The sequence below is a fragment of the Chelonia mydas genome, chromosome 2 (genome assembly GCF_015237465.2).
Source record: "Chelonia mydas isolate rCheMyd1 chromosome 2, rCheMyd1.pri.v2, whole genome shotgun sequence".
Classification (NCBI taxonomy): Eukaryota; Metazoa; Chordata; order Testudines; family Cheloniidae; genus Chelonia; species Chelonia mydas.
In genome coordinates, this window is record NC_057850.1 from 240,809,116 (window position 1) to 241,056,659 (window position 247,544).

A 247,544-nucleotide genomic window follows, 5' to 3' on the forward strand; every position below is an offset into this window, starting at 1 on the left:
AGCCTTTTAAGTGTGTTCTCAGCGAGAAAAATAAAAGCAGAGGCCCTGTCCAAAAATGTAAATTCTGTCTCTATCTGTGGCAATTTAGCATATTTTTATTTTCATATATGCTGGCTGGGAGTTGCTAGTTTGAAAGTAGAATGTAATATTTTATGCAAGTTTTACATGGATGAATAGCGTTCAGACTTTGATACCATTTTTAAATGATAGTTTTCTACTAAGTAAAGATGAAGCAATTTATTTATTTTAATCACAGAGGATATTAATCGTACATAAAATAAGATACAAAATTCCCCAAGTGTGAAATTAATAACATACATATAATAATATACATCTTGGGCTGTTTTAAAGGTTGCACAATAGCAATTTTTAGCTTTTGAGTAAAGACCATATGTACACAAGATCTGTTAAAGGCGCAAGTAAAAATAAGAAGAGACATGAAATATCTGATTAAAGAATGAAAGGGGTAAGGAGTCTTTCCCTCAAGATACAGCATTGCACAGATGGCCAGGTGCACTGTTGCTTTCCTCTAGAACATCCTGGGTGAGCTCCTGGCTCCAGTGATGCCCATGACAAAACTCCTTTGACAATCATTGGAAGCATGATGGTGGATTAGATGGACCTTTGGTTTGCTATAGCATGGCAGGTTCTTATGCATGGAACACCCCTCCCTGAATTAGACCATTAAGATACTTCATGCTCTTCTGTTCATATCCCTTCTCAAGACCTCGTTCTACTGTTATGTTTACTGGGAGTCATCAACTGATAATGACTAAGGAGAGGGCCAGTGGAGATTGCTGATAGTTTTATTTTTCAGAATAATCCAGTTGTGACATAACTGGCATACATCACAACGTAATTTTGTCACTATTACCCTCAGCCTCCCAAATTCACTTTTTATTATCTTACAATAAGGGCTGCCCCTGCTGAAGCCAATGGCCAAACTTCCAGTGATTTCACTGGTGCAGGATCAAGGCCTTAGAATGTAAACTCTTTGTGGCAGGGATCACGTTCTGCAACATGTTTGTACAGCACTTTGTGCCCCTGACCCTTGCTGTCGTGGTTGGGCACTACCACAATAGAAATAAGGAGCAATATGACCATAATAGGGTTTTAAACACCACAGAGTAAGGACATTTGTGAAATATGGTGGTGATGCATTTTTTTTCTTGCTTGATGTTAACAACAATGGTTGGCAGTGATGGTAGCTACAAACCTTAATACCCAGTTTTCCTAACATGTATTATTCTGTTCCTACATGGGGAAAAATAATCATGCAATACTGTTGAGCCACAGCAATTTTTTCACAAGTAAGCTTAAATATGGTAGTTTTGCAGTGGCCAGGGGGGATCTCAGGTGTAGGAGAAGTTACTGAGGGATTAAAGTGTTCAGCTCCTCTAAAATTCAGGGTGTTTCTATTTAGGCACTTAAATATGAATTTAGGCACCTATATTAGAAAAATTTGGCTTTAGGTGATTTCTTTTGCCTTGCAACTCGAAAGTCATGGTTTCCTACCTCAACACAAGGAGCATCTATCATTTGTTCTTTGTCCTGATTCCTGAAACTAGAGAAAGGTGATGTTAAAAGATTTTGGTCACTGATCTTCAGAGCTACTGTATCTAGCAGGACAGACGTACCTGTCCAACATCAGATTTTTGGCCGAAACTTGGGATTTTGCAGGATTTCTCAGACTCTCAAGATTGCTTCCAAAAATGTCAGAACTTTCGAAGTGCCACAGGTGGAGCTGCATGCTTCAACCATGACAGTTAGGTTTACAAGAAGGCCCTATCCAAACAAGAGTGCAAATAAACTATTTCTTGATCCTCACCACTGTTTGTACTCACAGGTATCAGGAATGTCATTTTAATGTCATTTTTCTCAGAAACACGTATATTGTTAATGGAATTTTTGTTTTCAAATGGTAGAGAGAAATCCAGGGGTGGATCAGGAGAGAAGAAAACCTCGTGGTTTCCAATTTCCCCATTGTGGGAAATGAGAACAGGTGAGAATAGGTGACTGACCAGGGAACCAAAGTGTCAATGATTTTTCTAATAAGTATGGCACTCCAGCATTTCTTCAGTCTTTCTGGGTTTCAGCTGCTATTTTCAAGGAAAGTGAAACATTTAATTAAATCTAGATGCCTAGAAACAAATCTGTTCTCATACCACTGTGTATCATTTATACCCATTTTTACTGATGAGGGTTTGGCACCACCCCGTGGCCAGTTTGAGTTACTCATTTAAAGTGACAAGATATTGTAAACACTTTTTTTTTTTTTACTCTTGTGAACTGTAAAAAATGATTTAGAACCTAAAAACTATTTCAGCCTCTGTTAGGAGGAGACACTAAAAATCTGTACTGGATTCTTACTATTAGATAAGATAAGTGGTTAGGGCACTCGCCTAGGACTTGAGAGACCAGCGTTCAATTCTCTGCTCTGCCACAGCTATCCTGCATGACCTTCGGTAAGTCACTTTGCCTCTTTGTGCCTCAGTTTTCCATCTGTAAAAATGGAGATAAAAGCACTTCCCTATTTCACAGTGGTGTTATGAGGATAATACATTAAATATTGTTAAGTGCTTTGAGATCTACTGATGAAAAACATTATATAAGGACTAGGTGTTACTATTATTTTAAAAGTAGGGACAATTAGTTCTGAGCAACAGTGAGGTACAATTTCCATCCGAACCTCATTTTTTCAGTAGCTTATAACTTTTCCAAACATATTACTTTTGCGTTCAAGGTTTCCACAGCGAGTCTCACCCCAAAGGTTCAGCAACTCCAGCCCAAAATTAGAATAGGACAATAAAAACAGCTATTAAAGACAAATCTATCCTCCTCTCTACATAGAGAATTTGGTAATTATTTTATAATTATTTAAATGCAGTAATAAACAGGTAAATATCATTTAGTTTATGATGGAAAACCTTGAATATTCCATTAGTCCAAAGAACATTTGGATTTTTTGTAAATGGAATAAGCAGATTATTTGCAAAGTTTGGAAAAACCAGAAAACATAAGGTCAGCACGTCCTAAGCATATGCATGTGAGGCTCTTAGCTAAGGGACCTATTTAATGACTAGCAATTATTTTTGCAAATTCTTAGGGTCAAAGTTAGAAGAGATGGATGAGATAGTTTAAATCAGATTATTTTACACTCTGACTCCCTCAGACCTACTTAGTGATGTATAAAGGATTCTAAGTTGGTGTAAATGGACATAGAATGAAAGGACCAGAAGGGACCACAAGGGTTATCTCGTTTAATCTCCATGTCTCCATGGTTGCAGTCTCCCCATTCTGGATCTCTTGGAGGGCTCAATGCAGACGTAAGGATCCACCAATAAGGAGGAGGTGGGAATGAGAGGGGACGGATTGGGGGAGGGCCATATCTCCCAGAAGACATTCCATAGGCAAGTTAATACAACCTGCGGCTGAATTAGTTCTTCTGCAGAGCCCCATGCATGCTGGGACATCTATAACAAGGGATCCAAAGGTCCCATGCCACTTGAGGAGTCCCTGACAAAGTCACGTTGGCAGAGAGTATGAACAGAGATGAAGGATGCCCAGAATCAGTGCAGAGGCACAGGGCCTCCTTGTGGATAATGTTGCAAACCCAGCAGATATTGGGGTTCCACAGGGTTTGAGGGAAGGATGCCTCATTTCTTCTGCTAAGGACAAACCCCATCCAGAATGAGAGAATGCAGAGGACACTCAACAAAGGTAACCCTGTGTGGTTTTCTGGTCTTTACACAAGTATTTATAATCAGGATATGATCTATGCACAAATGACAGCTGTGGAGACGCTGAGAAAGTTCCAAAGGTAACCTGAACATGGTTACAGCCTTTTATGTCACAGAAAAGCATACATTTAGCTTTACACATAGGATATAGTTTGCTTCAAAGTGCAATATTGAGAAGCAGCATATCACATTTTATAGGAATATAATTTCACTTTTTTACTGAAAAGTATCTATAAATATTCACAATCTGGAATTGTGAACATTTATAGATACTTTTCAGTAAAATATATTTACATTTAAATCTACAATTTATCTTCCTTCAGGTACAATATTACCAAGCTTTGTTGTGTCATTTTTATAATTAACAAAAATATTGTATCTTCTGTTGAAATACTGTATTGACATTCTTGTAAAATATATACAATATATATACAAATGCAAAAGCTCTTAAATTATAGATCTTTTAACTACAGTAATCAAATGAAAAATTCTAAATATAGCCAGCCATATTTGTACACGCAGAAAAAGACCATTTCTCTGCTTTATAAGGATTGTTGCAAGAGCAACAGTAGTTTTTCTGACTCTTCTGACTGAGGTAATGCCCACCTCTTCTTTACATACTGAATGTCTATTATTCCAGATTGTTTGGCCAATGCGATCCCCAACAGACCATTTGTTTTTTCCGGTTCACCCAATACAACCATAGTCATAACCCTGAAAGCAAAAGAGGAGGTGTTTTTTAAAGGGAGACAAAATGAATGAAAATGGAAACCCTTGTGACCTGTTTATCAATCCCCTATGTGTACTGAGCACTTCAAAAGCTTGCTAATAGGAAATTATAATTAACTGAATTATCTGCCAAAAAAACAGGTAAAATGCCAGAAATGGAAATATAGAGAAACATATTATGCTATGACAAGCAACAAGAAAATGACCAATCAGCTGCAATAATTCACATACATATATTTGAGGGGGAAATTTTTATCTTGGTACACAGCCTCCATGTGATCAAATGTCTAATCATGCTTTAAACATTAGTTCAAGTAAAATAGGTATTATTGTACAAAACTTAAAAAATAATTGTAGCAGCTTTTAAAAATTATGTTTATTTTATACTGATTTTCCCCAAAATCTTACATGAGCCAGCGATCCTAGCCAGATTCTTATCAGGCTGGGTTACTCTGTACAAAGTAAATATTTAAAAGTAAGGACAGAGAAATAAAAGTTTCCTGTTCCCACTCAGGAAAAATAATCATAATTTATTTCTATATATATTTTAAGCATGTATATATGTATGCATTTTAATAGTATCCCTCTCTTCAACTCTTCATATTTTCCCTATCGTCTTGGGGATTGATCCTGTAAGGTGCTGACTGTTCTGGACCTGAGTCAGCAAAACATTTAAGCATATGCTTAATTTTAAGAATATGAGTAATCCAGTTGACTTAAATGGGAACAGAATTTGACCATCTATTACAGCTTGATGCTGCAGCGGCTCCATGCACAGAACTCCCACAGATGACACTGTGCTTTGTTGTGATTTACACTAAGAACATTTTACTCTTCTCTGACAGTGTTAAAGGACCTTGGAGTGGTCACTCCACTGTAAGGAGTCACTCACTGTAAGGCCTCTTTACACTGCCAGAACAGGTAAAAAAAAGTGTTTGTGTAAATAAAAATCAGGCATAATGCAAGTTTCTTGCAGACAGCAATCACAAATTCATGCTCTAATGGAGGTGTAAAGTTAAGCAAAAAAAAAAAAAAAAAACTAACAAAAAGGCAGATTCAGTGCAATGTTGCCATCTTCTAACAGCAAGAAAAAGCAAAAGTCATTTAATTTACTTACTTATCTGATTGGATGATTTGTTTGGCTACAGGACACAAGTCGTTTTCCAGTAGATCCCAAATGTAAACACAAGATGATGCATCCAGGACAAAAAACACAGCAGGTCTTGTGAGAGCCCACTGGAGGGCAATAACTGGCTGGCCATTTGTGCTGTCATTCCACTGTATGAGGGGATGCTCTGAAGTCATTTGGTGCAATCTAATACTTCCATCTGAACAGCCAACCTGTACAGCAACACAAAGAAAAATCTTATCTGGGAAAGAAACAAACTAATTAAAATTAAAGTTACAAACCTATTGATGAAAAGATCAGTTATGTTATTTAACTATACTGTATTTGGCTTTGGTCTTTACAATAAAAGCACAGGTTTCAGTGTAGCAGCCGTGTTAGTCTGTATCCGTAAAAAGAAAAGGAGTACTTGTGGCGCCTTAGAGACAACAAATTTATTTGAGCATAAGTTTACGTGAGCTACAGCTCACTTCATCGGATGCACACAGTGGAAAATACAGTGGGGAGATTTTATATACACAGAGAACATGAAACAATGGGTGTTACCATACACACTGTAATGAGAGTGATCAGGTAAGGTGAGCTATTATCAGCAGGAGAGAAAAAAAAACTTTTGTAGTGATAAATCAAGGTGGGCCATTTCCAGCAGTTGACAAGAACATGTGAGGAACAGTGGCGGGGGAGAAATAAACAAGGGGAAATGGTTTCACTTTGTGTAATGACACATCCACTCCCAGTCTTTATTCAAGCCTAATGTAACGGTGTCCAGTTTGCAAATTAATTCCAATTCAGCAGTCTCTCGTTGGAGTCTGTTCTTGAAGTTTTTTTGGTTGAAGAATTGCGACTTTTAGGTCTGTAATCGAGTGACTAGAGTGGTTGAAGTGTTCTCCGACTGGTTTTTGAATGTTATAATTCTTGACGTCTGATTTGTGTCCATTTATTCTTTTACGTAGAGACAGTCTGGTTTGGCCAATGTACCTGGCAGAGGGGCATTGCTGGCACATGATGGCATATATCACAATATATATATCTACCAATGTGTTATATGCCATCATATGCCAGCAATGCCCCTCTGCCAGGTACATTGGCCAAACCGGACAGTCTCTACGTAAAAGAATAAATGGACACAAATCAGACGTCAAGAATTATAACATTCAAAAACCAGTCGGCGAACACCCATTGTTTCATGTTCTCTGTGTATATAAAATCTCCCCACTGTATTTTCCACTGCATGCATCCGATGAAGTGAGCTGTAGCTCACGAAAGCTTATTCTCAAATAAATTTGTTAGTCTGTAAGGTGCCACAAGTACTCCTTTTTTAATAAAAGCACAGTTATCTGATTTATGCGTCACTATTATACTTCAGTGTGTGGATATCAGGAATTCCCAATTTTTAATTTTTGGTATGGTTTCAAGTTTCAGTGGTAACCCCATACAAAGCATACTGCAATAACTCAATCTGGAGGTCACAAAGACAAACTGGGATGAAATCTACATCAATAGGAAAATCTGCAACCTCCTAGAGAGATACAGACAAAATAACTCTCCTGGCTACTTCTACTAAGCCACAGGAGTAGTCAAGGATTCAAATGGACCCCCAGATTGTACATCTCACTAAGGCCTTGATCCTGCACCATTGAAGTCAATAGGAGCTTGGCCATTGACTTCTATGACTGTCTTACCATAAATACATGGGTGACATTCAGCTCTGTTGCTTTCATTAAACATGAGTAATTTGATGCCTTCGCTTTCTTAGTTGTCTGGATTATAGCAAATTGGCTAAAGCTTATTCTAGACAAGACAATGGTAACGCTGATGGATAGAACAAAGTATCTGAAGGAAGTGATGAGAGAGATATCTGTCTCATTACTGAAGGTGTGCATGAATTGGGTTTATAAGGTCTGATTCTCCCAAGCCATCTACTATCTTCCTCATTTCCTCACATACACATTGTAGAAGAGGGGAGACAGAATAGAAATGTGCAGTATTCTGGAGGATAAAGCCCTTAGAGCAGATGATTCTCACTGTGGGTTCTCGCCAACAGGGAGAAACAGGTATCATAAAATAAAACTCTGTTCTTGCTAGTGTCCATGAGAACCTCAGGTCAGTATATTTAAAGTTACTGACAAATCAAAAAGAATCAGCACGTCCATCCTTGTCCACTCTTATGAGATGGACCAGTGCGTCCAGCATAGTCCTCAGACCACATACAAGCCTAATGTTGGTCTGAACGGTGTGAAGGAAGTCAAATGACTCCAGCTGCTTTGCCACAACGGCCACAATAACCTTTGCCAAACAAGGAAGATTAGGTATGGAATGGTAATTGTCCATGAAATGGTTTCTAAAAAAAAAAGGATTAACTGCTTTTTTATGGAAGTAATATTAATATCTCCCAATAAAGGTCCAACCCCTTTTTCTCCCCACTCCTATATGTGCTTTTACTAGCCACAGGTCCATCCAACAAGTTACAGGCTAAAGATCACATAGTACTTCCAGTACCACAATGAGCTGAATGGGCTAAAATTAAAGCAGGCTTCATTTTGCATTTGCTTTCATCCAAAATTACTCTATATTTATAGATTTGGATAATACAGTCTGAATCTGACCAAATTTATCCCAGACAAAGGTGGAAGATCCCACAGAGTAAGAACGTCAGTTCTGGTTCTGGGTAGAGGCAGTACAGAATGTGTATGTTTGCTGGCCAAACATCAGCCTGATTTACAATCTGTGCAATCCCACTGAAGTGATGTAAATTGGGGCAGATATGACATTATCATAGAATATTTCAAACATAACTAAGTATCTGGATAAATAGAAATTAAATCCTATTGTAATCATTTTCAACTAGTGTTCAGTAAGCTTGCACAAGAGAGACAGATAATTTTTGTGCGTGTGTCCATGCTATCTACAAAAGGAAAACAACCCAGACTGAGGTATGGGATAAGATAAGAGTTACGGGTTACCTAGTTCATGATACAACTACAAGCTAAAAATGGTCCTCGTTGTAATGAGAGTGGGCAATACATTCTAAGGATAATCAGCTGTACTGGGATTGTCAGTCTGTTTCTGCAAGCCAGCTGCTTCATCTCTCAGCATATGATGAGTTCAATCACTAATATACAATACTTGTTTGCCACCTCTCAAGAGGGCTCTGAATTGGGAATGTAAATTGAGTGTTATTACATGTGTTGAGTTAGAACTCTTAGAAATCTCCCACCCCAAATAATTTGAAATTAAACTAATGTTAGGAAAAAGACTTCCATACCAAAAATATTGGCTTTCCAAAAGGGGAGAAATCAACTGCATTAGCTCTTATTGATCTTGGTCCACCCTGCTGGGGTTTGAACAGCTTTGGAGGTACTCTTAAATCATGTCTTGCACCATGACTTACCACACCCTGTTAATAAAATAAACAAAACAAAAACAAATCATCTGTATCATCAGCATTTATATTAAATAAAAACCTATGTACAGCAATTTACAGCGAGCTGCTGCACTTAAAGATCAGTACTAATTAGAATAAAACTATTTTTAATAATATCCAACAGTAAATATTTACATATGTAGTGCCCATATAATTCCAAAGAAAACAGACAGCTTTTATAATTACAGTAATAGGAGAGATGAGAACAATGCAATGAAATTTAGAACGTTACTCACAATGTCTGTTCCGACAATGAAATGATTAGGATTAGAAGGGAGAAACTTAATATTCAGTGTTTGAGGTGTCCTCAGGCATAGGATATCTTTTGGGAAAAGGCTGGGGAAATGCAAATGAAAAAGATAATATAAATAACCAGGACCTGTTCTCCCAAATCAATGCAAGTATATACTGCATCCTGTGACTACAACAATGACTAGAAGATGTTGTTGGTTCTGAGTGTTAAATATTTGTTTGAAACACTGGGCCACATTCATCTGTCTATGCACAGGAAGAGGCAGAATGTAAAAATTTTAAACTGGAAGGTCTCCCAAATTTGCACGTTAATGGACATCTCTGGCAAAAGTGTATATTTTCAACAGTAATGAACTATTGAAAATCCTGATCAATATATATTAGATAACAATAATGTGCCCAGTTCTAGGGGAGATTTATCTCAATGAATTATAAATACACAATTTAATGGATAAATAGTGTTTTCTTACCTGCTATTCAACTGAACAGTAGAGCTATGTACTAACTTTACTTTCCCCCCAGGAATCAAACCTGAAATGATAAATAATTATTCTTTAAACCAGGGACTCAAATGTCAATAAAATATCAAGAGTCACATATCATTGTTTAATTAAATAGAACGTATAAAAATAACTATGTTAAAATAGAATTAAGATCTCAATTAATAAACACAGGGAAATTCACAGTTAAAACACTGTCCTTAAAGATGAGACAAGCTAAAATGTGTTGTTTAGAAAAATTATTGGCTATAGAATTCAAATCCTAAAAAGTTGTAATTATTGTTGGAAGTGGGAGGAAGAAGGGAAAAGGGAGAAATGGACATTTTAATTCTAAAATTATAACCTCTAGAACTTCAACTGAATTACCATCTGTATTAGTTCTACAGGTTTTCTCTCTTTGATAATATGCACTATCACATCATAACATTACTATACAAAGACTAATGATAGAAATGACACATTGATATCATTGGGACCCCCGGTAATAAAATACACCGTACACAGTAAAGATAACGTGTAATAATATTACCAAGAACACTGCTACCATGCTGTATTAATTCAAAAAGAGAACTGCACCGGCAACTGAATTTTTCTTATTGTAAAGGAACATTCTGAAGAGAGAAAATAAATGCTGGGGCCAGCGTGCTGAACTAGCACAACTGTGTCTGACAAAACTCCATAGCTTTTAAACTGCACATATCTACAGATACACAAAATATCCAGATTCAGCAAATTACGCGGATCTGCAGTGCTACAGGAGCTTAAGAAACTAAAAATTTCATCCACGTTTTTACTGCAGATGTGCAGAAGCACAGTTTTATTATTATAAAGGTTATAGATTTATTTTTAAATGTGGTGTTTTTAAACAGGTTGATTAGTTTGATGATTAGTCCTTACTGAGTACAAGAGACATTTGAATGATGCAGTTTTAAAAATTCAGCCTTTTTAAAGCGATCGACAAACATAAGTCCTAATTTGTTCGAAGTGAAGAAAGTGTATTTTCAGATAACCTGAAAATGGCTGAATGTATCTCATTCAATTCTGGGAGGAAAATGTGATCTTTGGTCTGAAACCAAATATGGTAAGTTACAGCCCAAAAGGAGAGTTTTTGAGACAGTTATAAGGATGCAAATGGGGGCTGCTTTGGAAGGGAAGTTACAACTTTGACTAAAGCTAAAGACAGCATGGGTGTATTGATAAGGGTATCTATTCCAGTGATGATGAAGGAAGAACTGCCAGAGAGCTTGTGAAAGGTGTAAAAAATGAGGTGCCCCTGAAGGGAAGAGCTGGCAGAGCAGTAAGGGGATGGCTATTCCGATAGCAGTGATGAGAAAGCTCCCAAAACACAATATATAGACCCAAATTCAGATCTAGATACTCCATAAATGCAAAATGGCAGTTGCACTCTCATCTTCCTACAAATTCCCGGAGTGTTCCCTCACTGACTGCACTGCCCTCCCAATGACCTCTTTCTCCCTTCCACTCAAAAACGGATTGCTTTATTAATTGTTCCTCTCATGTACAGTACTTACCTAAATCACTTTGTGAACCAGCCAAATCCACTTTTTGTAATTCAACTGCTACCTAAAAAAGGACAATGATTCAAAATAAGCAAATACTGAATATTAACAAAACCTACACTGACATTCTAGGTTCCCTGTCACTGCTCTATGTGAGCATCCGTGAGGCTGGTCGACCTAGTACTAGCTTGTGCGAAAGTCCCTATGTCTCAATTGAACACTGTCAAATATGTAACTGGAATCAGTCTGGCTTAGTATAGGTATTAGAACTATAAGAACGTGTTTAGACTTTATTGAATGCTTGTGAATTGCTGCATGCATTCATCTCACTTATAACATCTGTATTCCATACTGTAAGCTAATAGTTGAGTGGTTGTATTGTGAGCATCTGTGACTGTGTAAATCACCAGACGTGGGAGAGACATTAATTAGTGCGAAGGGCTGCTCTTCAACAGAAGGTGTTAAATCCTTTCCAACAGGAAAGGTCCATCAGTTTCAGACAGACTATTGTGGGATGTTAAAGAGGACAAGAGACATTTGTTGTTCTGCTCTCTCCCACCCTGCCCATGAAGATGAACTATGCAAGTTGATTCCTCACATCAACTCAATTTGCAGCTCAGAGCACTTGGCAGGAGGGGGATTAAAAAACCCCGAACAAAAGGAACAAGATACCTCTATGCTGTTTGGACTTGGGGAGAGGGAGCGGGAGGGGAAGTGTTTCTTGGGATAAGCAAGAGACCCTCAGCTGCTTAGTCTGGGTTAGCTCTAAAGGACATAAGGAGCTTGCTGATTGTAGACGCTTCTATTACCTTTTGAAACTTAAGATTGTAACTCATGTATATATGTTTACCTGTTTTAACCTCGTAAATAACTCCCTTGTTTCCTTTTCCTATTTAATACATCTTTATATAGTATGGTCTTTGATCTGAGATGTAAGGTGCAAGTGACCTGGGGAAAGTGACTGGTCCTTTGGGACTGGGAGAAAAATCTGAATATTGCTGTGATTCTTCGTAGATGGGATCATCTGTCAGAAAGGTAAGCTCACCTTATTGGTAAGACAGACCCGAGTACCAAGGGGACTGTCTATGACTCTATGTTAAGGCTGTTATAGTGCCTCAAGAGTTTAAATTTGATAATTGGTTCTAAGTACAGATTTCACAACCAATCTGGGGTTTGTGCCCTGGATTTTAATAGTCTGTACTGAGGTTCGTATTCATGCACTTGAGTCACCGCAGGCTGCGTTACAGTAGCTATATCAGAACTGAGCCTAACATTACAATGACACTATGCAGATTTTCTGCCCTGCACTGCTCATGCAGAAAAATGGAGGGTAGAAGAGAGGCTTCAAGTCCCCTTCTGGGTGTGAGGCAGTCACCACTGGGAAGGTAGCTAGCAGAGCCAGTTCCTATACTATGCACCCCAGAGACCTTGGCACAGGGAGCATGTCAGGACAAGGAGGAAGAGAAGCTGGAGCGTGATATGTTCCAACAATCCCCAGCTGACAGATGGAGACAGTTGTCAGCTGGACAAGTTAGAGCAGTCCTTGGGCTGCTCTGGCCTATAGCTGGTATGTGTGGGCAGAGAATCAGGGATGGCCCCTACCCTACCCCTCAATCCCATGCTGTGCCCAAGGTAAACTGGATGTAGCAGATAATTTAGCCCTATATATTTTTTTCCTCTTGTTGGGCCCAATCCTGTTCCCCATGAAATTAGTAGGAGCTTTGCTGGGTTTGAACTGGTTATACGGAGATGAAATGCTGTATGTCCCCTTATTAATCCACCTGTTCCCCAAAATTAATCTGATTGCAATAACAGGAACTAGCAAACAATAGGATTAGGCTGATACTTAGGATAAAGTAGAAATATTTCTAGTTTATCAGAATTAGGCTTAAAAATTGACAAGAAAGAGAGACTTCAGCACAGTAATTAGAAGATAACAGAAAGACAAATATACGTATCATCCACAAAGTGGGGTTACTAACCTGCCTATAATATTTTCTGACTAGGTAATCAATTCTTTACCACACCTTGGCTATTCTTTGTGTGAAAAATATTTTCGAAAAGATTGAAGATGCCTCCAACATGTTATGAGTGTGGCTTCCCACCTCAGTTTCAGTGACTGACTGTCACACCCATAGTGATCTAAAGTGAATGAAGTGGGTAGACAAATGTGCTTCAACAGAGATTTCCCAGGAAACAGATAAATGTGAGCAACGTTCCCATAAGGCAGCACTGCTGATTGATTTGACCACATAGATCACATACCTATCAATAGTTCTGCCTAACTGGAACTTTGTGGTGTTTAGGGAGCCAAGTCATAGCACTTCTGGAAGTATGACAATAAAATGGCTAATGTTGCCACAATTTTCAAAAGAAACTCTTACCTGAAATCTTGGAAATGTGAAGGATGCTGCATTTTTAAAGAAAAAATTTCTCATTTCAAAAGTGCAATATTCCTGCTTTTCATACATATTTATTTACTCACCCACAGATTGAGAGTCCCATTTTCATCCATTGAAGCTATCTGGAATGACAGGCCTGACATTTCTATGGGGGGAAAAGTATAATAATACAGTATCAATAACAACTTACACTTATATAGTACCTTCATCCTGAATGATGTGTGTTTAAATATTTACCAAACTGCTATATTAACTATGGGCCCTATGCGGCTCTTCTGTGTGCTGCATAACAGAGAGGAAAGTGCCCTAATCCTATTAAAGGAAAGAAGGGGAGCCAATCTGGATACTCTCTCTTTCACCACCAGGTCCAAGCTGCCCTTCTGCACCTCTCTACACGTTTAGGTTCTGCAGGGATTTGGGGGCAGAACGAGAATTGGGACTAGGCCAAATTAGATAACAGCTGGACTGTGCAGATGCTCTTCTCTGGACTCCTCTTATTATTTTAGAATAATAATTTGCATTTAGTCCACCTATGTCTTCTACTACACACCCTGGTGGAGTTTGGGGCAGCACCAAAAGTAGCATGTTTCCTGAGGTAGCAGTGTTTCTAGGGGAGGTGGGTCATTAGGCAATTTAGGGGACTGGTACAGAAAGAGATGCCGGGATCAGTGGCACATTGCGTGTGGTATCAGAAACAAACCTTTCCACAGATTCAGATTGTCTCACCTCTTACCTGAGGGAGAATATTTGGTAGAAACGCCATAAGATTTACCTTATGGAGTTTCTTGGGCCATCTTTCCCCATCTTGTGCATTTTACCATGGGAAGATACAATACTGCCCTGCATATAGGGAGCATGATAGAAATGCACTCACATTTGTGGTTAAAGCGCATACACTAACAATGCATAATAGTTTAGGGCAGAACATGAAGAATAATGCTGTATCCAAATGGAATACAGAGGACTTTAAGAAGGCAGAAGGCAGTTATGAATTGGAATTTGGCTAGGACCAGGGATTAATACCCTTGTAAAATGTCTACTATAACAGATATTTACTTAAAGAAAATATCAAATTTATTGATCCTTTGGAGAGCAGTTCACATACCTTCTTGAGAAGATAGGTGTGAGAGCCCATAATTCTGTTCCTTATAGACAGATGTTGAGACAGGTTCTATTGCCAGTACAGGATATGTGTGATTTAACGAGGAGAGAACACCATCTGTAGTTAAGAAATAAACAATCACTGTACTATTTTCAACAACAACAATAAACCCTACACATTTTCAGATTATTGTTTTAGGATTTAGTGATTACTAAGCAGGAATGACAAATAATGAACTTCATCAAAAATTCAAAACACAACTCTGCAAAATGTAGTTCTTAAGTCAACAAAATAGTAGTGGTAAATTGTCTTCTATTATTTGTTTTTATTTTTCACAATACAAAATGTTGCAGCATCATTTGCACCACACCTTCAGCCATTTCATTAATAAAAACCTGCTTTTCCAAGGGTTTGTAACTCTGCTGTTAAAGTTTACGTAGATCTCAGTCGAGGATGAAAGTTTATGGAAAAAATATGAAGAAAATCTGATTGAGTATTTATGCAGTTACATGACAAAAAAGAAGACGAGCTTCATTTTAAGGCGTTTTTAGTGCTGGTTGTTTAGTAGCTAGACCTTGATCATGCATCCTGCAGAACAGCGGGCTGCAGACAACCCCAACATAAAGCAGAAGCTGAAAAACCTTACAATATGGTTCCTAATCTAATCTGAGCAGTGGCAGAAAAGGTTGAAGGGAGCGCACAGGTCCCCGTGGAATGAATACATACAGCTAGAAGGATCCATACAAGTTACAGTCTCAACGAGGGAAGCAAAATCTGAATAAATATCTAGAACATTTTATGGTTTTTGTGGCTTTAGAATCACAGGACTGGAAGGGACCTCGAGAGTTCATCTAGTCCAGTCCCTTGCACTCATCTAGACCAGTGCTTCTCAAGCTATCTGATGTGGGGGACCGGCATTTTTTTTTCCAATGTGCGCGCAGACCAGCAGCCAATGGCTCGTGGTCTGGCACAGGTCCGCGGACCACCACTTTGAGTAGCACTGATCTAGACCGTCCCTGACAGGTGTTTGTCTAACTCGCTTTTAAAGATCTCCAATGATGGAGATTCCACAACTTCCCTAGGCAATTTATTCCAGTGCTTAACCTTCCACGGAGTAGAGCGGAAGAATTACTTCTCATGTCTTGCTTGCACACTCTTACTAATACATCCCAGAATGCGGTTCGCTTTTTTTGCAATAGTGTTACACAGTTGAGTCATATTTAGCTTGTGGTCCACTATGGCTCCCAGACCCTTTTCCGCAGTCATTTCCCATTTTGTATGTGTGCAACTGATTGTTTCTTCCTAACAGAGTACTTTGCATTTGTCCTTATTGAATTTCATCCTATTTACTTCCAACCATTTCTTCAGATTGTCCAGATCATTTTGAATTATAATCCTATTCTCCAAAGCACTTGCAACCCCTTCCAGCTTGGTTTCATCCACAAACTTTATAAATGTACTCTCTATGCCATTATCTAAATCACTTATGAAGATATTGAACAGAGCTGGATCCAGAACTGATCCCTGCGGGACCTACTCGTTATGCCCTTCGAGAATGACTGTGAACCACTTATAACTACTCTCTGGGAACAGTTTTCCAACCAGTTATGCACCCACCTTATAGTAACTCCATCTAAGTTGCATTTCCCTACTGTGTTTATGAGAAGGATAGTTTGCTATTGTGCCCTTAATGTCTCTTTGAAAAACTGCCAACTGTCTTCAATTGTTTTTCCCCTTAGACTTGCTTCCCATGGGATCTTACTTACCAACTCTTTGAGTTTGCTAAAGTCTGCCTTCTTGAAATCCACTGTCTTTATTTTGCTGTTCTCCCTCCTAACATTCCTTAGAATCATGAACTCTATCATTTCATGATCACTTTCATCCAAGCTACCTTCCACTTTCAAATTCTTCCTCCCTATTTGTCAAAATCTAATCTAGAACAGCCTCCCCCTAGTAGCTTTCTCTGCCTTCTGAAATAAAAATGCCTTTAGACGCCTTCCTTTTATTAAATTTTCAGATATGATATATTCCACCAGCTGTAAACCCAAAACAGTTCAGGTTTTTTTTCAGAATTAAACAAACATAATGTTGACTATGAAAATCTCCAGTGAAAAGGACCATCAACAGTGTTGAGATATACATGAGAACTCTCTTTTGAAAAAGCAACAAGACAATGGACTAAGACTGTATCCCAGCACTATAACCAAAACAACATCTAGCAACATGAAGGAAGAGTAAATTAGCTATGACTGGCCATATAACATTTTGTAATAGAAAATATCACACTGATTAACGTAAAATGGAAATAATGTAAGAATGTTTAAATTTATTTTCATCTTATTTTATGTAAGTTTGAATGATAAAATTATTTTTTTTAAAAATCCACCAGCCTTAAAGTTTAATGGTAAATGACCCAAATAGTAATGAGAGACAGAGGGGCAGTCAGCATATGGTTAACTAAAACTTACCTTGCCTTTTGTCTTTTTGATGCCCAGGCTTACTGAACCTCATTCCATGTTTTGCTCTAGATTGTGCTGTGCTGATAATGATACATCAACCATGTTGGAACATTTATTTATTTGTTTTGAATCAGATCTTAAACAAAATGACTCCAGAGCTGTGGGTGTCCTTGATACAGACCATACAGGCCTCCAGAAGGGTCATGTAGAAGTGCCATTTTTATTACACTATTGATTTTGTAAAGTTTCTAAAATGTTATACCCATTTGGATTTAAAACCCTTTAAAATAAAATTTAAACTTTACAAAAACGTAGTAAAACAAAAACCTGGCACTTACATTACTTCCCTGTTAACTCTACAGCAGCAGGTAATACACATTGTTCCCAGAATGGTATCAGGCACACAAGCTTCCACTTATTTTTTGTACAATGGTGACATTATTAAAGCTGCTGATACTCAAAAAAAAAAAAAAAAAAAAAAAAAAAAAAAAGTAAACAGCTATAATAATTGCAAGCCCCATCAGCATCAACAGAGGAGGAAATTTTTTAATTGGGAAAGACAAAACTGGTAGAAAAATAATTCTTCTAGATAGGTCAAGTTTGTTTATGAAAAAGAAAGCAGTACACCAAAAAGAATAATTTTTAATTAGAAAATATTTACCATTTCATAAGCTTTTAGAAGCAAATACATATTTAGAGGAGTCATTTCATTATGTACCCCATTGTCAGAGACTGTGATTTCCAAAGATTTGCTGCTGAAAACGAAATTGTCTTCATCTAAGATTAAAGCGATCCGGCTCCAATAAGTGTGCAGTACTAAAATCCCTGTGTTGATAAAAGCAATAAGCCACAACAGGATGTACACACTTGGCTACTGGTGCATTGTGCAGCACAACACCAAAGATCTTCAATCACTTAACAATCCCATCAACAGCCAAATAATGCATACCCTAGCATGATTATTACTGTTGGGTATGAAACATTAACAATCATCTAATTTTTAAAAATGAATTCTACGTTAAAAAAAATAGAACTGAAGTAGCGGGACTCCCTTTGCAATATGATTAGAGGCCCTAAGTAGATTAAAGGTGGGCTGTTACTTTGGACTGACTCCCATTTTGTGGTGCAATGTACCTCGAGATAAAGTAGGCCAATTTTCATGTGAGGCTCAGGTAATATTGATAGAATATATACTTTCGACATATAAACTATACTAGTTTAAAATCACTCTATGGTTACTTACCTACCTGATCCTGAAATTAAATCTGCACAAGTAAACTCTTCATTTGTGTGGAATCCCACTGACTTCAGTTGGGCTTTATACGAGTGTAAGGATCTGGCCCTGCTGATCCAATTGCTGATCCTTAGACCCCACACCTGCTTACCAATACGTAACTTACATGCCTTATATAAAACTTTTATAATCTCTGAATTTGGCCCACTGCATTTAAGGGAGCCTAAGAAAATCTAAGTTTTTTTAATCACATGCCAAGGGGTTGGAAGAGGGGACACAGGAAGAAAACCCACTACAGAAGGTGGTAAGGAGATCTAAGCACAGTAGGTCACACCCACACACTCTTGAACTTACACCTTCCTCTAGCTTCTCAATGTGTAAGTAACACCAACTTTGACTATCACACATCAGCAAATGACTGCAAGTAAGTCTAAAGGAATATAACTGAGTCCCCCTTGCTCCATCTTACACAGCAGCTCTGACTTTGGGCCTGTGTCTCCAAGACACTGGTGTGGGAGTGATGATCCTAAGAAACATTAGACCAACACACATTTTTTTCAGTGACGTGATCCTTGCTGTGCATTTACCTTGAATCGATGCTATCATAAAAAGGCCCGACCTGACAATCAACCCATGTCAAAAGTCACACTCAAATTCTGAACAGTGCTAAACTCACAGACATGAGCAATGCAGGCTTATGTGGAAGTTTACTACGATTCCCTAAGACTTTGTGTTGCTACAATGCCTGATAGATACATGGGCAATGAATGATCATGGAGGAGATAATCCCACCACAAATATTACAGTACTGAGATAAAATTCTGAGGTGATATAAATTACATAGGTGGGATTTTCAGAAGTATTAGAAGCACAAGTCTCACAGAGAGTCAATGGGACTTATGCTCTTATGTCACTTAGGTGCTCCTGAAAATCCTACTCATGTCAATAAAGTGGGGTTATAAATAGGTATAAGAGAAATCTAAGTGTATGCTAAGGTATATGAGGGAGTCAAAGTGAGTGTAAGGGAGGCTAAATTGATTTAGCTAATGACCTCAGCTGGTCCTTCGTTATGCAACTTAAAGTAACAAGGGAGTACCCTATTTTAACTGACACTCCCCCATTAGGCATGTCTACGTTGTAGCTGGAGTGTGCTTCCCAAAGCAGGTAGACAGACGCTCTAACACACTAAAAATAGCACTTTGGCTGTGGAGGCTTGGACTAGCCACCCAAGTATGTACCCAGGTGGTTGAGTATGATTATATTCGGGTGGCTAGCCCAAACCACTGCCTGTGGCCACACTGCTATTTCTAGTGTGCTAGCTAGAGCAGAGCTAGTGCATGTTTGTCTACCCATGCTGATACGCATGCACCCAGTTACAGTGTAGATATACGCTCAGTTGCTCTCCTGATACACCTCTCTATTCCAATCCTCTAGTGTATAAATTACAGAAACTGACATTCCTTTACACCCATTACTGACGTGGAACTTTTACCATCTTATATATCACCTCTGATCTGGCTGAACTAGGTTAGCAAGAACTTAACATTTCTTAATTTATGATACCTTCATTGAATATGAAAAGATTGTTCAAGACACACATCATACTAACCAGTAGAAAATGTTGGAGCTCTAAAAATCCAGTCAGTTTCATTTAACTTTATACAGTGATGCATCCTTGAGTCTTCTCGGAGATCCCACACTACCAATGAACCATCCATTGTTCCGGCAAATACTAAAGTTGCCTTACTGGGACTAAAGCAGCAGCATGACACCTATAAGGTCGGAACAAATATACTAGGTTTATAATTGAAAGGGAGCTAAAGGCTTGATCCAGCTCAATATATCTGTGTTCTTCCAACCCACATAAAAGCTAGAGATGCTGGCTCCATGGCATGCCAACATAGGAGGTTTTCTGCAGCCTATCTCCTCTCCAGAGCATTGCTGTATTGTCCCTACCCACAGTTGCAAAGCTGATAGGTATAATTCCATTGCATAGTAATGGCTGGGGAGACAGACGGCTCCTTGAAACCTCTGGCCCAGATTAAAAAAGAAGAAATCTGTAAAATGCGGTCAGGGTGAACGTAGACCCTCTCTCAGCTCTCCAATATCAGAGTGTGGAGTGGAGTGTGGTTATTGTCTCACTCACTGGATTCAACTGTACATGATTTATAAAGAAATTTTATACACTGTACCAGGACAGAACAGCACAATATGCATCCAAAAATCATTCATTCAATAGGCAATTGTGTAATGACTAGGAACTGTACCTCTGCTTCACAAACTAAAACTTTCTGAGGACTGGAAGGCTGCCAGACATTCCATACACATACGATGTACTTCCTGTCCAATTGAATAGCACCTGGCTTTTCAGGTAACCCGTGAACAGAAAGCAATGCCTGCCTCTGAACCTGAGAGACGTGCAAACAGGATACCTTTCGGCCTAAGTCAAAATAAAAAAGGAAAACTTGTTGAACATGAGAGAGAATAATTAGTTGCCACAGCCACAACCTAGGAAATTTACAAGTAATTTCAAAGAAAATTTTAATATTGCTGGCAGAGTGCATTTTCTGCCAGAGCATGAAAGAAGAGGGCATAGGGAGAGGGAAAGAAAACTGTTCTCTCCAGTCCCAAAACTGGCTTTAAACGAGGAAAGTGAACAGGAATGGAGAGAAAACTGAGCCACTGCTCTGCTCAGCTGCCTGGAGGCAAAGAATCTGCAGAACTATTATTTTGAGCACAACCAAGCCCTGGCATTCTCATTAAATGACTATGGTACATGGTGGAAGAGACGCTAACATCTCAACCAGAGAATGGGCAGTAGAGGGGAGGGTGCAGGATGTAGAAACGTAGGCATTTGTCAGAACAAGATTCATTTTTCTGGCATATCTATTAGAAAATGCAACATTTCATGTTGCAGTAGGTCTTTCCTTCACCCAGTCATGACAGTTTTAGTTTTTTCATTTAAATTTTTGTAGTTTGCATGGAGAAAGACACAGCTTTAGGGTAATACACTGTCTTCCATGCGTGTTGTGTTCTAAACATATCAAGCCATATTGTAGCAGTGCAACATGGTTGTTTTGCCCCACGTAGTCAAAGTTAATTGAGCTCTAACCCCAACATAACTAACCTGAGGAGGATCACTCCATGCAAGGGTGATCTTTCAGAGACAGAAAGCCAGTATATTAAAGAAAAGAAGGTGTGACTCTTGGCTGCATTTTTGGCCTCTTGTGGTCATTTGTAGCCGCAGTCCTCTAAACAAGCATATAGGGAACTGCTTAACATAGAATTACAGCAGGATCAGAGGAATGCAAAAGTGAGCTTTACCGCACCTTTACATCCTGACATGTGCTCTCCACAGATCAATCAAGCACAAATGCTGGCACTTCATGTAAAGAAGAGGAGTTCTATTTGTCCACTAAAAGGTGTGCAATAAAGTTCTCTTACCATGGAGAAAAGGTAGATTAGTATTTAACTGGAAGCAGCTATCACTAATAGACAGACTGGTTTGTCGAGATCTTAGATTCCACCTGGGTTGTGTTGCAACTCGATCTTCCTCAAGCAAAACAGCAATCACCTTTCAAACATAATTAATTACATTTATAGAAATAAAAAAGACCATTCTTGTATTTCAACTTTGCTATCGGCAACTTTCAAAACTATTTTGATGAGTTTAATAGCTGTTGATCAACTCTCTTAGTAACTTCACAGCTTTGCAAAACATGGTTTAATAGGGAGTTATGTTTTACACAGGCTTTTTTCTATCCCTCTGCACAGGGTTGAATCTCACCCGTAATGAATATTATTCAAGGGTACCTAGAAAGGACAGGCGTTTTAAGTGATCCATCTCTCCCACATTTTATATATGCACATTCACTGAGGTAGAAACGTACCTGACAAGCAGACCGGAGGAAGTTTGTTAATCTCTGTGAATCAATCTTAGGTGTTACAGCAATATCTATAGACACATCATTGCTGCTTCTGGGACCTGTAAAAAGACATGAGGTTACAAACAGGCACCAACATACAAAATCAACTACCAAGGAAGTTCCATGTTCTATGAAACATTTGAGAAAGAGAAGGGATGATAGCAGCCAACTTCTCTTCAGCAGCAACAATGCTGAGTTTGGAGACGCTGCTGGGGGAATACTTCTCTTTCCAGCAGAAGCAGGGATCAATCAATACATAAATAAATAAAGCAGTCTGTCTCATTTCATGATCTAACAGCAGCAGTGAAAAAGAAGGAGAGGAAGTTTAAGCATTTAAGGCCCTAAATAAACAAAAGCAAAGGGTTACTCACCTCCAGATACAAGGACACTGTCTCCTGGATGTTGTGTCCATTTTTCTAGAGTCTCTATTTCATCTGTTTGAACGTCTCTCTCAAGATTATCCTCATTGCTCTGAACATATGCCTAAATACGAAGTTAAAATTACGAACATGACGATGCCAACTCTGAGCACTTTCTTGCTGCCACCAAATAGCTGAAACTTAACATGGACAGTAATTTTTAAAAACTATTAAATTCAATATTACTGTCTTCTGTTTGTCAGTTGGTTTCTAAATACATACACATATTGTGCTACATATTAAATTGAGCGTAAATGTATTTTTAGGTTTCAGAGTAGCAGCCATGTTAGTCTGTATTCGCAAAAAGAAAAGGAGTACTTGTGGCACCTTAGAGACTAACCAATTTATTTGAGCATAAGCTTTTGTGAGATACATGGAATGCATCTGATGAAGTGAGCTGTAGCTCACGCAAGCGTATGCTCAAATAAATTGGTTAGTCTCTAAGGTGCCACTAGTACTCCTTTTCTTTTAATGTATTTTTAATTATTCATGTTTAAAATCAAATCTTTGAACACATCTACCAACAACATTCCGGAAGACATAGAACAGACAAACTATTTTAATGCTTTGACACACTTAGTTCAGGATAAATATTGAATCTCTTGCAAATATTCTTAGGACTCCTGTCGTTTTGCAGCTGTCCTTTATGTTAATAAGCACTGGTCATCTAAAAATGTTTATGCATGTATTATGTATTGCCTTGCTTCCTGTTGCCATTGTACTATCTTTCCCACTATCCTCCCACTTCATATACAAATTCCTCTGAAAACTAGAGCGCTACTGACTGTTTAGGCTCATTCCTGACATGGTTTTTCTCTTGTCAAAAGTAATTAAAGTGTTGACATTTACCACCCTCCTAGCTAATGTAACCAATGGAAGGAAAATAATTTTTCAGGATAAGAATTTCAGTTTTCAGGATTTATATAGTCTTAAAAGTCAGGTACTTGCCTGTTTAGTGTTTGTTTTTCCAAAGTTCCTGATGTACATGTCATATTCATTCACTGGAGGCAAATCCAGTAAAGAAAAACTGACTGAGAAATCCAGGTCAATTAGTCGGAGCAGTTCTGAACTGCGTTTCCTTTACAATGAATTACAAAACAGAAAAAGAGTTAAGATGCAAAACCTATATGAACCCATGGCAGAGTTAGAGGAAAATGGCATTACACAATAATGTACTACAGATCTAGCAATCTATTCACCGCTCCAAACAAATGCATGGAGTCCCAGATCAATGCCCATTGATATTAAAATGTTTATCCGTGTAGATACTCATACAAGGAATGGCAATATTAGGAATCTAGTTTATTGTGACATGAAGGTAAAGATCATATATGACTTCCAAAACCTGACTGCAAATCTAGGGAAACTTATACTACTAATTAGAGGTATACATAAACCCAAGCTTTTTATAGCCTAGGGAGTGTTTGTGTCCAACTATTCAAAGTGACAAGTTAAGTTACAGACCTTACTGAAAAGCTATGAAAAACTATGCTTCCTGTGATATAACAGATGCACTTTACGTTCTTCAAATAGTTAGGATGGTGGGAAGTACTCCTAAAGCCATGCCAAATATGTTAATGATATTCACAATTTTTTCTGTGTACACACAGGGTAATCTACACAAGCTATGACAGCAAGACTCCCAGCCTGGCTCTGAAGCCCATGCCCCTCCCTATGCTTCAGAGCCTGAATTCTAGCCTGACCCGCAACATCTACACAGGTATATTTAGTGCAGCAGTGCAATTCCGAATTTGTTGATCCTGTCTGAGAAGCTCTCTGCTGCGGACTGTATAGACAAACCCACACTATTTAGATTCTATGGAATAGAATTGATTGTTCTTTGTTACACTTAAAGAAATTATTTTAATATTTCTTTAATTTAAAACAAAGCGTACAAAAGGGATTTAATTTAAACCAAATAACTGTAGTTGATTAAGCAATCCTTCATCACATGTAAAATAAAATATTATATAAAATATTTATATATAAAGTAATTATATATCAGGATGGATAAAAATCAATGTTTTTTTTTAATTAAAAATCGGATTTTTTTAATTTAAATCGGATTTTTATGATAAAATGAGGAAAAGCCTATCTAAAGATTTTTGAGGAAAAGCCTATCTAAAGATAGTTTTAATTAAGATACATTATAGATCAAAGATATCTCATCAAGGAATAGGGATTATAAATTCTAATTCTATAGCATGAGACAATATATTCATGTAATGTTTAAGAAAAGTTTTGTAAATGAGTTCCAGGAGTTTATGGATTAGGGACCCAATCTCATGGGGTTCCACAGGCTTCGGTATAGATTATTTAGGTTAATCTTTCTATATACACAATGGGAATCAGTTCTCAGTCTAGATGATACCATCAGAGATGCTTAGTTTTGCAGTTCTCAAACTGTGGATTTGCATCTCCAGAGGTAACATGCTTGTTAACAGCAAAAATGTTTTAAAATAAATAAAATAAATAAATAAATAATATATAGAGAGGTGAGAAATAAGAGACCTCAACTCTATAGTCCCTCTGTAAATTTGTGTGCACAGAGTCAATCCCTTACCTCTCTCTAAAAGTGCAAAGTTTCAAGAAGTACAATGAATAGAAGATTGTTGGGGGTGGAATAGATCTGGACAAGGAGAAGAAGGCTGGAGATAAATGTGAGAAGCAAGGGACATATGCTTGTTTTGTTAAAATATTATATGTTTGCTGTTGAAGAAAAAAATCCAGAATACTTAACGTTGTTGTTTTAGTTAAATAAAACAATTTAAACGTCTCTCTGGTGATGTTCTTCTCCTAATACAGCATGGCAAGAAAATCCTCCAAATATTAATGATTAACCTGTTGAATTGAGATAGTTCACCTCCCAATGACTTCATAAATATCTGCTTCAATTACCTTTGGTAAATGAAATAACCAATCATTCATTTTCTGATATAGCTGTAAAACTAATCTGAAAAGTTTTCAAAATAAAGAATTGTTTACAAATGTATAGTGTATACCTACTAAAAATGAAACCTACATCTATCTCTGAGTTGTGAAGAATATGTTTATAACAACCAACAAGAATGCAATTTTATGTAGAAAGCCATAATTAAATCGAGTCTTCCTGACTAGTGATTTAAATCATGATTTAAATCAAATCCACCCTGTTGCATATAAAATATTACTAAGAGTATTTCAAACATTATGAAAAGAATTTACATTTTAGATGGTGAGCTGCCTAAACAGCTACATGCAGTGAATTTTTAATGCTGCTTACTTCTGTTTACTGGCCATATTTCGATTACTTTGCCGCTGGTTTGCTGTTTCAAAATCCATGAACATTCCACAAAGAGAGCCTCTGGCAGGAGAATCTTGCCTTTCTGTACGATATTACACAATTTTGTGAGTGAAATTAATAAAACATTAAAATGTCAGATAACTGGAGTTATAGCAATCAACAAAATGTGTTATGACGTGCAGATGCTAAAGATTAATTATGCAGGTAAGGATATATTTGCAGGAAAAGGAGTGCTGCACTGGGTATCATAACTTTATCAAATATAAAGCAACTAATCTTTTTTCCTTTACTGCTGGTCCTTTACTATTCAGATTTTCATTTCTCTTAAAACTGTCCCTTCTTTTCACCATGAAGAATTCCCCAATGTACATTAAGAGTTCAAGGATCAGCGACAATACTCTGCCTTTAAGATGGCCCTGTTCAAATAGTGATTATTAGGTCAGATTCACCCAAGCTGGCAGAAGGTGGTATAAACCACCTCCCAATAGGAGGTTGGCCTCTACAGCTGAGCCGGAATCACTGATTGAGAGGAGACATTGTAGCCCTTTGGGGACATAAGGCACAAGCTGAAACCTGCTGCTCTAAAGCCAGTCTAGTCAATGAACCAACTAAAGAGCTAGAATCCATGAACTCTTAAATTTTCGTTCCAGCTCTGCCAGTGACTCACTATGTGGGCTTTGAAAAGTCAATTGACTTCCGTGTCTGATTCACTGTCAGAGTCGACAATATTTAGCTACCTTAGAAGAAGATTGCTAAGATTTGTTAGATAATGTTTGTATAGTGCTTTTAAAATGTAAGATGCTATAGGAGTGCTAAGTATCATTGCTATAGTGATCTGTAGTTTACATTAAATCAGAATGATCTGTCAAAATACATAGAATACTGTACAATTTACAATAAATCAAAATTTGTGCAGCAGGTATTATAAGGGAACTTACAAATCTGATCTATACAAGAGCGTACATTAAAAGCTGATGCAGGAATGGTGAGCTTCTGCAAGAAATATAGGAAATCTGCACTGCAATATACTGACTCTTATACAGAAGGCTCTCACAAAACCTGCCCTCTTTTAAGCTGTGTCTGCACTAAAAATTAGGACCCATATTTCCACATTTATTGCCTTTTAATAATTAGATCAAATCTGCTCAGTTTACAAGTAAGAAGATGATTTTTCTAACTGCCAAATTACTACTTACTCAACCTGGAATCAAAGTCAAACTGAGTTCTGACAAAGATTCTGTAATCAGACTTTAGTTAAAAATGCAGTTGATGTTGCATTATGCAGAGAGAAGCTCAGTCACTCTTCCATAGCTGTATCTGCCCTGAAGTACCAAGAGGAGTAAAAAGTAATAAAAGAGCTTCTTATAGACCCAGTCCAGCATTGTGATCTGCATGGTTAGACTGTGTGAAGGTGAATCGGGGCCTTATGGCGGACATAGTCAATAAACTAAGCAGATCTGTCGAGGAAGAGGTTGTCATTTTACATAGTCACTTTTCACAGCAAAACTATACTTTAAAGATGAATTATAAACCAAAAATAAAAAATCGTGTTTGTGTTCTTTTATATTTTGGTTATTTTTTCCACCAGTAAAAGGTTTTTTTTAATCTTGTTTTTAACATAGAAAATATCAGGTCCTGACTTCTCTCTTTCTGTTGGAGGACATTGTTAAGACCTTTGAAAGACTGGGAGGGCAACACCATAGGAAGCTGAAACATGATCTGCAGCTCTCCCAGCCCTCCAAATGAGGGAACAGGGTTATTAAGTCTCGGCCTTTATACTTCACATTTGAATTCATTGGTAATATCTCTGAAGTTTTGGTTAGCTGTTTTGAAGTTATGCTGCTTAGACACAAAGCTAAGTGATTTACTCAGAACACTAGTTTTTTGCCTTTAATGGAGATCTTTAGAGCAAGTAGAAGTATCTTGTTTGCACAAAAGCTGCAATGCATTTAATAACAACACTTAAAAGATGAGCTCAATCACATACCCATGTTTGGTTCCTTTTCATGTTCTTTTTGAATTTGCTTTGGTAGTAAGGTACCAATCCTCTCATTTTCTGCATTAATTGCTCTTTGAATTTCTTCTATTTCTGATTTTTTGGAAACAGGGATCTCTCTTAGTCTTTCTTCTGAGTCTCTAGCCTCACTCTCATTGTCTTCATCATCATCGTCATCAAAATCATCTACATAATCCTTTAAAAATAACACTACTTTTAATAAATGTTAAACAGAAATGAAATAAAAAAATTGAAATCATACTACTGGTGCCTGTGTCAAAATACTTTTTGTCTTTTTTTAAAGATGCTTTTAAAAAAAAAATCCTATAGCTCAACACAATGAAGAGCAAAGAGTTCAAGAGCAATGATGCATGAAAATGGCCATAAATCCTCTGATCAGGAGTAATTTTAAAAAATAATTCTTTGATTTAAATAAATTACGTTCTCTTAAATGCCTGTGATAAGCTTATCTGGATTAGCCATACCCAGTGTCTTGGAACAGAAAAACAGTACCTTTTTTTTTTTTAAATCTTTTAAAGTGCATATCATAACAATGTATGTGCTGGTGTGTGGTGCTGTAACTGTTTTATGGACATTTGTTTAAGCTGAGATGCATAACTCTTTGTGGCTTTGCACCTATGAGTAGTCATCCCCAACTCGTGCCAATAAAACCTTTATACCAGCACACACCATTATGTAGTCTATAACAATATGGCATAAAATGGTCATATTAATGATGGAATAAATATATCTATTTCTGCAACCAATGAATAAAATGTACTTATTTTGCATCTTTCACCTCATCTTCTCTTTTCCCACTAATCTATATATGCTAGGACTGTGATAATCCAAACTTTTTAAACACTTTCTAACAGCCATCATTTAAAAAAAATAATCTAGATCCCAAACCTGCAAAGACTTAGGCCCATATTTAACTTTAAGCACAAGAGTTGTCCCACTGAAATCAAAGGAGATATACCATATATACACACAACTTGAAATTGTGGTTTTGACTGAAATCAATGGGGCCAAGATTTCACACACAGACCCTAGATGACCACAGTCCACAATCTGGTTGGACATGGCTAGTAATAAAGGTCCTTGAGGCACACTTTTTTACTTTACACAACTTTCTTGGCTAAATTCTGGTAAATAGAGCTGGTAACTTTATTTTATTCTTCAAACCAAACTGCAAGTCCAATAAAAATAAATTAATATAATTTTTGTAAATTGCTAGACTGAACACATTTTGGTGACCTATTGACATGTCAGACATACATGTCGAATTTAAGTTTTTCTTATAATCAGCAGTCCGTAACAAGTGAGTAGGCCAAAATTCAAGACTTTTACTCAAAAAGGTTTGAATACCTGAAATCTAGTAAGACAGAATGATGATCCTTTGAAGATTTCGAATGGAAAGTCAAAGTTGCCCGTCCTGTTTTCTCCCTACCCCCAGACTCAGAAATTTGACTTGATTAAGATAAAAGCTTGGCAAGAAGTCTGAAAGGGCCACAATGTTACCAAAAAAGTAAAAGCATAAAACACAAACCATGTTATGTTTGTTATTACAGCAAACAACAAGTTACACTTATGAATGATTACAAAAGGAATAAACTTATACATACTTCAAAATCATCTTCATAATTTGTCAAATAGTTATCACTGATTTCCTAGAAGGGGAAATATAACAGTATAATAAATTCAGCCATTATATAACTTTACAATACACTGATCTTTTATTTGCCAGAACATAAATAGTGAATAGCTTAATTGTTTATGTTCTCTAATAAAATTGAAAAATATATTTATAAAACTAATTACTACAAAGTCAGATCATAAATGGAATTACAGAAATATATAGTAACAGGCGGTGATGATTGATATACAATAACAACAACACAAACAAACCACAACCGAATCACATTCTATGAATAACAGCTTCTTTTCTTATGATTTTTTGGGGGGAGATTAAATGTGTTGGTTTCAACAAAGCCCCACACAAAGTTACTGTAGCTTTTATATTGGTATAACAACAGAATAAAACTGCCTTATTTCTCAGAGAACTAGACCGGAACATTCCTTATACACTATGTTAATTATAATGGGGTTCAAAGCTGATTAGTAATAAAGTAATCCAATTGTAAATTTGAATTAGGAAAAAGAGAGCCATAGATTAGTGGGCAAACAACAAATCTTCATTTAATAATAACTTAATCTAACAACATTACAATATCTGCTAAAAGCAATACTGAATTTACTGAGAGAATAGTTTATTCTTACTAAAACGACTGACAAGAAGTAGCTGTGCCTGCTGTCCTTAACCCATTGCCCTCCAAAAGCCATCATTTCTCTAAATACCCGTGTCTGCTTTTAAAAAAAACAATGAGCGACCAATTTATTAATTTTTTATAGCTATGCTCCCCCCCTTGCTATTCTGTTTTATTTATTCATAACTTTGACTATCAGAATGAAAGGGATTTTAAAAGATTTCAAAACAATAAAATTGTACATTTATGAAAAAATGTACAACACCAGCACTTTTGATAATTCACATCAGTGGCCTACAAATTAGTGGGTAGGATCAGGTATTTTTAGTGCAACAAAAACCTAGGTCTCTCTATAGCTGTGCCAGTTTTTGGAAATCTCATACTAATTAAACTGCATAAAAATACTATGCAGAATTGTATTGAAAAAAACAACAACAAATGGAATTTAACTCACAAGGAAGGCTATTTGATAATTCCATGCTCTCAAGAAATCAAGAGAAAATAAAAAATATCAATTGTGCTTACAAGTTCTTCCTCACTTTTTTGCCTCTGCATAGGTTTCCATGCTGACACATGTTCACCTTGGTGTTGCTAATGAATCAAAATATAAAAACAATAAGAGAAAAGAAGTGAAATGTGGCCCTGAACTAAGTAACTAAAAGAACCGATTGTAAATATATTAGTATTAATAATTCTTAACACTGAGCATTATATCATGCTTGCAATCTTCAATGTACTTTATAGACATGAAAGGCTGGCTGAGACAAACCTAATACAGCCATCCAGACTAATAAGGGGTAGTAAGATTCCAACCCCACCCCCTTTACAGCTTTGTTAAAGATGTCTGGATTTTGGGTCCGATACATCTGTGCAGTAGCGGGCTGCACACCAGCTGCTTCTCCAGAGAGCAAACAGGTGTGGGAACACACTCACACTGCCCAATGGTACTGGCTCGGAAAATGAAGGAAAGAAAGCTGCACTCATTTAAGAGCTGCTAATAATTACCTTACACACACACACACACACACACACACACACACACAGAGTAACGGCTAGTCTACACTAGAAGTGCTACAGTGGCACAGCTGCCCTGATGCAGCTGAGCCGCAGTAGCGTGTCTGGTGAAGACTCTCTATGCCAACAGGAGAGAGCTCTCCCGTTCTCATAAAAAATCCACCTCTGCAAGAGGTGGTAGCTATGTCAGCAAGAGAAGCTTTCCTGCCAACATAGTGCTGTCTATACTGGTGCTTAGGTCGGTATAATTTACGTCACTCAGGGGTGTGGATTATTCATACCCCAGAGTGACTTACATTATACTGAAGTAAGCTCTAGACCAAGCCTAAGAAGAATTTGGGGGGAATCATGATGCTAAGTCAAAATTCCTCCCAAGACTATTCCTAGGGCAGTGTATATTATGCACCTCTCCTCCCACAAAGCTGTGTCTAAGGGTGCAACCTAGCTCGGAGTAACTAAAAATAAAAATGTTTATGAAAACAAAGCTTGAAAGAAAATGACAAAAGGTATGTGATCACAAATTTAAAAACTGTAATAATGCACTCACACAAGGGGGCAGTGTTAAGCTTAACACTTCAGCCTTAATCTTTCACTGCTGAGTACTTACTGTAAAGTTAAGACTGCACAGTAACACAATTTTTGTGTATGTAATGTCTTGTTTTTCCATGAAGCAAAGGAAAAGACCAGAAAAATAAATTACTTACCCTACAGTATATGTGGTTCTTCTAAATGTTGCAGTCGGCATGGATTCCACTTTAGGGGCACATGTGCCTACTGTATGTGAGATTGGAGTCTTGTGAATAGCAGCGTCTGTTGGGGCCATGCTCATGCCCTGTGCCTTGTCATGCTTTCATATGGTGGGATAAAGGGTGGGTGGCCACAACCTTCCCTCAGTTCCCTCACAATTCGAAGCCCAAGTTTCTGAGGACTCAAAGATCCAGCCAGAGGTACAGACCAGTGGGTCAGGTACTTGCCAGGTTCCACCTCACTGCCACAGACGGCAAGAGGGAACTGTGGGAGGGCTTCGTTCACTCCACCCTCTATGCCTTTGCATAGGAGCATGAGGAGACACAGGGCACATCCAGAGCCCTGACTGACACTGCTATTCAAAAGACTCTGATCTGGTATAGATGAAGCACATATGCTCCTACAGTGAGTTCTACACTGATACATACTCAAAAAAGTTCCTATTCCTGCCTGGCCTCTTGGGCTTTATTACCAACTGGTATAGCTTAATGCAACCATGAGGCCACACTAAGTTACATCTGGAACTAAGTCAGGCATCATGGAGCCAGTATTGGAGGAGACCAGAGATCCTGCATCAAGCACAGTTTGATCAGACCCAAGCTTCAAGGCCACAGTACCTACAGCAACATTGGCTTGTCCACACTGTACATATGTTCTATTTCTATTATTTGTCAAGTGTATCTCACAAAATACTACATAAGCGCCAGGTGAGAACATTTACACTCCTGAAGGAACCTTTAGCTTTATACTTTCCTCAATGTTTTATGACCTGACTTTTAAAAAAATAAAACAGTGTAATCTTAATGTTGCATTAAAAAAAGGTTTGCATTCAATATTCTATTAAAATCCACTTACTAAAATTATGTAGATTACTTACAAATGGCTCTGGTTCATAAATGTTTCTTTTTTAATCAGTTACAATACATCCTTGACCATCATTCTTTACTTCTGGCCTGAACCAGATACACTTTCGTCAATGGAAGTCTATCCATTGACTTCAGTAGGTGTTGGAACAGGATCTACTTGCCAAAAAGTAGGGACCATAATTCTACATATGTAGATGCCAGCACAGTATTCCAAAACAGAATTTTAGATTTATTGGATGCTTCCGAGATATAATCTCAACATTACAGAATTCTATCCTCTGTAATCTTGCTGTTTGAAATATGCTAAAAATGTCTCAATAGTTAAAAGTTCTGTCTTGGTGAGTTACTGGTACACAAACTTGAACAAAATAAGTAAATAACTGTTATGGTATCCGTTCTGGAAAATTCCTCTAATTTATTTTGATCCACATGAGCCCTGATCCTATTCTTTGCATACTTTCATTTTTTTTATCATCCTTGTGGCAACTATTTTACTGGATAGTTATGAATTACATTGAGGGTCTCATGACAGATAGAATAAGATGTTAATTTCTTTCTATTTAGCTAAAAATCACATTTTCTCTGCTTATAACAACCGCTTAGAGGAAGAGTGGAATTTTTATATTCTATATAAGTAAATGGGTTTTTCTTGTAATGTATGGTTAGAAACTTCTCCCACCTTTGGGGGGATTTTTTCCCCAAATGTGTAAGATTTTGAAAAAATGTTGAGTAAAGGTGGGTTTCACAAAGACACTTAGGAACCTACACCCCAGAGTTAAGCAGCTAGGCCTGGGGAGTAGGTACTTAAGTCCCCATTTTAGGCTCCACTGCAATCCATAAAGTGCCTACCAAACTCTGCAGGTGCCTAAATTTTGAGGGTAAAAGTTCCCTTGGCACTGAAATTTCTGCCTCTGGGCATATCATTAGGTGGCAGGGGGTGGGAGGGGAAGAATTAATCTGTAGCCTGATGGTTAGGACACCCACCTGAGCTGTGATAGACCAAGGGTCCAGCCCCCTGCTCCACTTATTCTTTAATTATTTATCCACAGTGGAGTAGCTTCAACAGGAGAAATTGAGGGTGCACCATATCAGACTACCCAACAGCTCAATGGTTAGCGCACTCTCCTAAAAGGTGGGAGATCCCTGTTCAAATCCTCTCTCCCTCTCAGGAAGAGGGGGGAATTGAGCCTGGGTCCTCCCAGGTCCCAGGTGAGTGCTCTAACCTCTGACCTAAATGTTATAAGATAAATTTCACCTTCTCCTCCTCCAGCTGTTTTGTGTTCAGTTAGGAACCTGTCTGACATTCTTACAAGAAACACCTTAGGTGTCTAAGCCAACAAACTCCAGGAAACAAATTCCTGGTTGTGTATCACTAGCAGAAATAAGCACCTCCCTGCGGCCTGCACTTAGGCACCTATCTCTGTAAGAGGGGCACACTGATAAAGAATAAATCTATTTTCCTATACTTCATCCTGAAACATCAAAGTTATTTAAGAAATCTTTAATATATATACAAATTACCATATCTACTTTAATCATGTCATTGTGTTGTGATAATTTTTAGTTGCATTACATATAGTAACTACTATACTATATCACTAATTCTAACAAAATCCCTGTATTCTAATACTCCAAAACAAATAGTTTTACCCTTTGGCTTGTGTCCTCTTTTTTTTCCCTTTCAATGCTCTTTCCTTTATCTGTTGCACTCCTAGAAATAAACGGAATATCACTATGAATCTGCATTAAGTCAGAGGAAAATATTGTGTTGGGGGAAAACAGTTATTTTATATTAAAAAGTACTGAAGCCTTCCAATAAACTTCAATACTTCAGCAACAAAACCTAACAGCCATTGTATTCTTAGTTTCTTTCTGCAGGCCTCCGTGATGATGTGAGCCAAGAGCCAAGTCATTAATCAGCAAACAATTGCACAAACACTGCCCAGATATACTGCCTGACATGTCCTATTGCTATCCTTGAGTGGTAATTATAGAAAAAGTTAAGAAGAAAGAGTTAGTCCTGTACATTTACCGAGTATTACTGACATCATTGTCAGTAAATCAAAAATGGGCCAAGCCTGGCAATGTTCTTTTATACTGGAGGTAAGAGATATACATTCAAACTTGGTCCTTCATTTTGGGGTTAGAAGTGAGGAGGCACCACAGTCAGCCCCTGAAGAAGGAAAGAAAAGCAACAATTTGTGCTGCTCTTTAACTGTCCCTCCAATTATTCTGGAGGCAGAGTTCATGGATTTCAAATGAAGAAAGTCTACTCCCCTTAAGCCAAAGTAACAGGACAGTTCTTGAGACATATTATGGAACAGCCTTCCGGGTATGAAGAAAGAGAGGAGAGAAAATATAAGTGGGATGGATTCCCATATTCCTGGGGAAAGAAATCCCTTTAGTTACATAGGCTTGAGAATTTAAAGTCAGAAAGAAAAATTACTTGCCTATAATTCTGCTTCTCTGAAGATAACATTCTAACAAGTTTCTTCACTCCTGGATCATAACTCTATAGTGTTGAACGCCCTCAATTCTTAAAGTAATTTTGTCTATGAGAATAGGGGTGGCAGAGTAGAGAGCAAGCCAGGCTGTGCTGGCCATCTTTTGCCACCCCGATAGATATAAATACTGCTCTGTCAATGTTACAGTCATTAACTTTGATGTACAGGAGGCAAAACTCCCAGGATGATAAACTGGCCAAGATCAAGAGGAACTGACTAGAATGTTTAGGCACTGCATTTATACCTTGAAGGGATGTCAGGTGAAGGCTCATGCACTACCTCACTACCCTCAGAAGTCAGGAAATCCTACCAGTCTTTCACTAAAGAGCTAAGCTAAAACCCAGCAATGAGAATTCTGCCTGCCAGTATGTCTAGAGTTATATTCCAGAAGGCTGTATAGAGATTTGACATGGCTGATTCACTAAAGAATACAAGAACTATATTCTATCTTTAGTACGTAAGTGTAAACTCCATGATCAATGAAGGAAATAATTTATGCATATCACCCAGATCTTTTATCCCTCCTTGTCAAGACCCTTTTCCTTGGAAATCTGTATGTGTAGCCCTGAAATTGCTATCTAATTAATAATTTAAATGCCATGCCAGACTTGCAGCTAAGAAGGACATCTACAATTCAAAGAAACAATAAAAGATGCGCTTCACAGTTTACCAAGTATACATATGACTATGTGATAAACTGTCAGATGACAGACAAACAGATGTCTGGCTCTGAAGGTTCCTGGACTGTCTCACAATTTAAGTACAAGGATCAAATTAACTTATATTTTGCAAGTCTGCATCTCACCGCTCTGAACCAAAAATCAAAAAAATTCAACAGGAAGGAAAGCCTGAATATGCTTTTTAACAAATCATCTTTTTTAGGGCAGAATATGTAGGTTTTGTAATAATTTTAATGTACAAATTGCCTCCCAAAAGATTGTGATGCACACTGTAAATTATCTGTAGTAAAAACATATTTATTATTGAGTGACAACAATGCGCTTAACAATATTTGGGTAGTGCACTGTACCTTTCCTTTGTGACTTTCATACAAACAACATATATCGTACAGTATATAATAACGTTAAATATATGAGTGTACCTTTCATGATGATGGCTGGTTTCTTCTTCTCTTAAGCTCTTTCCTTGTTTTTTGTGCTCAGTCTTCTGTAAAAAATTGAAAGACTAGCATAATTCATAGTGACAGGTTTCAGAGTAGCAGCCGTGTTAGTCTGTATCGGCAAAAAGAACATGAGTACTTGTGGCACCTTAGAGACTAACAAATTTATTAGAGCATAAGCTTTTGTGGGCTACAGCCCACTTCATCGGATGCATAGAATGGAACATATAGTAAGAAGATTGTGTGTGTATATATATATATACACACACACACATACAGAGAAGTTGCCATACAAACTGTGAGAGGCTAATTAGTTAAGATGAGCTATTATCAGCAGGAGAAAAAAAACTTTAATCAAGTTAATCAAGATAATCAAGATGGCCCATTTTGACAGTTGACAAGAAGGTGTGAGGATACTTAACTTAGGGAAATAGATTCAATATGTGTAATGACCCAGCCACTCCCAGTCTCTATTCAAACTCAAGTTAATGGTATCTAGTTTGCATATTAATTCATAGTATTCACATTGTCAGAAATCTTCTGAGAAATAATGTATATGACCTTGTAATAAAGTATTAGCAGCAATATAAGAGGTTGCTGAGAAACAGTTATATTCCATTAACAAATCATGGGTCATCATGTGCTATCCATTTCTATGCTCCATTACTTGTAGGAAGCTCTGCATGAGGCCTCTCAAAGAGAAAGTAATTATGTTAAGCAAAGAAAATAGATAGCTGAAACATCAATTAAAGAAATGCCAAACGTGTACAGAGAACTTCTCTTGAAAATGCTGAACATTTGCAAGTGATCCTTAAGGGCAACATCCTGCACTATGCTGTGTTTGTGCACAAAGGGAGGAGAGGGGATTGTGAACATCTTTCATTTGTGCAACCAGCAGGACTGGATTACCTCATAATGCTCAAGAACCTGAGGGGAATCTGGCTGACTTATTCGGGCTATGGGTTAGCACATATGTTGCTTTCATCAGTACATACTTGATGGAAGCTTACAGTCCTCTTGTTCAGAGCAGCAGCAAAGTACACACTGCATGTGCCTCTGGCTCTTTTTGAGGAATCCTGTCCTGACCACTTTAGGATCCCTGTAGCAGAGGCTTTGCCGCTCTCTCTGCTTCCCATGCTGCACCTGCCAGGGTGGAATTTATCACTTAATTTCTGTACACAAAGGGCTTGTCTACACTTGCAAATTTACCGAAATAGCTCAGAGTGTCCACATAAGAGCTTGTATATTCTGGAATAGGTATTTCAGCAAATCTCCAAGTCTAGACAAACCCTGAAAAATTTGCTGATAGTCAGTCATCTGACTTATGTCACTAATAAAGACACGGAATTACAGGGGGAGCTGGTAGCAATTCCTATATTAAGGTTGCTTACATTCTCCTTTACCAAGGAGTTTTCCAACTTATTTTGAGAAGCTTTCACACCTTCTGTTTGCAGCAGGCCTTTGATATTCGGCAGGAGGAATCCCCTTGTACTACAGAAGTGATTTTTTGACCTATGACATTCCAATCAGATTAAAAATTGCCATTTTCTTTCATTCATGCAGAAAAATGTTGGCAGCATGCCAAAATCACAGAACACTCCAACATTAGGCTTGCATTTCTGTCAAAACAGCAGCAGCATCACATACTACACTGGAAACACAAGGGAGATGTTAGAGCAGTAGTAGTGAAGGGCTGAGGTTGGGGAACTGGGCTGTACTCTCCCCATAACCCTTGGAATCCAGCACTTGGCACCAGTAGCCCAGTTACCCCATTCCCAATTCCAGAGGCACCATTTGGGACAGAAGCTCCCCCAAATCCTGAGCAGACACAGAGAGAAAGAGGGCCTGGGCTCCCCCAACCACTGCCCATGGCACCACAAGACAATCACAGCTCTGGAGGCAACAGAAGTCTCATAACATGTTAATAATAGGTGGGATTTACAAAGAAGCCTAAGGGAGTTTAGGTGCCCAAAAACCAGTGAAATTAAATGGGAGTTGGACACCTAACTCCCTTGGGCTCTTTTGGAAATCCCAGCCAATTTGTTTTTCTGGACGTCTAACAATCTCCTCTTCAGCATTTTAATAAGAAATTCAGGGTCCCAATGAAGAAACTACCAGACTGCATTTGTGAAGAAGACAATCAGAATGCATGTGTGTGTATGTACATTTCAGGAAATATCAAAATTTATTGTCCCCTCAGGAAAAGCTTCATTCAATATTTATCTTCCGAGTCCATATCTCTGGATGTTCACTTCACCAGAAATCAATATTTGTTTATTATGTTTTAACAAAGCATTTTCAAGACAGACTGGGTGTTAGATGAAATAAGAAGGTATCCGAAAAATGTTAACTACAACTTTTAAGTTTTACAAAAACTAACCTTAAGGTCTCTTTTCTTTCTTTCATTTTCTTCCCTCTGTCTTTTTTCATTATTCTCGCTCAGTTGTCTTTCTCTATCTTCAATGGAGGATCCTTCTTTAGGTCTCCTTAACACATATTTTTCTTCCCCATCCTTTACAAACAATTCATGGCTTCTTTCTTTTGAAGGTCTCTCTTTTCCTCCCCTAACTGAATGTTCATGTTCTCTTTTATCCCTATGACTCCTCCCTCTGTCTTTATTCAGTTCTTGATCTCTGTGTGACTTGTGTCTATGTCCACCTTCTTCATCTTTCTTTGTTAAAAACTCGTCAAGACTATTTTTGCTCTCACTTTTCTGGAACAAAGAAAAATAATACAAAAAAAGTTAGAGACTTCTCCAAAGATTTTTAGTTAAAATGTTAGAAGTAACAGAATTCTATGATTCTAGAAATCAGGAATGGATACTCATATTAGGTCATCTAGTCCATCTCCCTGCCAGTATAGGATTTCTCCATACAATATATTGTCACGTGTTGTGTCTACTAAAGTTTCTAATTACACTAGCAATGGGGCTTCCAATACTTCCTCTGGGAGACTGTATCCCTCACTGTAATGGTAAACTCCCCTTTAGAGTATGAACTCTTCAAGCAGAGATGTAGCTCTTTGTTTTTTAACACATAATCTGTAGTAAAGCACCATGTACACTTACAATGCCAAATAAAGAAATTAGTAATAAGTACATTAATAAATAATAGGTTAAACATTTTGCAATACATTTGTTTGATGATGCTGTACAAAAATAAATGATAGCTACATGTTTAAACAAGAACAACATATCTCCTTAAAGATTATTAATGGAAATGTTAAAAACAAATAACATTTAAATGTTTTCATGTTGAAAGTTAGATGACATTTCCCTTTTAATAAGATTAAATTACAATTAAAGAACTATGTTCAAATACTGTTTGGTTTTTTGTAACAATTTACATGCAAGCCTGCTATAAATACACTTCTTGGATTACTCAGGCACTGGAGTTTTATCAAATTTATTCATTACATTTTACCTTATCTTATGCTATTATGAAACATTTCCTTACTTTTCCTTCCTTTACTTTTCTTTCTGTATGTCTTCTCTCTTTCACTTCATCCCTTATGTTTGCTTGCTCTAAAAAAATTATATATATAAAATTACTGAAGACATTTTTCCTTATTACATTAAAAACCCCCAGTGTAGTACATGACACATTACACCGGTAGTATGTGGCACGTATTCCACATTTCAGTGACGGGGACCCTGAATCCAGCAATGTTAATGCAAACAGACAGAGTTGCCACCCTTCTCTCAATGGAATATATACACACATTGTATAAAATTCAAACCTACCACCTTTTTTTTTTTTTTTTTTTTGGGGGGGGGGGGGAGGAGTGGGAGAGATTTACTGGTAACAAATAATAAAACAGTATAAACTTGAGCCTAAATTTCCCCCCCAAGATTGGTTGTATCTGGGGTTTTGCCTAAAGAGAAGCCCTTGAGAGAGACTCCATTCCCTCTTGCATGATGGTAGGAACTACGATACCGCCTGCTATCACTCATCTATAATTACATTGCAATTTCATGCAGAGTTCAGGCACCTGATAGCAGAATTACCCAAAGGAGAAGCCCTGTATTCATACAGGGTCTTATAAGTCACCCACTATGTTAGAATTAATTAATCACCAAAAACTACTATACTCAGTAACTCACTGGGAAGGAAAAGAGGCAGCTGAGAACCTGGGAGCTTGAAAATGAAACTGGGTTACTGAGTAAGATTTTTCAAATGCACACATGGCAGCTAGGCACCCAGTGCCCATTGACATTACGCTCCCTGCAAGGACAGGAGTTTGGTTTCAGTCCATTTCTACCTATAAAGTGAAATACTTCAAAATATGCACAGCAAAGCAAGCCAGCCTACCCAATTGATCCTTGCTTTCTCTTCTTCTGCGTTGTTCTTTATCACTTCCTCCATATGCTTTCCGGTTATTCTGTATAAGCATTTGCTTCGGCTCATCCCTCCTATATTTTCTGTCTCTTTCTTTATCACTCTCCTTCTCTTTATCTTTTCTTTTAATGTGTTTTTCCTTCTCTGCATCTTTTCCTTGGTCCTTGTCCTTAAATTTCTCTCTCTCTTGTTCTCTGTGATGATCTTTTCCCCTTTCTCTTTCTTTTAGCTTATCCCTGTCTCTTTCACCAGATTTAAATCTCTCTCGTTCACCTGTCCTTTCTTTTGCCTTTCCCCTGTCCTTGTCTTGATCCTTGTGTATGTATCCTTTGTAATCAACCATGTCATGAGTCTCTATAGCTCTTTGCAGTTTCTTTTCCTTCTGTTTCTTATCTTCAGATTGACTATCTGACTGTGATACCTAAAAAGAGTAAAAATAAACTGATGCACAATTAAAATTCACGAATTTATTTTCATATAGTATTTTTATCCCAAAAATCCATAAGTGATTTATGGAACCCAGTTTCCAGAAATTTGTGAAAATGCCCACGTGTATACATGCCTGGATTGTGCATACAGTTACTACAATTAAGCTTGCAATTGTCATAATAAATTGATATACAAAGGGCAACTCAGATGCATGACTCATCATTTCCATATACTTTAACAGAACTGCTTCCACAACTTGGTGTTCATGTGTACAAATTACACATGTAAATATGCATACTTTTTTGTGCTAGTCTGAAAATTTAGCCCTATATCTTTACGTTGTGATCATGCCTTCTTCATTTAGAAAATGTATCACACACCACCAGAAATAATAAATTATAACAACATATATGTGGGCATCATGCAGCCACCTCTATGGCAGAAGATTGGCAGTTAGTTGACAACAGGCATAGAACATACCTTATAACGAGAGCTGGGAAAGAAACAATTTGGCCAAGAACCTAGGGAAAACCTAAAGTCCTATTTTTAAAAAGTCACGAGGGATGAAATCCTGGTCCCACTGATGCCCATAGCAAAACTCCCATTGATTTCAGTGGGGTCAGGATTTCAGCCTAGACCTTTCATATTAACGCAGAGCAGACAAGAACTTCTTTTTAAGTTGCATTCATACAGTAAACTGAATAAAACTTAATATATCTACCTAATAGGGATAAAGGGCTCAGTCACTCCTGCTAACATCAAAACCTTTCAAATCTAGTACATAGACCACTAAGCCATCCCCACTGCAGGGCTATCATTCACTTCCATTGGTGTAACAGAACTAATCAGTTTTAACACTCTGCACATTCATGAAAACATGAAGATTCAGGCTCTGAACAGAAAAGCAGTTATTATCAATGATCTGGCCCATGTATTGTACATGTGACCTGCTGCATAGTTTCTGTATAACTAAATAAAATATGCATTAACCGTTTCCTGAGTATTAGAAGATTGCCTTTCTTAAACTTGATGTTGAAATTCTCCCACAAATCCAATTAAATCTGAGCTGGGAGGACTGGAGTGTCTTTGCATCCTAAAATATAACATTAGTCACATTAATTTTACTAAAGAAAGCAGTCCAGAAAATGGCTAAATTGATTCTATAAATTTACAGAAGATGTTTACCCTAAGATGTTTCTTAAGTTCATCTGATTTCCAAGTATCTTCTTTGGTTCTTCTCTAGAAAAGGAATGACAAAGACATGCTAAAGATGGAATAATTGAGTTCAGGTGCAGAATAGCCACTTTGCATATTATCAATGGACATTTTTAAACTGAGGAATTAAGCCATTTATAAATATGTATGTACCATTAAATTTTAATTACATCACCATTAACTTGCTTAAGTGTGCCTAAGTATTTCAAAGTAGCTCAAGTCCACTATTTCCACCACCAGAAGGGAAAGTTGATTTTCCACACAGCAGTGGGTCCTTTTTGTTTTATTTCTGAGCACTGGAGTACAACAAAATTAAAGATAAGTTACTGCATACTCCGATTAAACTGACTAAGAAATCTTCTTGTTGAGTAATTATGTTCCATAAGGTGCTGACAATATTCTCCTATCCCTACTACTGTATAAGGTATAATGGGAATTGACGTTATATATGTCAATTGACTGTTATATGAAATACTGGCATTTGGCACTGAAGTGAAAAAGGAGTATAAAGACAATCACAGTATAAATTCAGGCTTCCTCTGGTCTCCTTTCTCAGTAGGATAGCAACATTCCTTTTGTCATAGCTCTCAAAGTTATTTTCCTTAACTGGAAAGCTGCATACAAACTAAATCTCAGTCTGTGGCATCACTTACTACATAGCACTGCAGAATATAAGGAAGTTTATCTTATTAAGCATTTTCTCAACTTAAAATGGGTGCCATTTTCATTTAAAGGGATATGTCAGGACAAGTCTGGTTTCAAATTTAGGTTTTGTAAAAGTTATAAACACTAAGTCCAACAGAAATGTTTCCATTTATATATTTTCATAGTCACCTGCACAGAAAAAAATATTATGTACAAACAAGCCTTGAAAGAGTTATTATTTTTAAAAGTGTTTTTCTGCTTCTTTTTTTCTTCCTTTCTTTTTTTTTTTACAGTAGAAATTCAGGTCTTGCCTAGCCAATATTTTTCCTAGAGTAATTTATGAACTGGTGACCTGCAGGATGATATCACATGTACCAAGGAAGTTAAACCTGGTTAACTGAGAGGGGAAGTGATTTTTAAGACTTAGGTTTTTGTTTTCTTTAGTTCTATCAACTAATTTTAACAAAAAGATGATTTTGTTATAATTCAACACACCGAGCCCTTAAACAATATGCCAAGAAAGATCCCAATCTACTTCTTTGGATCCCCAAGGAGGCTGCTAGGAAAAACAGGGACAACATGAATTGAAATTCCTGACATTTCTAAAGTTAAAAAAGGCAGAAAAAATTCAAAGAAAATAACTATAACTTTCAGGCGAGAGAGAGATCAATCAAATGTCTACACTGGAGCGGGACAGTATAATTTCCAGCTCAAGTAAACATACCCATGTTAGCTGTGATCAAATATGTTAAAAACAGAAGTGAAGCCATGGCGGTGTAAGCAGCAGGACAGTCTAGCTGCCCGAGTACCTACCCAGGGTATCAGATGGGACTGCACTTTGGTGGCTAAGAACATAAGAACATAAGAATGGCCACACTGGGTCAGACCAAAGGTCCATCAAGCCCAGTATCCTGTCCTCTGACAGTGGTCAATGGCAGGTGCCCCAAAGGGAATGAACAGACAAGTGATCCATGCCCTGTCACCCAATCCCAGCTTCTGGCAAACAGAGGCTAGGGACACCATTCCTGCCCATCCTGGCTAATAGCCATTGACGGACCTATCTTCCATGAATCTATCTAGCTCCCTTTTGAACCCCGTTATAGTATTGGCCTTCACAACACCCTCTGGCAAGAAGGTCTGTCTTGCTGCTCATGCCACCGCAGCTATACTCCTATTATTAGCACACTAGCTCAATTAGAGCTAGTACAGGTATGTCTATTTGAACGGGAAATTACACTTTCAGCATAGATATACCTGTGACCCTAGGAGTCCCTTAATGCCACCTGGCAGAGGGCTCACTATACTGTAACTCATATCAGGCTTGACACACTGACAGTTTTGAGTTTCCTGAGCAGAACGTAACAATGCCCAAAAAGAAACAAGACAATTTTTTCCCCCCATTTGCAGATTGCAGGGTCTGGGTGTGGGAGACTCAGCAGGGGGGTCTGGGTGCTGGGGGGGACTGGGGTTTAGTGGGATGGGGGTCTGGGTGCAGCTGGTTGGGGCTCATTGGGGTTTTGGCCTGGGTGATGGTGGGGCTCATCGGGGGGGATCTGGGTGGGGCAGGCTCATCGGGGGGTCTGGGTGTGCAGGGCCTCTGAATGCAGGGGGTGAGGCTTATCAGGGTGGGGATTGGGTGTGGGGGGGCTTGGTGCAGTTTCTCGGTTTAGGGGAGTGAGGGTCAGCGGGGGGTGACTGAGTATGGGGAGGTCCAGATGCACAGAGGTTGGGCGGATGGGGGAGCAGCTACTTGTACAGTGACCCCACCCCAAACGGCTGAGGAGCGATGGGGGCAGGAAGCGGTGGGGGGGGTGCGGAACCTCCTGCAGACAGGGGAGGTTTCTGGGGGTGGGCCTGACCCAGCCCTGGCTGCTCCTTGCACGGGACGAGCAAGTCTCGTCCTCCCCTGCCCTCAGCCCAGCCAGGACTAGCAGGTGAGCCTGGCGCAGGGTAGAAGCCACTGGCTGGGGCATCCCCAGCCCCCCCCAGTGATATACTACATCTACAAAGACAGAAAAAGGTTACAACATTTTAATAAATCGCAATATTTTTCCCCAATAAATTTTATACTGTATGTGGTCTCAGGAGTGCAAGTATGGCGGTACTCACAGAGATTTCTAGCTGGTACAGGGTACCGGAAAGACGTGGGGCCGCCGGACAGCCCCACTCCAGCAGCTCCGCTCCCTCTCCCCACCCACACGGAGCTGCGTAGCCCTGCTGGAGGACACGGCTGAGAGGGTGGGGCTGCACTCTGGTCCTTTTCCTCTGCCACAGTGGGGAAAGGAGCAGAACCTGGCTAGGGCATTCATTCTTAACAGCACAATACCTATGCTAACAAACTTAAACAAAGGCTTTGTTTTATGTTGGTCAGGATCAAATCAAAGGCACAGGAGTTGGTGGTTAGTGTCCTCCACCCACAAACGATGCTATGAAGAAGCTGATTGAAATCAGTATGGGCACAGAACTAAAGGACCTAAGCGGCCTGGTGGACTGGATAAATGAAAGATGCACTTTTGGGCAGCAGCTCTTGCGGTTTTGCAGGCTGAGCAGCCTTTGTCCCTCCATATCTGGCTACATGCCATTGGGGTTTATTGTTTTCTATTCTGGATCTGTCACCTCTCCTGCTATTGTTTCCAGAAGTGACCTTCATGTTCTGGAAAAATGTCTGATGATGAACCTGGCATTACAAGACGACTCTAATACCAAACAATAAAACAGGAAAAAGATGTAGGTCTTTGTCTAGAATAATATACAAGGGAGTTCAATCTAATTATGCAACAAGAAAACTCAGCTAATCAGTAGTGAATATAGGACTGAAACACTGGGGGAATTATTATTGTATATAAGCCACTGTCTAGGAACAGCACACTGTATCTGGCTGAAAAGAGAGAACTCAAAGATCAAGGAAGATTCTTTCCTCTTTACATTTCCTCTCCTTTTCCCCATTCATATCTTCCTTCCCTCTCTGCTCCTTCCCTTTTCTGTATCCTTGTGTGTGGTAGATTTTATGGTTTTATATTTTGTATGTACTGTATCTTTCAATTTCTAGGAATTTTTCACATCTGCAAAGCTTGTTGCTTGTTTTGTTCCCAGAGTTGCTCGGTGCTCATAAACCAAGAGACATACACAGACTTTGTTCTCTCATGAAGATTTTCTTTTTGTTGTTTTCCTTTGTCAAAAATAAAACCCATTTGAGGTTGAAAAAAATGTATGCTTTATTCTTTGTATATGGAAGCATTATATCCCCTTTTATAGCGGAAATAGAATGAGATTTGAAAAAGACCAACAGATGAAAAATCAGTTGCATTTTACAGCTGGCCTCAGTGTGTTTAAGCATTAAACTGAATGTGTGCCAGTATACCCTCACTGACTAGGCTCAAAGGTGCAGTCACACCTGAACAGCTAAAAATTAACCTTGCCCTTTTAGGCTAAACAGAGTCATGTCACTCTATCTCTGTTGTTACATAACAGGTAACAAAACCCCAGTGGGGCATGGTGCTGGCACATAGGGTCTCAGGTACGTGCTGTGATTTTTCAGAATCTCTTTTGGGAATAGTCATGTATGTGAAATAGCTGGTTCATATGATTATGCTATTTCTATCTGAAGTTACAAATATCAGCTATGTTTACATGTTTGTTCCTGTGGTAATACCCACAAGGTATTTAGCCAGCACATGAAGGGACAAGTCAAGTTGAATGGCCCATTAAGGAACACTTATCTCACAACGGACCCTGGAAAACGCCTGTCTATACTTAATGGACTTTTCCTATGAATATTCTAACTAGAATATGGGGGGGGGGCGTTCACAGTGAGAACAGATTTCCCTTTACTTGGCAGAAGGCAGGGGCCCCGGGCTGGGTGGGGAGGAGTCACATGGAGGGTCACGTGCGGTGGTCACATGCCCTCCCATGCGTGCAGTACCTGCAAGAAATAATTTTTACTTGCACCACTGCTTCTCCACCAACTGCGCTGGGCACCTGAAACGACATGCCCATGATGCTGGGGAGGGAGTGCATGACTGCTCTTGCAGCTTCCCTTTGCTTCCCCATCAGAAAATCATTCTTCTGCAGGGAAGCAAAGAAATCCTTAGGGGACATGACTTCTACATGTGCACAGTGGTACAGACTTTCCCCAGGAGTAAAAGGATTGTCAAGCCTAGCCATTACATATGCTATTTAAAGCAACCTTTCTATAGTTAAACTAACTGAAAGACCTAGATTCACAAAGTATGATAGTACAGATTACGGCAAAATGACTTGACACTTTTGGCACCATATAAGATGTAGCAGTGGGAGCTTGTTATAGCAGATGCCAATAAGCATTTCCACTCTGGTTCTTTATTAAATAACACAATTCCAAATTTTACAATAGCATAGACCTAATGAAAAGTCTCCTACGGAAATATAAACAGTAAATAGTAGCTGTGAAATAGAAAATATTAACTATAATATACTACATCTACAAAGACAGAAAAAGGTTACAACATTTTAATAAATCGCAATATTTTTCCCCAATAAATTTTATACTGTATATGGTCTCAGCCTTCTACTAAAGGGGCACCAACTTAAGAATCATGTTTTTCCCCATAATTAAGTTGGGATAGGTGACCACTGGTGTGCAGCAACTGCTCACATGATGTGTGAAATAGTGCTAAGGGGCTACTTCACCATGAATGGTACCTTGAAATATGTGTTAACTACTTATGCTAACCAATATGGTCCACCGTGTATTTAGCTGCCACTCTGAGGGCTTATCTACACTTAAAATGCTACAGCGGCAAGGCTGTGGCACTTCAGTGTAGGGGGCACAGCAGCATGGAGTACGGGGGGGGGACAAGTCACAGCAGGGGGGTAACTAAGAGGGGATGGGCCATGGGGGGACAAGTCACAGCGGGGGGGGATGGGCTGTGGGGGGGCAGGGTCACAGCAGGGGGGTAACTAAGAGGGGATGGGCCATGGGGGGACAGGTCACAGCAGTGAGGGATGGGCTGTGGGGGGGCAGGGTCACAGCAGGGGGGGCACTAAGAGGGGATGGGCTGTGGGGGGATGGGTCACAGCAGTGAGGGTACTCGGGGGATATGAGTCACAGCAGTACGGCGTATTCAGAGGGGACGGATGCGGGGGGGGGAACGCATCCGTGGGGGGTACTGCGGGGGGTGGGCCGTGGGGGTGATGGGGCACAGCAGTGGGGGGTACTCGGGGGATAAAGCAAAGCATGACAGTAATCGGGGGGACGGGCCAACGGTCACGGCAGCAGGGGAACCCTCCGTAGGCCACGTAGGTAGCCGGCGGCGCGCCTCCGACGCACACGCTAACGCCCAGCCGGCGCTATGGATACGCCGCGGGGTGCAGCCAGCCTCCCCCCACCTCCGACCCCGCCCCCGCCTCACCTTCTCGGGCTCCATGGCGGAGCGGCAACGCGCTGCACCGACGGCTCTCCAGGTCCCTGCCGCTGTTTCCCGACCCCCGGGCGGAAGGCGGGGCCGAAGAAACCAAGGCAACTGCGTGGGGTTCTGCCTAGCAACAGGCACGCAGCGAAGGGCAGGCGGCCGATCGGCCGATCGATCGATCGATCCCAGCCCCAGCCAGAGGGAGGTGGCGGCGGGCGAGGTGTGGCAGACGGGAGACCACGGGCGCCTGTGGGGCGTGGGGACCCAAGGTCCTCCACGGCGGCCGAGGGGCAGCGGGCCGGGGAGACCGTGGCGGGTTCCGCGCCCCCGCGCGTGTTCAGCATTGTGCCCGTTACTGCCCGCGGGCGCTTTTACCGCGACTCGAACGGGGGGTTGTTCCCTGTCTCGGGAGAGCCGCTGAATGCTGAGGGCGCTGGGATTGTCCCTTACTCAAAATGGCCGCCGTCCCCTGTAATTGTGGAGGGGCTGAAGCTGGCGTGGTGGCCGCCATTTTCCTATACTCTAGCGGCAGGGAGCGGTGAGGCTGCCCTTACTAAAATGGGCTGCCAGCTCGCGCTGGCTTCAGTGAGACTGAAGCTGTGACCTGGGTAGTCAGGGACTGTGGTGAGCCGCAGAGACGCCGTGAAAGGAGAATGGGGTGGGAGGGACTCGGGGAGCAGGAGGCCAATTGAGAGGTTGCCCGGGTGGGGAAGGGGGCGACTGACGGGAGTGATGTGGGCAGGGCAGGTTCTAGGGGCTGGGCTCCAATTTTCAGGAGGTGCCAAACCCCATGTGCTCCTCTTGGGGGTGGGGGGCGTTTGGCTGCTGGGTGGGTGCTGAAAATGCTTTCCACCCTGGTTGGCAAAATGGGTAGGGCTGCACCTGGTGATGTGGGGTGGGAGCTGGAGGGGATAGACTGGCAGCTCCCCCAGCCTGGTGGGGAAGGGAAGCCTTATAGCAGAGAGAGGCTCCTGGGACAGGCAGTGGAGTGAGGGGGCAGGGAAGAACTGCTGCTGGATCCAAGGAGCCTGATGCTTTTCTGCCTCTGGGACGAGTCAGGGAGACTGTGCTGCCAGGTCCAGATGAGGGAGCAAAAATAAAAGGAGTACTTGTGGCACTTTAGAGGCTAACAAATTTATTTGAGCATAAGCTTTTGTGAGCTACAGCTCACTTCATCGGATGCAGTGAGGCTGGGAGGAGAGAGAATCAAGACAGTGATGGGAAGTGGATGGCAGTTCGCTTATGTTAGGGGTGGCAAGAAGGTAAGTGGCGTTCCCATTTGAGCAGCTAGAAAGAGGCATGCATTTTTGTGTGCATTAAAGGTTGACTTTTCAACCTGAAATTATCAGGCACATTGGAAGAACAGTAAAAGGCAGTTAAAAAGTCAAAAGACACACAAAAATAACATGGTTTGATGTTTTCAAAATCTCCCAGTGTATGGGGCTAATCATGTTTTTGGGGGGATCCAACTCATGATTTTTGATCTCTTGAGGTTGGTAATACTGCATCCCACTGCCTGGCACTCAGCCCTGGGAAAGTTCACTGAATGCCTGGAGAGACTTGCCATGGCTGCTTTAAGGTGCATCCGATGAAGTGAGCTGTAGCTCACGAAAGCTTATGCTCAAATAAATTTGTTAGTCTCTAAGGTGCCACAAGTACTCCTTTTCTTTTTGCGAATACAGACTAACACGGCTGCTACTCTGAAACTTAAGATTCAGTGTCATTCAATGCCACTATGGTGAACTCCACCGTGGCACCCCACATCACCTCTTGCTGAGCCCCAGGAAGCACACATCCATCAAACCATCCAAAACTTGGAAACTATGTCTGGGGAAACAGGAGACAACATAGCAGTGGCACTTCAAAAAGAGTGTGTGTAACCACCCCAACGCTTGCTTCGTAAGAAGACATTTGTAAAAAGACATTGGCTTGAATGTTCTGCTGTTTGCATCCTTTCTCTGATGCTTCAAATTCTGCTTAAATAGTTGGTCATAACCATTGTTTGTTTAACCTCCACTACCTGATGCCCAGCATAGTCATTTACACCTGGGCAAAGTGGGTAGGAACAAATTCTGATTTGGTAGCATCTCAGAATTGTTTTGCACAGGTGTAAAAGGCTACACATCATAGTGCAATGCAGTCTCTGCAAAATAGTGAAGAATTAGGCCCCCAGTTTTAAGCAGAGAGTTTAAAACCTATTCAAACCCACAACAGCTGTACTCCTGTTTTTACAGTGATATTTTCAAATTCTAGTAACTGATCCTTTTCTTTAATAAAAGGAAAATCTATATCATGAGGTAGTAAGTAAAAATACTAAGGCAGAGAAGGATAGTTTATACAGTTTATTGTGGACAGATTGATTTAATCTCTAGCTGCAGCTCATCTAGCATGTGCCAGATATTATAAAAATGGAGAAAAAATAAAAATGCTAGTGATTTTATCATATCAACTATCAGAGTTAGCATCAGAAAATGTAGCAGCTAACCAGATACATCGGTGAAACACTCTTAATTGCAGAAGTGAGTGATCCTATTCTAAAGGAAAGGAGTGTGCCTTACTCATGTTGAACACTTCCAGGATAGGTTTCGGAGTAGCAGCCGTGTTAGTCTGTATCTGCAAAAAGAACAGGAGTACTTGTGGCACCTTAGAGACTAACAAATTTATTTGAGCATAAGTTTTCGTGGGCTACAGCCCACTTCATCGGATGCATAGAATGGAACATCCAGTGAAGTGGGCTGTAGCCCACGAAAGCTTGTGCTCAAATAAATTTGTTAGTCTCTAAGGTGCCACGAGTACTCCTGTTCTACTTCCAGGATACTAGCATGCTGAACAGCCTGTTGGATTGGGTGTGGAACTTCAGGGCATATTACTATCTTTCTTTTCCCCTCCACCCCCACTATGAGTAAAACTGAGAATACTTCACTGGGTCATGATGAGAATTAAATGTTCGTGCTAATGCTCAATAACAGTGAACACATTAGTTCTCATTATTAGAGAACTGACCAGTAAAAGGGAATGATGGTGTAGGGAGTTGTCACATTCAGTTCTGCTTTCTGTAAAGCCATTGGGTGTTCTGCAGTTGTCCTCAGTGAAGTAGGATCTAGCCCTCATGGTTTAACCTGCAGAAGTCAGATGACCAGCTTCTAACTTGATACAAAAAATGAATGCCAATGCACTGTGATAATTAATGGCTGATTTTCCCATCCCCAACCTGTGTCTCATTCCCTCGTTTTAGCATAAATTAAAAGTACTACAGAAACTGGACTCAGTGTCTGGAATATGGAGTGTCTTTTTATCATTCAGCAGTAACCCAAATGGAAAACTGAATAAGTAATGCAGTAAAACTGAGTTTTATAAGTAACATGCATACATCTATAAAGCTAAATTCTGTCCTCTGAGAAGTATTTGCTTTTGGTGCTAAATGATCTATTTATAAATAAACAAGTTTATGAATAATTCAGTCTTGCTCTTTTTTGCAAGAAATTTTAAAATTTAGAATCCACAGATATTTTGTGCAATCTACCCAGGCAAATAAAAAGCTGTTTACAAGCAATCCTGTATTAACTTACTGAACTTCTGAGTCAAGGGCAGTGACAATTTGTTGACTATCCTAAACAGTAGATTTTGAAGTTTGTGTTTCTGTTCTGCTGTAGAGTATATTTATCAAATATGGTATTCTCTGCACAGATGCCAGAGAGAGGAAAAATATTTTGGAGTATTCCAAGAGCTGGAGATGCCCTCACTGCATATTAAGCAGTGCGGCCTTTGTCTGGCTTAATGGAGAAAGTGAGTTGCCACAAGCGTGATTAGTCCAGCAGGCTGATAGGAAAAGGGTCATTTGTTGCCACTTCAAAGCCCCCCCCCGGGAGCTTTACCTGTCAGCCTGCTGGACTAATCACGCTTGTGGCAACTCACTTTCTCCATTAAGCCAGACAAAGGCCGCACTGCTTAAAATGCAGTGAGAGCATCTCCAGCTCTTGGAATAATCCAAAATATTTTTCCTCTCTCTGGCATCTCTGCAGAGAATACCATATTTGATAAATATGCACATATACACCTCCAAATCTTTGTAATTTATTTATGATGTGTTTTTTTGCACAGTTGTACAGTTGTCTCTATTTTTTCCTGGACCTAAACAGAATAGAAAAACAAATAAGGCACTTTGCATGTTCATGGGGTTTTTTTGGTTTGGTGGTTTTGCTTTTTTTAGTTGCTTTTTTTTTTTTTTTTTTTTAAGACTTGCTACTAATAAGTCTCCTTCTGTGAAAAGTGATATCTGGATGTTTATTAATATCACTTTTCACAGCAGCACACTTATTTGCTAGCTGAGAGACTTACTCAGCCCTGGCAAGCAGGGGGACAAATTAAGCCCTGAATGGGGAGGTGGTAGGAAGGCAGTGGGGACAACGGGTGGGGGTGAGCCCAGGGCCGAAGCCCTGCAGCCGGGGGATGGAGCTGCTGCCGCACAGCTGGAGCCACCCACCACCCCAGGGCTGAAGCCAGAAGCCCAAGCCCCACCGCCCCCAGAAAGGTGGGGAACTCACGCCGACTGCTGCTCCTCCAGCGGTTGTGGCTCCAGAGGGGGGCAGGGCCCAATCCCTTCTGGGGGCCTTGGGGGAGGGGCCACTGCTTCCTCTCCCTTCCACCCCCATCACTGCCCAGGAGGCTGTGGCCACAAGAAAAATGTGGCCACAGTGGTTATATTTGAGAAACGACTCAGTGCTGTCAGCTGCACAGAGCTAGGAACATAGGTACTGACTCTGTGGGTGCTCCAGGGCTGGAGCACCCCTGGGGAAAAAATGGTGGTTGCTGAGCACCAACTGGCAGCCCCCATCAGCTCCTTCCTCCCCCAGCAGGGTCTTCTGCCTGCCGGCGGCCTCGCCAATCATCTCCTCCCCGTGCCTCCCAGTCCCACCTGCCTCAATCAGCTGTTTTGTGGTGTGCAGGTGGTACTGGGGGAAAGGGGAGAGGAGTGGGGATGGGGCAGAATAGGGCAGCAATAGGTGGGGGGGGGGGAAGTGGGGTGGGCCCTTGGGGGAAGGGGTGGAGTGGGGGCAGGGCCTGGGGCAGAGCTGGGGATCGAGCACCTGCCCCCCGGCACATTGGAAAGTCAATACCTGAGCCTAGGAAGCTTGAACAAGCTATTTGCAGGACACGGGAACAAGTAAACAGTGTCTCTGACAGGCACTGCTGACAGGGCTGCATGTATCAGCGCCATGTGGTGGTTGCAGGACAGCAGGATTCAAGGGAGAGGTGTATTGTGCATGGCTTAGGGAAGCATGGATCTGTAGAAAGAATAATGGGGCAGGAAAGGCACATGACTGTGAAAGAGATCCCCTCCCCTCCAATGCAGCAGTTGGTGACAGTATGGAGGACTGCAGTGAGGTTCAGGGACCTTACCCACTTCTTCATTCAAGGGAACTAACCGTCCCGGTAGCCACTTACCCAGAGCTCCTCTTTTCTCTCCTCCCTGGGAAAGGTGGGGAATACCGATGCAAGTGGGGCATCAGACCTAGAAGTTAAGCTAAGGGAAGGAACTGGTATCCCAGGAGCTGGCTCTGGGATGACTGGGCTAGTAGGCCCACCCACCACAGAGCCAAATGGCATTACACAGCTGTTGCAGGCTAATCTCCAGTTGTTGCAGAAGCTGGGAGCTTCCATTGGTGGGGAGCCCAGAGGTTGTAATCCCAGGCATCCAGCATGGGCTTGAGTTTGGGATACAGGTGGTAGTCTGGTGGGGCAGACTCCTCTCATGGTGTAGGAATCCTTAATATGGGGGAGATGGCTGAGCAACCTCCAAATTGCCTTGCAATAGGCAATGTAAATGTGCGGGGTAGAATCACAGATTCAGGGCATCTGGGTACTGAGCAGCAGGGTACTGAGGGTTCCATGGTCATTAGTCAGGAGTATGGTTATGCTGGGGTTGCTGACTCAGTGGGAGTTCATCTTCTTCGTACTACTAAAGATAAGATTTTGAGAGGTGAATATGTAGACATATTATTACTGTTCCATAGGGACATATTGACAGAGAGTAAGCCGGGACAGGGCAAGCCAGGCAATGAAATACCCAAGAGGCAAAGGTGGCTAGAATGTGGTAAAATTGGGAAGCCGTCTTCTTATCTATATGGGTGCTATTGCAGAGGCATATCCAGATAGAAGTCCAGCATTATTAAAATATATGGCTATAATCAGGTTGGGGGCATTGCTTGGTTTAATTATGACAATCTGTTTCAGTTGAGAGCTGCAACACAGAGCAGAATTCGGTGGGACGTACTGCATCATAAGGTGTGATTAGAGTGGATGACACCACAGGGACCCAACATTCACAGTGACAGTGGCCTGTTCATTCTGCAGCAAGACTGGCAGAGGTCTAAAACTTTTAATGACATTTGCTGGGCATTTAATGAAGGCAGCTGTTTTCAGAGCTCTGAAGTTGACAGTCCTGGTGCCAATGGCATGGCAGAGTCTCAGGACAATTCATTTGTATGTGAATATCAAAGAAGTGTTAGGTTTCAGAGTAGCAGCCGTGTTAGTCTGTATCCGCAAAAAGAAGAGGAGTACTTGTGGCACCTTAGAGACTAACAAATTTATTTGAGCATAAGCTTTCGTGGGCTACGGCCCACTTCATCGGATGCATGCAGCGGAAAATACAGTAGGACGATTTTATATACACAGAGAACATGAAACAATGGGTGTTACCATGCACACTATAACGAGAGTAATCAGTTAAGGTGAGCTATTACCAGCAGAAGAGAAAAAAAACCTTTTGTAGTGATAATCAAGATGGGCCATTTCCAGCAGTTGACAAGAACATGTGAGGAACAGTAGGGGGGGGAAATAAACACGGGGAAATAGTTTTACTTTGTGTAATGACACATCTGCTCCCAGTCTCTATTCAAGCCTAATTTAATGGTGTCCAGTTTGCAAATTAATTCCAGTTCAGCAGTCTCTCGTTGGAGTCTGTTTTTGAAGTTTTTTTGTTTTAATATTGCCACTTTTAGGTCTGTAATCGAGTGACCAGAGAGATTGAAGTATTCTCCAACTGGTTTCTGAATGTTATAATTCTTGACTGATTCGTGTCCATTTATTCTTTTACGTAGAGACTGTCCGGTTTGGCCAATGTACATGGCAGAGGGGCATTGCTGGCAAATGATGGCATATATCACATTGGTAGATGTGCAGGTGAACGAGCTTCTGATAGTGTGGCTGATGTGATTAGGCCCTATGATGGTGTCCCCTGAATAGATATGTGGACACAGTTAGCAACAGGCTTTGTTGCAAAGATAGGTTCCTGGGTTAGTGGTTCTATTGTGTGGTGTGTGGTTGCTGGTGAGTATTTGTTTCAGGTTGGGGAGCCGTCTGTAAGCAAGGACTGGCCTGTCTCCCAAGATCTGTGAGAGTGATGGGTCATCCTTCAGGATTGGTTGTAGATCCTTGATGATGCGGTGGAGAGGTTTTAGTTGGGGGCTGAAGGTGATGGCTAGTGGTGTTCTGTTATTTTCTTTGTTGGGCGTGTCCTGTAGTAGTGACTTCTGGGAACTCTTCTGGCTCTGTCAATCTGATTCTTCACTTCAGCAGGTGGGTACTGTAGTTGTAAGAACGCTTGATAGAGATCTTGTAGGTGTTTGTCTGAGGGTTTGGAGCAAATGCGGTTGTATCGTAGAGCTTGGCTGTAGACAATGGATCGTGTGGTGTGGTCAGGGTGAAAGCTGGAGGCATGTAGGGAAGTATAGTGGTCAGTAGGTTTCTGGTATAGGGTGGTGTTTATGTGACCATCGTTTATTAGCACTGTAGTGTCCAGGAAATGGGTCTCTTGTGTGGACTGGTGCAGGCTGAGGTTGATGGTGGGATGGAAATTGTTGAAATCATAGTGGAATTCCTCAAGGGCTTCTTTTCCATGGGTCCAGATGATGAAGATGTCATCAGTGTAGCCCAAGTAGAGTAGGGGCATTAGGGGACGAGAGCTGAGGAAACGTTGTTCTAAGTCAACCATTAAAAATGTTGGCATATTGTGGGGCCATGCGGGTAAGGGTTAAGTGTTAGTATGCATTCAAACTAATTCACTCTTATGCTAATAAAGATCAAAGGAGATGTTGATTGTGATTTCATCTGCCTGTATCCTGTAGTTTGCTATTGCATTACTTCTATGTTATGTATACCCTGTAATTAAATAACCCTAGATCAAAGGAGTGTTAATATAAGATTGTTGTCAGGTGTTAAAACTTCATGAAAACTAATGGAATGTGACTTGTATTGTTTTCACTTATCTATTATGTATATCCTTGTAATTAAATAACCCATTAAATGCAGATGAAGCCTTGGGGAAATACAAATGAAGAAGAGTGCTAACTTCAAAGCAGTTTTAATCACACTGTTAAACAACTGAAACGTATTAAATATTTGTGGATATTTTTCTACATTATAAAATATATTGATTTCAGTTACAACCCAGAATACAAAGTGTACAGTGGTACAAAATATTATTTTTATTACAAATATTTGCACCGTAAAAATGATAAACAAAAGAAATAGTATTTTTCAATTCACCTCACACAGGTTCTGTAGTGCAATCTCTTTACTGTGAAAGTGCAGCTTACAAATGTAGATTGTTTTTGTTACATAACTGCTCTCAAAAACAAAATAGTGTAAAACTTCAGAGCCTACAAGTCCACTCAGTCCTACTCCTTGTTCAGCCAATCACTAAGAGAAACAAGTTTGTTTACATTTATGGGGAGATAATGCTGCTCATTGCTTATTTACAATGTCACCTGAAAGTAAGAACAGGTGCTTTTGTAGCTGGCTTTTCACATGGCACTTTTGTAGCTGGCATTGCAAAGTATTTATGTGCCAGATATGCTAAACATTCATATGCCCCTTCATGCTTTGGCCACCATTCCAGAGGACATGCTTCCATGCTGATTTAAAAAAAAAAATGCGTTAATTAAATTTGTGACTGAACTCTTTGGGAGAGAATTGTATGTCTCCTGCTCTGTTTTCCCACATTCTGCCATATATTTTATGTTCTAGCAGTCTCGGATGATGACCCAGCACATGTTGTTCGTTTAAAGAACACTTTCACTGCAGAGTAGACAAAATGCAAAGAAAGTACCAATGTGAGATTTCTAAAGATAGCTGCAGCACTCAGCCCAAGTGTTAAGATTCTAAGTGCCTTCCAAAATCTGAGAGGGATGAGGGGTGGAGCATGCTTTCAGAAGTCTTAAAAGAGCAACACTCCAATGCGGAAGAAAGAAGCCTTGTGAAATGAAAATAAAGAACTTTTAACAGAAAACTGCTAATTTCAAAGCAAGTGGTCATTGTGTTTGATGATCGGAGGTCAAAGACTAAATGCATTCCTCGCTGTCCATCATCAGAGGAAAAGCCCACATGGGTAGTGACACTGTCAGCTTGTTTTCAGTGAGAAGAAGCTATAAGAATTGATTCAAGGAAAGATCCTTCATCTTTGGACTGTTTGGATTCTAATAGTGCAGAACAACTGAATGAGAAGATGGAGATCCCCACAGTTACTCTGGGTAGCCCTGAGAGACTTTTGGGAAACTGGCAGATTACTACGTCTCTGCAACCATTGAGAATTATAGACTGTGACTCATATGTGTATATATATTTTACCTGTTTTAACCTTTCAATAACTCTCCTTTTCTTAGCTAACAAACCATTAGTTTACTATAGAATTGGCTGCTAGCGTTGTCTTTGGCGTAAGATCTATAGTACCAGTTAATCTGGGGTAAGTGGCTAGCCTCTTGGGAGTGGGTGCAACCTGATGTGATGCGATGTTGGGTATAAGTGACCTTTTATCACAAAGTCCAATTTGTCTGGGTGGTAAGATAGACTGGAGAGTCTGAGGGGACTGTCTGTGACTCCATGGTAAGACTGGTATAGTGATCCCAGGAGTTCACATTTGTTACTGGTTTGGTGAAATCTAATTATAGAATATAGACACTAGTTTTAGGGCGTCCGCCCTGTTTTCCGACAGTCTGCCCTGAGGTAGGCACTCAGAGGTGGGAGGCACTCCAGACAGCATGACATATGGTTCAGATAAAATGGACTGGTAAAGGATTTAAAGGAGGCATTCTCTAAAGAAGCAGAGAAAGGGCTTGGGGCTATGACTGGTATGATGGGAAGGCAACCCCTCTCCTTTATCGCTCCCCTTAACTCTCATCTGAGCGGGGAAGGGTGGCAGAGTCCCAGCAGTGGTTTGTCTGGGATCGGGATGTAGGGGAGGGCTGATGGCAGCTCCCCAAGTATATGGAAAGGAGTATGGAATTACCTGCACTGTACAATTTCATATGATGGGAACACTCAGATATTTAAGAATAAAGTTGTGGCCTAATTAAAACCACATTCAGTGCCTTCTGTCCTTCTTCCATCATAGCCTATTTTAAATATCTATTTTAAACAGTTCACCAATGTATCAAATACATGCAACTTTAAAATAGCAAGTGTGTAGGTAGCACCAGTACCCAAAATTTAAACAGAATATATTAACTTTTAAGTGTCTCAGTTTCGTGATCAGACAAAGTTTTGTACTTAGAATAAGCATGTATACTTAACCTGGATTAGTGCTGGAGGTGACCCACCTTGATTATCATGCGCATTATAAAGAGGGGTTTCAAAGGGAGATGGGCTGTTGCCAGCAGGAGAGTGAGTTTGTATGTGGGGGGGGGGGGGGGGGAAGGTGAGAAAACCTGGATTTGTGCTGGAAATGGCTCTACTTGAGGATCACTTTAGATAAGCTGTTGCCAGCGGGGGAGTGAGGTGGGAGGAAGTTTTGTTTCATGGTCTCTGTGTGTATATAATGTCTTCTGCAGTTTCCACGATATGCTATGCATCCGATGAAGTGAGCTGTAGCTCACGAAAGCTCATGCTCAAATAAACTGGTTAGTCTCTAAGGTGCCACAAGTACTCCTTTTCTTTTTACGAATACAGACTAACACGGCTGTTACTCTGAAACTTAACCTATTACAGCTCTCAAGTATACTTCAGCTTTGAAAAAAGCCACAGATAACAGCAGTACACTGTACCAATCAATGGCAGCCTTAAGCAGGCAAAAAGCAGCATGTGAGAGAGATTGCGGGTGTGAGGAGACATCTTGTTGGAGTTTAGCATAGGACCCTTCCAAACCTAAAGCTAGGGCTCATGATAATTAATCAGGATAAGTCACTGAAAAGTCAGAATACATGTCTGAAGCTTCCACTTATAGTAGAACTAAAATCTAGTGGAACTGAAAATTCTTTGTAACCTTTACATTTTAGCCATAATTAAAAATAAACTGTGCTAGTTTTTTACCTGCCTAGTGGGGGCAAAGAATTTAATATGTTATTATTTACTATAAAATGATAAACACTAGAACATACTTGAGAACATTTCCAGGCAATGGAATACAAAGAACTATCATTCAGAATTTGGGGGTATAGAAGAATAGCCCAGATTCTCCTAGGAAGAAAAGGTAGTAGCAGCAGGGCCATCAGTAGCCTTGGGACTGTTAACAAGATTTGAGTCCCTATGTCTTCATGGCTTTCTTTGGCCCTCTCTGCTCTTCTCCACATGAACAAGAATATAAAATAGCTAAGCTTCTTGCATTCAGTAGCAATGTGCTCTTTGCTGTCTCCTGATCTTCCTCTAATGCCACAAGCTTAGACAAACAGTACTGCCTTTGATCCATACTTGACACACAATCTGCCGATATGGAGCATGTAAGAGAACAGAGCAAAGGTCAAAATTAATGCTGCAGGAGTGGAGTTTTGTGATGGTGTCAGAGAAATAGTGCTACCAACACCAAAGACTGTATTGGAGACACGTAGACGCTTTGGAAGCAGCATAAATTAAACCAGATAAAGGATCTGTTATTCTGAGGACGGGTCTACACTTAAATCACTGCAGCAATGCAGCTGCAGCGTTTTAGTGAAGACTCTACTACGCCAATGAAAGAGCTTCTCCCATAGGCATAGTTAATCCACCTCCACAAGAGGCGGTAGCTATGTCAACAGGAGAAGCCCTCTTGTCGACAGCGCTGTCTTCATCAGGGATTAGGTTGGTACAACTGCATTGCTCAGGGGTGCGGATTTTTCCTACCCCGAGCAACGTTATACTGATGTACGTTTGTAGTGTAGACCTGACTGAAATGAGTGTCCACATGGGAAGTTATATTGGTATAATTATGACAATAAATTTCCCTGCATAGACAAGCCCACACGGGGAACATGATGTCCCTAAACATCTTACTTAAAAAGTGATAATTCTCCTTTTGCACAAAAACTGGAATAATATACAGTACATGGGGTCAGGAGTCTGAGCTGTGTTTTGTTTCTGTTTTCCGCAGTGGGTGGATATGGGCCAAGCTCTAGAACAGTAGTTCCCAACCTTTTCCAGCCCAGGAGCCAGTCAGGTATTTCAAGTGTTGTGGACTAGCACAGACCATCTCCGGTCTCTCTCCCTCTCCCATGCTGTCTCTCTCACTAGGCTATGGTCCAGGCTACTGCTGCCACTCAGTGCTTACTGAGGCAGCAGGGCTGGGCCAGCAGCACCACCAGTGTGGGGAGGAAATACTCTGCTGCAGGCCAGCCTGCCTGGAACTTGGTTCTAATTGGAGCCTGCTGTAGCCAAATGTAGGATTGCCAACCCTCCCAGATTGGCCAGGAGTCTCCTGGAATGGGCATCGATCTCCCGGTGGCTACTGAAGCCAATCAGCGAGATTTTAGGCCCCTAAAAGTCTGGTGGGCAGCACAATGAGGCAGGCAGGCTGGCTGGCTCCCTACCTACCCTGTCTCCGCAGGGCTCCCGGGAAGCAGCCAGGATGTCCCTGCAGCTCCAAGGCTCAAGGGTGGCTGCGGGGGGGGTCTCTGTGCGCCGCCCCACCTCGAACACCGACTCCACAGCTCCATTGGCTGGAGCCCCTCCCACACTCCGAACCCCTTGGCCCCAACCCAGAGCCTGCACTCCCTCCCGCACCCCAACTCTCTAGCCCAGCCCGGTGAAAGTGAGTGAGGAGGGGTAGAGTGAGTGATGGAGGGAGGGGGGATGGAGTGAGCAGGGGCGAGGCTTAGGAGGAGGGACAGGGCAGAAGTGTGGCCTTGGGAAGGGGTGGGGCAGGGTAAGGGTGTTTGGGTTTGTGCAATTAGACAGTTCGCAACCCTAGCCAGATGGGTGAAGAAAAAGAACTGCTCTGGGGGTGGTGTGGTGGTGGGTAGGGAGTGGGTCCTGAGTGGGTGCCTGTGCCCCCCAGAAGGTGGGGGATTGGTAATGGGTCCTGAGGCTTGCTGCAGCAGAGAAATGAGTTTGTGCCCCTGCCTCAGGCTGGGCAGTTGGAGAGAGGAGCTGCCTTGGGAGTTGGGGGTGGGTGGGAGGAGGCCCGGCTAAGGGGGAGAAGTGTTGGGGAACCATTTCCTTGGGCTGGAAGTGTTAACTTCTGGGACTGTTGCCTGATCCTTTTTAAGGATTAATAATAACTGTATTGATTGCCAATTGATACTAATTAATGAGTTGAGGGTAACAGGATTCTTGACTAAAGATCACCCTTCTCTGAACTGCTTCTCAGACTTCATGCCACTACTTTGCTAAAACACAGCCATATGTGTTTAGATTCTGGAAATATGCAATCTAAACACATAAAATGCCATTTAGCATTGTTTATTTATAAAAATTATATTTTTCTTATTTATTACAGCAATTGAGAATTAATTATGGGGATAAACCAACAAAATCCCATAAGAAAGTTCTTCAAATATCAATGTAAAAAAAAAATCTGTTTGTCAAATTGGGGAAGCAGAGTGCCATTCAGTCATGTCAGGGAACCATGCCAGCAACCTGGAAAGGCACCAGCATGAGGAGTAAGATACCCTTTCTTTAGGGGGAAAAAAAAGAATTGCAGAATAAAAATAATATATTACCACAGCATGCACACAATCCTGATGAACCCACATCCAAGAAGTCTAGCACAACACAAGCTACTTTGGACTCCATGTTCACAACTAAGGCAATTACATAGACAATTGATGAAGCTACGTTACTGGATATTTGCCTAGGATTAGTCACTGTAAATGGAAGACCATTTAAGACAATGTAGGATTCAGGATTTCATAAAAAAATCCATTCTGGGAGGTCTGCAAATGAAACTTACACTAAAATATACTAGACAAAGTTGCCACTGTAGCAGCTACCATTCAGGAAAAGATAATAAAAAATCAGGGAAAGACTAATTTATTTGAAAGTAGATTGTGTCACATGATTTGATGATCCCTTTTAGGAATTAACATTCAGTATAGTGTTGCAGGGAAAATTGCTCTTCAGATTCTAGCACTGAAAGAGGTCAAGAAAAGATTCACCTCTGAATATTTAAAATATATTATTCTTAGTTATTGATATGTATGGTATCATGCCAAGGCATATATTTAGTATGACAACAGATAATGCCGCAAAAATGGTGAAAGCAATGAAGTTAATGAAATCATGCCAAGGCATATATTTAGTATTACAACAGATAATGCCACAAAAATTGTGAAAGCAGTAAAGTTAATGATTGAGGATCAGGAAACTGAAGAAGCAGAACAACAAATTCAGAATGAAGGGGAAACAAAGAATTTACTCTTCAGGGAAGATGCTCAAGAAGATGTAGACCAAGATCAGAATGATTTGGTTGAAGAAGCTGGGCTTAGTTTGTGTGCTGAGGCCAAGGGTGTAATATTGAAGGAAGTTCACTGTTCTGCCCATCCACTGCAGCTTGCAGTTGAAGACTCATTGACGGAAAGTACAATCTTAGATTGTCCTACCAGATGGCACTCAATTTATGACATGCTTGAGTGCCTCTTGAAGCTCATGGATTTCTGCCAGGGCATGACCACCTCAGATCATAAGCTTCACCTGATAAAAGCAGAATAGAGTGCCATTGAAGGCATCACAATTGCACTGAAACCTTTTAAAGTGACAACAAAGATTCTTCAATATGAACTGAGTATGGATGATTTTTATGGTGCTGGAAACACAAAAAGTCTCTTCTTCTTTTACCGAATCCTTACTGGCTTCAATGAAAAAATGAGAACAAAATCTGTTTGAAAATGATATCTTTCTCTCATGTATAAACCTTGATGCTAGATATCAACTCCTACTGTCAGAAGAGGACAAAGTCAAGACAAATTTTCATTTGAGCAAAATGTGGACAAAAATGGAAATGCTTCGGTCAGAAGTTGAAAATAGTGATGTCCTAGAATCAATGTCAGATATGTCTGTACCTGAAAGATCAGATGATGAAGTAGAACGTCTTCTTAAAGCTTGTGAGATCTCTAAAAAGGAAAAGAGATCCAGCTGAAGAAGAGCCCCCAAAAATGACTGGACCTATTCTTGATTTATTTGCAGATAAGCCACATCTCAATAAGAAAGAAAACATATTAAACTACTGGGAATGTTATAAAAATGTCATGACCAAGCTGTATCAACTTGCAAAAATTGTACTGGCAGTTCTAGCAACACAAGTGAGTGTTGAAAGAACATTTTCATGCCCGAGGTTTATCCTTTCACCACAGTAGTCCAATATGACAGAGCAAATATTAAAATATCTAGTTTTAGTTTGGTCAAACAAATTGTTCTTAAAAACATGCGTTTATTTGACAACACAAAATCACTAGGATAAATCATGCAAAATTAAAGTTAAAGAATAAATGGTCAAAATCAAAATAGTTTCAATTTTAAGTTTCAGCCCTCTTTTTTAAATTACTTCCACTAAGACTGTGATTTTATTTGAACCGTCCTTTTTTTTTTGGTGGCTTGAACTGGAACTGAACCCAAACATGCTGAATGCAACTGAACACGAACCTGAACTGAATACTCATTTGATTCCCTGCATGAACGTGCTATATATAAAATAACATATAATGAAAAGTATTGTGATGTTTCTGTATATCACAGAATCATAGAATATCAGGGTTGGAAGGGACCTCAGGAGGTCATCTAGTCCAATCCCCTTCTCAAAGCAGGACCAATCCCCAACTAAATCATCTAAGAACAAACACATGAGCACCCAAATCCTGAACCAATTTTCATGCTGTACATTCACATCTAAGCCAATATGGTTTGTACAGTGTGTTTCATGGCAGCCTTTGTCCTTTCCAAATTAAGAGGAAATACCCTTGTTTGTGCCATATCTATCAGATTATATTAAACATGTCAGAGAAGATTCCTGTCTTAAAATTATTTTAGTCCTTTGAGAGAAGTAGCACAAGTACTAAGTCTTACTACAAGTACTGAGGCCAGGTGTAAACTATACCTGGCCTCAGTACTTGTAGTAAGACTTAGTCCAGCTAACTATATTGCTCAGCATTTAGCACCCTGTATGACATAGTTAAATTGATCTAATCCCCAAAACTGGGGGTGGATTTTATTGTCTTCCGTGTAGTAAGCGTCTACGCTACAGTGGCATAGCTGCAGCTGCGCTGCTGTAGCGCTTGTAGTGTAGACATAACTAAAAATGATTTTAAAATGAGTTGGCTGCACATGAAATACATTTTCTAGATGCTTCTAATAATAGTTCTAGGTATTAGTAAAAATGTCCATGTGTAGTGAGCAGCCCCAGCTACAGGGCCGCCCCTAGCTATTCTGGGGCCTTATGCAGCCCCCCGGCAGGGAGGAGGTGGGTGGGGGCCCAGGCCTCTGCAGGAGGGGGCAGGCCCCAGGCCTCCGCGAAGGGGGGAGGGGCTGGCTTGGGGGGTAGGGAGGAACCACCCCCCCAGCACTCACCAACAGCGGCGAGCGCAGGCCCGGCCCAGCTTCAGTCCTCAGAGGAGGAAAGGAACCAGAGCAGGGCAGGGCAGAGCAGGGGCGGGGACCTGGGGAAGAGCTGGAGCAGCATGCAGCTGCGCAGGGCACCAGGAAATTTGGTGCCCTAAATTTCCTTGTGCCCTAAGCAGCTGCATACTTTGCTTATAGGTAAGGACGGCCCTACCCAGCTAGATGACTGAAGGTTTCTGTTCCAGGCTGGCAGTAGCTTTAAAAGGATTTGACACCCTGAACAGGTAAGTGAGCAAGATGCAGTTTGGAAGGGTGATATGGGGAAGGAGAAAACATAAATCAAATCTTATTCTTTAGAGAAGTAACTTAATAGTAAAAATTCACAAGGGCTGCAGGCAGGAATTAAACGAAATTCAAAAATGCTCACAAAACACGATTTACTTGTGTGAAGCCCAAAGGGGTTAGAAGCACCTTAGCTGTTTCTTCTTTATCCACATAAAATGAATTTACCCAACATCCTCTATCGCCTTCCACTTTTTTAATAAACCCATCTCAATTTGCATGCACCATGAGTCAAATATAGGGTCCTCATCTTGTCAGCCCTAATAAAAGGGTGTGGTTCAGGCTGTCTGAAGTAGATCTTCAGGGACTTGTTTCAGAGTAGCAGCCGTGTTAGTCTGTATCCGCAAAAAGAAAAGGAGTGGCACCTTAGAGACTAACAAATGTATTAGAACATAAGCTTTCGTGAGCTACAGCTCACTTCGTCGGATGCATACAGTGGAAAATATAGTGCGGAGATTTTATATACACTGAGAACATGAAACAATGGGTGTTACCATACAGACTATAACAAGAGTGATCAGGAAAGGTGAGCTATTATCAGCAGGAGAGCCAAGGGGGCAGGGGGGAACCTTTTGTAGTGATAATCAAGGTGGGCCATTTCCAGCAGTTGACAAGAACCTGTGAGGAACAGTAAGGTGGGGGGGTGGGGGACTAAACATGGGGAAATAGTTTTACTTTGTGTAATGACACATCCACTCCCAGTTTTTATTCAAGCCTAAATTAATTGTATCCAGTTTGCAAATTAATTCCAATTCAGCATTCTCTCATTGGAGTCTGTTTCCGAAGTTTTTTTGTTGTAATATTGCCACTTTTAGGTCTGTAATCGAGTGACCAAAGAGATTGAAGTGTTCTCAGACTGGTTTTTGAATGTTATAATTCTTGACGTCTGATTTATGTCCATTTATTCTCTTACGTAGAGACTGTCCAGTTTGGCCAATGTACATGGCAGAGGGGCATTGCTGGCAAATGATGGCATATATCACATTGGTAGATGCGCAGGTGAACGAGCCTCTGATAGCGTGGCTGATGTGATTAGGCCCTATGATGGTGTCCCCTGAATAGATATGTGGACACAGTTGGCAACGGGCTTTGTTGCAAGGATAGTTCCTGAGTTAGTGGTTCTATTGTGTGGTGTGTGGTTGCTGGTGAGTATTTGCTTCAGGTTGGGGGGCTGTCTGTAAGCAAGGACTGGCCTGTCTCCCAAGATATGTGAGAGTGATGGGTCATCCTTCAGGATTGGTTGTAGATCCTTGATGATGCGTTGGAGAGGTTTTAGTTGGGGGCTGAATGTGATGGCTAGTGTTGTTCTGTTATTTTCTTTGTTGTGCCTGTCCTGTAGTAGGTAACCTCTGGGTACTCTTCTGGCTCTGTCAATCTGTTTCTTCACTTCAGCAGGTAGGTATTGTAGTTGTACGAATGCTAGATAGAGATCTTGTAGGTGTTTGTCTCTGAGGAGTTGGAGCAAAGGCAGTTGTATTGTAGAGCTTGTAGATAGTGGATCGTGTGGTGTGGTCTGGATGAAAGGTAGAGGCATGTAGGGAAGTATAGCGGTCAGCAGGTTTCTGGTATAGGGTGGTGTTTATGTGACCATCACTTATTAGCACCGTAGTGTCCAGGAAGTGGATCTCTTGTGTGGACTGGTCCAGGCTGAAGTTGGTGGTGGGATGGAAATTGTTGAAATCATGGTGGAATTCCTCAAGGGCTTCTTTTCCATGGGTCCAGATGATGAAGATGTCATCAGTGTAGCGCAAGTAGAGTTAGGGGGACGAGAGCTGAGGAAGCGTTGTTCTAAGTCAGCCATAAAAATGTTGGCATCCTGTGGGGCAATGCAGGTACCCATAGCAGTGCCGCTGATTTGAAGGTATACATTGTCCCCAAATGTGAAATAGTTATGGGTGAGGACAAAGTCACAAAGTTCAGCCACCAGGTTTGCCATGACATCGGGGATACTGTTCGTGACGGCTTGTAGTCCATCTTTGTGTGGAATGTTGGTGTAGAGGGCTTCTACATCCATAGTGGCTAGGATGTTGGGGACTTGGGTCTGAATTCTCAAAAAGCATTTAGTGCTTAAGTCTCCGTTTTAGGCACCTGAGGCCCAGTTTTGGGACCACAGCAATGCACAGAACTCCCACTGAAACCCTGTAGGTGCCTACGTTTTTGCAGTAAAAGTCCCCTGTGTTTCTTCCTCTGAGCATGCAATTGTTGCCTCCTTGTGGGCATCCAGTTGCCTATCTACCTCTAAGCCCCAGAGTGTTTAAGCTGCCTTACTCACCTGAGGAGCCATATCCAGTAGGTGTGCTCAGAGGCAGCCTACTGGATTGGGATCCCACTGGCAAGCTTACACAAAACAGCTGCGGAGCCTTTCAGCCTAGTGGGTACGTGGATCCCCGAGTTCAAATCCCACCGCCACCTAAGTGGATTTGAACAGGAATCTGCTATCACTCAGCTGAATGATGTAACTACCAGGCTATTGCGTCATTCTCATACTTGTGCTAGAGAGAGAGAGAGAGAGAGGAAAAACAAACAAACATGAGAATGACTATAGCTTGGTGGCTGGAACACTCACCCAGGATGTGGGAGACCCAGGATGTGGGAGACCCAGGACCCAGTCCCCCTGTCTGCTCCACTGAGTCTTTATTATTTAGCTGCAGTACAACAGCTTCATCGGGAGAGACTGAGGGACACCCTACATCAGAATATTCCATAGCCCAGTGTTTACAGCATTTACATGAGAGGTAGCAGATCCCTGTTAAAATCTGTTCTCTCTCATAGGTGGTGGTGGGGGGGGGGACTTGAACCATGGGTAACCCATCTCCCCATGGGCAGCACATAATGGAAGCTGGGGGCCCAAACCTCTGCTAATGCTCCCCGCCCCTGGACCAGGCTGCAGCAGGGCTCAGGGGGCATCTTGGGCGGGCCGGCCAAGGTGGCTCAGGCAGGTGGACTGGGGCTCAGGGCTGCTCAGGCAGGCCGACAGAGGCTCCTCTGGCCACAGTGGGGGGCTTGAGGCTCCTCTGCCCCAGGGGGTAAGAGTGGGGGGCAGGGAAAGGTCTTGGGTGAAAGGAGCAGGGTAATGGTGGGGCCTCAGACAGAAGAGCAGAGCAAAGGGCTAGCCTCCCTGAACAAGGAGTTCACAGGCCACCCATTCATCTCCCATGTGAGCACCTTATCCACTGGGATAAAAGTTATAAGGGAGATCCTCCACCCACACAGCCTTCTAGCAAAAATATCTTAGGCACCTAACTCCACAGCAGATTTACAGCTGAAAATTGCTAGCCAAGATAGGTGCCTCCCTGCAGCCTGGACGTGGGTGCCTACTTCTGAGAGGGGACTGGAATTTAGCACACAATCCCTCTGGTTGGCACCTCCCATTGGTTAGCTTAGGTGGCTCCCTGCCTAACCTGCTGACTTTTGTAAATAACATTCTGTGATTTTGTAAGTCACATTTTGTAAATCACAGTCACTGTATAGGAGCCTAGGTGCTTACCTCAAGCTTTGCTAATCTCAGTGATTTTTCCAGGAGCCTAAAATGTAGCCTTTGTGATTCTCAGTGTCACAATGCCTAAAGCCTTTTGTGCATTCAGCCCTTTATCACCCCAGCTATACTGCTGTAACAGTAACAGGGGTTTTCTGTTTGTCAGCTAGAGACCCCGATATAGGTAAGAGTATAAACAAATTATTTGGAACTTTAAGGATATTAAAGTGCAGTACTGTGCCCAAATACTCTGCAAAAGTAGCGTTCTGGAGTTCCTTATTTATTGTGACAAATTCTAAAACAAATGTGATCAGTTAACAAGTATACAGATATTTTGTTATGTGTTTTTCTCTCTGTCAGTCTACAAGCTCAAACCTGTCTATGACTGTCAAAGTGGATCCTTTCCTCCTTTTGCACCAGCGTATGTATAAAGATGCCAAGGGCATAATCTGGACATCAATGACATCTGAGTAAACCTTATTGTCTTCAAAGGTTGAAACAGGTATAACTGAGGGGAAGTTAATGAACGATGCCATTGCATAAGGAGTGGAATCCAGCTGCCTCTCAAAGCAGTTTTGGCTATTCAGGACTAACAAGAATAAAAACAGTAAAAACTTGTTTGTTACTAACATTAGTAATCAGGTCTCTGATTACACCCAAAGGACAGACAGATCTCTTCACCAACAAGTTGCCATTTTTACACAGCCATTTCTTGGAATAAAACCATGCTCTGAGATGGTCTGGAAATAACTTGCGGCCATTGGCATCTTTCATTGGTCAGAAACGGTGAAACTTAACAGACATTATGGGGGGGAGTGAAATTTAGCAGACCACCTGAGCACATTCTAACCTGAAGTACAGTTTCCCTGCTGCAGCTTTCCTTTCTCTGTACCAACGGTCTTGACTACTTAGATCAGGGGTGAGCAAACTTTTTGGCCCGAGGGCCACATCGGGGAATAGAAATTGTATGGCAGGCCATGAATGCTCACAAAATTGGGGTTGGGGTGCTGGATGGGGTGTGGGCTCTTGGGTGGGGCTGGGGATGAGGAGTTTGAGGTGTAGGAGGGTGCTGTGGGCTGGGACTGAGGGGTTTGGAGGGCTGGGGCAGGGGTGTGGGAAGGGGTGCAGGTTCCGGCTGGGGGTGCGAGCTCTGAGGTGGGGCTGGGGATGAGAGATTTGGGGTACAGGAGGGTGATCTGGGCTGGGATCGAAGGGTTTCGAGAGCGGAAGGGGGATCAGGGCTGGGGCAGGGGGTTGGGGCGTTAAGAGGCTGAGGGGTGCAGGCTCCGAGCGGTGCTTACCTCAAGCGGCTCCCGGAAGCAAGTCCCTCCTTTTGCTCCTTCATGGAGGTGCAGCCAGGCGGTTCTGCACACTGCGCCATCCGCAGACACCACCCCTGCAGCTCCCATCGGAGGAGAATTCTTCCATCCACCTAGCACTGTCCACACTGGGAATTAGCTCGTCTCTCAGGGGTGTGGATTTTCCACACACATGGGGGCAGGTCTAAACTACAAACTGTAATGTAGCTATAGTGCTTCTGGTGAAAACACTAAGGGCTTGTCTATGCTACAAAATTAAGTCAACTTAAGTTGATGCTCAGCCACCGCAGTAATTAAAGCAGTGGTTCACATCCATACTTGCTCCTTCTGTTGGTGGTGTGCATCCTCACCAGGCCTGCTTCCACTGACTGAAGTGGAGCATTGTGGGACACTGACAGCTGGAGCCCTGGAGGGGCAGTCAGAGGGCGGGGGGAGGGCCCTGTCAGCGTGGGGCTGATAGCCAACAGGCAATGTAAGTAACGCAGTGTCTACGTGGACACTGTGTCTCCCTAACTACATTGATATAAGTGCTATGCTTCTCATGGAGGTGGAGTTATGTCAGCATAGTACAGGACTTACTTTGGCAGAAGCAGCATTCTAGTATAGACACATCACACGGACATAATTAAGTCACCTTGTGTTGACCTAACGCTGTCATGTCGATCATGCTCTCCCGCTGACATAGTGTTTTCTACATGGGACCCTAGGTCAGTATAACTACGTCACTCAGGATATGGATTTTTCACACCCTGAGCGATGTAGTTATATCAAAGTTAGTCTATAGTGTAGACCTGGCCTGAGAGACATAGCTATACCTAGGGCCCTACCAAATTCACGATCACGAAAAGCACATCATAGACTGTGATATCTGGTCTCCCCCCGTGAAATCTGGTCTTTTGTGTGCTTTTACCCTATACTATAAAGATTTCATGAGGAAGAACAGTGTTTCTCAAGTTGGGGGTCCTGGCCCAAATGGGAGTTGCAGGGGAGGTCACAATGTTATTTTAGAGGGGTCGCAGTATTGCCCCCCTCACTTCTGTGCTGCCTTCAGAGCTGGGTGGCTGGAGAGCAGTGTCTGTTGGCCAGGCGCCCAGCTCTGAAGGCAGTGCACCACCAGCAGCAGTGCAGAAGTAAAGAGTGGCAATACCATACCATGCCACCCTTACTTCTGTGTTGCTGCCTTCAGAGCTGAGCGGCTGGAGAGTGGCAGCTGCTGACTGAGGCCCAGCTCTGCAGGCAGCAGCGCAGAAGTCAGGGTGGCAATACCATACCATGCCATCCTTACTTCTGTGCTGCTGCTGGCAATGGCTCTGCCTTCAGAGCTAGCCTCCTGGCCAGCAGCAGCTGTTCTCCAGCTGCCCAGCTCTGAAGGCAGCGCTGCCGCCAGCAGCACCAGCACAGAAGTAAGGGTAGCAGTACCACAACCCCTTTTTGGGTCAGGACCCCTACAATTTACAACACCGTGAAATTTCAGATTTAAATAGCTGAAATCATGAAATTTATTATATTTAAAATCCTATGACTGTGAAATTGTCAAAATGGACCCTGAATTTGGTAGGGCCCTAGCTATACTGATGTTAGATTCAAGTGTAGACCAGGGCTAAATATGTATCTGTATAGCACTTAACACAAAGGAGCCCTGATCTTGAATGGAGCCTTTAGGCATTACTGTACTATAACATTAGGCTGTCAAAGACAGCAATAGTAGAGTCGAGGTAGGAAAAACTACAGGTAAACCTGCTGTAGCTGAGAAGTGGGGGAAGCAGCTGGTGGCTCCTTTGAAGCTACTCACTTAACAGTTTGTTCTGGGTTATCGCTTGTTGCTGCTAGTTATGGGTGTAAAGTATGTGGAAAGCAGCTTCCTACCTGGGCTGTAACAGGTAGCAGCCTCTTGTCAACTACTAGCATGACTAGTACAAAGTGGGAAGGGGGAAAGCAGTCACATGGGATTAGGGTAGAAGAGGGTAGGGTAGGGTAGGGTAAGGAGATGGTGTGTGTGGAGAGTACAATGTACACCTGTACTTGGGGAACCCTTAATTCTATGGCCCTAAAAAGTGGGTTTGTCTCACGTCTCCCATCCATGGTCCTACTCCCTGATTTTGACCAGCCATCCTATATTTCCCCCTCTCTCCATCTCATGTCCCAGTCCCCTTCTCCATGCACAGTTAGGCTTTGATCCTGTGATTAGTACACCGGCACCAACGGAGGGAAGCTGGGATGCTGTTATTGCGGGCGGGGCCGGAGTTGGACAGCCCCCTGGCTCCCACCTAGGAAAAGGCGGGGAGGAGGGGGCAGAGAGAGGCGCACTTTTTGGCTTTCTCTGCACGCTGGGCTGGCCCAGAGCCAGCTTCAGGAATGGTGCAGCTGCACCCGCCTAGTTGCCCAGGGTGGGGCCCCTGTGCAGAAGACCCAGGGGAGGCAGCCCTGGTCCTGGGGCCCTGCAGGGCGCGAAGGGTCCCACGTGCAGCGTGTCGGGCGGGGGTGGGGAGGGGGCTTGTATTGCTGTTCACGGGGGCTCCCTGGGGACGAGCTTGGCGCGGCGGCGGCGAGGCCCACCTCTGGGGGGGGCCGCTCGGGTTCCCTGAGCCGGAGCGCGGCGCCCACTGACGCAGCAGGCTGAGCGCACGGCGACACAGGGCGGCTCCTGCGGGGCAGGGGCGGGGTTCGCGGTTGGGCAGCTCCGCGCGCTGCGCCCCTCCCTCGGCGGGCAGGGCCGCGGCTCGGCACCCGGAAGCGGGCGGGCGGCCGTTGGTGTGTGGCACTGCGAGCGGGGCTGAGCGCAGGATGCGAGGCGCCGCCGCCCACTGCCCGCCCGGAGCCAGCGCCCGAGGAGCCGCCGCCGCCAGCAGAGCATGAGCGGGTCCGGGGCCCAGCAGCCCCCCGGCGCGGGGTCGGACCCCGCCGCGGCGGGGAAGGCTGCGGCCGGGGAGCCGGTGCCGGAGCCTCCCCCGATGCTGAGCGTCGACGTGTCGGGGCTGGTGTCGCAGTTCGCGCGGAGCTTCGCGCTGATCTTCCCCGTGTACGTGCTGGGCTACCTGGGGCTGAGCTTCAGCTGGATCCTCATCGCCCTGCTCGGGCTCTTCTGGCTGCGCAGGCACCGCGGCGGCAAGAGCTCCCGCCTGGGTCGGGCCCTCGCCTTCCTGCAGGACGAGGAGCGGGTGGTGCGGCTCAGCGTCTCTTCGGCCGAGCTGCCTGCATGGGTGAGTGACACCCCGGGCCGGGGCCTGTCGCCAGCCTCAGGACCTGACCGCCTGGGGCAGTGACATGCACCCCGGGCTGGGATCTGCCCCTTCCCCGGGGGAAGAGAGACAAGCCAGGCTAGGACCTTCGCTGGGGAGTCCGACCTCCTTGGGGCTTCTTTGCGTGAGGAGCCAGAGCCATGCATCACCTGCCAGCGCCCCTGGGGTGCCTGCCCTAGCGCTTCCTCCAATATCCGCGACTCCACCCATTTCTGGTGGAAGAGTGCTGCTTCTCTCACATCCCCAGGCCGGGCGATAGCACCTCTTGGCTTTTCCCTTCGCCGCCTACTCGCTGTCTGGCCCCCCCTCACCCACCCAGTGTGCCGTGTGAGCAGCCCCTGCTCTGCCTACCTTTTTTTATTAGCGTCAGTTCTCGGACACTTATGCCCCATCCAGTTAATACCTCCGCTGAGCATGAAGCAGTCACTGCCTTCTGCTGACTCGTAATTTACATTTACGAGTAGGGTTTGAACCTTTCCTGGCTGGCGTTTCTCGCAAAGAAAAAATTTAGCTCAGCGTTTTAGCTGGCTACAATGGTGTAGGCATCTTAGCCTCTTACATTAGCTCAGAGGAAATAAACAATCTTTAAAGTATAAATCTCATGTTTCAGACAAATCCTGTAAGTGTACGTTTTCTAAAAAACAGAGTATGAAACTTCAACACCACCCCCACAGCTTAATTTTACCAGTGATTCTTAATGAACCTTGAATACTGGATGAGGTTCTGTTTCTGGCTCTGTTCTCAGAGTCGTGCCATGAGGACTGACCTAAGGCTGTTTGGGTGACCTTAGTGTGTTTACTGATTTATTTAAAAAAGATCTTTTAGTGTTTTTGTAAGTGAAGCTTTAATTTGGAATTTGCAACCTTTTGAGCACTTTGAGAACTATAGCTGTTATCAGAAGTTAACATTCTTTCAAACCTTAGGTTGACTAAGGTTTGTGTCTAGTAATTCCGTTAAATCTTAATTATTTTAAGAATTGCTTAGACTACCTTCAAGCCACACAACAATGTCAAGGAACCTTCCAAGTCTCTCAAAGATAGATCCCCATTCCTTCCTGGACACCTTCTCTCCACTAACTTCTGTCTTCACAGTCGCCACATCACACCTCTGGGCTGGAAACATTAAATCTACTTCTGTGTGATTCCTCTGATAACTACTCTTCTCTCCATCCCTCTCTCAGACATCCATGTTTGAGCCATGCATACATTGCAATGAGTGAATCAAGTGTTGTGTGAGGATAAGCTTAAAATATACATGTGTAGTGTTTTTTGCTTTCACTTGATCAAATCTTTAAATAATCTAATTGCTATCTGATCTGTTCAGAATTAGTAAAAGACCTTTCTACTTGTTAAACACTCCAGTAGAAGTGAATTTTGTAGGTGTTTCAGAAAAGACTAGTGAGAGGGGAGGGTGGCAAGTGTTGGACATTTTTAAATCTCCATAACTGTAACTGTGTGACTTGCCCCAAACTTTTTATACAGTCTAGTTTAGGATTAAATGGTAGCAGTAGGCTGATTTTGAAGTTGGGGTGTGTGCATTTGGAAGCTTGGAGAATTACAGGAAGTAAGTTTCAATTTTAACTTTATAGCATGGCTGGTTAATCTCCATAATCTAATTTGATATCTAGATTCTGCATAGGAAGATGCATTACATACGGACAGTAAGTCCTCTGTAGCCAAGATTAATGTTTTGTATTTCAGTTTTTGCATTATGACGTGGTTTGTATAGGCATTAGAGAAAATGGCATTTATTTCCCTGTGTGTGTAGACCAAAGACCTAAAGCTTTGGAAGTGTGCCTACATAATGTCTGTCCTTTAGAGGTTTGAAACTATACTTTGTAGGCTGTTGGAGAGATGAAATTCTAGTGGACATCAGAAGCTCAGCTAATGTTGGAAAAAATAGAATTAGGAACACTGTTAGATTTAATGCAGTATTTTTTTCTCAAATAAAAATTTTCATTATTAAATAGAACTCTTCATCCTAATTGCAAATCAGTGGCTTGTTTTTAGCCCTTATCTTTTGTAGTGATTGATTACCCAAGACTTTCAGTCTGTATTAATGCAGTACATGAATATCTACTTCAGGGAGCTTTGACAGCAAGACCAGCTGAAAGAATACCTATATGGTGCTCAAATTTTCCTAGTGCTAATACAAGTAGTTACTGCATAGCATGCTCCTATTGGTTAGCTTCTCCATAGTATGTTACAGTGCAGTGAGAAAGCAGCTTTCCTATCTGACAGATATCTCCAACATGACCTTTTCCTTGGGAAGTATATTTAATAGTAAACCTGCATTTGTCTAATCAGATGGCTGGCCTGAATGTAAAAAATCTTGGTCCTCTTTCACCTTTTAGTGTTCTGTATTCCAGATAGATGTAATTACGATACATTTCATCTATGAAGACAGAAGGCCTGCTGAGAGTTCAGTGACCAAATTTTTAAAGTCAGAGCTATTCCTTAAATGGACAAAAGCACTTGCTGCCACAGTCAATAAAAATGAGCTTTATGGGAGTTCTTATTCTGTCTTTTCCTCCCTCAAGTAATGTATCCCAGAAGATTTTCTTTCCCTCATCTCTTTCTGCACTTTACAGACTTACCTTTTGAGGGTCATTGATTGCAGCTGCTATTCCAAAATGAGGAGACTTGGACAAGACACTGAATCCATTGCAGTATAACTATCCAAAGGAGTTGCTACTCAATCAGAATCAGGTACTGCAGGGCATTGCACTGTCTGCAGGTCACTGGAATAATGAGAGAGGATGTTTTCTTAATATTTGAGGGTTACTACTATTATGGGACAGAAAATGAGAATCAGGGAGAGAATAGAATATGCTTTCTATTAAAATAACTTATAATCCTACATCTGAATCATTTCTTTAGTTCCATTTGTTCTATTTTTGGTATACACCACTGCAAAATTAAAATTTAAATCTTGAGTAAGAATACTGCTTTAGCACTATGTGTTGAGGGAATGTAACAGTTTTTTGTGTTAATTTAAGCAAGCAGTTCCAGTTGTATGCCAAGGATATTAACTGCTGTGTCAACTGTGATTTGAAAGTAATGCTACTCTTCTGTTGAAATAAACCTTTTCTAGATAAGGTCAACTAATACTATCTTGTGATTGTAAAAGTTCACTTTGTTTCTGTAACCAGGTGGTCAGGCAGTGAGAATACATTTTTTTTAAATACACAAAAATAAGTTCATTGAACATTATCAGGAGTTGCATAACTTGACAAAGCAGCCCTGATCCATTTTTAAATAAAAATGTGCACTGTTAAAAGAAACTCTTTGATACTATTTTTTATTGTCCTTCGATATTTGGGCACCATGTTTTTTCATTGTTTTGCATGACTTTTTTGTGCATCAGCATTCTCATTGTGAACACAATCTGAAATGGAGAATAGAATAACTTCTTTAAAAAGAGTAGGCTCCACTACAGTAATAAACACACTAAAATCAAGGTAAAGCTTTGCTGTGTGTTTTTATTGGGAAGTTGGCAGTGATTCACATATAAAGTGACTGTTTCCAAGTCACTAGTTCTGCTGTTGGTTTTAAATAGGAGTAGGATTGGGCCTCAAAGTGCTCTTACAAGCAAGGGCAACACTTCTTACCCAGCATTGTGAAAGGGTTTACAAACTTCAATACAAAGAAAAGCAGCAGTTGAAGAATTTCACTTTAGAGATGGAAAGTGGGACTTTCCTCCAGTTTGTTTTAAAAGACCAGTGTCCCACTTGGCTTTGTATTGTCAAACAGGTTGACAGGATTTCAGACTCTTAGAAGTAAAACCTTTACCTTCTACCATTCTACAAAAACCAAACAAGCAAACAAAAAACCCTTACGTGATTCCAAGTTTCATCTTTTTTTTAAGGTGACTATCTCCCTGATTTCATTAGGGACACGTATGCAGGCATTTGGCTGAATTTTGTGGATGAGTGAAACTTTGCTGCTTTCTTCAGGATGTAGTAGTGAAACAGGATGACTTTGACTAAGAAATTTTTCCCAAATTAATAGCATCTGTGGCCTGGGAAGAGAGGCATTGCAGCCATGCTGTCTCTGGTAGCAGTCAGCAGAAAAGCACATGAAGAAATTTTAGCATTATTAACCATTTCAGCATGAAAACATTTAAGTCACAAATACTTTGTCGGTGTTTCCAACTGATCAACTTGAAATGATTTTGAAGCTTAAATGTTTTGGATCTTTGTAGGAAAGATAATGACATGTGCAAAGCTTAACTGCAAATTTCTGAAACTGTTTTGCAATCTGTCTTTGTCTACATGAGAGTTTACGGTTTAACTGGAGTTGTGTGTTTATTTCTGTTTAAGAATGGCTTATTGTTTACTGTAAACAGTGTCATCATCTAATTAAAATTAAAGACCTGGTTTAAACCAAAATAAGTATCTACACAGTGGGTTTGGATTGCACCTGTTTAAGTAAATTAGGTTAAAATAAACTGATGCAGCTTTCTTGCATAAATAAGCCAAAAGTGATGCTTTTAGGATTCAGTGAGACTGCACTTAGTGTTGCCTTACTATCAGACTATGCCACCACAACAGTTAAAGGGAAAGGACACTAATATGTAATTATCAACATGTATTAGTTTTACGAGGATGTTCCTAAACTAATGAGTGTAGCTATAATGTATTTAGAAAGTTTATTTAGTTTATATTCAGTAAAGCATTGGTGAAGAGATGCAAAGTGTGTGGCTTGACTTCACAGAATGTATATTTAAATATCTGTTTGATCTTAAATATTGATATATGAACAATAAACATTAGCTGCTTGCAAGAGGAGGTGAGGGATCATGCTGCTGAAGAATAAACTGAGCATGTCTACCTGAAAATATAAAGCACATATTTTCATAAACTTTCTTGGTGTGTACAGGTGTTTAGCCGTCTTTTTTTTTTTTTTTTTTTTTTTTTTGAATAAAATGTACATAATATCTTGGGGTTTTTGTCAAACACTTCAGTATGATTCTACAGAGAAGATGATGGATTTCTGACAAATTAGACAATTTTACTTTACTCCTATTAGCACTACAGACCCAGTATGTCAAAAAGGAAAAATAGCTCAATTTTGAGTTACTGGGTCAAATTCTGCCCTGGTTTATGTCTATAGAGTATAGAATTTGAAGACTGAGGTGACAGAGATGCAACCTGCCTGAATTTGTCTTGCAGAATCTTTGACTGGTGATGAAATGTGAACTAAAAAGAACCAAAACTTACCAGCTGAACCTATGTTCACTTTTAAGGCTGGCAGCTCAGAACAAACCACTTTTCTACTTATGAATGCAGTGAATCTCGTACACAAGTTAAACACAAAAATGGAACCCCACAGTGCCATTTTTGTCACTTTTCAGAGTATAAAGAGACTTCAGTTAAATTTTCCTATACCCAGCAACATAAAAAGACAGAAAACAGAGGGCTGCTTGATGTTGCTGTTATCCAAGATATAGCGGGTCCAGGAGACTTCTTATTCTAAAATGCTAATACTCAAAGTTGGAGGCTGAGTCATAAATGTCATGGTATGTTTCTTTGGTCAGACCTAAGTATAAAATGTGACCATATTAAATTGAACTTGCCTACAAAGTTATGGCTGGCCTAATAATTAGCTACAGCTAATCAGTTTGTATGACTAGTATTGCAGACAATTGTCTAGACATCAAGTTTACATGTGGGAAGTATGAAAGAGTAGCAAGAACAGAGTAGCAAGTTAAGGGAATTAATAGAGAATTAAGAGTTAACTTGTTTTCTTCTAGCCAACATATTTTGGTCCCCCCCACCCCCTTCAGAGCTGACTTTTGAGCTAAATTCCAGCTTGTATTACATTTTTAAACAGGAGAGAAGCCACACAATAAATTTTACCTGCAGTAGCTTTAATAAAGCTCTAGTTCAGCTTGAGTGTAGTTGTTTAAAGAGGCAATGTAACAAAGGTATATTGAAGCCAGTGCTAAATAATATCTCACCCATTGTTTGCTTCCTTTCTTATTTTAGGCCTCAATTCATGAAGATACTTAGGCATCATGACATCTGCATCACAACACCTAACTTTTAGGTGCATAGAAAATCACAGAAACACACTGCAATCCACGAAGTCTGAGTTAACTGCCTGGGTTCCTATACAATGAATGGGGAGAGATGGGAGCCTTAGACTACAATTCATAAAGGCAGCATGCTGGGCGAGGAGCTTCTTAAGCTAGTCATTGGGCGATGCGAACAAGAGGGGTACATGCTAGACCTGCCCTTTTAAGGCTATGTCTACACTACGGGCCTTATAGCATTACAACTGTACCGCTGCAGCTGCACCGCTGTAAGGTCTCCTGTGTAGCTGCTCTGTGCCGGTGGAAGAGAGCTCTGCTGTCGGCATAATTAAACCACGCCCGCTGACATTGTGCTGTCCACACTGGCGCTTTTGTCAGTGAAACTTATATTGGTCAGGGGGTATTTTTTTTCTCCCCCTGACTGACACAAAAAATTGCCAACAAAAGGGCTAGTCTAGCCAAAGCCTCAGGGAGATAGGTGCTTAAATCCAGGCTGCAGCCTATCTCTGCTGGGGAATCTCAGCTGTAAACTCACTTTGGAGTTAGAAGTCAAAGATATTTTTGCAAGAAGCCTGGGGAGGAGGAGGATATATCCCTCGTAACTTTTATTCCAGTGGTTAGGGTACTCACCTAGAAGGTGGGAGACCCCAGTTCAAGTCCCTGCCCTCAACCTGATGAGGAGAAGAGATTTGAACATGGTGTTTTGCTGCCTTTCAGGTGAGAGTGCTGTAACTGTTGGGCTATGGGATATTCTGATATGGGGCTCCCTCAGTTTCTCCTGTTGAAACTGTTCCACTGTGGATAAATACATTTTTTTTTTTTTTTTAAGCCATTGGAGCAGGCGAACTGGGTCTCTCAAAATCTCTAACCACCAGGTTATAGAGCAGTGGTTTTCAACTTATTTGGCTCATACTGTGTTACCTGGGCTGCAGAGAATGGGTGGCAGAGCAGCGGCAGGCCAGACTCTCGCTGCGTGGGGCCGGCCAGCTGCCCGCCCTGGACCTCTGACACGCGGCTGCCTCGGCCCCCAGAGCTTGTGGGGGCCAACCAGGAGCCCAAAGTTTGTTGGACTGGCCGGCTGGAAGCCCCGGAGCTTGCTGGGCCAGGTGGCAGCCCCGGACCCGCCGAGGACCGGCTGGAAGCCCCGGAGCTTGCTGGGTCAGGTGGCAGACCCGGACACTGCAGGGACAGACGGAAGCTCTGGGCCCCTGATGCCGGGGGGCCAGCCGGTCGTGTCGACCCCAGACCCCCGCCATGCTGGGCTGCAGCTCTGTGGTAATTGGGCTGCGTGCAGTCCACGGACTGCTGGTTGAGAACCGCTGCTGTAGAGTCATTCTCATGCTTGTGCGCATGCTCTCTCTCGGGTCCAATGATTCTTTAATTATTTATCCATAGTGGAACTGCTTCAATGGGAGAGACTGAGGGAGTCCCACATCAGAATATGCCATAGCCCAATGGCTAGGGCACTCATTTGAGAGGTGGCAGATTCCTGTTTTTAAAAATAATCTCTTCTTACAAGGGAGAAGGGGGACATGAATCAGGGTCTCCCACATCCCAGGTGAGTACCCTAACCACTGGGCTAAAAGTTGTGAGGAAGGTTCTCCTCCCTTCTCTCTCCCCACATCTGTTTTGTGTGAACTCGCCTGAGGGGCCCCGATGTGGTAGGTGTGTTCTAAAGGATGAGGATGTTAGAGGCTGTCAAAGAAGAGGTTGCCCAAATGTTTTAACAGAGGGTAAAGTAAGTTTTTTTTTTTTTTTTTTTTTTTTTTTTTTGCCTACTTTTGTTCTCCAGAATGGCTGAACTGGTCTGGCTGAAGAAGTTTTTCAAAATATTTAGCCTAAGGCAGACACCTGGCATGTCTTCCGCCCAAATAATTTGTTTGGCAAAGTTATAAGCAAGTGAAAAGAGGACCCTATAATGGGAAGCGGCAGGCATTGTTATTAGGTGCTACCAGCTCTGCCTATAGTGTTTGAAAAGATATTTCATGCATGACAATTTCCTAGTGAAGAAGAGAAACTATTGGAATGGAATGAGCAAATGCCCCATTGAGATGTCAGTTTGTGAGTATGAAGGGGATCTGTTAACTTTACAATTAAACTTGTAATTTTATGCTGTCAAATCTGCCCATCCAGTCTCTTGTGTTCCATCATTTCAGATGACCTGTTAACCTACTTCATTACAAAAAAAATTCAGAAAACATTGAAAATTAGGCTGTTCACAAGCCATCTTTAAATTTAGCTTTCTATTATAAAAACTGGCCTATAAAAGATGACAAACTTAATTTGCATAACATTTTTTAATATTTACTTAGTTCTTTAAATGCACTAGTGAAGACATTGAATAAATGATGGCTGCTTATTTTGGAGAGATCACTTGTGGGAGGTACTGGGGCTAATTTAAAAAAAAATTGTATATGTGCCTATCAGCCAAAAAATATAGTATTAAAATTCTGTGCAGCAAACTGTTAAAACATAGTTTATCTAGTAGAACCCTTCTCAAGTAAATGACCTTTAGAAGAATTTGGGAGAATAGCGTTCCCCCACAATGAGTCAGTGCATTAAGTTTTTCCACTGTATGCTGCTATGACTGAAATTCTCATCCACAGTTAAACAAAGATTTGAAAAATGGGTTAGAGGTTCACAATTAGCTGAAGCAGTCTAGAATGATGTGCCATGAAGTTGTTACTAGAAATGTGAGTGTAGTTTTACTCTGGCTGAAAATAACTATCACGTGATGAGTATTATGTTGTCATTTGGCTGTCCTTATCATGTAGCAGCATGGCTTATGTTTCCGTTAGTTCAAAGACAGCCTCTTTTTATATTAATAGAAATAATTTGATCAAATATCTTTCTAATAGAACATAAATCTTAATCAGATTATTGATACAGTTTACATCATACATTTAATATTTCTTAATGACGTTATTAACTAAGGTAGGACCGAATGCACATCTCTGCAGTATCTCATTAGACTATTGTTTTCATAACCTTTGTTTACATTTCTTCAGCCAGTTGTCAGTCCATATGAATGTTCCTACTGAAGTCTATTTGAATTAAGATTTTGTAAGACATAGCACCAAATGCTTCATTTAATTCTGAATATATCTGCTGCTTTCCCTCTGTCCACTAAGTGTCTGTCTTTAAAAGAAAAAGCAGATAAATTTCTGTCAAGATGTAGATTCATTCCACTTCCAATTTAAAACAACCCAAAGAAACATTGGTGCATGAAGACAGGTTTCAGAGTAGCAGCCGTGTTAATCTGTATCCGTAAAAAGAAAAAGAGTACTTGTGACCCCTTGTTTATTTCCCCTCCTACTGTTCTTGTAAACTGCTGGAAATGGCCCACCTTGATTATCACTACAAAAGGTCCCCATCCCCTACACCTCCGCTCTCCTGCTGATCATAGCTCACCTTTCCTGATCACTCTTGTTACAGTCTGTATGGTAACACCCATTGTTTCATGTTCTCTGTGTATATAAAATCTCCCCACTATATTTTCCACTGTATGCATCCGATGAAGTGAGCTGTAGCTCACGAAAGCTTATGCTCTAATAAATTTGTTAGTCTCTAGGGTGCCACATGTACTCCTTTTTTTGGTGCATGAAGGAAACTGTAAAACATGTTTCCGATGGGAGTGATTGAACCAGTCCTGTGCCAAGAGAGCACATTACGGGTGGTGGGTATAAGAGGCCAGGGGAGGCTCAGCCTCCCCAAACAGGCTATGGTACACCTCCCTTTGGAGGTGCGCCGCTGGCCTGCTGCTTTTGGAGTGTCGCCTCCGAAGGGGCACCTGAGCCATAGCCCTGCCCATGCTCCACCCCAGGGCCCTGCTCCTGCATCCTACTCTTCCCCCAATGTCCTGCCTTTGCTCCACTTCATCCCGACCCCACTCCACCTCTTCCACGAAGGTCCCCCCCACCCCGCCTTCCTCTTGGAGGCAGGTGCCAGTTAAGCCAGATGGTTGAGCAATACCAACTGCAATGGCCAGGACAGGAGTATCCCTTGCCACCTCCACCTGGCCCAAAGCCCTTCAGAGCGTTCTGGTAAGCAGCAGGTGGCAATTAGGGGTGTCTGAGAGCAGCAAATGCCCCCCCCCCCAGTTTTTGTACTTGCTCAAAGTTCCATGAGGGGTGGGAGGGGCCTTGGCGAAGAGGTGTGAGCAGTGAGTGAGGGGGCTTGGGATGGAGTGGGGGTGGAGCAGGGGCAGGGCCTCGGGTGTAGAAGGCCAAGCAAGAGCAGGCTTGGGGTGAAGCAGGGGATGGGGCCACAGTCTGGGCACCCGCACCCCTTCTAGGGAGCTTCTGGTGCTCATGCCCAGCCTCCCCAAATATAGGAGTCACACACTGCCCAGGGAGCATGTTAAGGGTTATAATCCATCTTGTTTTTAGTGTCAAAGATCTAAAGAAGTGGAGCGGTACTCAATCTGAAACAGAATAGTTTCCTGAAGAAACAGCCGTTCAAGATGGAAATGCTTATGTCCAAGTTAGCAGACTTCAGCATACGTGGTACTTCTCATACTTGGATTTGAAGGAAGGTTCTCGTCACATCCATGTTTTACTTTATCACACACAAATTCTTTCACTTGTTAAAATCTCATCATATCTGCATATCTCAGTACTAAGACTAATAATGTATCCATACGTATCGGAATTTCCTTTCTTTAAGTGATAAGATCTACAGATCCTTTGCCCAAGATGGTTTGGGTCTGTGGTCAAACAGGGATAAAATTGGTATCCAAAAACTTTTCAAGAATTCTTGCCACATCCTGCTGTGGACAAAATGTTAAATATAAAATATTTTACTATAGTATCCCTGTAGTCAAATGAATTTACTGTGGTTGTGGAAGCTGTCTCAACTGGCAGGCTCATAGGGAGTGGCAAGAGATACTCTCCACGCCTGCTGGTGGCGAACAGGTCTAATTCTGCCCCCAAACTTCAAGCAGACTGACATTATTTATAACGGCTGTAGGAACCTATTATGTGAAGAAGGGAATTTTTTTCCTCTCTGAACATGAACATTTCCTCTTTAGTTCACAATATATGTATCTGCTTTCTGAACAAATGTATGCTAACCCCCTTTTTGTTCTGATGTCTAAAGATCTGTTTTGTTCTGTATTGTACTAACAGATATATTTAAAGCACCAGATTTTCTTTTACATGCTGCTAAAGGAATTCTTTGTTTAATAAGCCTTGTTTAATTAATTATTGAATGATGTATGTTGAGATATTTACAATATGTTACTCACCTCTCATATAATAATCCTCACCCAGTGTTTTTCCTTTTTATATACTTTAACTTGAAAGACAACACCCCCATTTAAATGTCACAGACAACCAAGAGCTATAACGTAGTATTGTGTACATGTGGATCTGTGTATCATTGAACCATATGTGCTATAAGGGACACTACTTGGTGATTTTTTTACTTTGAGTTACAATATAACTAAAACAGAGAGCAGCATCCATCCAAGCCTCTGACTACCCTTGACAATCTCTCCTTTAAAATAAACATTTAAATAAACTCTAAAAGTAATTCATCTTCTTTGGTTTCTGTTTTGCCCTTTTTCTAGAAACTACGTAATTTGTGCAAAGTTGATACCATGTTAATATAAAACTATCCTATCAAAACTGCTACTGTTCATTAAAGTCAAGGGGCTTCTTTTCTATTACTGCCTTAATCAGCTGGGCCCTTAACTGTTAGGAGTTCACTTTAGTTCTTTGTCAAAATTGAAGGAGCTGAGTAAATTTTTAGTTGATTACTGTTTAATTGAAGATGCTGATTCAGTAGCTGTAGTACATCTGTATGTCTAACATTCTAGATATAAAATAACACAGGAAAACTTGAGGAAATAAAGCCCTTCAACTGGTACTCTTTTGTATCTAAGCATCATTGAAAATATAGTCTGTTCTGAAGTTTCTGTGTCCTTTCAAATTTGTATCCTGTCTTTCAAAGGGTGGATAAAAATTGACTATTTAAAAAAAATTAAAAAATGGATTTTTAAAATTTAATTTGGATATTGTATTTAAATACAGGTTTATTTTAAAATAAAGTTAAGGCCTAAACTTATCTATTAAAATACAAAAAACAAGTAGTACATATTTACTGCCAAGTTTTAAACAAAGTCAGGCCACTGAACTGGTGGAAGTCATGGACCAAACACCTGGAACCAAAGTTTGTTAAATTACTTTTGATAGCAGTAGCCCCTTCTGCAGGGACAGAGAGAATATTTTCTTAATTACAGTTTATTCAACTAGTTCAGATTATTGACTAGTTCATTGGACGTTAAGAAACGAATTGGGAGTTGAAAAAGCAGGAAAGCCTGTTTTTTCTGCTTCCAATCTGTTAATAAAAGCTAGGTGTGAGAGCATGAGGTCTACTAGTTCTAAAATTTTGAACACGTGGTGACCAGAAACAGTTCAATTAACTGAGTAAAGAAAATACCTCTTGTTTAATAAATGTTACTTAAGTTTTAATGACAGGTTTCAGAGTAGCAGCCGTGTTAGTCTGTATCCATAAAAAGAAAAGGAGTACTTGTGGCACCTTAGAGACTAACTACTTTATTGGCGCATAAGCTTTCGTGAGCTACAGCTCACTTCATCGGTTCCATTCCACTGTATGCATCCAATGAAGTGAGCTGCAGCTCACGAAAGCTTATGCTCTAATAAATTTGTTAGTCGCTCAGGTGCCACAAGTACCCCTTTTCTTTTTAAGTTTTAATGCAAAACATGTTTTGATAAACTTTTTGATAAACCTTATCTATATCCAGTATATTAAGAGTTTTACTTAATAAAAGCAATCCAAAAGTTTTTTTTACATTTTTAAGTGAATTTGACTTTCCATCCAAATTGAGCTTAACAAATGACAAGTAAAAAATAATCTACCAAATAAGAAATTAATCATTCACCATTTTCTAACACAATAAAACATTTAAATTTTAAGAATTTGAATAAATATAAGTTAAGCTGTATAAATTGGTTAAATAAATGTGTATAAATATAGTGTATCCTTCCTGGATAGCAAAAAGAAGCACCCAATTTAGTGTAAAATCTATCTCTAGTTGCAAATCAACGTGTTTTAAGTTACCAACTAATGAGAATCAACCTTTCTTAAGAAAATTAACTAAAAAGTACAAAGGCCAAATATGATGAAAGTTAATTATTTAAATCAAGGTTTCCTGCTTGTTGATTTAAATCATGATTGAAATTGGTGATTTAAATTAATCTACCCTGATCTTACATGAACTCTCTGAAGCATATTAAAGAATAATAACATTATTATATATTCTTTACTTCATACATGAGGCACTCTTTTCTCCTGTTTCATTTAAGCAATTGATTGCTAATGTTTTTTTAGTAATTGAGCTTGAGAAAATCAATACGGAGGTTTGGGAATTTGTTCCCCAATTCAGTTGGTTAGCAGCTATTTTTAGAAGAATAAGAAATAGAATTTTGCTGAGTAAAAGATGAGGGACTGCAAAAGCATTCCTATAAATTGGCAATCCAGAGTTCAGTTCCGTTCCAGTCTCTCCATTGGATAATAGCAATTTATTATCAAGCTATCTGCTGCAGCTAGAAAGTACTATATATTTTATTTTAAATCTCCAACAGGTGTAAGCCTTTGTTACCAGTAGCGCTGTGACAATACTTCAGATAAAACTGAACTTGCAAGTACAATAGTGGACACTGACAGCCCCCACCCCCACCCCTTTTGTTATTTTGCTAGCATTTAAATTTCCAAGTTGAGAAAAACAGCTTCAAGGTACAGTGGTGCTGTGTAGTGAAACAGACATGGGAAGGAACTGTAGATGGAGCAGTGCTTTAAATTCTGAATTCTTTGCCTCTACCGTTTTCGCTGGAAGAAGTGAAATGGGGCAAATAAGTTGTAGGCAACTTGCTTGAGTTGAAGGACGTTTTCTCATTATATATCAGTCAGACTTCAAAACAAGCCAAATGTAACTCCATAAAAGGTAATAAATTCAGTGGGATAAATTCTTTCCTAGTGTATCTCCTTAATACTTTGTGGAAATCTGCCTTGGCTTCCTATAAACTTTCTTTTGCATGTGAATTGGGGAAAGATGTTCTGTGTGCCTCTTTTAATTGGACCAGCCAACAGTGCTAGTACAGAATTAGAGGTCTGACATGCATTGTGTAGATATGATGCCTACCTTGGTATGGCATTGTGAAATGTCCATTTGTTGGATAGAAGAAAAAGAAAGCAACAATATTTTCTCTAGAATTCATTTAATTGTAAAACATTAAAGTTCAGCAATATCAAAATGTCCACTTCACATAAATGAATGTCTGCCAGATGATGGTATCAAATTATTCTTTGGATTATATCATGAGCTGTTGTTGACTGGCCTATGTCTGACACTGGTTCAGTGGTTTTAAATAATATTTATTCAAATGTGTATATATAAACAGGTTAATAGTGACTGAACCTGAGTTAGTTGGTTTTCCTCCATAGAAAGATAGCTTCTAAATGAATGGTCCCATTCTTGTTTTGGAAGATATATGGCTGGGCTTGCTTCTAATTGAATAAAGCCACTATGATTAGTAGGGGTGTTTAGTTTGTTAAATGATCATCAGACTAAAACATTGTAGGGAGGTGTGTCAAGATTTCTGTTACTTGCTGAGGCCTGAAAATGCAAGTGATCTTTGTTTTGATGAAAACTGGATTAGTTTCTCTAACAAACACACAATTCTGTAATCTTGTTTTCAGTATTTAGCATTCCTAGTGTCCATTTATGGCACTAAATATATGGGAGGGATGTCACGAGGCTTCTCTGTAGAGGTATTTTTAGTCTAAATAGGCAAAACTTCCACCATTAGGCATATTTTGAGGCGTACTGTACTGACCTTAAAGACCTGAAAGAGGTGTCTTGCAAGGAATGGAACATCTGCTTTTGAAACCGTCAAGGTAGGCTTTCCTTTTCCCCTAGTAAGGGTCTTGAGGTGTTTTTACTTCATGGTGTCCCAAATGAAGATTTTATGTCACTGAGAGATTCTCTCTGAACTCTTAAATTGCTGTAGCTTATAATATCAACAGCCGTCTATCAGCAAATGCTTTCTGGAAGTCATAACGGAGTTGATTATTTGCAAGATCATCAGAAGACACTTTTAAAACTTCTCAGCCAGTAGCCAGGAGAAGAGATAGTAATGAGGTAATGTGTCTGGGCTGAAGCAATGTTTCTCAGTATGTCTGTGGAACCTGAATGTGTTTTATGTATTATGTTTCTAAAATACTAAGAATAAGACGCAAGAGAGGCGTTCGTATGTTAAAAACTTATTTTCTGATATGGCAAATATAGGTAGTGAGTTCAGCACCATAAATGTGTGAGGTGTACAGACATGACCACAATCTTCAGCATATTGTGTTATAGAATGTATAAATGACTTCTTATTTTCTAAACATAGCAAGTCCTTGGTTTGTTACAAGGAGCAAGTGTTTGTTCTGTGACCAAGCTTCAATTTTATTACTTACTGAGGGAAAAGAATGGTCTTCCTGATCCGTCTATTCGATGTAACAGGGGCTTGGTCACAAAACAAACACTTGTTTGTTGCAACGAACCAAGGGCTTGTTATGGTTAGAAAATAAGCAGTCCCTTACTGAGTGGAGATGAATGTCAATTTCAGACCTCCTAATTATTGACTCAGAAAACAGGAATCAAAGTTGAATGTTGACCTATTAAGAGTAATGCACATTGGAAAACATAATCCTAACTATACATACAAAATGATGGGGTCTAAAATTGGCCGTTATCACTCAAGAAAGAGATCTTGGAGTCATTGTCAATAGTTCTCTGAAAACATCCGCTCAATATGCAGCGGCAGTCAAAAATAGGGATAGATAATAAGACAGAAAATATCATATTGCCTCTATATAAATCTATAGTATGCCCACATCTTGAATACTGCATGCAGATGTGGTCACCCCATCTCAAAAAAGATATCTTGGAATTGGAAAAGTTTCGGAAAAGGGCAACAAAAATGATTATAGGTATGGCACGGCTGCCATATGAGGAGAGATTAATAAGACTGCAACTTTTCAGCTTGGAAAAGAGATGATTGGGGGGGATATGATAGAGATCTATAAAATCATGACTGGTCTGGAGAAAGTAAATAAGGAAGTGTTATTTACTCCTCCTTATTACAAGAATTAGGGGTCACCAAATGAAATTAATAGGCAGCAGATTTAAAACCAACAAAAGGAAGTATTTTTTTCACACAACTCACAATCAACCTGTGGAACTCCTTGCCAGAGGATGTTGTGAAGGCCAAGTCTATAACAGGGTTCAAAAAAGAACTAGATAAGTTCATGGAGAATAGGTCCATCAATGGCTGTTAGCCAGGATGGGCAAGGATGGTGTCCCTAGCCTCTGTTTGCCAGAAGCTGGGAATGGACGACAGGGGATTGATGATTACCCGTTCTGTTCATTCCCTCTGGAGCACCTGGCATTGGCCACTGTCAGAAGACAGGATGGTGGGCTAGATGGACCTTTGGTCTGACCCAGTATAGCCATTCTTATATGCTTATGAAGAGCATAAAAAAGGGGCTTTAATGTTAGAAATAGCAATGAGGTGTTTAAAAAAATCTTATATGCAAAATACGACATTAAACCAACATATAAACTGCTTGGTAGGCCACTCTTAAGGCTGGTCATTAGAGCTGCGGAAATACTGTCTTGCCGTTCAATTCCATTGTTTGGCCATAGATATCTTGAATGGCCCAATGATCACCCTTCCTTTTCTCCAATAATATTGCACTGGAATTTGTGTGGACTGAGTTTTTGATCCTTGATGTTCTCTTCCTCCAATTATTCTTCAAGCAATAATGAGTTGCAATATACCTGCTTAATTTGATAACCAAACTGGCAGCAATATCTTCTAGGTTATCCAATTTTGGGGAAGTGGGCATAGGGGTGTTTGGAACTGACCTCAGTTTCCAATGGATTATTCTGTTGTAACATCTCAAGCGCTTGGCTACTGCACCGTATATTCCATCATAATTAAATTTTGTGTCTTTAGTTTTGTCAGTGTTCTGGTCCACAGAAGATGTAATAAGAAGGTTTAACTTAAAAGGAAATTGTGTTCCAATGATTCCTGTTTACTTTTGTAAGGTACTAAGGGTAAAAATGTTAAAACCGCAAAGTAAGCCATATAGGTAAGATGTTTTAAGAACACAAAATAGAGATGGTAGGTAAGAGAAATTGCCTTCTTTTATATCTTTTCCCCCAGGCCTGTTTTCCTATTATTTTTTGGCACAGTAACCAGTCTTCTTGAATGTCTGTGAAGGGTATAACACACCTTTGGCTCAGTTTAAATACTAAGACCTCATTGACACTGTTTTTAGCTACCTCTGTAGCTGTACCAATGCCTATCCATTATGTAAACACAATTTCTCACTGCATTGGTGTAAACTGTCTGTAGGCTGCACCAGTGCTTTACTTGCTTTTGTGCAATAAAATTCTTGGAATTGTTTTTCTTGATATAATACATACGGACAGTGCCTTTATGATATGCTATAGCATTGTTTTTCTTTTTTTATTTTGCTATCTCACTTATGGTGACCCTTGCAGATTAAAATATTAAATTGAAAATAATCCATACCTGAGTTCCAAATATCACTTTTGATTGTTTATTTTGGTTGGTTTACTATTTGTGCATTGTTTCATCCCGAGGAATGATGATAGACTACTCAGTATTACTTTCTGGATCTCATATGTTAGACCCATGTTGCTGGGCTGTCAGCACCATAGAGTGTTTCCATAAAGGTTTCAGAGGAACTAAACCAAAGTTCATTAAAATGTTTTTGGTATGTCTTGTAAAATATTGTAACGCAAATATTAGCTCTAAATTCACTGACTACATCCTTTTAAGACGGTTACAATACATCTGGATTGATATCAGATGAAGTGCACAGCACTCAGAGTAAACATGTGAAACGGTAGAACTGCACTGTTAATCTGGTTCAGGCAAAAAACATGGTTGTGCAGACTTGCATAATTGTATTCAATCTGAATACAAGAACTGAAACAGCCAGATTGTTCTGTGTGTTGTTTTTTACACGGCAGATTCCTATATTTGTACACATTCAGGAACAGGGGGGAAAAAAAGGCCACACATAACTCTGACTCCTTCTAGAAAAGAAAAAAAATGTGGAACTAAAATATGCATGCTAAACAATCACTCCTTTTTTGCCACTGCATCCTCCTCTATCCTCTTTCTGTTGTCAAAGCATGAACTTGTCTTCTCACAAGTCAAGCATGTTTTCTTGGGCAATATGAATAGTAAAATTTGTATCTGTGTTCTACAGATCCAGGAAGGCTTCTACAAATATAACAACATCAAATTTACAAAACTTACTTTGAATTTCTGTAAGGTGTTTTTTGTGGTTTATTTTGAATTAATTCCTGTATAAATCTGATCTAAGAGCCAGGAACTGACAGACTACTTAGAGGTTTTAAGATTTTATTTGAAAAATGAAATGACAATTGGCTATGACAGTAAAGACCAAGTGGTTATCGTGCTGCTTTTAAGTGCTTTGCCAGTTCCCTCATGTAGCCAGCTCTGCCAGTGTATTTTCAGTGTTGAGATATCACAGTAATAGGTATTTGACAAATATCAAAGCTAGAGTGTGCTGTGTTGTTGATTAACAACAGTCTTGGTATTCAAGTTCTGTAGCTTTCCTTTTAGTTGCCAAGTTGTGGAGAATCTAGAAGTAGATCAGCATAAACTACTGAGACACCACACAATTCACTATTTTACTTTGGATGCACTAGATAAGAAGATGAGCCAAAGATGACTAACACATGCTTATTAATCTACTGTGACACGTAGCCTGTAGTTCTATAGGTATTAATTCCAATTTTTGTTACCTATATGCCATGCTACACGTTTCTCTTCCCACACTCCCCTTGCCCTCTGCTGAACGTGCTCATAACCTGATACAGGTATTAGAAATGAGTAACAAAAATTCTTGCTTTACCTGTATGTCAGAGGTTGGATACAAAACTCGTAGCCAAAAAACTGCTATTAGCATGCCATACTAAGTAGAGCTTTGCAGGTGATCCTTGAGGTGACATGGAATATATCCATTATTGTTGTTGGGTTTTTTAACCTAGTCTACTCACTTTTCATCAGCTGTGCATGGTGGTGGTAAAGATTTTAAATGACAGATTTGAATTCCTAGGTTGCTCAGTTCAAAAATGCCTGACACAATTTCTGATGTAAATGACCACTTAAAAGAATAATGAATCTTTTGCCTTTACTTCCAGATCTGGATGAACAATGCTGCCTTAAAATACTTTTAAATTCAGAATCTTCCATTCCCTGTAAACCCACAGGACTGATGAAGCTTAGTGCATTTTTACTCTCTTGACAGGCTCCGATGGAGTAATCGTAGTTTGGCTTTTGGCAGGTCTGCCAATAGCAGGAAGATGAGTGTGAGATTCCAGTGGCTTGTAATGCTATAAAACTCCAATGTATTGTGTATGATGATGTTTTATTTCATTCTAGAATTAATACATCCAATGATCTCATGAGTACTTCTAAAATCTATTCCTATGAAATTCCCGAAAGAAATAGAAGGCCTGTGACTTTGTCTAGTTTCAACAAGAATCAATCATAGTTTGTTTCTGTTTGGTAGGGGATTAATCCAGATATGGCACAGGCTACTTTGTATAGTACCCTATTACTATTGCAGTTGGATTTCAGACTTTGGAAGAAATCACTGAGGCTAGTCAGTGGTAGTGAAGTGAGGGGCAGCTGCTAACTGGTAGAGTTTTTTTTCCGGCAGAATCTCTGCTGGAAGTTATGATAGTTAGAGTAGTGACTTGCTAGGTCTCAAAAGGCAACCCAGCTCATTACGTAGGATTGTCAACGTTATAGATTAGCATGGATATATTGAAATTGTATGGTTGGGACTAAAACTTCCTTCAGTTCTAAGGGTCATTGAGTTGGAGACTACACTCCATCTCTGTGCAGCTGCTAATCATTCCCTTCCCTGGGGATAATGCTTTGGGAACATTGCAAACACATGGAATTTTTTGATTAACTTTATGCTATTGCATGCTTTGTTTTTTACTTGAAAGGGGGAAAGTGTTGATTTACGGGGTATAAGAAAAGAGAATTCTAATCCAGTTCTCACCTATTTGACCAATAAAAATATGAAGGTTTAATACAACTCTTAGGATGTATGTGAGTGCCATCATGGGACTAATGTTAAATAGTTTCGAAACTGTTTTACATTGGTAGAGAAAATGATGGCTTTCTGCTTTTCTTCATGCCTGATTTCTAAGACTGGTTATCATTAGTTCTGACTTTCATGTCTAGCTCCTAGGAAATGCAATTTCTGTGCTGACCCCTGGACCATATCATAGAGTGCTAGCCTATGGCAGGACTGTTCTTGCCAACCAAAGTCTCCTTATCTTCCTGTGGACCAAGACTCAGCAGAGCTCTTCTTGTTCTCCATAGATCTAGGTGTGTTATCTTGAGTAAGCAGCGTATGCTTGGCATAAGGCTAGTAATGGTACCACTTTATGTAAAAGAGTGATTGGCTGTGACTCCACAGACACCACAAACCTAAACCATTTCCTGGCCTGCCTGGCTCAGTCCTTGCTTGGCTGCAAGCCCAGGAAAAGTAGGGACTGTTAATGGCCAAACTGTTTTTTCCAGTAGTTGTTGTCTTGTCTTAAGGGCACCTTGTCTCAATACCGTAACAAAAATCTAAAACAAATGTGTCTTCCTTTTGGGAGTGGGCAAAAAGCCCTCTACCCCAATTTTATTTAAATGAGAATTTTATATTGCAAAAAATGTACCTCTCAACAAATTGCTTAGAATTGTACCATCAGTGTGAAAAAACAGCGAATCTCTAAATTAAAAAATTAAGGGTCACTATATGATTGGTGAAAACTCTTGTATCTTTCTGAAAGTTTTAAGATGTGACTCTTCAGTGAGAACAATGTATTCTGGAGATGCCTTTGCTATTATTAGTGAAGGTTGAGTTGAGATCTTCTTAAAGCAGGGCCTAAATATCTTAAGTATAAAGAGTGTAGTGTATCCTTCCACAATTTTACAGGGCTCACTCTTCAAGAATGCAGAATAGACTTTTGAAGTAAATCTGTAAATTTGAGTTATAAGCATTTTAAAACGACTCTTCTAAACATTTTTTGTGGTTCAGACTTCTTTGGTTTGATTACTCTAGCAAACAAGTCAACCTTTTTTAAAACTGACTGATTTGGAGTTATACAATCTGCAAGATCACTAGGGAATAGAGTGAAACCACATATTTTAGGGAAAAAAATAGCAGTGAAATTGGAATTCATTTAAGTTTTGTTTGTCTTGTTCTTTTATACATATCCTTGGGCTCTTTCTTATTGTCTAAACTTGGAGACTAGTTCCAGTGCCACCCATTAACTTATCCTTTTATGGTGTTAAAAGCATGAGGTTTTTTTCCTCACCTTAGCACAGTAGACAAAAATAGAATGTGGGATTTTCAAAAGTGCCTAAGTAATTTAGTAAAAACAACAAGGAGTACCTGTGGCACCTTAGAGACTAACAAATTTATTTGGGCGTAAGCTTTCGTGGGCTAAAACCCACTTCAAGGCCTTCAGACCTGTTGTCCATTTCTGATAGGGGGAAAGAGGGATAGATCTAATTTCAAAAGCTGTTGCAGCCAAATATCAAGCTTAAGAAAATGTCAAATGGAGTTGACCAATTACTGAACACATTTCAGAGCATGATCTTTCACCAGTGCTTGCACTGACTTTGACGCAGGTTGCTCATGTAGGCATGAAACAATAGCACATTCATTTGTCTGGATCAAAAATGTGTATTTACCTTGTATAGATCTGTGCGAGATGTTTTGTGGCTGCTCTTATGATTTGCTAGATTGACAGAGTGAAGGTAACATAGAATAATGACTAAAATTAATGCTAGTAGAACGTATTTGGATTTTTTGTGTGGTTTAATACTAAGTATTTGTCTCCACCAGCACACATCTTGCCCTGGTCTACACTACAAACTTATGTTGGTATAACTGTCATTCAAAATCCACATCCCTGAGCAACTTGGTTATATTGACCGAACTCCCAGTGTAGACAGCGCTATATTGACTGGAGGGCTTATCCCATTGACATAGCTACTGCCTCTCAGGGAGGTGGAGTACCGACGCTGATAGGAGAAGATCTCCTGCCAGCTTAGGTAGCATCTTCGCTAAGCATTACAGTGGTGAAGCTGCACTTCTGCCACACTATAAATGTAGACAAGTCCCTTGTCTCTTAGGCACAAACCTGATTTAGAGGACGCTTTTTTAAAAGGCATTATTTTTGAAGGAAAATGTTATCCAAACATCCATCATGCTTGGGTTGTGTTGCAATTTACAAATCAATGCAGGACCCTTCATTTTTAAACTTGTTTACTACTACTGCTGTTTTCTCATTTCATATTAATTCCATTAGAGTAGAAATTAAATTCATTCAGTTAAATTTGTTTTAATTCCTACATTAAAAGCTACATTAAACTGGAATTAAGGTTGAGTACACATCTGTAATTTACAGATAAAACATTACAAGCATGTTGCAGTTATCTCAAAACCAAACATTACAAATCCAGGTAACACAGAGTTAAGGCAAATCTCAAGGAAATCCAAATATATCAAGGTATGGAAATGGAAGGCACCCAAACTCTGCTCTGTGCAGTAACAATATCATTATGATTAACCTAGCTGTTTGTAGTCAGATTAGATTACATTGATTTTTCAAAGATACATTAGACTTTTTCATAACTTTTTTTTCCCCTAAGTGTGCCACTACAGGATAGAGTTTGGGTGCGTAAGTGCATTTCCATATATTAACACTTTTTATGCTTTGAGGATAATCAGTACTATACCAGGCAGTGAACATGGGAATCTGTTAAAGAGCAGTTAACGGACCATGAACCCAGTGTATAAGGCCCAATGGGTACCAGGTATTTTTATTATAAACCCAAGGGCCAAATAAACAAGTCTGTCAAAAATAGCATACATGTATATACAGGTTTGCCTCCTTCCACTTGCACTGGCAAAATAGAGAGAAGACTTGAGTGGCAAGGTTGAGCTCATGCTGGTTAGCACTAAATGAATCACTTCAGATCTCAAAGTGAAGACCACATCCTGTTTGGCAACTAACACCATTTTCATTCTTCACAAATCGTGTGTGTGTGTGTGTGAGAATTTCTACAAATTTGACTGGATTTTCTTTGCCCTGAATTTGTTAGCTCCTATGCTCCAGCCCTCTTCCCCTTCCTTCTCCCTCCATCGTTTCCCCTTGGCTTCACTCCACACCTTCCCCTCTTATCGTCTTCTCCCTTGCTCTGTCCCCATACATCCCTTCCCTTCTAAGTTCCCTCTGCCATTCAAAAACAGACAAATAAACAAAACTCTAATGTGATGTTTGCTGGCATCACATTCACTCTACTTGTGCATTATACCCCTTCCCAACTCTTGTCTGTTTAGACTGTAAGCTCTTTTGGGCAGGATTGGTCTGCTATTCTGTATTTGAACAGTGCCTGGCATAATGGGGCCCTGCTCTTGGTTGGTCCTTAGCCACTACTATAATAAAATGCTTGATTAATAATAACTACCTGTTGTTAAGTTGCCTGACGCTTCTCATTCTGTGACCTTGTTTTCAGTTTGCTTATACTTTCCTACTTTTTTTGGAAACTCTCAGCCAAAATTGTTCAGCAATTTCCTAGAATGAAGCTAGGGAAAAGCACATTGTTTTGTTCATGGTTTTTTAAAAAGTATTGACCTTTTATTTGAAAAGTTCTGGGGCTTTAGAGCGAGGAGTTGAAATTTGGAGGGTGGGTGGGTGGCGGTGGCCTGTGTGTCAAGGATGTGCCTTTTGCTATCCCTGTAAAAATCTGCCCAATTTTGGCCTGTTATAAGCCTTTGAAAAAATATAATTCACACATACTCAGTAGAGATGTAGATTTGAGCAGCTAAATTCCCTGAAGATTCCATTTGCACCGGGCATGCTGAAGCCCAGAGTTGAGCAGGACTTTTCCTGGGCTGCTGAGGTCTGTGCTGTACAGTATCTGGGTGCCTGAACCAACAGCAGGGAGTCTCTCTCCTATGCTGTCAATACACCCTTGCTGGGTCCCAAGTTTGAGAGAGAGGAATTTGCTTGATACAAGTGTAGAGGGGAGAAGAGCTGGACCTAAAGCGGTAGAAGTAGATTGAGAGGAGGGTACCATAACTCATTCCCCTTGTGCATATGCATTATTATAGTCTTTCGTTACATGATCACATACTCCCCCCTAACCTCACAGGAATTGCTGGTTCATTCAGTGCACAGGATGGGCTCTGGGGATGAATCAGGGTTGTGTAGTGAAGGAGGTTGTTGCTTCACCTTCCAACTTCTGCAACAAATGTATAGCAAATGAGGCAGGGAATTGCAGGAAGAGTGACGAGGATCTCATGGCTAAAACTATTGAATGATGCCTTGGATAGTTGGATTCTGTCTCTGCCTGTGCCACAGAGTTCCTCTCTGATGCTGGACAAGTCACTTAAACCAAACTTTTCACAGGTGGTCACTAGTTGTGTGTTCCTTATATTCTGAGTGCCTGACGTAAGACCTTGAACTCTGATTTGTAGAAGTACTAAGCTTTCACAACTGCAATTGAAGTCAATGGCAGCTAATGCTTTGAACTAATAAAGTGCTTAGTCCTCTGAAAAATCAAGTCCTAGGTGTCTCAAACTGGGCACCTAAAATTAGTGGATAATTAATTGACTTTAATCTCTTTGTGCCTCAGTTCCTCATCCATAAAATGGGGATACTGATAGTCCCTTATTCTGGAGGGGTGTTGTGAGATTAATGTTTGTGAAGTACTCAGATGCAACAGTGATAAGCATCACAGAAAAGCCTATAAGGAAACAATAATTCTGTCTTCAGAGCAGGATTTGAATAATGTGCTGTAAATAAGACCTACAGCCACACATTGAACAATGAGGAGAAAACAAAATATTGAATAGCTGATCTTTAAGTACTGTCCATACTGTGTACTGAATGAAGTATAGAATGTGATTAAAGACTATCATAATGTATATGGAAAAGGGGGCTTAATTAAGGTTGCACAGACAACCTTAATTCTGGAATTTACTAACTTTTGAGTGGTTGATTTGGCACCTTAATGTTCTTTTAACATGGTATATATGTTTGTGGGTGTGTGTACAAAGTGGCATAGTATTAAAATATTATCAAAGACTTAAGTTCTAGGCTACTCCACAGAAATGTTGGCATGCTGTGAAGTGGGGGAAGGAGGGGAAATAAGTTCATCCACTCATTTCCTCCGTGTAATAGACTGAACAGGAAATTGCTGTTACTGTTTCCTGAGTTAAGATTGTCTGAGTAACATCAGTCTATGGAAGGATCTGATAAAGTTTGAAATAAGTGCTATTTCTGTTCAGAAGATCTCTGGAAGCTGTCATGTAGCCTGATCAAATTCTTCATTAAGCAGAAGAAATTTGCTCTAGATTGTACCATTTTGCAAATACTTTTACAAATAGACAGACTATTACCTTTTTGACCAAGGATGCAATAAAATTGATGGAAATAATTCCAACCTTTCTGGGTAACTAAACTGAAATTCCAGGTGTATTAGTGGCACAAATTTTGTATTGGCAAAAGGTACCAGAATGTCAGCCCTACAGAGAGCAGTGCTCTCTGACTCCACAAAACAGATGAAGCAGGTTAGTGGCAGTAGTAGCCTCCTCACCTTCCCCGAGCAGTGTACCTCAACCTTGCTATGTAGTGATCTATCGCTAAATGGGAAGATAATTTATTCCCCATGTTCATTCAATTTTTAGTGTCTCCTGAGACTGCCAAAGTAAGCAAATTTTAGTTGACTTTTAATGATGCTGATTATAAATGCATATATTCTGGGCTGAGCATAGGAGAAGCAGAAACACATTACCTACTGCTTGAGTTTAACCAGCTTTTCCGACTGATTGGTAGGGGAAGCAGGGTCAACCCAGGCAGCAAGGAAAGATGGGAGAGGATTCAGTCTGAGAACAGCATCTGTGTGGCTGGCTGTGTGCATGCTTTCTCTCCATTGTATGGATTTGGCTGCTAGTAACCAGTGTGGCAAAAGTCAGGATACCCAGTATGGCTTTAGAGCTAGTTGTTCTGCTATCAACCGGATCTTTACTTCAAAACCGTTTTTTAAGGAGATGTCTGAATTTAATAAATGTGCAGCACTTTTTATAGACTTACATGAGGCCTTGCATTGAGTAAGTTTGTGGGATCTGATGAAATGACTCAGTGCCCCTGGCATGATAGTGTCATCAATAGAAGAGCTCTATAATGGAATGGAAAACTGTGTTTGAGTTAATGAAAAATTCATGGAATGGTTTCCTGTTTCCATGGGAATTTGGCAAGAGTGCGTCCTATCACCGTTGTGCAATGTCGGCATGGACTGGTGGATGGATAAGCTTGAAGAAGCAGCTGTTAGTGATTTTGCTTTGAGATCTCAAGTACATCAAAGGTACTGTCTTGCTGGCTCAGTTTGGTGAATCACTGCAGCTGATTGCTTCTTGCCCAACTAGATCGGGTGAGTGCATTAGTCAGTTTGTTAATCCAGATGAAATTAAGTCCCTGGCTCTTGCCATTAAGTAGCCTCCAACTTCACATTACAAACAGCTCAGTATGAACCTATCCAGATCCAATATAGAGCAGATGGCAACTGTCAAACGTTTGGGAAGATTCATAGATAGTGCTGGAGGATGCTCGAAAGATGTGTACATTCATATCGAGGCAGCAACTGTTGCCATGTCCCAGGCCCTTCAGCGGGTGGAGACGTGACATCAAGCTTACCATGGAGCTGTGGGTCTATAGTACCTGAGTTATACTAACTCTGTTTCAGAGTAGCAGCCGTGTTAGTCTGTATCCGCAAAAAGAAAAGGAGTACTTGTGGTGCCACAAGTACTCCTTTTCTTTTTACTTACTCTGTTGTATAGTAGTGAAACATGGATGCTGAGGAAGTCTGAAAAGCAGTAGATTGACGTTTTTGATTCTCATGGTCGTTGTGAGCTGCATCATAGTGAGTGGCAAGATAAGATCAGCAATGACTATATTCAAACCTGAACCCAGCAACTGTCTGTATCAGCACTGGTATGGGTTTGTTGGCCTTCTTAGTATGGGCTTGTTGTTAGGATGGAAGACCAGTGAATTAGGAAGTTACCAAGGAATGCCGCTACACAGTTGGTGATCAGATGGCTGCCAAAAGCTAAGATCACCAATCGCACATGCAGACTGAACATTCAGCCAGACTGTCTTAATGACCTACCTAGAGATTGATTGCATTGGTACTCGATTTGCAAGGGGGCTATGACCCTTTGGGTCTCGATGGTTATGAGCTAGTGCAGGAGGAGAGAATGTAAGACAGCATGTGGGTGAGGTAGGACATAGGCCTTGTCTACACTACGGAGTTTTGTCAACAAAAGTTATGCTGACCTACAGCCACTGCTTCAATTAAACCGCTGTTGCATGCCCACACTATGCTCCTTGTGTTGGCAGAGCGCATCCACACAGAGAGCAGTGCACTGTGGGTAGCAATTCCACTGTGCAACTGGCCGCAGGGAGCTTTGGGAAGGGTTTGCAATGCCTCATGGGGCAGGTACAGCATCAAATCATGCAGGTTTCTCAATCCCATCGTTCCATGGGTATCCTACTAGATTGCCAGCCGCTTTTCAACTGAAGTGTGGGGAGGGGGAGAGAGTGTGTGATAGGGAGTGTGTGTGGGGTGGGGGAGAGACAGACTGTGTTGGGGAGTGTGTGGGAGGGAGTGTGTATGTGAAAGAGACAGTGTGTGTGCTGGGGGAGAATGAGTGTGTTGGAATGTTGTCTCTTTAAATTCAGACAGCAGTCGGAAGTAACCAGTCCCGAGGCAGGGGACACTCCCTGACATCAGCCTTCCTCCCCAGCTCTGCACAGCACAGCAGTCTCGTGCACGCACACACATCCTATGGATCTCGTCAAGGTGGTTTTATTTTGTTGGTAAACGTGAGAGTTTTGCCGCCAAAAGTAACATTGTAGTCTGTACGTCGACACTGTACACTGTGTAGTGTAGACAAGGCCATACTCTTGCAATATTTCTTAAATGTATGCTTGTCCTGCAAAGTGATACACTTGAGACGTGTGTGAACATAGAATAATTTAAAGTTAGACTGGACAAAGCACTAGACTAGAGGGACGCTGTTATTCACTGGTTGAATTACTTACGCTAGTTGGTCTCATCTCTAATTTCTGATTTGGGCTTGAAAAAAAAACAATTTGAAACATGCTACTTTTGCACTGCCTAATAAAACTAGAACTTTATACTAATAGGGCTTATAGTTGATCAGAGAGTCACAACTATTGATCAGCTTTTCAATGCTTTCATTTGGAAACAGGACCAGATATTCTTTCAGATTTTGTGTTTTTAAGATGCTGTATCGTTAGCAGCAATTAAATGCTATGCAGAAGAGTTGAAAATGGGTAAAATAAAAACAGCTTTAGACATATTTTAAATGGCTTAAGTTTTGAAAGTACTATGTTTTGGATTAACATGCCAAATGTAGTTAAACTCTATATTATGCTTATTGCTATGACTTATTGTATGAATTCTTCTCCGAAATTCCTTCTGAGATAGATACATTCTTTTGGACTGTAGCCTCATATGAGGCTGTTCCAGATATGAGACTACTTTTTGTGACTTGGAAAGCAGTAGTCTAAAATTGCTTGAATTGGATACCAGCCTTAGATAGACAACCTCTAAGTCATTTTACTTTTTTATTTTCAATCTTACTGTTTTCCAGGGCAGTTCTATTTTCTTTCTTATCTGATGATGTTTTTCTGTAGACTTCTTCATAAAAATCAGAGGTGATGAAAATCTGATGGAATGTTTTTACATCAGAAAATGCTGATTTGTTGAAAAAGAAACATTTTATGGAAATGGGTTTTTGATTAAATTTCATTTTTAAAAAGGAACAGAGCCTTCTAATAAGAATATTTCAACCTTTGATTTTCCATTTTGAAATGACTTTTTGTTTCAATTTTATGTGATACAACAGAATATAGAAAAGTCAAAATCAGGATATAACATTTTGATAATCCCCAAACTAAGTTTTTCTGGAATTCTTTTTCACTGGAAACTTCAGCATTTTTGTTTTGGTTCCTTTTTTTCAAGTGGGCGGGGGGGGGATTAAATTGCAGGTTCTGATTTCCACCCAGCTCTAATAAAAAGCTTGTGTACAGTTTTATTTAATGTCTCTAATGCTTCATATGGGAAATTCTATTTAGGCATAATTATTTTATATCATGTATCTTCTGTCTCTAAATATTAAGGACGATTGGGTAACAGTCCATTGTATGTCCCTTGGTTGTTCTGTGGTGTTTCTCATTATGCAGTCCACCACCAATAAAAAGATAATGGAAGACATAACACATTTGGTCTGAGGCCAGTATTAACTTTAAATGGCTTAGTCAATTCACTGTTATGTGTTCCTAAGCATTTCACATTTTTTATAGAAGCTCAGAATGATGATCACAAATTTCTGAGCGATTCCACAGTGGCGTAGCAACTTCAATAAAATTGTTCTATCTGTTGTATCAAAGGCTTTCATAGAAGGGTCATACAGTGGACTTTCATGTAGAAGTTTGAAAATGGCCTCAACTTGGTATGACATACCCACAGAGACATGCAAGCCAAAACAAACCTCATACTTATAATATTGTACTTATAATATTGCAGACCTGAAGTTCAATATGAGAACTTAGAGATTTTCATTCATTGTGGGAAAACCGGGAGAAGTGGTGCATGAAGTGGGCCTGTTGCTGAGAGTGCAATGATTAATTCCCTGGACAGTGTCTGAAAGCTGCTTTTGATGTGACTAGAGGCTGCAAACTTTTAAAAATGGAACATCATTTGTTGATACCTTGGTACTATTCCATAGAGGCCACTGAAAACATGGATTGCTTAGTAGAGTGGCTTCTATGCTGAAGGAATAACAATGGACTAGTCCCTTTGATGAGCAATTTACATTGCTTCCTGTGAGCTAGTTTAGTGTAATAGGTAGACTAGACATTTTCCAGTATCTTAATTCTATTGCTGTCTTATTCTAAACTGTATTGGACTTAAATCTGATTTGGGGGCTGCTAAAGTCAATGTAAGTGGCCAGTACCGGTTTTTTTTGTTTGTTTGTTTTTGAATGCCTTTGATGAATGCCAGGACAAGACAATTATGGTTGCACCCAGTAAAGCTATCTCAAGGGTTCTGAGCTACTCTACTTCCCTTCCTGACAACACAAACGAGGTTTTATACCCAGTTTGGATATGGCTGTGCAGAGGCTAATAACTTGACATGTTTAGGACTACTGTACAGACAAATCCATGCAGAAGAAAAGAGGCTAGACAGAAGCATAGTGAGATTAACCAAGTGGTAATGGAAAAATTAGTTGAATGTTAACTTTACCAACAGGTGCCAGTATGGATAATTTTCCTTGCAGTATTTTTTTTTTGAGCCCTAATTATTATGTAAAACAATTTCACCCTATCACTCTAGTATACTGTTTTAGTGTTGGCAACAGGCAGGGGTGAAGGTAAAGTTGAACTCCTACCAGTACAGGTGCCAGCTCTTCCCCTGCTTCCCCACCACCCGGGAAAGGGCAGGGCTCAAGCGGAAAGGGCAGGGCTGGGGGTCAGCATCCTCCAGCCAGCCCATCTGCATTGCCTGGCCCATGCTGCCTGGGACTCTGGCAGTGATTTAAAGGGACTGAGGCGCCGGCCACTGCTGTGGTAGCGCCAGCCCCGGGGCAGTTGCTCCTTTTGGGCCCCCCCCAGTTGGAGGCCCGGGGGGGGGGAGGAGGGGGCAAAAGGGGCAATGACGTTAAAGCGCTGTCACGACAGCGCTTTAAGTAGGGTCAGCACTTTAAAGTCAGCTGGGTCCAGTCCGGTACTAGCGGCCACTTTTTACCAGTATGCCGTTGCGGCCTGTACCACCTTACTTTCACCCCGGCAACAGGAAATATCTTGTGAATTTTCCCTTGTAATCTAAAGCGTTCCTTCCCACTTTGGCTAGCTCTACAGTAACCAGTTGGTATATTGGTATTTAAACTCCACTTACTGTGCTTCCAGCTCTTTATTCATACCAGGATTATTTTCCTTTCAAGTTCCCCTAATTAGTTTACAATGAAAGCTGCATGGGCTAAAGCAAACTGTAACAAATTAGCTTGGCAGTTATAGTTTAAAGGAGCACTTAGTTTCATCTCAAAATTTAGGTTTTTAGAGAAAGCAGGGTGGGTTAGGATTGGAGATATGCAAAATCTAATATGAAGGAAAAGACTTTTGTGAACTGAACTGAAAATCTGTTTTAAGAATGGTTCCTTGCAATATTGTGATTCTAAGTTCAATTGCATTGTGTTGGTGCATGAGAACCAAAAGACTAAATATATCCATCTAGTTTCATTTCTTTTCTTTCATTTTGAAAATAAAGTAAATGAACAGCATAAATGGGAGAAACTAACTTCAATTTTTGCATTTTTGTAATAGGGGTGTTAACACAAGTCAGCATCAGTGTTTATTGATTCTGTTCATTATTTCCTGAAGAAATCTATACTAACCTTTCAAGTTTTGGTCCACTTAGAAAATATTTATTATCCTTAGTAGGCAGATCTCATCATCACATGAGATCAACTAACACCTAGTTTTACTGAGCTGTGAGTACCCTGTGTAGAAAACACTTCCTTGCTTTTCTAGAGAGAAAAGTGTTTTCAGATTCTGCTTGTATACCAGTCCAGCCTTTAATTATGTTAATTTGTAGAATAGTTTCTCAAATCTTTCAAGTTCTAGAAGAGAATATGCTTCATAATTATAACCTTTTATTATCCTGACTTTAAAGAATTCCTTTATTTAACTGTAATATTGTTAAATGGTACCATGATGTTAGTAGCTTTTTTGTAATGCTTTCATTACTTTGATGTGATAAGCAACATTGTTATGTAGATCACTGAAAAATATTTGGTTTACAGTAGTTTTGATTTTATAGAATAGACCTGATAGCTGAGAACCATACTTGTGTCTAAACTACTTGAAAAATATAATCGGGTTTTATAAAGTAGGAGAATTATGTAATGCTACATGTTTTGGCTAATATACAGTTTTAAATAAGGCTGATGACAAAGGTAGAAAGATAAGGCACCAGGGGTTTTTTATGACATAGAGCATCAGCAGGCAACCAGTCACCGCACTGCAGCTTATGTTTTAAATCAAGCAGTTTATCTGAGATGTCTCCCTTGTGCTGAGTTGTGCAAAACTGTTTCCAGGGGAATGCTACACCGCACTGCTTGCAAAGCTTCTTTGCCTTGTGCTTTCTTTTAGTGACACGTGTGCAGATTTGTGAAACCTCCATTGTTAAAGGAGAGGAGATATGTTCCTCTCTCTTTTTGACATACTATTATTCTTAGTTATTTGCCACATGCTGGTGGTTACTAATTGTGGGTGATAGTGAAGTGAGCTTTGACAACGTTAACAGCAAATATGCAGCAGGGAGCTGCATTCCTTTCTCTGGGATTTCAAGTTTTGAATTGGTCATGGCAGAAAAAATAGTTCATCCTAAATTCAGGACTTGGCAGGAACTGGCAGTTTCGGGTGCAGGGCACATTGAGAATGAAAAATACAGTCAACAGTTATTCAGGGCTAAGCACAAGTATCTGTATGATAATGTGGACTTACGTATATTTTGAAAAGTGCAGAACTGTGTAACTCCATATTAAGATGTTTCTTTTCAAAATGCTTGAATAAAACATTCTTGAAACTTTTAACATTGAATTTGATTTAGTGTTCAACACTGTCTTTAGGGTGTTGGTAATATTTGCCACAGTATTTCTACACATATTATTCCTTGCTCTCTTTTTAATAATTAAAAATGTCTCCAAGTGGCAAATGTGACTGTACTTATCAAACTTGCATGAACAGTTCAATAAAAAATGGTATTGTGGAAAACATTTCCTGTTTCTGTATTTAAAAGTCCTTAATATCCCCTTTCTTCATCCACAAAGCCTGACTAGGCAGGCTTTGAATAGGAGTTAACTTCAGGGCTCAGATACCTGCTGCCCTCTCTCAAGACAGAACATCGGTGGAGTTGCTTTGTGGATGCTGTGCTGTCAAAGCTGCCAGACCCAGAGTCTAGGTCCAAGAAGCTGGTGTTAGTGCCTCTTCTGTTGCAGAAAGAAAGTCTTAGTTTTAAGTTGAGCTAGTGTGTATTGTAAAGATGCAGGCTATAGAGTGGAACAGGGATTTCTGTATAGCCAGTATAAGGGGCACTGTGTGAAAATAATCACTGAAAATGGGCAAGCCTTCTTATTGGGCACAGTACTGCAGTTTTTATCAAGGAAAAATTAGCTCTGCCCACCTGATTCATGTTTAAGGGGCCTCAAGCAAAAAAAGTCTTTATTTACCAATTTATGAACAGTGGTGCTTCAGGGCCATTTTGCCCTAAAGTAACTAAAAATAAAAGCCTGGGTTACACTACAACGTTAGGTCAATGTAAGTTGCCTTGCATTGACTTGGCTGTGCATGTATCTACACTCTTTCAAGGCCTCCCTCAGCTGCATAGCTCCACATTGAGCTCTTCTAATAGCCCTTGTGTCTGATTGTTGGAAGACAGCCAACAGCCACTCCGCATTGACACTTGAGGCAACTTTTCCTCTTTTCCTCACAAGTATTATGCAAGACACAACAGCCAGCTGTAACTATAGAGATCTTCTGTCAGAGATGGCAGACAGCAAGAAGTGCTGTGTGGGATTTTTTTAAAAGGTGCAAAAATTATGGGACATTATGGGTGGCATTATGGGATGGAGGAAGTTGCATGATGGGAACTTGACCCCTTGCTACCAGTCTCCCTTGCCTGACTCATTTTGCCCTACCATGCTTTGCTAAAATTTCCCCAAAGACACTGTTCCAGAAGATGGTGAGTTGCACACTGGGTTATGTATCCATGGTACATTGCACTGTGCATCAGCGTAAGCACTCCTGGTGAGTACTTGCAATGCTTGTGCAAGGAGCCAAGTATGCACCTGCAGAAGTGATATAGTAACTATGGTAGCTTTATGCCAATGTAACTTGCATTGACCAAAGTTTGTAGTGTAGATGTGGTCAAAGTGTGATGGGTTCTAGTTAGTAGACCTTCCAACACAGAGTTGCAGAGCATCTAAAATGCAACCAAAACGTCAACTCTTGGCCAGCTTGGGCTGGGACCCCTTCAGAGTTAATAGACTTCATACTCTGGGGATAGGGGAAAATGCAAAAAATGTTGATTCAGAAGGTGCGCCATATGTATGCCATATGTCGCTCTGCTTGAACAAAAGTATATTTTTTATGTTCTGAGGACTTAAGGGTAGAATAATAAAGAGAGATCAGGATCTTGAAGGGTGCAGGTATGGAATTAAATTACATACTTTTTTTATGCTTAACTTTTAGTGTCTTCTTATGATTAGTAAAGGGACATCTAAAGGATTATATAGTTCCATACATTGTATACGGTTAGTACAAGTATTAAAAACAATGAGACCCTTTTTTATAAGGCATATACAAAAGTGTATGGAATGTGAATATAAGGCAAGTAAGTATTAATCTGAGCCAGAACACACATTTGTACCCTGTTAAGCAAGGCTTAATAGACACATTTTAGGTTAATTTAAGAGAATTTATAAACTAGTTTAATCTTTTGTCAGTTTGGCTTTTCCCCCCTCCTATTTATCTTTCCCACCTATCTAAAGCTATCCTGCATAATTCAGAAGCAACATGCACAGGAGGGAAGTGGGTGTGGGAGAGGCATGCAAAGAGAGACTGGAAGGAAAGGAGATGGAAATGCTACATGCAATATCAAATTCACATTTAGTTGAATGTCAGCTGTGTGCTTAGCATTGTTCAAAACACAGAGGTAGCGTGGTCCATGCATTAAGGAGCTTATGCTCCAAATTCTGGATGTCAAACATATATGTGGAGCAGGCCAAATTCCATTTTGGATTATGGTTTGTGGACAAGGTATATATTTAGGATTGAATACACCTCTCAATCCATAATGGATGTCAATGGGATGCTTCCACAAAGATCAACGGTGGAATATGAAATGTATGTAATATCTAGATTAGCCTATTTATTTGGTTAGTGCCTTACTGTCATATCAAGCAGCACTCACTGGGAAAATTATGCTCATCTTTAGGAACACTTTTATTTGCCAATTGTTCCTCTTCCTTCCCTATCTTTCTTTTTTCTACTTCTAGTCTTCTACCTTCCACTCCCCATTGTTTTTGTTCTCCCTTATTTGCAGAAGCTCCAAATCCGTGTTCTATGAAAACCCTCATCCTTATTCCATCCGCTCAAATGACCAGTACTTAAGTAGCTAATACTGCCATTTAAAATGTCAACATCCGGTTTTAGAGGTACCACATCAGTGAAACTAAGAGGGAATGGGAGAATTCTTGGAGCCATTGTGTCAGTGGGTCTGCAGACTCAGGAAGATAGCATTGCATCAATTTGAAAGGTGGGGGCTGCAACCTTGAGATCTAGAAACTTTTAAAACTTAGATGCTACAGAATCTGAATAGGTAATGTGTGAGCCAAAAAAATACAGAATTTTGTCCAGGATATTTTACACATCTTGTCTCAATGGACAAACTGTACAATTAACACAAAACACAGAAAATTGATTTACCACATAGTAGTGTGGTTATTCACACACACCTTGCCGCAATCCTAGATATTAAATAAAACAGTTGGTACAGTGGTTTATTACTGATAGACATCAGAATAACTTTGTTTTGAGGAAGCATTTGTAACAGGAGATTACAGCACATAATATCTCAAACAAATAGAAGCATGAAGGAAGGAATCGGGGTTCTGGAACAATTTTTATAGTGGGGGTGCAATTGAACCAAACTGTAAACCCTGTATATGATGGAAACCACTTCAAGCAAGAGCGTGTGGCAGCACCCACAGCACTGCTAGTTCCAGGTTCCAGCACCTGGAATATGAGATGCAGATATGTAGAAAGGAGAATTGTTCAGCTTTTTACAAACTTTATAAATGATAGCAACATACAGTACGTTATCTTATTCATCGACAGTAATCTGGTATCTTTCATCAGCAGTGATCAGTAGCAGGTGCTTTGAAGGAAGGCAAAAACCAGTTACTTAACCCCCACTTCCTAAATCTTCCTCCTTTCTTTTTTCTTTTTCTTATACCTTTCAACCCTTCTGAAGGAGCATAGGTTTTGAGAACCCTCACAAGACAAATATTGAATGAAAGTTCTATGTTTAATTATAAGTTCTGATTCAGTGTAAACATGAAACATACACATATGTACTATTTTGTTTTGTTGCAAATTCAAAAATGAATATTCCTACTAGATACTTTGTAGAGACATTTAAGTTTTGATTTCCCAGCTGTCTGCCTCTAAGTTAGCCTAGATTGCCCATCTATTAAATTCTACATTAATAAAATATTATAGTCTAGTACAGAGGAACACAAATATTCATTATTAATAGTTTTCATGCACTTAAACTCTTTAAGTAGGAAATCTATTTTGAACACATAGCCTTGTAGTGCAAGCCTTGTGGGGGTTCAGAGATTTACTTAAAGAACAAACCTCTTTATACAGAAAGGCAGAAAAATCTACCTATAGTTGTAATTCCAGGGTACATATCTGCTAACTGTAATGATTATACTGGACAAATTTCAGTGATGCATTAAAAAAAGAATTGCTTTTTCTGGAGAACAGGGATTCCCAAAACTTTGATGCGGGGGTCAATATTTGTAACTTTTAAAATGTCAGAACTACATAATTTTTTGTATCAAAACCACACATGTACATTCACATAACAATAGTTAAGAGAGGCAATCAGAGCAATCTCTTCTGCCACCACTTAATTGCAGTATGTGTGGTGTGTTTGGCATCCCCACTCAACATCATGTGTTTCTTCACTCTTCTGGCTCCCAGTAGCTTCTTACAAACTTTTTAAAAATTCAGGACGTGCTTTGAAAAACTTCCTTGTGGAATTTGAACCCACCGTGCTGAACTTCACTTTATAGCAGAATAAACAGTACTTAATCCTACATTGGTACCTACCAGGACACCCTTCCATAGGACCTCATAAGGAGGGAGAACCAGTCAGGGCTCTTGTCATCCCAACAAAGAGGGGAAAACTTTGGGCCTGACTGTGCGTAAGTGTCCCAACCTCAGGGCCACTGTTTACTCATGTGCTCTGCTACACTGGCTGCCTCTGCTACTTCTTGGGGTGACTTCCAGTCACTCCCCACGGGGGATTCTTACTGGTCACTCTGATGTTCCTGGGAATCTGTAACCTGGAAGTGGGGGCAGGGGAAAGGGTTTATAAATCCTCCCCTTTGGTGAATGACAGCTTCACACTTCAAGCCAAACAATCAGTCACAAAACTCCTCCACGTCACAAGTAGGCTGAGCGCCCATGATGAGGATGGTGGGGGGTGTGGTGTGTGTGTGTGTGTGTGTGTGAATCCTTAAAGGGGCCAAGGCTTTTCTTTCTCCTACTGGCCAGACAAAGCCTCCCTACCTCTGAGGCCTGGGGGGAGGAACAGGGAGTGGAGGCAATTTTAGACTGTAAAGTGAGAACAGACTAGAGAACTAGCAATGTATAAAGTAAAAATCTTATTTAAATGTCTTGAAATAGCTGTAAAATCATTAAATTAAAAAAAATCAGTCCATCCTTGTTTCATGGAAGCAATGCAGAGCATGACTGGCATGTATTTAACATCCACAGTTGCTTAATTCTTTTTCAAAAGTAGAAACTGAGATTTGTGTACGATTGTTTTTGCTCCTGATGAGCATACCTCATTCTTTTTCACTTCAGTTTTTTGAAGTCTTAATAACCACCAGACAAGTCATTTTTCAAAATCATCAGATAGTATTCTGGTGTCTCTCACAAAATACCCAAAAGAGAAGTTACCCTTGTACAGTGTCCTTAAAACTTAGAGGTATGTTGTATTGATTAATCTCGCTGTGGACTTGACTGTTGTATTTATTGGTCTCACACTATCATTTACACTGTGCTAAAACAATACTTCCTACACACCTGTACTATGGAGTATACATGAGTGTATATTTACCTGGTTTACAATTTTTTAATTGGCATTTACTTCAACTATTTAACCACGTTAATACATTCTTATTATGAATCTCAGGTCCTTGATAATTATTGGTTCTTTGTACCAATTCCCGATATTAAATTTATTGATTCTTATATACATTGTATTTTCATTAATTAAGTGTGGTTGTAATAATTGCTTTCCCCCCCACCCCTTTCTCCTTAGGTTCATTTTCCAGATACAGAAAGGGCAGAATGGCTAAATAAGGTAGGATGTTCTTCCAGATAGCTGTGGGACTCGAGGATAAAATATCTATTATCTTTTTACATTTGATGTCTTGGCAGTTGATCAGAGTACAGATCTTTACCCCACACACTAAATACAGTTTGGGAAAACGAAGGGCCAATCTTTCTTCAGTTGATAATTGTGACGCCATTGTAATGGTACTAAATCATGATCAGCCATTCTTGAACAGAGTGATCCATTTCAATCTGCATTAAAATAATTTCAGTCACACTTATTGACAGTCAACTGCAGATTCTAAGCATAAATTTACCTTGGTCTTGGCTCGTGTCCTAATGTACCATATACAAATAAACCGGTTTTGTATTTGTTTTATAAATGAACAGAACTTTGAAGTTCCATGTGTATAAAATAAAATAAAACACAGAACAATGCACCTTCAGTTGGTGTAGCGTCTTTCATTCAAACTGTATCCCAGAGCAATATTTTAGTAATAGGGAATATTAGAATAGAGAAATTAATATGTATAGTAATGGGCAAAAAAGTTCTCAAACAAGATATGAAAATAGATGGAGAATTAAGACGCTAGTCCAAGAAGGCTCTTCCATGTGGTAGGAAATGCAGAAGGGAGGGCTCTCTTGGCGAACGGCAGAGAGAAGAGTTGTAATGTATTTTAAAAAATCTTTTGCCTTGAAGACTTTGTCCACTGATGCGTGTTGAAACAATACAAATGTATATGTTTTTAACTGTTTAGTATAATCTTTATTTCTTTCTCCTCAGACTGTAAAACACTTGTGGCCTTTTATTTGCCAGTTTATTGAGAAACTTTTCAGAGAAACTATAGAACCAGCTGTGAGAGGAGCAAACAACCACCTTAGTACCTTCAGTTTCACAAAGATTGATATAGGTCACCAGGTCAGTTTCTTTTAACTTATGAGTTTTTAAATGTCTTTCTCTTGCTTTTTTAACATGATACATTAAAGTTACACAAGTAAGGCCTTTTGGTGACATTTGATTGTAAATTCTCAGGGGCAGAGAATGTCTTTGAATGTGTTTGTGCAACACCCAGCACAATGAGGTCCTGTTAAGGGCCTCTAGGTGCTACTACAATATAAATGTTAAATAATAAAATGCAAATGTGTGAGACTTGGGAGGCAAATTTAATGCTGCCTTTTGATCCAGGATCACCGTTGTGGAAAGATTATCCCACTTGTGGGAGAATGGCAAAGACAGTAATCCTTAATCTTAAAGGATTCCGATATTAACATAATTAAATGTAAGCCTTTCACTAATACCTTTTTAAATTAACTCAGTAGGCTTAAATGATACTTTAGGTGGAAGAATCTTATTTGCTTTGTTAATTAAAAAAAATCACTGCTGATCCCACTGGTAACAAATTTTGGGGAAAAAAAGACTAGTGTGAGGCCTATGATTTCAGTGGGGAGCACTAGTACGTTGGTTGAGTATGTATAATGCTACTGTTGTGCTACAGTACTACACTACTGTGAGTTACGTTCTTGAAGAAGGAATTACCCTCACCATTGTTTCCTTACACAGCAGAATCTTCATTCCAGCCTTGTATGGTGTGGCTATTAATGTCTCCTTGTGGTTGGTTAGGTGGCTGATTGCTAGTATAATGTAGCTATGGTGAAGCAAAAACAAAAAATAAAAAGATTGTAAAACATATATGAGAACTTGTGTAGCAAGCTTTTTGAGCATTCAAAAATTGATGCTTACCATTTTCTTCCCCCTTATCTTGAACAAATATTACCCTTCCCCTTTTCATGAATCTGACAGTGTTTGAAAGTCAGATTCATGCCTTGTGTTTCTCTGTTGACTTCAATGAGTTTAAATGAGTCTCAGCCTCCAGTGTAAGTCATAGGAGAAGCTCAGATATAGAGGTAACAATGTAGAGAAAATATTTGACAGCATACTTCCAGTCTAATTTAGAGAGAATGAAGTCTTGCTTATGTATTCATTGAACTTTAAGGATAGGATCCTGATTCATATTGCCACTTTAACTCAACGTTGCGGAACACACCAAAATTCCTCTCTCTGCTGGTCTGTCAGGAGCTTTTCAGAAGACTTCTGTTGCTTCTTTGATAGTTCTGGTTTGTTTGTATTTCCATTTCTTAGAACTTCAGTGCTGATAATTAAAGGATCAGATCCTGGCCACTGCTCTGGCCACTTTGCACTATGTCAGTGACACAAATGGTCTGTTCAGCTTCCTTAACAGTCAGCTGGGTATTCCTCTGGTAAGGGTGAATCTCTTGCTTGCAGAGAAGGCATGGCATGGCCAGAGCATGCTGCCTTCTAGCAGTCCCCAGCTGTGGAGCCCTTTGGGATTGTTCCAGCCAAATGAAATTGAGCTGCTCTGAGACTGCTTTGAATTACAACAAAGGCTAGAATGACCTCCAGTAACCTTTCAGATTGGGGAAATACAAAGATGGCTTAGAGCAACCAATATGCTTATGCTCATCTGTGTCAAGTGGAGCTGTAGAGCAGTTGAGGATGTAGTATCACGGAGCACATCACTGGACACCGTCAGTACCAGGTCGAGTAATTGAGAACGCTGGTCAGGGAAATAACCCACTTCCTTCTTTCCCTGACGAACCAAGGGACGCACCCCACCCATGTACTTATTCACTACACCAATATTGACTTGGACTCTAAATACATTCTATGGGTGGCGTACCCGAGATCACTTATCCACTGTCGTTTTTAAAAAACTCCTGCTCCCCAATCTGGGTCTGTGCCTGTTATGTACTATGTATATATCTTATTAACCTTGTAACCAACACTTGTAATCCCTCATAACCCAAGCCTGACCCCATATGTACAGTACCTTCCTTCTTAACTTGTGTAAATTTGATTTTAAACATTAACTTGAATATACTTTTTGTGTGTGGAAACGTCCTACATTGTTCTTCCAAGCTATCATGAATGTGAAGAATGGTTTCCAGTGGGGATTTCAAAGTGCTTGCTTCTCCTTTTCTCCCAGCTTGCCCACTGGGACTCAGGAGATCTGAGGTTCAACTTCCAGTGCTGCTACAGTCTCCCTGGTGATGTCGGTCAGACTCTCTGACTTCATTCCTCATCTGTAAAATGGGGATGATAATGCTTTCTTTCCTCCAACTTTTATCTGTCTTGTCTTTTTAGATTGTAAAGTTTGAGGCAGAGAATCTTACTGTGTGCTTGTACAGCACAGTGAACCCTGATCTCACTTGGTATCTTAAGGTGCATTTCTAATATAAATAGTAAATAATAAAGTATAAGCTGAACAAGGTTAGCTCTTCGATTGAAGAGATCCAGGAAAGGAAAACCCAGGAAGTGATGTTAATAAATAGGTGGGACTCTTCCAACTGTGTCAGTACTGAATCAGTGTCTGAGCATGGTGTTGTGAGTGGTGCAAGGTCAGGAGCAGAACCCTGTGATGTTGAATATGCTGTCTTTCATTTGGGACACAAAAATGAGGCTCTGATAAGGAATGAAATAAAGACAAGACTGATATTGTAATATCTAAAGAATCCTGGAGGTTAACCCTTACATTCGGGCCAAATTCCAATTCAGACAACTAAGTTGTGCATATGTGCCCTCAGCCCTGGTCTACACTAGGAGTTGAGGTCGAATTTAGCAGCGTTAAATCGATTTAACCCTGCACCCGTCCACACGACGAAGCCCTTTTTTTCGACTTAAAGGGCTCTTAAAATCAATTTCCTTACTCCACCCCCGACAAGGGGATTAGCGCTGAAATCGGCCTTGCTGGGTCAAATTTGGGGTACTGTGGACACAATTAGATGGCATTGGCCTCCGTGAGCTATCCCAGAGTGCTCCATTTTGACCGCTCTGGACAGCACTCTCAACTCAGATGCACTGGCCAGGGAGACAGGAAAAGGCCCGCGAACTTTTGAATTTCAATTTCCTGTTTGGCCAGCATGGCAAGCTGCAGGTGACCATGCAGAGCTCATCAACAGAGGTGACCATGCAGAGCTCATCAGCAGAGGTGACCATGATGGAGTCCCAGAATCACAAAAGAGCTCCAGCGTGGACCGAACGGTAGGTATGGGATCTGATCGCTGTATGGGGAGAGGAATCTGTGCTATCAGAATTCCGTTCCAGTTTTCGAAATGCCAAAACAATTGTCAAAATCTCCCAGGGCATGAAGGACAGAGGTCATAACAGGGACCCGAAGCAGTGCCGCGTGAAACTTAAGGAGCTGAGGCAAGCCTACCAGAAAACCAGAGAGGCGAACGGCCTCTCTGGGTCAGAGCCCAAAACATGCCACTTCTATGATGAGCTGCATGCCATTTTAGGGGGTTCAGCCTCCACTACCCCAGCCGTGTTGTTTGACTCCTTCAATGGAGATGGAGGCAACACGGAAGCAAGTTTTGGGGATGAGGAAGATGATGAGGTTGTAGATAGCTCACAGCAAGCGAGTGGAGAAACTGGTTTTCCCAACCGGCAGGAACTGTTTCTCGCCCTGGACCTGGAGCCAGTACCCCCCGAACCCACCCAAGCCTGCCTCCCGGACACGCCAGGCGGAGAAGGGACCTCGGGTGAGTGTACCTTTTAAAATACTGTACATGGTTTAAAAGCAAGCATGTTTAATGATTAATTTGCCCTGGCATTCGCAGCTCTCCTGGATGTACTCCCAAAGCCTTTGCTAAAGGTTTCTGGGGAGGGCAGCCTTATTCCATCCACCATGGCAGGACACTTTACCACTCCAGGCCAGTAGCATGTACTCGGGAATCATTGTAGAACAAAGCATTGCAGTGTATGTTTGCTGGCGTTCAAACAACATCTGTTCTTTATCTCTCTGTGTTATCCTCAGGAGAGTGATATCATTCATGGTCACCTGGTTGAAATAGGGTGCTTTTCTTAAGGGGACATTCAGAGGTGCCCGTTCCTGCTGGGTTGTTTGCCTGTGGCTGAGCAGAAATGTTCCCTGCTGTTAGCCACGGGGAAGGGGGAGGTGCTAGCCACACACTGGGGGAGGCAAAATGCGACCTTGGAACGAAAGCACATGTGCTATGTATGTAATGTTAACAGCAAGGTTTATCGTGAAAGAGTGTACCCATTGTTCTATAAAATGTGTCTTTTTAAATACCATTGTCCCTTTTTTTTTCTCCACCAGCTGCATGTGTTTCAGGGATCACAGGATCTTCTCCTTCCCAGAGGCTAGCGAAGATCAGAAGGTGAAAAAAACGCACTCGCGATGAAATGTTCTCTGACCTCATGCTGTCCTCCCACACTGACAGAGCACAAACAAATGCGTGGACGCAGACAATGTCAGAGTGCAGGAAAGCACAAAAAGACCGGGAGGAGAGGTGGCGGGCTGAAGAGAGTAAGTGGCGGGCTGAAGAGAGGGCTGAAGCTGAAAGGTGGAGGCAGCATGATGAGAGGAGGCAGGACTCGATGCTGAGGCTGCTGGAGGATCAAACTAATATGCTCCAGTGTATGGTTGAGCTGCAGGAAAGGCAGCAGGAACACAGACCGCCGCTACAGCCCCTGTGTAATCAACCACCCTCCTCCCCAAGTTCCATAGCCTCCTCACCCAGACGCCCAAGAACGCGGAGGGGGGCCTCCGGCCACCCAGCCACTCCACCCCAGAGGATTGCCCAAGCAACAGAAGGCTGGCATTCAATAAGTTTTAAAGTGGTGTGTGGCCTTGTCCTTCCTTCCTCCACCACCCCTCCTGGTGCTTCCCTCCACCACCACCTCTCCTGGGCTACCTTGGTAGTTATCCCCCTATTTGTGTGATGAATTAATAAAGAATGTATGAATGTGAAGCAACAATGACTTTATTGCCTCTGCAAGCGGTGATCGAAGGGGGGAGGGGAGGGTGGTTAGCTTACAGGGAAGTAGAGTGAACCAAGTGGGGGGGGAGGGGTTCATCAAGGAGAAACAAACAGAACTTTCACACCGTAGCCTGGCCAGTCATGAAACTGGTTTTCAAAGCTTCTCTGATGCGCACTGCGCCCTCCTGTGCTCTTCTAACCACCCTGTGCTCTTCTAAACCACCCTGCAATTTGCCTCAACCTCCCACCCCACCATAAACATCTCCCCCTTACTCTCACAGATATTGTGGAGTGCACAGCAAGCAGTAATAACAGTGGGAATATTGGTTTCGCTGAGGTCTAAGCGAGTAAGTAAACTGCACCTGTGCACTTTTAAACGTCCAAATGCACATTCTACCACCATTCTGCACTTGTAGTTGAACAGCTGTAGTTCAACTGTAGTTGAACGGCTCCTGACTACTGTCCAGGCTGCCTGTGTACGGCTTCATGAGCCATAGCATTAAGGGGTAGGCTGGGTCACCAAGGATAACTATAGGCATTTCAACATCCCCAACGGTTATTTTCTGGTCTGGGAATAAAGTCCCTTCCTGCAGCTTTTGAAACAGACCAGAGTTCCTGAAGATGCGAGCATCATGTACCTTTCCCGGCCATCCCATGTTGATGTTGGTGAAACGTCCCTTGTGATCCACCAGTGCTTGCAGCACTATTGAAAAGGACCCCTTACGGTTTATGTACTTGCCGGCTTGGTGCTCCAGTGCCAAGATAGGGATATGGGTTCCGTCTATGGCCCCACTACAGTTAGGGAATCCCATTGCAGCAAAGCCATCCACTGTGACCTGCACATTTCCCAGGGTCACTACCCTTGATATCAGCAGATCTTTGATTGCGTTGGCTACTTGCATCACAGCAGCCCCCACAGTTGATTTGCCCACTCCAAATTGATTCCTGACTGACTGGTAGCTGTCTGGCGTTGCAAGCTTCCACAGGGCTATTGCCACTCGCTTCTCAACTGTGAGGGCTGCTCTCATCTTGGTATTATTGCGCCTCAGGGCAGGGGAAAGCAAGTCAAAGTTCCATGGAAGTGCCCTTACGCATGCAAAAGTTTCGCAGCCACTGGGAATCGTCCCAGACCTGCAATGCTATGCGGTCCCACCAGTCTGTGCTTGTTTCCCTAGCCCAGAATCGGCATTCCACCGCATGAACCTGCCCCATTAGCACCATGATGCCCACATTGCCAGGGCCCATGCTTTGAGAGAAGTCTGTGTCCATGTCCTCATCACTCTCATCACCACGCTGACGTCGCCTACTCGCCCGGTTTCGATTTGGTGGGTTCTGGTGCTGCATATACTGCTGGATAATGCACGTGGTGTTTAATGTGCTCCTAATTGCCAAAGTGATCTGAGCGGGCTCCCATGCTTGCTGTGGTATGGTGTCTGCACAGAAAAAAGGCTCGGAACAATTGTCTGCCATTGCCCTGACGGAGGGAGGGGCGACTGACGACATGGCTTACAGGGTTGGCTTACAGGGAATTAAAATCAACAAAGAGGGTGGCTTTTCAAGAAACTGAATGGCCCCTTCAAGGATAGAACTCAAAACTGGGTTTAGCAGGCCGTTGATTTCACGGAGGGAGGGAGGAGAAAATGAATACAAAACAAATCTGGTCTATTTCTTGTTTTGAGCCACTTCATCTATCTTTATACATCTTGCTGGCAGCAGACTGTGCAGTATGACCACTAGCCATCATCATCTCCTGGGTGCTCGGCCGAAGATGGTGCAGTATGACTGCTGGTCATCATCTTCTGCTGGCTGCTGATTAAAAGACAGTGCACTGCCGGTAGGACTCAATCGCCATGAGACAAAACTTAAAAGGGAAATGACCTGGCTGAGTCACTCCCGGGTTTGCCCAGGCGCCCCTGACCTCATCGAGTCAGTTAAAAGAGTACCCAGGACTATGTCGACGATGGCTACCAGTCATACTGCACTGTCTGCTGCCAAAAGGCAATAAACTGCTGCTGTGTAGCAATGCAGTACCGCGTCTGCCAGCACCCAGGAGACATATGGTGATGGTTAGCTGCGCGGGCTCCATGCTTGCCGTGGTATGGCGTCTGCACAGGTAACTCAAGAAAAAAGGCGCAAAACGATTGTCTGCCCTTGCTTTCACGGAAGGAGGGAGAGAAGGGGGGCCTGACGATATGTACCCAGAACCACCCGTGACAATGTTTTAGCCCCATTAGGTACTGGGATTTCTACCCAGAATTCAAATGGGCGGCGGAGACTGTGGGAACTGTGGGATAGCTACCCACAGTGCAACGCTCCGGAAGTCGACGGTTGCCTCGGTACTGTGGACACACTCTGCTGACTACATGCACTTAGAGCATTTGTGTGAGGACACACAATTGACTGTATAAAAACGCTTTCTACAAAACTGACTTCTATAAATTCGACCTAATTTCATAGTGTAGACATACCCTCAGTGTGCACACTCACAGGAGTTGCACATGGGCAAAATTAACATTCTTACTTGTACCGAGAGAGGCTATAGCAAGATGGCTCTTTGTCTTCTCTAATAAGAACACGTATCATTCAAGAATTGTAAGAGACCTTCAGAAAGAAAGATACAGAACATGTATTTTTACATAATTAATTCTAGCATATCCTTTTAATACAATATAGAACTATAAAATCAATTCAAATTAGCCCAAGCTTCAATGTCTTAGAATCCTACCTTTCCACTAAAAAAGTTTCAGAGTAGCAGCTGTGTTAGTCTGTGTTCGCAAAAAGAAAAGGGGTACTTGTGGCACCTTAGAGACTAACCAATTTATTTGAGCTCATGAAAGCTTATGCTCAAATAAATTGGTTAGTTTCTAAGGTGCCACAAGTACTCCTTTTCTTTTTACTAAAAAAGTTGAAGTTTAAACTTCCATAAACGAGTCTTTTCATGATGTACTTTAGTTATTTTAGAAAAATCTAAAATGGAAACATTGGTTAGTGAACTAGTTCTAATGATATAGTTTGCTGTGAGTTGTAAGGAAGGATTCTTCCTCACTTACAAACAGCCAAGATAAAAATCTATAAAAACAGTCATTAAAGAACATTAAACAGAACTATATGCTTAGCCTCATCAGAGTGTGTGTCTAATTTCTTAATAAGAAAAGGAGTACTTGTGGCACCTTAGAGACTAACCAATTTATTTGAGCATGAGCTTTCGTGAGCTACAGCTCACTTCATTGTTCTCGGACCTGGTGTAGACCGGCCCAATTGTAGTACTCTGCTATACAAGGGTATTAAAGTTTGAATCTCTCTTTCACTTCTGAGGTCAGCAAGAGCTGAAAACTTTGCAGACTCTGTGGGCAAAAAAAAATATTCTTGAGGCTCCTATGTCACAGTTTCCCCACACTGGTTGATATGAATGAGTTGTAGTGTTCTAAATTGCATATGATTCCCATCAGCTTCCATTCAATGCTGCTGTTTTAACAAACCTGATAAAGGAAGTGATGGGACGTTTCTTTTTTGGGGGCGTGGGGAGAGAATTAGTGATGTTCCCTGTCAAGCAGGAAAGAGATTTTTAAGCAGAACAAAGGCTTAGCATAAAATATGTGGGTAAAGCCTGAAACCTAAGCCCTGGATGCTGTTTCCAGGAATGGTCTCGCAAGGTTTGTCGAGCTACAGCATGGCAGCACTTTGATTAAGCTGCGTACGTGGCCAGTAAATTTCCCCTCCTACTTCACTGTGTTAAATTGACAAATGTTTTAAATTGCATTTTTTAGTAATGCTTTGGTGAAATAATGTAGATAATAAATATGTAAGCAATTCCTGCTGCAACTTTATTTATGTTAATCAATACTAATCCTTCTGTTAAAGATAAGGTTCAAAACATGACAAATTTTTGAAGAAAGTTTAACGTCTTTAAATGGACACCCTGTTGTTATTGTTTCAGCCACTTCGGATCAATGGTGTAAAAGTGTACACTGAAAATGTAGATAAAAGACAGATCATTTTGGATCTTCAGATCAGGTAATCCTATTTATTTATTATCATATAAGAGCATGCACGTCCATTATAAAAATATTTTAGAATTTATGATTTGTTTATTTGGTTCTGCATTCATGTTATTGGGGTTTTTAGAACTGAATTTGTTAGGAGGTCATTCTCAGTTCTTTAAGCACAATTATATTAAGATATTACACTTGCATATAGTCATTACCTAAAGCAGTCTGTAAGTTTGCTTTATGAATACACAATTCAAAAATAACTTGAATTTTTCTAAAATGACAAGTCTTCCCAGTTCCCTGGCTGCCGGCACCGTGCCTGGGGCTCCACTCCCAGCCCCGCCCCCAGCCTTAGCCCTCTTACCCCTGTCCGCATCCCCCACTCCTGGAGACGCAGCCCCACTCCTGGTCCTGATTCTGGGGCCATAGACAAGATAAGGGTAGATGAGAGGTAAAAAGTTTGGGGATCACTGCCTTAGTCTCTGATTGCTAGAAGTTGGGAGTGGATGATAGGGGATGGATCACTAAGTGATAGCCTGTTCTGTTAATTCCCTCTGAAGCATCTGGCATTGGCCAATTCCGAAGACAGGATACTGGGCTAGATGGACCATTAGTCTGACCCAGTATGGCCATTCTTGTGTTTTTGTAGAAGTGAGAGAGCCATAGTGGTACTATTTGTCTTTCTGGCTTTCAATCTTGATTAACCTAGCAATGAATTTTCAGATGTGTGTATCTCATGGAGGATGTCTGCTATTGCAAGACTATTCCTTCATCCAGGAACAAACAGGCTTAAGATGAATACTTAGATGTAGTGGGTTTATTACTCTCATGGATCCTAAAAGAGAAAACAAGTAGAATTTATTCTACTGGATGTTGCAAAGTCCATAGTTTAGCTACCACATTAAATCAGTGAACATAGCTTTCATTTCCTCAAGGAGGCCTTATTATGGCAGTTTAGAGTGTACAGACAAAAAGTTCGGGTCTCTGTAGTCTGATGTTCTCAGCATGTTCAGTAAAGGAAGTTTTGTATGAATTCTGACTTTAAAAACTTCTTCAGGGCAGCAACTTTATTCCAACCCCCCAAGGTCATACAGCATGACATTGGAACCTCATTCTTTACAGCACAGATTGAACCCTTCCATAGATTACAAGGCCAGAAAGGCCCATTGTGATCATCTGTGTAACACAGGCCATAGAACTTCCCCAATATAATTCCTAGAAAAATCCAGTCTTGACAGAACGTGTCATATGCAGTGTTGTAGTCATGTAGAAGGTGTCATACATCTATCCATTAGCAGCCATCAGGAGGTCTACTGTATCTCCAATCAGACGAGTTTTATTTGAAGTTGGAAGCTTTCTCTAATGAGACCTAGTGTTACACATTTAGTTCTGTCTGATAGTCCTCAGAACTGTCATAATATTCATTCACTTAAAGAAATATTCCTCCTTTAGTTTAGCATCAGAGTCCAGGTTTTACAAGCACTAATCATCTCAGAGCAGGATATTCATGTGTCCTGTACTGAGATTTGCTAGATGGCCTTTAGTTAAACACATACTGCATATTCCTCATACAATCTTAGCCAATGTAATTTCTTTTGTTTTGGCAGAAGTCTTCTTAAGGCCTTTGTGCCCAGGCAAAGCAAGCAGTGATATATGTAATCTGCCTCATTTTGTTTGTCCAAATTTAAAGAATAATCCTGTTTCCCATCCTGGAAACACATCTGTATACCTTAGCATGAAGAATAGGAAAATTTATCTGTGCTTATCTGAAATTTTTCTTTCTTTGTGTAGGATCTGGCTCACCTTGTGACAAACAAATGATCCCGTATAAATTAATATACAAGGATTTGAGTTTGTTATGTAGAATTCACCATGCTCTGGAATAGGAGAAATGTTTTCCATAAGATGTACTCAACAGAGTCGAATTTAGGAAAGTAGATTTGAATTATCCTAGCTGTGGAAATTTCCTCAGCTGGAGGGTGCATCAGGAGATGGGGCACTTCTCTGTTGCCAGTGATTGACAAATCTGGTTCTGCCCAAGGTGCAAGCAGGCTGAAGTACCCAGTGTAATGGATCTGTGGACTTTGGGGCTTGTCTACCTGGAAAGTTAGAGCTCAACCAGCGAGGGTGTATTTACAGTACGCTGGCTACTCTCCACTAACTCCCTGTGTAGACATTCTTACTGCACACTAAAAGTGCCTTTGTGACCTTTACCTTAATTCACTCTAGGGCTTATCTGTGCAGCAAACTACTGTATTGCAAGCCAGGAAGTAAATCTTTGCACACCGGCTTGCTGCACCATGAGGTTCCATATGAACAGTGGTACAATGCAATGAAAGTCCTGGAGTGCAGCTTGGAGTATTACATTTTGAAGTAGCAGAATGCTAAGCCCTGCTCTGCAGATTTCACTGTGCTGTAGCAGTGTCTGCATGGGGCTGTAGAGTCACACCTTGGCTTGTTGTTAGGGTTGATTTGATTTAAATCAAATTGATTTAAATCACTAGTCAGGAAGACTCTATTTAATCTTGGATTTCTACATAAAAGTACATTCTTGTTGCTTGTTATAACCTTTAATACATATTCTTCACAACTCAGAGATAGGTATAGGTACACATTATAGAAGCGTAGGTACACATTTTAGAAGATACACACTACACATTTTTAAAGTCAGGGCCAGCTCTACAGTTTTTGCTGCCCCAAGCAGTGAAAAAAACTGCTGCCACGGACGTCAAGACGGAGAAGCTGCCGCTGAATTGCCGCCGCGGCCGGCGGGACAGAGGGGCTGCTGACTAATTGCTACCGCCGCGAAAACACTGCCACCCCTTTCTGACTGTCGCCCCAAGCACCTGCTTGGAACACTGGTGCCTGGAGCCAGCCCTGTTTAAAGTGATTTATTTTGAAAACTTTTCAGATTAGTTTTACAGCTATATCAGAAAATGATTGTTTGGTTATTTTATTTACCAAAGGTAAATGAAGCAGATATTTATGAAGTCACTGGGAGGTGAACTGTCTCCAGTTCAACAGGTTAATCATTAACATTTGGAGGATTTTCTTGCCATACTGTATTAGGAGAACATCAGACAGACAGACATTTAAATTGTTTTATTTAACTAAAACAACAACATTTTGTATTCTGGATTTATTTCTTTTACAGCAAACATAATATTTTAACAAAACAAGCATATGATTTTTTGAATTTAGTTAAACATTCAAGTTTTTTAAAATCGGGTTTGTTTTTGTAAAAATTGTTTAACTAAAATAGTTAAATGAAATAGTCAATTTGATTTTTAATATTAATATGTCAGCCAGGTTAATATGAGAAACTTAAAAAATATTGGCTTCTGCAGCTAACTCAGTTGTCTTCACCTTCATTTTCCTGTTTCTTCATAATCTGGAAAAGAAAAACAAGCTTTCCTGCTTTTCCAGGTCCCAAACAATTTCTCAATTTGGAATGAATTAGTCCAAAGGAAGAAAATATTCTTTCTACACTGGCAGAAGAAGCTATTGCTGTTAAAAGTGCAATTATCACTTCAACAGTCTCTGAATCCAAGTGCTTAAGTCACTTCCACTAGTTCACTGGTGTGACTTTCTTTAAAACATCATCAGCAAACTTATTTCTTGAATGGTTCTTATTCCCAAACTGGGTCTCTCTTACAGCCTGCTGCCGTTACAGGTTTTCCCTTCTAGTGAGCGAATGGTATGGTAAATCTCAAATCAATGGAGGCTAAACTCAGGAAGACCTCAAGACTTCTGGAATATGCTGCTCAAACACTTTCACTTTTGTTTCTACTCCCTGTCCCTCCCTTCTCACATTTATCTCCAGACTTCTTCCCCTTGTCCAGATCTATTCCACCCCCAACCATCCTCTATTAATTTAATTTCTTGAAGCTTTGTACCTTTAGAGAGGTAAGGGATTGACTCTGTGTACACAAATTTGCAGAGGGATAATAGGGTTGAGGTCTGTTATTTCTTCTATATATTATTTATATAAAACCATTTTTACTCTTAACAAGCATGTTATCTCTGGAGACACAAATCCACAGTTTGAGAACTGGAAAACTAAGCATCTCTGATGGTATCTTCTAGACTGAGCACTGAGTCCCATTGGGCAGATAGAAAGATTAACCTAAATAATCTATACAGAAGCCCCTGAAACCCCATAAAATTGGGTCCATAATCCATGAATTATTGGAACTCATTTACAAAACTTCTCTTAAACATTACATGAATATATTGTCTCATACTATAGAATTAGAATTTATAATCCCTATTCCATGATGAGATATCTTTGAGCTGTAATGTGTCTTAATTAAAACTCTTAGATCAGATTTTTTTGATAAAATGCTTTGAGGAAAAAACCAATTTAAATTTTAAAAAAATCCAATTTTTTTTTAAATCATTAATTTTTATTTACCCGGCTTGCTGTGCAGTAACTTGCTCTTGAGACAAGCCCTAAAAATGTACTAAGCTAAATTGGCCAATGGCACTTTTAGTGCCTGTAAGAGTCCATAATAAGACAGAAAATATCATATTGCCTCTATGTAAATCCCTGGTATGCCCACATCTTGAATACTTAGTGCAGATGTGGTCACCCCATCTCAAAAAATATATATTGGAATTGGAAAAGGTTCAGAAAGGGCAACAAAAAGGATTGGGGATATGGAACAGCTTCTGTATGAGGAGAGATTAATAAGGTTGGTACTTTTCAGCTTGGAAAAGAGCCGAATAAGGGGGAATATGATAGAGGTCTAAAATATCATGATGGGTGTGGAGAAAGTAAATAAGGAAGTGTTATTTACACCTCATAACACAAGAACTAGCGGTCACCAAATGAAATTAATAGGCAGCAGGTTTAAAACAAATAAAAGGAAGTATTTCTTCACACAATGCACAGTCAACCTGTGGAGCATTTTGCCAGAGGATGTTATGAAGGCCAAGACTATAACAGGGTTCAAAAAAAACCTAGATACATTCATGGAGGATAGGCCCATCAATGGCTATTAGCCAGGATGGGCACGGATGATGTCCCTGGCCTTTGTTTGCCAGAATCTTAGAATGGGCAACGGGATGGATCACTTGATGGTTACCTGTTCTGTTCATTCCCTCTGGGGTACCTGGCATTGGCCACTGTCGGAAGACAGGATACTGAGCTAGATGGACCTTTGGTCTGATCCAGTATGACAGTTCTTATATTCTTATATGAAAAGGTAATGCAGAGTAGCTAGTGTGCTGTAAATTCACACTCTTGCTGCATGCTAACTTCCCCAAGTAGACAAGCCCTTATTATTTGAAAAAGTTAAATTTTCAGGTAAGCCCAGATACATTTTCTTAATCTGCTTCTTGGTGGTAAAGAAGAAAGTGGAAGGGAGAACATTGTTGTTTTTTTTTTAAATTTATTTGAAAGGCTCACAAACTTTGAGAGCCATTTAAGTACCGAAAAAGATAACAAAAAAAAAAAATCTAAATGAGATGTTAATCCATTAGGTCAGTAATCCTTCTGTTTGTCTAATACTGACTCACTAATGACTGTTATGGCTTGCCAGATAAAGAATCTGCACACTTCATGGTCTATTAATTCCCCTCTTTCATACTATGTGTAACCCCCAAAGCAGTTTTATGGAACACACCGAGAGGATGAATATCTAAGAAATCAAAAGGCTGTGGATTAAAGTGTTCCCCACTAGACTATGATATGTCTCTGTCACTTTAGTGATCTGCAAATTAAAGTAGTCTTAAATATTTCAGGACCATTATGATCTCAATTAGATAAACTGTGCTTGTTAAATGAGACTCCAAATAGTAGGTGATGGTACAGCCTAACTGTGTCGCATATACATGGGCCCAGCAAAACGTGTTAAAGGGCAGAGTTTTCTCTAATATATTCTAAGATTAAAGCTTGTTACTGATTTTTTTCCAGTTTGGTGCTGTTTACTTCTAGTGGCCAGTTTGTTTTGATAAACTCTTAACACACACAGACAAAAAATAATATATTACACACACACAATATTTAAAAACATATTTAAGAAGGCAAAGTCATGCACTGAAAAATTAGGAAAGGCCGAATTAAAGTTGCCCATACAACCTTAATTTGGTCTCTCTTTAGCGTATGCATTATGATACAATGTTTTGTATGAATTATGTGATTCAGTACTATTTTTTCCACAGGACCCTTGTTTCACTCAGCGCACAAGCTGGGCCTGCTCTAGGGATAAATCAGGGTTGTGTAGTAAAGGAAGCTGTAATCTGTAGGACCCCTGCTTCATCTGTTGCTCTAGCTGAGAGGTATGTAGTGAATGAGCCAGGGGATTGCTGGAAGAGATGGTTAAGACAGTTGAATGCAGCCCTGGGGAATGGTATCCCTGGATGTGCCACAGAGTTCCTATGTGATACTAGACAAGTCACTTAAACCAAATATTTCACAGGTGATCACTAGTTGTGTGTTCTGTCATTTCTGGATGCATGATTTTAGATTCTGAGATCTAATTTCAGAGTGCTGAGAACACACAACTAAAACTGAAGTCAGTGGGAGCTCTGCTTTGAACCTATAAATTGATGTATAATTCTAAGTACTCTGAAAAATCAGGTCCTAGGTGTGTCAAATTGAGCACCCAAAATTAGTGGATATTTTTGACCTTATTGTCTCTCAGCTTCTGATCTGCATAATGAGGATAGTAATATTCAAAGGGGTGTAGTGAAAATAAATTCATTAATATGTGAAGCACTCCAATACTATAGTGAGGAGTGCCATCAAAAAGCCCATGAGGAAATTAATAATTCTGTATTCAGAACAAGGTTTTAATAGTGTGTAGTATAAATAAGGCCTTCATTGAACAATGAAGAGAAAATATTGAACAGTTAGCTAGATGAGCACTATCCATTCTTTGCACTGAATGAGGCAGTGGTTCTATGGAAAAATAGTAAGTGATCATGTAATTAAAGAATGTATTATAATGCATATGCATGAGGTGGCCAAATTCAGGTTGCACGTACAACCTTAATTCTGGCATTTCCTAACTTTCGATTGCTTGACTTTCAAGCTTAACATTCTTTTACTGTGGGGGGTGGGTGTGCACGCGCTCAAATGGTTCTTCGGCAATACTGGAACTTTTAGATCCACCACACCACCTTTTCCACTTGACTTAACAGAGTCATTGATAATAAGAGTAAGTTGTCATCCTCTATGTGGACCACCACTAGACAGGAATGGGATACTTTGCCAGTTGGTTTCACAGATACATGCTGACAGAAGATGAAAGGTGAGACTCAAGAACGGAATCCAAGATTCCTGGCTCTGGAGGGGAATGTAATCTAGTGGGTACAATCTCTTCTTCCTATTCCCCCTAAGTGTAACCCCCTTCTGCCTTGACACCCTCCAACCTGTCCCTGTCCCAGTCATGTCACTTCCTTACCCCTAGCTCCTTGCCCCAGTCCCTGTCTCCATTCCTCAGGCTTCTCATCCCAGTCTCCTTCCCCAGCCAGTCCATATTCCTTCCCCTAAGTCTTCGTCTAGTCTGCTTTTCTCATCCACCCACATCCCTCTCTTCCTGAGCTCCTTGTCCAGTCTCAGCATCCGCCCTGCATCATTGTTCCATTCTCTTTGCTCACCCAATTGCAGCCTCACACTGAATCCCAGTCCCCCCAACCTGTGCTTTTTCCCCCTTTTCTGGCTCCCTGTCTAGTCTCCTTGTCACCCAGGTGTAGCCTCCTTCCTTGGCTTGCAGCTGTAGGCTCAGTTCTCCCCCTGCCTCACACCTGCTCCTTGTCCCAATCCATCCTGCCCTCAAGATCCAGTTCTTGACCCCTCTGCTTTTGAAACAGTTAGCTTTGTCCTCCATGCTGCCTGTGCCTACTAGAAGTCATTAAGACAGGAGAGACAGGCTTCCTGCTGTCAGTTCAGGATTCGTCATGGCCCACAACATCTGCAATTTCAGGGAAAGTCCTCCTTAGGCCCGGGCTGGAGTAAATTCAGTGGGGATAGAATCTTCACCAATTTTAGCAGCTAAAATCCCTGAAGTCTCTACCGCGCATGTGTGGAATGATTTTTTTTTTTAATCAAAAGCATACATGGGTGGATTTTCATGTGGGTGGGGGAATCTAAAGATACCTCCTCCCAACATGTAAGACCTTGTTGCAAATTATGAGGGAGTCAAATGTTAAGGCCACAGAGATCATTGTGATCATCTAATCTGATTTCCTGTATAGCACAAGCTTTAGAACTTCCCAAAAATAATTCATAGAGCATATCTTTTAGAAAAACATCCAAGCTGGATTTAAAAATTGTCTGTGATGGAGATCCTTGGTATATTGCTCCCATGCTTAATTATTCTCACCATTAAAAATTTGTACCTTATTCCCAGTCTGAATTTGTCTAGCTTCAGCTTCCAGCCATTGAACCATGTTTACACATTTCTCCTCTAGATTGAAGAGCCCATTATTAATCTTCTTTTGTTAAGCTACATAGATTGAGCTCCTTGAGTCTATCACTATGAAAAGCATGGTTTTTAATCCATTAATCATTCTTGTGGCTCTTCTCTGAACCCTCTCTAATTTAAAAAGCTCTAGCTCAAGAAGGATACTGATAAATTAAAGGTCACAAAAAATTTAACATGTGCAAAACAAGATTTCTGTGCCCCCCTCTTCCCCCGCCTTTTTCATGAAAATGGCTGAACAATTTTCCAAAACAATTCAGACAGCATGGAAAACTTCAGCCCAAATAGTTCATTTGGCAAAGTTATAAGCAACTGAAAACAGGGTCCTATAATTGTAACAGTCAGACAACTATAATAAGAGATGGCCCTACTAGCTCTGCCTATAATAATCAAGGGTACTTCTCAAGGTCTGAGTGTTTTCTCATGGCACCATACAACGAATGAGAAAATCATATAACATGTGCCCCTAAAAGGAAGGGTGCGTTCATAATAAATACTTCCATTATTTCCCAGAACTATAACTTTCTGCTTTTTTCCTCTTTTACATACAGTTTTAAAGATGAGTACACCTCTTCCATCTGATTTTACAATCTGTCTTCAGAATAGAATTGTCTTAGTGCTTTAAAATTATAGTTATTTTTATATAGAATATAATAGTTTCTGAAAAGCAGAACTGTTTCATATGAAATGTTTCGTTTGATTGGGAAAAGAATGTTGGGGTTAGCAATTAAATGTGTCACAATTTTAGAGTCTAGAAATGTAAAACATTTATACAGTACTGTAGTTTTTCTGTTTTTCCTCAGTTTTGTTGGCAATTGTGAAATTGATTTGGAGATCAAGAGATACTTCTGCAGAGCTGGTGTAAAAAGTATACAGGTGAAGTTCAGTTTCTCTTGTTTCACCATAACCACAGTTTTACAAAATTATCTCACATTTGTCATGACACAATTTACCAGTTGACACACAAAATATAATTTACTAATTCTGTTGCTTTTGTTATTACCTTTGAATTAAATACCATTGGTCTTTGTTACAAGATAATAATTTAAATTGCATTAGTATACTCTTGACATACTAATTAATTTATTCTTTCAAATATGGAAATAAATGTTAAACATATGGTATATTCTGCTGAGAACAGCATGGGGCAGAAATAAAAGTTTTTAAGAATGAATTAGTTCATAAGGTATATTTATAAGAATTCACATTTACTTGTGTCTGCTTGTTGTGGGGCGACGACTCACCGGTGCGGCGCCTCCTGTCGGTCATCCTGGAAATTAGGTCTTCCAGCCAGGAGCGCCCTCTGCAGGCTGGTGTCTCGCCTGCCGCTGGCCCCGGTGTCCCTCCCGGATCCTGGTGCCCTCCTTGTTAGGGTTCCTTCCTAGCAGTAACCCACAATCCAAGTCTCCCACGCAGGGGATCCCCCAACCCTCTTCCCCCACCTTGCCTTAGTGGCCACTGCCAGTCACCATCTAGCGCCCGCTCCCTGGGGCAGACTGCAGTCTATGAACCACTCATCATCGGCAAGGGGGTTTGAACCAACTGTCTCTGCCTATCTCTGGGCTGCCCCTCTGCAGCCCCAGTACCCTTTCATAGGCCTTTCACTAGGCCTGCAGCCTGGGGCTTTGATAGGCTGGAGCTCCCCAGCTCCCTCTGCCCTTCCCCAGCACTGCTCCACCCTAGGTACCCTTCTTAGCTTCCCAGGCAGCCAGGTCTTTCTCTCTCTAGGAAGCTAGAAAGAGTATCTGTCTTCATTTCTGGCCCACAGCCCTCTTATAAGGGCCAGGTGGACTTTGATTAAGCTGGCCACAGCTGTGGCTGCTTTCCAATCAGCCTGCTTTTCCTATTCACAGTCCTCTCCTGGGCTGCTTTAATCCCTTCAGGACAGGCGCGGGATAGTCACCCCGCTACGCAGCTATACATGTATGTCTGTTGCAGCACTTTGTGGCATATGAGTAAATACATATTTCCACATTTATTATTTATTTGTAGTAAAGTAGCATCCATGAATGTTTAGCATCAATTGTATATAAATCAAAAGTATGCTAGTGTGACTTAACACAATTTAGTGTGAATGCGTCCATTTACAGAGGACTTGCACAAAGACCTATGTACCACTTAACTCCCCCTTGTTAAGGGCTTTAGTTAGACTTCAGTGGCATATAGGGCCATCTGCACTTGCATAAACTCACCCGTAATGAAAGACTTTCAAAAACATAGTTATGTGTGTATTTTCTACTGGGTGCACTTAATCTACATAAAGTACCTAGATTGGTTGGAGTGAATTACATTATCCTTTTATTTTTTTTCCCCTTTTTTCAGATTCATGGTACTATGAGGGTTATCCTGGAACCACTGATTGGAGATATGCCCTTAATTGGAGCGCTATCTATTTTTTTCCTTAGGAAACCCGTAAGTAAACAAATCTAGCTATGAATCATTGCTCTGCTTTTTGCCTAGTGTATTAATAAAAATAGTAAGAATGAATGAGGTCTTCTGATTTTATGATGGAAAGAGACTGAAGCATGAGGACTCTTTATGCATCACAAGAATTCCCTGGATTTACCTTGTCACAGGACATTATCTAGAAGGTTTGACTATTAACCTAGCAAAAGTTGCAGTGCCTTTAGTGGCGAGACTTTTTTTTTTTAACCTTGGAATTATATTCATAGTGCAATTAGATTCACAGGTCTTAGAATGATAACATTGACATAACACCTTTCCTGTTAGATTTTTTTGACATATTTTTAAATCTGATTTCTGTATTCGAAATCAGACTGTTGGTGCAATCACATTTTAGAAATCTACCATTTCTCCAGGCACTTGTCTATTCAAGATGTCTCTGTACCATACAAACAACAATGAAAATAGACATTTCTTTTGATTTTATTGAGCCAAAACCAATTCATATTGTGTATTCACACATCAAAAAGATGTACAGCTAGCAGGAGTCTATATTTGCAAAAGCAGGTATGTTTCCTTAAATTGAGTAAAGTTGTTGTTTCAAATCTGTTAACATTCAGGGCTGACTTTAACTACAGTTAGTAGTTTTGCAATTTCATTTTTGAGTTCCTTCAGAACTCTTGGGTGAATACCATCTGGTCCTGGTGACTTATTGCTGTTTAATTTATCAGTTTGTTCCAAAACATCTGTGATGGTGCCCCCCATAAGGCTTTATGGAAATATACTTATGAATGTATATATGACATAACTAAATGTGTTTTATGCTACATATGCCATGTAACATATCTCTGTAAAGATTATGATCTACTGAATCTATTAATCCTATTTGTATACATGTATCATTTTTGTAGTCAAAGTTATGAATATTGGCTGCATACTTGTTTGATTCTGAGTAGGTTTTAGTGAAGCAGTTGGTCAGCTTCCTGAGAAAAGACTATTCTCAGTAAGTGCCCAGTCAAGAAGCCCTTAAGCCAACAATGAACTTGGAGACGCCAGTCCACATCTGGGCTTTCCCAGGAATGTGGCTTGGCTGGTAAGGAACTCAGTCATGCATGGACATGTGACTTGCCCAGGTGACTCCAAAGCTCCATTTTGTAGCTGGGCTTTGCATAGGAGAGAGGAGGGGGTCTCCACCGACAAGAGAAAGTCTATTTAAACCCCTGGGAGACCCCTCCATTTTGTCTTCAGCTGGCTAAAGAGAGAGCCTCTCCACCCCCAAGGATACCTGAAAGAAACTGGAACAAAGGATAGTAACTACAGGTGGTGTGAGTGATTGCTGGACCCAGACTAGAAGGAGACTAGTCTGTAAAAGGAAACTTACTGGGTGAGAATTTTATCTGTATTCAGTTTTATTACTGTACTAGACTTAGACTTGCATGTTTTATTTTATTTTACTTGGTAATTCACTTTGTTCTGTCTGTTACTACTGGAACCACTTAAATCCTACTTTCTGTATTTAATCAAATCACTTTTTTACTTAATACGTACTCTGGGTTAATTAATAATACTTGGGAGTGCAAACAGCTGTGCATATCTCTCTATCAGTGTTATAGAGAGTGAACAATTTATGAGTTTACCCTGTATAAGGTAAACTTTATACGGGGTAAAACGGATTTATTTAGGGTTTGGACCCCACTGGAAGTTGGGCATCTGAGTGTTAAAGGCAGGAACACTTCTTAACTTGCTTTCAGTTAAGTCTGCAGCTTTGGGGTACGTGGTTCAGACCCTGGGTCTGTGTTGGAGCAAACTGGTGTGTCTTGCTCGGCAAGACAGGGTGCTGGAGTCCTAAGCTGGCAGGGAAAGCAGGGGCAGAAGTAGTTTTGGCACATCAGGTGGCAGCTCCCAGGGGGTTTCTCTGATCCAACCTGTCACAACATCCTCTAATGGTACCTCAATCTGGGAAAGTTCCTCAGATCTGTCACCTAAAAAGAATGGCTCAGGTTTGGGAATTGTGCTTAGAACTGCCTCTCCATTTATCCTTTTCACCATTTCTTCCTCTAACTTAAATAGAATATAGTTTTTTCTATCCTATTCTGAATCTGAATGTTTGTTGTTGTCTCAATAAACATTTTCTAGAATTCTTTGTTCACAGGACGCTAAAATATCCTCCAGGTTAGGTTTGCAAATCAGATAGCATTTGTACATTTTCATTCTAGAAAAAGCCTTAGAGCAACTGATGCTACTACACCTAGATTGGTTAGAGATGTTCTGTTTGAGGAGACTTACAGCTCATATAGCTACGAAGTTATCCTTTACAGATCGCTTCATCCGTCTGGGACAAACAATTAATGCCTAGTAAAAGGGAATATGGGTGAAAATTGCAGAGGTATATGTAAAAAATGTTAAGGAAATATTTCAAGGATAAATTGATGATAAGATAAGGGGGTGGAGTCACGTAGTATTGCTACATGTAGGCAACATTGGATGACTGGAATTTAAAAGAATTTCAGTTTTGTATTTGGAAGAAATTGACTGCCTTTTTGTGGGAGGTCAGGAAATTTATTTCTATTTCTCCCCACAATGAACTCCCTCTCCAAAATGAGTAGAAGTGTAGGGATTTAGGGGGGTTCTGTTGGTTTTGGGAGCATTTTTATCCTTTGGCATGAAAAATGTAAGAGTGTAGAGGATAGAAATGGAAGAGTTATTGAGTTGTTCAGACATGAATGGCCTATATCCTGCTTCTGGCTCTACATGACTATATACCAATTTATCACAAGGGATATCACATGGAGCAGTACAGATGTTCTCACTAAAACCTGTCAGTTGGATTTCTTTGTCATAGTCAGTAACTTTCTCTGTTCTTTGTGTTTGGGATGGTGGGAGCCTTTGTTCATGTTAGCTCTGGGCTACTTGTCTAACAGGTGATGTAAATGCAAATCCTTTGAGTTAAGATTTTAAATTAGATGCAAATCCCAATTAAAATCCCTTCCTAAAAGGTATTGGTCACTTTATGAGTGACATGATGCCAGAGTAGTAAATTTTTTAGAGTCTCAAGATCTAGCAGTTGAGATTCACATGGCTAAATCCCCCCACCAAATTCTGTGTCTGTACATGCCCATTTAGTTCTTGTAAAAGGTGCCAGATAGACAGTGAAGCACTCTATTCTCAGAACAGGCACAGTCTGATACAAATCTCCTTCAGATTGTAGTTCGTTCTGCATTCCCCTGGGCCTTAGCTGAAATCTCATTTGAAAAAAAAAAGTTGCCACTTGGGGTGAACTATGGTGTTTTAGAGATAGTGGACACCTATACGCTAGAATGAGAATAACGGTGCTCTTGATTATAGGAAACAGAACTGGCATAGAATCGTAGGACTGGAAGGGACCTCAGGAGGTCATCTAGTCCAGTCTACTGCCCTCATGGCAGGATTAAGAGTGTTATCTAGACCATCCCTGCCAGGGTGTTGTCTAACCTGCTCTTAAAAATCTCCAGTGATGAAGATTCCACAATTTCCCTAAGCAATTTATTTCAGTGCTTAACCCCTCTGACAGTTAAGACATTTTTCCTAATGTCCAACGCAGACTGCCCCTACTGCAGTTTAAGATGTTGCTTCTTGCTCTATCCTCAGAGGGTAAGGAGAGCAGTTTTTCTCCCTCCTCCTTATAGCAACCTTTTATATACCTGAAAACTGTTATCATGTCCCCCCTCAGTCTACTCTTTTCCAGACTAAACAAACCCAGTGTTTTCACTCTTCCCTTATAGGTCATGTTTTGTAGACGTTTAATCATTTTTGTTGCTCTTCCCTGCACTTTCTCCAATTTGTCCACATCTTTCCTGAAATGTGGTGCCCAAAATTAGGTACAAAATGCCAGTTGAGGCCTAATCAGCATGGAGTACAGCAGAATTACTTCTCATATCTTGTTTACAACACTCCCGCTAATACGTCCCAGAATGATGTTTGCTTTTTTTGCAAGTGTTACACTGTTGACTCATATTTAGCTTGAGATCCACAATAACGCCCCAGATCCCTTTCTGTAGTACTCCTTCCTAGGCAGTCATTTCCCATGTTGTATGTTTTCAGTTGATTGTTTCTTCCTAAGTGAAGTACTTTTGCATTTGTCCTTACTGAATTTCATCCTATATACTTCAGACCATTTCTCCACTTTGTCCAGATCATTTTGAATTTTAATCCTATCCTCCCAGCACTTGCAACCCCTCACAGCTTGGTATTATTTGCAAACTTTATAAATGTATTCTATACCATTATCTAAATCATTGATGAAAATATTGAACAGAATCAGACCCAGAACTGATCCCTGCAGGATCCCACTTGATATGCCCTTCCAGCTTGACTGTGAACCATTGATAACTACTCTCTGGGAATGGTTTTCCTACCAGTTATGCACCCACCTTATCGTAGTTCCATCTAGGTTGTATTTCCCTAGTTTGTTTACGAGAAGGTCATGGGAGACAGTATCATAAACCTTACTAAAGTCAAGATTTACCACATCTGCTGCTTCTCCCCTATCCACAAGGCTTGTTACCCTGTCAAAGAAACCTGTTAGGTTGGTTTGACATGATTTGTTCTTGACAAAACCATGCTGACTGTTACTTATTACCTTATTATCTTCTAGGTGTTTGCAAATTGATTGCTTAATTATTTGCTCCATTATCTTTCCAGATACTGAAGTTAAGCGGACTTGTTTGTAATTCCATGGGTTGTCCTTATTTCCCTTTTTATAGATTGGCACTATATTTGCCCTTTCCCAGTCTTCTGGAATCTCTCCCATCTTCCATGAGTTTTCAAAGATAATTGCTGATGGCTCAGATATCTCCTCAGTCATCTCCTTGAGTATTCTAGGACGTATTTCATAAGGCCTTGGTGACTTGAAGACATCTAACTTGTCTAAGTAATTTTTAACTTGTTCTTCCCCTATTTTAGCCTCTGATCCTACGTCATTTTCACTGGCATTCACTATGTTAGAAGTTCAATCTCTATGAACCTTTTTGGTAAAAACTGAAACAAAAACGTCATTTAGCACTTGTGCTATTTCTGTTATTGATTTCCCCCCCACATTGAGTAATATACCTATCCTGTCCTTGGTCTTTCTCTTGCTTCTAATGTATTTGTAGAATGTTTTCTTGTTACCATTTATGTCTCCAGTTAGTTTAATCTCATTTTATGCTTTGGCCTTTCTGATTTTGTCCCTTCATACTTGTGTTATTTGTTTATATTCATCCCTTGTAATTTGACTTAGTTTCCACTTTTTGTAGGACTCTTTTTTGAGTTTCAGATCATTGAAGATCTCTTGGTTAAGCCAGGGTGGTCTCTTGCCATACTTCCCTAACTTTCCTACACAGTGGGATAGTTTGTTCTTGGACCCTTTAATAATGTATCTTTGAAAAACTGCCAACTCTTTTGAACTGTTTTCCCCCTTAGACTTGCTTCCAATGAGATCTTACGTACCAACTCCCTGGGTTTGCCAAAGTCTGCCTTCTTGAAATCCATTATCTTTATTGTGCTGTTTTCCCTCCTACCATTCCTTAGAATCATTAACTCTACCATTTCATGATCTCTTTCACCTAAGCTGCCTTCCACTTTCAGATTCTCAGCCAGTTCCTACCTATTTGTCAAAATCAAATCTAGACTGGTCCCCTACATCTTGAAATTTATTTTAAAGTTTAGATTTAATTGACTTAGGACTGCAGGTGGAGTAGAGTATGAAAATCAGAAATACTGTGAATGACCATAACATTCCTGAAAATGTCAGATCCTACTAATACCTTGAGACTCTGCCAGTGAGTCAGTCCTACCCCTACTGAATAGCACTTGTCCAAAAAGCAATCGACTCATAAAATAACTTTTATATAGCAGGTTTATTACTGCTAAGTAGTAATGTTTTTTGTTTTATTACAAGATTTCTTTCCCACTGTATCTTCTTCAATATTTGTGTGTTAATCTTCTGCAGCAGGATCTAAAATAACTTTTAGTATAGTAGTGAAGTTCTATAACAAAATCCTTTCCACCATTTAGAAATGGAGTGGCTGTAGCCAAGAAAAGTTTTCCTTCACTTTATTTGTTAGGGGAGCAGAGGAGGAATTAGTTGGCAACTAGCGATGGATTTTGTTCTCATATTTTCCAATCTAAAGTAACTGGCAATAGTTCCACTCACTCTGTATCATCTCTTTGCTGCCTTGATGACTATATAAGGCAACACAGCCTAAATTAATAATTCTGAACATACTTATCTAATGAGTTTGCCAGAGTCTTCTACCACTTTCCTGAACAATGCATAGTTTTGGGGGGTTTTTTGTTTTTTCAGCTGAAGGAGTTCCCACTTCATACTTTCTAATAAAACATATTTAAAAACTAGATTTGTTGGTGAAGCTAATATGCATTTCAAATATGTTTGCATATGCATCTTTTAAAAAAGAAAATAATCTTTTAAAATGTTCTTATATTCTGAACCTAGCTTTTTCTTTTAAATCTGATGTGCCTTAATGCCAAAAAATTGAAATGGAATCTTGTGTAATAGAGCAGAAAAGTGAGTCAGGAATCATAATGGGGTTTTTGTATGACTATAGTAACTCCTCACTTAATGTTGTAGTTATGTTCCTGAAAAATGCAACTTTAAGTGAAACAATGTTAAACAAATCCAAATTTCCCATAAGATTTAATGTAAATGTGTGGGGTTAGGTTCCAAGGAAATTTTTGGGGGGCAGACAAAAAGCATTATATACTGTATTGTACTGTACTGTGGTTGGGAGGTACCCCTGGCTTACCCCACACAGGCACAGCCTGCTGCAGGCGAGGACACTAGGAAGCACCTTGCGCAGCAGCAGCTTCCCCCCAGAAGAACAGGCACCGACTTTGCCGGGGGATGCTCCAGGTCTGCCTCTTCCCGTCTCCGCTCCACTCCAGGCCCACCTCTTCCCACCCCCACTCCACCTCCTCTCCAGAGCATGGCAGGTCCCCCTCCCTCCCAGAAAGTCCTAAGGCGGGGGAGGAGATGGAGAAGAGGAACTTGTTCAGTGCTCCTTTGTAAAGTCGCTGCTCTTCCACAGAATCTTACAAGCAGTGGACAGAGAAGGCAGCCAAACAACGTTATAAGGGAGCATTGCACAACTTTAAACGAGCATGTTCCCTAATGGAGCAGCGACGTAACTTCAAAACAACGTTAAGCGGGAGGACATTAAGTGAGGAGTTACTGAATGTACACTTCATGAATGAGCTTATTTAACTATTGTGACAAAGTTCCTCCTCTACTTTGGTGGGTCTTGCGCTTACTGGCAGATTTGCTCACCTTGGAGCTTCAAGGCAGCCCTCAGTTTGGCCGTTTTCGTGAATCCACAGTCTAGGTCAACTCCTCCTGTGCCTGACCAGGAGTTAGGAAGTTTGGGGGGAACCCGGGCCCGCCCTCTACTCTGGGTTCCAGCCCAGAGCCCTGTGGAATGCCTCCTAGAACAGCTGTGTGACAGCTACAACTCCCTGGGCTACTTCCCCGTGGCCTCCTCCCAACACCTTCTTTATCCTCATCATAGGACCTTCCTCTGGTGTCTGATAATGCTGTACTCCTCAGTCCTCCAACAGTATGCATTCTCACTCTCAGCTCCTAGCGCCTCTTGCTCCCAGCTCCTTATACGCGCACAACAAACTGAAGTGAGCTCCTTTTTTAAACCCAGGTTTTAGAGTAACAGCCATGTTAGTCTGTATTCGCAAAAAGAAAAGGAGTACTTTTGGCACCTTAGAGACTAACCAATTTATTTGAGCATAAGCTTTCGTTAGACTCTAATGTGCCACAAGTACTCCTTTTCTTTTTTTAAACCCAGGTGCCCTGACTAGCCTGCCTTAATTGATTCTAGCAGCTTCTTGATTAGAACACCTGCAGCCAATCAGCCTGTCTGTCTTAATTGTCTCCAGAAGGTTCCTGATTGTTCTGGAACCTTCCCTGTTACCTTACCCAGAGAAAAGGGACCTACTTAACCTGGGGCTAATATATCTGCCTTCTGTTACTCTTCTGTAGCCATCTTGCCCGACCCTGTTACACTATATATTTCACCTTTCCCTGAAAAGCTAAATTCAGCTCATCTACACCAAATGTAGAAGAATAAAATATGGTGTAATCAGTTAGTTATCCTGATTTTTTTTTAATTAGGTCTGTTTATAGTCATTCTGTAAATTCATGACAGAGTGACATGCTTCTTAAGTTCAAATTCCTTTCCCAGCCGCTCACCTTTCTGCAGCAACTAGAATAGTAGGTTATATATATTTTAAAAAAATGAAAGAAGACCGAATACAAATACATTTGCTTTTAATAGAGAAGATGCAGTTGATAGATAACATCCTTCCATTTTTATCTGTTTATTTCCTCCCTCTGGGTATAGGGCTTTACATGTATTTTTACTAAATCAAGTACTATCAGGAGAGATAGTCCACTTTGCAGTTTGGTCCTGTCCTCCTGTCTGCTACCACTTCAATTTTGGTAGTGGTGGCAAATTTGAGTTTGGGTGGAATTTACAAAATTGGCTATGTGAATGGGACTCAGGTTCCTAAGGCTCACACTTTTAAGGTATTAGACATTGCTATACTCAGTGTTGCAATGCCTAAGTCTCATTTTCAAAAGGGGTTTAGACACTTAGGAGGCTAAATCTCTTTTGACAGCCAGTGGGATTTAGGCTCTTAAGTGCCTAAAATCCTTTTGAAAAAGAGACTTAAGCGTTGGAACACTGAGTGTAGCAGTACCTAAATACTTTTGAAATCTGGACATAAGTGATTTAGGCACTTTTGAAAATTTTATCCAGGGTCACATTCATACCAAAGACATGTCTGACAAAGAAGACTATAAAACTCTCATGCAGGATGCAGAGGGATGGGGTTAGTAGGTTGTTTGATAAGTTTGAATTGGTCAACAAAAACCCTCTGGAAACATTTTTTAAAATTGTACTGAGCTTCAACATTACTTACGGACACGATATGTCACCTTTTGTTACAGAGGTGCTCCGTGGAATATCTGGAAGAGCTCCACGGTCTGAGAATCATTGCAATAAATAGTATTCTTTAGAATTACATTAATTTATATCATTTAGAAAAGTAAAAGAGGTCTTTGTAATGTTTTAGCTGTATAACTTACATCTTTTAATTCATGCATTTGATAGGTTAAAGTTGGGATGGCCTAAGTGAATACTTCCAAAGTACAGGCATTACCATGGGTTAACCCTGACCATCTAATGCTGTGTTAAGTACAACAGTCCCTGCCTACATTGAGAACTACATTGAGTTTAACATCCTGATGGTGAATCCATTGTAATTTCCGATTCTGTGGCCTTGCATGAGCTTTGCCGGAGAGGTTGAGGCATCATTATACCTTTGCAAAACGTGTTTCTAGGGTGCTGGGGGAGTGCTCTGGAAAGCGTCCCATGCTACACCGCAATGTAGGCAACACTCTCTGCTAATCCAACTGTTAAAGCATATAGGAATTAGGGTTGTAGCCCTGTGAATCCAGGGAAAGCATCCTATTACATGTAAATCAAAAATGTCCTTTATTTGCCAGACTGGGATTACAAGTAAATTGGGAAAAGCTGTTCCTAAACCGAACTCAGAGGATCCTCTTTACAGGAGCCATAATCAATTCAATTGTGGCAAGAGGTTTTCTCCCAGAGGAGAGAGTGATAAAAATGTCTATATATCTTCTTCTCCAGTCCCCACACCAACTCTTTTTCCCCTCCATCTGCTGGATCTCTTGGCATCCAACCACATCTTCAGGAGAATAGATTTTCAATACAGGTTAGCGATAAATTGTAAACCAGGCTTAGTCAGCATGTGTCAAGGTTCCTTCCCCACTCTGAACTCTAGGGTACAGATGTGGGGACCTGCATGAAAGACCCCCTAAGCTTATTCTTACCAGCTTAGGTTAAAAACTTCCTCAAGGTACAAACTTTGCCTTGTCCTTGAACCCTATGCTGCCACCACCAAGCGTGTTAAACAAAGAACAGGGAAAGAGCCCATTTGGAGACGTCTTCCCCTCAAAATATCCCCCCAAACCCTACACCCCCTTTCCTGGGGAAGGCTTGATAAAAATCCTCACCAATTTGCATAGGTGAACACAGACCCAAACCCTTGGATCTTAAGAACAATGAAAAAGCAATCAGGATCTTAAAAGAAGAATTTTAATGAAAGAAAAAGTAAAAGAATCACCTCTGTAAAATCAGGATGGTAAATACCTTACAGGGTAATCAGATTCAAAACATAGAGAATCCCTCTAGGCAAAACCTTAAGTTACAAAAAGACACAAAAACAGGAATATACATTCCATTCAGCACAACCTATTTTACCAGCCATTTAACAAAAGGAAATCTAACACATTTCTAGCTAGATTACTTAACAGAAGTTCTGAAGAGCATTCCTGATCTGTTCCCGGCAAAAGCATCACACAGACAGACAGATCCTTTTTTCCCCTCCTCACCCCCTGCCCCGCTCCAGCTTTGAAAGTATCTTGGCTCCTCATTGGTCATTTTGGTCAGGTGCCAGCGAGGTTATCTTAGCTTCTTAACCCTTTACAGGTAAAAGGGTTTTGCCTCTGGCCAGGAGGGATTTTATAGTTCTGTATACAGAAAGATGGTTACCCTTCCCTTTATATTTATGACAGCATGCATTGCAAAATAGTAATCCCACAGCAGGTGTTGGCATCATTAAGGTGTACTCAAAAAGTAATGAAGAGTACATTTTTCAGTTAGCCTGTGCTGTCAGTAATACCTCTGATGCGTCTACACTGGAGAGCACATTTGAGGAATAATTTGTTAGCCTGATCTTATTGGTCACCAAAAGAAAAGAACCTACATATCGGGATATTACAGCTGAGAGCAATCAGACTGTCTCGTAAGTCACTTCTACCTCAGGTCAGACGGGGGGGCGGGTAACAGACAATATGATGGAACTATGTTATCTGAGCAAGCAAGGGTAGGCTCATTCCCTACAATTATAAATGGATGCAAATAATCTTTGGAAATAGTGTATAGAACTCGATGTTCATGCAATAGCAATCCATGTAGCCGGGGAATAAAACACCCCTGCAATTTATCTGAGTGGGTTGAAATAACAGATGCATGCGTGGTTTGTGAAGGACAAAATAGTTACACATTTATCAGATTATGGGGAATCCGATAATTTATCTTTTTACATCCAGTAGCAACAGGAAGTGTCAGAAATTTTGCACAAAAGCAGGCAGAGAAAGGGACTTAATATCGGATGACTTTTTAATACACTAGTCAGCGCTTACTGTATGCATTTCCCCCCTTTTCCCTAATTCAGAGAGTGATAAACAAGTTAAGACCAGACAAGGACAAGGTAGTTTTAACAGCACTAGCATAGCCCAGAAAACACTGGTATCTGGAATTAATTTGCCTGTCTAGAGGACTAATGGAGCCTCTGCCACTGGTACCAGACTTGTTGCAACAACCTCGAATCATCCATATCTTCAGTCTCTTCATTTAACAACATGGGGAATAGGATTCTGTGACAGCTAGAAAAAAAGTTGTTTTACATTCCAGGAAAAAGTCTATGTAGAAATGTTACGGTTGTAAATGCAAAAGGTTTTTATTGTGGATTTCGGTGTATGATATCCGTATACAGCACCAGTTGATTATATATTAGAATATTTGTTGTATCTTAAGAAAGCAGTTCTTTCACTGTCTTCAGTGAAGGTTCATCTCTCAACCATATCAGCCTACCATGTACCTGTGGAGGGCTAATCAGTTTTTACAAATGATGTCATTAAGAGGTTCTTAAAAGACCATAATAACTTGAACCCTTCAATAAGATGTCATATGCCATCTTGGGGTCTTAATTTAATGCTATTACAATTGATGAAACTTCCTTAGCCCTTTTGAACCTTTGGAGAGTTGTTCTTTATTTCAGTGGTCTATAAAGACAGTATTTTTTAGAGCAGTCACTTCTGCAAGACATATGAGTGAATTACATACATTATGGCAGATCCATCATTCCCAGTTTTTAGTTCTTTGTATGCACCCTAGGTTATTACCAAGAATGGCCTCCAATTTTCACATAAACCAGTCTATAATTTTACCGGGTTTTCCCCCCAAACATAATACTCAGGATGGTGGAGCTAAATTACATACTCTGGATTTTAGAAGCACTTTAGCCTTTCATTTAGACCAGACAAAACAATTTAGACAGTCCCAAAATTATTTATGGCTTATGAAAGGAAGGACAAGGGAAAAGCTATTTCTGTGCAAATGTTTTCAGGATGGGCTATATTATGTATTATTGAAGCTTATAAATTGAAAAGGTTACTCCTTCCTCAAGAATTTAGAACAATTCTACTAGATCAAAGGCAGCCTCTGTGGCTTTTTCTGGACACTTTTCTCTAACAGAGATATATGGAGCAGCAACACAGAGTTCTGTTCACACCTTTACTAAACACTGTTCTTTCAATTTAGAATCTAGATCTGATTCAAAATTTGACAAGACAGTCCTGCCGTCCTTATTTAATTGGGACTCCCTGGTCCCACTATCCTGAGTCAGAGTACTGCTTATTAACCTATCCCATGAGTTGGAATACGTAGAGGACTGTTGAAGAAGAAATGAATGTTACTTACCTGTAACGGAGGTTCTTTGAGATGGACTCTGCATATTCACACTCCCCGCATGCCTTTCCCCACTACCTCGGAGTCCTACTTGCCAAAGGGCTTGGGGTTGCGGGTGAAGGAACTGAGATGGCTGGAGCCCCACACCCCTTTTATACCCTTGCTCTGGAACACTCAATGTTCATTGAAGGGAGAGGTAAAGGAGGTGCATGAGCACTCCAGTGGCTGCTGCTAACTGGAATTTTATGGTTCAGGGTACACCCGCTGGAGCATCCCATGAGTGTGAATATGCAGAGTCGATGTTAATGAAGTTCGGTTACAGGTAAGTAACCTTCATTTTCTTAACATTTTTTGTAGTTTTTATTGCTTTCCTCTGGACTCTTTCCAGTTTGTCCACTTCTTTCTTAAAGTGTCGTGCTGAAACTGGATATGCTACTCCAGCTGAGGCTTCACCTATGCCAAGTGGAGTGGAACAATTTACCTCCTGTGTCCTTCATACAACACTCCCTTTAATATACCCCAGCTTTATACTTGCCTTTTTCGCAGCTGCATCAGATTGTGTCTCATATTCAGTTTGTGGTCTGCTATAATCCCCAGATCATGTTCTGCACTACTATTGCTTAGCCAATTATTTCCCATTTTGTATTTGTGCTTTTGATTTTTCCTTCCTAAATGTAGTACCTTGCACTTGTCTTTGCTGAATTTCATCTTGTTAGTTTCAGACCAGTTCTTCAATTTATCAAGGTCCTTTTAAATTCTAATCCAGTCCTCCAAAGTGGTTGCAACCCCTGCCAGGTTGGTGTCATCCTCAGGTTTTATAATCATATTTCAACTCCATCAAGTCATTAAAATATTGAATAATACCAGACTCAGGTGTTTACGGCAACTGCACCTGTATTCCCCCTTCTCCGGTCCCTCAAGGGTACCCGCTCTAGGATCCAGCTCCTCAGTCATCATCTCTCTTTGGTGGAGACCCTTGTGTCTCTCCCTACTGATGGGGAGTTTTCCAGGCTGCAGTTCCCTACCTATTCCCAGCAAGCCAGAAAGCCTAAATAAGCAAACATCTGTGCTTTGCTTTCTCTTTGAAGGCGATGAACAACTGTAGTTGCCAGCGGTTATAAGTTCCCACACAGCTCTTTATAAGCAAGAACATTTATTCTTAATGTGGAAGTGTTATAGAACAGTAGATGAACCTACAGGCATGCTAATAAGCCTATAAGAGGTCACCCCTTCCCCAGCTGCAGGAAGGGCTGTGATAGGAGACAGTCCTTCAGACACCATCCAAGAGTTTTTCTGTGGTTATAAGTTCATAACAGCCTCAAGATATTTAAACTTAATTCAGTAAGGTTTTACAAAGTTACTACAGGAAATTGCCATATCTGTCACACCAAGGCTGACCCCTGTGGGTCCCCACTAGATAGGTCCTTCAACTCTTCCCGGATATAACAACATTATACTTCTCTTCAAAATTACTTACTGTCGTGCTCAGTATATATTCTAACCTTCTGTGTGATTTTTTTCTTTGCTGTTGCACATGCTGATCGATTCAAGGTCTTATACTCCATTCATACCTGTGGCACTTGATAGAGCAGAAGTGTTCCTGGAGCTATCTGCAGTGGCACCTGTGTCTTTTTTTATTCTCCCCCTCACCACCTCCCCGCATGGTTACAGTTAATTTAGAATCCAGCAGTGTGTGTGACTACTTAAATTACTTCCAATGTACAATATCTTTAATTTGTTACACTGAATTTCCTAAAAAGAAAAGGAGTACTTGTGGCACCTTAGAGACTAACAAATTTATTTGAGCATAAGCTTTCGTGAGCTACAGCTCACTTCATCAGATGCATTCAGTGGAAAATACAATGGGGAGATTTATATACATAGAGAACATGAAACAATGGGTGTTACCATACACACTGTAACGAGAGGGATCAGGAAAGGTGAGCTATTACCAGCAGGAGAGTGGGGGGGAGGACATTTTGTAGTGATAATCAAGTTGGGCCATTTCCAGCAGTTGACAAGAACGTCTGAGGAACAGTGGGGGTTGGGGAATAAACATGGGGAAATAGTTTACTTTGTGTAATGACCCATCCACTCCCAGTCTCTATTCAAGCCTAAGTTAATTGTATCCAGTTTGCAAATTAATTCCAATTCAGCAGTCTCTCGTTGGAGTCTGTTTCTGAAGTCTTTTTGTTGAAGAATTGCAACTTTTAGGTCTGTAATCGAGTGACCAGAGAGATTGAAGTGTTCTCCAACTGGTTTTTGAATGTTATAATTCTTGACGTCTGATTTGTGTCCATTTATTCTTTTACGGAGAGACTGTCCAGTTTGACCAATGTACATGGCAGAGGGGCATTGCTGGCACATGATGGCATATATCACGTTGGTAGATGTGCAGGTGAATGAGCCTCTGATAGTGTGGCTGATGTGATTAGGCCCTATGATGGTGTCCCCTGAATAGATATGTGAATTTCATCTGTCGACACCCTACCCATTCACCTCACTTTTCTACATGCATCATACTTTCATCAAAATCATTCTTTTAAGAGAAAATTTGGATTGATCATTTGCAAATTTTGCTGCTTCATCTGTGCACCTCTTTTTTCAGATAATAGATAAATATGTTTAATATTATCATGCCAGGTATATGTGGAAGCTGGGAGCTTTCTCTACTTAATTTCCATTTTCTGAAGGCTACCTCTTTGGCTGAAGAAAAATAGGGAACTTTGCCAACTTCCATGATGATTTTGCTAGGCTGACTTTAAAGGGCACACTATGTTAAGTAGTTGAAGTTCAAAGTACAGGTTTTTAAAAGTATGTTTTTTCAACACCTGAATACTATAAGTATTTATATCATCAAATATTTAAGGTGACAAATGAAGTAGAACCTGGGAGGAAAACTATGGATTTTCTCATTTAGAGTGAATAATAGAAACAAAATGAACTATAAAGTTTTAACAGCACAGTGTACTTTGCCTTATCTTTTACTTTTACACAATAAGCCAAGGGGCACAGTGGTGGTCTTCTGTTTACTATTAGACTTCTGTACTCATTTAGAAATAATATTTAAAACATGAAGATTAATCTCTTAGCTGCTAATCACTTGGTAAAGTTCACAGTTGGTGTTGACCCAAGGATATCTGAAGGTCTTGCATCAGAACAGAGACACATAATGTTATAGGTCTACAACTGAATATGGTGACTTTGGAGAAAAACTATACTACTAGGTTGGATTGAAAGTTTCATATGTAAAGGTTTTGCTAGTTGAAGGCTAGCTAGCTGGAACAGCTGGAACAACTGGGGCCCAAACACTATCTCCATTGCTTAACTAATAGAAAGATTTCTAAAAGTATGTTTTAATTTTGCTTCCATTGAAAGTCAAAGGGACTTAGGCTCCTGAATCATCTAAGCACTTTTTAATTTTTTTTTTACCCATAATATGTATTGTCTCATGTGTCCCAAGACAAACCTACCATGGTGGGGAATTGTTATGACATCGTAGTGTCCTAAATGTGTTGTAAGATGGTTTGGTATTCCTTTTGTAGGCAGACTAAATGGTATTAGAAACATGTTACAGAATCACATTACAGCCCAGGAGTGAAATCCTTTCCCCATTAAAGTAAATGGCAAAATGCCTATTGACTTTGGGGGCAGGATTTCACCCTAGACCTCTTCTGTAATATAACACTATATGCTCATGTCTGTGAGCACAAGGTCAAACTGAGTAATGTTTTCCAGGTGCTGTTGTCTTGTAACATGATCCCCCAAACACTGTGGAATTGTCTCTGTTGCTAGATCCCATCAGTGTATATCCATTTTAAATTTATTTTATAACTAAACCTGTTCTATTGTGTGTACTAGTTATCTATTGTAGCAAAAAGTTTGTAGATTATGTGATTCAGATACTTTACAGTTTGTCCATCGCAACACATCCTCTAGAACAGTCCCTGGCTTCTTGTATTAAAATGTTAACCAAGGGGCAAGTCAGTGGTCATTCAAAAATCTTGCTATCTGAAGCTTTTTCACTACATTTTAGAGTAAGTTAATGTTTTATTTGCTATCCTTCATTACAGAATATAGGTAAAATTTCACATCTGATTTATTTTCAAGGAAAAATTGTTAAATCGGTTTTTCAGCAGGGTCGGGAAGTTTGAAATAGGAATACATGTGATGTGGCAGTGTGCACTAGCTAATTATTACAATGTCTGAAATATTCTTGTGCAGGCCAGCAAATTGACTGAGTACCAATTTTTGTTTGCAAAGCGTATCACCTGTCTCAGTTGCAATGGGTTGTGGATAGGCTACATCCTTCTTCCAGCTGTTGGCAACATTTCACTGAGTGACAAATTCTGAACAAGATCTTTCAGTGTCATGTTAGCTGCAGAGAAACAGCTTGTATTCCTTATGTTCAGCTAAACAAAGAGGGAATTGTGTGTGTCTTATAAACTGATGACAGAGAAGGAAATTACATTGCTGAGCAATTTTGAAGATACTGTATACTTTCTAATTTTAGACCCACCACGCTGGTTGGTTAAAAATGGTATCTCCTAAATTCAGTACTTTATTATTTTTTGGCATGACTACTAAAAGAATGAGTCCTTTTGATACTTACATTTTCCATTAAAGAGTGCCTGAGTTTGAGAAATTTATAGAGGAAAATACCAAAAGAAACCCACCACAGTAGCATGTCACTTAAAAAAAGAGTAAAAATAAAGAGGATAGTTAAATGGAAACTAAAAGGAACAGTCACAAGAATGAAAAGCCTGCAAGATGCATGGAAACTTTTTAAAAACACCATAATAGGGGCTCAAACTATATGAATATCCCAAATTAAAAACAAACAAACCAGTAAGAGGACCGAAAATCATGCCTCCATGGCTAAACAACAGAATAAAAGAGGTGGTTAGAGACAAAAAGACATCTTTTAAAAATTCAAAGTCACATCCTACAGAGGAAAATAGAATCTGGCAAGTCAAGTGTAAAAATATAATTAGGCAGCCCAAAAAAGGATTTGAAGAGCAGCTAGCAAAAGATACTGAAACGGACAGCAATTTTTTTTTAAAATACAACAGAAGCAGGAAGCCTGCCAAACAATCAGTGGGGCCAGTGGACAATCGAGGTGCTAAAGGAGCATTCAAGAAAGACACAGCTGTTGTAGAGAAGCTAAATGAGTTCTTTGTATTGATCTTCACTGAGCCATTCTTTTTAGGTGAAAAATCTGAGGAACAGTCCCAGACTGAGATGTCAAAAGAGAAGGTTTTGGAACTAATTGATAAATTAAACAGTAATAAGTCACCAGGACCAGATGGTATTCACACAAGAGTTCTGAAGGAACTCAAATATGAAACTGCAGAACTATTAACTGTGATATGTAACCTATTGCTTAAATCAGCCTCTGTACTAGGTGACTGTTGGATAGCTAAAGTAATGTTGATTGTTTTAAAAGGATCCAGAGGCGCTCCTGGCAATCACAGGCCAGTAAACCTAACTTCAATATCTGGCAAATTGGTCGACTATAGTAAACAATAGAATTATCAGACACATAGATGAACACGTTATGTTGTGGATGAGTCAGCATGGCCTTTGTAAAGGGAAATCCTGCTTCACCAATATATTAGAATTCTGTGAGAGGGTCAACAAACATGTGGACAAGTGTGATCCAGTGGATATAATGTACATGGACTTCCAGAAACCCTTTGACAAGGTCCCTCACCAAAGGCTCTTAAGCAAAGTAGGCAGCCATGGGATAAGAAGGAGGGTCCTCTCATGGATCAGTAACTGGTAGGAATAAATGGTCAGTTTTCACAGTAGAGAGTGGTAAACAGTGAGGTCCCCAAAGGATCTGTAGTGGGACCAGTGCTGTTCAATATATTCATAAATTACCTGGAAAATGGTAGACAATGAGGTGGAAAAGTTTGCAGACAATACAAAATTACTCAAGATAATTAAATCCAAAGCTGGCTGCGAAGAGCTAGAAAGGGATCTCACATAACTGGATGACTGGGCAACAAAATGGCAAATGAAATTCTATATTTATAAGTGCAAAGTAATGCACTTTGGAAAAGATAATACTGACTATACACACAAAATGATGGGGTTTAAATTAGCTGCTATCATGTAAGAAAGAGGTTGTGGAATCACCGTGGATAGTTCTCTGAAAACATCTGCTTAAAGTGCAGCAGCAGTCAAAAAAACTAACAGAATGTTAGCATCCATTAGGAAAGGGATAGATAATAAGACAGAAAAGATCATATTGCCACTATATAAATCCATGCTATGCCCACACCTCAAAAAGATATATTAGAATTGGGAAAAGTGCAGAGAAGGGCAACAAAAATTATTAGGAGTATGGAGCAGCTTCCATATGAGGAGAAATTAAGAAGACTGGGATTGTTCATCTTAGAAAAGAGATGGCTAAAGGGAGATATGATAGAGGTCTATAAAATCATGAATGGGTACTCCTGAGGGAATTCTGTGCTAAAAAAGTTAAAAATTCTGTGCACAATATTTTAAAATTCTGCAAAATTTGTCGATAAATATATGTGGAGGCTCCAGCGTGGCAGTGGGGAGCACAGGCCACTGGCTGTGCAGAGGTGGGAGATCACCCTGCAGCTCCCCCCTCCCCGCCCCACCCTGGGACACGGACTCAGTGGTGAGGCTGCACCCTACCCTGACACAGTGCAAGGGCTGGGCCTGCCCCAGAAACACCCTGGGGCCTTGCCCCTCCATGCCAGGCGCACCAGGTGTGGGCAGGCAGGTTCAGCCTGGCAGGACCCAAGTGTGGAGAGGCTTAGTATGGGGGGATCCAAGTGTGGGTGAGAAGGTACTGTGTGGGGCAATCTGGGTGCAGGCAGCTTAGTGGGGGGTTCAGGTGTGGGGTTGGGGATCTGGATGCACAGTGGCTCATTTTGCGGGGTTCATAGAATCATAGAATATCAGGGTTGGAAGGGACCTCAGGAGGTCATCTAGTCCAACCCCCTGCTCAAAGCAGGACCAATCCCCAACTAAATCATCCCAGCTGGGTTCTGTGTGCAGGGGCAATGGGACTGTGCAGGGGGGTCCAGGTGAAGGTGGTTCGGTCTCAGCAGGGGGAGTCTGGGTGTGGGGGGGTCTGTAACTCAGCAGGAGAGGGGGCGTCTGGGTGTGGGGGACTCAGTGGGGGGGTCCAGGTGCTGGGTGAATAGGGCTTGGTGGGGTGGGGATCCAGATGCAGGTGGCTTGTCAGGATGGTCCAGGTGCATAGGGGTTGGGGCTCATCAGGTTGGGGGTTCAAGTGCGGGGGGTAGGGTTTGGTCTTGGTGCAGGGATGGGGGTTCAGATGCAGCAGGGACGGGCTGGGGGGTGGGGCTTGGTGAGGTGGGGGTGCAGGGGCAGGTCCGGATGCATGGGGGTGGGTCTGACCCAGCACTGGCTGGGGCATCCCCAGCCCCCACCCCCTAAGCTGCAGTGATTTACCTCTCCAACAGCTGCTTCGGGCACCCAAAAAGGTGCGCCTGCACTGCTGGGGAGGGGCACGTGACTGCTGTTGCAGCTTCCCTTTGCTTCCCTGTCAAAAAGTTATTTTTCTGCGCGGAAGCAAAGAAATCTGCAGGGAACATTGAATTCTGCAGCCTGCAATGGTGCAGAATTCACCCAGGAGGAGTATTATATGTAGGAGAAAAGGCATAGTCCATGTGGATAGAAAATAAGCACTACAAAAAGCACCAAATGGCATAAAAATAAAATCTTTTAAAATCATTTAGCATAAACATTTGACCTATAACCTCTATTAAATGTGTGACGCAATTATGAACATTTTTTCTTAGGGTAAGTGACTCTTGCCTTTTTCAGATTTTTCTGGGGTTTAGTCCCAGTGCAATCCACTCATTGGTTAATTCTTTTAAAAATTAAGGAATGACAGTCATGTAATAAAGTGGACTTTTAATATTAAACATTAAGATGCAGCAATTGTACACTGTATTAGTCTTAGTCGTGCTGTATTTAATAGACTCAAAATATGACCTACAACAATTTAGTAACCATTAGTGTTATACTAGTAGTCTCCTAAGCATGATTTTGATTCTATATTTATTACATTCAGAGCTCATTTGATAGTGAATGATATTTGAATGAAAAATATGGTTAGAATTAGGCCCCAGTCCTACAAACATTTACAACAGAGTAGCTTTACACAGACAAGTAATCCCACTGAACTTTATGGGGCCACTTGTGCATAAATTTACTCACCTGTGTGCATGTTTGCAGGATTGTGGCCTAAGTGCATGTAATGGTCATAATAAGGCACTGGAGAAAAAAGTCTCACTGTAGTAATTGATGAATAATTGTACTGTAGTCTTGTGGCTACTATTCATTTTAGTTACCATATCTTTCTATAGCAAGCACACCCTAGTGGTTAAAGTACAGGAGTGGGAATCAGGAGATATGCTCTAGTTATTTGTCTTGTCATAGACTTAATGTGTAACACAGCACAAGTCATGTAATCTCTCTGCCTAGTTTTTCCCACATATAAAATTACAATTATTCATTATAAATTTTTCTTTTTGTCTTGGCATACAAGAATTCCTTTACTCATCTGCTTAGCTCTTTGCATTTTTAGGTTCATATAAGCAAGAGTTTTACAAGAGTATGTACTTATGCAGTATCCCATGAACCTACAGAAGAGAAGATAACTACTTCCATTACCTATGATGGCTTTCATAAATATTTTCTGTTAGGCCGTATAAACTTACATTTTTTGCCTGTTTATATAACCATACCCATAAAAGTTAACTCACTCCATAATGATAGGAAATGTGTCCAAATGGAGCAATAAGCGTCTTCTGTAGGATTTCTTTACTTAAACTCAGAAAATAAAAATCCATAAAGATCCATTTGAAAAAAGATTGATTAGTCTAATATGATAGTTGAAGGCAGGATCCTGTCCTTCTGAAATATTTTACTGCTAGTTATCATGAAAACTAACCTTCCATGTATAGGTATGCCTTAGCAAATTAATTCACTTTCCTGCCCAAGGTGGATCCTTTCCAATCCAGTTGTTAACTCTCCATTCCCTTGCTGAAAACCATAATTACACAATTTGTCTCTTGATAGCTGCTTGGGCCCTCCTTCCCCTCTGCTGTGAAGTCTTTGGCTTTGTGGATGAGAGAGAACCGGAGCAGCAGCAGGTCTGCCCCTCCCTAACTGCCCATGCACTGGAGGATGAGGTTGTATAGTATATAGACGGAGACCCCCACACACCGCTAATTAAAGTCTCTGATCAAGAGCACATGGGTGTACACACATGCTATGGTGGAGCACCCATAGGGACAAAACATCTCAAAGATCTCAAGTTTACTGTACAGTTAAGTAACCTCTCCTTCCCCTGATGCAGAAGTCATCAAGAAGATCAAGGTCAGTCATTCTAATAGACCCAATATGCCCCAGGCAGGTGTGATATATTATTTTGGTGGTGGTAGCAATAAGTTCTCCTACAATCTTCTAAGAGGCCACACCTTTCCTTAAAGGGAAGCCCAGAGAATCTTGACCTGTCAAGCTTCATCCTAGCAGTGTGGTTTGGGAGTGACTGATGACAAGCTGATATTTAAGTGGAAGGGAAAGTGATATTGAGAAAGTGGTACAGTAAATACCTTTCTACAGCGTGGGAGGAAGACCACTGATATACAGAAGCTAATTAATTAATCACTTCCTGGGAGGTAGACTAGAAAATGTGTAAATACATTGGTGGAGTACTTTTTCATCTATCTCTTGTTGTATTAATTTAGATGAAATAAAGGGGCTCAGGGAGTTAAAGATGTTAACAAGACCCTGTCGCTGTCCAACCTCAAACAATGTCAAACAAGGTATACAGAGGCCTCAGCCTGCTTGGTACCGTGAGAGAAACAGTAGGAAATTTATGCCAAGATTATAAATGTATTATTGAAACATGAAAAAGGAGAATAATTTAAACTAGGCAAAGAGTATTGAAATTGAGTAGTTATGTAAAATAAATGTAATCAAAACCAATCAAAGTGCCTTTTTGGAGGTACTGAATATTGATTAAAGTCTCTTATTCAGTCAGACAGTCCTTCCTGGTGGGGAAGAAAGGGTTAGTTTTGTTGTTACATTTTGAATCAGGAATGATGGTTACTGCTTTAGACAAAACAGACACAGAAGGAAGAGGAGAGATTGGATAGTAAAGAGAGGAGAAATATGCCTTTTGTTGTTGATCTCATGATATAGGGCAGCTGGTCAGTCATGAATAATGCTTTGGGCTGCCCGATTAGCCATGACAGCTGTTGCTTTGAACCCTAGTTTACCCTTTCAGTCAGGGAAATGAGCTAGTTAATCTGATCAGGTCCCTCTCCTTCACTGGTCCTTCTCAGACAGAGCAGAGTTGGATGGGCCACCTCATCTTGCTGTGCTAGTGTTGTGCAATACAGTTGATTTCAGGATCAGGTGAAAAGCCAAGAGAGAAATACAAGAAGAAGATCGCGGGAGACAGAAAAGAGCACACAAAGGTGGGGATGTCAGAGCAGACTCTCACATGTATCAGGCTGAGGTCCTCTCTGGTGCAGCGGCGATGGTCAGGTATCCCCACTGGAGTATCAGCGTCTGATGGTGCAGCAGTAGTTCTTCCTGCAGTGGTGGAAAACAAATGTTATTCTCTGAGTGCTTGCTCATGTCCATTCCACTGTAGGTGTGTGTGCTTGCCACATGCGCCGGTGCCGGAAGTTTTTCCCTTAGTGGTATCCATAGGCAACTGGCTCTGGTGTCCTCTGGAGTGGCGCGTATATGCACCAGTATAAGGGGCATTACCAGCTCCCCCCTCCCTCAGTTCCTTCTTACTGCCAGTAATGGTGCTGGAACGTCTCCATGCCTCGGGTAGCTTTCCTTCTCAACTGTGCCTAGTTGTAAATTCTCTTGTATATAGTTCTTCAAAAGTTCGTGTAGTGTATTAGTTCCCTTAGTGTGTAAGTTAGAAATAGTTAGTTATTTCCCTACGGGACTTAGCCTCGGGACAGGGCATGCCCCAGTTCCCAGCCTTTAGCCTTGTGACTGCTGCAAAAAACCTATGCTAATCAGTGATCTCCATCAAAGCGGTCTTAAGTGTTTGGGGAAGACCCACATAAGTGACAAGTGTTGCATTTATAAGAGTTTCAAGCCCCAAACCAAAAAGGAGTGGGACATTTGACTAAGAGTGCTCCTTATGGAATGGGCCCTTGCACCAGCCTCGGAGCCAGCTAGATCAGACTCCGCTCCAAGCACCGCTTGCTCCGACCGGTGCCGATCCCCATCACCGGTAATGACTAAAAAGCAGAGAGAGGCCGGGAGAGGGCATAAAGGGAAGGAGAGAGCCAGAGGAGAGCAAAGACCCTTGTAGGGCAGCTTTTCCCCTCTGTGTGGTGGCCAGGCTTCAGCACTTGTTGAGCTGTCGAGACACCTTTGTGACTCGCCCGCCACTCCGGGAAGCAGCAGAGACACTCGGCACCTGGCACTGCTATTCATGCCAGAGGTCTTTCATACCACTAAGAACATATTGTCCCTTTCGGTGCTGCCCACGCCGGCCAGCAAGGTGCCCCATTCAAGGGGTAAACCTGCTCTGGGACCTTTCCAGCAGTCCCCATCAGTGCGGCACTGCTCCCCAAAGCAGGGAGTGCCCTGCTGTAATCACCAGAGCAGCGCCACTAGCTTACCTGTCAGAGTTCCCTGCATCATTCCCCGGACTGTAGACAGCATTTCCCGGGATCTCGGCATCTGTCATAAATATAAAGGGAAGGGTAAACCCCTTTAAAATCCCTCCTGGCCAGAGGAAAACTCCTCTCACCTGTAAAGGGTTAAGAAGCTAACGGTAACCTCTCTGGCACCTGACCAAAACGACCAATGAGGAGACAAGATACTTTCAAAAGCTGGGAGGAGGGAGAGAAACAAAGGGTCTGTGTGTCTGTCTTTATGCTGCCTTTGCCGGGGATAGACCAGGAATGGAGTCTTAGAACTTTTAGTAAGTAATCTAGCTAGGTACGTGTTAGATTATGATTTCTTTAAATGGCTGAGAAAAGAATTGTGCTGAATAAAATAACTATTTCTGTCTGTGTATCTTTTTTGTAACTTAAGTTTTTGCCTAGAGGGGTTCTCTATGTTTTGAATCTAATTACCCTGTAAGGTATCTACTATCCTGATTTTACAGAGGGGATTTCTTTACTTCTATTTACTCCTATTTCTATTAAAAGTCTTCTTGTAAGAAAACGGAATGCTTTTTCATTGTTCTCAGATCCAAGGGTTTGGGTCTGTGGTCACCTATGCAAATTGGTGAGGCTTTTTATCCAACATTTCCCAGGAAAGGGGGGGGTGCAAGTGTTGGGAGGATTGTTCATTGTTCTTAAGATCCAAGGGTCTGGGTCTGTAGTCACCTAGGCAAATTGGTGAGGCTTTTTACTAAACCTTGTCCAGGAAGTGGGGTGCAAGGTTTTGGGAAATATTTGGGGGGAAAGACGTTTCCAAACAGCTCTTCCCCAGTAACCAGTATTTGTTTGGTGGTGGTAGCGGCCAATCCAAGGACAAAGGGTGGAATATTTTGTACCTTGGGGAACTTTTTGACCTAAGCTGGTAAAGATAAGCTTAGGAGGTTTTCATGCAGGTCCCCACATCTGTACCCTAGCGTTCAGAGTGGGGGAGGAACCTTGACAGCATCATTTGCCGGCTGTCTGGCGTAGACTGTGGAAGCACCTCACCAGTCCCTGGAGTCCCAGCACCGATCTCTGGAGCATCAGGGTTGATCTCCAAGCTCGTGGCACCACTCCAGAGAGTCCATATGCTGGTCCCCAGAATCATAGAATCATAGACTATCCGGGTTGGAAGGGAACTCAGGAGGTCATCTAGTCCAACCCCCTGCTCAAAGCAGGACCAATCCCCAACTAAATCATCCCAGCCAGGGCTTTGTCAAGCCTGACCTTAAAAATATCTAAGGAAGGAGATTGCACCACCTCCCTAGGTAATGCATTCCAGTGTCTCACCACCCTCCTAGTGAAAAAGTTTTTCCTAATATCCAACCTAAACCTCCCCCACTGCAACTTGAGACCATTACTCCTTGTTCTGTCATCAGCTACCACTGAGAACAGTCTAGATCCATCCTCTTTGGAACCCCCTTTCAGGTAGTTGAAAGCAGCTCTCAAATCCCCCCTCATTCTTCTCTTCTGCAGACTAAACAATCCCAGTTCCCTCAGCATCTCCTCATAAGTCGTGTTCCAGTCCCCTAATCATTTTTCTTGCCCTTCGCTGGACTCTTTCCAATTTTTCCACATCCTTCTTGTAGTGTGGGGCCCAAAACTGGACACAGTACTCCAGATGAGGCCTCACCAATGTCAAATAGAGGGGAACGATCACGTCCCTCGATCTGCTGGCAGTGCCCCTACATATACATCCCAAAATGCCATTGGTCTTCTTGGCAACAAGGGCACACTGTTGACTCATATCCAGCTTCTCATCCACTGTAACCCCTAGGTCCTTTTCTGCAGAACTGCTGCCGAGCCATTTGGTCCCTAGTCTGTAGCAGTGCATGGGATTCTTCCATCCTAAGTGCAGGACTCTGCACTTGTCCTTGTTGAACCTCATCAGATTTCTTTTGGCCCAATCCTCTAATTTGTCTAGGTCCCTCTGTATCCTATCCCTACCCTCCAGCATATCTTCCCCGGATCCTCCTCCTTCCCTTTTTTAAAGATGGGCACTACATTAGCCTTTTTCCAGTCGTCCGGGACTTCCCCCAATCGCCATGAGTTTTCAAAGATAATGGCCAATGGCTCTGCAATCGCATCCGCCAACTCCTTTAGCACTCTCGGATGCAGCGCATCCGGCCCTATGGATTTGTGCTCGTCCAGCTTTTCTAAATGGTCCCGAACCACTTCTTTCTCCACAGAGGGCTGGTCACCTACTCCCCATGCTGTGCTGCCCAGTGCAGCAGTCTGGGAGCTGACCTTGTTCGTGAAGACAGAGGCAAAAAAAGCATTGAGTATATTAGCTTTTTCCACATCCTCTGTCACTAGGTTGCCTCCCTCATTCAGTAAGGGGCCCACACTTCCCTTGACTTTCTTCTTGTTGCTAACATACCTGAAGAAACCCTTCTTGTTTCTCTTAACATCTCTTGCTAGCTGCAACTCCAGGTGTGATTTGGCCTTCCTGATTTCACTCCTGCATCCCCGAGCAATATTTTTATACTCTTCCCTGGTCATTTGTCCAATCTTCCACTTCTCATAAGCTTCTTTTTTGTGTTCAAGATCAGCAAGGATTTCACTGTTATGGCAGGCGACCAGCTTGGCTTATTTACTATTCTTTCTACACATCGGGATGGTTTGTCCCTGTAACCTCAATAAGGATTCTTTAAAATACAGCCAGCTCTCCTGGGCTCCTTTCCCCCTCATGTTATTCTCCCAGGGGATCCTGCCCATCAGTTCCCTGAGGGAGTCAAAGTCTGCTTTTCTGAAGTCCAGGGTCTGTATTCTTCTGCTCTCCTTTCTTCCCTGTGTCAGGATCCTGAACTCGACCATCTCATGGTCACTGCCTCCCAGGTTCCCATCCACTTTTGCTTCCCCTACTAATTCTTCCCGGTTTGTGAGCAGCAGGTCAAGAAGAGCTCTTGTTGGTTCTTCTAGTTGCCCCTAGTTGGTTCCTCCAGCACTTGCACCAGGAAATTGTCCCCTACACTTTCCAAAAACTTCCTGGATTGTCTGTGCACTGCTGTATTGCTCTCCCAGCAGATATCAGGGTGATTGAAGTCTCCCATGAGAACCAGGGCCTGCGATCTAGTAACTTCCGTGAGTTGCTGGAATCTCATCAACAGTCTCCGATTCGCCGGTATGGATCGTCGCAGGCAAGGCATTGATCCTTAAACTGGTAAAGTCTTATGTGTAAATGTTTGTTGAGAGATTACAGAACACATACATTATTTGTTTTTGGAAGGAGAAAAATCTGGTTCCCCTTTACCATGTGTTCAAGAATTTTACTTGTTTTTGTTTTTAATGCTCAGAGTATTTTGACCAGAGGGCATGGTGTTTTGATTTAAGCAATTTAAGGGGGTAGTATTTATTCTCTCTCTTGTAATAATCAGATAACTCTCACTCCATGTTCTGATTGCTGCTCTGGAACTTTGGCTGTGCAGTATTATACTATGAAAACTTCATTTCATATTTGGCATTTTCTGTATGTATGTTAACTTATATACATTTGTCCTGTGTTGACAAGATACCTTTCAACCAATCGTCTTAATAAACCTCTTCATGTAACAAGCCTCATATGAATTTTTCCCCTTGGGATATTTCAGGTCACCTTAAAGGTTTAGCAAGGGGTTCATAACAAGCTTGGAAAAACTCATTGCCTGGTGTTAATGTGAAGAAGTAACTCTATACTGCCTGATGAAATTAATGTAATGTGCATCTTTCAGTTTGGCAAGTGTTCCTGTAGTACTCCCTGTTAGCACTATGTAAGTCATCAAGACAAGTAACTTTTTGAGATGTCCTTTGACCTGGGCACCACAGAAAAGACTATTAACTTTTTTTTACAGCTGCTTTCCAAAATGAATTGGAACTCTATTGCAAGGTCTGCTTCCACCATATATTAGTTGGTTTTCAGCACTACCCTTAGTGACATTTCAACTGGTGAATATAACAACTGCCTGGAAGTGATTACCACTCATTGCAGTGAGACAGCAGATTGTTGCTATATTTTACACTATTCCTCAGCAATACAGAAAGTACTGATACCTGTGAATGGGAAGATGTCAGTATTCAGAGTACTTGTGGCACCTTAGTCTCTAAGTCTCTTAGTTTCTTTTTGCAGTGTGACAGGGTCAGGCCAGATGGCTATAGGAGAGTATAGAAGGCAGATATATTAGCCCCAGGCTAAGTAGGTCCCTTTTCCCTGGGTAAGGTAACAGGGAAGGTTCCAGAACAATCAGGAACCTTCTGGAGACAATTAAGACAGGCTGATTAGAACACCTGCACCAATCAAGAAGCTGCTAGAATCAAGTAAGGCAGGCTAATCAGGGCACCTGGGTTTTAAAAAGGAGCTCACTTCAGTTTGTGGTGTGCGTGTGAGGAGCTGGGAGCAAGAGACACTAGGAGCTGAGAGTGAGAATGCGGACTGTTGGAGGACTGAGGTGTACAAGCATTACCAGACACCAGGAGGAAGGTCCTATGGTGAGGATAAAGAAGGTGTTGGGAGGAGGCCATGGGGAAGTAGCCCAGGGAGTCGTAGCTGTCGCACAGCTGTTCCAGGAGGCACTCTAGACAGCTGCATTCCACAGGGCCCTGGGCTGGAACCCGGAGGAGAGGGCGGGCCCGGGTTCCCCCCAAATCCTGGGCAGACACAGGAGGAGTCGACCTGGACTGTGAATTCAGCAAAACGGCCAAGCTGAGGGCTGCCGTAAAGCTCCAAGGCGAGCAAATCTGCCAATAAGCGCAAGACCCACCAAGACCCACCAAGCGCAGGAACTTTGTCACAACGGATACAGACTAACATGGCTGCTAGTCTGAAAAGTATTCAGAGTGGAGCTCCAAACACCAATTCAGAGTATGTCTTTGCTACGCACATTTGAAATGTCCCCACTGTCAAAATCTGAAATGTCTTTTGTGCCTCACCTATTCAATGTACGTTAACTTGCACCATGCTTTATTCATCCCAGTCAATGTGTCTCCAGTAGCTTTGCCTACTGTTTCCATTCACCATGTCCTTTGGCGGCTGAAAAAAGTTGCTATTGTTGTATGTCTACCCAAATGCTCTGGTCCTGCAAGGGGCTTAAGGGGAAGGTAGAAAGGTGAATTGGAAGCCTAAAAAAGGACACTCCTTGGTTTTCCTGCTTCCGGACTGCAATGAGTAGAGAGGGGGTACAGGTGTCTGGCCTCTTTCACAGGCCCTCCCTGCTTATCTGCTGTCCCTTTGGTACTCCTGCTAGTTGTCCTCTATTTTGTTCCCCTAAATGATTGATCAAAAAGGATGGAGTAGTCTTACTGTCTGATTCTTCCCCTCTGTGTTAGTGGCTTTTCACGATCCCCTTTTCACGATCCCCTAGGTTTTTGGGCCTACAAAATCAGGATTTATGCCCACAGATTGAGGATTTATTTGTCTTCATAAATGTTCTGCATAAGTGGTCTGCATAAATCCAAGATACTCTAAGACTTTAGTCAGCATTAATTCTACTTATCATTTTGTATCCCAGTCGTTGTTTAAAAAAAGATATCCTTAAATATTCCCTTTTTGTTAAATTAATAACTCAATATATTACCCAATAATTATTGTTGGAGATTAAGGCCCTGATTCAACAAAACATTAAAGCATGTGCTTAATGTCAAGCATGAGAGTCATCCATTGAAGTCAGTTGGACTACTCACATGGACTACTAAACAGTTGAGCACATGCATAAGGGCTATGTGGATCAGGCTTAAAATCAGTGCAGTTCATATATTGCAGAATAGTAGAACATAACTCTGAAAAGGCTATTACAGTTAAAATCCATGTCTTTGTTTAAGGTTATGCAAACTTGCATACAGTTTTAACTGAACCTCTGTTCTGCCGGCCCACTCAGTATTGGAGGCAGGCAAGGTATTGAGGCTTACAAAAATCCTGTCTAGCAGTAGTTCTTCCAAAATACTTCTTCCAGAGTATTTTTTAATTTTAGTGTCATATTTGTTTTTGAATCCTGATCTCACTCCTTGTCTCCAGTGACTGTTTTCCTTGAGAAAGGAGTTCAAAATGGAGCTTTCTGCAATAAGTAACTTCATTTTCCAAAGTTCCCAGTTTCCTGAAGGCCCAGAACCACTCCAGGCACATCTAGGGTTGCCAACTTTCTAATTCCAGAAAACTGAACACCGCTGCCCCCAAGCCTCACCCCTTCCCGAGGCCCTGCCCCCTGCTCACTCCATCACCACTCCCTCCGTTAGGACCACTCATTATCACAGCTGCAATGGGTCCATCAAAGGCCCACTCCTGAATCCCAAATACAAATTCATAGAGCATAACCACAGAAATGCACACCTGTCCAGATACCTATATAAATAAATCTGTAGAAACTGACTCCCACACCTACATTCATACACACACATGTATTCATAAAAAGAACAGGAGTACTTGTGGCACCTTAGAGACTAACAAAGTACTCCTGTTCTTTTTGCGGATACAGACTAACATGGCTGCTACTCTGAAACGTGTATTCATGTGTACACATCTAGCATGCACTAACACATATACTTCCACATTATTTATTGCTACAATTGTTGTTTAGTGCCTGGAGACCCCAACTAAGATCAGGGCTCCAGGGTGGTAGGTGCTGGACATACACATAAAAAGAGAGAGTCTGCAACAAAGAGTTTTTAATGTAGCTAGACAATGGCTCTTCTGCAATTACTAGTCAACAACATTCACTTTTTAAGAAATCTTACATTTCTTTTAGAGTTCCCTTCCCTTTTAAACACTTGTTATGAAATGAATACACACATATTTTGTCGTCATTTTTTTTGTGCACAAGCCAGCAAAAGAAATAAAAGTCAAAGAGTTAGGCTGCAAATTTTATTCACAGAGGTATACACCCATGCGGCAATACACACACCACCCTACACAAAGACACACAGTCTTAACACACACATAATGCACGCATGCACACAGTTGCCTACACAGAGACACTTTTTCATGTACTTTTCTAGGGGCTGCCTAAATCACCCAGCCAGGAAGGGAGAAGGGTGAGCTGGAGGGGAAAAGATGGTGTGTCTGTGTGTGGGAGAGAGGATGGGGAGGGAAAGAGGCCAAGGAGAAGAGCAGAGTAGGGGTGAGAGGGGGCAGTGAAGGGGAGAGGAGGGAGTGTGGGTGGGGTATGTGGGGTGTATTGAGATGCAGGGGGAGGCAGAAGGCTACAGGTACATGAGGATGTGGGGGGCACGGGTGTATAGGGACATAATGGGAGTGCAGCAGTGTATAGAGGTGAATGGGAGGTGGGGGTGAGGACATGGGGGTGGCGGCTCTGGGAGGTGGAGAGGATGGGTGGGGGTAAGGGGTACAGGGCTGGGATGGGTAGGAATGGGGGGCAGGATGGGATGGGGGAGGGATGCAGTGAGGGACATGGGGCTGCAGGGGGTTGGGACGGGGAGGGACGCAAGGACGGAGGTGTGGGGGTGGGAGGTGTGGGGTGGGGAGGGATGTGGGTGCAGGGGGTGGGGTGGGGAGGAATGCAGTGAGGGACATGGGGGTGCGGGGGGATGGGACAGGGAGGGATGCAGGGACAGGGGTGCGGGGGGGTTGGGACGGGGAGGGATGTAGGGATGGGGGAAGGTGTGGGATGGCAAGGGATGCAGTGGTGGGGGGATGAGGGTGCGGGGTTGGGATGGGGAGGGATGCAGTGGGGGTGCAGCCCCATTCCCAGAACTCTGTGACAGGGATACATACCTCTAACTCCTGGGTGCCAGCAATGGAGCGACAGACTGCAGTTCGCTGCAGGGCATGCACTGCAGCTCGAGGAGAAGAGGGCCAGGCAGCAGTGGGAGAGGCGTGTGACACGTGACCCCTCAACAGCCGCCTGCTGAGCACTCACGAGTCGCACTAGTTCCTCCCCTGCCCTGCCCCAGCCAATGGGAGCTGCATCTGTGGGGGGGTGGGCAGCACACAGACCCCTCTTGGCAGCCCCTAAGGCTAGAAGCCAGACATGCCAGCTGCTTCCTGACCAAGGAGCTGTGCAGCGGCTAGCAGAGAGTCTGCCAGCCCCGCTGCGCATCACGGCCCAGTCAACACCTGCCAGGATCCCTTTTTGACCGGGTGTTCCAGTCCAAAACCAGACACTTGGTCACCCTAGGCACATCAGCAGCAGTGCTGAGTGAGAGCAGTGCCATGACTGGATCAAGGTCCCAGAGGTGCCTTCCCCACCACAAGTTCCCATCATTGCCATTGCCTCCACAAGCTTCCCAGGGCGTAGTCTGGACGCCACAAAACTCTATCCTCATGGTATCTGAACTCTATCAAATAGTTGGAGCAAGGGTACGGGATGTCAAGATATCTGATTTCTCACTACCTGACTGAGAAATGAGGCAAGTAGCTTTGTATCAGTGCCTCAGTTTTTCAATCTATACAACAGTTGTTGTACTTACCCACCTTCATAAAACCACATTGAAATCTTCAGATGTATGGTAGTATGTGACGGCACAGTCTTGTTTGTTGTTGTTCACTGGTAGTGTAAGGATTCAAAAGGAATTTTCCAGTTAAAGCAAACTGTTGAGATAGATTTGGCTCTTTAAAAAGAATGGCACGAGCTCTGGTTTTGAAATAACAAAATGAATACATGTGAGCCTTTCTGCATATTTATAGTAACCATGTATCAGACAGTTGCAAAAATCAGTCCTTGATATTTGCAGGTAAAGAAACAGCATAGTGGTTCAGCCAAAAGCTAGAAAGGAAACAAAAGGCTGTTGTGCCATTTTGCTTATGCAGTCATATTACCATTTGAATAGATTTTTTTTTTTACTCTCAGCTAATTTTTATGCAAGTGATATAATATTTTTTAGAAAGTAAAAAGGAAACCGTAGCCCAGGAAATTCAATTCTGTCAGCTTGTTTACTTATTCAAAAGCAATATGAAGCTTTTTCTTGCAAGAGGAGTACAGAGGGAGCTGCTGGCATAAGAACGGTCATAGTGGGTCAGACCAAAGGTCCATTAAGTATCCTGTCCTCTGACAGTGGCCAATGGCAGGTGCCCCAAGGGGAATGAACAGACAGGTTATCATTAAGTGATCCATGCCCTGTCACCCAATCCCAGCTTCTGGCAAACAGAGGCTAGGGACACCATTCCTGCCCATCCTGGCTAATAGCCATTGATGGACCTATCTCCCATGAATCTATCTAGCTCCCTTTTGAACCCTGTTATAGTATTGGCCTTCACAACACCCTCTGGCAAGGAGTTTCAGAGGTTGACTGTGCATTGCGTGAAAAAATACTTGTATTTGTTTTAAACCTGCTACCTATTAATTTCATTTGGTGGCCCCTTGTTCTTGTATTATGAGAAGGCATTGGTTTAATTTTGCTAACCAAAAAAGGAGTTTCTCTAAATCAAACAGTTCAGCTTATGTGTGTCTACATATTTGAACTTTTAAATTATATGGATTAAATAAATATCCGCCTACCAAGGCATCAGCCATGGGCTGCATCATTTGTTCTCATAATACAAGAATAAAGGGATATTAAATGAAATTGAAAGGCAATATATTTTAAAACTGGTAAAGGAAAATATATTTTGACACAAGGCACAATTAATCCTAAACTCACTGCCACATAATGTCATTGAGGTCAGGATCCTAGTAAGATTCACAAAAGGAGTTAAGTATTTAAATAAACAATAAGAACATCTACATTTATATAGTAAAAAATAAAAAGGCATGTAAATCCTCAAGCTAGATCTAGGGAAGAACTTCTCCCATGGGGGTAATGCATGCCACAAAGAGTTCCATGCATGGGGGGGTAGCAGGTCAGCCTGATAGCCAGTTGGCCTAGTGCAGTGGTTCTCAAACTTTTGTACTGGTGACCCCTTTCACACAACAAACCTCTGAGTGTGACCCCCCCACTTAGAAATTAAAAACACTTTTTTAATATTTAACACTATTATAAATGCTGGAGGTAAAGTGGGGTTTGGGGTGGAGCCTGACAGCTGCAACCCCCATGTAATAATATTGTGACCTCTTAAGGGGTCACGACCCCCAGTTTGATAGTCCCTGGCCTAGTGGTCAGGCAGTGGCTCCACAGTTCTTTCTGGTCTGGGCATTCTAGACAGGGCTCTGGCTGATTCGTGTGTGGCAGACCTCAATTTCTTCTGAGTATTTCTTCTATTCCCCTTAGGGTTCTGTCGCAATAGAGGTACAGCAGAGTAAGGTAGGTTTCAGAGTAGCAGCTGTGTTAGTCTGTATCTGCAAAAAGAAAAGGAGTACTTGTGGCACCTTAGAGACGAACAAATTTTTTTGAGCATAAGCTTTCGTGAGCTACAGCTCACTTCATCGGATGCATTCAGTGGAAAATTCAGTAGGGAGATTTATATACACAGAGAACATGAAACAATGGGTGTTACCATACACACTGTAACAAGAGTGATCAGGAAAGGTGAGCTATTACCAGCAGGAGAGTGGGGGGCGGGGGGGGGGGAAGCGGTTTGTATTGATAATCAAGGTGGGCCATTTCCAGCAGTTGACAAGAACGTCTGAGGAACAGCGGGGGTGGTGGGGGGAGGAATAAACATGGGGAAATAGTTTTACTTTGTGTAATGACCCATCCACTCCCAGTCTTTATTCAAGCCTAAGTCAATTGTATCCAGTTTGCAAATTAATTCCAATTCAGCAGTCTCTCGTTGGAGTCTGTTTTTGAAGTTTTTTTGTTGAAGAATTGACACTTTTAGGTCTGTAATCGAGTGACCAAAGAGATTGAAGTGTTCTCCGACTGGTTATTTCCCCATGTTTATTCCTCCACCCCCACCTCCGCTGTTCCTCAGAGGTTCTTGTCAAATGCTGGAAATGGCCCACCTTGATTATCACTACAAAAGGTTTTTTCCCCCCTCTCGCCTGCTGGTAATAACTCACCTTACCTGATCACTGTCGTCACAGTGTGTATGGTAATACCCATTGTTTCATGTTCTTTGTGTATATAAATCTCCCCACTGTATTTTCCACTGAATGCATCCGATGAAGTGAGCTGTAGCTCACAAAAGCTTATGCTCAAAAAAATTTGTTAGTCTCTAAGGTGCCACAAGTCCTCCTTTTCTTTTTGCAGAGTAAGGAAGTAAGCTCTACTGGGTCCCTCCCAACCTAGGGCCATATAGGGGCATTACAGTGTTTGGACCACTTGCTGGTCCACCCCAAGTTATACTCTCCCCCTCCCCCGCCCGGTCACTTCCTACCAGGCTGTGGCTCCTCTGGGGCATTGTCATGGGCTCAGGAGTATCAGTTTAGTCTGTCAGTGGGACAAGACAGTCTACTCAGTTTACAACTCCCAAAGAAGAGGGAACTGAATCTGGATCATCACGTCCAAAGTAGCTTTGGGAATGCTGCAGCCAGTCCTTTCACAGCTCCAGGCTCCTTTCACAGCTTCACAGTCTCACTTCCTGGTGCTGTTACCCACTCAATTTAGAGCACCAGGGTCCTTTTAATTATCCCTCCCTCCTCCCTAGCCCAGTACTGTTCTATGCTGTGCTCAGGTTTAGTATGCAATCTGCAAACTCCATCACAGAGGTTCACCTTGTAAATTGAGGTGGTGCATTTACAAACATTGTTCAAGTATGTCACTAGCCAACTGAGAAGGAGAGATACTAACAAATAGAGCAGAAAGCCTGAAGAGATGTGGAATTCACTTTCTGAACATAGTTTTCAAGAACCTCAGGTTTATGAGTGATTTTTTCGTAATGTCCAGTGGATTACAGTAGAATCTCAGAGTTACGAAGACCAGAGTTAAGAACTGATCAGTCGACCACACACCTCATTTGGAACCAGAAATACACAATCAGGCAGCAGCAGAGAGGAGGTGGGGGGAAGCAAAGACAGTACAGTACTGTGTTAAACTTAAACTACTAAAAAAAAAAGGGAAAGCAGCATTTTTCTTCTGCATAGTAAAGTTTCAAAGCTGTATTAAGTCAGTGTTCAGTTGTAAACTTTTGAATGAACAACCATAACGTTTTGTTCAGAGTTACGAACAACTCCCTTCCCGAGTTGTTCAGTTATTCGTAACTCTAAGGTTCTACTGTAAAGTAAAAATATAAAGGGTAGGTTTTTATTATCTAGAGGTAAATAAAAAATGACGCCTCACTCTAGTAATAGGTTATAGTTGATATTGAGTCCACTGAGGAAACTTGTTTTATTTGTAGACACAATACTGTTGTGTCTTTCATTAGTCACTTTGTTAAGAAGTATGTGCAGAGTGAATGTATGAATATTTGACCAAAGGAGAAAACCACTGATTATAGGACCAACCTTATTTCACAGGAGGGCCACAGAAATCTAAGCACAACCTTATGTGGGCCAAACAGATTCTACATACTTTAGTAAGATTTCAAGTCACCTGCATTGATTTTTATTTTAAGTTCAGCTTGTTTTGTATGTATTTAGACAGAAACAACATATGTATAATGTTGTCTATTTACACAAGCGTACACTAAAAGGATGTAAACATGACGACAAAACGCTAATGAATTGGCTGTTATAGTGTGTTGAAGCAGGCCATGGGCCTTATGGAATGCTCTGGTGGGCTGCAGGTTGGGCACCCTGGGTTATAGTAATATGTTGTTGGTTTGGCACGTCTAGAACCCTCCTGATACTGTATGTGTACAGTTGATATTTAGAGATTAATGATAGGATCGGTGTGTTTTTTAGTTTAAAAACAATAGCTTCCTGGAAGCTAGCCATCAGCTTTCCACCCATCAAAATGCTGGATTGTCAGCTTTGTTTCTTCAGCATTGGGAACAACTTTTTATTTTTTTTCTCCTGTTTACAGCTTCTGGAAATTAATTGGACAGGACTGACCAATCTTCTGGATGTTCCAGGACTGAAGTAAGCATAATAAAAGTCATCATGTCTGTTTTGCCTCCTTGTCCATCTCTTCAAAAAAAGAGTGTGTGTGGAAGGGGCAGAAAGTTAGAAAATCTAAAATATCCTGGTTAGATCTGAAACCAGCTAAATATGTAGGTTAAATGTCTTATGGCCCATTGCCACTTAATATTCCATTTAGAGTGTGTAGAAATTATATAACAATGAGGATTTAATGATAACAAATATAGTAGTATAAGAAAGGATCGTGTCTAGAATAGCTGGTTGAAAATTTTCCAGCAAAACAGTTTTCAGTCACTTTATTCACAGGACTGGGATCCCGAACTGCCCACATGGAATGCTGCTGGGAAGCTGGGCAGCTGATCCAGGAGGCAGGAACCAGGGCAGCTGGCAAACTGAAAAAATCCATTTTGGTATTCCTGAAATTGAATTTTTCTTGCCTTTCCTTCCTATGAAAAATTGTGATTGAAAATTTTTGCAGAATGAAAAATTCTGTTCCTTATAAGCTCTCGTGTCTAGTACGCTACTACTATTGTGTGTATATGTGTGAAACAGCAATATGCCTTCAAAGGCTTGAAACCTCCCATTCACTTCAGTGGGAGAAAGAATTTTAAAAAAAATAAAGAAAAAGTATTTATATGAATTTCAGTTACTGAGGTTTAAAATAATCCATGATTATGGTCTGCCTGTTTAAAATTCAGTAATATGGGGCGAAAGGGTATTCTCATAGCAGTTAGTTTCAAAGGTGTTCATGATTATTTTTTCCTCAATTTGAAGTGTTCAATTTCCTTCCTTTCAAAACTTTCTTGGGACCCTGCACTGTATTAAGTGGTGACCAAATGAAGAGATGATGGAATATTGCTTTATATTTGAAAACAGAAGAAACACGTTGACCTGGGTTTCATGACTGTTTGTGATATTAAAGGATAAAAATTCTTCATGAAATAAAGAATTGGTAGAGGGGGAAAAATGCTGTGATATAAAGGCTTTGATACTAACTAGGATAATACCATGAATTCCTTCACATTAAAGTTATCCATGTTTAGTCAGGGCTTTAAACTGTTGTAATATTGGAGCAAAGACTAATGAGAAGAATGAGTTTGACTCAGACATTTGGGATCAAATTAGAAGACTGGCAGGCCAATCACAAAAGCCAAAATTATCAAACTTCAGTTTGATACCTGAAAATAAGATGCTTAAACTCTCAAGTGTTACTTGATTCCAGAATCGTTTTGGTAACCTTGGATGAAGGAATGAGATGAAAATCCTTTATTACTCAAAATGTATGACTAAAACGTCACTTAAAGATATTTGAAGTTGTTGTGTGAAATCCCAACTGAATAAATTGAAATTAGAATTGTATTAATAAATTAGGATAATGGTTGCCTAACTGCTTTTGTGTATAGCCCACTTAAGATTGACTCTTTGAGGAAAAAGAAAAGGAGTACTTGTGGCATCTTGGAGACTAACAAATTTATTTGAGCATAAGCTTTCGTGAGCTACGATGAAGTGAGCTGTAGCTCACGAAAGCTTATGCTCAAATAAATTTGTTAGTCTCTAAGTACTCCTTAGTGCCACAAGTACTCCTTTTCTTTTTGCGAATACAGACTAACACGGCTGCTACTCTGAAACCTCTCTTTGAGGAAAGAAGTCCTCTTGGTGAAAGAGAAAATTATATACTTCTAGAATATAGCCTTTGAGTAATCTTTTGCTGTTGTCAGCTAATAAAGCTGATTTAAGATATCAGCAACATTTAGGCCCACTAGACTTTAGAGATTCTTATCTCTCTCTAGATATATATTGTTTGCTTGGATGTAAATGTAAATAAAGCTGTGTAAGTTTGCCAAAGTCAAAAACTCAGTAACAGTTACCATAGCACCCTCAATTTGGCCACTCATCTACATAATGTGTGCAGCGTGGGTGAGGTGTAGTTGCTGTGGAAACTAAAACTGATTTGACTCGTGTTTACTTTCACTGGTAACACTTTAGTGCTGTATTGGCATTTATTTTCCTTGATTTGGGAAGATGGACGTTCAAAACAGATCTATTTTAGCTGTTGTAACCAGTGGTAAATAAGATGTTGCTGCTTGCAAGGAAGGACATAAAGTCTCCCATTGATCATCTAATTCGTGCTTTTGGCTCTGGCAGTTATAGCAGCTGTTTAGCGTTTTTGTTTAAATGAAGAGAAAACAATTTTATTTTGAGACAATATTTGAAGTGTTTGTCTTAAGTAATAACTTTAGCTTTTTGTCCCTAAATTGCCCCAACATTTTTTGTCACATGCTAGCAGGGATTAGGACTAACTTTGATGTTCCTCTCCTGCAATACGTAAGGGGTGCATTACTTGAGAGTTTCTTGAATTTCAGGGGAAACTTGTATTATTTGAAAGTGGAAGGAAACTTATTTGAAACGGATAAAAAAAAATATCAGATTTTACAGAATATAATTATCTTATGATAAAAATTGCCACAAGACCTCACTGAAGCCATGAGCTTAGTAGAATTCAATGTTTACATGGGTACAGAATACCCACAGTTATGTTAGATAGGATCATAAGAACTTTGTAATGTGACATAAACATTTATACTTCAGGGCACTAGTGAACCATTAACTGACATGGATTAGGAGAACACTTCACTTTTGGTCAAAATATTCCATAATTGTCCAGTATGTGTTTTCTTGCACCACCCTGAAGCATCTGGTAGGGAGCTGAATGGATCATTGGTCTGATGCAATTTTTCAATTCTTATGTTCCTATAGCAGTGCTTGCCATTAAGAAGTCAGTTGTTTTCAAACAGGTGCCATAGTTACCAGAGTTATTTCTGATTTGAGGTGTAGGAGGAAACTGAGGAATTACAGATATAAATGGTGTGTGGTGTCTGACTGCTAACAAATAACTGACTTAGTAGCAACTACTGTACATCAGCCTTCTGTACAAAGTTGAAAATGTTTTAGTAAACCAGTGGTATTTTCTCTATAGTCTGCAGCAATATAACATTTAGAAGAAAATAGTTCTTTCTTGAAAGAAGACTTGGTAGCATTTTCGCTTTACTAGACGCAGCTCGTCTTGGAGTGAAAAAATGTAGTAATTCCAGTTTTGTCACAGTCCAGCAGTCCCAAACTCAGGATGGTAAATATTTGAGGTTAACTGGTAAAGCTCCACCCATTCCAATAAGCTTTGTAACCACAGGCCCCTGTTGCTGTCTCATTATATGTTTATTTTGCTGGTTTTCACTTGAGCTGTAAAACCTATCATTATTGGCTAATGTGTCACAACTATCTAGTTTTAGGCTTTTTACTTGCCATATTTTGATTCCTCTATTTGATTCCATACACCCACTAAAGATAAAAACATTTTCCTGGGAGTTTAAAATATTTTGAAGACCCAAAACTATCAGCTGAGTATTTTGGTGAGAAAAATTTGACACTACCAGTTTCATTAAGTGACCAACTTCTAGGGCTTGGAAGTGGAGTTTCAGGGAAGGTTTGCAAAAAGAAAAGGAGTACTTGTGGCACCTTAGAGACTAACCAATTTATCTGAGCATAAGCTTTCGTGAGCTACAGCTCACTTCATCGGATGCATACTGTGGAAAGTATAGAAGATCTTATTATATACTCACAAAAAGCATGAAAAAATACCTCCTCCCACCCCACTCTCCTGCTGGTAATAGCTTATCTAAAGTGATCACTCTCCTTACAATGTGTATGATAATCAAGTTGGGCCATTTCCAGCACAAATCCAGGTTTTCTCAAACCCACCCCCCCCCCCACACACACACACAAACTCACTCTCCTGCTGGTAATAGCTTATCCAAAGTGACCACTCTCCTTACATTGTGTATGATAATCAAGGTGGGCCATTTCCAGCACAAATCCAGGGTTTAACAAGAACGTCTGAGGGGGGTGGGGGGTAGGAAAAAACAGGGGAAATAGGCTACCTTGCATAATGACTAAGCCACTCCCAGTCTCTATTCAAGCCTAAGTTAATTGTATCCAATTTGCAAATGAATTCCAATTCAGCAGTTTCTCGCTGGAGTCTGGATTTGAAGTTTTTTTGTTGTAAAATAGCGACTTTCATGTCTGTAATCGCGTGACCAGAGAGATTGAAGTGTTCTGCGACTGGTTTATGAATGTTATAATTCTTGACATCTGATTTGTGTCCATTTATTCTTTTACGTAGAGACTGTCCAGTTTGACCAATGTACATGGCAGAGGGGCATTGCTGGCACATGATGGCATATATCACATTGGTGGATGTGCAGGTGAATGAGTCTCTGGTAGTGTGGCTGATGTTATTAGGCCCTGTGATGGTGTCCCCTGAATAGATATGTGGGCACAGTTGGCAATGGGCTTTGTTGCAAGGATAGGTTCCTGGGTCAGTGGTTCTGTTGTGTGGTATGTGGTTGCTGGTGAGTATTTGCTTCAGGTTGGGGGGCTGTCTGTAGGCAAGGACTGGCCTGTCTCCCAAGATTTGTGAGAGTGTTGGGTCATCCTTCAGGATAGGTTGTAGATCCTTAATAATGCGTTGGAGGGGTTTTAGTTGGGGGCTGAAGGTGACGGCTAGTGGCATTCTGTTATTTTCTTTGTTAGGCCTGTCCTGTAGTGGGTGACTTCTGGGAACTCTTCTGGCACTATCAATCTGTTTCTTCACTTCCGCAGGTGGGTATTGTAGTTGTAAGAATGCTTGATAGAGATCTTGTAGGTGTCTGTCTCTGTCTGAGGGGTTGGAGCAAATGCGGTTGTATCGCAGAGCTTGGCTGTAGACGATGGATCGTGTGGTGTGGTCAGGGTGAAAGCTGGAGGCATGTAGGTAGGAATAGCGGTCAGTAGGTTTCCGGTATAGGGTGGTGTTTATGTGACCATCGTTTATTAGCACGGTAGTGTCCAGGAAGTGGATCTCTTGTGTGGACTGGACCAGGCTGAGGTTGATGGTGGGATGGAAATTGTGCCTTCTGGCAGTTGCACGTTTCCCTCAGCTAACATGCTTGTTCAGAGATGCATGGGAGTCAGGAGGAGGAGGCTTTCAAAGCAAATTTGTAGCATTCATGTTCAATGCCTATTTTAGTTACCCAGTGGTCAAACTACAGGTAACATGTTGATTCTGTTATCAGCCTCTGTTTTCAGAGATTTATCACATACCAGCAAATACTCTCCCCAAAATGAGACTTTAATATGCTTCGATGCAACATTTCCATCCTACGTGTTTCTTTAAATAAGTGTTTATTCATGTGTTAAAAATGTTGGTTTACTGCCTAAAAAGATTTTAAACTTTCAGCTAACTCAAAACTGGTTTAGTCAGTTTTTTAAACAAAAAACAAACAAAAAAAATCAAAGCAAAGACAATAATATGAAAAGGAGTTTAAATATCCAGGAACTGTAGTGCCTATCTAACCCACACACCTCTCAGGTGTGTTGCTGTGTCCCATCTAGTGACACTGAGACTGCTTAGAGATTAAACAGCTGTAGCTAAGAGGCACGTGGGTTTTAGCTCATGCAGTAGAAGCTCATGCATTTAGCTCCAGAGATCCCAGGTTCTATCCCACCCACCAACAAGTGTCATTGGTGTTACACCTAGGTACTGTTTTCTCTCTTCTGATAAAATAAAACTTTCTGACAGTGCAACTTGCATTTGGATTTGAATGTGTCGTCAAAACTCTGTGCAGTTCTGAGGGATATATGTGTAGGAGTAGGTGTGTTTTGTGCTAGTGAAGGATGGCAAGGATAATGTAAGATAGTGGTGACCAAGGTGACCACTGTAGTATGTGTGCATCCAGAGAGCAGTAGGTGAGTGCTGTTTTATTACAGCAAGGTGCATATTTTAGTAGAGACCCAAATTGGGGCACAAAATATATCTTGTGATTAGGGCTTTGTCAACACTTGAGAGTAGCCCCAGTTCAGCAATTGGTGGGGTCTGGGCTGTACTCTTCTTGTGCTGACAAGGGGGGAACCAAGAATTCACCTATTAGTTAGTTCAATCAGTGCAAACGCTGGCTTGCCCTTGTCGACACTTAGCAGTCAGCACTTGTTCCCCTATACCAATTGCTGAATCAGGGTTACACCTGAGTGCAGAAAAGAGCTTAAACAAATTGTCCATGTTGTATGTCCTGTTGTGAGTAGTCCAGAACATTTGCTGCTATTTATTATCCTAAGTCCTGTCTACACTGAAATTTCAAAATAGCAGCTTTAAAATGTGTGGCTTCACTGGCAAAATCAAATCCGCAGTTCACCACTGGCACAGCTGAACCAGCTGTAGCAATAATTGAAGCTGTTATTTAGAGAGGGCTCAGGTATGTTTCACTATGTTATCTAACTGTGGTTACTAACTCCTAAACCTCCCTACGGTGCTGCTACCACTCACACTGTACCAGTAGTGAAATACATGTCCAATTTTTACAAGTGTAGACAGTACAACCAGACATTGTTGTTTCTCTAGAAATGTTTCAGAGCTCAGTTTAGACCCTATCTTAATATTTTTCTCATTGGCGTTGCTCAGGAGAAATAAGATTTTGTTAATGATTCCTAACGAGTATGATTTTAGTGTCCTCCTCTTCATAGTGTGACACTAATTCTCTGTTCGCTGCAGGCTATATACTTCACTCTCACAGCACACATTTTTCTTTGTGCATTTTGTTTTTAATTTAACCCTCCTAATTTCTTTGAATGCATGCAAAAAGATAGCTTGTTTTGTAACAGTACAACACAGCCTAGCTTTCCAAAGCAGAGTTGAATGATTAAAATAATTACATTTAAAAACTAAAACGCATAACAGTGAACATCTGCTTCATCAATATATAATGGAGGTAACAGACCTTATACTTTATTCAGTAGCCTTTTTTTCTGAATGATGATGGTGAGAGGCCCTACTGGGTCAGACCAAAGGTCCGTCTAGCTCAGTATCCTGTCTTCCGACAGTGGCCAGTGCCAGGTGCCCCAGAGGGAATGAACAGAACAGGTAATCATCAAGTGATCCATCCCCAGTCACTCATTCCCAGCTTCTGGCAAACAGAGGCTAGGGACACCATTGATGGACTTATCCTCCATGAATTTATCTAGTTCTTTTTTGAACCCTGTTATGGTCTTGGCCTTTACAACATCCTCTGGCAAGGAGTTCCACAGGTTGTCTGTGCATTGTGTGAAGAAATACTTCCTTTTATTTGTTTTAAACCTGCTGCTTATTAATTTCATTTGGTGACCCTTAGTTCTTGTGTTATGAGGAGTAGTAAACAACACTTCCTTATCTACTTTCTCTATAGCAGTCATGATTTTATGGACCTCAATCATATCTCCCCTTAGCCATCTCTTTTCCAAGCTGAAAAGTCCCAGTCTTATTAATCTCTCCTCATACAGAAGCCATTCCATACCCCTGGATTAATTACACTTGTTGAGGGAAAAGCAGAAGGTACAGCAAAAGAATTCTAGGCCTTTCCATTATTTTACATCTGCTGCTTCCACCTGGTGGCCATTTGGGGTGAAAATGCTGGGTGGCTTAAAATTAAGGCTACAATTTAGTAACGGGTAAGTCATGGACAGGTCACAGGCAATAAACAAAAATTCACGGCTAAGACCTGTCCATGACTTATATTAAAAATACCTGTGATTAAATCGGGGGGGGGGGCCCAGGGCCAGCAGTACCAGTAACTGATCCACTGCTGGTCTGACCAGTTGCCTGGGGGCCGCTGCCGGGGCCAATGGACCACAGCTGCCAGGGCTGCTGATCGCAGCTGCTTCCGCCGGCTGCCCCCCAGGGTCTGCAGCCGGGAGCCACGGACCGCGGCTGTGCCGGCTGTCCCAGGACCGCTGCCGGGGGCCACTGGAGCTGCAGCTGGTGTGGCTGTCCCCAGGGTTCACCTGAGTAGCTGGTCCCAGAGTCAGCTGCTTGGGTAGCCCTGGGATCAGCCATACTGGCCCCTGCAGAAGTCACGGAGGTCGTGGAAAGTCATGGAATCCATGACTTCTACAACCTCCGTGACAGACATGAAGCCCTACTTAAAATCCAAATAAATTAGAGGGAAAAAAATCTATACAATTTCCACAGAAGCAAATGTGCCCTGTAGCCAAAAAAAATTGGCATGTACACATGCAGCTTAATTGGTGAACAATGTAAAGGGCAAAATGTTGATTGTTACAAAGTTTCTGTACAGTGCCATGCAATAAAGAGGAAAAACCACACCTCTCTGTCCTTATCTCCTCTGTACAGAATACGCAGACATGTTATTTCTATGCTGTAAGATATAAAGCCCACTCCCTTCTCTCTGAGGATTTTGCCCATATATGTGAAAACTTCAGTAATGACTCAGAACCTACTGGCTTAAAGTAGTCTTACTACAGCATTTTTGTTGATTGTCCTGTAGTATGTTAGTACTTTAAGGATAATTCTAGATCTGCTAAGGACTTCTATTATGGAGAAGATTGCAAGGTGTCATGCTCAAGCAACTACAGTACGTTAACGTCTCATGAACATGTCCTTAAGATCTTTTATCTTGTTAATTAATTGATATTTTTTATCCAACAGTGGTTTATCGGATACCATAATATTGGATATAATATCCAACTACTTGGTGCTTCCAAATCGAATCACAGTTCCTCTTGTGAGTGAAGTACAGATTGCCCAATTGCGGTTCCCTATACCAAAGGTAAGCACTTTTTGTAGTATAAAGTAAATTGGTATTAATATATCAATTGAGTATAGTATTGATGTTTTTCAAAATATACATATACGTGTGTGTGTGTGTATACAACATTACAACTTACTCTGAATGCAGCCATATTGTTTATATAATGACATTCCATTTATTAGTAGTTTATAAATGATAGCTGTAAGTGTGACCCCAAATCCATTACCTTCTGCATTGGCAGAACCTTTTCCTCCACTAACCAAAGAATATGGTTAGTGGTTTAGACCAAAGCCCTAGATGGGTATTTTTATTTAAAAAATTAAAATTAACTATTTAATTTTAGATGATAGCATTTGTGGACAGGTGTGGTGCTGCAGGGACGCTCTGCCTTAATTTCCCCCAACAGGTTGTCACTAAGTTTAGCACAGTTTTAATTAATTGAACAGCCACTCCGCCTCCAGCCCCCTCCCTCCCTTCTGAGGGTTCTCCTTAAAAAGGCCCATCACAGATAGATTTGGTCACCTCTGCCCCTTAAAGGAGCCAGTAACTCTGTGACACCTGTGTTTACAAAAAGTGCCATTAGCATTTTAATTACCTTGTCTCTGAAGACCTCAACTGAAGAAAGTCAGATACTATAGATTAAAGTTATTACTATAAAAATGTTTGGAAATACAAACTAGTAGTACTCAACATTAAATACAAATATAGTCTCAAAATAGTGATGGAATGTTTTTAAAGGATTTACAGAAACTGCTTTTGAGAATATTAATGACATATATTTCTAGATCACTAAGTAAACACTTCTTCATTTTCTCAGGGTGTTCTAAGGATACACTTTATTGAAGCTCAGGATCTGGAAGGGAAAGATACTTACCTAAAGGGAATGGTCAAGGGAAAGTCAGACCCTTATGGAATCATTCGTGTTGGCAACCAAATCTTCCAAAGCAAGGTCATCAAAGAAAATCTCAATCCAAAGTGGAATGAAGTGTATGAGGTACAATCTGCCAGAGTTTGCGTTGCACAGTTTAAAATAGTTTTCCAATATGAGTCACTTTGTTCTGGTCAGTGGAAAATATTAGGGAGATTTCGCAGATAAACTTCTGAATGTGTCTCCTGCTAAAATCCCAGTTACTGATACATAAAGATCTATTGATTTAAGGTGTAGCTTTCTTTAGTCTGGGATTAATCCCAGTATTTCTGAAGATAAATTCTAGACATGCTATCAAAACATTAACATGTGTAGTATGAATGTCAGAGTGGGCTAGATCCATCCCATTCTTTTCAGGGAAGATCTGTCATTAAATTTTGCCATCACACATAAATCAAGAGATTTTTTATCACATTTAACAGAAAAATAGAATATTAAATCAAATCACAGTACAGTAGCATACATATTTCCACCTACAGGAACATGGATATACAGTTAATTAAAATAAATGAGTCTTTCTAAAGCCAGGAAGTGCTGTGTTAAGTCTAAAACTTCATCCTAGTCTGTTAACTCTAGATAATGCTACTGATACATTATTATGCATCTAGTTTTCAGCATTTGGATGCTAAAATCACTTTAAAATAGTTGACTTGGTCCCCAAATTCAGATTAAATATTTATTATTTATATATTATTATTGCTTTGTGTGGTGACAAATGCACAGTGGTTCATAATGTTTCACTATTGTTTTGCTATAGTAATAATGACTAGGTAATCTCATCCATCTATCTGCTAATAACTACTATACTCCTAGGCCTTAGTGTATGAAAATCCTGGACAGGAGCTGGAGATTGAGCTCTTTGATGAAGATCCAGACAAAGATGACTTTCTGGGAAGGTAAATACAACAGGAATATCTATTGTTAAATACGGCCAAAGAAATGAAATGTTCTGAAGTACTCAGTTGGAATTTCTTGCATATATTGAGGTTTGCTGTAAAATAAAATTAAAAAATAACGTATCTTTTTAAAAAATTGTAAATAAGCAAATATAAGAATTCCCTAATCTCCTGGATATGTATTCTGGAATCCTAAACATATATGTGACTATTGAGTACCATTCTATAGATAAAATTGACCTCTATTTGCATATGAAAACACTTTAAAAGAAGTGAATTAATTCTTAAGCAATCTAACATTTTGTACAAGTTTATTCATAGATTCATAGATATTAAGGTCAGAAGGGACCATTATGATCATCTAGTCTGACCTCCTGCACAGCGCAGACCACAGAATCTCACCCACCCACTCCTGCGAAAAACCTCTCACCTATGTCTGAGCTATTCAAGTCCTCAAATCGTGGTTTAAAGGCTTCAAGGAGCAGAGAATCCTCCAGCAACTGACCCGTGCCCCATGCTACAGAAGAAGGCGAAAAACCTCCAGGGCGTCTTCCAATCTGCCCTGGAGGAAAATTTCTTCCCGACCCCAAATATGGTGATCAGCTAAACCCTGAGCATGTGGGCAGGATTCACCAGCCAGATACCCAGGAAAGAATTTTCTGTAGTAACTCAGATCCCACCCCATCTAACATCCCATCACAGGCCATTGGGCCTATTTACCATGAATATTTAAAGATCAATTGATTGCCAAAATCATGTTTTCAGGATATTCTTTCTAAAAATGTCTAACTCTGGACTGAAAAAATTAAATGCTTGATGGAAATAGATATCATTGCAAAGTCAAACCTGTGGGTGGGTGGATGTATGTGTGTGTGTGTGTGTATAAATGTATAATTATTTCCTTGCAGACAAAGTAAAGATAGCTTCAAATAACCGAATAACTGAACTTTTTTTCGTTGTAAGCAGAGTTTGAAAAGAAACCTTGACACTTTAGTTGTCCAAGAACTAACCCTGATAGACTGTGTGAAAAATACCTGAACTGCCACATCTTCCCCAACAAAATGCTTATCCACTGCACCTCCCACGAAAAAAACATTTTTGTCCCACAATCGATTCCATCCCTCCTCCTTCAAATAATTCTGCCATCTTACCTCTTACAAGGCTTCTGTGCTGCCTCTGCTGGTCTCTTCAATGTACATGAATTCCTTGCCCTACCCTCCCTGCCTCTAGTTCCCTCTCTACAACTGGGCCAACACTCCTTGCTTTCCCCTAGCACTTTTAAAGAAGCAGCAGCTCAAAGGCTTCTCTGCTCACTTTCCCCATGCCATATTGTAAAAAGAGCAGCAGCTCAGTGATGCTGTTCCCTTGTCATCCCCTCTGATCTTGTTTCAGCCACTTGCTCTCCCTGACTTCCCTTTGCCATGTTAAAGGAGTAGTAGTGCTTGGCCATTCTGCTACTTTTCTCCCAGCTCCTCTCTTGAGAAGGAACCTGCTGCACACGGGTGCTGACTTTCATTTTTCTTGGTGGGTGCTCCACACCTGCTCTGCTCCAAGACCCACCCCCACCTCCATTGCGCCGCTTCCCCCAAGGCCCCACCTCACTCTACCTCTTCCTGCCCCCACTCCTCCCCTTCCCCCAAGTGCCTCCCACACACTGCCGAACAGCTGATCGGCAGGTGGCTGGTGGGTGCTGAGAACCCACTATTTTTTCCCATGGGTGCTCCAGTTCTAGAACACCTACAGAATCGGAGCCTATGCTGCTGCAAAATTATACTTGCCAGGATAAATGGGTTTTTCAAGTCCTATGCTAGGCTTTGTGATTCCCCTCTAAAGTGTTTTTGTTCTTCTAGTCTAATGATAGATCTAACTGAAGTTGAGAAGGAACGCCTCCTAGATGAGGTAAGTCTATCACTGTTTGATAGGAAAACTCTTGCTGTGTACTCACTTGTTTGCCCTTTTTTTTCCCCCACGGCAATCAGTCTTGCAGTCCTTACACATGAGTGAACTCTACTGGCATGTCCCATGGTCTTGTCCCATGATCTTGTCCCATGGATTATAGTTATTAAAGACTTCATTGGGATTAGTCAAAGGAGTGAGAGATTTGGATCAGTGAAGGTTGCAGGAAGAGGGCCTTCAACTTTTATCACACCATGCCTAGGGTTGCCAGCGTATGCAAGCAGGGATTAAGCATCAGAAGGATTGACGTGTTTTTCGTGATTTGGTCTTTGTAAAAAGCAAAAGCTCAGTAGAAGAGTTTCTTTTGCCTAGATGAAGTACTATTAGACCTGTCAAACTAATTAAAGTAACACCTGTAACACAGTTTTGATCATGGAGTGGAATTTTGTGCCATACAGCAGTCTTATGGATTTACTGTAACATTGTATTGTGTTTGTAATTCCCAGACACCTTTTAAATTTTTTTTTAAGAATTATCCCAATGATTTACAGCATTTGGTGCTGCAAGAAATTGGGACTGCATGACTGGCCAGTTTATGTTATGGAGCTGACCAGTTGTGTTGTTATATCTTAGTCATTTATGTAATGGAGCACATAACATCTCTGAATCCTTTCACCTTTCAGACTCTGCAGATTAGAGCTCTTCTTGATTTATTCTAGTTTACAATTAAAAAGAAGTCAATTAGCCAATTGTAATGATAGCTGTTCATGAAATGGTGAACTCTTAGCTATTTATTATCATTTTGCTTAATTTGCTTTGTTTGCAGTGGTTCACTCTGGATGAGGTCTCCAAAGGAAAATTGCACTTAAAACTGGAATGGCTCACATTGATGCCAACGGCCGAGAATCTTGACAAGGTATTAAAGTCGGAAGCAAGTTCCTTTATCCTAATCTCACTGCCTTTTCTTTCTTTGTTAAAATTTTAAATGAGCCAGTCCTCTAAATATAATAAGATTGGGGAGACGTGTAGTGTTACTCCTGTAGATACAGCTTTAGAACCTTTCAGACCAGTCAGATTTGTCTGTGACCCAAGCTGCATCTGTGACGTTGTAGCAGAATTACTAAAGATCATGGGAGAATGGTTAAAGGAAAACTATGGCTTTGTGAGATTTAGTTGTCTTGTAGCACCAGGCAACTAATTTAGTTCTTTATGGATTTATTTTTACGTAGCAATTATACTATTTTTTGTGAATTAAAAATATTTTGAAGCTTTGTGGAAATATGAGATCATCTTTAAATACACATTGCTAGTTAGAAACTTCTCACTGATGGAATTCAGTTTTAAAAGAGCTACCCATAGTAACAGCTTCAAAGATCCTAATAATCCTTAAAGGCTGAACATTCAGCTTTTTTTTAAAGAGCATATCTTTAAAAACGGATATAAAGAGTGCACCAGTATCCCTGCATATAGTATTTAAAGACATTTATGGATTTTGGGTGCTCAGTATCCTGATATATTAGACACAATGAATATTCTTAACAGATGCAATAAATATGCTTAATGGTGCTCGGTTCCTAAATTACATAGCATATGGGCATAGCTTGGTTAATAATGAGCCTAGCTTGAAGGCAAAGTCTCCAGATGTGTTGTATATGCTGCACTGTTTCATGTAACCATCTGTGGTTGCATTGGCAAACTTTAATAAATTATCATATACACTTAGAGTTAACAAGTCACTTTTTATTTGTTTTTCTATTTTTACCTATGTAATTATTAAAGAAACACTAACACTCTGTTCAGGCGAATAAACTGATATTACTAAAATGCATCCGATGAAGTGAGCTGTAGCTCACGAAAGCTCATGCTCAAATGAACTGGTTAGTCTCTAAGGTGCCACAAGTACTCCTTTTCTTTTTAAAAAATGATGAAGACTGTCCTGTATGTAACTTTTTTTAATCTACCATTCGTCACCAGAAAAGAGCCAGAACTTTGTGACACACTAAAATTAAATTAAATTTAATTTAATTTTAAAAATGTTTGAGCAATGACTACTTTCTAGAATGAATTACTACAACCAATATTATTGAAAGCTATTCACAGACTCCTGCCAAATTTGGCATTGATGCTGGTGCACAGAGAAAAATAAAAATGTCTGTTATTACTACATTGGAAAGAAAGGGAGGAAATGGTACATCTTCATCTAGAGAAGGAGAAAATCACTGGGGAAATACATTATTTCTAGCTCCAAACAGCGTAAAAAAATCTTAAACTGACAAAAAGAAAAGGAGGACTTGTGGCACCTTAGAGACTAACCAATTTATTTGAGCATGAGCTTTCGTGAGCTACAGCTCACTTCATCGGATGCATACTGTGGAAATTGCAGAAGACATTATATACACAGACACCATGAAACAATACCAGGGGTGGGAGGAGGTATTGTTTCATGGTGTCTGTGTATATAATGTCTTCTGCCATTTCCACAGTATGCATCCGATGAAGTGAGCTGTAGCTCACGAAAGCTCATGCTCAAATAAATTGGTTAGTCTCTAAGGTGCCACAAGTCCTCCTTTTCTTTTTGCGAATACAGACTAACACGGCTGTTACTCTGAAACCTGTCTTAAAACTGACAGTCTCTTATCAGGAGGCAGCCTGGACTGGAGTTGCGGAGACGCAAGACTGCTGTAGATTAAGCTGAGTTTTGTTGGGATCATATTACTACAGTATGTTATCATTTATTAGCATGGTTGCAAAGAATTGTGTTAATTGATTCTCGCCACAACCTTGTGGTTTAATCATGATTAGATAGTAAACAACTTGTCTTGGTCTCTGCTGACTGCAAAGTAAAGATGAGCATCATGCCCACTAACTTGAATCTTCAACATCATGTTCAAATCTTTTTTGTTTATGGAAGACCAGCCTGTTGGCAGAGCTGTTAGCTGTTATCTACCTTTTGGTCTGTAGACAAGCTTTCTTATGATTGGCTTTCACCATTCCTGCCATCTTTTTACTTCCATGTTTGTTTATTAATTTAATCCAGAGTAAAATATTCAAAGGTGGCTCAGTTTCACTAACTTTCAATGGGAAATGGGTGTCTAAATGTGTTTTTGAAAATGTTATCTGTAGAGCCTATTGCCATGGCAGCAAGGCACATTGAATACAAAAAGTTTTAAAATACAATTGACGAACCTTCATACAGCCACTATGTTCAGTCTCACCTTGTGCCAAATGTTAATCCCCAGAAAACCATGATAATTATAAAACTACATAAGGAACAAAAGCTAAAACAATACTAAATTGTCAATCAAATGCTAAACAAAATTAATCTTAATAAACTATACCCTTCTACTTACCAAATTCTGGTGGACCTCCAAAAGGAGGAAAAAATAAAAGGTAGTGCTCTCCACTGAGAATTCTCGGCTACTTTCCTTAGTGTTTATGTAGCTGATCTCAAATCAGGTTTAGAATCGAGATCATTTTAGGCTTAGAATTTATCCCCAAAAAATTAAGAAAAGAATTCGGGATCTATAGAAAATCTTTAGAGAAGACAGGTTTATTTATCTAAAAATAGCATTCTCTGAAGATATTATTTTGTCTGGATCAACACATATCAACTTTCCTCTGTTAAGGGAGGAATTGCTCTTCTATTTAGGAGGTTAATGGACTAGGTTGATAACAGACAGTTAAGTAGTTAATGTGACAAGGTGGGTGAGATAATATCTTTTACTGGACCAAGTTCTGTTGGTGAAAGAGACAAGCTTTTGAGCTACACAGAGCTCATCTTCTGTGAGGCTCAAAAGCTTGTCTCTTTCACCAATAGAAGTTGGTCTAAAAATATACTACCTCAGCCACCTTTTCTCTCTAATATCCTGGAAACAACATGGCTACAACAACATTGCAAACAAGTAGTTAATGTTGTTTGAATGATTACTTAACGATGAACAACAGGTGGTTTAGACTCAAGGCTAAAGTCTTTACTAATGAAGCTGTAAATTTATCTCCATTGTCACATGACAGATGCCACGTGCCCCATGAGTTGGGAATCCACAAAAATTCTGTTTTTCAGGATCCTTAATACGAAGTGTCTTGTGTTTGCTGTAAAAGAGGCATGATCATGGGAATACTGCCAATACATTGCACTCAGGCCTATGCTAGGAAATTAGTTTGATATAACTGCATGAAATCCATTCAATTTAGCTTTTGAGGGTTTAACAACATACTAAAAGAACTACCTGCCAAACTGTAAAATTACCTCCCAAGGTAACAGCAGGAACTTGTGCATCTTCTGATGTGGAAATAAGAAACAAATGAGTTCCTAACTCCTGTCAGTGGAGACAGTTTCACTATCAGTGTATTGCTTATATAGAGTATTAATAAATAGGATACATTTAGCAAAAATTGCTGGCTATTTGTTTTATTTAATTGCATTTAATTAGGAGCTATATTAGACATCAGAGAAAACGTATGGGAAAAGCAGTGCTTGAAGTTCATAAGTAATGTGTGCAATACTATAAAATCATCTGAAGACCTTCAAGAAGATGGAACTCCTATTTAATCTTACACTTGATGTAATTTGTCTTGTAAATCAGCTATATTGTTTATTACAACTTTTATCACTATATACATTTTTATTTGATTTACTAATTATGAATACTATTATTTATAAGCAAGTGTTTTGATGTATTTGTGCATAAGAAAAAAAATAATCAGGGATGGATCTAACATTGTATTACTATTTGCATGTATAGAAACATGCTTAGTGTATATTCTTTAATTTTAGGTGCTGTCAAGCATTAAAGCTGATAAAGACCAAGCCAATGATGGGCTTTCTTCTGCATTGCTTATTCTCTATTTGGATTCAGCAAGAAATCTACCAGTAAGTCATACTGTGATAGTAGCCCTTGCCTTGGATGGCTGTTACTTCCCTCTAGCACTTCTTTCTTAATAGTATGCCACACTGCTTCACTAACCCACATGCCATGTTTTCCGCTCTTGCTCATGTTTTCCCATGTACAACGTAATGGTCCATGTCTCTCAGAAATTAGTACAATGTAGTTAACTGTATTTCATAAAGTCTGCTGTTTAATCAAGGTAATTTTTAAAAGAATGCTCCTTTGATGGATTTGGCATAATATTTTATTATGTAATATTTTTCTAAAGAAAATAGTATGGACCAGCCTATAAAAGAGAAGTGGGCAGCTCCCATTACCTTGAGTTCAAGCCGACTTATATGTGTTTGGGCTTAGGAGCTGTTCCATAGTGAAGAATAAATCTGTGAGCACTAGTTTCAGTTATACTTGTATATATAAAGGTGCCCAAGGGTAGGAAGGGCTGGTTTTCTTGTAGTTGGCCACAGATTACTGAAGTGGTTTTCATACTTATAAATGATAACAGGAACAGAATGAACGATATCTGAAGTTGGAGTGTGAGGGATACCATTGGGTTTTCCCTCCAGTTGAGCTGGTAGCTGTGATGTTGGCTAAAACATTAACCCCATAAGGTTTTCAAACCAAGAAAAGGAAGTATGATAAAAGTGTGAAACTTTATACAAGTAATACTTTTTTTTAACTAGTGTCACTTAAAATATGGCTTAAATAGAAAGATGGAAAATATAACTGTAAACATGCTGAACAAGTCGTCCCCATTCCTGTCTTCCTCAAACATCATTATTTCACAAGTCATTTCATATATACTCTAGCATAGGTTGTATTTTTTTATAAAGTAACAATTGGTTGGAAATTGTGTTGATAGTTTGTATAAACTATAAAGGGAAACTTCATGTGTGGATTTGCACCCTGAGGCTACCTTGTTACTTCATTAGAAATGAATGGGGCATAAATCCACATAGAATTTACCCCTGTTACTCAACAGGAAGTCTCTGGAATCTGTCTATATAGTTTAATTTTATTGTATAGTACTCCAGCACTTAGGAAAGTATTTGTCTACCATCTACTTTTGTCTTTGAGAAATAGTACCCTACTGTCTATTGTGGATAATTATTCAACTACTGGATTTTACTCAAATTAGAACCAAGTTTTGAGTGTGTGTATGTATAGAAAATATTGTAAAACACAACAAAATCTGTTACTTCTCTATTTCCCCTTTCCTTAAAGCTCTGCTTCTCCATACTAGTGCAGCTTCCCCAGCAGGTAGCCAGGCACTTGTTGGGGAATCTGCCTCAACTCTGACTTCTTCATATTCCTGCTTCCTGTAAACATCCAATAGCTTCATCTAATTTAGTCTTATTTCCCTCAAAAAGGTCAGATTAGAATTTGAGTCTTTTAAAAAAATTATATCTCGGAATAAATTTGAGATTTGCCTGCTCTTTGAGACAATATTTTTAGCTCAGTGTGTAGGAGTTGGTAGCATTCATCTTTATATGGTAGTAAAATCTCAAGGCATAATCTGATAGGGAACACTGATTCCTCAGTACTAGAATAAAGTGAAGTTTTGTCCCAAGTACAAACATGATTGCCTTCTCTTTAGTTAACTCCATTAATGAGGAAAATAGGCCCTGGCTGATACTGTCTATATACTGCCTGTCCAGAGCATATGACTGCCCTTTCTGCATTGCAGTTTGAGGATTGCTATCCACTCAGGAAAAAGACCTGAGTGTTGCTGCCAACAGTTCAGCGATAACCTCAGCTTGTTCTGCAGTGTTGCCAAAAAAGCAAACAAAATTTTAGGATCATAAGGAGTGGATTAGAAAATAGAATTGAAAATATTAAAAATGCCATTATATAAATCAATGGTACGGTCTCCTTTACAGTGCTATGTTCAGTCCTGGATACCCTATCGCAAAAATGATACAACAAAAATTGAAAAAATTCACAGATGGGTGAAAAATATTATTAGTGATATGGAAAGACCTCAATTAAAGAGAGACTGAAAAGATTGTTATAGATGCCAAATTAGTCTACTATAATAACAATCTTGAAAGTTCTAGCAGGAATATTTCTTATATGAGGAAAAGGGAAAGAACAAGAGTGTCTTTCTGCTCTGGAAATTTGTCCAAAGGTGGCAAATTGTCTTCTATGTGTCCACCCTAATTCTGGTTTGAAATAATATTTACAAGACAAAACATGAAAGGCGTCCGACTCTTCTCAATGTGCAAATATTTATCAATGGAATAATTTTGTGTAATTGTTGGTTGGAAACTGAATCTCTTCAGCATTGACAGCTATTAGTGATGCAGAACAAGGAAAGTTTACTTATACCATCCTTGATCAGTAGTACATTTCAGATCTAAGGCATTGGTGTCAGACCCACATGTTTTTGTAGGTAATCCCAGTCAGAGGCATTTAGTTTTAGTCAGAAGGCTTTCCATTAACAACATTTTTTTCAATCCTTAGACATAGCTGTCTCTATAAAGAAATGTCGCTTTTGCATTCAAAGATGGCTTGTTAATGGTATTGCCTTCCCGTTGTGAATTACAAAGCATTGCATTTGAGGAAAAAGATCTTCAACTTTTCAGACTCCACAAAGACTGATGTTAGATGCGTGCTATCTTACACTGGAAATGGCATAGAAGAGGGCTTGTCATTCTTCACGTACTTAGTAGGACTTGTCATGTTAAAACATAAATGTGGAATATCCAGGGTAAGCCAGGAGAATGTTTGAAGATCACTGAGGGATCCTCTCATGGTTACTGTACTGTACAAGTACAATGTATTGATATAGTTTAAATACACAAATAACTTTGAAAAACACCTGCCTTGCAGTGCTAAAGAAGTGGGATTACTTGATGAAAAAATATATGATGGGAAACATTTACTTATGTTACATCTTGCAGTTATTCTGGAATCTTTTGACTGTTTTCCTTAACTTTCCTGTATAGTAAAGCTGCTTGTGCATTCATTCTGCCACAATCCCATCACTCTCTTTCTCCTTCCATTTCCATCTTCCTAAGAGTATCTACGAGGGAAACTTTGGGTGTGGATACTTAAAAGAAAGGAGAGCATCGGGACTAGTCTTTTGTGAAAACACTACCTCACTCTGTAGAGCACTATTTGTGAGTTCTCTGGTGTTATATATATGTTTATTTTGTTTACTTGCCAGAGTGTGGATTAGTTCTACTAAAGCCACTGACTCTATAGTGGAATGACAGAGCATGCAATTTGTTTTGCTGCATGGTTTCAACCAGTGTGCGTTTGTTTTTGTGCTGCCTTTTTATTGCATTTTAGACATTTAAAATTTCATTTATTATTATAACATATCTGGTAAGTAAATTATGTTCTATGATAAGAAATCCAAGATGTGTAGGTTATTAACTAGTAAGAGCTTTTACTTAGATTGTTAGATTCATGGAGTAATAAAATACATACTGTGTCAGCAGAATGCGGACGAAATGTTGACTTTTAGTACCAGAGAAATGAAACGATGATAAACCATCCACAGCCAACCTCCTTTCTCACAGTCCTACAATGAGATATAGCAGTATTTATGAGAACTTGCAATCTCCCCTCACCTGGTTCAGGTTTTGATAAAAAGTTCTTTGTAGCTCTTTGTGCTCCCCAAACTCCAAAGACGATTGTAAATTCTGTTTCACACCATTATGATTCTTGTTATGCCAATTCCAATTCCTTTTCTCTATTTCAGATAGTCTTTGTTAGCCAGCAATGGCCCCATTTAGTGGGGACCATCACTCACTAAGGCTATGGCTACATTAGAGCGCTTATAGCAGCACAACTGTACCGATGCAGCTGTGCCACTGTGAGCTCTCTCGTGGAGCCACTCTAAATCAACAGGAGAGGGCTCGCCCATTGACTGACTTCATCCACCCTCAACAAGCGACGGCAGCTATGTCGGCAGGAGAAGTCTCCCATTGACATAGAGCTGTCCACACCGGCGCTTAGGTTAGCGTAACTTATGGCCTTCAGAGGGGTGGCCTAGTCACACCCCGGAGTGAGATAACTTATACTGACATAGGTGGTAGTATAGACAGAAGTACTTTGTGATTGCATTGAACGCTGTAGGGTTCACTGAAAACTGATGGCTGCCTTTGCATTTGAATAGTCTTGTATTTTGACAAAATCTTTAAACAGACAAGGTGGGTGAGGTAATATCTTTTATTGGATCAACTTCTTTTGAAGAAGATCAAAAGAAGTTGGTCCAATAAAAGATATTACTCACCCACTTTGTCTCTCTAATATTCTGGGATGGACACGGCTGTAGCTACACTACACACACTCTTTAAATACACACACTGCTATAAACAACTAGAGTTTGGAAGCCATGTGTGTATTCAGGTTCAGAGAGAGCTGAATAAGCCTAGGAGGATGTGCAGATTAAAGTATTGCTGGTGGTCTCTTATTTGATCTAAGCCAAACACAATGGTGATGGACCAAAAGACAGCTGTTTGCCTGGTCCTTTCAATTAATATCCTTCTGTTTAAGGTTCAAATACCAAATCATATGAACTGTACATAAATATTTACACTTCATCTAATAAAATCTATAATACAATTAAATATCTAAATTTACAAATAAAAAGGCCTAAGCATAAAAACATATACTATAGTATATTTTCTTGGTACTAAAATTTCAAGGTAATTGGTGTTTTCTTCAATAAAAATTATTCTACTCCTGAAAACAAGATGTAAAGGAAATATTAATGTTAAATTTTGGTCGAAAGCTTCTATTTTTGTTGCTTCTTTTTAGATTTTAGTGTGTGACTTCACATAGGACATCTCTTCCAGGTATATCTCCCTTTTAGTCACTGGATAAAATCTACAAAAGCAGCTAGGTGACTAACAAGCCTAAATCCCTTTTCAAAAGTGCCTTAGGTGCCCAAGACACTTACAAAAATGGGACTCAGCTTATAAGTCACTTAGTGGGTAAAATTTTCAAAAGTGCCCATCATTAGTATTGACATGCAGTGTCCTTTTTCGCTCAGAGTACTGGGTTGCAAATGTGTCTGCCTTTGGATTTTGATTTTGTACAGGTCATGTACAGGTCACACCGAGTTCAATACAACTGTTGCCAAGGTCAGTATTTTCCGTAGATCACGAAAGGATGCTCTCAGAGCTTCAGAAGTTTCTGGAACCACATTTGAGACCACAGGAAGGATTTATGAGATACAGAAGTAATTAGTCGTCATGCTTCAAGGCATTAGTTGACCTCCAGCTAGGGTGAGGGAGACTACACAGCGAGGGTCTGATAGTAGGCAAGTCATAGTGATTTGGAATGGGTGGATTCACCACCCAAGCCACAGGCTGCATATTGCACTCTTCACTGCCCTGTGTGGACCCTGCTGGACTACGTTAACATGTTCTAGGTACCTAGAGTATGCCAGCAGGGTCCACGAGGGTCAATTAGAGCTCAGCACACAGCCTGTGGCTTGGGCAGTGAATCCAGTGTCCCAAGCACCACTGATGATTGCCATGAACCCTCACTGCATAGTCTTCAGTGGAGGAGGAAGTGATTGAAAAGAGAGGGAATGTAATAGAGAAGGTGGAAAAGGAGGAAGGACCAACCTGGGAAGGAGGTCCAGGCCCAGGACTGGCCAAGGTAGTTAAGGGCCCTAGGTGGCACAGGACTGCAGCTTTCCTAGGGCGAATCCTCCCTTCTCCCTGTTTTGGGATGGAGATCAGGGCGTAACAGGGGTAAGCCTGGGTCCTTTGTCCACTCTCCTTTGCCAGAGGGAAGAGGAGGGAGAGAGGTCCTGGTTTCTCTGAGGAGAGAGGAAGGGAGGAGAGAGATGTCCCAGTTTCTGCAGGGAGGGGAGCGGGAGAGAGATGTCCAAGCACCCAAATGCCTCCCTAATTTTTTTCATAAACATTCCTACAAGTCTCAGATCAAGGTTGGCATCTCAATTAGTAGTCCTCTCTGTCTCACACGCTCTTTATAATTTACAGTGTAGCTATGTATGAGAAAGTTGTTACATTGTTGCCCAGAACAGTGTTGGAGAGGAAAATATTCACTGTTTCACTGAAAGCCAAGTTACATGAGCTGCTAAAAACAACAGATGTGTCCAAAAGTCAGAATTGAGGATCTATGAAGTATAATATTTTCAGAGAAGTACATCTACACATAAACAACTGGCTATTCTTTAATATCATCCCACTAAGTAAGAATATAGTATCTTATCTTTATAGAGTACCACAATTCTTTTTTTCTTTTTATCATGATTTATTGATCTCTGGTCATTTCCTTGATCATTTCTATTCATACTGAAACACAAACATCTAAACTCAATGCCAGGAATACTATAGCACATGCTCTCCTAAGCCAGGATATGGCCAATGACTTCACAACAAGAATATTAAAGAATTTGTTTTTTCTTCTTTTCAGAAAGAACTGACACTTAATTTTAGTCAGCAGTGCATTTCAATTTTAGACAGATTTTCTCTTGGCAAAGTACTGGTAGCATTGCGTCCTGTCTTAAGTGTGGCATGTTTGAAAAGCTGCTAGTGCTAATTCCTGGGCTGCCACATGCCCCAGCTTTTTAAGCAGAACTCCCCATTGCAATCAGTGGGATATTGTGCTTGAATATCAATAGGATGGTACAAAACCTTGGAAGGCTTTTGTTTCCTTTATTTAAATACCCTTTACTTAATTCCTAAAATTACCCCCTCCTGAGTTGGTGGCAATGCAAATTTCCCTTTATGTTTTACAGTTTGCTTGCATTACTTCAAGGTTAATATGACTACTAATGAAGTAAAATGAGAAACCTTGTTTAGTTCGTGGAAAATGGTCAGAGGGCTGAATTGTCATTCCTTAAATCTGCTCAGATTTCTATTGCTGATAGATTTGCACATCCTCAGTTCAAACTAGTAAAATATGTTGCATTCCCAGTAGCATGTAAGGTATTTGCATTGGTCTATTGGCAAAGAAAAGGAAGAACAAGAAAAGAAGATGAAAATGCTTACATTTACAATGAACTAAGCCTTATTAATATCAGGAATAATTATATATTTATTTTCCCATAAAAGCACTCTCTCTCGCATCCCCATTTGATTTATCTTTCTTTGTGTCAGCTTCTGTGTTGTGGTATTTCAAAAAACATATTTTCCCATAATAGGAAAGAGCAATGTATAAAAGGGCTTTTGGGAAAAGCAGCACCTCATATAATCCTTTTAGTAAACCTGGGTGCCTTTTTGTATATTAACAGAAATGATACAGGAGAATATAAAAGGATAGAAAGAAAATGAGTGTATTTTAAAAGCAGACTACTTGTAGTAGAAGAGGAGAGAAGAACAAAAGACTTTATTGAGCTATTTTGAAGTAACTTCTACTTGGTTATTCTTGCTTCATTGTTTTGGGGGGAATTTCTTTATTTGTGTCATGTCATTAATTAATTAACCTAGTGTAATCGCTTCATTGCACAACTTATTAACCCTTCATATATTCTCTTCTGACTTAAAAGAATAATCCATTAAACTTTAACCCTGATGGCTTGAAGAAGGCTGCTGTTCAGAAAGCCCTAAAGGTAAAACTAATACAGTTTTCCATTTAAGGTCACAAAGTTAATTGAAAACGCACAAATGTCTGCAACATGTCTCTGCCAAAAGTGGATGGAAGTTCTATTGTCAGCAATGCATTTAGTGCCAGAATATTTAATTCCTAGCACCAAGAAGTAAATGACATGGTCAAGACATAAACAGAGTATTTTGGTCTGTGAGAATTTAGGCTCTAAATCAACTAAATGATGCATAGTTGGCTTTAGAATTCTGATTTAAAATAATACTTCATTAGCAAAGCTGACACCTCCCACATGCCCAATAAGACTTGGTTACTCATTCAGAAATAGGTAATAAACACAATATTTTAGTCCTGTTGGGCTTCTAAGGTACGTTTTCAGTTGGATGTTTTCCCTAGAAGCTGTCAGTTTCCATCCAGGGCTCAGTCCTGCAAGATGTTGAGCACTCTTGTCCCAACCCAACAAAGTACTTGCTTAACTGTAAGCATATGAGTATTCTGATTGGAGAATCAAAGCGTTAAGGAGATGTATCAGAAACTGAGCTCCACCTCATTATAAGACTTATATATACAAGTTCTTAAAAACTGTGTTCATTGACACCATGATATGAAAAGTACAGTCTCTCTTTTGTTAATTTCTGAAATCTTTAAGAATCTCTGCTTTAGTGACTGTTCTAAAAATAGAGAACTTTAAATACTAATTTTCTCTATTAAGGAGTTGCATGTCAATTTTGAATTAATGTCGTGTCAATACACTTTAAATACATTCTGAATGTATCCTTGTCTTGCATTATATTTTATTTGTTTCTTACATGAAAGAAAGTTTAAAAAATAATGCATTTAAAATGTTCTTTTCCTTGGTTTGATTTTTATAAAAATTCTTTGGGTCATAAATACATAAACACACATAGATTATATTATGCCCAGACATATTGCATGTAAAGTCCAGAGATTAGATTTAGAGAATAATTTGAGAACAGCATGAATATAAGGTGGAAATTGGAAAAACTTGTTGAAATAGCAGTTTGCAAGTTTAGATGCTGACATTCCTGTGAACAGTAAATTCAACCTGCCAAAGATATCTATTATGGAGGCAAGTGGGTGGGTGGGTGCGCACGCATGCCCACAATATCATTTATTTCATTAGGACTAAAATGATTACGTAAAGCCACTGTGTAGTCAGTATTAGTTATAAGAATTTTTGCTAATGCTGCTATTGTTATTTACATCTTTCAACAAAGAAAATACATTTTTAGGCAACATTTTGTGAAACAAAAAAAAAATCAAAATAAATCTTCCTTATTTAAGTCTGCAGATAGCATTCTTTAACTATGTTGATGGATTTTAATCTTGTTTTCATTGTATTCCCTGAACACTTACATCCCAACTATTTTGGGTGGGACTAAATATTTAAAGTTTAAAAACAGAAATTGAGCATTTGTCCATGAAAGGAATACTCCTTTAACATTGTGCTTTAAAGGAAATTCTGACAATAAGCAAAATGTATCTGATAAGAATCATGTCATAACATAGGAAGTATGAGATGTAGAAGATTAATATGAGACATGAACTGATTCTTAATACTTAAGTTCAAAACAAGAGTAGTGATTCAATCATAAAGTACATTTTTGTGACCTTACATGTTTTAAGTAGGGTTCAACTAACTTTTCTGTTTAATTTATGTCTAATCTCATTAATCTCTTTTGGGTAAAATCTAAAATAAATTAACCTTGTATACTGTTTTCTTAAATTGCATTAACAACCTCTTGAGATGATTATCGTTTATGTCTAACTTTTCTCTCTGGCTTAAATTTTTATTTGATAGGCCAATCTAAAATGTGTTATGGAAATACATGGTTAGAAATATTTCTATTTTATATAGTTTGATTTTAAATTAATGTTTATTTTTACAGTTTGAGCTAATACTATGAAGCTGTGAGCTAGGCTCAGATATGGGAGTTGATTGATTCTCTAATAAAGAGTATTTGGTAAACTATAGAAATACCTATCAGGTACATTACAGTGCACCTTCATTCTTCCCACCCAAAAAGGAGAAATGTTGATGACCTGATATTAAATCCAGTTTAATTATACAATAGCATTGTACATAAAGTAAACTTCCTGAGTTGGCACTTTCTCCATATCTTCCATCAGCATGCAAACCGCAACGTTCATTTTGTTGTTCTGATGACACTCTGTCAGTTGTAATGCTCATTACAAGGTTGGGAGGTTGCCCTTTTCCAAACAGTTTCATTCAAAGGGTAGCGAGAGAACAACAGTTGGAAGGACTCTGAAACCCCAACTTGCTTGTAGCACTGTTCTTAAACTAGTTTACTATGGATGGGTGAGTCTGTATTGTTGCTGTATGTTAAGCAGCTAAGAAGCCACCAACCATGTAAATGTGTGCAGATCATGCTTTCTGTTAAATACTGAGGATAGTAAAAATGCTTATGGCAGAGTACATACAATTTTGATATTTAAAAAAACAGATTGGGTTCAAAGGCTGAGGGGTATTAAATACTGGAGTGAAATTGAAGTAGAGGGAAATGTAATAGCATATTCTTAAGATGAAGTTTACACTTTCTTCTCTTTATCAGTCAGGAAAGAAGATAAACAGCAACCCCAACCCTCTTGTCTTATTGTCAGTTGGACACAAGGCACAAGAAAGTAAGGTAAGCTACTGTTCTCAACATTTAGCTCTTTCAGAGACATTTGGGTCCTTAACTATATGTGCTTGGCAGTGGACTACCAAGCCTTTAGCCCCTAGTGCAAGTTGTAACCAAAAGTCAATTTCAAGTCTTATCTATCTGAAATGAGCTGGTGGACTCAGTCTAATGTCCAGTTATCCAACTAACCAAAAACCACCCCCACAGTTGGCACTAATTAGCATCCTTACTGGCATTCTCAGAGAGAGGCCAGAGACTGAATGAGCATGAACATAGGTTATAAACTCTTTGTCGCAGAGATTGCCTTTTTGGTCTGTGTTTGTACAGCACCTAATACAGTGGAGTCCTAGTCCATGACTAGGGCTCCTCAGCGCTGTGGTAATATAAATAAATAATAATCATCAGAACCAGCTGTTCTTTTTCAAGTGATGTCCCTCTGGGTGCTCCACTTCAGGTGTTGGTGCGTCCCTGCGCTGTTGATTAGAGAATTCCAACAGCAGTGCCATCTGGGTCACATATGCACTGTTCCCGTCTCGTGGCACCATTGGCACCTCATCAAGCACACACGACCTGAATCCCTCAGTTCCTTCTCAACTGTCTTCAGCCAGAGACGGAGGTCCCAGCAGTGTCACAACATTAGCTTGTTTTAGTGTTAAAATAGTTAATAGTCAGTTACTTAACTCCTCTCTTCTCTTCTGCTTCAGTTTAAAAAAATGTTTTCTTTTTCATAGACTGTTTTAGTGTCTATACCTGGAATGAACCGTCACTTTTTCAGTTATGCCTTGTTTACCAGGATTTAAGCGCTGTCTGTCATGCCGGGATGCCATGCCCATATCAGACGAACACTTATGCAGCTTCCGCTACTTGGGTGAGTCACATATCCCTCAGAAATGCGCTCACTGAAGGCTCAAGCTAGGAGGGACAGGGATATGTGCCTCAAACTCATCTTTATGGAGTCATCTTTGCGCCTGGCCCTCGACCCTGGGCAGCAGACCCCCTCCGGACAAAGATCCCTGGAGACCTCACTTTTGCTCAGAGGAAGACTCACTCCTCTAAAAAATCAGTGCGGAAATGAGCAGCAACTTCTCCTCCGAGAGAGCCTACCAAAAATAAACAGTATCCAGCCAGATCACTCTCCTCAGTACTGAACACGCCGCAGGTAAATACCTATCAGGCACCGGGATCCTCCAGCACCACCTGCACTGTGGTCTCTGCTAATCGCCAGTACCCAGGCATGGAGACAAGAGGCAGGAGTAAGCCTATATCCTCCATAGCAGCAGCAGCAACACCACTTAAGGAGACGAAACTGCCAACACGGGCTATGCCACCATCATCTGCCCCATCAGCTTCGAGCACCGCGACAATAGTGATGCCATCGGCACTGACCAAATTGCCGCCAAATCCATCAGCACTGTCGACTGCACCGCTGAATCCACCAGCATCAACCACTTCGGCGCCGAAACCACCAGTACTGCGTCACCTTCTCCATCAGAAGGACATGTTAGTATCATCCATGCCAGAATCACCACTTTTTGGCACTGACAGCTCTCTGGTGCGCACAGTACCGGAATAGCCTATATCACCAATAGCACCTCCATTCTCCAGTGAGGAGGAAGATAATGAGGAAGAGGGTGTTTTTTTCTTGGCAACATTCCTCACAACCGACAAACGCCAACCTAAGGCCTGGTCTACACTGGGGAGGGGAACAATCTAAGTTACGTGAATAACGTAGCTGAAGTTGACGTACTTAGATCTACTCACTGCAGTCAGCTCCGTAGCCCTGTCGACTCCGCCTGCGCCTCTCACCCTGGTGGAATAGCAGAGTCGACGGGAGAGCGCTTTGGGGTTGATTTATCGCATCTAGACTAGATGCGATAAATCAACCCCCGCTGGATCGATCGCTGCCCACCGATCCGGCGGGTAGTATAGACATACCCTAAGATTGAGGCCTCAATATAGGCAGGACATGCAGCCATGGTATGGGCACACATGGATGGCCCAACCATGCCATTCCTCATGTAATGGCCTCACTGGGACCCCTGGGCTACCTACAGAAGGCATTGCAGCAGGCCCCCCAGTACCTATGAATCGAGGCCATAAAACTGTGGAATAGGTGCATTCAACACAATATCAGCATCTCAGCCTCCTACCTTCCAGGCTGTCAGAACACTATAGCAGCCATATTGAGCAGAGAATTCTCCCACGATGATGAATGGGAACTGAACAAAGTAGTCCTCCAAAATATATTTCAACTTTGGGGCCACCCATCCATCAACCTCTTTGTGACATCACAAAATTTCAGATGCCCACAATTCTGCTCAAGAGCCTGTCTGGGACCCCGATTGCTAGGGGATGTCTTCCTCCTCAAATGGGAAGCACCACTTCTTTACACGTTTCCACTGATAGGTCTATCAAGGTTGATACTCAAAATATGTACCAACAAAACAAAGGTCATACTTTTAGCCCCAACATGACCAAGACAGACTTGGTACTCTTACCTGCTGCAGATGGCAGTATGTGCATCATGCACTCTACCACATCAGATGCAGTCATCTCACAGGACACTGGACAGGTTCACCACCAAAACCTGGATAGACTTCAGCTGAAGACAAGGCTCCTACATGGTTCGATCATGATGAATTAGCCTGCTCAGAACAGGTTAAGCACGTGTTACTAAACAGTAGGAGGACAACCATATGCAAGACTTACCTTCAGAAGTGGAAGAGATTCTCCATATGGTGGGGTCAGGGCAAATATGTTACAACAATTACCACATCTCTCCCCTTGATACTGGTCTATATCGTGGAGCTAAAACCCTCGGGGTTATCTATTAGCTCGATCAAAGTACAGCTTGCAGCATCATAAGATTGACAAGGCATCACTATTTGCACATCCAATCACCAAATGCTTCCTTATGGGCATTCAGAATGTTTACCCTGAAGTATGCGCTCCCACACCACCTTGGGACTTGAATCTGATATTATGATGTCTCAACGGGTCTCCATTTGAACCCTTACCAACATGTTCACTGACACACCTATCAATGAACATAGCATTCTTAGTCGCTATTACATCGGCCTGTCATGTCTGTGAGATAGGGGTTCTTGTGGCATGTCCACTGTATACCATATTCAATAAGGACATGGTCACCTTGAGACCACATCCAAAATATTATCCTCTTTCCATATAAACCATCCAATCCATTTCCCTGCTTTCTTTCCCAAATCTCACGAGAGTGCAGAAAACGCTCTACTACATACTCTAGACATCAGACGCGCACTAGCGTTCTACTTTGACAGAACTAAGCCTTTCAGAAAATCTCCAAGGCTTTTCCTTTCCACCATGGAATGTTCTAAAGGATCTGCCAGAAAGGCTATCAAAATGGATCTCAGGGTGCATTCACCTCTGTTACCAGCAAAACAACTTACAACTCCTATCGGGGATCAGAACTCATTCTACCAGATCTATAGCAACCACAGTAGCCTTTTTGAACAATATACCACTGTCAAGGTTCCTCCCCCACTCTGAACTCTAGGGTACAGATGTGGGGACCTGCATGAAAAACCTCCTAAGCTTATCTTTACCAGCTTAGGTCAAAACTTCCCCAAGGTACAAAATATTCCACCCTTTGTCCTTGGATTGGCCGCTACCACCACCAAACAAATACTGGTTACTGGGGAAGAGCTGTTTGGACACGTCTTTCCCCCCAAAATACTTCCCAAAACCTTGCACCCCACTTCCTGGACAAGGTTTGGTAAAAAAGCCTCACCAATTTGCCTAGGTGACTACAGACCCAGACCCTTGGATCTTAAAAACAATGAACAATCCTCCCAACACTTGCACCCCCCCCTTTCCAGGGAAATGTTGGATAAAAAGCCTCACCAATTTGCATAGGTGACCACAGACCCAAACCCTTGGATCTGAGAACAATGAAAAAGCATTCAGTTTTCTTACAAGAAGACTTTTAATAGAAATAGAAGTAATTAGAAATAAGAAATCCCCCCTGTAAAATCAGGATGGTAGATACCTTACAGGGTAATTAGATTCAAAACATAGAGAACCCCTCTAGGCAAAACCTTAAGTTACAAAAAAAGATACACAGACAGAAATAGTTATTCTATTCAGCACAATTCTTTTCTCAGCCATTTAAAGAAATCATAATCTAACACGTACCTAGCTAGATTACTTACTAAAAGTTCTAAGGCTTCATTCCTGGTCTATCCCCGGCAAAGACAAAATATAGACAGACCCATATACCCTTTGTTTCTCTCCCTCCTCCCAGCTTTTGAAAGTATCTTGTCTCCTCATTGGTCATTTTGGTCAGGTGCCAGCGAGGTTACCTTTAGCTTCTTAACCCTTTACAGGTGAGAGGAGATTTCCTCTGGCCAGGAGGGATTTTAAAGGGGTTTACCCTTCCCTTTATATTTATGACAACCACTCATAGACATATGTAGATCTGCCATCTGGGCCTCTGAACATAGGTTCATAAAACACTACACAATCGCCCAGAGCACAGGCTCAGTGACACTTCTAGGTCTAACAGTGCTTTCTTCAATTATGCAGACAACTCCGAAGCCCCTTCTATTCAATGTGAGGCACTGTTCTACAGTCCTCTGAGGTGGAACACCCATAGGGACAGCACTCAGAAAAGAATAGAAGGTTACTCACCCTGTGCAGTAACTGAGGTTCTTGGAGATGTGTGTCCCTGTGGGTGCTCCACTACCCACCTTCCTCCCTTCTACTTCGGAGTTCAATTTATGGACTCTATGGTAGAGAAGAAACTGTGAGGGGTCAGGTCATGCGTGCTGGATAAGGTGTCAATGATGCCGAAAGACGGGGACAGCACAATACCCGGAAGGGCACTGCTGCTGAAATTCTGTTATCAATGACGCAGGGACGCACCAACACCTGAACTGGAGCACGCACAGGGTCACACATCTTGAAGAACTTCAGTTACTGCACAGGGTGAGTAACCTTCTCATGTCACTAACAGTGTTCTCTCCAGGTTGGGGTTAGAGCACATTGGTAGAACTAAGTATAGAAGCTTGCATTGTAAAGATGTGCTAAACTAGTTCTATAGATAAATAGGACTTCAGTCTCTGCAAATATTGACCAAGCGCTAAAATTTCTTTAAATAAAAACAAATAAATTAATGACAAATATTAGCAACACAGCAGTGAGATAAATACAAGGAACTGACTATTTTTAAGCAAAAGATGCAATGGGCCAAACTGGAGATCACATTACCAGTGGTGGTTGCCTTTTTATATCGATGTTCACATATCTTATTGAAAATTTTATCAGAAGACCGACAGCATGTTGTACTTGCAACATTCATATAGATATTGATTTCAGAACTGGAGGAGAATATTAACAAACAGATCACGGGTACATTGTTAACCTGAACTCCACATAACAGCCCTTTTTAATGTCAGTCTTTCCAAAAAAATGCTGCTTTCTGGAAATGACATGGCAATTTTCACCAGTCACTGGAAGTAGTGATATTCGGTTTTGTTGTGTCATCCAGTCTTGGTGCGTCCACTGACACTGAGGAAGACTGGGAAAGAACAATCACCAGTTTGAAGATAAGTTGGAACCTTATGGTGAAGTTACTTTGTTCACAGACCAACACCACCTGGGGTGGAGGTTCATCAACTGGAATTACACTTTGTACAATATAGTACATTGAAATAATGTGGAACTGTCAGTCCACGTAACTTACAAAATAAGTAGGACTTCTAATTTTAGGTCTTAAGTGATATACATGGATAAAACATCCCCAATAATAAGTAAATAAATAAAAATCAATGTTGAGTCAAAAAACACCAGAAATGTTAATTGTATATAAGGGCTTGTCTACACTGAGCAGTAATGCAAACTTCAGGGGTGTGATTTTTAAAATGCAGTAATGTGTTGCTCATTAATTGGTCTTTGTAGACCCTGCTGATGTGCACTAAAGGTTCCCTAGTGCACTTTAATGCTGTTTGAAACAGTACTACGTTAAAGTGCACTAGGAACATTATAAAGAGATTAGTCATTACAGTATGTACTACTCTAATGAGTAACATTTCTACATTTACATAATATGCATAATTATACATAACTTTATACATAACTCAATACAGCATATACAAAGTATATACAAGCCTCAACACCCTCCTCCCCGATTTTTGGACATCTACCTAAAAAACAAAAATATTTTAAAAAATTTAACAAACTCCAAAAAACAGAAGCCCTAAGAATAAGTTTTATTAAATAGACTACATGCACATATACTGAACTATATGTGCTTTGAGCTAACCCCATTTGCCACCCCTATGGGTAGATAAAGTTCATAACATGATTGTTGTATAAACAGAGGACATCTTCAACACCAGCTTTGTTTGAGAGAAATGCTCCACATGTAACGTGGTTTTTTTCCCCTTCAGATTCGATATAAGACCAATGAACCTGTATGGGAGGAACACTTCACTTTCTTCATTCACAATCCCAAACGGCAGGACCTTGAAGTTGAGGTGTGGTATCTCTTTGTCCTCATGTATTCTTTTTTGCTAAAGCATTGCAGATTAGCAGCCATAGTTCACAAGCTCTTAACAAGCCAGACATCATGGAGATATTGTAACAAGCGCTACAATTTAAACTTTAACAATATTTAAGAACTAGCATAAAGATGACCTTTTGTGAGAGCTTGCTTGTTAAAGGGAGAAAAAATAATTATAACTAAACTCCCCTTGCCAACTATATACCAAATGTGATGTCTCACATTTTTATATACTAAATTAATCATCCTGTGATGCTTGAGTCGTAACAAGCAGCTCTTTCAATAACACACTAATTTACAGAAGCAATATTATTCTGTTTATCATGCCCAGGTCCTTCATGTTGCTCTCTCCATGAGATCTTCCCTACTTTGGCCAGCTATTACACCCCTTCACGCTTTTGAGGCCTCATGTGGACAGCTGAAGGGATCTAGAGAAGATGGGGAATGTTGAGTTAATGCTGTTCCTTAACTGTTGAGTTCACTTTTGTCTGATATAGTTGACTATCAGAAAACTCTAGCGTTATAAATTTAGTCTTCAACCCAACTGGACACAACTATTATCATTGGTCTTCTGTCTTATTTGCATCAGTGCTCAGGCTAGACTTTTCTTTCTAATGAAGGTAAAGATGAGAGTGAATGGATGTTGAACACATAAGGTTCTTTGATATTTCCTGCCGCAGTGACACACCTATAAATATAGGACCCACCAAATCTGGGTTAAGGGCAAACTATATCTAATCATGATGAAAACTTGTCATTAAAATTATAACTTTATTTTCTTTTTCTGAGTGTTTTCATAAAGCTGAGCATGTTGTCTTCTGTATTGCTCTAGGTCAAGGATGAACAACATCAGTGTTCTTTGGGAAATTTCAAGCTTCCTCTGAGCCAACTGCTGGCAAGTGAAGATCTAACTATGCATCAGCGGTTCCAGCTTAACAATTCTGGTCCAAACAGCACCATAAACATGAAGATGGCACTCAGGGTATTATAAGGGTCTTTTTTAATTCATGTATATAATAAGATTCCAGGACTTTCTGTGTGTCCGTCTGAAACCTAGAATGTCTGAGTCAGTGTGAAGTGATGGAAACAACTACAACCATGGTCGAGAGCTGCTTTTGTTTTACATATCTCTGGGTTGAATCATCACTGGGATTTGCAGTCTGTAATAGCCGAGTTTTTAAAGTTCTCAGCCATTTTCAGCTTTTTTACCCTTTATATATGGCAGCACTAGGTTTTTACCGAGGATATGTTTGAGCTGAGATAGCATGTAGCCAGTATTTTCTGGCTTTAAAGGAAGGACAACATATTGTACTGTGTGCTGTTCTCAGTTGTGGAAGGGTAGAGATTAACGTTGTTGATGATGTAGACTGAGAATTACAAAAAGCGTATTCTGTAACATTAGTCCAGTGCTGAGTTGTCCTCAGCTTGTCAATGGCATAGAAAAGTGACTTCAAAATAAAGTTGCAGACAGCTGGGTAGATGTGCATTGTGTTGGACATTGGTGATCTCCCTGTTTTGAGGCCTGATGAATTGGAAGCTCTGTCCCCGCACATTGCATAACTAACAGTAGACTGCAATACATTCAAATCCAACTTTATTTTGGGTAGTATCTCTTACACAGATTGTATCCCCAAAATACTTTGCAGAGTTAAATATAAAAAATTGGGGATAAATTAGACTATTCTGGAGCAAATATACTGTACATTGATGAATACATGAAATGCACATCTAAAGAGAGTGAAATTAAGGGATATGGACAAGAAGGAAGAAAAATCTGATGTAAGATGAAATTTGAAAAGAGATGAGGCAGAAAGCTACTTGAAGGCTTTCCAGATGGCAAGAGCTGCAGAGTAGACGATTCTTGCACCAGCAGTTGCCATATTGTGGGAAGGAATAATGAGGATGAAAATGCCAGATGAGTGGGGAAAATAGTGAGTAGTTTTAATAGTTCATTAATTTTAATATGCAATTTCCGTACAGAGAACCAGGTGTTGTGCTTTGCAGTGTGGAAGTATTCCCATTACAGCAAGCATGAATAAAAGTTAGACTAATGCTAAATAAAGGCACAAAAGCATGCCAAAAATGTGTTACCTTACCAAAAATCTGGTAGAAATAAATATGTATTCTTGTTTTCTGTATTATCATGCAGAGCACTAATGTTTTTACTGCCTCTAGGTACTGTCTCTTGAAAAGCCAGAGCGGTCTCCAGATCATCAACACTCAGCTCAAGTAAAGAGGCCGTCTGTTTCCAAAGACTCAAGAAAAGCTTCTTTTAAGCCTCAGGTCCCTGTTTCACCACCAGCTGATTCACACAAACCTGTTCCAGCTTCCCCAGTGACCGAGAGTGATAAAAAGACTGATATAGCTGAAAAAAATCATCCTCCTAATGCCAGTCCCCAGTGGCCAACAGATCTCAACCGAAGCTCCTCCAGTCTCCTTGCCTCCAACGTCACCTATTCTCCCAGCCACCTCTCAGTCAAAGAACCAACTCCAAGTATAGCCTCAGACATATCGCTGCCCATCGCCACGCAGGAGCTACGTCAGAGACTGCGACAACTTGAAAAGTAGAGTGTTAAATACTTGTTTATTGCAATACACTTAAGTTGCTCTTGTAAAGCACTGTCAGTACCACTATCAAAAGGGAAGAGCCTACTCATTTTGATTTTTCTAACTGCCAGGACTGCAGCTTGGTGTTTGAAAATCAGTCTCTGATCTTTCTGCTTCCTAACTCCCCAGAAAGAAAGATTCTGCAATTAGAATTTAGTTGTTAAATTTGTTAATGTACGAGGTAGAATAAATTCCAGCTTACGCTCCATAGCGATATTGGCTCTGCAGTGCAAAAAGGAATGAAATCATTATTTTTGTCAATAAAGTAAGCAAGAATGCAAATGAGAAGACCTACAATAAGTAGATAGGTCAAATAAGAAGGTACCATTTTTACATTTATCTTTCACACCATAACCACACTTAAAGATATGCCCATATAATGCCCATATAATATTAGTTCATTATGGACTAGAGAATTGCAGCCCACTTTTCCATGGGATCCTACTAATATTAATGTAACAAAGTCAGTTATGTTGAGTCTGGTCTTTATGAGTAGGTGAAAGGCAGGGTTGACTGCTAAAGGACTTAATGTGAAATCTAGTATGTTTAATAACTACACTGTTTCTATTAGACTAATGAGGATTGCAGCAAATAGTCCTCAGTGCTGTTTAAATTTCCTTTTATTTTTCTTCTGTATTTGGAGTTCTCAAAGGATCTTCATGCTTCTCACTAAAGATAGTGTGGAGAAGCACAACCACCATTCTACTCTGCATATATAATTCAACTGATCTGTTCTTTTATATGCCATTTATATAGCGTGTAATGTTCTATTTCTTTTCACAGTGGAACAACTCTGGGACAGTCTCCATTAGGGCAAATTCAGTTGACAATTCGTCACAGCTCACAAAGAAACAAACTTATTGTGGTGGTGCATTCCTGCAGGTAAAGCCAGCATATCAGACTGTATATTTTTGCATGACGCTTGGCATATCTACCAATGTCCAGTCTCTTCTTCCATCCTTAGACTGGTCTGGTTGGTTGGAGCTCTTTTAAGGCCACATGTTAGAGTATGATGATATGCAAATGCCAAAATCATATACTGTTGTACTCATCAGTGGTAGACAGAGTAAATCACAGAATCGCCACTACTGCCATTAGATGATAGTTCTCAACAGTGACATCCAGATTATATCAGCAGAAACTGAAAGCCACATGTAGGAGCTGCTGTCACTCTGTGAGAAGATATTCAAAACCCCAGTGCAATTTGGAGAGGCAGCATTGTCTAGCGGATAGGGGTATGGACTGAGAGTCAAGGCATGTGCTGTGTACCCAGCACTCATCTGGTCTGTGACCTTGGGCAAGTTACTTCACCTCTCTGTGCCCCCCTTTCCCTTCCCATCCTGTCTGTCTTATCTGTTCATACTGCAATGTAAACTATATGTAGCAGGGACTGTTGTGATAATTGGGCCTACAAATTTGTTAAGATCATGCTTGTTAAACAAGAGAATTGTGGAACCAGAAATCAGTGAACCAAAATTGATGTGTTGAAAACTAGGCCTAATTGGTGGACAAAATAATGTGGGGATGGGCTATTCCATCCAGCATTCCCTTTTGGGGTTCTTAAAGAAAGTAGGAGAAAAAATGGCTACTGAAGTGAGCCTCAACATCTCCCCACCATCTCTTGTGGCCACAGGTCACCTTCTTCTTAATCCTGAGAAATGTCCTGACCAAGCCAGGCCAGAGAGAGGGACCCAGATGAAATTGCCACTTCCACCACCTTCAGCTAAATCCCAGTCACCACCTGGGATATGAAACTTTGTTGTTTCTTCTCCTCCTCCATGTGTCCTTTTCCTTTCCTATCTTATTTTGCCTCTTTACTATCTTTCTCTTGTTTCCTTCTGTCTAATGAGAGTCTAGCTTAGCTGCCCAAGAATACATATTTTGCAACACTGCTCTAAGCCTGTGACTAGAGAATCAGCTAAAAGCAATGCCCTAAACAGCCTGATGCTTGTACAAGTTTGGCAGGTCTCAGAGTAGCTGACAAGACCATCTGTTGTGCCTGTGTTTTTCCAGCAGTGAGATTGCAAGTGCAAGTCAGCACCAGAGACAGAAGCTGCATTTTCTATCTTTGCTGTTCTTTTTTCTCCGTTTGTCTTGTCTTCTTAGACAACACGATCGGACTTTAATAACAGCTGCAACAACAGCACTATCCCTGCTCAACTAACTTCTTCTCTTTTCCTCAAAAGAACAGTTATTACCATCTTCGATACCATCTAAGAGACTGTTAAACAAAGGGAGGTTTTCTTCTAAATTCTCTTCAGCTAAAGGGAAAGGGAAAGATGTTGTTAAAATGAAAACCCGCATCCCATGAAGTGAGCTGTAGCTCACGAAAGCTCATGCTCAAATAAATTGGTTAGTCTCTAAGGTGCCACAAGTCCTCCTTTTCTTTTTGTGAATACAGACTAACACGGCTGTTACTCTGAAACCTGTTATTTAATACTTTGTATCTCAAATGCTTTAACTGTTTTTCCTTTTTCTGTTTCTCTAATAAAATGCTAAAAGGATTTTAATGCTGTGTTTGCCATGGTACTAAGCAGGCTGAGGTCTCTGTATACCAAATGCCAAACCTTGTTTAATACTGTGTAATGTTGGACTGGGTCATGTGTAATACTTTTAGACCACATAGTCTATCCAAATTAACACAACAGGACTATCTCTTACTAGGTATTAATATAGCACCTATCACAACAGGGCTCTGATCTCAATTGGTGCTGCTGGGAACTACTGCATTACAATTAATAGTACCCACTAACAAGCAATTATTGCTAGTGTAACAACATCCAACACTGCAGAAATGCAATGCTGGTAGTAAACAGTTCAAAAAAGTTGACTATTGTCTTCACACTCACCTGTCAGAGAACTTAATGTATTTCAAAAGGCTTATTTCCACTTGGCTTGGTGCTCAAAGCACAGCAGGTTTTCATATATTAAACATAATAGATACAGAAATATAGGAGATTAAATGAATGCTCTGAACCTTCTAAATTACAGTGACAATTTTATAGAAGTTAGAGAGGTGGAAAATTGCTGTTAAGTAAGGCTACGACTTTTTCACGGAATCCGTGACTTCCAGAGACCTGTGTGACTTCAGCCCACAGCAGCTGGGAGCTGCGGGGTCCCCCCACCACCTGCAATGGCTGGGAGCATGGGTGCCCCACAGCTTCTGGCCACAGTAGGTGCGGGGATCCTGCAGCTCCAAGCCGGGGCCTGTGTGGGCAGTATGGTGACCTTGCAGCTCCCCATTTTGTCACGCATATTTTTAGTAAAAGTCATGGACAGGTCATGGGCTTCTGTGAATTTTTCTTTATTGCCTATGACCTGTTAGTCTCCAAGGTGCCACAAGTACTCCTTTTCTTTTTGTGACCTGTCCATGACTCTTACTAAAAATATGCATGACAAAATCTTAGCCTTACTGTTAAGCCATGTAGTCAATCTCGCTTGCAAGGCAGGATTTTTCCCTAGAGTATGTTTTGTTAGTTTTTTGTCCAACCTAGTTTGAAATCTTGCAGGCACTTGGGCTTTCTCCACTTATTTTAGAAGACTTTCCCACAGTGTTAAGTGTTCAATTGTTAGGAATTTTTTCCAGGTATTGTTCTGTTCAATTCATCATATCCTTCCCAAGTGTCTATCACCTTTAGTTCTCCCTAAGCAATTCTTCTCCCTCTGCAATGTCTACATGACTCAAATACTTGTAGTTCATTTCATGTCCCCACTTAGTCACTGTTTGGCCAAACAATCATCAGCAGTTTCTTAATTTAACAAAGGATGAAAGTGTAAGTCAACTAAAAAAGTGCAGCCAAATAGGAAGCAAGCACATTTCTCCTTGTTGTATTTAACAAGCTCTAACTATGTTCTAACCTGTTTTTCTCTTTGGGTGGGGATTCTCTTTGGGTTCTTTAATCACAGAAATTTAATCGCCTTTTCAGAGGAGGGATCTGACCCGTATGTCCGAATGTATTTATTACCTGACAAGAGAAGATCAGGAAGAAGAAAAACACATGTATCAAAGAAGACATTAAACCCAGTGTTCGATCAAACGTATGTTGCATTTTCAGTTTACTAGTTTTACATTATGTAATAGGCAAAGCTGTTAAACTTCTATTGCATGAACTAGAGGTAGGCTGGAAATTTTCAAACAAAGAGTCATCCTTAGATTCTTACTCAGGTTTTTGTGTTTTACTCTGTCTGTTCCCAGTGACTTCATTAAGGCCTTGTCTAGTCTGACAAAAATTTGGCCCTGTAATTCACCACCAGTCTCTTCTACCAATGGGAATTGGTGGAAACAGTAGTGTAGACAGGGCACTTGTCTTTATCGCCATATAATTTAATCCTTGAGCTTGATCTGTTATAGAGCTTCCACTGTTGTTAACACTGGTAATGAATTAGAAGTCCCACTTTTGCTAGTGCAAAGACAGCCTAAAGACATTTCTTCAGAGCTGAAAGTTTTCAGACGTGTCTCACTGCTGCTAACTGATTTGACTCCACTGATATTAGGAACATTGAGAGCCCTAGATGGGTAGCTGACTGGCATTTTAAGCTCTATGTCATCTAATCTTGCTCAGAGAAGTTCTAATTAACACATTTATTCAAGTCGTGTTAGCAGCTAGTGAGGTGTCTACATTATGGGTCTCACCATTCGTAATACCTTTAGAGATAAACAGGTGTTAGTAGCAGTGGGAAGCTTCTGAAAAAATTTGCCTAATGTAGGTAGGACCTAAAAGTATTGTTTGTATTTTGAGGCTGATTCAGATCAAGACCAATTTACAAAGGTATCAGGGCAACATCCATGCCCTTTGTAAATATGATGTTGGTATAAGTGAAATTAGATTTTTATATGAATTTGTAAGGCTTTCAAACATTAAATTTCGTATACAGCTTCATTGTAACCAACAGTTTCACTCTGTGTTCTAACTTTTGAGAACCAACAAATAATCAAGTTAACTTTTATTGGTTTTTGTGTTAAAATGATTAAAAGGTTAAAACTTACAAATATCTCTTGTGAACATAAGATAGGTTTAAAAAGCCAGAGTTGTCTCTGTTCCTATATATTGCATTATAAATAGCTTGCTTTCCATGTTGATTGGTTTCATGAATTAAAAAATACATGGATTTGCTTCTGCTTCAGGGTGTAGGAAAGACTTGGGGCAAAATTTTCCTCTTCAGTCCACACTGACATTGATGGACATTGTACATGAAGAATACATAGCACAGATCTGCAATGTAGATAAGAGATTTAGGCTACATCAGAGAGAATTCTGCTATTTAAATCAGTATTTCAGAGCTTTGAAAATAAGCTATGGAATAAGATCAGAATTTGGTTTTCTAGAACGCGTTTCATATTCAAGGTGTGATATTTGGTATGTGCACTGCACTAGCTTGACCTGTGGTATTGTAGAAACCAAGGTTTACTGGCAAAAAATAGTAATCCACAGGTGGCGTTTGGCACCACAGAAAGAGCAACATTATAAATGATGGAACATATGTATACATTAAACCTGTAAACAGAAAATCAAGGCACAAAAATAATAAATCAAATCCTAAAAACACAAAAGAAAGCTGAGGTTACTCCCAGTCTCCTGAGCAACATGGGGGAGTCATAGGCTGAGGATTTTAAATAGTGGCTCTTTTTCCTGCCTCTGTGTGATCATTCTGCCTGGAACTAGGCCTGTTTGCCAGCATGCCAATACTGAGGCAGAAGAGGGCCTTTCAAAGTGGCATGTTTCCTGTGAGGATTACTTCCTAGCCTGCCTTGCAAGACTTCTCCCTTACAAAGCCAGTCTGGAAACAAGATCTTCCCTTTGTAGAATGGCCAAAGTGTCTCAGTCCCAAGTGCACCCTCCACACAAATGAGCTTCTGACAGTAACCCTTGCTCATTCCTTACAAAGATTTGGGACTGTAGCAGGGAATGCTAGGGTGCTTGGCGTTTATCTGTTGCCAGGTCAGTAGACCAGCACATCTGGTCTTTTGTATAATGGAAGGAGGGAACTATCTTCAGTCAGTCAAATGTTGGAGTAGCATCAGTCCACTTTGCTACCAGAGCCCTAGTTTTTAGATCTTTAAAAATAGACAAGAAAAACAAGACGGTTGTTAAAATCCACGGAGGCTTCCCGAAGACTACATCTCCATCCTCCCCCATCCAGGTGACAGATTTGAGTTTCTTTGTTTGACAAAACAAAGTGCTTTACAGAGCAGTGGGTCAGGTGACAATAGATGTGAATGCTCAGCTGGAGTCATTATGGTATAGAGGCTTCCCTCACTCTCCGGAAGTGCAGAGGTCCCAGATGTAAAGGAACAAAATGCATTCCACTCTGTGAGTGGGGAGGATTTCAGTCTGCTTGGTTCCTTGTGTGCTGTTGTGGGGAAGAATTGGGAAGGGACTCTGACAGAAGGGCATGAGGGCCAGTGGCTCTGCTGCTGTACAGACCCACCAGCTGTTTCCCCCTGGAGAATGGGGACATTGAGCCATGGAGTCTGATGCAGCCTTGAATCTTGATTATAAAATGAGAAGCAGCACTACAGCCTGGAGAGTAGGATTCCTCCTCCTATTTCCCCCAGATAACCAACCATCAGCCCATTGATTAGCACTAGGTGCTAGGAACAGGATCAAACCCTATAGCTCTGAACATTTGATTTAAGCCTTGAACACTTTATTGAAGGGAAATGTTGGACAGGACAGTGGGATTATCCTCCTCTCTTCCTTCTTTTTCTCACTCTATAGTCCATAGCTTATTTGTTGTATGCTTTTATTTTGTGGTGTAAAAGAAATGCTCTAGAAATGGGTCAGTGAGAATTGTGGTGTTTAGCAGCAGCAACAAAACTAGCACAGTTCAAAGCATATTACATGTTTCAGGCACGGAATCCTCACTAAAACAATGTTTTTTCCATGTTAGCTTTGATTTCAGTGTTTCTCTACCTGACGTGCAGAAGAGGACACTAGATGTAGCAGTGAAGAACAGTGGTGGTTTCTTGTCCAAAGACAAAGGGCTGCTTGGCAAGGTAAGTTGAAAACATGCTGAAAAATGTCATGTAGCAAGTCACAGCTATAAAGACTAAAACCCTTGGGCCTAAGCCTGATTGAGTGAGTGCCTGGTTCAGAGCTATTGTTTTTCAAAATCAGTGGCATTCTATATCTCATGCCTCAGTGAGGACAGGAACAAATGACAAGGGGTGGGAAGAATGGCAGACCAGGAGATGGCAGAAAGTGGGAGGATAATACACTCCTGCAGAAATGTACACAAGTGTTCTAAATGCCTAACTTAGTGATGGTGCAGACAGATAAGGGGTAATAGAACATGGATGAAATTCCAGAAAATGGTCTCCCAGAATTGCAGATCCTGAAAATGGGATCTGAGCCACTTGATTTACTTTAAATTATTATTCCTGCAAGTAATTGTAGGGCCATTGTAAGGGCATATTTACTTGGTGTGGAACTGAACTTTTCAACGCACTTTTCAAAGTACACACAAGAAGTTCACACACAGTAATTAAAATAACAAAATGTACAAAGACATGAAGAGAACCTCTGTCAAAGACCTTCTGTGCCCCTGAACAAGTTAATCTGTCAACCCAGTTCACCATCCTGCAAGACCTCTTTAATCTCCACAATGCCCAGGAAAGGTTTTGGGGAAAAACAGGCAAGACCTGCAGTCCTGGAAGTCACCAGATCTGGGCTCTGATGGACTGAGTAAGGGATTCCAGACCTGAGGACCTTTCATACCTTTCACAATGAATTGTCTGCTGCCAGCTTCCTCCCATTTAAACTAGGGGGCTTTTAGCATGAGCATATCAGCCACTCAGAGCTGCCATGATATCACAGGAGCGAAAGTTGATCTTTCAAGTGGCCTGGACCCAAACTACTTATAGATCAAAATCAACAACTTAAACCTCCTCTAGAAATCAACCGGTATCAAAAACATATGCCAGCATGTGTGTAAAATACTCTCTGCTGGCAGTATTGCTTTCAGTGTAGCCCAGTGTCAAATTCTGACCATTTAAAGAGAAGTTTAGACTTAAATATGCACCCAGTGCATTGATTGTCTATTTAACATCCCTCTCACAGTTATTGATACCTCTGGCATCTGAAGAACTCACCAAAGGCTGGACCCAGTGGTGAGTATGGTAATGTTTTGGTGGGTTTTCAATAACATAACTCTACTTTACTTTAAATAATAATTCCTCTTTGCTCTGTCCCTTTTTAGGTATGACTTAACAGAAGATGGTACAAAGCCACATGTTGTAACCTAGGCACCATTAGACACCAGGAGTTCCCCCTAGCATACTTTTGCTAACCTTTATATATTTTAAAAGCATTGTTCTCACAGATGTATCAATATTATTTTTATAGCTTCATTTATTTACTTATTAGACACACCCCAATAGTTTTATAATACTTGGACATGATATGTAGATTTAGCCAATCTTATTGTTAAACTTTGTATTTTAATTTGCTGAACTACTTTTCATGATGTTACTGTAATGTGCAATGGTATGGTAGAGTAACCTCTTGTGTTTAAATTGAACTTTATGGCAGTTGTACCTATTAGAAAGTGAAAAGATGCTGTTCTGCTGTTTTCCTGCCTTGTTTTATATATCACCGAGGTACACTGTACCATGTAAATATATACTATTTTTTTTATATAATTTTTCCATCCTGGTTTGAAGTCAGAAGAAAACAGATCAAGGATATAGATATTTTCTTCTAAATGCATGTTAAATTCTTTGGACAAATCTAGTTTTGACCTTGCAGCAAAATGGTCTTAAAATGATTAATTTTGTGGATTTTTTTTTAATTGAAAGACATTATTAAGATTTAACAGTGTGATTCTGGCCCTGTAAGGCTAGTAAAAGAAAACATACACAACATTAATATTTTAATATTTATATAGAAATGTATTATTGGAAAGTCATTCTAGAGAATATAATAAATGTGTTTTAGAGTTGAGAATTCTAGAAACATATGAAGAAAGGATTGTCATGGTCCATGAATCTACGCATATAAATCTGGGGTTTCATTTGATGCAGGAATGAAGACTTATAAACAGTACAATATTTTATTATGAAGATTGACTTATTATTTCTTATTGGTGTAATTTATTCCCCATAATTTATAGCACTGTACCTATGATCTTCTGAAAGAATGGTGAGGACAGTCAACTTCCATATTAGAAACCAGGTCTCATAAATAACCACTCGTGGACTGTCCTAACAATTGTATTGTCATTACACTGACAAATAAGGTATATGAAGCATCTTATAATTCAGGCTCATCAAATAGACACAGTAGTCTTTTTATTATACAGAATATGTATAATATTAAAGTGGAGCACAAACTGGAAAAAAAACCCATGAAATCCAGAGTTGACACTCTTTCCGTAATTGCTTCATTGCTGCCTAATGTACCTGGTACATGAGACAAAATGCACCCCCACTGCTACCATGTGCCAGGTAGGTTCTTTTGAAACATTGCTGTATTCTTCTACCAGGACCCACAACAATGTAGATAACTCACACCAGCAAGAAAGTAGACAATTGAGAGTTGAGGACAAGCCACTACAACCTTCCTGCTATGAATCACAGGAGGACTGTTTTTGTATCCAATTTGTTTTCCTTTTTGAAAGCTTTCTCAGACTGTTATAAAATGTGCATTATGAACGCAAGAGACCAGTGCAGCTCTTTCAGAGCCATTAGCCTCATGATCTTGGGTAAATATGCAATTAGACAACAGAAGTGTAGTATTTAGTTAAGAGTCTGGAATTGAGTCTTAGCCAAGAAAGAATTTTTAAGGCAGAATAAACTCCTGAAAAAATAGCTTTATAATATAATTACTGACAGAACCTTAATTCTAGATGTAGAATATACCTACGTTACTAAATATACCAAAGTGCCTACCGTAGACGTAGCCTGTAATTTCCATCAAAATTAAGCATCAGCCCATTTTAGTTTGATATCAGTCTGTGTTTTCACACAATTTATCTATTACACACATACTTATATATACAGTGGAACTCTTTCATAGTGAGGTCATTTTATTTCACAGAACAACGTCAGCAGACAAAACTCTCACTGGGAGTTTTGCAAGCATTTAGACTGCAGGACTGAGCTGTACAGAGAGCCCTATAACCATAAGAAAACTGGAGAATTCCCCACTTCATATAACAAGTCTGCCTCTTGTTCAAGTTCACTAAAGGTTCCACTCTATATTAATGGTTATGTATAAATATGTACACACATTCATTATCTACACACACAATGGAATATATTACGAAATATAACTTTCCTTGTGGAATAGTCATTTATCCCTTTACACTGTAGGGAGGAGGAACAGAGAGAGAATTGATGTAGATGCAAATGAAGGTGCAGAAAGTAAGAGCTGATGTAAGTAAGGGAGGTGTAGCTCAATGGCATTGCCTTTTGCCTCAGTTCAGCTTCTAGGAGGAAGGATTTTTGGTGTAAATGTAGTTGACAGCTGTGGTTAACACCATGACCAGTGACATCAAGGAATTCAATCCCTATCTAAAGGCTAAATTTTCAGCCCCACTATCGTTCAACTCTAAATGCTAACTTGAGGAAGAAGTTAGACTTTGTGCTGGATCACAAATAACTGCATGTTTTTCCTTCTTTAGTCCATAGGGGGAAAATGCAGTGTTTGTGGTCAAGACAAGTGGTAGTAACACAAAATGGAGGAGAAAGTAAATGTAGAATTTATAGTACCAATTTTCAAAATAGCTCAGCACTCACCATCGGGCCTAGATTTTCAAGATAGCCCAGCTCCACTTAGGTCCCTAAAATGAAGAGGCCACATTTTCAAAATAATTGAGCACCCAACAGCTCCTGTTTGTTCTCAGTACTCACTGCTGGGTGCTTTACGAAAATCTGGCCTTGCGTAAAAAATGGATCAGAACAATTCGGTCCAAGTAAGAGTGTCTTTTTCTGCCCTAGGTAGTGCGTAAAAAAATCTGTGTGTCATAGTAACTGTTAGTCCTGGCTTGTTCTTGTGTTTGGGAAAAGAAAAAAGCGAGGATGTTTATTTTTCCTTTTGGTCCAAAAAAACCTGTATCGTTAGTAAGTCAAGGTTTGAATGTCAGCTCATTAGCTTTCCATGTGGTTTGTTTGTTTTATCCCGTGCCTTAGCATATGAACATATAAAGGTGTTTAAAATATGTTTTAAAACAAAAATGAGCTTTGTTAGCTGTATTTACCAACATTTATGTTCTGTGGTATGGAAACGTGTTTTAGAAATGCTGCGCTTCACTGGGAAGAAGACCAGCACTCTTAAATTCAGAGCTGGCATAATCCAAACACAAATCACCGTGTGTCACTTGGATTAAAAGAGATGAATCTTTTGTTTGGAATCCTTTCTTTAGCAGAGATGGGGCAATTGATGAGAGTTGAAATGAGAACAAAGTGTGATCTATTTTGTACAGATTGCCTTTTTTGCTCATATAATTCTACATTATGATGCATGTATTTATTCAATAAACAATTCATATGGAAATCAGTGTGTTGCAGTTCCCTTTCCTGCAGGCCCTTGCAAGGAGACTAACTATAGCATCTTGCAGACCTGAAAATACTAGTGCTTTCCATTTTCAGAGTTGTGTGGTGTGTATACATTGGCTACTGTAATCAACACAGCACTCCCAGGAGGGATGGAGAGAGGTAAGAAGTATCCAGTTTTACTTGGAAAATTGAAGGAGAGAAGTTACATGATTTGCCCAAAGCCACGCAGTTTGTTAGTGCAGAACTGGGATTAGCATGCAGGAGTTTGTAGGTTCTAGACCCTGCATTTTCAGTCCCCTCAATTCATGCTGACTCTCAAAAACTATTTGCTGAAGGAGAGAAGTTGTCAAAATTCAAACACATTTTATGTTTCAGTTAGTCTTCACTTTCTGGAAAGATGCTGTGAGTGGAGACGCACACTGCTGAGAAGAGGTTTTAAAAAAGGATTAGACAAGATGAAGATGTCTTTTTAACCACATACCAAAAATATTCTCCTGGCTTTTTTGCAAACCTGCCAGAATCTGTTCTCATCTTGATGAATGTATTAATGCCACTCCTACTTTAGAGGTATAATTGCGTCTCTATGAATGAAATGCCATACACTGTTCACAGGGCACATAGCAGCTGCATGCAATACGTAAGCCCCCCTTAAATCCTGTTTTGAAGGCGTCCACCTCTTCCCCACCCCACTACACAATGTTGGATGTCCCTGACTCATTGTGTGCTACGGACCATATGATTTGTGATGACATGTCATCTATGGGAGGTTGTGAGTATACTGAAGAGAGGCAACAACACATCAACAAATGTGTCTACAAATGTCTAGCTACATTACTGCCTGGAAGTACAACTCCAAAAGCAGTATCTCTGAGAATGACATCACAGCAATAAAAAAACAATATTTGTCACCAGGTTAGCATGGGACAGTTAAGCTAGGTTTAAATACCAATAGTTAGGAACACTGGTGCTGACATATTGCAATAGACCCAAGGTCCATCTAGTCCAGTATCCTGTCTGATAATGGTCAGTACCAGCTGCTTCAGAGGAAGGTGTAAGAACCTCAAAGTAGGCAAATATAGGATAACATGCCCACACATTGTTTTATCTTGATCTCTAATGGTTAGAGAATGGCTTAAGCCCTGAATCATGAGATTTAATATTCCTTACAACATTTTATCATTAATTATGATAACCCAGGATGATATTGTCATCCATATAAATCTCCAGTCCCTTTTATTAATCTTGCTAAGTTCTTGGCTTGAACAACTTACTGTGGAAGTGAGTTCTGTGGTCTAATTATGTGTTGTGTGAAAAAGTATTTCCTTTTATCACTTTTGAATTTCCCAGTTAGTTTCACTGAATGTCACCAAGTTCTTATATTATGAAATTGGGAAAATGGAAGCTGCCGTTCACTGTTGTACATACTTGTGCCCTCTCAGTTGCCTCCTTTCTAAGACAGACAATCCCAGTCTTTCATAATATAAGATTTTTCCCGAGCCTTTGATCATTTCTGTCACCCTTCTCTGAATCTCATCTAGTTCTGCAATAGCCCTTTTGAGATAGGGTGACCAGTACTGCACAAAGTATTCCAGATGAGGACACGCCATTGATTTATGTAACAGTATTATAGTATTTTCCATATTATTCTCTCATTCCTTTTGCATCTTGCCATCTTATTTGCTTTTTTGACTGCACCTGAACATTGAAAAGAGGTTTTCATTGAGCAGCCTATGATGCTGCCTGGTTCCTTTCTTGAACTGACAGTTAATTTAGGAACCTGTAAGGTGCAGGGGTAGTTTAAACTTTTCTTTCCAGTGTGCATCACTTTGTTTTTATCAGCATTAAAAATAATTTGTCATCATGTTGTGTTAATGTTAACTTACATAAGTTTCTCTGAAGTTCCTCTCAGACGTTTTTTGGTCTTGACTAACCTAAATAATTGTGCGATTGGCAAATTTCACTATTTCACTACTCGTTCCCCTTTTCAGATTATTAATATTAAATAACACTGGTACAGAATGTTGAGGCACCTACTGTTAAACTTTTGCCATGATGAACATTGACCATGTAATCCTACTCTTTGTTTTCTGATTCATGACGCTCCTTTGCTTCTCCCACCATGACTATTAAACTTCTGTAGTAGACTCTTATGAGGGACCTTGTCAAAGACATTTTGGAAGTCTTAAGAAAAAATTGTCAAATGGTTCTCCTTATCCACTACTTCATTGAGGTTTCTGAGATGAGACACCATGTTCCTTTGCAGAAATTGTGCTGGTAAGGCCCTATCATATCATGATCTTCCAGGTGTTTTGTTACTGTTTCTACAATTTGCTGGGTACAGATATAAGACTCACTGGTCTACAATTACTTGGATCACCCCTAGGTCCTCTCTCAAGAATAGGTACATCACTTGCTCTCCTCCAATCCTCTGGAAACAGTATTTAATGAGATTGCCAATTTTGATTAGGTGCTCTCCACTTTACACCTCAGCTCCTTCAGAATTCTTGGATGTACTATCTGCATCTGGTAGTTTATTGCTTTTTAAGTTATCGTTTTTGGTCCAGTACCTCTTCTTCTGATACCTCAATCTCTGATAGTAGCTCCTTTTTATTACCAGAAAAGAGCAGGTCTGGGTGAGATATCTGCCCAACATCCCCGTGGTAAAGACTGATGGAAAAAAATCACTTTGTTTCAGCCCTAATCCATCTATACTCCCCTATGGTTGTGCTGTGATGATGCCAGTCCATGTCAGACATGCAGATGTAGAAATAAATGGTGATTAGCAATCCTTGGTGATCTGTAGGTGACAGAGATATCTGACCATTCACACTATCCCATCCAGCTGGCCTAACCTCTGCAGAGAATGCAGTTGTATGAATTGGTGCCACGTATATTATCTCTATTATATTGCTAATGTGATGTCAGGTTTTGCTGTGGTGTTGCTCAGGGAGAGAGAAGGGGTGGGGGGGTGCACCAAAGTTCAACTGGAGAATTGCTTGTGGCTGTCACAAGTAAAAAGGTTTCTTTTACCAAAGTCTCAGCGCTTAGCTAGCATTTACTCTGCAGAAAATTGTCTTCCAGAGAAGAAGGGAATAATAGATAAATGGTTTCCAAAGGATTTTACCACTGAGTTGCAGATAATAGAGCAGTAGAGTTGGGCTGTATTTTCAAATGCTATTGTGAACACTGGTTATTAAGTTGGTTGAAACACTGTTCCTAAATGTAAGGTATATAATTAAGTGCTCCATTTAAAAACTTAAGACATTATAAAATGCAGCACTCTGTCACATTCAATTACATCAATCAAGTAGATCAATCAATCATGGATATCAAAGCTGTCAGCTGTAGTCTATGATGGGTTGAAGACCTAAACTAAATGCCTAGCAACCACTAGCATTCTATTTTACAGTGATGATAAGTGATAACCTTACAGTTTATTGTGCCAGTTCTTTTTTCTATTACTGGTTAACTATCTTTTATTGATCCAGGCTGGGAAGACTGTGGTAATATCACAAGTTGAAGAAATTATTTTCTCCTAGGTCAGTGTTTCTTGATTAACTGTTAAAATTAGTCTTTTGTAGATTAAGCAATAATAAAAACACTCAGATAAATGGGAGATATGCAACATTTTCTAACAATAAAAATAGATGAGACTGAGCTATTGTTGAGGTTTATAGTTTTGCGGTCGTATAATTTTAAATGTAATTTTTCTTATATCATGTTTTGTAGAAGTTTGCAGCACTATAGTAAACTTTAAACAAGTACTTGAAGTTTTATATGGTGTTTTAAATATGTTCATGTAACTCTTGGTAACTAGAAGCCACAAACAAAGCCAGCACATTAGAAAATAGTTCTCTAGTTTCATTTAGGACTGTTCTTAAATGAAGATGTCAGTGATTAGTTTTAATATTGTAGATAGCTAAATAATCCTTTTCTAAAAATATGACATACAAACATTTTTAGCAATATTTTTCATCTTCATTCTCTGCTCTGTCTATCAATGGAAGCTATCATCTCAATAATAAAGCAGAGATATTTGTTTTAAAAAGGTGTGTCTTTGGAAATAAAGTAAGTGAGCTCATACTTAGGTCCAGTGATGGGCTTATTGGTAAAAGGAAACACTGTCTAAAAGGCATATATAGTATCTTACATTTTCTTTCAATGTTGAACATGTTATCTACAGTAATTCTGGTAGCCTGAGAAAAAATTGTAGAGATCCACCTGGAAAGCGATAACTCCATCCACTGTTTAGAGGATGTGGGGATAGCTTAATAGTAAGAAGTCTATTAGATCCCAGACGAGTGTTTGCTCAGAGTCTCACTTTTGCTTGGTAATATACCATATATGAATATATGGTAAACATTTTTTAGACAATATCCCAATCAAGGTCTTTGGGAGCTCTGCAGAGCATGGGACAGTCTTTGTTTTACTGACAGTCACGACTATCAGACAAGCCTTGTGACCTATGATGGTCCACCACAACAACCTACAGTAATTGCAATGGCATACATCAACCAACAGGGGCAACTTGGAATTCATGGTGATGCCTATGTTCTTGAGCCCCTTTATGGTCATTTGTCTCAAGAAGTAAACATGAGAAGCATTGCTTTATTTGGTACCCCATAACCCAAGGGAAGAGAGAAGTTTTCACTAGTAATTGTTCCCCTTCATCTCCTGTTTGCAGAATGGCCTGGTTCACCTTCAGGGACACTCGGGCCCTCACACTTTGCCTGCACTTCCTTGACTCTGAGCATTTCCTGGATTGAGGGAAGGAGTTTAGATATCTGTTTTCCATCTTCATTATTCCTCTGTTACCCAAGATTCTTTGTAGGTTCACATCAAATAAGGTGGATGTGCTTTAGACACCTTATTTCTTTGACCTCCTAGTCCAATCAGTGGCGCAGAGATGGCCCGTTCCCCTTTGAACAGTGATCACCAGCCAGGCTTCCAGGGGCCCTCCTCTCCCCCTGATGGGGAGTTTAGGTGTCAGCTCCTTGCCCAAAGAAAAGCTCCCTTGGACTGCTCTAAGGTGTTTACTCTTACTTCATCTTTTATAACCAGCTCTCACAAAACCCATAACTCATAGTAACCCCCAGGGGGTTACCATATTAACCCCTACTGGGTCACCGATTCTCCTAGCTTCAACAAATTACTCATTATCTCTTCTCAACAAAACATTCCAAGTATTTCTAGTCATAATAAATTTATATGTCAGGAGCCCCAAATCCAACATCGCTATCCACTTACTTTCTTCTATTCTTATGGTCTGTTAACTCTTTTCCCCTCCTCTCATTCTGATTAGCAAAGCTGCAACCACAGCAATTTGGCCTGGCCTATGAGAACCCTGACAATTATTCCTAGCTATCTGGTGTTCTGTTTTTAATCAATGGTGGCTAAATGCACCCAAAATGGCTGTGGTTTAGTTTAGTTTAGTTCCGGGGTTACAGAGAGAGAGAGATGGTTTCAGCTGCTAGGGTGTGGGCTACCTAAGCAGCTGACCTGGCTTAGGTGCCTAATTCCAGGCGAAGGTTCACACCTGAGGATCCCAAGCAGAGGGTGATCGATGGCGATCAGTCAGGTTCACCAGGTCAAACTGCTTGAGCACCTAAGCCCTTCATCTCCTCAGCATTGACTCCTGGCTAGCTTAGGCAGCTCTCCACTCAGAGGACCAGCTTCTGAAAATACCTTCCTGAGGCACCTGACTCTCCCCATGTCTCATCTGGGGAGTCTGGGCACCTAGCTTGGGGGCTGAAAATTCCTCTGGGTATCAGGGCTTCTAGGGGTTACACTTGGCAATGTGAAGTGGATCAACACCTAAATACTTTTTAAGTGTCTGTGCCTATGTCTTATTGATAGCAACTTTTAAGCTTGAAGGGAGTTGTTTTAGATCTTGTTAAAATAAATTCCATCTAAGATAAAGTTAGTTTATACCAAGCCAGCTCTCATTTAGGCTATTTCCCTCACAACTGAGACTTTTCACTTCTAGGGTTCAAAGATAGTTGTGGTCTCTAAGACCACCTTAAGCAACTGGCTAGTTGAATATGTTGAATATTGACCAGTATGAATATGACTTAACACCAGTATTGGTAACAGGACACTGCACCAGAAGATTTCCTACTGCAGGACAGAGGCCATAACCCTCACAGTCTGCAGGTCACCAGATGGTCTTAACCTCACACATTCATCAACTATTATCTAGTACAACTCAAGGCCTCCACAGAGACAGATTTCTAGTGCAAGGTACTCCAAGACACCTCTTGAATATGCTTACCTCCTTGCTGGGGATACTACTTGCTACATTTATTGAATTCTGATTCTTCCAGTAGAATGGGAGAAGAGGCATGTAATCAGCAGGAGAAATGTACTCACTGGTAAATAAATTTGTCAAGATCCTTCCACTATCCTGTCCTACAGCTCTTCTTTCCCTCCCACCACCCTCTTCTATGTCTTTCATTCTCTCTTTCCTACTTGGGCTTTTCATTTCCCCCCTTCCCTCTGCTGCTTCTGATGGCATCAGCTGGGCAAGAAAGAAGAAGAGAGGCAACGGCCCTAGCACTGGGTGGGAGATAAAGAAGGTCAAGGGATCTCCCTTCCTTTGAATGCTTCTACTAATCCAGGATGGGGGGGAGAAAAGACCCCCCAGAGCTCTCCCTCCCTTCCTTCCTTTTTTCCCTTCTGACTTTTGTCCATCTACACACACACACAGCACACACTGGAAGGATAGATCGTGTGGCACTAGGGGAGGAAGTGGGAGAAGAGAGGAGGGAAAGTGAAAGGGAGAGTGCAGGAGAGTGAGAGTAGTGGAGAGGAAGTAATAATGAATGTTGAGAATGGAATGAGGAAGGAAAAGGAAGGAGTGAATGACAGGTTAGACTGAATGAGGGAGGAGAGGAAGGAATGGGAGTTGGATAGACTTGCGTTCACAGGTTTGAAATAAACTTAAGCTTGAGTCACCATTTGTTCTACTCACAAATTTAAAGGGAACATTTAAAGGGAAAAAAATTAAAGGAAACATAAGTTGGTGTAAACAAACAAAAATTGAATACTGTGAATTTTAGATCTGTTTTATTTTTTATTAAGAATTTCAAACTCATTTATTCAGTCTGAAAACTTTGAAAGACTGACCATTTGACCTGGCCTAGTATTTCACAAATATTAGTCATTTCATTAACATATTAACCTTTGGCAGGACCTTCCTACAGCTCTGCAGTGGATTTCATACTTGCAAAGTGCTACCAAAGATATGTTTAAACACCTGGAGAGTCATGCACATTTTCTGCTACTATCTGGACTTTTAGTTAATGTTAAGATATTAGGATGTCGTCTGACTTAAAATTAATAAGACCCTATTTCTGGTTCTTATTGATACATGCAATGCTATGTGAGCTACAGTAACTGTGATAATCACTGAGTATAACCCACATGATAAAGTTCAGCACAAAACCCAGTTTAATAAATGTCAACTATGCCAACTGCATCAATCAAAATGGAAATGTCACGCTTGTCCCAAGAATTTATCATTCATACACGTCATTTCTGAAAAAATGGTCCTGGATATCTGATGGGACTGCAATTATATTAATGCTTTTCATACAAAGCATAGACAAAATTACACAGATCAATCTGTTAATTAAACAGCATGTAAAATACCTTGTTTATAGATATGAGGATTGTAACATGCTTAAAGGAATTTTGTGAATATAATTGCATGGCAGTTTAAGATACTTTTGTTCTAAGAAAACAGTTGTCACATTGAATTTCATTTCCCTTTCCTCGTTAAGATTATAGAAAAGGTTGTGGAAACACAAATCTCTTAGGATCTAGACTTTCAAAATAATGATTTCTTAATATTTTGCTTTACATACATTTATTATGTATTATAATTTTTGTTTTGACTTTCTTGTCTTCCATGCAGACTCAAATATTTTATTCTCTGGTAAATGGTTAGATTAATGTTCTCCAGTGGATTGTTTTCCCTTCTCTGATGACACTTAAATGCCACTAGATGGTGCTGTAGACCTGTTGAGAAATATCTGAGGTCATAAATATCTGTTTGCGTTATACTTATTGAATGGCTAATGTAACCAATAGACACTGAAACATCTGGAAAGCAGTATTGATTGGGTGTTGCTGTACTATGTGAAAATGAGAAGACGCTGCTCTACAGTTTACCTAGTAATTACTAAGGTTAAAATCTTCAGTCTAGCAGACAGTCTGAGTAGCCAGGCCAGGCACTGGGCCGATGTAGTGAGTGGCCATGGAGTAACTTGGAGCCTACTGCAATCTTTTCTCCCTCGTCCCCTCCCACTCCCTCAAAGAAGTGCAGGACTGGAAGAGACCTTGAGACATCATCTAGTCCAGTCCCCTGCACTCAAGGAAGAACTACGTAATAACTAGACCATTCACTGGATATAACTAGATATAACTAAATGTGGCACAAGACAGGGAAAATCAACACAGTGGTAAGTTCTCCATCCCACCATGCCCTGACCCCTTTGCTCTGAAGCTCAACTAACACAAGTTTCCTGAAAGAATTTATAATTAGTTTAATAGTAATCCTTTATACCGCCTTAGTGCGTTGTCTTTCTAGATCTCAAAGTGCTTTACAAAAATGTGTATCATTTTCCAGATAGGGTTACCTGAGGCAGGGGATTTAAAGCCACTTGCCTCAGAAGTACTATGATTTGATTGATAAGACATCAGACTTCCACAGCAAAAATGAAGATTCTATTCCAAGGAAACTTCCTATGTGACTTTGGACAAGTCAGCCCCTTTGTACCTCAGTTACCTCATCTATAAAGGAATTGATAATATACATCTCTTAGGGATGGAGGCATAAGGCTCTGAGTGCGCTAAATAAGGTTGTAACGTGCAAAAAGTTAAGACCAGTCAGTAGAAGTATATACTCACCTGAGGAAAGTTACTCACCTGAGTGACTCTGAGGCAAATGTTGCCTCTTTTCTATGGTTGTATAGTACCCAATACAATGGAGCCCCAATTCCAATGGGGGCCTTTGGGCTATACCATAATATAAATATTTACTAATACTACTAATAATAATCATTAATAATAAGCACTTACAGAATGAGGCCCTAGTTCACAGTGCCTTTTAGTACTGAAATATGGTCATGGTGTAACACAATAACCAAATTAGGAGAATAATTTTTAAAAAGTGAAAAAAATGAGAGTGGATATATTATTTTACCGAACAGCACATTAGGTTTTTTCTAGAGGCATGAGCTGTAAACATTTGTTTAATCCTGTTTTCACTGGGTATCGCTTGGACCCAAAGACTGTTCAGTCTGTAGACCAGGAAAATTAACATTAACCAGAGAAGAGACAAATACATATCTGGTATATTATGGAAGGCTACAATTAAACTAAAATAGTTAAATGTACAAGTGTTACCATTGGTCCATTCAGACAGACCTCTCTAGCTAGTTTGTCTCTGTTGCCCGCTTTAAATTCTATTCATTCAACATAATTAAATCTTAGCTATCACAGTTCCATCTCCTTCCATACAAATAACCCACCCTTCCCAAACACAAAATAAAATAAATAATAAAACGTGTATCGGCCATCTTTCTGATCACTTTATTTGTACATCTGTTTCCCCTCTCATTTGTGCATTGTGTCCCTGTTCCAAAGAACTTTGTGTCATATATAGTTCAGTATCTAATATAATAAGGCCTCTAGGTGCTTTTGCAAAACAAACTAATAACAATACGATCTACTTTATTTTACATAACATTACTCCTTCCTCCACCATTTAGAGCATAAAAAGATTGGGAGGGTGGGTAGGACTCACATCCCAGTCAGGTCTCTCCCTACTTATTGATTCCAGAGAAAATTCACTGTAACCTGAGCTGATTCTTGATTTTTAAAGGCTAAAGTTAATTTTATGTTATGTACAACAAGCTATACTCAAAATGAAACAAACAATGGCTTTGTACAACTGGACTTGTCAACTAGTACATTTAATTTCACCCAAAATGAAACAAACAATGGCTTTGTACAACTGGACTTGTCAACTAGTACACTTTAATTTTACCATTTAAGGCATATGCTACACTATTTACAATATTTCACTAGAAATGCATTAAAAGATATTTCACATTATGTTAATCTTTAATATGAACTTAAGTGAATCTAAATATGGGTGTGCATTTATGTTGTCTTTTACAAGTTCAAAAAGACATTGTTTGCAGGCTAGAGTTACAAGTTTCCTCACCACTTCATGATGCCCCTGGACGATATTCAGTACTTTACATGTTGCTTGTAAAATGCCTGCTCTAGCTATAGTGACACTAAAAGCTACCCAGCTACTAAAAGCTATCTCATTAAGATTTTTTAAATATGAGACAAGTTTGCACAGATTATATTTACAACAGAATGAAATTAATAATTTAACCAGGCAAATATTGTTTCATTTTATGATAAATGCTATTTGTAATAATTTCACATTAACTTGCAAAGCCCCTTTTTTGAAGCATTTATAGTCACTGAAGTAAAATTACTGTGATTTGTAACTCTGCCTGTGAGGAAGGAGAGTTGCCATCAGTAACAACAACAGCAACAAGTTAAATTAGTTCTTTATGACTGAAATGTACCCTAGTGTGAATGGCCCTGGCTGTGAGATATACTTTGGCACCAGTGAAGTTCCATAGGGAGGGCTGCTCAGGGGAGAGGCCAGTCTGAACAATTTCTGCATCCCTTGTGCACGCTGAGGATATACAGGGTCCAATTCTGCCTTTTGTATTAAATGGGAGTTTTCCTTGTATATGGATTTAGAATCTCTCAAGCTCAAGGGTTGTCACTTGTTAGTATTCACTGGGTTGCAACCCACCTCAGAAAGTTTGGCAAGTGAAACAAGGAAGTGGTGCCATGGCACCACCACACCAGCCCATGGAGCTGGCCAGCTGCAGAGGGTAGCTCAAGCTGCACCCTCATATAAGATGGCACAGTTGGCACACTTCCCCACTGCACATTGGAGAGCTTTGGGAAGCTGGAGCGGTGCAAGGCTCCACCTCACCCAACATGCCCCAGCTTGTTTATCAGTGTGTGATGCTGGAAATATTAAAAATGTAATAGACATATATGACAAGTGAAAATACTAAAATGCTACCTCTGAGAACTAGGAGAGTTTGTGCCTAATGCTCTAATTGTAGCAATGTATTTCATATTTCAAATAGAAAGAAATAGGGGTAACTACGGATAGTGAAGTGATATGTGTAGCATAATCCCAATAGAAATCACTTATCAAAAATAAAGTTGTAATGTAACATTGTAAATATGACAGAAGCAAAGATTCTAGCTGTTTGTGACATCCTAGGGCATAATCCAGAATAATGAGTAAATGTGTCACCCCTGCCCTGTAACCTGGGGTGCCCTTTGCAATGCCTTGCTGCTGTAGCCTCCAACCTGGACTGCTCACAGCCTCCATCATGTAAGTCACGCCTAACCACATCTGTGTGTGCCGTCAGACCTTGGCTCTTGCCAGCCTAGGTTATGATGTAGGGTTACTCCGACACACTCCCAGTCCCGGCTCTTTCCCCAGAAATGTGTGTCGTGTGCTGCCCAGCCCTCTCCTGAATAGTACAAACATACAGTATTAAGTCTGTTATTCCTTTCAGTGAATAATATGCCAGCTCATTATTTTACATAGAGTACCCAGACACTCCAATTTAAACACACAATTAAATAAAACAGTAAAACAAGTTTATTCACTATAATGAGAGAGATTTTAAGTGAGTATAAGTAATGACACATAAGTCAGAAATGGTTACAAGAAAAAATAAAGCATTTACTACTTAAGAAACTATCTTAGTTGCAAAGCAAACTTTCTGATCACATGCTCCAGCAGATTACTGACCAAACTCTCAGGTCAGGACCCTACCCCACACCCCCATCAGAGTCCAACAGCTGTTTTCCTTTGTCCTTTTAGATGCAATGCCAGAGACAGGCAGGGAGAGAGAGGAGGGCAGGGAGAGAGGGCTATCTGCCCCTTCTTTTTATAGCCCCGCCTGTGAGAAGCATTTCCAGCTGGGAGCAAGGCAACAGGCAGTGTGGTGAAGAAAGGAAACTCCACACTATTTCTTTGTTTAGATGTAGATTTTTGTCACTGCCCCTTCCTTGCCAAAGAATGGCCACTTAGCAGGTAATGGTCCATCAGCTTTGATTGAGATCTGGCTGAGCTGTCAGCTTGCCCTTTGTCTCTGAGGAACTGGTTTAGCCACTCCCCAGACTTATCTGGAAAACACACTTCAGTCATGATTTCTGTTTATGTTCATAACTTTACATATAATGTTGCTATGTGCATTTTGCCATGACATTATTGATCAGAAAGTTATGAGTTTTTAAATGATATCTCATGAGGCATACCTTGTACCAACATTATTACAGTAGTGTGTAGAGTGTGAACGCAGGTATAATCTGTCACACTGTAAAATAAGCATCTTGACATTCAAGGAATATTTTGCTTATTTTTATAACTGTAATGATGTTGAATCGTACATAAAAGGTTGTTACAAGGAGAAGGGAGAAAAAATGTTCTTCTTAACTGCTGAGGATAGGACAAGAAGCAATGGGCTTAAGTTGCAGCAAGGGAGGTTTAAGCTGGACATTAGGAAAAACTTCCTAACTGTCAGGGTGGTTCTGCACTGGAATAAACTGCCCAGGGATGTTGTGGAATCTCCATCATTGGAAATTTTTAAGAGCAGATTAGACAAATACCTGCCAGGGATGGTCTAGATAATATTTAGTCCTGCCATGGGTGCTGGGGACTGGACTAGATGACCTCTCGAGGTCCCTTCCTATGATTCTGTGATAATTAAAATGAACTGCATCAGGCATTCTGAACTGCTTGGTGGTTCAGATGTTTGTAACAGGGATCTCTTATGCAGGGCACCAACCAGGAAAAAAAAGGAGTGCTCTATGAAGCGACAGCACAAAAGGAAATCTGTATTTGCTGTTGTTTAGCAACCATGTGTGGAGGGGCCATTTTTTTGCTATTGCCTTAACTAGATGTGACAGGAAAATAAATGTGAGATTAATATCAGAGGGTACTGATTATTTTGAACAGACATGAGAAAAGAAGCATACAATTTGGTAGCTCTTGAAAGAGGGAACGTTGGAGAAAGTGAGAATGCGGCGGTTGGCTAGGTATTAATTTACTGTACAAAAAGTGATTCTTCTAAGAATGACAAAATCCTATTCCATATCTCTGGTTTTCCTGAGTGTCTCTTCAAAACAATCTTTTGATATTATTCAGTCTGTTATTATTTCTGTGTCAACTCTTAATTACAATAATATTTTTAAAGTCCCTCTGTGGTTTCTATGCAACACTAATACAAATTCCAAGCAAAACTATGTTTTAATGAACTTGTTAAATGGATATCTGCCAGGGTAAATGAACAGTGGCCAGAGGACTAACATAACAACTAATTATAAGACTAATCAAGGTCTTAATGATGCATTCAGTTCTAGTACAATCCAAAAAGAGACATGTTAAGCAAATCCATGAGTTCAGTCTAAGATGTCAAAAATATTTAATATATGAAAAAGGAATATACATTAGCATATACAAAATAATTTAAAAGTCAAATTTGCAGGCTGATTTATTTACTCTTACTTTCACACCCATGATAAGTGTTCACACAAATTAGTCAAACTATTGAATGTTTTTGTGCACTCAACTGAGCACCTAACTTCTTTAAAAATCTGATCCATGGTTCCTGAGACTTCCCTGACCTGAACCTTCTTCCCTCTATAGCAGCAGACATTCCACCCCCACCCCTGTTTTTTTGGTTGACCTGGCTATTTTGCGGGGTTGGGGGCAACTCCGGCTGGCTGCTGAAGGGTGGGAATGGGGCAGTGGTGCAAGCAGGCTTTTTCAGGGTGACTGTCAAACTATTTCTACTGGTTGCCTTTAGGTGGATGATGGAGAGATGGTTGAGACAGCGCTATGTTGCTCTTCCAGCTGGAATGTTCAAGGTGAGATAGACAGTTGTCCTGAGAAGAGAAAAGCTGGTGATACATTCTGTGTGGATGTGTGCTTGGCTGAAAGAGAGATGCTAGTGTTGGTGACAGATCACTGGACTCTAATGGTGCTTGAAAGTAGGGTTGCTAGTACATACTGACAGACAGAGAAGACTGGTGCTGTTGGGTGGTGTGGGAAAAGAAGAGTGGCCTCTAGGCTGCTTATCCCCTTTGCTGTCCTATCAATTCTTGTATCTCATTACCATCTTAATTTTTAAATTACAAGTAATGTAATTTATTCTCCTGTTGATGCTCAAGTGAATTCGGTGCTATGCAATATCCTTATCTTCTTTTCAAATTAATTATTTCCAAGTCTACACATATATTCTGTTAATGATTTAAGAATTTAAACATTTTATCTTTGTTTTAAAGCATTTTAGTCATCTTATTGAATTTCAAATGATCTCAGAAACTTTTGGAACAGAATAGCATTAATTATACATCATAAACATACAATAAATTTTATTTTCCATTCTGTTCTCCATTTAAACTAAATCCTTTATAGAATTTAAGAATACAGTTACAACATTTAAAAAAATGAAAGAAGGAGAATAAGTAAGTGAAATATCAATGGTTAATAGGGCTAAGCACAATAAGAAGGCATTTTAATCATATTAGAAACAAAAACAACAAAATGCCATTGGTCAGGTATAGGTCCATTGCTACATCCGATAGTGAAATTATAAATAGTGATGCAGAAAAGGCAGAAATGTTCAACAGACATTTGAAATGAAGCAGGATGATATATCCATACCATATGATGTGGATGGAATAGATAGTTTACCATCTGTAACGAAGGAAGATATGAAGCAACATCTGCTAAAATTAAACGTAAGCAGAGTCAGGATGAGCTCTACCCTGACATCTGGTGGTGAGTTGTGGCGGGTTCTGGAAAAGAACTTCAGGGGCTGATCTCATTTGCATAGGCACACCCACCCCGCCTAGATGGTCACTTTGGCTGCTGTAGGAGCCCCAGTTTCTCTGTTATTGGGGCAGGAAGAATAAACTGTTGTTATCCTGATTATGTGAATCAAGGACAGTGGAACTGTACTTGGCCTTTTGTTATGATGGAGGGACTCGCCATCAACTTAGGAGCACTCGCTAGACAAGGATCATGGCTTCCAAAACCCAGTGAATTGAGAGAGGTTGGGGATAGGAATTAATATGTGGTGGTATGGGCCCCCTGGTGAGGGCTTTATGTGCTAATTGCACTTCTTCATCTCTTTACTATGGAATATCAGAGCTAATTTTGATTCCATTAGGAGTCTAGTTACAGGTTGCTGAGCTGAATTCACTTTGGGCCAATGGTGTACCAGCACTGAGGCTCCCCTTCTACAAGCTGAAATCACTAAAGAGCTAAAATTATGAAGAGCTGAAGTCACTGTGTTAAGTAGTGGGCGGGGGGAGCTGAAGATATATTGTGGGATGGTTGGAGCTGCTTACGGGATGGCTGGTAGAGTGGAGCAGTTCATGGGACGGCTGGTGGAGTGGAGCAGGTCATGAGACTGCTGGAGTAGCTCATGGACAGCTGGTGGAGCGGAGCAGAGCGGCTGGCAGAGCAGAGTGGAGCAGAGCCCCACAGAGTGGTGGGGCAGTCGGCTTTGGACCACTTAAGGTGCCCCTTAATCGCCCCCCCCATGCCAGGCTAGGAGGTAAAACTCTGCAGATAAACTTTTGAACTCTGGGGCTGCACTCACCAGGGACAGAGACTTTTGGGTTGTTGGACTTTGGGGACTTTGGGTGACTTTTGGGTTGCTGGACTCAAGAACCGAAGGGAAAGGACATGGCCCAATTTGCTTGCGGTGGGTTTTTGCTCATGGTTTGTGTTATGAATCTTGTTGGTGGTGTTTCCCCAACATAAAGCCACATTGTTCCTCTCTGTTATTAAAAGGCTTTTGCTACACTCAGACTCTGTGCTTGTGAGAGGTGAAGTATTGCCTCCTAGAGGCACCCGGGGAGGGTGGTATATATTTGTCCCAGGTCACTGGGTGGGGGCTCGAGCTGGTTTTGCATTGCGTTATTGGAACGGAACCCCTAGATACTGAACCTAGCCCTGGTTGCTGCCAAATCTGATGGGCAGAAGGGTTACATAAATATCAATAGATCTAGATAACTTACACCCAAGAGTCTTAAAGGAACTAGCTGAGGAGCTCTCTGAACCACTAATGTTAGATTTTAACAAATCTTGGAAAACTGGGGAAATTCCAAAGGATCAGAGGACTCCCAACATAGTTCCAATATTTTAAATGGGTAAAAGGGAAAAATAAACAAGTTAGCCTGACACCAGTCTCAGGTAAGATAACGTAATGGTTAATTTGGGACTTTATTAACAAATAAAATAATGCCAAGTAGCATGATTTCATGGAAGGTAGATCTTGTCAGACAAACCAGCTGACTTTTTTTTTGACAAGATTACAAGTCTGGTTAATAAATGCAACTAGTTGACATAGTATACTTGGATTTCTCCAGGGCATTTGACTTAATACAACATGACATTTTTATTGAAAAACTTGCATCATATGGAATGAGCAGGGAATTTATAAAATGAATTAAACTGGCTGATTGACAGATCTCAAAATTAGAGCAGGCTGAATTTTTTTAGTTAATAGTTTATTTGCCAAAAATATGCAGTTTTGGGTCGACCCAAAAATATTAGTGAATTTGTGCAGTTTCCTGAGTAATTTCAACCTAACTAGAAAATCAAAATGTTTTTGGCAATGTCAAAATGAAATGGCTCATTTTGACATTATTGAAAGATGTTGATTTTTTGGGCTGGAGTCACAAAACAGGCAGAGGAGGTTGTGCCATCCTCTTATAAACTCTAATCCAATGATTAAGGCACCACTTGGGATGTGGGTGGAAGACCTGGGTTCAATTTCCCACTTTGCCTCAAGTGAAGAAGGGATTTGAATTTACATTTCCCACATTGCAGGAGAATGCAAACAGACAAAAGGTTTAAAACAAACATAAGGAAGTACTTCTTCACTCAACACACAGTCAACCTGTGGAACTCATTGCCAGGGGATGTTGTGACAAAACTATAATAAGTTTCAAAAAAGAACTAGATAAGTTCATGGAGGATAGGTTCACCAATAGCAATTAGTGCAAGCCCATGCTCGTTGAGTGTCCCTTGCCTCTGTTTGTGAGAAGCTGGGAGTGGATGATGGGATGGCTCACTTGACTGCCTGTTCTGTTCATTCCCTCTGAAGCATCTGGCATTGGCCACTGTTGGAAGACAGGATACTGGGCTAGATGGACCATGGGTTTGACCCAGTATGGCCATTCTTATGTTAGTGCCCTACCCCATGGCCATAGACTATTCTGGTGTAGGTTATTCTCAGTCTCTCCTATTGAAGCTGTTCCACTTTATATAAATAAATAGTCATTGGAGCAGGGACTTGAACTTGGGTCTCTCTGCCTAGATAAGTACTGTAACCACTGGACTGTCAAATCATTCTGAGTCTCTTTTTCTGGGCCAATGACTTGAATAGACTTGGAATCTTTAAGATGAGCTTAGATACCTTTCTGAAAGATATGCTCTAATTCAACTTCTGGGGGAAATTCTACAGTGTGTGTGGGGAGGAGAATGCGGCTGGGCTGGATATTTCATGGTGGTGTCTTTTGACCTTGGAATCTTTGACTTTGTGAGTCACCCTGTTCATCCCTTTCTTTCATGGACCATGGGAAGAACAACACTGCCTGAATGGCCCTCAGCATGTTCACAATACTTTCAGGTCTGCAGTAAGACAATAACTATAATCACATCTCATGCTTCAGGACTTCAAATCGGTCACCTGCAGGGGTCAGGAAGGAATTATTTTCCATAATGCACAATTGACTAGATGTATTCAGGGTTTTCTTTTTACCTTCCTCTGAAGCATCAGAGACTAGCCACAGCTGGAGATGGGGCAATAGATGGAGAGCATCATCTGAGGTGTTACAGAGAATCCTCTTTTTTTAGATACCTGATTGGTGTGTCCTGTTCACATGTTCATGGTTAACTGATCACATTTGGCATCGGGAGTGGATTTTTCCCTACGTTAGATTGGCAGGAACCTGGAAGAATTTTCATCTTCCTCTGCACCATGGGTTATGAATCACCTGCGAGGACCATCTGGATATATCTCATCTAATCAATTCCCTGATATTGCAGGGTGTGACACTATGCCCCATATTCTTCATAGAAAGAAAAGGAGTACTTGTGGCACCTTAGAGACTAACCAACTTATTTGAGCATAAGCTGTAGCTCACGAAAGCTTATGCTCAAATAAATTGGTTAGTCTCTAAGGTGCCACAAGTACTCCTTTTCTTTTTGTGAATACAGACTAACACGGCTGTTACTCTGAAATTCTTCATAGAGGTATGCTTATTAGATGAATATGGCATAATTAAGATGTATTTAATGCAAGATGGGTCATGTGAGGTATCATTGGAAAAGTTATTGTGTACTGAATGTGATTATCCAATTTGTATACATATATAATTTCTGTATCTGAAGTTAGGAATATTGACTATGTAACAATTATAACTGTGTTTTCACCAGGGGAACACCCACCAGACAGTACGCAAATGGCCTGGATGGGCCATTAGGAAGGACAATCGGACTTTGAAGATGCTAATTTCCCACCTTCCTGAGAAGCTTCCTGGGATGCTGCTTTGACACTACAGGGTCATATGGTCATGTCACCTGATACTGGACACCATCTTGGCCTGCTGGTATTTTTCCACTAGGAGGGAGTTGGGGTGAAACTGGGAAACAAAAGATTCCTGCCATATGCAAATCCTATTTAAGACTGGGGAGTGATTTAATCTAAGTTCATTCTTCACTGAATCCCCACCCAGAATGACTGCTGGAAATATCTAAAAAACAAAGGGGAAGGAGGGAAGTGCAGGGTGCAGGAGGGGTTCAGGGTGCAGGCTCCGGCCTAGTGCCACCTACCTAGAGCGGCTCCAGGGTGGCAGCGGCACGCATCGGGGCCAGGGCAGGCTCCCTGCCTGCCCTGGCCCCGCTCCACTCCAGGAAGCAGCTGGAAACGTGTCCCTGCGGGGGGGGGGGGGGGGGGGGGGGGAGGGCTCCATGTGCTGTTCTTGCCGCTCCTCTAGGTACCTCCCCCAAAGCTCCCATTGGCCACGGTTTCCCATTCCTGGCCAATGGGAGCTGCGGGGGGCGGAGCCTGGAAGTGAGAGCAATGCACGGAGCCCTCTGCCCTCCCTCGACCCCCAGGGTTCACAGGGACATGGTTCCGGCTGCTTTAGGAGCGGCGTGGGACTCGCGGTGCCAAGGGGGGCAATCCCATGGGCTGGATCCGGCACACAGGCTGTAGTTTGTCCACCCCTGGCCTGGAGGTAGGCAGAGGGGCAGGGGGGCATGGGGAGCTTGGCGGGCCGCACAAAAGAACCCCGCAAGCCACGTGTTTGAGACCCCTGATCTATTCCAACTGAAGTTACTGGGCTCAGTATAGGGATATCTGAGTTAAATGTAATGGCCTTTGACATACAAGAATTCAGACCAGATGACTGAATGGTTCCTTCTGGCTTAAACTCTATGCAACTATAAATTGGCATATAGGTATGGGAGAAAATGTTTCCAGTTGAGTTTTTAACATAAACAAAAAAAAGTCTATAAAACAGAAACAATGAGGAGTCCGATGGCACTTTAAAGACTAACAGATTTATTTGGGCATAAGCTTTCGTGAGTAAAAAAACCCCACTTCTTTAGATGCATAAATCTGTTAGTCTTTAAGGTGCCACCAGACTCCTTGTTGTTTTTGTGGATACAGACTAACACTGCTACCCCTTTGATACTATAGAACAAAGAGATATAAAAAGATACTACAGTCAAAACAACGTTACAGAATAAGACAATGCCCTGACTTTAAAAAGAAAGCATTTTTACACACTATTCCTTATTAAATTTATTCTGAGTCAGGCCTTAGTGAAAAAGCTGAAGTCCAGAAAATCTCAATCATATTTAGTAACTTTCCTATAGCTGTTAGTTTAAAATTGTTGTTGGTATGATCAAGCAGCCACATGTGGTCCTCCTACAATAAATTGGAAATAATTTAAATCAAGCAAGTCACTCTTAAGTAATGCTATGAACATAGGTAAAAAGAAAAATTGAACAAATATAGCGCTGCTGGTGATACAAGAACAAAATTATAGAGCAAGCCTTGGAAAGACATATTAATTACTATTAGCTTTGGGAGGAGCTCAAAGAAATGATGAAGAGGATACTATATAAATTGAAAACTTACTTTAAAGAACTAGGGTCCAGAATCTCTTGCTCACTGATACTGGATTGCATATAAAAATAATAAAAAAAAAAAGTAGATATTCCCACCTACTGTAGTCTGAAAGCCTTAAACTATTTTTTTTCAAACAAATTGTATTTGGCCCACACAGTTTCCTATAAATTCTAAAGTGCTCCCTTCTTGCAAGGTCTGGTCCATTCTTCCACTTTTGGATGAAGAGTGTGCAGTGTACCTGCTGTTCACCTTGGTTACAATTAATTCCATAGCTGCCAACACTAGAAGCCTAAAAACAAGGCCCCTTTGGGAGGGAAAAGTTTGCCACTGTAATACATTGGACTGAAGAGAGCTTTGTGAGTAAATAGTAATTGTTTTTGCTACAACATAGGGAACATTCATCCTAACTACAGACAAGGTGCATGTATGAATAGTATCAGCTTAATAACAGTGGGACTTTTGTAACATCTTCTGTCCATGAATCTCAAGCTACATTATGAACATAAATGAATTAAGTCTCACTAAGCACCTGTGACCATTTTGCAAATGAGGAGACTGAGGCCATGTCTATGCTACAAGGTTTGCCACGGTGTCATTGCAATTTAATTGGCATAAAGCCACCACAGTTAGTGTATTGCTTGTGCATGTGCACACTTGTCTTCTTGAGTTGGTACTGCACATGTTCACCAGGAGTGCTTGTGTCAACACACAGTTCAATGGACCATGAGTATGTATCCCCATGTGAAACCCGCCAATGTTCAGCTCATTGTTTTTTGGATAGTTTTGGCAATGCATGGTGGGGCAAAAACAAATCATACATGGGTGACTAGGAGCAAGGAGTCAACTTCCCATAATCCAATGTTCTCCATCCCATAACACCATCTCTAGTCCACAATTTTTGTGCCTATTTTCAATTTCCCCACAAATCCATGTGGGACTTGTCACTCTCCTCCATCTCTGACAGAAGCATGGAGTCTGCACAGCTCTGCATTATTATCATGAGTGTTGCAAGCACAGGGTGCAGTATCTGCAGAACCACAAGAAAAACCACAGGGAACATAATGATTTCCTGGTGGTCAGTTTGCTGTGGGACATAGTGAGAACCAAATCAACCTTATTGGTGGCGTTCATGGAGCAGCTGCAGATAGTGGAGCAGTACTGTTTCTGGGTCCAAGAAATGAGCATTGAGTGGTGGGATTTCCTCGTAATGCAGGTTTGGGATGACGAGCAGTGGCTGCAGAACTTTTGTATTCACACGGCCACACTCCTAGATCTGTGTGTAAAGCTTGTCCCAGCCATCCAATGCAGGGACACCAAACTGAGAGCTGCACTGACAGTGGTGAAGTGAGTGATGATCACAAGGTGAAAACTTCTAATGCTGGATTGCTACCAGTCAGTGGAAAGCCATTTTGGAGTGGAAAAATCCATGATGGGGGCTGTTGTCATGGAAGTGTGCAGGGCCATTAATCATCTGCAGCTACACATGACTTTGACTCTTGCTAATGTGCAGGACATAGTGGATGGCACTCCAGCTATGGGGTTCCCAAACAGTGGTGCAGCAATAGACAACACTCGCATCCCTACTTTGGTCCTAAACTACCTTTCCACAGAGTACCTCAATAGAAAGGTCTCCCTTTCCATGGTTTTCCGATTGCTGGGGATGCTTCACTGACATCAGTGTTGGCTGGTCAAGGAAGATGCCTGATGCTCACATCTTTAAGAAGGCAGGACTGTTCAGAAAGATATAAGCAGGGACTTTCTTTCCTGACCCATGGATTACCACTGTTGATGTTGAAATGCCAACAGTGATTCTGGGGGATCCAGCGTTCTCCTCAATCCCCGGCTCATGAATCTGTGCACTGACCACCTCAACAGCAACAAGGAAAGATTCAATTACAGGCTCATCAGGTGCAGAATGACAGCTGAATGTGATTTTGGTAGAATGAAAGGGCACTGGCTTAGTTTACTCATCAGACTGGATCTCAGTGTCATGGCCCAGGATATAGACAATCTGGCCTAGTAGTCAGAGCAGGAGTTAGGTCTAGTGGGCAGACCAAGCATCTAGGTTTGGGAACAAAGTCTCGGGTTAGCACCAGAGTAAACTGCCAATTACTGAAGCCAGGAGTCAAACCAAAGTCTGGAATTGATTATGAGGGTTGGAGCTAAGGTCAGATACCAAATGCCAGAGTCAAGGGTCAAGTCAGAGTCAGAAATTGTAGGCCAGGGTTGGAGCCAGGACTGGTAAATAATGGTAGAAGCAAGATAAGGGCAGGAACTGGAGGAGAGGCAAGGAGCGAGCACGGAGGAAACAGGCACCAAGGCAGGAGCCAGGAACAGGGTTGGGTGCAGGAAGCAGGGACAACAGGAAATCACCTTGTTGCTCAGACAACTTTCTGTGCCTCTGTCATAAATTTAAAGGGAAGGGTAAACACCTTTAAATCCCTGCTGGCCAGAGGAAAAACCCTTTCACCTGTAAAGGGTTAAGAAGGTAGGATAACCTCACTGGCACCTGACCAAAATGACCAATGAGGAGACAAGATACTTTCAAAAGCTCAGGGGAGGGAAAAACAAAGCTCTCTCTCTCTCTCTGTCTGTGTGATGCCTTTGCTGGGGACAGAACAGGAATGGAGTCTTAGAACTTAGTAAGTAATGTAGCTAGATATGCATTAGATTCTGATTTCTTTAAATGACTGAGAAAATAAGCTGTGCTGAATGGAATGGATATTCCTGTTTTTGTGTCTTTTTGTAACTTAAGGTTTTGCCTAGAGGGATTCTCTATGTTTTGAATCTAATTACCCTGTAAGGTATTTACCATCCTGATTTTACAGAGGTGATTCTGTTTACTTTTTCTTCTATTAAAATTCTTCTTTTAAGAAACTGAATGCTTTTTCATTGTTCTTAAGATCCAACGGTTTGTGTCTGTGGTCACCTCTGCAAATTGGTGAGGATTTTTATCAAAACTGCCCCAGGAAAGGGGGTAACGTTTGGGAGGATTGGGGTGGGGGGGGGGGAAGACATTTCCAAACGGACTCTTTCCTAATAATATAATACCGGTTAGACGTTTGGTGGTGGCAGCGAAAGTCCAAGGGCAAAAGGTAAAATAGTTTGTACCTTGGGGAAGTTTTAACCTAAGCTGGTAAAAGTAAGCTTAGGAGGTTTTCATGCAGGTCCCCACATCTGTACCCTAGAGTTCAGAGTGGGGAAGGAACTGTGATGGCCTCCTTCTGGCTTAAATAGCATGGTTGGACCAATCAGGGACCCCCGGGCAATCCTCCAATCAGGACTCCCATGGGTGGTGCCTTGGCTGAGGCTGTAGTCCTAGTTTCTCAGCCCACCAGATTTTAGCAGACATTGAATGGAGGCCAGGATGCAGCAGTTGTCTGGGAATTCCCAGGCCTGGGTTCAAGAACTGGGACATCACATTCAGTGTGAAAAATATACCAATGGTTATAGCTGCCTGTTGTGTCCTGCATAATATTTGTGAAGCAAAGGGGGAAAACTTGCTGTTGTGGTAAAGGGGCTGCCAGTTGAGTTTGATCAGCCAGACACAAGGGCTATCAGGTGAGTTCAATGAACAGTTATATGGCTTAGGGACGCTTTGAAAGAGCACTTCACGAGCCCCAGTAATGTGTGATAGGGTACTGTGTTCAACCTGACACTGCAGTTTGGGGGCCTGCTAGGATGTGTATGGTACTTGCTGTGCATATATTACTGAGAGTGCATTTATTAATCTTGGAGTGCTTGCTGTACATTTTTGATAACTACATTGTTTGGCACTGATCCTATGGGTTGCGACTGTACAAGACCACTATTTTCACTGCCAGCAGGCATTATACACCATGTGCTGTAAATTAACAAGATGAATAACTTTTAAAACCCAAGAGTTTTATTTACTTATGAAAACAGCCCCTCCCCCATCTGAAGAATTTAAACGTAAATACATTTTTACTTAATTTTTTTTGTGAACCTTAATAAATAAGTAAGAGGAAGGAACACTGATGTCCATTGTAGCTACACATATACCAACCGTGGCTCTGACAGCTCAGTGTATGTGAAACTGTGGTTGTCTATGCTTTCCCACAGTGTGGAGTGGTAGGGGTAAGCGTGTGGTCCCTGAGGTCACGTGGCATGCTGAGGCGGGATGGGTGTATGGAAATGCTATGCTGCAGTTCTCCACAGATTGCAATGGGACTTGAGCCCAGGATTGTTGAGCCTGGAGATCCACAAGAGTCTGCAGCCTTTGAATTTGCTGACGGAGAAGCTCCATTATATCCTGGTGCCACTCCCCCTGCTTTTCCTGCGCCTTTTTCCTGCCTCCTCTTTCATTCTCCATACAATCTGTAATATTCAACCTCCAGGCCCTATGTTCAAGATTTGATACAACACTGACTTGCAGGATTTCGCAAAACATGTCCTCCCACTTCTGCTTTTTCCTCCTCCTTATCTGGATCAGTCATTCTGCAGGTGTGGAGTGGGAATACCTCAAGGCTGCAGTAAAACACCATTGTCAATATAGTAGGAACAGAAAGTGAAACTTAAGATTCAGAACTCCCCCCCTTTCCTTGTTCCCCTAAAGTGTTAAACAAGAAACGCTTATTGACACTTCTGCTTTGGAGTGCTTGTGCCCGGTTCAACTCTCAGCTCAAGCCAGGATGAGTATGACCCTCTGTGGTGGGGGAAACGAGAAGGGAGTTGCATAAAACTGCACCGGCACTGAAGACTGGAACCATTTTCCACAAGTGGTGGTGGTTTTCGCTGATATCTCATTCGTGAGGGTAATAAAAACAGAGAGAGCACAACTGCTGTTGTGTCCCAAAGTCTCTCAGGCCTGTGTGCGCTTAGCCTCTTTTTGGCATTGGTACCTGCCAAAGTTATCGCTGATGGGTGTGGGAAAGTGTCCTACCATGACTGAAATACCATGAAGAAATAAGGCTGCCATTCCTAGAAATCTTCAGGAGAGGATTGCAGTGTACCTTTATGGAAGTTTCATTAAGATCTCTCAGGAGAATTCAAGGGACATCCCTATGCACATAAATAAACTACTCCACATGCTATTGCCCCCCAAATCTAACTCTAAAGGGGAATGAAAAGCACAGATCTTTGTACCACTTCTAGTAAGAGTAAATTAATGAAAAGTCAATAGCTGTGTCCTTCTAAATTGAGAGTGCCATCACTGTAATGGGAAATTTATTTACACACTTACCTGACTTCCTTCCCCCTGTGCTTGACTGCAGGGATGGACTGGACTGTGATGGAGTTAAAAACAGGTCTTAATTTGCTGCACAGCTGGACCCCCTGTTGCCCATCCCCCATAATCCTCCTCCACTTCCACCTCCTCACTGTTCACAGCAGGGGCATAACTCAGGTTCCTCAGAGGTATCCACAGTGGTGTGTGGGATCGTTGTGGGATCTCTGCCAAATATGGCATGCAGCTCCTTGCAAAAGCAGCAGGTCTGCAGCTTGACATCAGATCAGTTGTTGGCCTTCTTGTATGCATGCCACAGTTCCTTGGCTGACAAGTGGCACTGCTCCTGGTCCCTCTGTACAAGGAGACTTTGGCAAACCAGTAAAGTGCCTGAAACCACTATGGCTTATTGCTAAAAGCAGCCAAGTCAGCAGGCTGTAAATTAGCCAAGTCAGCAGGCTTTGCTTAACCAAGGCAGGAGGGGAGGGGCAGGGGGGTTGGGTGCCACAGAAAGGCAGCTTGATCCCGCGTCCTTCCTGATAAGAATTGTGTTGAAGTTGCTGATACATGCATCTTAGAATGTGCCCCAGGAATGTCTATTGGGGCCTCAAGGCTACAAACTCTGGAAAAACCCACAACTGGTTAATCGATAATCAGAAGGAACCTCTCGCTTGACCATTGAAACTGCTTACTTAACAAGTTTGCTTTAAGGGACATGTCATTCTATTACTCATGTATAAATAAGGGGGAAAAGTTTGAGGTAGGGGGACTCTTCAGGACTGGACTCTCTCTCTCTGGATGCATCTTGCGTTTCCCAGCGGCAGACGGGCTGTCACTGTGCCACTTGAGAGCCACGCTCAGCTTTGGTAGTTATCAAGGGTTGGGGGTGTTTTACTAACCTCTTGCGGACGTGTGTATAAGTGCTTGAGACTAAGTAAAGTTTAGCTTTAAGTGAAAGCACTCTTGTGTTGTCCTGTTTGTGCCAGCCATCTATTGGTCGGACAGCCGTGTCTCCCCTGATTTATTTCCTGACACCACCTCGCACAGAGTCAAAGTTTCCAAAAGCTTTGGGTTGAAAGAACCCCGGATAATACCTCTTTGCACCCCTTCTCCTGCATCCACTGAGCAATCTGCCCATAGATGTCAAGGTTTCTATGGCTGGTTCAGAGCTATGGCTGTCTAGCCTTTTCTCCCCCGAGTTCCAGGTGATCCAATATCTCCTGTCTACTTTCAGGCAGGAGCACATCTGGAGTGTGTAGTCCCCACAGTCAGCTGGGCAGTTGTGCACTACAACTGAGAGCAGATAGGTGTGCTCACCGAGCTGGACAACCAAGAAAAGGCATTTAAAAATTTGAAGGGGTTTTAAAGGAGGGGGCTTCCAGGCTACATGACCTGTGGGCATTGGAGTTAACAATTGTGAACAAAGCAGTCAGTGTCAGGTAGTGTGGAACAGCTGCTGAAGGACTGTTAGGATCAACACAGGTAAATGCAGTGTCTACGCTTGTGCTATGTCAACCTCTGTACATCGATCATGACTCAACGCTGCTCAGGGAGCTGGCGTTACTACGTCAGCATAATGGGGCACTTACATCAGTGGGAGACAAATTTAAGTGTAAACACATACACAACAAGGTCGACTCAAGGCAGTTTACATTGACCTATGTCTTCCCAATATTGAAAAGACTAAAGTGCTCCATCAGCCTACTTTAGGTCTTGCACATGACTCACCACAAATCACCATCAAGAGACAGACTTTGGAGACAGTTGTAGCCAGACAGCCAGCCCCTCCCCCCCTCAGACCAGCATTGCTGGAAACACACGGGAGCCAAAACAACAGGGCACTCAACATAAATTCCAGCACAGCCTTTGAAGCTGTGAGAAGCACAGGTGTGCTGTGACAATGTGCCTCTGGGAACATATACAACGATTAGGCTCACAGCAGGCAGAGGCCCTGTGACAGACATGGCTCTTAGCCCTTACTAAAACAGCATGATGCACACACACCAACATCCTAGGTGGGAAAATATTTACCCTGATAAAAGAAGTGTCCAGTAGTCGAAACTTATTGTTTCTCCCTTGCAAGTGTGAACTACTCTTGCGAGAGCTGGCGTCACCCCGACAGACCAGCCCCAATTTAGCATAGAAAGGAGAAAGAGAATAAAGGAGTACAGAGGTATAAGTAGGGGACCTACAGCACCATGATTTTTGAGTGCTTTTCACTATCTATCTGCTGGTCAGATAAGTGACAGCCTCCCAAGGCTTCTGCAGCTAAGAGGGTCCCTAAGCCTTGTCCCTTTATTCGTCTTTCCGCGGAATTGAGTGACCGATCCTGGCTTGGCACCGCCGGAATCGAGAGATGCAAGGAGGGTAAGAAGCACCCACACCTGATCTCCTATCTTTAGTGTACACATATTTTGAAATAGAGCTCTATACTTTGTTTTCTTTCTTTGGGATTGTGGCTTCAGTTTTGTAACTTGTTTGTGTGTGTAACATCTCTACATTTAAATAAGTAGGCACTAGCAATTTTGTAACCACATGATTAGAATCTAGTTTAATAAATTTTGGTAACCATTGTGCATAAGCCTGACTTGTTTCTCTGGTTTACTGTAAAGCAGCCAACACAATTAAAGAACCTCAGCCGTTTTGGCTATAAAGCCTGGCCATTAGGTGAGAGTACTAAGAGCCTAGCGTTGAGTTGTGCCGCCTCCACGGGGCAAACTCTTGGGGCACCTGTCAGTCAATCCTGGCTGCCCGCTGCGAAGGAGCTCTGAGCTCTAGCAGTTAAAGTCACGGGTGTGGAGAGGCTCTTAGTGCTGCCATTGGGGCACCTGTCAGTCAGTGTTGACTGCCCGCTGCGAAGGAGCTCTGAGCTCTAGCAGTTAAAGTCACGGGTGGTTAGGACCTTGGGGCATCCGTCAGCCTAGCCCGGGCTGCCCGCCGCGAAGGGACAGTGCGTCCTAGCGGTTAAAGTCACGGATGGTATAAACGGGCATAGCTGGCACCTCACCAAACATCCCTGGCCATCGGCTAACAACAGTCGAGCGAGCACTTCTGTTATCCTGGTAGCCAACTTTCTCAAAATGCAAAAATCAACAGTGAGATCCAGCACAGGACCCAGTGTGCAAGTGCATCCTTTGGGAAATTGCTCTGACGCATTTTCACAGACCATGACCTACAGCAGGATACCAAGATACAGGTCTAGAAGGCAACTGTTATTCCTACACTCCTTTATGGATGCGAAACCTGGGTGACCTATTGACAGCACCTCAAGAGTCTGGAGAGGTACCACCAAGGAAGTCTCTGGAAGGTACTTTTCATCAAATGGAAAGATCACTGTACTAATGCCAGCATCCAGGACACTGAAGCCAATGTCACCCGCATTGAAGCAATCATCCTCATGCACCAACTTAGCTGGGCTGGACATTGTGTGTGCAAGCCACACTCTCACCTCTGAAAACCAGTCCTCTACTCTCAGCTCACCCATGGTCAGATATCCTGTGATGGTCAGAGGAAACGCTACAAAGACACACTGAAAGTGTATCTCAAGACAACTGATGTTGACATCACAAGCTGGGAAGAGCAAGCAACCAACTGACCTCAGTGGTGCTACATCTCCATCAGACAGTAGCTTGCTTCGAGGAGAAGCGTCTTGCCCTCGAAGCTGAAATGAGAGGGAGAGAAGGAAGGAAAAAGAAAGAACTTTCTCTGAGCAGCCAGCTGACCCACCAGGAAATGTCTCTACCTACTGCAGGCAGATCTGTGATTCCAGGACTGGACTCCTGAGTCATCTCAGAACCCATATGTAAATCTGTGGTAGAGATCATCCTTGAATTGAGGGATTGCTGATGATGACATTCACCTAACTTTATAGTGTGGAGCAGGCCTGAGACAGAGAAATGGGACTTGCCTAGGCAAGTTGCAAGACCAGGAATAGAATCAAAACCTCCTGTCCCATTGTCTTGTATATTAACTCGCAAATCACTGTGGTATGGCCTTTCAAGGGACTGTATTCTGTATCCTTTACAGAGGTGGCTGCACATCAGTGATGGCTGCAGCAACATTCTTCTCCAGAGAATTCAAAACCATGTTCTCCACTGCCTCTTTGTGG

General features: G+C 40.8%; 2 protein-coding genes across 16 annotated transcripts; one reads left to right on the forward strand and one right to left on the reverse strand.

Annotated features, from left to right (window-relative positions):
- Window positions 1–222: 222 nt before the first annotated feature.
- On the reverse strand, window positions 223–49,067 carry DYNC2I1 (dynein 2 intermediate chain 1). 11 transcript variants are annotated; one of them, XM_037891059.2, is made up of 25 exons: window positions 48,647–49,067; window positions 42,582–42,635; window positions 40,941–41,388; window positions 40,086–40,153; window positions 39,011–39,343; window positions 36,613–36,677; window positions 34,657–34,717; window positions 30,905–30,970; window positions 29,738–29,782; window positions 28,104–28,308; window positions 26,096–26,198; window positions 23,782–23,911; window positions 22,786–22,897; window positions 22,379–22,473; window positions 21,933–22,062; window positions 20,756–20,928; window positions 20,098–20,260; window positions 14,799–14,912; window positions 13,777–13,838; window positions 11,304–11,355; window positions 9,742–9,802; window positions 9,256–9,355; window positions 8,987–8,992; window positions 5,587–5,810; window positions 223–4,454 (listed from the first exon to the last, which is right to left on the reverse strand). In XM_037891059.2, the coding sequence occupies exons 1-25, from the start codon at window positions 48,659–48,661 to the stop codon at window positions 4,283–4,285; spliced, it is 3,057 nt and encodes a 1,018-aa protein (XP_037746987.1). In that variant the 5' UTR covers window positions 48,662–49,067; the 3' UTR covers window positions 223–4,282. The 11 variants fall into 11 exon arrangements, with proteins under 11 accessions (XP_037746987.1, XP_007054178.3, XP_043397479.1 ...); XM_007054116.4 differs by having other exon boundaries at window positions 8,861–8,992; XM_043541544.1 differs by having other exon boundaries at window positions 8,861–8,992; window positions 40,101–40,153; window positions 48,647–48,988.
- Window positions 49,068–73,213: 24,146 nt separating this feature from the next.
- Window positions 73,214–217,967, forward strand: ESYT2 (extended synaptotagmin 2). Of its 5 annotated transcripts, XM_043541545.1 has the most exons (24): window positions 73,214–73,716; window positions 112,152–112,193; window positions 112,950–113,084; window positions 121,905–121,981; window positions 131,189–131,261; window positions 132,708–132,797; window positions 169,855–169,910; window positions 178,420–178,540; window positions 179,340–179,516; window positions 180,264–180,346; window positions 182,197–182,245; window positions 183,069–183,158; window positions 187,020–187,115; window positions 190,149–190,250; window positions 194,606–194,668; window positions 197,256–197,330; window positions 203,753–203,839; window positions 204,698–204,847; window positions 206,041–206,429; window positions 207,256–207,354; window positions 210,379–210,510; window positions 213,364–213,469; window positions 214,533–214,582; window positions 214,672–217,967. In XM_043541545.1, the coding sequence occupies exons 1-24, from the start codon at window positions 73,369–73,371 to the stop codon at window positions 214,715–214,717; spliced, it is 2,736 nt and encodes a 911-aa protein (XP_043397480.1). In that variant the 5' UTR covers window positions 73,214–73,368; the 3' UTR covers window positions 214,718–217,967. The 5 variants fall into 5 exon arrangements, with proteins under 5 accessions (XP_043397480.1, XP_027686725.2, XP_043397481.1 ...); XM_027830924.3 differs by lacking the exon at window positions 190,149–190,250 and having other exon boundaries at window positions 73,215–73,716; XM_043541546.1 differs by lacking the exons at window positions 112,152–112,193; window positions 112,950–113,084 and having other exon boundaries at window positions 73,215–73,716.
- Window positions 217,968–247,544: the final 29,577 nt, after the last annotated feature.

Excerpts from the sequence above, each read along its gene's own strand:
- DYNC2I1 (XM_007054116.4), bottom strand. Across the intron at positions 36,678-39,010 it reads GAAAGAAAAGAGACCTTAAG|AAGACTGAGCACAAAAAACA; the intron begins GTTAGTTTTTGT and ends AATTTTTTACAG. Across the intron at positions 34,718-36,612 it reads ACCAGCCATCATCATGAAAG|GAGTGCAACAGATAAAGGAA; the intron begins GTACACTCATAT and ends GTTTATTTCTAG.
- ESYT2 (XM_043541545.1), top strand. The coding sequence starts at position 73,369 with ATGAGCGGGTCCGGGGCCCAGCAGCCCCCCGGCGCGGGGTCGGACCCC. Across the intron at positions 112,194-112,949 it reads GGGCAGAATGGCTAAATAAG|ACTGTAAAACACTTGTGGCC; the intron begins GTAGGATGTTCT and ends CTTTCTCCTCAG. Across the intron at positions 197,331-203,752 it reads ACAAGGCACAAGAAAGTAAG|ATTCGATATAAGACCAATGA; the intron begins GTAAGCTACTGT and ends TTTCCCCTTCAG.